The 288,358-nt window shown below is 41.8% G+C and overlaps 1 protein-coding gene and 1 non-coding gene across 4 annotated transcripts; both read left to right on the top strand.

Annotated features, from left to right (window-relative positions):
• The first annotated feature begins 59,331 nt into the window (after window positions 1-59,331).
• On the top strand, window positions 59,332-285,808 carry PDZRN3 (PDZ domain containing ring finger 3). 3 transcript variants are annotated; one of them, XM_069473820.1, is made up of 10 exons: window positions 59,332-60,170; window positions 74,362-74,448; window positions 80,413-80,520; window positions 265,247-265,494; window positions 268,333-268,420; window positions 277,897-277,995; window positions 279,123-279,185; window positions 280,829-280,930; window positions 282,450-282,566; window positions 283,299-285,808. In XM_069473820.1, the coding sequence occupies exons 1-10, from the start codon at window positions 59,448-59,450 to the stop codon at window positions 284,865-284,867; spliced, it is 3,204 nt and encodes a 1,067-aa protein (XP_069329921.1). In that variant the 5' UTR covers window positions 59,332-59,447; the 3' UTR covers window positions 284,868-285,808. The 3 variants fall into 3 exon arrangements, with proteins under 3 accessions (XP_069329921.1, XP_069329922.1, XP_069329923.1); XM_069473821.1 differs by lacking the exons at window positions 59,332-60,170; window positions 74,362-74,448; window positions 80,413-80,520 and adding an exon at window positions 203,113-203,299; XM_069473822.1 differs by lacking the exons at window positions 59,332-60,170; window positions 74,362-74,448; window positions 80,413-80,520 and adding an exon at window positions 236,618-236,960.
• On the top strand, window positions 88,901-88,962 carry LOC138388933 (U7 small nuclear RNA). Its single transcript, XR_011234388.1, has one exon. It is a non-coding gene; the product is annotated as a U7 small nuclear RNA (small nuclear RNA).
• Window positions 285,809-288,358: the final 2,550 nt, after the last annotated feature.

Here is a 288,358-nt window from a genome sequence, read left to right as displayed (position 1 = left end):
GAGAAAGCTTTTATTCAAATTAAACATCTTTGATGCTAAGAAAAAAGAACATGTAGGGCAGATGTCAATTGTTATTTTACAGCAATCATCTAATTGCTAAATTCCTCCTTAAGCATAGTGTATTTTTTTTCTTTTTTCGTTTTTGGAAGAGGCAAGGGCAAAGATGAGTTCTTTTCAGCACGGATTCCAAGCCAGTCATCTCATGTGTTTTGAAATGAGCTGACATTTTAGTAGAAAATTGGGCTTTCAATATACTGCTCAAGATGAAAGCTGCGTCCTGCGCTGTGTAGTCTGTGGATGCTGTTTGAACTTTTTTTTAATGCTTTTACAGTTTTTAGAGCAATTGTAAGTGCCACACACTTTTTTCCCTAAGTAATAAAACTGGGGGAGATGTTTGCAAGTCATAACGTTCCATAAATGGTTCCAAATTTATGGTTGCACTATAAACTATATTAAGTGATCCAAAAACTAGTTTATTTCTTTCACCGGTGCTTTCAGAGTCTATAAATTAGACAGTTAAGCCGTGTAAACGGCAAATGAACAGTCACGGGATCACTCTGACAAGATGCGCACATTGACTTTTCAGGAACGTTTTGTGTCCCTCCGCTTCCGGGTATTTTAAAATAAATCATTGGTAGAATGGAGTCAAGGCCCCCCTCCTCCAAAGGGACCCAACAGGCAAATGGACCCTGATGTCACATTCCAACCAACAAGGATGACAGAGGTGACCCATATGTGACTACTGCATTGTCCTCAAGAGACAACCCTTGCCTTTCCATCAGAACCCAAGACCCAAGCCTACCTTGCAGAAATTTCTAGAGAATAATATTAATAAATATCATTACCATTATTTTTTTATTGAAATCTTATGAGGTCCAGGCACTATGCTAAGTGCAATAGATGAATTACGCATACTATTCTCATAACCCTATGAAGGTTATTAGATGGGGAAACTGAGGCTTAAGTTAACTAATGGAATTACTTGGTGCCAGGTAAAACACCCAAAGCCAAGCCATTAGCCACTCTATAACTGTTATTTGTAGACAAAACATGATTCTTTTGAGACTAAGCAGATAATAAAATGTCTTGAGTCAGCCTCGTGTACATTGTGTCACTCACTGTGAATTTAGTTTAGCCAAAATAAGAGCAGTAATAATAAGCATGAGAAGGAGATGGTAGAGTAACCACCTCTATTAAGTGATTACAATGTGCCAGGCACTGTGCTAGACACAGTATATGAAGGATTTCATACAGTCCTTAACATAGCTCTCAGAAGTAGACTCCATTGGCACCTTCATTTTGCAGACAAGAAATCTGAGGCTTAGAGAAATAAAGAAAATTTCCTAGATCCCATGACTAAGTGGCAGAACTATGGTTTGAAACCATGTCAGACTGACTGTTAGACCCATTTCCTTTTTATTGCACCAAGCTGTCAATACCATCCTTGCAAAAATGGCAAGATTAGACGCTTAAGCATTTATCAGGTCTAGTCTGAAACCTAAGTCCTCCTTTAACTTCTGCATATGCCGTGCATGGTAGAATCGGCCTATAGAGCTCTGGTGTTCTGGCCAGACCCTTTGCCAACCTAATTGCAATTCCAAACCACAAAGAAAACCTTGTAAGTCCAAGACTTGGTCACATTTACCGTTTTTACTGAGAGCTCATTGCCCCGTTTTGTTTGTTCATTCGTTTGTTTTTAAAGTACTGGCTGAAAAACACAAATCTCATATTGCAAATGACCTGTGCAACTAGTACCTATTTTCCTTTCTCTCTTATCCTGCTGTAGCGGACGTTTGTTGTTGCCTCTCCATCGTCCCTTCCCCTCATTTCTGGTAACAGACACTTGATTCTCATTTGCAGAATAACCCTGGTCCACTTCTCAATCCGTGTCTCAAAAAAATAAAGACATATTCCTGACAACTTCATCTTAGCACTCAGATCCAGCCTGGTTTGAAATTAATTGCTCAACTTTTCTGTGACATGAGCCAGTAAATTCTCCTTTTTGCTTAAGCCAGTTTGGTATGGATTTTGTTGCTTTGCAAGCAACATAGTTCTGAGCCTTCCCGAGCCACAGTTGCAAGCCCAAGTCACAGTTTCCACTGCAAGATTGAAATCACTCTTCATCTCTACTTCCACCCTGTCCTACAGTGTCCTCGCAGCATTGCCAAGCAGTTAGCACTAGAGTGCATATTTTTCATGAAAGGGGATTGCATTCATTGGGTTTGGCAGATGTTCTGAAATACCTCAGGCACAGACAGCACACTCTCCAATTAGCCCCATCAAGACCAAACCACCATCATTGCTTTCTTCCTAGCGTTGGTAACCAGATGCCTTGCACCTGTCTGCACTCCTGAATCCTCCTATTGTCTTGAGGATTAAGGGCTGGGGTATGGAGTGTGCTCAATATTGATAGCCATGATTATTATGTGTGCTATTCTCAAATGTTGGAAGGGCTGCCAAGGAACGGAATGGAATAGCAGGCCTATGTGTACATTTATTATACAAAGCAAAGACTAATAGATAAAAGTCATGAAAAGCACATACAGTTTTCTAATAAATGCAGCTTTGAGAAATTTTTAATAAACTCCACCAGTATTGAAAACCCTAGCAAAGTTTAAGATCCAATCATTGAATATATGAGGAAGAGACTCATGAAACGTAATCCTTGAGTTAATCAATGTTAAGGTATAGTATGAAATCTGGAATACCACCTATATGCTAATGACTTCCAAGTTAATATCACCAGGTCAAAATTCTCTTCTGAACTTCAAACTCATATATCCAGCTGCCTACTTGACATTCTTTAAATAGGCATCTCAAACAGAATTCTTGATTTTTTTTCATCTGTGTTCATTTGTCCCCTATCTTTCCCACCTTAGTAAAGAATATCATTATTTACCTATTTGTTCAGGCCAAAAATCATGGAAGTCGTAAATCTTTGGCTCTTCCCTTTCCTTCACATCCACATCCAATCCAGCAGCAAGTTCTTCCATGGTACCTTCAAAGTTTATCCTAGTAAGACCATTCCTATACCCTTCGTTTCAGCTACTCTAGTCCAAAGCACCATAATTTCTTACAGACAGCTGCCACAGCCCCCAAACTATCCTCCCTGCCTCCTCTCTTGTCTCCTAGAATCAATCCTCTGCCCACAAAGCAAAGTGGCCTTTGAAAAAGGCAGAGCAGATGATTTCTCTCTTGCTTCTAACCTTTATTTATTTCTACCACACACCCAGAATAAAACCTAAAGTCCTTACCTTGGTCTACATAGACACATGTGCCCTGCATGCTTCTTTTTTTGACCTACCGGGGCCTACACCCCACATATATCCTCTGCACTAGACTTGCAGAGTTCTTACTCTGGAAGTTCATTCCTGCCTCAGGGCCTTTGCACTTACTCTTCTCTCTTCCTGGAAATCAGTTCCCCATTTATTCATATGGGTAACTACCTCTCTTTCTTCAGAGCTCTGTTCAAATGTCACCCCATCAGAGCAGAGGTCCCTGTCCATTCTTTGACAACAGCTCCCAAACCCCTATCTGCTACCCACAGATCTAACCATTCTCTACCCCAGCACTTGCCTTGATTTACCATTCTTCATGGCACATGTTATATATTTATTTTTAAGGTCTGTTTATGTTTCCCACACTAGAATGCAAGTTCCATGAGGGCAGGACAGTTGTTTATTCACCTCTGTATCACTCATGCCTTGTATGGGTTTCTGCATAGCAGGACTCAATAAACATTTGTTGAATTAATGAATTAACAACCACATGCCAGCTTCAGCCACAGCAGCCTCAGAGCTCCCATTTTAACTCCTTTCTCCCCAGGCCTTTGGGAAAACACATCACTCACCTAGAATTTCCCCACGGATAGGGGTGTTCATCTTAAAGAGAGGAATAATTAGAGCTCACATATGCTGAGCATCACTACGGAGCAGGTTATTATGCCAAGCCCTCTGCCTGCAAGATCTCATGAATTCTCAGAACAATGCTATGAGGAAGTTAATTATAATTGTCCCCATTTTGGTGATGAGGAAACTGAGACGTAAAAAGAAGGGACTTGCCCAAGGCCTGGGATGTGGAAGAGTCGGAATTAACCCAAGCATTCTGACCTCACAGTTATGCTCTTCTCCTTCTCATCTCCCCTGTGTCCTCAACATGCTGAACAAGTTCACCAGAATTGTAAAAAACAAACAAAGAGTAGCAATAACAAAAACAGGGTGTTCCCTATTTTTTAAAGCCCTTACTATGTTTCATTTAATTTTCAATGGAGACATGCCAAAGGAGGGTGAAAAAATTGTGGAATATTTTAAACGTGTAGTATAAACTTTAAGTTATACATATAACACATAGAGAAACCATAATGAACTATAACAGTATTATTTATAAGGTGATAAGATTATGAGAAAGTTCTCCCTATAGAGGTCCTTTACCTCCTTAGTTAAATATATTCCTAGGTATTTTATTTTCTTTGTTGCTGTTTTGAAGGGTATTGAGTCCTTAATTTGGTTCTCCGTTTAACTGTTATTGGCATATATGAATGCCTCTGATTTATTCGATCCAGCAATCCCATTATTGGGCATCTACCCAGAAAAACAAAAGTCATTCTATAAAAAAGACACCTGCACCTGAAAGTTTACAGCAGCACAATTCACAATTGCAAAGATGTGCAAACAACCCAAATGCCCATCAATTCAGGAATGGATTAGCAAAATGTGTTATATGTATACCATGGACTATTACTCAGCTATAAGAAATAACGGTGATATGGCATCTCTTTGGTTCTCCTAGAAAGAGTTGGAACCCATTCTATTAAGTGAAGTATCCCAAGAATGGAAAAATAAGCACCACGTGTACTCACCAGCAAACTGGTTTCCCTGATCATCACCTAAGTGCACATTTGGGAATAACACCAATTGGGTATCGGACAGAGGTGGGGGCTGGGGGGAGGGGATGGGTGTATACCTACTAGATGAGTGTGATGCTCACTATCTGGGGAATGGACACGTTTGAAGCTCAGACTCGGGGGGATGGGGGGGCATGGGCAATATATATAACCTGAACTTTTGTACCCCCATAATGAGCTGAAATAAAAAAAAAAGATTATGAGAAAGAAAGTGGTAATTCACAGTGTACACTATAGGTAGGGAGATGCAGTTATAAGACACAAGAAACATGTCACCTTCTTCTAATCCCATCACTGCACCTCTAGGACCATATGGATGGCCTCATTTGGTGATAATAATTTGAGGCATCTGGCTGCGGGAAGGCCCAGGCTAAACAGCCCTCCTTCTTCCTCCTTCTCAATTTGTAGCAGGCCCTGACAATTCACAAAAGAGCTTAACCAAGAAATCCTTTGCACCTGGTGGAGGGACCAGACAGTCAACAGCCAAAACCTAGTCATTGAGTTCAGAATCCACATCCCCAGGCCTCCTGCATTTGTGTAACTGCACAATCCAAATGGGGAGACACGTGCACCAGGACAAAGGGATTTTGGATTTTGTTCTTCTGACTTCTCACTTGCTCGGCCGTGTCGCCAAGCCCTGATGACCAAAGCTGATTCAGACTTTGGACACATCCAATTCTTTTCCATTTGGGGAAATGCTAAGAGAACAACTGTTTTAAGGTTTGCCTTCATTATGACTCATGCATTTCAGAACTTTCTTTTGCTTTTCCTTTCTTATTTTCTTTTAAGTTGAATTAGGAGTCAAAATAAGGGGACTGTCGCTGACTGTGCAGGTTGCGCACTGCACAAGTCTGAGGAGCACCATTCATGGAGACCACGGTGGGACTGGATAGCTCTCATTAAGGAACTTCGATGCCCTTTGAGCTTTGGAGGCTTTTTTCTTTTTTTTCATTTTTAAATAGGGGATAAAACCCACCTTATTTATTCCCTGAAGTTGTTTGAAGGTGTGATGAAATAATAGAGGTAAATGTGCCTCATGAATTGCAAAGTTCATTAGAGAGCATATGAAAATGTGTGTGCTGGAGTTGGGAAAGGGGCTTGACTAGCTACCTTCATATAAGCAGAACTCCATTGTTATAAACAGCTCAGTTACTTTATCCCTGGAATGGAGGTTCTAAGACTACATGGCAATGATTATTCAGACTCTAAACAAACCTAAAGAATTACAATTCTGGCCGGGCGCGGTGGCTCACGCCTGTAATCCTAGCACTCTGGGAGGCCGAGGTGGGCGGATCGTTTGAGCTCAGGAGTTCGAGACCAGCCTGAGCAAGAGCGAGACCCCACCTCTACTAAAAATAGAAAGAAATTATATGGACAGCTAAAAATATATATAGAAAAAATTAGCCGGGCATGGTGGCGCATGCCTGTAGTCCCAGCTACTCGGGAGGCTGAGACAGGAGGATCGCTTGAGCTCAGGAGTTTGAGGTTGCTGTGAGCTAGGCTGACGCCACGGCACTCACTCTAGCCTGGGCAACAGAGTGAGACCCTGTCTCAAAAAAAAAAAAAAGAATTACAATTCTTCCATCACCCCCCCTCAAAAAATACATATGCTAGATAAAATAAAATAAAATAGTGCAGGCTTGTTTTTTAGTGGTTGCTGTTGAACCAGATGTTTAACAGGCAAACTCTAAACTCCAGGGTATCTTTGAACAGGTAGGTCCCTGTCCATATAAACTGAATCCAAAATGTTAATCAAGAAGACATCTCTTGCAATCAGATTTTTACAGTAAAATAAATGTTGTTTTCAGAATACATTGGATGAAATGGATATACCTACCAATCAGGAGAAAAGTGAAATAGCCAAGCAAATCAGACATTCCATCTTAGCCCAAGCAGGACCAGCCCAGAAGCAAAAATAAAGTCCTGCCAGCAAACCTGATGTTATCACTAGGGAAGCAGGAATTTCTTGAGCCATGTTTTGACTCTCCTTATGGAAAAGAGAGCAGCGTGCTATACCCAGGAAATGATTGTAACACAAAGCTTTGGCCATCTGCGTGATTTTTAAAAAAGCAAACTGCTCTCAAATTACATGGAGACAATCACATTCTGGGTTACCTTCACGTAGTATTTTCCATTAGTGAAAGAGTAGATGATTTCAGCTGCTTAGAGTTCTCTGTTCAATAAAAGCAATTCACAGTTACATTATTTTTTTAATTGATCTTCATTCATTAGTGCCAAATGAGAGAAATAATTGGGCTCTAATTACCCTGGCATCTGAGTAAGTAGTAGTATAATTTTCCATTTGGCTCCAAAGTATTCTCAATAATTAAGTCATGTCTCTCCTGCTATCTAATTTAAGAACCTGAAAGAAATAAGTGAAAAAAAATTTGACAAAAACTTAATCACAAGCCTTATTGATATGCAACTTCTTTCCTATCTGCAGCTTCATTTTGGTTTTAATCAGGACTGGGGCATAATGCCAAGTTCGGGAGAGATGGAAGCAAATAGCAAAACTACATATAAGAAGAAGGATCCTCCATTGCTTATTTGAGATGGAAATCCAACGCTTGAAAATGTTTAAAGCTAAGATGGACAGAAAAAATAGATACCATCCCACGGCATGCCTGAGTGTTTTTATTTTGATTAACATCAATTTGATTGCAATCCAATCCCTTCAGAAACCTGGATGAAGATGTAACATGAATAATTATGATAGTTATTAACTTATATTTACATAACTCTTTATAGTTTTCAAAACACGTTAATGTACATTATCTCATAGGAACCAGAGAGGCCAGACCTTAAGATGACAGACCTGGGGTGAGACAGCCTGGGTTCTAATCTAGACTGTACCATTTCCTAATTGAGTACAATCTTGGCAAGTAGTTCATCCCTCTGTGCTCATTTTCTTCATCTGTAAAATGGAAATGGTACTATTACCTCCCTCATATGTATGTAACAATGTGTGACATATACATAACAATGCTTAGAACATGGACATATAGCATGCACACTATTTTTTTTTTAATTTCAGCTTATCATCATGGGGGTACAAAAGTTCAGGCCACGTACACTGCCCATGTCCCACCCATCCCCCCCAGTCAGAACTTCAAGCGTGTCCATTCCCCAGACAGTGCGCAATGCACTCCTCATGTAGTTATACCCCCGCCCCCTCCCCCCACCCCCATCCCCCCGAGTCAGAATATTCAAGTGTGACCATTCCCCAGACGGTGCGCAGAGCACTCATCATGTAGTTATACACCCATCCCCTCTCCCCACCCTCCACCTCAGTCCGATACCCAATTGGTGTTATTCCCAAGTGTGCACTTAGGTGATGATCAGGGAAATCAATTTGCTGGTGAGTACATGTGGTGCATGTTTTTCCATTCTTGGGATACTTCACTTAATAGAATGGGTTCCAACTCTATCCAGGAGAACAAAAGGGACTCCATATCACCGTTATTTCTTATAGCTGAGTAATACTCCATGGTATACATATACCACAATTTACTAATCCACTCATGAATTGATGGGCATTTGGGTTGTTTGCAAATCTTTGCAATTGTGAATTGTGCTGCTATAAACAGTCGGGTACAGGTGTCTTTTTTATAGAATGACTTTTGTTCTTCTGGGTAGATGCCCAATAATGGGATTGCTGGATCGAATGGTAGGTCTACTTGAATCTGTTTAAGGTATCTCCATAATGCTTTCCATAGGGGTTGCACTAGTTTGCAGTCCCACCAGCAGTGTATGAGTGTTCCTGTCTCTCCGCATCCACGCCAACATGTATTGTTTTGGGACTTTTTGATTAAGGCCATTATCACTGGTGTTAAGTGATATCTCATTGTGGTTTTGATTTGCATTTCCCTGATGATTAGGGATGTTGAGCATTTTTTCATATGTTTGTTAGCCATTCTTATATCTTCTTTTGAAAAATTTCTATTCATGTCGTTTGCATGCACACTATTAATGGTAGCCAATGGCTCAGTCTTTCAGAATTATAAACCCAAAATCAAATAATGTGGTATAGAACAGGAGTTGGCAAACTTTGGCCCCCTGCCTATTTTTGCATAGTTTGTGAGCTGAGAATGGTTTTACATTTTTTAATGGTTGGGGAAAAAAACAAAAGAGTAAGAGTAATTAATGACATGTGAAAATTATATGCAACTCAAATTTCACCATCCATAAATAAAATGTTATTGGAACATAGCTGTACCCATCACTTATGTATTGTTTATGGTCAGTTTCACACTATAATGGCAGAGCTAAACAGTTCTGAAAGACCAGAAATATTTACTACCTGGCCCTTTACAGAAAAAGTTTGCTGACTCCTGATATAGGTATTAAAGTAAGTTACAAGAGCAGGATCCCCAAAGTAGTACAATTAGGAAAGAAGGGAACAGAAATCATTTTCCAGTTATAGGAAAAAGAAATTGGAGGTAGTACTTTGGAGCCAAGCAAACCTGCTTGGAACCCTAGCTCCAACCACAGACATGTGTGTTACTTAAACCTGTTGGTGTCCAGTCTCCTCACCTGGAAAATAGATTATAATAATAATAATAATAATAATAGTTTTCTCACAAGATTGCTTTAAGGACTATACTAGATAATTTATATATAAAACAATAGTCAGTAAGTGTTCATTGTGTGGTGGTCTTATCAGGCTAAGGACAGGTACAGAGTTCAAGGTCAAGGATGACATAGAACCAGAAAATATAAAATCAATTTCAGGAACTCTGTTCTGAGAATCAGAGAACCAAGTCAAAGTTGAGGAGAGACAGAGATTAGAGTTAGGAGGGATGGGAGAGGCATGTCTTCAAGATTATAAACTGAGTGAGACTAAGGACAGGGAGACAGAATTCACCTGGGTATTCCAAACAGTGTGGTCTCCACCTACCCCTGCAGCTGTTTCCCCACTTGGGTGTGACATGTACTTGTAGTTTCAGCTGTCTCTATTATCCATGTTTATCTCCAAGGGTGTAGTCAAGATGAGGAGTACGTGGAGAGGAGTGGAAGTAGTTGATGTGTTCTATTAGGGACCTGTTAGGTGCCAATGGAACATTCAAGTATACTTGAGCAGCAGGCGACTGGAAATGAGGAACTGAGATACAACTATATCCAGAATCCACTGGGGGTGTAGTGGTAGTTAAACTCCTCAGAGATGAGGTCAAAAAGAAGGACATCGAGGAAAGGAAGATGAGGAAGCCAAGGACAGAACTGGGACAGACATGGTTGGCCACATGTCATTCTCAACACCTTGTTCCATTGCTTCCTCCCACAGTAAAGTCTGGAAAGCCAAATGCTCCCTTAGCTGATTCAGTCTCAAAACTCTAAGTTTTGGGGAGTTCTGGATAACAGAAACCCACTCAAACTGGTTTTAATTAAAAAGGAGGGGTATAGTGTTAGAACACAAGACCATTTCAGAGAATACAAGGGTAAAAGAGAAGACCTTACAATGGACTCTGTTGGGAGTTCAATGAGGCCCAATAATTAGAACTCTTCATTTCTTGGGTTCTCAACCAATTGAGAAAAAAAGGCCAAAGAGTCAACAAATAGGAGACCAACCACTAACTTTTGTTCACTTTTGTATCCTCAGAGTACAACATAATTCCAATGCATGGTAGGTACTCAGTATGTATTTGTTGAATTTGGGTAAATAAATGAATGAAATTTTTCTCATCCCAAGCAAGAAGTACTTTTTAATGTAAAAGTATACTGCTCAATTGATTGAATTTCAAGAACCAATGGCAAGTGATGAACACAGTAAAATCCATTGCCCACTCTACTATACTTTACTTTTACTTTTTATCAGTTTTTAATAATATGGTGATTATTTGATTAATGTCTGTCTCACAAGATTATAAACTTCATAAGGGTAGAAGTTATATCTGTTTTGGTCATTATCTAGCACAGGGTCAACAAACATCTTCTGTAAAGGGCCAGATAGTAAATATTTTCATCTTTGCAGGCTATACAGTGTCTGTCAAAACTGCTCAGTGTTGCTGTTGTAGGGCAAAAGCAACCATAAACCATATGTAATGAATGGGCATAGCTGTGTTCCAATAAAACTTTATTTACAAAGACACGAGGTGGAACATATTTGGTCCATGGGCCATAGTCTGCTGACCCCTGAACTAGCATTTAGTTGGAGTTCAATAAATAATGAATGAGTATTCTGCATCGACTTAATATCAGCTCAGCAATATCTCACAAAGTGCCCTTTCTCTACTTCCTCTACTTCCCTTCCTTTCTCTCCTGCAAATTCCATCAGATCCCCAGGTTTTATTCACTTAACTTGGTGGTCAGTTGAAAGCCATCCAACATAAAAGAGGACGGACAAGACAAAAAATATTTTTTTTTAATTTAAAAATAAAGAAGAGTTGGGGGCTCTATTTCAAGACCTAGAACAAAAATAAAACTGATTTGTTTGAATTGATGTGGCCCAAATATGAGAAAGTTATTTAGGTGATTTTATGAGAAGACCACTCGGGTTTTGAATTTCAAAAAGCCTGAGTTCAAGGCCTTTCCTGTCACCTCTTAACTGTGTAATGTTGCGCAAGTGACTTCTTATGACTGAGCCTCAGTCTCCTGATCTATAAAATGGAGATAATGAGACCTTCCTCGCAATATGCTTGTGAGGATTAATGTGTATAAATGCTTAAATTTGTTAATGATTTTAAAAAAAAACATGCTCAACAAATCTTATCTTTGTTAGCACTGGCATTATTGTTGCTTTTATTTGGTTCTAAAACCCTTGCGAAAAAATAGGTTTGTTCTTCTCCCAAAGATCTGCAAAATGCCATTTGGCCCTAACCATCTTTCATGAAAAATTCAAGACCTTTTCTCAATGTACACATTTCCTTTGACATCACTACATAATGCAGAACATGTGCCCAGTTACAAAAGAGAAAACAAGGCTTTGTGGCATAAATTATTGATATGCTTTGGAGCATATGCAAAATGAGACGTGGGGGAAGGAAATAAAGTGAATAAAGAGATGGATTTGAAAGAAATGGGATTTACAAGCACAATTAAACCCCTATGAAATGATCCTGGCCAAGTAACAATAATTTAAACAGGCTGCCTATAAATTAGGGAAAATTGAGTTCACTAAACTTGTTTATTGGTAGGGGTGGGTGGGGGTGGTTATTCTAAAGCCATATACCTCTTGTTACCCTCAACAAACAACTGGTCTCATCTTTCACGTAAAAATAACGTTGATGTAATCAGTATGTCTCATTAGAGAAGGGAAAGAATATTCACTTTTTGAGTGTTTTATAGAAGCAAGCCAAACTACAAATTGTAAGAAAATAAACCATCATTTGGCTGATGCCCCTCCCTCACACATGAGCACACCCAGGCATTTTATCGCTGTGATTAAGGAGTTGTGTGTTTCCCTGGAGTGTCTCTAGCTATAGTTTCTCAATTAACAGTGGCTCCTGTGAGCAGCGTGATATGTAATCCTGGTAAGAATTAAGCAACCCTCACATGTGCTCTTGCTTCCCTTCCAATTGTCTATTTCCTCTATTCTTAAAAGTAAATTTCAAACGGGAGCCATAGAAATTGCTTTTCATTTAGCAAACTTTTATTCCAAGTTGAGAACAGGTGAATTTTACTAAGTAAATGGATCTCCAAATAAAAATAGAATTACTAGTCTGGCAGAATTTGGAATACCATTCATCTTAGTTTTGTTTCCACTTTTTTTTCAATTTCCCATCATGCTTGGAATCTGACTGACAATACAGTGAGATACTCCTATAATTCCTTAACCTGAAATTGTGAGAAACAGGATTGCTTCCAAAGAGACGAGGTATATGAGAAACTGATAGAAAGGGAGCAAAATTAGGTCTCTTTCTCTTCTCTTAATCCTAACTGCTCAGAACTCACATACAGGGAGCCTGTCTCACGGCTATTTTGATAAGTATCAAGCCAGCGGAGTGTAAAAAAAAATTGTCAGATACATTTTAAATCTACAGACTTTCTATGTATAGCAAGTCTTTGACAACAGAACTTATTGCCTGTTATCTTTTCATTTGTCGATGGGACTGTCTTGCCTACAGACTTAGGACCTCAAACTCAAATGCCTGCAGGGGCCAACAGAATATAAATTAATGGAACTGTCCAGGTATTTCCACATTAAACACATAGAAGTGTTCTTTACGTCTACAAAGAAAATACTCTTTCCCATCTTGCTTGAAAGATACGGTCGTCTGCACTTTGTTTTCACACTTCTGAGTCATGGATACAGAGAAATAGTTCTTCACTCTGCATAAAGTGCTTTTGCAAGCTCAGTTACAAATGGCAGTTTGCTCTGTGGTGTGGGAAAGACAGTGGTGAGTGGTAGGCTCTGTGGCGAGCCAGGGAGGAGTGGCCTCGCCCAGAGACGGCAGCGGCTGCTCAGCAACACGGCAAACAAGGAACCAGGAAGGTCGGTGCAAGGGATGACAAAGGCTCCTCGGTTAGAACAGTACCTGGCACCAAGCAATCATCCAACAAATATTAGCTGTCCTTGTTATTACTGTTGTCATCATTGTCATTGATTGGTTCCAAATGGGTGGGTCTGGAGATGTGAGCTAGTGCTGTGTCAGGTCAGTAGCCGGTGACTGATTTACATTTAAAGAAACAATTTACGGATTATTTCCATTCAGGCCCCAAGCTTTCTGTCCTCAGAGACCCTTCCCAATTTTGTCTCAAAATATGCTTCTTCATTCCACACCAATATCTAGAGGCTAAATCCTACATGTGCTTCATGGCTCAACTCCAGAGCTCAAGGGCCTCCCCTTGAGACCTATTCCTCCCCCCATTTAGAATCCAGATTTTCATTGCCCTTCATTCAGCAGTGTGCTGGAGTCGACTTGTACCTGCTGGAGAGTAGCAATTGCTAAATTTTCAGGAATTTTCTAAGCCTACTTGTTCCACACAGTATCATTAAAAATCAAATTATATAAAATCAGAATTCAATGACTTATATTAAAAACAAAAGTGATAATATACATCCTAATTATTTTACTATATTTTACTACTATCTACGTTTTTGAGATTATTTAGGTGTAGCCTATCTGTATGGTAGAAATACTTTACAATGGTGGGCTACCACTTGTCTCTTCCCAACTCTGTGTTCAGTGATTTCATATTGGTAACTTGAAATTAGCCATGAGGGGAATATTTACATTATGGAGATCAGTAATCACTACAAGTCACTTCCACGCCACATCCCAAAGCCAAGTGTTAAATATTTAGTAGAACAACACTGCTTTTATCCTTCTTTTAAATGCTTTAAAAAATCTATACCTCTCTTAGGACACTATGCTCTCCTTTATATAACAGATTGTTGGTTATAAGTCATAAACGCCTTTTAGACTGTACATTTCTCAAGGGCAGGATAGATATCCTGTTCACGTTTTTATTCTCTAAGCATCTTGCACAGTATGTTCAATATTTACTTGTCACATGGAATTAATTAGAAGTCATAACTCAGTTCCAGGAGGTGGAAATATGGCTCAAGCATTACATTTAAGTAAAATAATATACTCTCCCTGTACATGGACCAAATTAGAAGAGGGAGAGTTGGCTGCAGGGAGGCCAGCTAGAAGATTATTGCCAGAAAGGGAGTCTGTACAGGAAGAGACAAGGTGAAGGTGGTATGTTCAGTGGTGTAATGGATGAAAAATGGCAAAAGAAAGAGATCAAAGTCAAAACTAATTAGTGGGGTGGGGGCACTGATAATATTGTAGTCCTTATTTTCTGCTTTATATCAGGATAAAGAATTCCTCTTCACAAATCACTCTGCTTCCTCAAAAAGTTATCTTTTAAGTCTTTAAAATGATTTAATTGACAGATGTCAGAATAGGATCTAGAGTGATTTTCTATGCCAATCTCTGGTATTTCAGATATCAACTAATTCCTTCCTTCCTGCCCACATCTCTTTCTAAGGGGAGCCATCCTATGTAGAGCTGCAACAGCCCATGTGACCATGTTTCTGCCATGTGATCTTGCTTCCACACCTGATTGGCTCAGGGTTGGATTTCTGACCCAATAGGCTGGCCAGTGACATGCTAAATACGAAAAAAGCTGAGCTGGCCAGTCACATCATTGCTCTTAGGAATTCCACGTTGGAAACATGGAGAGCTTGAGCCAGTGGGAATTGGTAGAAATAGCTGAAAGGGTGCTGCAAAGATGCTACAAGTTAGAACTGGTGCCACAGCAAACAGAAGCCATGTTATAACGCAGCAGAATATTTGAAAAAGCAGAAAAAGGCATTTAGTGGATAAAGGAATTTGCAGCAAACAGAGAAAGACAGAGACTAGGAAAAAGACAGTAATTATAGCTGGGTCATAAGGCTATTTTAGTTCCTTGTTTAATGGTTATAGTCCATAGTTTTAGACACAGAGAATATAAGTAATCTACCCAAGGTCACATATAGTAAGCAGTTAGTCTTCTCTAAGATGGGTGATTATTCTAAAATAGGTATATGATATATTAGCTACCATTCCTACTCCATGCCTAAGACAGTCAAGGTTGATTAAAACAGGAACCTTTATCACGAAGCCTGAATTTAGCTTTTAGACTCTTATGAGCCCTCAGCAGCCACTGTCCATGATTCAGAGTTAAGAATGGTTGGGTCTATTACTTATATGTTCATTATGCCATGAAGTCCATTATAAAATATTGTTCAATAATATTGGTAATAAGTTTCCTCCCAAAGGTCAAAAAAGGATCAATGAAATTAGTCACCTAAAATCCAAATTAAATGTCCAACAAACATTTATAAAATGTTTTTTAAAAGGATATGGCTTGTAATTTTGGCCAGCTATAAACAGCTTGAATTTGTACAGAACAGAACAAAAAAAGCCATTTCTTAGATAGAGGGATGGTAAAGAAATTAAAACCTGTTATGAAAATTGTGCTAGAAAATAAAGGGAAAAGACACACACAAAAATTAAAAAAAAAAAAAAATTTTCAACTAAGCCAGGAAACAATTGACCATAGAATGCAAGACTTTTCTAATGATATCAAAGATCAAATGATTCAAAATACAAAAAAATTGTAACTATTTTAGCTTTAGATGAGTTGTACAATATAAGATAGACTGACCAATTAGTACTCTGGGTATATTTTATCTTAAAGGACTTCAAAATTTACTAAAAAATTTCTAACAAAAAATATCAAACTTGTATAGATACTTTTCAACTTTTTATATCTGTCAGACAAAAATGTCAGTTAGATATGAAAAATTAGTTTCTATCATGATGGATAGTATTCCAGGTACGTTAGGTCAAAAATTCAAAGTTAATGCAATTTTAAAGCAATAGATAGATGATATCTTTCTTACTTTGCTCTACTATAAGATTCATTATTGAAAATATTTGTGCTCTATTTTCTTATAGCAGACTCTATGAAAAGAGTTGTGGGGGCAACTTAAAAATCATTCAATAATGTGCAAATGCTAGGAATCGCTGCCAGTTTGTGGACTTGATAAGAATAAAAAACAATGATCATTTTAGTGATCTTATGTATTTTGCCAATACTCATTGGTTGAGTCATGGAAGAGCTTTACAAAGATTTAACTCTAATCCAAGATTTTCTTGAAACAAAATGAATACTTGCCAAATATTCAATAATGAAAAACAAAAAATGGCAGGATGACTTATGTTTTTCACCAATATCACACTACATATAAACAAGCTACATTTGAAGCTTCAAAAAGGCTTGTGACCCAGCTACACAAGTATGAGAATTTATCTTAAAATATAAACTTCTCATAATACAAATTAATAATGATAATTTTACACATTTTCTAACTTGAATCAATTAATAAAATATATATTGTAATTGCTAGCCTTATATAAATTTCTGTAAAGCCTGTAAGAAAAATTTGAGGAATACTTTGTTGATACTGGAAAAATTTAGAGTTGCTTTTCAATTTATGTTATACCTATTTGGTTTTGATGTTAATAATCCTGAATCAACACAAGAGTGGTGAATTTATTTAATTTGGACACACAGATCTGGAATTAATATGCTTTTATTTCAAAGTCAAATCAATTCTGCTACAAGAAATGAACCAGTTTTGTCAATATGGATGCAAATATTAAAGGAAATATTTTTTCATATTAAAGACAGTTATTGAAAAACTTTTAGGTGTGTTTGGAACTACTTGTGTATGTGAATCTATTTTTCAGCTGTAAATTTTGTGAAATCTAAATATAGATCAAGAATTTCCAATGCAAATAGAGTATACAAATTGAAATGTATACACTCAGCTCATTGCCCCACCAGTAAGCTTCCCCTCTGCCTTATGAGATGTGCTTTTATTAATAACTATAAAATACACACCAAATTTCAAAGAAATTTGAAAAAATCAAAAATATTTAGATTAGTACAAAAAAAATCTAATATATCTAATTAATGATTCTTATATTAAATGTATGTTGATATAATATTGGGATACATTATCAACATGATTAAGTGAAATGTATTATTAAAATTAATTTCACCTATTCCTTTTTTTAATCAGTAACAAGAGTAATTTTATCTGCTTTCAGTGGTATAAAATATTTTTATATCATTAGTCCACAGTTTTCTTATCTTCAATAATCTTTTACCTAATGGGATCTTTCAATTATAAACATTGCTTCCTCCATTAAAAAAAAAAACCTCTTAAACTGTTTGGGGAAGAAATTATATAACACAGGTGGGAAATGGCCTGATTTATAGAGAAATGTCACTCTTTTTGAAAATATCCCCAATCAGAAAATGCCTGCCCTGAATCAATTCAAATACTCTTTTCTTTTAGGCGGGGGGGGGGGGGGGGGGGGGGGGGGGGGGGGGGTGTTAGGATTTTTTTTTTTAATTTCAAAGTATTACGAGGTACAAATACTTTTTAAAATGTGGCTACTAAAAAGTTTAAAATTGCATATGTGACTGACATTGTATTTCTATAGGACAGTGCTACTCTAGAGATATGACACCTTTATGTCAAGATGTGTTTACTTAGATTTTCTCAGTTTTTAAGAAAGCATTAAGATACTCAAAATCTAAATATAATTCCTGTTTTTTGCTAAGGAAACCCACCAAACTTCAACTTGAGCGTTTGGAATATTGATTATTTTACAACCTGACCGACCAATTAAATCAGCATCCCAGAGTTACACTGTAGAGATATCCTATATATGACTGAAAAATAAAGAGGAGTCAGCATTCCAGAATATTTTGAAAGGTTTTCTTTTTTGTTTTTGTTTAGTTATGGCAAATTATACATAATATAAAATTTATCATCTTAACCATTTTTAAGAGTACAGTTCTGTGGCATTAAGTACATGCATATTTTTGTGTACCCATCCCCACCATCCATCTCCAGAAATTTTTCATCTTCCCAAACTAAAACTCTGTACAAATTAAATGCAAACTCCCCATGTCCTCCTTCCCTAACCCCTGGCAGCTACCATCCTAATATCTGTCTTTTTGACTTTGGCTACTCTAGGTACCTCATGTAAGTGAAATCATACAATATTTGTCCTTTTGTGTCTGTAAAAGTGTTAATTATATCTTCCAGTAATATATTTCAAAGTCTGATGGCAAATCACATTTCCAATGGAACACTGGCTATTCAGAAGAAAGAAAAACTGTACTTTGGTAAATGCTTTGCAGTCATCAATTTCTGTGAAGCTGCTTTGCCTTTTTCCTAAGGGAAAATGAGACTTAAAGTCAGGAAAATGTTAGCAGCTCCACAAGGATACATTAGGATGATGTTAGAATAATCTACAAGGAACTTGAGGAAATCGTTCTGGAGACCTGTGATAACTCTGTAAAATATGCAGTTCATTTGGCCTTTCATAATTGTATCTTAATGTTTGGAGTATGTGTGCCGGCTTGGCAGAGGAGAGTAGCATTACTTAGTCAAAAAGCGAAATTATATGGCAACTCTAAGAGTTACAGTACTGAATTTCAAATCATTTTCAAGATCAACAGATATTGCCATTATACTACATACATCAATGTTTTCTGCTTGGGAGAAAGATGGGTGGATGGTTGAATGAATTAGATTAGTTTCAAGTTTATGTAATATACATAGAGGCTGTAGGCTATGTTCACATTTCTTCACCCCTTTTCTTTTTCCAAGAGAAAGTCAAATATTTTTAAATATATCTACAAGCAACTCATTTTGTGATTATATGTTTTCTTGACTCTACAATAATTGTTTACATAATCTGTGCCTGTAAACACTTAAGTACAAGTTTGTATGCATATAAACAACCCAAATACAAAAGGACAGTGGACCAATGTGAAGAAAATCAATAAACCTCTAAGTAAATTCCTCTATATAGACATTTTGCTTTGCCTTGGAGATTCACCAAAGAGTGAAAGAAATATTTTTTTAATGGAGGGGAACATGAAATGATATGGGAAAAATACTCAACCAAGTTTCAAATTAGTACAAAAACAACTTATTAAATTATTAAAAAATGTAAGAAATGAAAGAAAAAAAGGAAGTGGCTCTTGGTAGTGACAAATGATAGAACTAGAAGAAACTTAGGCATTCACGACACTCTTTGGTTGGTATTTACAGATGACACTGAGGCTAGGATGAGGGCGTGTGTGTTACTCACACAAGGTCATGGCTAGTGATACAGTGGAGCCCCCAGCCAGTCCAATTCTTTTGTTGCTCCATCCCACATTGTATCCAGTCCACATCTGGTCATGCAAAACAAGCAGAGTTTTCATTTATTTTTCCCTTCATAAATGCAGGAAGTACGTGCATTGCCAAAGAAAATATTTATGTATTTTTAAAGTGGATTCTAAGACGAATTGAATACACAAATTAGAACAAACAAATATACGTGCCTGCTGGTCAATGCCTTTCCGAGGCCCAGTTTTGCTTTACACATGAAAACAGATTAGGAGGTTTAATTCTGATGAGAGAGAGTTTCATTGGATTTTCGTATCTTGTTTTTGAAGGAATCTGTGGTCCTCCCTTAGCCATGTACTCCTGTCATCGGTGATACTGCCTTAGCAAAGACACAGCACAACAAAGGAAGGCAGGAGTGATTTGAACACCTTAAAGTTGTATTTCGGTTGTTTTTAAAGGAAAATGGATGAGTGGGCAGAGAGCACTTTTAGGGTTTCATTTTTGTTTCAATACAGAATTGTAGACTTGTTAACCCAAAGTGTCAGCACAGATTTGGAGAACCATTTTTCATTTAAGAATGGCCAACCTAGCTTTCTTTTTCCATTTTAAAGGAACAATTACAAAAGCCTGTCATGGGGCCACTGCAAGAAAAAAAAAGCTCATTACCTCAAGGCCATGTGGCAACCTCAGCTGTGTAACCAAATAATCTCAAGAAATTAAAGAAAAATAATGACACCTCAATGTACTTTATAAGCATGATTAAAGTCAAAGTAGGTGGGGACAAAATAAGCTGCGATCTCTGAGGTTTCTAAATTTGAATGAACCGCGTTGACTTTGTGGCTAGAAGAACATGCCGCCCTGGTATCTTCCCCACAGTCATGTTGATTAATTGGCTAATGTAAATTCCAAGGAGTCTCATTAGATAGATTAAAGAAATAGCAGTAGGTCATGTTAAGTTTAAAATTAATTATGGAACTTAATCATCAGGAACAACCATGAAAATTCATCTTGTAATATTTTCCAAAGGCCAAATAAAATAAAATGTAATAAATAAGAAATCATTCTGAATATTAAAATGCTGCTGCCCTTTCTAATCTAGACAACATTGGAGCTCTGAAAAGAACAATTTAACTGGTGTTGGGATGATTTTCTTCTGCTGTTTTCTCTTTGACAAGCATGTGCTCAAAGACCCAGTCCGAAGTTAGCCTCTCCATTCTGCTTGTATTCATCATCATCTGACTACCACCAAGGCAGGACAAAGGACAGCCATCAATAATTGCTGTCATTGGTGGCTTTGGGCCACAGCTGCAAGTTAGGCTCTTCCTCTGACCCCATCCACAAGGTTCATTGCTGGGTGACCTTGGTCAGCCTGAAACCTACTCAGCAGATCTCTCTTTGGGCTTGGTCATTAGACTCCAGGCCCAAAAGCTGCCAGGGTCAGTGCTGAAAATCTCGAACACAACTTACTGCTCCCACCAGCATCGTTCCTTGATCCTTCCTCTGGTGTGACAGGAAGCCATCTTGCAGATGAGAGAAGTTCATGACATCAATACTTTTTTTTTATTATTAAACTTTAGTGTTGTTGGTTTGGCCTCCAAAAATACATCTCAACTCTGTTCCTTTTGAGGGGGGCAGGGCTGGAGTATTCCATTTTGGTAATCTACCCCAATCTACTATCATCCCTCAGCTAAATATTAAAATGACTTCCTTTATTACTGGGTCTTTTTGCTTTCACCTTTCTTTCCATGGATTCATGACCTGTTTTCACATTGCAGGAAAAAAATAAAAAAGTAAAAATACGTCTTCATAGTATCAATCCGAGCACATCTCTGATTAAAACCTTCTGGTGGTTTCTCTAGACCTACCATGACTATCCTAATGCCCACCCTCATCTACACCCAGGACCAGCTTGAAAATTTGCGGGGCTTAGTGCAAAATGAAAATGTGGGTCCTCTTTTTCAAAAATTATTAAAAATTTCAAGATGGTGACATGAGCATATTAAAATAAACAAGGGACCTTTCTAAGGACAGGGCCCTGTGCAACTGCACAGCTCACACAACCATGACGCCAGCCCTGCCTCCAGCGCCACCGTCACCAACACTCTGATGTGTTCTATTCTTTTTGCAACCAGCACATTAGAGCACCAAATCCTGCTTTGGAAAACGGAGCCATGTGTGTGTCATGTGTTCCCCTCACTGTAGAGTAGTAGGGTTTCAGAATATATCTTCCTGGCATTTTCCCTTTACCATGCTCACTGTCTTCAAATACGCCTTTGGAATAGTAAGGAGAGCAGCCCCAGTGATATTGCCTTACATGGGCATGGGAAAATAAAGAAAAGTAGGAATATGCCACCCCATACTCTTACTGGCATATCCACAAGGAAATATAATTTATGGCAATAAAACAAGTTCTCATGAAATATACCTTTAAATAAGAAAAGAGCAAAATTCCGCAGAATAAAAACAAGGAAGCTACAAGTACAGAAGCTTGGAGTGGCCAACACAAGTAGTTGATGGCAGTCTACCCATCAGTTACTTAAATCCCTTTTCTTGACTTGGCCCTGGAACCCCATTGCCTAGTATTTAAGTCACTTTGGCAGTTCTTCAATCATGATTTTTAAAAATAGTAGTAGAACTAGTCATACTAATTGTGATGTATTGAGCTCCTATCACGTATCCAGCAGTGTGCTAGGTGCTTGTCTTACACCAATATGCACTTCAGGGGGTACCATTATAGTGACTTTATAGATGAGCAAAATAATGCCTGACGAAGTAAAGAAATCCGACCAATGATCAATGCTACAGCCAAACCCATGCCAGCTGGGCTTCCACGTCTGCATTCTTTCCTATACCACCGTAGCACTTGCAAGTCAGTATTTTTGAATGGATGATCAGTGGAGCACCTGCCTCCAAATCACCTGGAAGCTTGTTAACAGTACAGAGGGCCTTGCCTCAACCTAGAGAATCAGATTCTCCATGGTTGGGTTCTGGGATGCTACGTGTGCGTGTGTGTGTGTGTGTGTGTGTGTGTGTACCTGCACGTGAGTGTGTGTTTTAGCAAGTCCTTGGTGAATCTTATGTGAAGTCATTTGAAAGTTGCTGCTCCAAGTATTCTCCTTCTTCCCTCATTTGTTTTCTTGACGAATCTTCCCCGTCATCTGGTCCTTTCTGGAGGCATTTGAGTTCCCTGGTCCTTTTTCCACCTTAACTAAATGCCGGATAGACCTTAGCAGGGCAAAGCACAATAGCGTGTTTTCAGTGCCAGTGAGCTGTGCAATTCAACCGCACACACAGTGAACAAAGCTAACCAATCTCATACAATGAAACCTATAGGAGATCATTTTCTCACACATGACATGAAACAAAATATGCAAACCAGAGTCCTTAATGCCAGGATGTGCACCCTGCCTCTGCCTCCATGCATGGAAGGTCATTTGTTATAACACATGTGACATCCCAGAATGCAGCCTGGGGCTCTGAAGATCACCAGCTGCATGGAAGAGTGAACTAAAGAGGATGATACAAAACAGGCATTGAGATAAGAGCCATCTCTGACCCAAGGGCCATTCAAAAGTCTACATCATCAGCATCAAATTTCGTAAGTTATGCTGGGCTTAAATACATTTTGAGATCCTGCCTCCTACCACTAACGATGACAAAGTTTTACTATGTAAGCCCTCAGCCTATATTTTCCTCCACCTGATTTATACTTTGTCATTAAATTGCAGCCTATATTTATTTTCCAAATAACAAGTCATGATGTCATGTTATTGAAATTGCATTCTATTTTAAGTCATTATACCATTTCACGTATATATCACTCTTTAGGTTTACTTGGATCTTATCTTCTAGAGAAATATATACAGGTTTTGATCACCTCTTACCAGAAAAAAATGAAAAGAAGAGAGGAAGTCAGTTTATTGTATTAATCATCTGCCTTGTGAAGTCGGAAGAAGAAGATGAAATAATGGAATCTGGCCCCAGGATGTTTAAAAAGTAGTATGGAAGAAAAATAAAGCCATTATCCAAATAAAGAATTTTATACCAATACCATGAGCATGCCTTGTGATGTCAGAATTCATCTAAGTACAAATAATAAATAGATGGGAGAGAAACAACATTATTGGGTTTACATTTTCCAATTAGCATGCAGAACATAAAAGCTCTGACAAGACATGGAACCCTTTCCATGCCTGAGGAGGGGGTATGAAGGTGAAATCATCCTGTCTCTCTGTGGGAGAAAAATCTCTTTTCAAAGGCCTTTGTTTTGAATACTCTTTGCCACAGCTCAGCAAAACTTACAACCCTCTCAGGTCCGGCACTCTAATGTACATGCTCCACCCTGAAAATGCCTCCTGTCGCAACTGAACATGTCTTATCTGGAGGAGGATGGAAACCAGAGTGCCCTCAAAGGGCGCAGAGACTGTTTAAGAATAGCAGAAATGTAGCCTGATCAGATCTCAGGAATGAGGAATTCTCAAAGAGGGGAGAAAAGTGTCTGCTGATGGTCAGCATTTGCCCTAAGCATCCAGTGTTCACTCTGCCTCATTCCATTAAAGCTAAACTATGGATGGAATCATTTTCCTTTGAGGAGCAAAGGCTGGTTTGGGGGACAATGGCCTTTCATTGTTTCTCAAAGGCCTCGTTGCATGCTTCAAAGATGCCTGGATTTGGAAAGCCAAGAAAGCACAATCCAGCAAGTTTGGTAATTCCTGAGAACGTTCTTTTTTGAACAGAACGAGAAAGGCATTTACTATCCTCAAATAGAAAAACACACGAAATGTCAATATGAAAGATTAATGATAAAGACATGAACATTTATAGTGTTGTAGGAAATAAAAATATAAAATTATACTGCCAGTATCAGACAGCACCTTAGGCATCTAGGTGTACTATCCATGGCTTAAAGCATGTGAATGTATAACATTTTGGCATGCTAAGACATTTTTATGTTGCTTTAGTATAGTAAAGTGAATCTAATTCTGGCCCAAAGAACAGTAGTGCTAAGGAGTTTTGTTTGGCATGTAGGTAGATTTGTAAAATGGTGAAGGTCATGCACCCAGCAGGCATATATCATCAATATATTCTTCACAGAATGTCGGTGTTCTGCATGCTGCAGAAAAAGCCAAAGTTATGTAAATAACATTACCCTAAATCCCTAACCAGAGCTGTCCATATAAAGTCTTTATTGCAGCTATCTCCACGACCATGACTATGTAGAGTACAGACATTGCATTGTTGACAATCAGATAATGTAAATTACATTTGCTCTGAAATAGCCCTGGTTGTTGCTTTTGAAGCTAGCCAAGGTCAGACTTACAAGATGGAGAACATGTGCCTAGATGGCTTAAGAACTAGATTGCTGTCTGTTTCAAACCTCAATTCCTTGAAACTATCAAGAAGACTGATGCTAATGAGAAAACCCCACATACTTGTACTTAAATTTGCCCATATTGGGAAGCTACACGGGATTATCTCACCTAATAAACTGAAACTATTAAAAAAAAAAAGGGGGGGAGGGATTTGGTATATGCCAGGAAAACAGATACTGCACTAAATAGTTTATATCTATAATCTCTTGGATAAGGACTAAAATGATGCCTTCCATTTGAGCTGTGCTTCATATTTGCAAAGGACTTCACATGCACTTTTTTTTATTCCATTTATTCCAAATGTCTGGAATAGGCAAATCCATAGAGACAGAAAGTAGATTAGTGGTTGCCAGGGGCTGGGAGAGTGGGGGAGTAACTCCTAATGGTTTCCTAGTCTGTTTTTGTTGCTATGACAAAATATCACCAACTGGGTAATTTATAAATAATAAAATGTATTTCTCACAGTTCTGGAGGCCAGGAAGTTCAAGACCAAGGTGCCAACAGGTTTGGTATCTGGTGAGGTAACTGAAACCAGGGAAGATGAATCCACAGGTAAGGGAGGACTACTGTATATGAGGATATATTTATGACCTAGGAGTGGTTAAGTTCTCCTTAAATAAAATTTAAATCAGCTTGGCATGGTCATGTGCACCTGCAGACCTAGCTACCCAGCTACTCAGGAGGCTGAGGTGGGAGGGTCCCTCGAGGCCAGGAGCTCAGGGCTGCAGTGCACTATGATGGTGTCTGTGCATAGCCACATGACTCCAGCCTGGGCTACATAGGAAGATCTCGTCTCTAAAAAAATTTTTTTTAATCAAAAGCACAAATTATTTAGATTATTTAAATTAACGACTCCAGGGCCAGGCACAGTGACTTATGACTGTAATCCTAGCATTCTGGGAGGCTGAGGCAGGAGGATCACTTGAGGCCAGGAGTTCAAGAACAGCCTGAATAAGAGAAGACCCTGTCTCTACAAAAAATAGAAAAATTATCTCAATGTGGTGGCATAGGCCTATAATGCCAGCTACTTGGGAGGCTGAGGCAGGAGGATCGCTCGAGCTCAAGAGTTTGAGGCTGCAGTGAGCTATGATGACACCACTGCACTCTAGCTGGGGCGACAGAGCAAGACTCTGTCTCATAAAAGGGGGGGAGGGGCAGAAGACAGTGGAAGAAGATATTTGCAATAATTAAAACTGACAATGAACTAAAAAGTAAGGAATTCTTGCACATCAGCATTGGTAAAGAGTATGAGCAGGCAGTTTATAGAAAAGGAAAAACAAAATGCTAGAAAGCATCTGAAGAGATGCTCAGGCTTATTAGTCATGGGAAAAATGTGCATTAAAACCACAGTAAGATATCATTTCACACTACTGGACTAGCAGAAAGGAGAAAGTCAGGTGATCTGAATGTTGTCAGGGAGAGGTCCTGCACCCGTTTTAGGGATCACTGTACCTGACTTGATCAGATTAAGGATATACATATTCTATGATCCAGCAATTTGCCTCCTATCATATATCCCAAAGAACTGCTTACAAGGGGCCCAACAGCAGCTTGTACATGGCATTCCCATCTTGATCTTGTTTGTGGCTACAGAGACCATGAGACAAGAGGTGTCCACCAGGGGGGAGGGGAAGGATAAAATGGGGTGGATATATTCAGTGGAGTGTCATGCATTGTTTAGAAGCAATTGACTAGATATACACATAGCACCACAGATGGATCTTTAAAACATACTGTGATGGAAAAGACACTTCTATTTTATTTTGTTTTGTTTTGGTTTGGTTTGGTTTGGTTTATTTCAGAGTATTATGGGGATACATTTTGGTTACATAAATTGTTTTTGTACAGTTTGAGTCAAAGTGTGCCCATCCCCCAGATAGTGTGCACTGCATCCACTGGGCGTGAATTTACTCATCCCCTCCTGCCCCTCCCTCCTGCTTGATGTGTTTTATTTCCATATGTGCACATAAGTGTTGTTTAACTAGTTCCAACTTAATGATGAGTACATGTGGTGTTTGTTTTTCCATTCATGTGATACTTCACTTAGAAGAATGGTCTCCAGTTCTATCCAGGTTAATACAAGTGTATTAGTTCACCATGTTTTTTTTATGGCTGAGTAGTACTCTATGGTATACATATACTACATTTTATTAATCCACTCATATATTGATGGGCACTTGGGTTGTTTCCACATCTTTGCAATTGTGAATTGTGCTGCTAAACATTTGGGTGCAGGTGTCTTTTTTATAAAAGTTCATTTTTTCCTTTGGGCAAATATCCAGTAGTAGGATTGCTGGATCAAATGGTAGTTCTTTCATTTCTCTGAGGTATCTGCATACTGCTTTCTACAGAGGTTGTAATAGTTTGCAGTCTCATCAACAGTGTGTAAGAAACACAAGCACTTTCTTTTGTAATCCTGGTTAATTTGGTAATCATAAATGTGCAGGTGACACAAAACTAAAAGTTTTTGTTAGAACACAGGATTCAGATTTCAGGCTATGGAGGACAAGAATGGGTCGTATCTAACAAGATTAAGTCATCGGGTGAGTGTAAGGACCAATCAGCTGTGTTAGCGTGAGGACGGAAATTCAAAAGCTGCCAGAAGCACCCATGGAGACAACTCAGGAGTCTTGGTTTACAAGAAGCTCAATTAGAGTCGATAGTTACTGTGGCTGGTGAAATGTACATGTCATCTTAGGCTCTGTTACTAGGGTCAGAAATGAGGAAGACTCTAACACCCACTCTAACACCTAGAGTACTGAATTCCGTTCAGTATCCCCTACTTTGTGAAGGCCTACTATGCCCACTACATGCAGGCCTTATGCTAAACCTTTTGTGCACAGTATCCTGTTTAAGCCGGAAGACAACCAGTGAGGCAGTCACTACTATCATCCCCCACTCTCAAGTGAGGAAACAGAAGGTTAGGGAGCGCAGGGGCATCTGCCCGGTGGCCTGCCCAGTATCCATCCCATCTTTGGGGAGCGGGTAACTACCTCTCCACTATTATGTACAGTCTCAGTTGAACATCAGTCAAACTCCAGGCCAGAGGGTGAAAATGTGAATCAAACCACACCCGTAATATTACCTGTTTCAGGAATTTGCATTTTGTTTGTTTGTTTTGTTTTGTTTTTTTGAGTCAGAGTCTCACTCTGTCACCCTGGGTAGAGTGCAGTGGCTTTGTCATAGCTCACTGAAGCCTTGAACTCCTGGGCTCAAGCAATCCTCCTCCCTGAGCCTCCCGAGTAGATGGGACTATAGGCCCGGCTAATTTGTTTATTTTTTTAGTAAAGACAGGGTCTCACTCTTGCTCGGACTGATCTTGAACTCCCGAGCTCAAGTGATCTGCCTGCCTTGGCCTCCCAGAGTGCTAGGACTACAGGCATGAGCCACTGCGCCCAGTCCTGTTTTAGGAATTTGAATCATGAGTGGAATATTACAAGGACAGAAAATAATGGAGCTGTTAATGCCCCCCTAGGAGTGCTCTGAAGGGATGGCCCTACTGCTTTGGTCCCCAAGTTCTTCTGGTTTCTGTCTTCCAGGACCTGACGTTTTTTAAACCATATGTCTTAGCCAGCCCATATATTGCTAATAAATTCATGTTTTTCTTGTTTAAGTTAACCAGTTACTATTGCTTATTACTCAAGAATATCAAATGACTCGTATCAAGGTAAACAAGTCATTAGTGGTGGAAACTGGATTTGAACCTTGCAGGCTGACTCCAGAACCCTGTTATTTTCTCAAGGTATGTTCAGGAGTGGTTGGAGAGCAGTGAGTGAAAGGGAAAGAGACAGGAGAAGAGATTACACAGAGTCCCAGGGTCAGACCACATTATATACCCTTGTACAGCTATGGTGTGGGTGGATTGAAAAGCCACTGGCAAGTTTTGACCAAGGGAGTAACGTGATAGAACACACAGTTGTATGCTGCATAATGATGGGCAATATATATGACAGTAGTCCTACAGATTATAATGGAGCCAAAAAAATCCCTATTTCCCTGTGATGCCATAACCATCCTAACATTGTAGCACAATGCATTACTCACAGGTTTGTTTCGATGCTGGTGTAAACAAACCTACTGTGCTGCCAATCATATAAAAGTCCAGCACATACAATTATGTACCTGATAATGGTAATAAATGACAATGTTACTGGCTTATGCCTTTATTATACTATACTTTTATCATTAGTTTAGAGTGTATCCCTTCTACTTATATATATATTTTAAAAGTTAACTGATCACACTGGAGAGAAACCTTAAAAGAAAAAAAAAAAAGTTACCTGGAAAACAGCCTCAGGCAGGTCCTTCAGGAGGTGTTCCAGAAGAAGACATTGTCATCAGAGGAGGTGACAGCTTCTGCGTGTTATTGCCCCTTAAGACCTTCCAATGGGGAAAGATGTGAAGGTAGAAGACAGTGATATCGATGATCTTGACCCTGCGTAGGCCTAGGCTAATGTGGGTGTTTGTGTCTTAGTTTTTAACAAAAAAGTGTAAAAATTGAAAAAAAAAATTTTAAATGGAACAAAAGCTTGTAGAATAAGGATACAAAGGTAGAAAATATTCTTTACAGCTGTATGTTTGTGTTTTAAGCCAAATGTTATTACAAAAGACTTAAAAAAAATTATAAAGTAAAAAAGCTACAATAAGCTAAGGTTAATTTATTATTGAAGAAAGAACAAAATGTTTTATAAATTTAGTGTCGCCTAAGTGTCCAGTGTTTATAAAGTCTACAGCAGTGCACAGCAACGTCCTGGCCTTCACATTCACTCACCACTCACTCACTGACTCACCCAGAGCAACTTCCACCTGCAGGCTCCATTCATGGTACCTTATACAGGTGTACTTTTTTATCTTTTATACCACATTTTTACTGTATCTTTTCTATGTTTAGATATACAAATGCTTACTGTGGTGTTGTAATTGCCTACAGTATTCAGCACAGTAATATGCTGTACAGGTTTGTAGCCTTGGTGCGATAGGCTACACATAGCCTAGGTGTGTAGCAGACAGTACCATCTAGGTTGGTGTCGACATGCTCTATGATATTTGCACAAGGATGGAATCACCTGAAGACACGTTTCTCAGAACGTATTCCCATTGTTAAGTAACACGTGACTGTATTTTGAAAGAACATCCCCTTTGGGTGCCGTACAATATCTAGAGATAGAGGCAAATACGACAGCACGGACCCTGGTTAGAAAATTCTTGCAGGAGTCCAGGCTAGAGAGTAACAGTGGTTCATACTAGGGTAGGAGGCTTGGAGATGAAAAGTGATGAAGCTTGGTGTAAAATTTGAGGGTAGATATGAAAGTGTTTACAAATTGATCGGAAAGGGACTGTAAGAAGCAGAGGAAAGTAGAGAGTGACTCTCAGATTTCTGGCCTGAGCAACTAGGTGAGTGAAGATTCCATTTGCTACAGGACTTTATAGGGTTGAATTAGGACCAATAGTAGATGGACTCAGATGCTATGTAAATAAGGACTTTCCAACAGTCAAATCTGGCAAAGGAGGAAATGAGTATCTCCAAAGTTATCCACACAGGGTCTTGACACAGGGTAGCCAGATAACGGCTGGTGGGGGCTTCGTAAGGGGATTCGAATGCCAGTAAGGGGTGGAACTTAGTGATCTAAAAGGGTCCTTCCGATCATGAAATTCTGCCAAATGCGAGTTTTACAGAACTGATAAATCACCCATTATCTCTTACAGTTCATACCTGTAAAAGGAAATAAAAATACCCAAATTGTATTTTACTTGTTTCAAACTTGGGCAAATTAGGGAGAGCAAATGTTGCTGTATCTATCCCATGACACACTGTTTATTACTGAAGCATAAAACAATCCCTTTTCAAAGTCAGAACATCCGGGGAAAACAACAGAGTGGAATTTGTTACTTCTTTCTCTTCTCTTTTGTCAGTGTACAGCTGGAAAATTCTGTACATCTGTCTAGTCTGGTGAGGTCGCGGACTATAAAAAGCAGTGGCTGGGGTCCGACTGTGCTTCACTCCTCGTGCCAGCCACCCTCGGAACCGGCAGAGATGACAGAGACAGCCCCAGACAAACCGAAGGGAAGAGATAAGAGCGAGCCAGGCCTGCTGATGTTCTGCTTTTTTGGAAAGAGAAATAGCTCCTGTAAATTTGACAAAAGAGGCACCTAGAGTTCTGTAAGGCACATTTAAAGCTGATTCCACATGTCCAGGGAATTTAAAGGTCCAAACTCTTTATTTCTTACTGGTTTGATCAGTTTTCCCGAGTTTCCAGTTCCCCTCTCTAGACATGTCACGTGTCCCACTCCCCTGGGGACAAATCCCAAAGTAGCAGATGCTCCCCAAGCTTATCCCATTCAAATCTCGGCCCAGAAGAAATCAAGGGGAAAACAAGCAGCATGATTCAATTTAATTTTTTATCTTCACTGTCCCTGTCTTCGTTTGCTTGTTTCTGAGAAACAATGGCCCCTTTTCTTTGCCAAGACCCACCTGTGAGCCTGTGTTGATCTCGGCTTGACTCCCTCGGGAACCTCCCTCAGGAATCATCCACTCTTTAGGTCTCCATCGCAATCCATTCAGGCTGTGTTTAAACACCGCTGAGTCCCTGTTCACGTCTGACACTATGTTAAGATGTGTAACAGGAAAGACACTTCTCCACCCCCACCCCAGCCCTCTTTGTTCTGGCCACGGAGAAGAGATTCCAGCTTAAATGTGTGATCTCCAAGTGTGAAGCACCCTCCAGTTCTGTGTTGTCTAAGACCGGACACCCAGTGTTGATGGTCCTTGGTGTAGCAGAACATCACCAGGAATTTTTCGATATACAAAGGGAAGTCTAGTTAGAAGTAAGAGGAGAAAAGCTTATCTGCTAGGCATGAAAAAATAAACTAGGATTTGTGAGCAGTTTGGTATGGGGGGACACAGTGGTTACGCTCAGGGAGAAGATTTTCTGGGGTGAGGAATGATCAATAAGATTGTAGGAACAGAGGATGTCAAACCCTAAATCTGGAATCATATCTGGCTATGGTCTGTGATTACCCAAAAATTCAGTAAATACTATTCCCCACAGTATTTCTGCTTGAAGTGCTTCGGGGAAAGGAAGGAAAAGTGGTCCAGTGCAGGACAGAGGTGGTGAGAGAGGATGGCAAGACCAAAAGGCAAGACCAGAGGCTGCACAGAGAGAACACAGAAAGAGAGACTACAGTGGAAACTGACCCAGTGCAGTGAGCAACCGCCCCCCCCCCCCTCTTTTCCATAAAAGTACTTAAACAGGGGGATTTGAAAGTGGCAGGGAGATACTGTTACGTGGGGGACATAAAAAAATTATAAGGTATTAGCCCTGGCCTCCCTAAATAGACTGGTATCCTCTCTACCTTGGGTACCCACCCTACTTGGTATTTTGTCTGTGTTAATAACACCTATTCGCTCATGCAGCATTTGTTCGTATGCATATTTGCCTACGCCACTATGCCTTGAGTTCCCTGAGAGTGGAATTATTCATTTATTCAACAAATGTTTATTTAATACCTGCTGTGTACCAGGCACAAGGATAGGCTCTAGTCATGCAAAGATGTCTAAGACACAGACTATGGATTTGTTCTTGGTTAGCTCCCAATCTGGAAAAACAAAGGTGCAAGATATTTTCTCCTCATGTCTTTATGTGCCTGAAAGAAGACGGGTTCACAATAAATGTTTAAGAAAGAGATTATCTCTGTTGAAAAGGGACATAAATTAGATGCTAAAGCCAACAAGAAAAACCACTGGAAAGAAAGAAATCTACCTAAGTTCCTAGATGACACTGGAATGCACTTGCTCCTGTCTTTTAAAATTATGTGGATAGCAAAGACGACCTTGTATAAGAAAGCTGATTTACGTGTTTTACGTTTCTTCGTGTCATTTTGGTATTTCATGAGACAAGAGTGCATCCTCATTTCTTCTCCAAATATCCTCCCCAGCAGCCCAAAAGAGATGTGCCTTCTACAGGCAATTTAAAAAATCCAAGGCAGCAATGAAGTTAAAAACCACTCATGGAATAGATGATGCAATATGACCAAATCACTGAAAATTCAATAAAGAAAATAGGACAGGCTTCTTTCCCAGTTATTGTCACTTGGCTTCATCTCAAGGAAATTTACTTACATTTTGATGAAACTTTTTCCTCCTTTTGCTGGTTTAATTCCAAGCTTCCAACATTTTAAAATATTGTAAACCAGACGAATGTTGTATGGTTAGAAAGGAATGAGGAATGCAAGAAAAGCGTGGCAAACAGCACAAAGCTTTTAACGTGGCAATTTAATGATACTCAAAAAATAAGACCACTAGAGTAGAAATGTAAGTCATTGTAGTTCTCGGTATAGATTCCGATTCAGTGATGGGAACCTCACTAGGCCAGAAGTGGATATACATTGAGTATATCCCCAATTATGGTACGGGGGCCCAACCCTGGTGCGCTAGTCAAAGTTCTTGGTTAGAAACAATGGAAATATCTCTGGTTAGCTTATTCAGGGGAGAAATTTATTGGAAGGATATCTGATAGCTCATAGAATCAAGAAAAAGCAGAGACACAGCTCAGAAAGAGACCAGGAGAAATCATTCACAGTCAAGGTTAGCCACAGGAATGATCTATGTAAGGTGTTCTCACCAGGGCCACTGTCACTGCCGCTGAAGCCACTGCCACTGCTGGCTCCCTCCATGGCCCTGGGCTCTCAGTGCTGCAGCAGATGGTCTCTATCTGATACTGTGCCGCTGTGTCACCCACCGAGACTCAGCACCTGAAGGGAGCGGGGGAGGGCAGAGGCATCCACCCTCTTAGCCTTCGGGCCTTGCCGTGCTCTTGTCTTGGGATCCCTCAAAGTAGAATTTTTGGATGTCAGGCAGCCAAAATGTCAGAAGACCACTCCCTCTGGCCAGCAGGCTGGGTCTGGGGCCAGCAACGTGTCTGAGGGCAGCAGCTGAGCCAGAGAGGCTTCCCCAAAATAGAGGTCAAAGCAACATTGACAGTAGCTGAGAAATAGGGGCAGAAGTGGTTTGCAGTCAGCATCAAATAACCAGGAAGGACAGGACCAGGGACCAGTGGGTCCTGACTGGGACCAGTTGGGATATACTATCTGGCCAAAGTCTGGAGGCAGGTAATGGATGCTCACAGACAGGGTTTCTGCCACCCTGATATTTTGGGATAGATCCTGACCATTGAAACGGCAGAGACAAGCCAGATGCCTGTGAACACGCTTATCATGCCCCTCACCCTCCAAACACTTCTGCCATCCAGCTGTCCGCACAGCACCTTCCCCTGGGTCAGTGCTTCCTAAATCGTGGTACACTCACCATTAGTGGTATGAGAAGTGATTTTTAGATGGTTATTGGGTACTCTTTTTTTCCATATTTGGGTATTTGTTTTATTGGCACTCAGAACTACATAACAGAAGGTAACATTTACTTACTCTGTGCTAGGTGCTGTGCCAAGTCCTTTACATACACTCGGATTCATGTAATCCTCAACAAACCAAGGAGGTGATTTTTATTATTACATACATATCACCCACATTTTACAGACGAGGAAACTGAGGCCCAGAGAGATTAAGTAACAGGCTCAAGGTCACAGGGATAGTGAGGGAGAGAGCCAGGATTTACACTCGAGCAGCTTAGCTCCAGAGTCCTTGTTCTTTCTACGCCATGGCAAGGGACTTTACGATGAGATGAGCAGCTACAGGGCATTATGAACAAAGACCGTCATATCACCTTTTTTCTATTTAATAAACATGAATGTGTCTCCTCACCATAAGCCAACGAAACCAGCAATAGCCAGCACTTACATAGCACTTAATACATGCCAGGTACTATTTCAAATGAGTCACATATAATAAACTCAAAATTATGAGGTAGAGGCTCTCATTATGCCCATTTTGCAGAAGCAGAAACTGAGGCACTGAGAAATTGTCATGTGTCCAAAGTTACCCAGTTAGTAAGTGGCAGAGCCAGGATTTGTCTGGCCTTGGAGTCTGTGCTCTTGTCCATATATTATGATATGTTGCCTCACTAAGCTGTCTGCCTATGAGGAAGGTACCATAATTATCCCATTTTACAGATGAGGAAAGTGAGGCTCAGAGAAATGAGTTGTCCTGGGTCTGATGTCAACAAGCTTTTCCTGTAAAAGGCTAAATAATAAATACTTTTGACTTTGTGAGCCTTTGGTTTCTGTCACACCTATGCAATTCTACTGTTATAGTACAAAAGTCGCCATAGACAAAACATCAACAAATGGGTGTGGCCGTGCTCCAATAAAACCTTACAGGTTGACACGGAAATTTAAATTTCATGTAGTTTTCACATGACACAGATTACAATTCTTCTTTTGGCTTCTTTCCAACTATTGAAACATGTAAAATCTACTTTTACTCATAGGCTGTGCAAAAACTAGAGGCAGGTGGGATTTGTCCACAGGTCATAGTTTGCCAACCCTTGGTCTAGGGCACACGGCTGAATTGTGTCTGCGTCCAAAACCAGGGCTCTTGTCACTGAGCCACGAAGCTTCCACAGAGAGAGCAGGAAGAGAAAAGAGCTTGTCTAGCCAGGACAAGTCAAAGCCTAATACAATGACAGGTCCCTCCTGGCCTGTGGTGTCCCAGAGGGTCAGCTGTTGACAATCACTAAAGCTGGAGCACTCTGGTGGATGGAAAGAAAAAGAGACAAACCGTATCACTGCTGCAAAGAAGTCTGTATGTTTTCAGCCAGATAAAGTTGATTGCAAGAAGCAACATTTAAAATCCAAAAGTAAGTAATACTTTTAGAGCACGTTTTATAAAAATGTCCTCTCCATCACAAAAATACTGCACATTTTTCTCAGGGTCATGATGAAATGGATAGTTTTGAACCATGGCTTGGATTTTCCCTTTACCTCAAAGAAAATCAAACTGTAAAAGCATGAATTTCCCCGAGAGGGCTTTTTGCCCATTCAGCCATGTCTTCTAAGGGGTTTGACTTATTGAAAAATAGAAACCACTCGTGGTTGTAAAACCAGTGAACCTCTTTCCTTTATTTAACCTACTGCCCTTGAAAATTTACTTTTTTATGGTTCGCACGTGATCCAACCAAGCCTGTTCTCAGCTATCCTTATGCATGAGTTATATATAGAAGCACTTCAAAGAGAAAAGAGAAATGTTGCATAAACACAAGGTAGTAGTGTACTCAAATCCAATCTTAATTCATAATAGTGAACTCTACTGCCAAGTACAAGAGTCTATTATTGAGACAGGAATTTCTTGGTGTGTGCTTTATGTTTCCGCTCCCCTTAATCCCTTTACCATTCTTGTGCACACTAGTTCTTAGGACACCATCAGACCTAACAGCCAGCACCTGTAGCTCTTTGTCACCAAGTGACCTTGGGCTACTTGAGCAGGCTTTGCCTACCTGCAGAAGAGCTGAAGTACAAGTACCTGGGTGCATAATAATGGAATCCTAGTCTGACCTTTTCTGTCTGGTTTTGCACCCCTACTCCTCCGCTGGTTTTTCCTGGAAACACTTCCTAATAAATCACTTTCACACAAATCCTCATCTAAGGTTCTGTTTCTGGGGACCAACCTAAGCCACAGAGTTACAACAAACATCTTAAAGTTTTGCCTTCTGATATACAGTATATTGAAATTAGAACTCATTACTTTGCATAGCTCTAAAGTGTTTACCAAGTGCTTCTAGAGCATTATCTATATAATCTTTGCCACTGACATTACTTCCATTATACAGGTGAGAAAACTGAGGCTCAGAGAAGGTAAACAACTTGCCCAAGTTCACACTTATAGGAAGTAACAGAGCTGGGTGTTCCTGTACCTATGGTAGTAGCACTGGAGTGAACAGTCACCAAATTATTGCTGATGCATATATGACCATTATTTATAATTAAATCGTAATAGGATATGTTTTCACACAAAATAGTCACTGCTTTTAAGGCAAAGGGAAGGAAATAGGTTAGAATCATTTACTCACGCCACAATATTTGCTGAGCACCTACTATATTTCGGGCACTGGACTAAAGGATACAGATATGACAGTGACTGCTCGTGGAGCTTACATTTCAGCAGGAAAATTAACAAAAGAAAAGAAACTAATTATAATGGCAGTACTTGCTATGAATGAAATATACAAGGAACTGAGAAAGGGAAACTCAGACGGGTCCATCTTCAGACAAAGAGATTGGAAAAAGCCTCTCTGAGGAGTTAACATTTAACTTTAGGACTAAAGGAGGAGCAAGCTTATTGAGGCAAAAAGTTGGAGGAAAAAATGTGCTCAAGGAAAGAGAACCATCTGCTCACCCTTCACTTAGAAAGGTAGAATTCAGACATTTGGTTTTATTGTTGGTTATAGAATCAAATTTCTCTGTAAGCAGAGCAAATGATGACTTTCGGGGTAGAATTTCAGGGCCGCCTATAGGTGCTGAGAGAAAATATCTACCACTCCACTGGCCTGGCCCTTTGACTGAAATGTTCAGTATTTGTCGTATTCTTTAAGGATCCTCTAGAGCTGATTTACTTTGGCTCCACATCTGCTGTTAACTAAGAGAGAAAACGTGTTTATTAGCTTACGTTCAGCATCGCTGGCCTGTCAGACCGACTCTTGACAAACCACTTTCAACAATGGGAGGCTTGTGGGTGGCCCAACGCCAAATGTCAGAGAGGTGGCACAGAGTGGGGCCAGCAGAGAATGGAGGCCTGGGTTTGATTTCCCTGTTTCCCCATTTAGTCCCAGTGTGACCTGCAGCAAGCAACTTGTCTCTCTGAACCTCTGTGTCTTCCTCTTAAGGATGAGAAAAACAAATATGTATTACCTTAGTCCCTGCTATAACAAAATACCATTGACTGGTTGGCTTATGAACAACAGAATTTATTTCTCACAGTTCTGGAGACTGGGAAGTCCAAGATCAAGGTACCGGCAGATTTGGTATCTGGTGAGAGCTCCCTTTCCAGTTCTTAGATGGCTCCTTCTCCTGTATCGTCACATGTTGGAAGGAGCTAGCTAGTTTTCTGAGGTCTCTTTTATAAGGGCACTAATTCCATTCATGAGGGCTCCGCCTTTATCACCTAACAACCTCCCAAAGCCCTCATCTCCTAGTACTATCACTTTGGGGGTTAGAATTGCAACATAGGAATTTGGACAGGGACACAAACATTTAGACCATAGCACACGTGTAGGCTGCTCCTGAAGATTGGAAATAATGTTTGTAAAGAAGGGCATGGCTCAGTCTCTGGAAATGAGACTTCTGGTTTTAGTAGTAGCAGTAATAGTAGCAAGAAATGTAGCATAAGAGTTGTTGTAGTAATAGTCAGTAGTAGTACTAGTTACACTAGTGAGCATTAATATTATTATTGTTAGCATGTCCCTGTCTATACCCCAATCATTCTGGTAGTAAATTAGGCTCTGAAGGGTGAACAGTAGCTTTCACACCATCTGAAATACCAGCTTTTGCCTATTGCTATTGGAATGTGACGTGAGCTTTGGAATGTTTCCAAAACAGCCCTGTCCAATAGAAACATAATGTAACCCACATATACAACATAAAATTTCCTAGTAGCCATATTTTTAAAAGTAAAAATAGGTAAAATTAATCTTAATAATGTATCTTCTCTAACCTAATATATTTAAAATATTATGATTTTGACATATAATCAATATAAAAGAAATTGGTGAAATATTTTACTCTTTTTTTATACTAAGTGTTCAAACTGAAGTTTGCATTTTACATTTAACAATACATCTAATTTCACACTAAACATATTTCAAGTATTTAATAGCCCTATGTGGCTACTGGCCACCATTTTGGGCAATATATCTCCAGATAATAACAATATATTCCGGGTTACCAAAAATACAGTGTCACAGTAGTTCATAGGTCAGAGTTTGCATGTTCCCAACTCCATGGAGGAAAAAAATTGCAATTATTTGAAACATAATAAAATGATCAAAAGAACATAAAATTGGCTATGTAAACTGTGAATATAAGGTGCAATTGTGTTCATTATGTAACAGAACAGATTGCATTTCTTTCTCCCATGGAGATTTACACATTAACAGATCCACAGATAAGAGCTCTGAGCCCTCTGGTAACTTGGCTGAAATGTACCTTAAATCTCCTTTCTTCTCCTCATTCAAGTCTCCCCTCCAATGTCACCTCCTCAGAAGTGACATAGTTTAGTACACAAGTGTCTTTTTCTCTGCCATTTGCAATCTCAATCATGAGGTCTCTGTTTTGGTAACTGTTACCAGCTGAAGAGGCCATCCATACAAAGTCCCTCTTTTTGTTTCTGGTGCTCTCTCAGGAGCTATGCCCCTCCAACACACCAATCATTTGGCCAAATCCTGCTCTAGTTCCCCTCCTTTTTCTCACTGAACTCAAAATTCTTAGAAGAATTTGGTGCAGAAATCACTTCGTCAAGATACAGGAGACATAGCCACATCCTGGGCATTATTGATCCAAGTTGCACAAGGACTCTGTGCTAATTTCCCTCCTCTCAATGTTGTGCTTAATGCTACACTCTAGGGCCTAAGTTTCTTCACCTGTAAGATGAGAGGGTTAGACTAAGCCAATGGTTCTCAACAGTTTTAATGATGGGGTTACAACATACATTTTTTAAAAGTAATAATTTTGAAGTATATAAAATTAATAGTTATATAAAATTTTTAAATTATACATACCCAAAATTATTCAAAAGTTCAGAAATAACCATTTTAATACCTGATGACAAATTTCATTCAATATTTCTCTATATGTATAAAAAGAAAAGGAAGGCAGGGAAGCAGAAACGCAGAAAAAAGAAACAAAAATGAAAGGAAGGGGAAGAAGAGAGAGAAAGTAGGAGGAAAGAAGGAAGATAAATTATGAATTAAAAGCCAATCCTGAATATAGCAAAGTAGACAGATAGAAAGAACCTGGATCTATCATGATACTATTGAACTGTGGAATCAACCAACCCTGAAATCGCACCTACTTCTGGACTTCTAATACAGAGGTTCTCAACTATGGCTTCACATTAGCATTGCCTGGAATGTTAAAAAATAAAATGTTGTAGCCTGAATCTCAGTTCCTAATTTAATCAATACGGATGATTCTCTGTGGCAAAATTCCTTGAAGGTACTAAGGAGATTCTAATGTGTAGCCAAGGTGTAGCCAAGGTTGAGAACAATTGTTAAAAATAAATCCTCCATCATTTAATGCAGCATTTCTCAAACTTTAATGGGTATCTGAATAACTGGGGAATCTTGTAAAAATGCAAGTTCTGATTCAAGAGATCTGGAGTAAGCCCAGAAATTCTGCATTTCTAACAAGCTCCCAGGTGTTAGAAATGCTGCTGCTAACGAATCACACTTGGAGCATCAAGATCACAGCCAATTTGATTCAGAGTTTCTGTTCCTTACAGCAAAAGCATCCCAGTAGAAACATCTTCCCAACTTGTATGTTATTTGATTTTCTGCCCTGAATGCTCCATTCTTCTTAAAACATAGTAAGTAACATTAATCTCTCTCAGGATATAGCTTTTGCTCATTATAATCTATTTTTTTAAGAAAGTGGTATGGTCTTTTGTCTCCAAATTGAAGTGTGTGTTTCAAGAAAGTTTGTACTTTATCTCCGAATGCATTCTACTCCATTTTTTGCTAATCTTCTTCAGGAACCCGAGTTATACATATGTTGTATCTCCTTTGTCTATCTTCTACATATATCATTTTTTCTACAATTGCTTTTATGTCTTTATTATTTTCATTTTGCAGGATTTCTTCAAGCCTGTCACCAGTTTGGAGTTGTGATTTTTGTTGTTGTTGTGGCTCCATCTAACATGGATTTCACTGTGCTTTTGTCCTTCATTTCTTTCCCAAAATTTGCCAAATCACTTTTCATCTCTGTCTTACAGCTTCTTCTCTGAATCTTTGTATCTCTTATTTGAAAATTTTTTCATGAGATTATATTGTATGTAATTCCTTTGAGGTTGCTTTTGTCATATTTTATGAATTTCTTTCTTGTTACCCATATATAGAGAGAAAGATATACAGATATATAACATACATAATTTTCTTGCTTATATTATTGTTCTTATTTTCCACTTTTTATGTATATGTTCCTTGTTGAGTCTTTTCTTGTTACTCATCTTTGAATAAGACACACAACCTGCTGAAGGAAACGAAGAGTAGCACAATTACTGGAGTTAGTGCTAAGACAGTCTGTAGCTTCCCCTCAGGTTTATTGTCTATTAAACTTTCTCACCAAATCTCTAATATTTTATTCCTGGAGATACATCTCCCTTATTTTTGACAATTTCAAAATGAGAGTATCTCAACCTGAGGGCCCTACTGAGGACCCATTTTGACCATTGAAAGGAAGGGTGGTGGTACTAAGGGACTAGGCTTATACAAATTACCAGGGTCTAGTGGTCAGGAAGTGGAACTGGGGAAAATCTCATATAAAAAAACCACTGGATTCAGAAAATACCTAATGACAAAAAGCCAATATGAATTTACTAACATTGTCAATGAACTTGTGCTTTGGTACACACGATAACATCTGCAAATATTTGACAAAGAGCCCATATGTATGCAACATATGTTATTTATTCTGTCTGTAGAAAACGCCTTATCTGCACATGAATTCACAGATCTCTTTTTCATTCAATTCTGTTTATCAGGTGCTCACCATGTGCCCTCATGGACTTTGGTTGAGTGGTAAGACAAATAGTAAATAAGTAAACCAATAAATAAGTAGCTGTAAAATGTGGACGTATGTGAAGGAAATGAATGAGGTGTTGAGATAAAGAATGACCTGTGCTCAGAGATGGTCTCTTTAAGCTGGGAACTGAAGGACAAAAAGGTGAGAGTCATGTGAAGACCTGGAGGAGAGGGACGAGCATCTAAGGAGAGGGAACAGCACCAGGAGTTTACCTTAGATTGGGTTGCACATGTCCTGGAAACCAAGAAAAAGCTCATGAGACTGGATATGTGTAAAGGAGTTGGTACAAAAATGACATTAGATTATGCAGATAAGGGCCAGAGCATACAGATCCCTTAGACCACAGTGAGGAGTAAAGTCTACATCGAATGAAAATCACAGTGTTTGTTTAATGGCTCTAGTGTAGAGAATGGATTGGAAAGTGACTGTGAAAGAACCAGGAAATAGACGTAGACTGTTCTAGTAATCCTGGAGAGCGTTGGTCCTCCTTGAGCTAGGGTGAAGGCGGTAGAGATGGAGAGAAGTCTGCAGAGTTGAGATATATTCCAGAAGTAGAACAGACAGGACATCACGATGGCCTGAACATGGCAGGTAGAGGACCGGGAGGAATCAAAGCCATCTCTCCAATCTGGCTTTAACAATTGAATAGACAGAAATGGCCCTTACGGACGTGGAAGCAACCAAGGAAAGAATATGTCTGTGGGGAGAAATCAAGAGTTCTGTTTTGAAAATGTAACATTTGTGAGGTTTCTGAGTAACCTAGTGTGATGGTTAATTTTACATGTCAACTGGGTTAAGGGATACCCCAGATAGCAGGTAAAACATTATTTCTGGGTATGTCTGTGAATATGAGTGTGATGGGAGATAAGTTTAAAACAAAGCTCACAGACCCATTTCTAAGTCAGGCGGGAGAGGACATTGAATTAGGTAAAATATTTGTAGTTTTTAAAAACGAAGTCTGACCCACCATTTTTGTGTGGGCATGACAGCTTGGTAACTATAATTTTGGTAAACAGTCTTAGCTATACTTTATATATTCCATTCGAAAACACTAAATCAAACCCAGGTTCAGACTGCAGTCTGTGAGCAGCACACAGAGTAATTAGGCTTATGCAGTAGCTATTGTCTGTGTTTACCATACAAAAGCATAAAGCTGGAACCATGTGGGGCTGTAATTGGGTGCCCCATCTGTACCTTAATTCCATGAGCTTTCAGTTTCCCCGCCCGAGCGCAAAGTGAAGGGCAGATGGCAGAGAGGATTTGTTTCCAAATATCCAGGAATATACAACTGGCATCAACTTCAGCAAAGGTAGTTCTTTTTTTTTTTTTTTTTTGTAAAGGTAGTTCTTTATCTTTATGCTTTTGGTTTTGGCATATCAAATGTGAACTTACAAAGTTTTAAAATGCAACGGTTTAGGGATGGTCAGTAAGTAAGTTAATTGTAAGGTTAAAACACATTTTTATGCTCATTTCCCAAGAAAATGACCTCAGTTCTGTGGGGGTTTTTTGTTTGTTTGTTTGTTTTTGCTCATGGGCTAGAGGAAGAGGGGGCTCAGAGAATGGAAATGGAAGCCCAGAGAGGAAGAAGAACCTACAGACTCAACAGCTCTTTGTAATCTTGCAGATGTCACTTAGTTACTCTGGATTTCAAATCACCTGGAAAATTCATAAAAGTCAAGCTGGCTCAGAAAGCCACATGCTCAACTGAATAAAGTGTGACTGAAGAATAAGGAGAAATAATTCCAGGCCAAAGGGAAAAAAAGTTAATGATTTAAAAAAATAATAATAATAAACACATCATTCTCTTCTGTTATTAGTCTGATATAATTGAATAGTCAGAACACTTTTCAGCCTCTGAAATATTAGTGGCATTGTCTGCTGTCTTTTACATCTCCCCTGTTAAATAGCTGTTTGCTTTATTTGAAGGGAAGGATGACCATAAACACTTTGAAATAATAGCCATGTCTAATATGTCATTTTTGAATTAATTTTGTCTCAAAATTATAGAGAAGTTTATTTCATGGAGTCATGGTATTCATTTTCCATTTACTCGTGCTGACTGGGGACTTCTGTTTAGCTGGTCACACCAACAAGGGGCAATTTTTGTTCCTTAAGGCAAAGAAAGAGGTTGCATTAGTTAGGGGTTACTCTAAAAAACAAGGGCTAAAAATTTCAATGGCATAATCACAGTAAAAGTTCCTTTCTTACTCTGGGAAGTGTCCTGAGGGGGCGTCACTAACTAGCCTCACTCTCCTCCATGCAGTGATTCAGGGACCCGGCTTCCCTTTGTAACCAAGTCCAGCCATCCTTTAAGTGTTTCTTGTCTTGTGAATCCAGCTAGTGGAAGGGGAAAGAGAATATGGCGAAGGCGTGCCTGCCTCGTAAGAATGTGGGGCCTGAAGTGGCCCTGAGCATGTCCAGTCACACTCCTGGAGGGAGTGTGAGTTTCAGGGCACACCTCCAGGCAGAGAGTTGCAAGTGCTGCCTAGCGGCATTGCCATGCCAGAGATGGGGAGGATGGATTGGGGGTGGCAGCTAGCACCCTCTACCACAGAAACCTTCAGCCTTCCCACTGTGTGGGACACTTGGGACCCCACTGCATGCCACAGTGAGTTCAGGGTCTGGCATCAAACACATGGGAGTTTGAAACTGTGCTTGGTCACTTACAGTTTCAAACACTTACAATGCTTGGTCCCCAAAGTCTTGGGCAAGTATGGGCCTCATTTTTCTCATCTGTCATATAGGAGTAACAGTATCTTCTGCATTAGAGTTTTTGTGAGGATTAAATAAAGTAATTTGAATCTTCTTTGCTAAGTTAGTACATAGCAAATGACAACTATTATTGTTATTGCCACCCAACTATGGACAAAATTCCTGGGTGTTTATTTCTGCTCAGCTTGATAACTCATAGCTTGAGATTCGTTGACACTTTCCTCTTACCGCTGTCTTCCCAGCCCCACCCTCACTCTAATGTGGCTTCACAACCTGTCCGTGCCTCTCCTTATGCCCAGGCTTCCTTCAGCCACTCCGCACACCTCCATTCTCGACTCCAGACAACTCTAGCCAGGCGGCGGAGGGGAGGCACGGCTGCCAAGCAGGGAAAAACTGTCTGCAGATTCTTTGGAAAATTGATAGAGCTTAGCGCAGAGCCTTTCACAGAAAAGTCACGAGGAAAAGGTTTCTGGGAGGCAAGCACGAGCTCGCACGCACGCGCTCATGGTTTCACACCACATGCAGGGAAGCCCTGCAGAGGTGCTAGTGTCAGGACACGAGTACTGCTCACCTCACGTGTTCCTGGAATGAGAGTGAGAAAGATATTCCAGACCTTGAAATGCCAATTGTGAGGTCTCATATGGTCTGGTTAGCAGAGGACAGTCACTGTCTGTCCAACCCCCAGCTGCTGATCTCAGGAATGTCTGTAACTTGTCTCAGCAGGGATCCTAGGAAAGACAGGGTGAATGGATCCTGGAAATAACTAACATTCATAAAATGCCTACTGTGTGCAAGGCACTGCGTTATTCAATCCACACAACATCTACTTGAAGTAATCATAATCAGTCCCATTTAAAATATAAATGAACTAAAGCTCAGAGACATTATGTTACTTCTTACAGTCATCCTAGCATCCTAAAAACTGGTAGAAATAAGTCTTAAAACCAGATCTGACTCCAAAATACATGTTCTTGGTGTGTGGGTAAAATCTCTTGCAATCATTAACACACAAATGTGCACACACACACACACACACGGTGTGTCCTACAAAGAGAGGATGAGGAGGGTCCCTTTATTCCAAACAGTGTATGGATTCACTTACAGAATTCTCAGGATCTTCAGAAAGATGTTTTAGCTTTGCAGCATCAGAAGGCTGTGAGAGGGACTGTGAGAGAAGACAAAATCTGATTGACTACAGAGAAAAAGAGAGTAAGAATATAAAGGAATTAAGTAGACCACACACGTCTCTGCTTATGGCCTTGTGCACAGGAAGCACATAGACCCATCTGAATGCTTCCCCGCTTCCCTCAGATGATGGGAGGGGCTGGAGAATGGAGGGTGCACACATTTATCTGCACGTGAATGTAAAACGTGATCTTGGGGATTATTTTTAACTTTACTTAGAAGAGGATAGTACAGGGTTAATAAATCATATCACATATAACTTAGCCTGAAAAGTGCAGGGTTGAAAAGCAAACAATTTCAAAACCAAAGGCAAAGCACAAATCCATATGTTGCTCTGAAACACAGAAATGCATTAACTTTAGCAGATGTTCTTGCTGCTACACACGGAAGGCAGGTCCCTTGGTATATGGGACTGGGATGGAAGGAAACCCCATTTCTCCCTGGTCGCTTCTTCTTCATTCTCTAATCAGCAATGGGAACCCTTCCCCCCTACCCCTACCTCTGGCAAGACCCATGTTTGTCTCCCCTGCCATTACTAGTCTCTTGGTTTCCCCTAAAAATTACAATGTTACATGAGTAAGCCAGTCAGCAAACATTCACTGAGTGCTCTCATGTGTGTCTATGAATGGTGAACAATATATCAATAATCACAATTTTGCTACCTAGGAAAATTATGGGCGACTATCAGAGTGATTACTTAGTGGGAAGATCCATGGAGGTTCCCTGAGGAGGTGATACTGAAGGTGATACATGCAAGTCAAGCAGGAGGTAGCTAAGTGGGGAGGGTTGTGAGTACCCCTGCAAGGGAGACAGCAAGTGTGAGTCTTGAGTGGTGGGGAAGAAATTCTGGCATGTTTATGGAGAGAGAGATGCCTACCATAGCTGTTTAAGTTGCTCTAATGCAGTGGTCTCAACCAGGAATGATTTTGCCCCCCAAGGGGCATTTGGCAATATCGGGAGACATTTTTTAGTTGTCACAAGTAGAGATGGATGCTATTGGCATCTACCAAGGATGTTGCTTATCATCCTACCATGCACAGCACAGATTCCTAAACAAAGATTTATTGGGCCCAAAATGTCAATAATGCCAAGGTTGAGGAACTCTCAACAGAAGCCCATATACAGAGGCTTAAACAAGAAAGGTTTATTTTTTATGTTTAACAGCCCAAATGGGCTGAGTTGGCTCATGTGGCCAGCTTTATCTTCTATCTTGTTGTTCTGCATCCACTAGGACAAGGGGCGGCAAACTTTTCCATAAAGGACCAGATTGGAAATATCTGGCTTTGTAGTTCATGTGGTCTCTGTGGCAACCTCTCAACTCTAAGATTGCACCATGAAAGTAGCCACAGACAACGCACGAGTGAATGGACATTGCTGTCTTCCCATAACACTTAATTTACATAAATAGGTGGTGGGATGAATTTGGCCTGTGGGCTATAGTGTGGACTCCTGCCTCATCAAATGTGCTTGGTCTACGTGCTAGCCAGTAGGTAGGAGAGGAGTGGGGGTGGGGGGTAGGCCTATTTCCTTTTAAGGAGCAAGGTGGAAATTTTATACATCATTTCTGCTTAAGTCTTATTAGCCAGAATTCAGAAAGACTGGAAGTGTAGTTCCTGGCTGAGCATCACAGGCCCAGGGAAAACTCAGCTTGCTTTTTTTTTTTTTTTTTTTTAAACACAAGGAAGAATGGCTATTGGGGAACAATTGGCAGTGTCTGTAATTGCTGGGGTGCAGAGCTGGGAGGAGAGGAGCACAGACTGAGGCTGGCAAGACAGGCAGAGTGAGATCATTCCCAGCCTCAGAAGTGAAATGTGGGATTGCAAGTTTTTGCTTAAGAGAAATAGGAAGCTATTAAACAGCTTTAAGCAAGGGCTGATTCTGGACCATTTTTCCACTTTAAAAAGATCCCTCTGGCAGCTGTGTGCAGAATAAATTGAAGGATCATGCAGGGAGGTGAAGAGACTATTCTGGAAAATATAGCTGTCCTCCAGGAGAGAGATGGTGGCTTGAGTGAGGATGGTGGCAAAGGAATGAAGTGAGTGGATGGCAAAGAGATTTAGAAAGGAGAATCTACAACGTCCTATAGGTTAAACTCCCTTTTTAGAAGTTGAGGGGGAAAAAACAGCTTTATTAAAAATAATTTTTAAAAAACTCAAGGAAAACTGGGAAACGATCACCATTGTCCACTGGGGATCTGATTCAGCCCCAGCTGGCCCTTGTCGGCTGCTTCCCCCGTCTCCTTCTGGACTTGAACTTCCACTGTTCATCATGGTGTCTGAAGAAAAGCCATCCCAGTTCTCCCAAGAGTGGAACTCTGGGCGTAAGTGATGCAGGATGTAGATACAGAGTTGACAGGTCCCGAATGTAATGAGTGGGCAACCCCAGCGCTTGCCATAAGCGAAGCGAGGATGTGGCATGTGTTTTGAGACTGACAGGCACCAAAGGAGAGAAAAGTCTATGGTATAATTATGCCAAGCATATAATATGATGCAATCAGTTACTGTCTCCAATATGCCCTGCAGTGCTGTGAAAGGGCTTTGAATAGCAGAATGCTCCAGACCTGTGTGTCTGTGCCATCGGAAAGTCTGAGAAGGTCATGGCACCTTCTCTTCTTTCAGTCAATGCCACAGGCATTAACTGAGCATCTGCTGTATGCCAGGGACCACGTTCAATCTTGGGGACATGGTGAATAAGACATGAACTTACAACTTTCTCAGATAAGTAGCTCTCCACTTTTTGCCTTGGGTCCCTGTAAACAAAAGATGGACTAATGTTTCCCTCATTTGTTAAAAATGAGTTTCTGGTAATGAAGGCCTCTTAACTGGCAATATCTGCTATAGGGTTCCTGCAAAGTTCCTTTTGTTTTATATTTAGCATGGTGGATACATTTAACCTTGAAAGACAATGCCATCCAGTAATTCACCTTCAAGGAATTGCCTGAAACACTCTTGGCATCACTTTTTTCTAAAGAGGGAGGACATCACATTCTTTGTATCTGCATTTGTTTTTTTGTGTTGTCAAAATTGTTATAGTGCTCACATGGTGAATAAACAGAATAATAAATAACTCCAAGAGAAAGATGATTCACATGTAGCTCTGATATGGCCTCTTTTTATGTTTTGTTCTCTAATTCTTTTCTAGTGAAGTTTTCCAACAAACTGTTTTTTGATATTACTCCATTTATTCCTCCATATCTCTAGCCTGTATATAGTCACTTACTGGTATATAGTCACGTGCTGAATAACAATGTTTCAGTCAACAACATATATGATGGTGGTCCCATAAGATTATAATGGAGCTAAAAAGTTCCTATCGCCTAGTATTTACTATACTATAGTTCCTCTTGTTATTTTAGAGTGTGCTCCTTTTACTTATATTAAAAAAAGTTCACTGTAAAACAGACTCAGGCAGGTCCTTCGGGATGTATTCCAAGAGAAGGTATTGTTAGCCTAGGAGATGACAGCTCCATGCATGTCATTGCCCCAGAAGACGTTACAGTGGGACAAGATGTGAAGGTGAAAGACCATGATATCGATAATCCTGACCCTGAGTAGGCGTTGACTGATATTCATGTTTGTGTCTTAGTTTTCAACAAAAAGTTTTAAAAAATAAAAAGATAAATATTTTAAAAATGGAAAAAAATCTCATATAGTAAGGGATGTAAAAAAGAAAATATTTTTGTATAGCTATATAATGTATTATTACAAGATTCAAAAAGTTAAAAAAATAGTTTATAAAGTAAAAAGTTATAGTAAGCTAAGATTAATTTATTGAAGAAAGAAAAATATTTTTTTCAGTGTAGTGTAGCCTAAGTGTCCAGTGTTTATAAAGTCTACAGTAGTGCACAGTAGTGTCCTGGCCTTCACATTCACTCTCCACTTACTTCCTGACTCACCCAGAGCAACTTCCAGTCCTGAAAGTTCCATGGATGGTCAGTGCCCTATATAGGTGTACCATTTTTTATCTCTTGTACCCTATTTTTACTGTACCTTTTCTATGGTTACATATGTGTAGACACACAAGTACTTACCATAGTGTTACAATTGCCTGCAGTATTCAGTACAGTAACATGCTGTACAGGTTTGTAGCCTACGTGCAACAGGCTATACCACACAGCCTACGTAACCAGTAGTCTGTACCACCTACCACCTCGGTTTGTGTAAGTACAGTCTATGATCTTTGCTAAGCGACATATGCTTAGTATCTTTGAATTCCAGGGCTCCAGGGAAGAGAATCTGGGCCCGGTTTGTGGATGATAACTTCAGGAAACATTAGCAATGCCAGTCCACCATAGTGCTTACCCTCCTTACAGCCATGCATTCAGTCTTAATGTTATTCAACTCAGTACGTGCCCAGCACCATGCCAAGCACTTTATATGTGTTTGCTAATTTAAATTTTACAACATGTAATCTACTTCAACTCTATGAAACAGATACTAATAACATCTCCCTTTTACAGATGAGGAAACTGAAGCAAAATGAGTGACTTGCAAAGGTTGTACAGCCAGTAGGTGGTAGAACCATGATTTGAATGTCGGTTTTTCTGACTCCCAAGTCAGAAAACTTTCGCCTTTGAATAGTCACTTACTGAGTACATATTTATTATAAAGTCCATAGTACTCTATTTCATTTTTATGGCCTCAATAGTCTCAGATTCAGCTGATTTTCTCTTGCCAAAAAAGCACTGTATTCATATACAGAAGGAGATGGCAAACTAAGGCACTTGGGCCAAATCCAGCTCTTTTGAAAATAAAGTTTTATTGGAACACAGCCACACCCAGTCATTTACATATTGTCTATGGCTGCTTTTGTGCTACAACATCAGAGCTGAGTAGTTTTGACAGAGACCACATGGCCCACAAAGTCAAAAATATTTACTATTTGGCTCTTTTTGGAAAGAGTTTGCCAACCCCTGATGCAGAGCACAATCATACTTATTGTTTCTTTGATGGAGTTCTTTCTAATGAATAGACTGGTCTTATTCGATGACTCAGAGTCAGTAGAACTGTATATATTATTTGTTGAATCCAGTAAATATTTAATCAAATGCCAAAAAACAAAGTAAGCAGTCCATCCACTGGGTGATTCCTACACGAAGAAGAAAATGCACCATTCTCAATTAAAGTGTGAAATGTGGAACTTGTTTTGGCTCTTCCTGAAAGTCACTTCCAGGTTGTTGCTAGTCTCTGGAGCAGTGTGCAATTCTTAGGCCGTCGGCCCCTTCCCCCTGCCTCCCCCATTCCATTTATAAGCTGGGTAAGCCCCATCAGAACTAGCCAGTTACCACCTTTCTGGAGGAAAGTGAAAAATAAAAAACCTACTCTTACAAAAGTTAGAAACACATTTTTCCTTATCTCCCACAGTTGAAGAAACCATCAGAAACTTTGTAGTTCTAGAACAGAGAAAAAACTAGTATGAGCTCTCTGATTCCGGCTTTATCTTCATCTGTAAGCTTACACAACCCACAGATAAATTATAAGTTACTGCAAAGATTCCCACCAATGACAAACTGACTCATTGTCCTTCAAGTTCTTTCATCTTTCTGGATTCCACTTCTAAGGCTCTTTATGTTCCGTCAGGATGGAGTGTGCTGTTTGCCAAAATTACAGAGACTATGCCAATATTTGGACACATTTTCCATTTTACCTGTACAGAAAAATATTACCATTGCAGAGGTTTTTTCCATGATTACTTTTTGCCCCCGTAGACAGAAGTTCATAGCCAGCTTTAGGAAACGTTTCGTGTCTGTTCCTGTGCAGCAGTGAAAATAGAATGAAAGGTTGCAGTGACCTTTGTTTGTTAAAATATAACAAATGATTATCCTAGAAACACCATACCATTGTAAGACTATTTTCGTTAATGTTTTGTTTTAGCTTTTTCATTGCCAAGTGCCTGCTTGATCTGGGTACCAAAACCACAGTTCTCAAGACAAGATTTCAAAGAACAGGAATGTCACATTTCTCTTGGTTGGCTGACATCTCAAAAATATTCTGCCTGAAGCCCTCCCAGAAGAATAGATGTTATTCTTTTGTTGCAAGGATGATAAAAAGAAATGGAAACAAAGCAAAATAAAACAAATGGCAAGCCTCTTTTCAGTACAATCAAATGATATTTAAATGAAAGCAGTTGTGTGTTAATATGTAATGGGCGGAAAGCACTCTGGAAGTCACTAGTTTTGAGAGCAGCGATGCTGTGTCATCTGTCCTCAGATCTCTGTTTGTTGATGCCCGTGTCAAAGCGGTTTATATTTTGCTCTAAAGAGGCTTCTATTGATGAAACACTGAGCACAGCTCTGGTTATTTGAGGGGCTAGATGTCAAGAGAAAGTGCTATCATACTGCAGGATTTTGCTTGGCAAATCAATCAACAATGGTAAAAACCATGGAAGCAGTTTTTATTATTTCATTTCCAAAGAGAAGGTAACATTAGAGGGTGACCTGTCTCACTGGCAAACAGAAAGTTGGATCTTCACCACCAGCCTAAAATAATAATACTTCACACCTGTGCAAAGTCTTCAGGGGTTTCTACATATAAAAATTAGTTAATTAGCAATTATTACCGTATGCTAGGTAAACATGGATTATTATTATGATAATTTTACAGATTGAGTAAATGAGAGTGCAGGAGAAGGTGCCAGGAGAAAAATTAAAATTAATGAGTTCCTAGATCACAGGCTTGAGCTGCAAGGACTTTAAAGAGCTTGTTTATGTTATAGAACGTGCCATAAAGTGATACTTAAATATTGGAAAAGCAGATTTTCCAAATTAGTTATTAATGAAATCAGTTCTGATATTCTGTTTTTTTAATGTATATTTCTTTTTATGATTTTATAACTTCCCTTGCATCTGTGATGACTGAGTCACCTCCCTTCTGATAGGAGAATCCGCGTAATCATAGGTCTTACTCCTTAGATCCCTTTCCTTGATTTTTCCACCTTAGGAATAATCAAGTGTCTTTAGGTGTTAGAAACTTGAAAAATGTGTTAGGACCAGTAAATATTTGGGTAAATGATATAGCCAATCACCATGTTTGTTGAGAGTCCACTAGGAGCCAGTCCTGGGTCATGGGATGCAACACTGACTGACATAACAGATACTATTTACACTTCAAAACTTTCAATTTGACTTTAGAGACTGTACCTTCATGTGATTTAGCTGAAGGAAGGGGTCTCTTGTTCTGTAAAAAGAGCGTTGCATTGCCTTGTTTTGTGTATTTTTCCCCTACACAGATGATTGCTTCAAGTCAGAATATAACTGATAACGGTTAGGGAGGCTGATAGGAGGTTTTGAAATCCATTCCAAGATGATGGTTGTCATATATTTTACAGGTAATTCTTTTCTCCCACGTTAGCATTTGTGATGACTTTTGTAATAAGACTATACTGGGCATACATTTTTTTGCCTTTCTGGAATCTCTTTGGAGAACCACATTCTCCCCTACTTTCATTTCCTGTGGTCTGGGTGAGAGGGTTCCCACTCCCTGGTTCAGGAATGAGAAGATGACCTAAGGTCAGGAATCATGTCTTATATGCTTATTGGAACTATTAGGAAAATGGTGCTCTCTGTGCTGGGGTTAACAAGCAAGCAAGATGCAAACACAGACTGCAGAAGCTGTGTGTGTAGCCATGTGGGGAGAGCTCGCCTGAGAAGGAAGCTAACCCAGAGGAAAGCAAAGCCAATTCTTAATGTGTTCAGGTGAGCACCTGGATTCAGCCATACCTGAAGCCACTTACTTCCTGGACTTTTCAATGATGTGACCTATTTGTTTGTTTGTTTGTTTGTTTGTTTTAAGTGTCTGATTCACATTGAATTGGATTTCAGAAACTTGCAGACTAAAAGAGTCCTAATGCAATATAATTCAACAATCGTTAAAAATATAGCCTTTAGCATGAACCAAAAAAAACCCTAGTTTAATATGTACAATTTTGAAAAAAAGGCTTATGCATGCATGTAGACACATATGCACAGTGCTACCTGTGTATCTAATAGTCATTATTCCCTTCGTCCTTGTTAACAGAATCCTATTAATATTTTTGTTTTTATAATAGCTTTATTGAGATAGAATTCACATGCCATAAAATTTATCCTTTTCATTGAGATATAATTCACATGCCACAAAATCCACCCTTTTATAGAATACAATTTGGTGGTTTTTAGTAATTTTGCAGAGTTAGGTAACCATTGGCACAGTTAATTTTAGAACATTTTCATCACCTCAGAAAATGAAAACCCTGTCATTAGCTGTCATTACTCATTTCACCCTCCCCCCCAGCTTCTGGCAAGCACTAATCTCATTTTTATCTCCATGTATTTCATATAAATGGAATCATACAATACGTGGCCTTTTGTCTGGCTCCTTTCACGTAGAATAATGCATTCAATGTAAATCCATATTGTATGAATTGGAACTTCATTCCTTTTTGTGGTGAATGATATTCTATTGCATGGATACACAACATTTTGTTTATAGACATTCATCAGTGGATGGATATTTGCATGGGTTCAACTTTTTGGCTATTATGAATAATGCTGCTATGAACATTTGTGTACAAGTTTTTTTGCTAAACAAATGTTTTCAATTCTCGTGGTTATATACTCATGAAAGGAATTGCTAGATCATGTGGTCACTCAGTATTTAACATTCTGAGGAACTGCCAAACTATTTTACAAAGTGGCTGTCCCATTTGACAATCCCAACAGCAATAGATGAGGGTTCCAGTTTTTCCACATCCTTGTCAACACTTGTTATTGTCTATCTTTTTTACTTTAGTCAGCCTACTGGGCGTGAAGCAATCTCTCATGGTAGAGCCCTATTAATATTCCAGGAAGCTACGTGCCCTCCTAAAAGAGCACATTTCATGAATTCCGTTGCTGTTGAGATGTAAGAGAAGGCAGTTGGGTTTCTCTTTAAGATTCCTTAAGGAAATCTCCTTAAAGAGGGGTAAGGCGGAGGCATTTTTCTGCCTGGAATGGTTGGCTCTGTGGCAACCATGCCACTCCATGGAATGAGCACAGAGGCCAGGCCCTACAGATGGTGGGGCAGGAAGATCAAAGAATCTTGAGTCCTTGTGACTTGGAAGCCACTATACCAGCCTTCTAACTATGCATCATATTTTTTTTTTACTTGAGAGAGAAATTAATTTCTAGCTAGTTTATTTTATGGTTATTTTGATATTCTGTTATATTTAGCTAAATGATCTTTTTCTCTCTCCTGCATGTATGTATGTGTGTGTGTATATATACATATGTGTATGTTTATAAATATATAGGTCCATATGTGAACATTTACATGTGTGTATACACACACACACTCTTTCTGTACAAAGCCTGCCAACTGACAATCAGGTAGTGATCCAGTTATTAGTATGGGAGTTGGTTGTTCATAAATCAGAATTGATTTTGTTATAGGAACAATGTCCTAAATGATGACACTTAACTCCAACTAGGCCACAGAGGCCTATTTAACCCATACTGTGATACACATACCTCATTCTGGTAGCACCAACAGGTGATTAGGAAGCTAGCAGCAGGAACTTACACAGAGTACGAGGAAGGAACAGTTATTTTTTTCAACATTTATTGAGTTTCTACTAAGCGTTAAACATGTGGGACAGAACGTGGCTATGATTGCTCTACTCTATGACACAGTATAAGACGCAGCATGGGAACTGGACGTTGATCAGGCTGTGCCCCTTCCATGCCCAGAATCCTCCAGTGCCATCTAGCACTTACAACCAATTCAAACTCTCTCCTGCGTATGGCTTGCAGGCCCCTGTCTGTTTGGCTCCTGCCAACTTCTCTACCCTTATTTGATTCTACTCCCCCCTGCTCACCCTGTTTCAAGTTCTAGGCATGCTCCAACTGAAGAAGACCAAGTGCTTGGCTCCCTTTGGACCCCGGCACTTTCTGTTGTTCTGCCTGGAATGTTCTCCCAGTTATTGCTGCCTCATTCTCATCCTTTAAGAAACAACTCGCATTTTTTCTCCTCAGACTGCCCTATTTGAAATAGTCCTCTTTAATTTCTCTCTAGTACATCAGCTTGCCTTATGGTCTTTAGAGCAGTACTTCTCAAACTTTAAGTGCACACAAACCACTTGGGGATTTTGTTAAAAGGCTGATTATCTAGAATTGTAAATTATCTTCTTTTCTCCCTACCCTCCAACCCAAGGCCAAATGAATGTCCCGGGCCTCCAGCATGGCTGGCATTGGCCATGCCAAGAGGCAAGCAATCTGACCACAATGTTTCCCACTTGCTTGTGGATGACTGCTATATCTCAGTACTCTCTGGTGGTACGTCCAGTTGGTAAAGCAGATTCTTGTCCACTTGGGTGGTGCTATTTCAGCTACTGGAGTACAGATTTAAGCCTGGGGAAGCCACCCAAAAAAATCTCAAAAATATCTTTACTTTTTTGTTTTCTTTAGTACTTAAGCCACAAATTAAGGAGCCCCTGGGGGCAGCCAAGGATTGATACAGGGAAGGAAGAGATGAGCAAACCTGGAGGTGTGGAGGGGTTGTCTGCATCGTTTGTAGTTTGTAAGGCAGTGCCTCCTGAGTTAGGGGTTGTGTGGGCAGAAGCATCATGCTCATGGTGGTTAATTCTCATGCCTGCATCCCTGACTGCCAGTTCAATAACTTAGGTAAGCTCTGAAAACCTCAGTTTCTTCATCTGTAAAATGGGGCAAACAGCACATCTATCTCTTGATGTGCTGTGAGATAATGAAGGTCAGGTGCTGAGCACAGGGTTTGGCACCTAGTGCGAGCTCAGAAAATCATAGATATTATTATCACCTTCTGATTAAGCATGCTGCTGGAAAGGACAGTAAGGACAGTTTAAAATCAGAACTGGGATGGTGGTGAATATAGAAATAGTATTTCTCTCTGGCTTGGGAACACATTTTGGTTAGAAAGTGCAGAATCAGACTACAAGAGGAAAGGGTGATGGCAAAGGCGGTGGAAGCCATAAAAAGTCATTTGCAAAGTGCCCAATCCAGCTGTCCACAAGGAATTCGTCCATATATAAACACTCAGATGCTTCTGAGATGGTTGAGTAGGTATCTAATCCACGTCAGAAAAATCAGCTCCTGCTCTCGGGAGGCCTGCCATGCCAGTCATTCGTCTTTCTACAGTGTTATTCATGTTTGTTAATGTGGTGCCTCAACTTTTCAATTTGACAGCCCTCCCTCACAGTGCTGCGTTCACCAGGTGGTTCCACAGCCCGCAGAACACGTGGGCTGCTAGCAGTGCCTGACGTTAGTCACGAACCAGAGTTGCCCTAAATCTGTGGTTCTCAATCTGGCATTTGCAATGTCTGGTTGTCACAGCTGGGGGTAGGTTGGGGGTGCTACCTCTAGTGGGTAGTGACCAGAGATGCTGCAAAATATCCTACAATGCAGAGGACAACCCCCAACAACAGATAATTACTTGACTGAAGTGTCAGTGGTGCCCAGGTTGAGAAACTCTGCCCTGAACGCTTCTTTTTCTCAATAGTTTTGGCTCTCAGTTCCCATCTGTTGAGTTCAGTGACTGGATAATATGCGAGGTCCTGCCAGCTCTGACATTCTAGGAGGTGGTTTTTTTTTTTTTTTTTTTTTGCTGACCTCCAAGAATTTTGATACTAAAATTAACCAATGAGGAGTGGCTCAGACAGACTTTCCTTTTGCCTGAAGAGGCCAATCCACAGTAAGCCATAGCTTCTCTGTGGCCTCAGCTGCAGCATTTCACCAACAACCTCTCAGTCTGCCATCTGGGGGACCACCCCAGGGGGTGGAACAGCTCTCAGGAGAAGTATACACCCCCAGTAAGCACTTATTTCCTGTTTATGGTGTATGACAGAGCTTCCCTGTTTCTCAAAACCAGTTTGGTTTGAAGATTATCACCCTGTTGACACTAGCCCATCCTGTGAAACTGACAAGCCCACACACCTTTGGTGAAAGAATTTGTTTCTTACCCATTATCTGAGAACCCTTGAGAAGCTTAATAAATACACTGATGGAGGATTCCCTGGCACAGGATTATCTGAACAAAAGCCAATAATATTTCACCCCATGTAGAATCGTATCAAAGAAATGCATTAATTGAGTAAAGCAATTAAAGGAAAGTCTCTACCACAAATAGGCAACAAATGCCACCAACACTGATTAAAGAACACTGTCCAGTGACCTCAGCCATGGACTGAAAAATCTAGTGAGTGACAACTTTTTAAAGGTCAGTTCAAAACAAGTAATCCTTATGAACATCAAGGCGATTCTTTCACTCTGACGAAGCAGTTAAATAGTGAAGGTCACGGGGCTTTAGCAGCCACATAAAAGAAAGAAGTAAAGCAATTAGACAAAATGGATGCTGTAATCCCACTTTCCAGGCCCCGGAGTCTCACTGAACACAGAGCTCCAACTTTTCCCCTTCACTGTTCAGAAACTGGCAGCAGATTTCACATGAGAATTCCATAGCTTGCTGACTGCGTGTTTCTTAGGAATGTCTCTAGCCTTGGGAGGCTGGGAAAAAAAAAAAAAAAAAAAGAAAAAGAAAAGAAAAGAAAAAGAAAAAAAAAATGCATGGATGATGCTATGAACTTTCCACCCAGGTTGGAATTCCAAAAATATTCCTCTAGCACTCAAGAGTGCTGCTGAACACTGCCCAGTCAGGCTTGCTGTACAGCTTGGAGAGCTACCCCAGAGTAGAAGAAAAAGGTCCTGATCCATGGATGGCTAGGGTTTTCCAATCAAGTGGAAATCCAAGGACGACCACAGACCAGCATTATCACTAGGAATTGCTTTCGATGTGGAGATTCTAAGGCCCCGCCATAGACCCACCGGGTCAGAATTCACGACCACGTTAAAATTTGAGAAACACTGACCTACAAGACCCTAGGACAACTTTTTGCCTTCTCTCAGCCTGAGTTTCCCCAATGGGAAAATGGAAATGTAACAAAGTGTACACAGAAACAAAACAAAACTGAAGGAATGCAGTTCTCAAGGGGCTATGAGGGACTTCTCCAAGTTCTAACTTCTGCAGTTCTCATTGTAAGGCAAGCGTTACTTCTTTTGTTACTGGGGCGGGGGCAGGGGGCAGATAATTTTCTAATGGAACTAATACTCTCTCACGACATTGTACGGATGATTTTTAAAGGGACTGATTTAGAAGCGCTCAGAACAACGCATGCCACTCTATAATGCAGACACTTCAGAGGTGTTAGGTGAAGTGGACGGATCCAGCTCGCTGGCATCTCCCACCCAGACAGCTGGTTAGCAGCTCTTGTCCCCGAAGATTCGCCCCCATAGATTCGTCCTCCAGTCTTGGAAACCTCCGCCTGCCAAACCCTGGGGTTCGCAGAACCTCTGGTCGGAACTGAAGTTGCAGCACACTGTCCCGCAGGCTCTGTAACTTTCCCTGGAATCAAATAAATAAATAAAGACCGTAAGTGCTGAGATAGAGGGCTCCAAAATATTTTTCGCCCTCTGCAATCACCCAGAAGAGGAAGAGGGAGAGAGAGCGTAGTCAAAAATGTTAATCCATTGCGGAAGGGGTTCCAGGAGAACTCGTCTGGGCGAAAGCAGCAGCCTCAGCTCCAAACTTAAAGAGCTTTTCTCGGCAGGCGTTTTTTCTCTCATAGCGAAAACTGTAAGAGAGCAGAGAAGGGTCCCCCGAGAAGGTTCAGGCTGGCGTCTTAGGCTGGCCAGTCCTGTTTGGCGAGCCCCAGAGTCTTCCCACGCTCTTCTAACTGTCAGCCTCTTCCCTTTTGCAGAGGGGCTGGCGGGAGGCAAGATGTGTGTGCGCTTGCGCTCCCGCAAATACGGCCGGAGGAGTCCTGTTCCTCGGGCATTTTCCGAGGAAGTCTGGAGCAATTAGGCTCAGTCCGGGGAGAGCGAGCGAGCGAGCGGGCGGCGCAGCCGGCGTGTCTGGGCCGCCTCGCAGGGAGGGAGGGGGCGGCCGGCCGCCCGGCGGCGACCCCGGGGCCCGGCCGCCACCATGGGCTTCGAGCTGGACCGCTTCGACGGCGACGTGGACCCGGACCTGAAGTGCGCACTCTGCCACAAGGTCCTGGAGGACCCGCTGACCACGCCGTGCGGCCACGTCTTCTGCGCCGGCTGCGTGCTGCCCTGGGTGGTGCAAGAGGGCAGCTGCCCAGCGCGCTGCCGCGGTCGCCTGTCGGCCAAGGAGCTCAACCACGTCCTGCCGCTCAAGCGCCTCATTCTCAAGCTGGACATCAAGTGCGCGCACGCGGCGCGCGGCTGCGGCAGGGTGGTCAAGCTGCAGCAGCTGCCCGAGCACCTCGAGCGCTGCGACTTCGCGCCCGCGCGCTGCCGCCACGCGGGCTGCGGCCAGGTGCTGCTGCGGCGCGACGTGGAGGCGCACATGCGCGACGCGTGCGACGCGCGGCCAGTGGGCCGCTGCCAGGAGGGCTGCGGGCTGCCCCTGACGCACGGCGAGCAGCGCGCGGGTGGCCACTGCTGCGCACGGGCGCTGCGGGCGCACAACGGCGCGCTGCAGGCTCGCCTGGGCGCGCTGCACAAGGCGCTCAAGAAGGAGGCGCTGCGCGCGGGCAAGCGAGAGAAGTCGCTGGTGGCTCAGCTGGCCGCCGCGCAGCTCGAGCTGCAGATGACCGCGCTGCGCTACCAGAAGAAGTTCACCGAGTACAGCGCGCGCCTTGACTCGCTCAGCCGCTGCATGGCCGCGCCGCCCGGCGGCAAGGTAGGCGCCCGCTGACCTCCCCGACTCCCTGCCGGGCCCCCTGGGGACCCACGCCCGGCCCCGTCCTTTTGGGTACAGGGATATTAAGAGCTTCCCTTGAGCATCCCTGCTTCCCTCTTCTTCCACTGCTTGCCAGCTGTCTCGCTATGTGCAGGTCGCTGAACCTAAGCTCGGAAACTATGGTCCATATCGGCTAGATTTACGGCGTGAATTATAGCTACAGCAGCTTCAGGGGTTCTAGAAAGAGGAGAAGGAATCCACAACCAAATGTAGGGTAAGAATGAAGAATGCAGCTCCACAGTCAGAACTGTGTTCAAAGGTTTTGCTGCTAAGACCAGCTGGGTGATTTTGGGGAAGTCGCTTACCCTCACTTAAGGTTGGAAACCGTAGACGTGACACACAGGAGGAAATATGGACACGTTGGGCGAATTGTATCCATGCACCCTCAAGGATTCCAGAAAAAATAAAGGGAACCCACAGCCAGTGTAGAGTAAATTAAGAAGGATGCCAGAAGCGAGGCCTCTGGAGTAAAAGCTGGATTCAAACTTGCACTTTGCTGCCAACTAGCTGGCTGACCTTGAGCAAACTGCTTAACCTCTCTAAAGTTGGAAACTGTGGTCCCTAGAGACGTGACACACAGAGTGAAACACAACCAGGCACCCTCTGAGCTATTCATTGGGGGATTTCAGAAAGAATTAAGGACCACCCTGCCCCCAGAAAGTATAAAGTAATATTAAAGTGAGAGTCCTCTGGAGTTACGGCTGTTTTCAAATCTGGGCTTTTTGCTAACCAGCTAGGTGAACTTGTGGCTTAACCTCCAGGTGCTTTCAGTTTCCCTCGATGTGAAAGGTGTTGTCAGCCTTCAGGGAGATAATGCATGAAAGGGTCCTGGCACTGTGCCAGGCAGACAGTAACTGCTTGACGAGTATTACCCACAATTATTTTTAACATCTCCCTCTGAGCCATCCCCTGGTCCTGGTAGCTGGTGTAATTGTGGCAGCCACCACTAGTGAAGGCTTTCTTTGCTCCAGGCCCTGTGCTAAGCTCTTGCCAGTCATTTCCTTTTTAATCAAGTAAAGTAAGTCTGAGGCTTCCCATTTTGTAGATGAAGAAACTGAGGCTCATAGAGGAGCAGACTTGTGCATAGGCTATAGCTTTTAGGTGCAGAGCTGGCTTTTGAACCCTTGTATGCCCATCTCTTCAGCCCCAGCTCCTTGCCACTATCACGTTGCCTCTCAGTGTAACCATGAGTACCATTTATTGAGTGTTTATTATGTGCCAGCAACTGTGGGAAGCACTTTACATGCATTATCTATTTTATCCTTCAAGATGAGGAATCAGATTCAGAGAGGATATATAACTTGCCCAAAATCAAAGTGACTCACGGGACAGAGCTGAATTCAAGTTCTACCTCGAAGTTCTCAGTCTCGGGGCATATTGGCATTTGGAGCCTGATAACTCTTTGCCATGGGGGCTGCCTGGTGCATCGTAGGATGCTTAGCAGTATTCTTGGCCTCCACCCACTGGATGCCAATAGACCTGCCTCCCAAATCGTGACAATCAAAAATGTCTCCAGATATTGTCAAGTGTCTTCTGGCAGGGGCAGGAGGAAGTCACCCAGGTTGAGAACCACTAGATTCCCTGATTGGAAAAAGCGCATTTTCAACAGCTGGGTGCTTCTGCCTTCCTGGGGAGGGGCATGGCCCTGCTGCTGCCACTCGGGTTGCCTGCTCCAGATGGTGTGGCAGAGAGGGGAAAATATTTGCCCGAGAGGCCACCAGGGGCCTGTGTCTGCTTTGTCTCCCCCTGCCCTCTCCCAGCCCCCTTCCATACGTGCACACCAGGCCTGCAAGTTTTCCTACCCGCCCCCCCTTCCTGGCCCCTGGCCTGTCTGTCGGCTGCAGCCTCAGCAGCTGGCTAGCTCTGGGCGAAGGGCAAATATTTACAGCTCCCCGGCTCACCCAGGACCGCACAGGCGCACAGAAGACTGGTGTGAGCCTGCGAGTCACCAAAACAGAGGGCAAAGCTTGGTCTTCAGTCAGGCGCCAGGTTTGGGGTGAAGGAGTTCCCAAGTTTCTGCTGTTTATGCTGTCATCTGGACTTCCTGCATCGTTTTAAGTGACGCTTGTTTATAAATAAGCCATTCACTGCCCCAGAGTTTATACATCATTCATTGTTGGGCTAGTTTATTATTTCTTCTTGCCTTTCTGTTTTCTTTCTGGAGTGTTTGGGTAAACTCTTTCTCAGAATCAAAAATATGATACTCGAATCAAAACTGTGGATGTTTTTGAGACTCTGTCGGGTTGTCGGGTAGGATAAGCAAAGATATTAAGCTTGGGGACAAGATGTTGATTTTGAACTTTTGGAGCAAGTTTTGTTCTGGAGTTGGAACCCTGCTTGGGACTTCTCGGGATGGGGAACCTGCGGCCTCAAGGCCACATGTGGCCCTCGGGATCCCCGAGTGCAGTCTCTCAATCGAATCCAAACCTCACAATTTGGATTCAGTCAATAGGCCACACATGGGCCCAGTGCTGCAGGTTTCCCACCCCTCTGGCCTCACACCCTGGAGGGCCTCAGCTGAGGCCTTAGGAAAGCTTGTTCTTCTGGCCCCGAAGTTAACCCTCAGTGGACCTTGCGGAAAGCTTTTTGCTGTTCCTTCATCAGCCATAAAAACCCCTCCCACTGGAAGCCGTTTAAGAACTTGTTTATTTCATTGGGCCCACTCTCTGCTCCTGCTGGGTACTGTTTATTCTCTCCCCAAAGGCAGAAGGATTTATATTGCCTGGAAAACCTCATGTACAACTCTTTTATTTTATTTTTTTTAATAAGTCCTAATGTTGGCTTCTCTGTTACGAGTTGAAGGAGATAAGAAACACTCAGAAGATTTTTAATACTAGCTCTTCCACAGCCTAGAAGAGGCATTCTTTAAATTATCTTAGGTTTCAGGTTTTTGACACCTGCTGAGCACTTAGGGTTGGTAAGTGCTGTGCTTGCATAGGCATTGTTTCTTCTGTTCTATAATGTGAGCTCTATCAGGGATCCTCAGAGCTTAGGGTGAGTGCAGTCGTGGGAGAGCTTGTTAAAACACAAGATTCCGGAGTCTCTCCTCTGGAGATTCTGACCCCTTAGAGCTGGCCCAGGGCCTGAGAATCTGCATTTCTAATGAGCTCCCAGGTGATGCTGGTCATTTAAGTAGCTACAGAGCTAGATGAAGAGTTTAGGCTCAAGTACAGACACAGACCAAAGATGTATTGATCTTCTCCACACAGTTGTGATTTTACTGATCAGTGTCTAAACACCTCTTCCTAAACGTTTTAAGACCAAGATGTGGTTTTAAAACCAGACTGCCTAGCAAGTTAAACGACAGGTAACCATAGCCTAGAAAGGCATCTCTGACCTCACTGAGGCCGGCCACATCTGGGCTGCAGCAGACTTGGTGATGCTACACGTGAGTGGGTGAAAGAGTTTTGCTCCTAGCCTCGTTTTCCCACTCTGACTTATCCACCTGATTCTAAGAACAAAAGCATTCCAGAGCAAATATCTTTTTTGCTTTCTGGGAAAGGAAAAATTCTAGACATAACTTTCCTTGGAATTATGGAGAAAGTTGAGATTCATACTGGCCACTTTCAGCTCTTTGACCCTCACGTCCACTCTGTCATTGAAGCCTGTGGATTTTACCTCCTTAGTACATCTTGGATCTATTCAGTGCTCTCCAGCTCATGATCACCTTGGTCTAAACCAGGGTTTCTCAACCTCAGCACTGTTAACATTTTGGACTGGATAGTTCTTGGTTGTCTGTGTGTTAGTGGTGTGTGGGTGTGGCGGGGGGCGGTGCTGCCTGTGCACTGGAGGATGTTTAGCAACATCCCTGGCTTCTCCCTGCTAGATGCTGGTGGCACTCCCCAATCACAGATATCTCCAGACATTGCCAAATGTCCCCTGGGGGGCAAAATTGACCTCTGTCTCAGACACCAGAATTTCCTGCCTGGATTACAACTTCCTCTACACATCTTGCTCCTGTTCAGTTTGCTCTTTACCTAGCACTGGGAATGATCTCTTAGAAATGTAAATCTGTTATGTCTCTCCCTTCTTAACCCTTCTATTTCTTCTCTTTTCTCTTGGGTGGCTGCAAGGTCTGGCGTCCTCTGGATTCTGCTGGCCTCCACCTTCTTATCCCCTTTGTTCTCTTCTCCCAGCTTCACTGGTCTCTGAGTGTTTCCTGTACATGCCACGAGCTCCTTCCTGCCTCTGGGCCTTTGCACTCGCTCCTTTCTCCACCTGGAACAATCTTTCCAAGTACTCACTGAGTAACCTGCAAGTTTTCCACCTCTCCCCTCCTGTTCCTGACCTTTCTGTCAGCACTTAGGGTTTGCTCATCACCGGGTGACCTTTCTTTCTCTTCTTCCCGTCTCAGTCCAAGCATCCCTACCTCCAGGAAGCCAGGCCTCTCTGACCTCGCAGACCACATCTGGTGCCTGAAACTCTCACTTCGGTGCCCCTCCTTCATGGCATTTATCACAGCTGTAACTGCATAATTGGAAGAGTCTGTCTTGTTCAGGGCTGTGTCGCCGGCACTAAATCCCCTGCCACGTGCGCTGTAAGTTTTCAATATGTGTTTGTTCGGTGAGTGAATTCAAGATCGGAAGGGCTGTCTTGTCAGCCATCAAAACTTTCCAGGTTGTTAACCAAGAGTGGGCTTGTGTTAAAAAAAGAATCAGTTTTTCTGTGATGCCCCAGTTAACAAAATTGTTTCCAGATTTTGGGGAGGTGTTATTTTTGTTCTGCTAGATCCACCCAGATCAAGTTGTATAAAGCCCCAGATCCCAGAAACGATTTTGTCCATTTCAGAACTGGAGATAAGTGAATCTAATAGACGCTTGTATCAAAAGGTGTTCCAGATGTCTAAACACTTTGGAATGTATCTATTAGCGTGTTCACTGTTTGGTATATTTTGTTTCTGAAACGCTTCAGCAAAGAGCCATTCCACAGCATCTCTAACAAAACAGCCTACTTCAGCTAAAAGAACTGTGGGCTGTCACTTCTATTTCATTTCGGTGATTTATAAAGAAAATTAGGATTCGGTTTACAAATACGTTACCCAGCTATACTAGATTAAATGAGCATAACTGGGCAATTTGAACTGGCTATTCTGTTGAGATTTAGCTGTAAGTGGTTCTTCCTGTGTTCAGAAATGGTGCTTGCCTCCCTGTAAAAATATTTGATGAGTAAGAATCTATTTATAAGGCAATTATGCATTGGACTGTAGACCAGAGAGCTTAAAAGGAAAGGAGATGATACTCACTGAGTCCCACTGGGCGCCATCCACTTAGGGTGCTGTATGTCTGTATGCACGTTAGCTGCTCCATCTTCTTTATTAGGTAGACCTCTTTTCCTTTGGTGGAAGGAACAGATTGTAAAACATTATAAAACAGATAGATTAAGGCCAGAAGTTAGATTCTAAGTGTAGAGCTGAGATTTTAACACAGAGCTACCTGACTTCAAGCTGCTACCAAAATAAGAAAGGCATTTTTTTTTCTTGAGGCAGTGCACCCCTCTGAAGTCTCATACAGGCTCCCCAGGGACTATTTTCATATATGCCAAGCATTGCGTGGACTGGAGGTGTAGATGCATTGTTTTATTTCATCCTCAGACCCTGTGAGGTAGGTACTCCTACCCGCAACCCTTTTCCTCCATATTACAGATGAAAAAACAGAAGCTCAGGAGGTTAAATAACTTGCCCAGTGTCCTCCGTCCTCCTTGGGCTCGTTTCAGTTTGCCTGTTGGCTTCTGGCCCAGGAAATGTGTTCCTCCTGTGCCATATTCCCATTTGCATAGGTCCAGTGTAGCACACATGGCATATAAAACAAAACAGATCCTGTCTACGAAAGAGATTTAGGCAAAATAAATAAAAAGGAAATAAAGAAGGGGTGTCCTAGATCGAATAGTGGCTCTCTCTTTAATTTTTACCCTAGTAATTTTAAGAGTGGTTAACAGTAGGATCTAAGTGAAATCCTTCCAAATATATTCTTGTGGTTCCTCACATTCTTCTAGCCTGAGTGCCTGGCCCCGTGGTAGGCACCATTGGATACAGAGGTAAAAGGGACCAATCAGACACCTGCTTGTGCCTTTGACGACACAACACATATCTTACTACTCTTTGCTCACCCAAGCTTTTTAGCCATGGTTTAGCCTCTGTTCCCCCCTGACTAATGGTATCCTAATAAGCTGGTTCCAATAAAAAGGGGAAATGGTGTAATATAATGATTACTCTTATAAAGAAAATAACTAACAGGTGGACCTGAGTGGCCTTCTTTCTCACCCATCCCATCCATATATTGACAGGGCACTTAGAGGGCAGAGACCTGGGTAACCTTTGTGTGAGCAGGCCCTGCAGCAGCCCCAGCCCCAGGAAGGGGGAGAGTTTGGGCCCTGTCCCTGGCAGTCAGCATTGTGTGTGCAGAGATGAGTCTTGGACAGAGAGGTCACCCCTAGAATTTTGCTAAAAGCTGTTTGCAGGTGCCCCATGTCTTTGCTGCATTTGGATCAGGTTGTGGTCCGTGTTGGATGCAGGCCTTGGGTCAATGGGCAGGCTCCTGGGTGTCCTGAATGGAACCAGTGTGTTGAATGAGTTAGTATCCACACCCTGGAATGGGCGATATTGGGGTTCATGTGTTCCCTTTGCCCTGTTGTTGAGGGACTCGGGGAGGCTCCTTAAACCTCCTCTAAGCCTTAACTGCCTCATCTGTAAAATGGGATGATGGTACGTAAAGGGCATGTACATCTTATCAGGTATTTATTGAGCATCTGTTAAGTGCCTGACACCTGTAGGGTTTTAACAGTTTTTCCAATAAATTGCTGAAGAACCATGAGAAATTTGAAGTGGTTGTTATAGAGAAGAAAGGAAGAGATATTTACGCAAAGATTCAGTTTCATTGTGACCCAGTGTTGCCCTTGAGTGACCTGTTCTCTGGATCTCTACCCTGTGTTTTCAGTGGTGGAATAGGGACAGTCACATCAGTGTCACTGCCTCTGGGTAGCAACTCTGGGCTGAGATATCATAGGAGAAGGTTAAGGCTTGTCAATGGTGTGGTGCTTACAGGGTTAGCTAGTATGTGCATTTGTATTTGTCCCACCCGGATTAACAAAGTTGAGGAGAGGTTGGCCAGGCACTTGCTACCTTCCTCTGAGCAAGAAGTTTTGGTTTCATAGCTGAGTAGCCTTTGCTTTCTTTCTAATTTGGGGAAGAAAATGATTCAGGCTCAAACCAGCCTGTCTGAGTCCATTTGGGCTGCTATAACAAAAAGACAAGAAAGTGAGTACCTTATGAGCAACAGAAATTTGTTTCTCATGGTTTTGGAGGCTGGAAAGCCCAAGATCAAGGTGCTGGCAGATTCAGTGAGGACCCACTTTCTAGTACATAGATGGCTGGCTGCCTTCTGTGTCCTCACGTGGGGAAAGGGCCAGGGGGCTCTCTCGGCCTCTTTTATAAGGCCCTTAATCGCATCCCAAAGGTCTCACCTGCTAATACGATCACCTTGGGGGTTAAGATTTCAACATATGAATTTTTGGGGGGAAGGGAACACAAACTTTCAGACCATAGCATACCATTTAGTGTATCAGGTAGAAATGTTAAGATGCTGTAACACCTTAAATAAGGTTTGTTGCTGTCCTTTTTGGTTTTTGGTGAAGCATTGCTTGTGGTTGTTCACCAGAAAAGCAGATGAGTCAAGGACAAAAATTAGAGATACAAATTTAAGATTAAGCTCATAGAAATAGAAAATTGGCCATTTAGGGATTTCTTGGGTTATTTAAATATAGTAGCAAACTATTTTATTTTTGAACTAGGGAAGTGCTGAAAAATCTTTACTTCTCCTTACATAATTTTCAAAAATATCTTGCTTGGCTTATGGATATAGATATACTTTTCTAAGATATTAGGACTCTGGAAATGCTCTTTTTGTTCCTTTCTATCTTCTAAGACAGGGTGATTTGAGTTTTGTAAATTTACACATTCATTACCAACCTGAAGCCTTTTCTTTCCCCAAGCGCTTTGTCTCTTTTCATCCTCTCTACAACTGTTTGTGGGGCAGATACATCCTACTAATACTTCTGTTGACTGTCTCATCCAATTTCACCTTAATTTCAAGCATCATCCCCATGCCTATCTTCACTCTTAGGCTTTTTAACAGTTTCCTCTCTTCTGTTCTTCCTCCAGGAATCCCTTCTTAAGAACTGGGGTTTGAATTACAGGGAGGGGTTGGTCCAGACTGCTTCACCATTAAAATAATCACAAAGTTTGAACTACAAAGAGGACAAAAGCAGCCGAGTGTGGGGAGTGACGACATCCCCACTTCTTCAGTAGAGTTTCTGGCAGCCAACTCTGCCTCCTGGTCTCCCCAACCCCTACCCTTGTGCGTTTTTTCCTGGAGACAGCCAAATATGCAGCACTTTCCTGTCGCTAGTCACTAGTCAGAGCTGTTTCCCAGCTGTGTGAGTCTCTGTGAGCTTCATGGAGGCTAAGAAGTTGTGCCACCCCAGACACACACACTAGCGGTCTGTCAGTTACATTTCTCAAAACCTGCTGGGCAGCTTTCCAGTCTAGTCAGTTCTGGGCTGTGCATCCCACAGCAGCAATAATTGGGGAACACTGGTCCTTGGGCAGAAATTTAAAAAGAGTCCACGTTGACAGTGGCGTGGATGGACCCTGGAAACCAACCACCACACTGACTAGGAGATGGATCGCTTCTAAGCTTCTGAGGCCAGAATGTTTGGAGGAGAATGATGACAGAGTAATACTCGAAAAGAAAAGGGACTTTGCCCATAGAAGATGGTTCACATTCTTGGATGCTTTTTAAAAAAAAAAAAGACGGGGGGGCAAAATATGTCTTTTTGACATTCAAAGTACATTCGATTTCTGATTTTTCACTGTGACTCCCCTCCCCACCCCAATTTGTACCCAGTTAGACTTAAAATTCTTACCTCGAGTTGAAACCTGAGCAGATGATGATTGTGGTAATTTTAACATTGATCCGGTAATTATATGTTCAAATATGATATCAAAAGCTTATTTTAAGCAAAATCAACTGTGTTTTTGAAAAGTGAGCTTCCATTTCTGCGTGTGACTTACTGGCTTTGGTGCTTTGGATGGTTCATGTTGTTTAGATCTTGACACTCAGGGATATATTAACTGTTTTCCAAGATTAATATACCTGTGCACATTCTCAATCCTAATGACCTAAGCTTCTCCCGAGAAGATCCTCCATTACATTCGGGGCTCAGCTACCCGCTTGGATTGGGTTCTGGGTAGGAGCTGGGTGGCTGAAGATCTGTTGCAGTTCCCTGCCCAGCCCAAAGCAGCAGTGATGTCACTGGACTCCAGAATATGATGGGAGTTGTTCTGCTCGACTTCCCTCCCCAGGCCGTTGGTGAGAGCTTCCCAGTCTCCCGAGTGCTGGTCTCCCGAGTCTGGCCACTGAAGGGAAGAGACACTTGCCATCTGGGAAGAGTTTTAGAAACAGGGGGCAGCTCTATGAAAAGCTGACAAGGAGGTGCCACCTCACTTCCATTTGTTGTCGTTTTTCCTCTACTCTTCACCTTTTCTTCCCTCACCATGAAGCCCCACTGATGGGGTAGAACTTGGAGCAGTCTGTAGTGTCTAGCAGTCCCCAAGTGCTCCATGCCCCCTAGTTCCCCAGCTCTCTTCTGCCTCCACGGTTCCTATCAAGTCCACAGTTCCTTGGATTTGCTGTTTCTCCTGTCCTGTTGAGAGCCAGCGTGTCTCCTATAGGCCTGGCCATGTCATGCATCTGATTTCCCTTCCCATGGTCCACAGCCCGCTTGGTCTGTGCCATCTGCCTGTCTTACCCGAGCTCCACTGAAAGTCTAGGCTGAGCTGCTCCCTTGACTTGCTCCTTGTGTCTCCTTCCCTTGGCCTCCAGAATAAAAGCTGTCCACTTGGTCCTTACTCCAGTGGTCTCTAGAATGTGCCACTCTTTTTCCAGTAGTGGAAAAAGAGAGATGTAGTAAGGAATATATCATGATCTTTATTTACTTAACTTCAGACCCCTGCTCTCCTAAACTAGCTTTAGATTGACTAAGTTAAACTAGGAGTGGGCATTCTCCATTGCCTGGATTTTGTAAAAGAATAATTTATGTGGTGAAAGAGTATCATGGCCTCAACATTGAGCTGTACAGGTGACCCTTTCAGTACTGTGACTTGTATTCTGAGCATTTATTATTGGCCAGGCACTGTACTGAGACACTTTGTGGGTATTATCTATCTCAGTCATGCATCCTAGTAACCCATAGAAGAAACTATTATTATCCCCATGATATGGATGAGGAAACTGATCTTAGATTCTGACTCTGAAGCCCAAGACCTTATACATTACACTGTACCTGTCAGGGGCATAACATTCTTATGATACTTTTGGGGTATGAGAGACACTCTTAATTTTTGCAATTATTTTTGCATAGTCCAAAGAAGACTTACTTAAAACTTTAATTATAAAATGAATTAGCTGTCTGATCCTGCATGCCACGCTCAGTCTTTAGAGGCAGAGGGATTTAGGATAGGGTGCATACATTTACCCCCACAGCACAAAGAGCATGGGCATTGGGGTCATGTGGACCTGGATTCCAGTCCTGACCCTCCCACTTCACCACTGTGTGATCTTAAGCAAGTGTATGATTTTTTCTGAGCCTCAGTTTCTCCAGATTTAGAGCATGGATACAGTGCCTGCTTTGGAAGGCAGATGTTTTGGCTAATGAGTTTATATGAAGTAAAGCCATGTCTCTTCTTTGTTTTACTACATCAGGCCATTGAGAAAACTGCAAAGCGTTAGTTGCAGACCAATATTGGTTAAATTTTCCTGTAAATGAAAGATGCTACTGTTTAACCCAGTGTGAACATTCAAGAAAGCTGCACTGATGAGAGCCTTTGTCCTTATCCCATTCATACCTCTCTCCAATTGGTGGGATATAATTGAATGAGAATCATTTAAACACCCTCTGTCCTAAAGCATTTTGAGCCCAGGATCAGGTTAAATGGTTAAGCATAGATTGATGTTAACGTGAAAAATGTGTTACATGAAGACTGATGGTGAAATGTCTATTGATATTTATCTTAAAAAATTAGGAATTACAATAATAAAGTAGTTAAAGTTTTTGGGGGAAGGGGAGGGGAGTGGAAAAGAAAAACCAGAATCAAGCTTGGGGTATCAGAGAGTAGAAAATGACCTTTGGTAATTAGTTGGAGAAATGAAAGTAATTCAGCCCAGAGTGAAATTTTATTTTATCCCTCTCAACAGCCTGTGTTGAATCTTCCACATGTTGGTTTATGACTGGAAATCAGTCCTAAAATAGGCACTGCAACCCAAAGCCGATGTCTAACCCTCCTGGACAGCAGACTGGGCCAGGAGACTTGCAGAAAATAAGAACCACCCTCCTTTCTCCCCAGCCATTGCATCTGGCGAGGAAGCATAGGTCAACTTGGTTGTTCGAAAACATTCTTTGAAAGCTATTTGGCTGAGGAATGTTGTGTTTCAGGCATTGTCTTACTTGTCCCTTGAGAGAGATCTCTGAGGCCAGGGCTGGACTTAGATGTCTTTGGGCATCTTGGATCAGTTCTTTTGGAGATGAATAGTTCGGTAAACAGTTGGGAATTTGGTTCTGACACTGGTTTCCTGGGTAAGCCCTCCTTTAATGAGTTCCTTTCTGGAACTTCACCAATTGAACCATCTTGGACAAGACCTAAGATTTGCTAGTCTACATGGAATTATTTTCTATATTCTACACTAAAAGGGAGGAGGAGTATAGAAGGGTAAGTAAGGACGAGCATTGGAGAAGATAAGCTTGAATCCCAGCTCAACTTTTTACTGGCTCTTTGCCATGGGACAACCTTCTTAATCATTCTCCTTTGGTCTTCCCACCTGTATTGTGAGGATGGTATTTGTGCCGATTTATAAGACTGGTTGGATTAGTAAATGAAATAAAGCACTTAAATGCTCAATGTAGTTTCTGGCACCTAGTAAGCAGCCAAAAAAATGGTAGCTATTGTTATTGTTAATGCAGTGTAATAAGATTATTTTCTTTCTTTCTTTGAATAAATGGTTATCACACAGTAGATTTAAAACTAATCTTTTTATTCATGTGATTGTGCAGTTTTCTTTGTGCATCATTTGCGATTGTCAAACTAAAGCCATCTGCCTTGGATTACCGTGTAACTGTGCAGTTTCTGTCATTTGATTAGTTATGAAAGCCAGGCATGTAAGATATGTACGATAACTTGCCCTAATTCCCATGTATTTCTAACTCTTTCACCCCTCTAAGATACCAAAGCAAGAAACGGATTTACTAAGATTTTCAGTGTCCAAAGCAGAAAGATATAAACTGGTTCAGTTTGAGAATCATCGTGTTTACATCTTAAAACTATTAGGTTGATTCTGAATTTTCAGTGTTAGCACGGTGAAGATAAATTGCGTGCTAACTTTTTGCAACTCAAATTAATCATATAAAAATTGATAGCATTGATAGATGCTTTGGATGCTGGTGCTGTTTCTTGGAAAAATTTTTAAAAACCGATAAAATAGTCTGTCATTAGAGAGGCTCTGCTGTTTTTTAGTCTCCTGGGTACAGTATCTTGAGAGAGACTACTTTCTCTTTTACAGTAAATTTATATATTTTATTTATTGAGTTAGTGACCCTTAGGAAATAAATGTTGTATTCTTCTTTTAGGAAACCCAATTCTTTCATTGGAAACTGAATTACTTGTTCTAATGATAAATTGTCATCTTTGTTTTCACAGGGTTTTTGTAATTGATGTTTAGGCTTACGTTACATTTTTGGAAATGTGGTTACTAAAAACTGTGAACATGGAGATAATCCTACACAGTAAAGCCCAATTATTTCTTCTTGGCTCCGGTGGGCACAGTTCTCCTGATGAAATATGGAACCAGAGCCACACATTAACTATCGCAGTAAATGAAGCAATGCTCTAGAAAACCCGGGGGCACTGAAGGTAGAAACAGTGGTTTGCTTTGCCAGTGTGGGGGAGTCAGATATTTGCATTCATGCCCTTCAAATGTTTGCCATTTATCTCCCCACAAAAGGTGGAAGACGAAAGTTTGATCAGGAAGCAGTAAATATCAGAATAAAATCTCTTTCATGATAAGCTGCCAGTGTTCTTAACACAACTTATTATGAAATACTTCGTATTTTAAAAAACACATTTAAATAATACCACATTTAAACAGAAAACACAAGTGAAGCAATGCCAGTTTATAGTGAGTATACCTGGTGTGATGTTTTGCATATCATTCATGTACTTGGAAACATTTCAAACATGGGAGTTCAATAGTTATGTCAAAGAATAGTAAGTGACAGTTTGCACATAAGGTTAAATCTATTTTTATCCATCTGTCTGTTACTTGAGAGTGTTAGTTGAGGTGCCCTGGCTTTGCCATCCCTTTTGACTGTTGAACATTGTGCTCTGTGACCTGCCTGGGTGACTTCTGCTTGTTTGATTTAAAGGGGTTCACATTGACCATCCTTAAACAGAGTGTTTTCTGTTAAACAGCTCTGCATCTTGTATGGCTTGGACAGTAATTACTTTGTGAAAATGCCCCCTCCCCTTTTCAGTAAGATTTGGGATTTTTTTGTTTTCCCTCTGCGTTTGCATCTCACTTTTAATGCACTATTTTCCCCCAAGTCTCCCAAACAGAGATGACCATTGATGGGCCATGCATACGCTCACACTTCCAAAAGAATTGCTATTTGAACCTTTCGTGACATGACATGAATGCTGCTGTTGAAAACGGTTGAGAAACAAACAGAAAGTAGCTGTCTAGACAGCTTGCATACGATGAACTGGTCAAAAGAAATGCATTTGCGGACCAAGGAGTCATTCATAGAAAATGTCCATTAGGCATGTCTGGGCATCTCCAGACCAGACGTTCTTATGTGGTCATTCCAGGGTTAGATGGTATCTAGAAATATTTGCAACCTCCTAAACACAGGATAAAATTTCAGATTGGGTTCCAAAAGTTGCCTTGGTTAAACTTCCCAAGAGATACAGGATTTGGAATGATTAGCTCAGTACTCCTTGAGTCCACTTAGATGGAAAAGGAAATCCCAACCATCTATTCATTTGCTATTTATAAATAAAAATGTGATCTCATTTGTTTCTCTGCAGGGTGAAGAAACCAAAAGCCTGACTCTTGTCCTGCATCGGGACTCTGGCTCCCTGGGATTCAATATTATTGGTGGCCGGCCCAGTGTGGTATGTTAATTGCTAAAATGTGCTTTTCCTTTTGCTGGTGTAGCTGGAAAGGAGGTCAAGGTTTAGCGGGTGAGAAGTAGGAAACCTTGCTCACTTCATTCTGCTTGCTGTAATTAGTTCATTGGTTATCTAGCATCTTCACACTCAGAGATTTTTATTTCATTGTGGTTTCCTAAAATAACATTGTCCTAGTAATACAACAGCTAGTTCAAACTGTTGAGCATTTGGGGTGCATTTCTGGTTGTGAAGCACTTGGGCCGATGAAGTTGCGTGAGATGTGTGCAGTTGGAAGTGGGTGACCAGCCACCCTCCTAGGCTGAGCTGGAACGTGGGCTCCAGACCAGAAGCCTAATCCTGAGTTCTGTCTCATCAGCTGTCGGTCAGGGGTGGGGCCCTCACGTGTGGATCATGGTCTCCCTGTGCTTTCTCCTCCCCCTGCAGCTCCTTGGCCACCCCATGCTCATCAGCCCCTCTTCTAGAAGTAAGAGGCCGAATTCAAATCTGCCCATGTAACTGCGAGGAAAAGGTCTGAAAAAAGGGCTCTGGGGAGTAGCAAAGGATGTGTTTGAGGATCCCCCTTTCGAGGGGGATTATCTAAATGCGTGTCATCTCTTGCTCTTTTCTTTTGCTAACCATTTCCTCGTTTATTAGCTGGAAATGAAAATAGTCAAAGGAAAGGAAGAGAAAATCAAATTTGCTTGTGCAACAAATAAGTATTGAATATGGGCTGTTTACTAGGGCCTGGGACATACAGTAGAGAGCAGGGAGACTGGGTCCCTGTCAGCATTGAGTTTATGTTCTGGTGGGGACATCAGGCAAGAAACAAGTAAATGCAATAATCGTAGATTGGGAGAAGTACAATGAAGGAAAGAAATGGGAGATGTATATGGTAGATGGCAAGAAGCCTCAGGTATCATTAGCTAGGCTTGTCAGGAAAGACAGGAGGAAACAGGAAGCTGGATCCTAAAGAAAGAGAAGGTGCCAGCCACCCAGATACGGATGGTGCTTGCCCTGCCTTCGTGGAGCTCACGTCCAGATGGGGAGACTGGTGCATGGGGAGAGCACGGCCCTGCTCTCACCGGTGTACTCTGAGCCTGGCCCCAGCTAGAGATGCCTTGGACTTGCTCACCTTGAGGAGGAGGCTTCCGGGGAAGGGGCTATTAGAACTGAGTTCTGAAGGATGAGTAGTAGTTTGCTAGATTGGAGGACCATATTTTATTTATATGTGTGCACACTATTGAGCTAATACATTATTATATACCTTATAAAAGTTACATGCAGAGGGGATCACTTTAAACAATGAGACTAAAATAGACTATGAACAAAATTTCTTATGTGTTCTTCCATCATTCCAGTGCATTGTGTTACGTACATCCATCTTTGAAGACCACTGAGCTAGAAGGTGGTAGGACCTTGGGGCTGGGAAGGAGGGGGCTTGGCAACTCCTACAAGCCCTGGAGCAGGGACAGGGTTGTGAATTAGGGGACTGCAAGTGAGTGGAGTGTGGCTAGAGTTGGGGGATGGTCAAGGAAGTGGTCAGGAAGAGGCCTGGGGAAGCAAACGGGGGGCCCATCCCAAGGGACCTAATAAGTCCTGGGGGCTGGGATTTGAATTACCAAGGGCAGTGAATGGCCAACACATGGCTTCAATCGAAGCGAGTGACAGAGAGATTTATGATTAAATTCTCTTTGCTTTTGGCCAAAGCTACGGTTTCAAAAACAAACAAACAAACAAAGAAAATGGTGTATTATAAGAAATGACAACTTAGTTATAAGTGATACGTAGTTGTTAAAATGATGAACATTACCTGTCTTACAAAACACACATATAAGAAAGAACTTTTAAATGATGAGATTAAATCATGTATATGAAGGTGGGTGAGAGCAGGGATCTTTCCCACTTGGTGGACCCCCAGGGATGGGCTCACGCAGTTGTGTTTCTCCCATTATCTCGATGGAATTCTTAAGAAACTATAGACCCCCCATGAGATTGGTATATTTTTATTTTTACCTTTTACCAGCTGACTGAGCACCCAGGCTGCATGTCACGATTCTGTGCTGTTAGATTTAGTCCTTGCTGCTGGAGATCACCTCTCTCCAGCTTTGGGAGAGGTGAGGAGACAATTGACCCCAGAAAACAAGGGGACCAGAACTTGAACCCATGTTCTCCAACTTACCCTCAGGAACGTATTTTGCCATTTAACACAGATAACAGAGTTGGCTGAACTTGGTTTATTCTCAGTAATTATTCTTCCTCCTGCCCCAACCCATTGTTACCAGTTTTAAGAAACAACTTTAATAAACAGACTCACTTCACAGATGTTTCGGAAGATTTCGTAGCCAAAAGAGCCCAAACAAGGAAGACCTATTATTTGCCTCGGGTCTAACCGTACCAAAGTCCAGTGTTTGAAAAATGCTCAAAATGGAGAGGCCTGTCTGTGGTTCCCAGGTGATTGCTGGGGATCCCACTCTGTCAAAGCCAGTGAAGATCGTGTTTAGCTTCAGCACCTCACCAGGGGTGAAGTGACACTCCAGTCCCCCTGGAATACAGTTCTTCCTTGTGCTTCTCAAAGGGCATGCTTTAGCTTATTTCTTTTCCCTTTAAAAAGGTGATTTAAGTACAAGTCATACCTGATTTTGTTGCTCGCATTAGTACTCCCAGTTATGTGATCTTTTTGCAAGAACTACATGCATGTCCCCCAGAGGAAAATTTAATTCCATATGCATGTGTTTGCCGTAGTGTTTTTAAAAACTTGTCCTGATTAGCAGAAATAGCATAGTGAAACCTAAATATATTCTGCACTGTTGCCCGGAAAATTTGGCAAGTCACTGAGTACACACTAAAAAGCCAAGCTGAGCAACAATGCACACACGTTGTCAGTTACTGGAAGAACACAGTGCAAATGATGTCTGTGTTTCCCAAGGAATTCCTGTGTTAGATGCTTGGGTGGGTTGTGAAATAGCCCAGCTGGAGCCTCTGCATAAGAGTCTTCATTACGTGATGCAGTATGTAATGCTCTTAGAAAAATCACATCATTCATTCATTCGTTCTCATATTCTCATAGAAACAGCAGCCTGTCCGGTGTATCAAACCTTTCACCTAAGCGTTTGACAAGTGTACTTCATTGTCAGGGACTCCTGGGATGGAAGGAATCCTGTTCATTTCTGTTTTGCTCAAGCTAGCAAAGCAAAAATAAATTCCAAGTCATATTAGTTCCTCGATAAATAGCTCTAACTTAAACCGTGTTAGGGGAGGAGCCAAAGAATAAAGAGGTGTCTTTAAGAGAAAAACGTAGCTATCTGGTTTTCTTTGATTTTGTGCTTTATGGGTTTTTCACATCCTGGTCCCACTCCACCCCCCCCATCTTAATGTAACCTAAATTCTGGTGTTTGGCCTTGCCTATTCCTTTCTGATTTTTGCTTGAACTTTCTTCCACTCCTTAAGAATAATTATTTATGTACAGTGTGGTATTTTGCAAAACAAACCAAAGCCAAAATCCCCTCTCCTATCTCCCTCTTCCTCTCCAGCCAAGAAATGCGAAGTGGTTAAATCAGAGTAAACACAGATCTCTTTTCATTTGATATATTGACATCACCTCTTAGGGAACTCAAGCTTGTTCATAAATCTTCCGTGGTCCATGGAGACTCTTCAAGTTCATCTAGTGGAATATTTCATAGCCTGAAATGCTGGACTTCTGAATTCATGTGTATTTTGAGAGTTTTCTCAGTGGGAGACAGGGTTGCACACACAGCATGTGCAAGAGAGTCGGCCTTTTGAAACTGAGCTATACCACTCTGGCTATACCACTTTGTAGCTGTGTGACCTTGGGTAAGTTACTTAACTTCTCTCAGTCTCAGGTTTTTCATCTGTGGAATGGATGACAGTAGTACTCTCCACTTGCGGTTATTGTGAGGATTAAACAATGCACATGGAACACTCACTGTGCACCTGGTACCTAGTATGTGCTCAGTAGACAGAAGCTGGTGTGCAGCTTTGTACTTGGTGTGTGTCTAGGGAGCTATAGAGGTGCTTTCAGACTAGTGCATCAGTGAGGCTGCTGTGGGAGAGGAAGGAGGCACGTGGTATTTGGATGGTAAAGGGTTAGCGTGCGGGAGGCCTGCGGAGAGCACTGTGATGCTAGGCAGGGATGCCTTCTGAGGATAGCTGATCTAACACAGCACCCACAGTCTCGCTGACCCGTCTCTTGGAAGAGTGTTGATGGAATCCAGATGGCAGTTAGAGACCCATCTTTGTCATGTGGGGATAAATGTTGGGAAAAACACTTAATGCTCATTTTAGACTGTGATTTTGGTTTCTTTTGATGAATTATATAACATTTCACTCTGTGTGTGTGTGTGTGTGTGTGTGTGTGTTTGGAGCGAGTGTGAAGAGGGAAGGAGAGAAGGGCTGAGGAATGTGCATTTTTTCAGCCTTACTTATTGCTATTGCATTTGAAGGGGTAGATTGAACCACATTTAAAGTCATCCCTTTTCCTTTTTTAAAATATAGGGTTTTTCTTCTCTGTTTAAGAGGAACATGTTTTATTGTCATAGTTATTTCTTAACAAATGGAATTTTTATGTATTTATATGCAGAGTGATTATTATTAAAATAGATGTTCTAATGGCATTATGGCAAGGAATTTACCATGACTGCAGATTTTGGAGTTTTTGTGGAACATCCTGAGTTTACTTTTCAAATGATTTTGTTTGGAAACAACACATGCTTGTGCCATTTAATCTATAAATCCATCTGTTAATCACTTGAAATTTAATCCACACACTTGGAGAGAATTCATCACAGCGCTGTTTGAAAAGGAGTTCATGAACAAGCTGTGAAGGTTTTTTATGAGCTTATCGGTGCCTTTTGATTTTAAGGAAAGGAAGGAGTTTGAGCAGTGAGCTGTTGTCTTACCCGGAAAGTTTTAGTTCTGACATGTAATTCAAAGATCTAAATGGATTTAAGGTTGGAGATCAGAATTTATTAGTATTGGGGCAGTGGTGGTGGACTTTTCTGATGCTAGTCAGAACAAAAACAAAATACCTGTTTTTACGATCAGATTATTATATACTTACAAGCTTAAGAATAACTCTGTGCAGGTGAGGATATGGGAATACACTCTGTCTAATGAACCATCAGTATAAACTCTCTGTAGGACCATTTGGCATTATCTATCAAATGTACATATACTTTGACCCAACAGTTCCATTGCTAGGGATTTGCCCTAAATATATAAAACCCCCAAAGATATTTCAAAATACAAGAAGGAGGGTATTATCACAACATTGTCTCTAATAGCAGTGACTAGAAACAGTATTAATTATTCACGTGTTAGAATATTACTAAGTCATGTAAAGAAGTAAGGTAGCTGGGTGTGGTGGCTCATACCTGTAATCCCAGCTACTCAGGAGGCCAAGGCAGGAGGATCCCTTGAGGGCTGGAGTTTGAGACCAGCCTGGGCAACATGGCAAGACCTCATCTCTAAAAAACTAATAATAATAAATAAATAAAATAAAAGGAGTAAGGTAGACATGTTGGATTGGTAGAAAAGGATCTCTGTGATATTTAGAGTCAAATGAGAGAGGCAAGGACATAAGTAAGAGTCAGGATAGCATAATCCCATTTATGTGCATAAAAAAGGAACAGATACATGTTTAGGAAGGCAATGCATTAAAACGTTTTGAAAAGGATGCATAAACTCAAATAGATGCTAGCTAGGGAAGAAGGACAGTGGGTTGGAGATGGCAGAAACTTATCATTTTATATCTCTTGGTATGGTTTCAAATATTTTACCATGTGTCTGTGTTTATTTTAGTTGCAAGCAGAAATTAGGAGAAACAAATAGCTTTCACCCCGTTGCCACTTCTGACATAGCAAGAGTCAATTACTGTTTTAAGAGTGTGAGCTTTATTTTCATGCCCAACTTAATGCCTAGCATTCATGCATGTGTTTTTTTAACCCAAAGGACAACCAAGATGGATCGTCCAGTGAAGGAATCTTTGTATCCAAAATAGTTGACAGTGGGCCCGCAGCCAAGGAAGGAGGCCTGCAAATTCATGACAGGATTATTGAGGTATGTGAACACTGGCTAGTGTCTTTTAATAGGCTGAATGCCATCCCATCTTCCTCGGGCTCAAGGCAAGATGTTTGGTCTGGGAGGGAGGCCTAACGTGTTTAGATGGTTGGGCAGGGGTCACACTTCTCCAGTTGTGTGGGACCAGATTGAGTGCTCATTGCTGTGGTGTGAAGTTTTTGTTAAATATAGAGAAGCCAGATTGTGAGTGGCGTGTTCACGATTTGGCTCTTTTCGTGCAGACCTGCATCTGTTTCATGTGCATCAGTTACAGCTCTGTGTGAAAATCATTGGAGAGCTGTATGTTAGTTAGAACCAGATGAGTGAGTCCTGTTGTAAAAATGGTGACTATTCGTATTGGTTACCAGGGTACAACTGTGTCAGCTTCGGAGTCACTCTGATGTCCTCAGAGCTCACAGCACGCAGTTATTTCTACAGATGCCTTGTTCTCTTATGTGTGTCCTCTTTGCCTGTTGTCAGTTGTGTAATTTGATTGTCCAGGGATACGCAGGCAAAGTTTGATGTTAGGATTTACTCATGTCATTACCCACTCCTTCATTTTCACTTCTTTACTCATCATTTCAAACTTTCACATAGCAGGTTGATAGAGTTATGCTGGGGGAAGTAGATCTCAGCCCCACCATGCAACACTTTGGAATAGGGTTGCACGGTGTTTCTCGGGTGCTCCGAGTTGCTGAAAGGGAGAGAATTATTTGTTGCTTCTTTGTATGGGCTCTTCTTGTAAAGTTTGATATAAGTGACTTTTTTTTTCTGCTGCTGTTTTTGACCGTTTTGATTGCTCTTTTAATGGGTACATACTTGGGCTAAATTGATTGGATCTCCTATTAGGGAAAAAGTAAATATGAGAATCCAAGAAGGCATGCCAGATCCCACAAGAAACTCACCCCCGGGCCATAGCTGTACTATAGTGCATTAAATAAGAAACCAGAAAAACAGCACCAATACCAGTGGGTGTTAGTTGTTCCAAACACATTTGCGTAGTGTCTATACTTCCTGACTATTTTCATGGCCCATTTCAAAATTTCGGACTGAATAGGAGCTGTGACCATGAACTAAGCTGTAAGTGAAGTTCACATCACCCACTGGAATGTGGCCACAGGCTTCTCCTGGGGAAAGGAGCATCGGCAAGACTGAGAACAAAGTCTCTCTTTTCCAGTCTCCTCTGGATGCATTCTGCAAGGAGCTATGCAGTATGCTTCAGGATAATTTGTAATCCTCAGGAAGACACACAGTTAAATCTCACAGGGAAAACAAACTGAACAACTTAGGGTGTAAATCTCACTCCTGTGAAGGAGTGGGAGCAGTGTGCTAACTTTCATATTAAAGGGATGCCTGATTTTGTTTTAACGACATTGTTAATATTGTTATACCCCCTTTGACTTTTTGAAAGGTTCTTAAACTTGGAGGTCTTTTTGTGCATGCTTTAGGGTCAATCTTGTACTTCCCAGGCCAAGGTAGCAGATTTTCCCTACCAGGAATTTGCTTGAGCAAGAGTGCTTTCTTAAGAGCTCAAATGTGTTACTTACTGTCTTTTTTGATAGTGAATATATTTTCTGAGACTATTGTTCAAAAAGATAAGTAGAGCTCCTGTTGCCAAGGGTTTGGAGGAACAGCCAGTTTCTCCAAGTGATGGAATTTCATTGCTTTTATGTTTTGCAAATGAGAAATCTACAGCTGGGCAGGATTTTTCTCTTGGCAAAGGATGATCTGTATTTGAAATGTTCAGTACGGTTTCTGGTAAGTCACATTCCTCTTTTGGACAGTGTGTAAAATATTAATCATGTCCCAGTGTTGAGATGGAAATAAGGGTGATCACAATAGAGAAACGATGTATGTATAATTGCAGTTGACACACTGTGCCCTTCTCAGTCAAATCCTAATCTCTTTTGACATGATACAGTGATTCCCATGACTGCAAGTATGTTCTCTGCTTCACCTCATCTATGGCGGAGTTTATTACCAGACCAGGAGGCATGAATGTGATTATTTTAAGAGTATGTGTGTGTGTGTGTGTGTGTGTGTGTGTTTCATCATTAAGAAGAGTTAGCTAGCGGCTTTCTAGTTTCTTACCAGATGTCTTCCTTTTCAGGGGAGTGGGCAAACTGCCACTAGATCTTCACCATAAAGACCTTAATTCTTGCAAAACGGCGCTTTTACTAAATCCAGAGCGTCTTGTCTTTGCTGCGAAGTTACTCTGCTCCGACTGGTGTCTGTTCTCTGAGACCAGAGCAATGGTTCGCAGCCACGTCAGAGCCAGCCCTGCTCCTCCTACCCCTGTTTTTTATAAAATACTTTGAAATGCCACCAATACTGTCATAAAATGAAATTCACAAATTACATATAAATATATACACACATACAGATATAATTGTAGAAATACATAGACTGTAATGTAATAGAAAACAAAAGGAAGATACTTTATAATAAAATGTGTGTATCAGTACGTGCGTGCTCCAGCACAGTGACGTTAGAAGACACTGTGGTGCCATCCGATGCTTGTCCCTCGTGTAGACTCACCGTGGTGCACCAGCTACAAATACTGCTGGATACGGGAGGCTGGTGCTGGTGACCCCGGCACGGTGAGTTGGTATTTCTGTCTGTGATGCAAATTTCCATGGTGATGAACAGGTCATGGATAAGTTCTTGCACAGTAAACTACAGTCTTCCTTTGATTGATACAGCAGTTGCCTGTGTGTGTACGTATGTACATGGTAAAATGTACATGTAAAATATACGTGACAATAAATTTACCATTTTAACCACAGCTCAGTGGCATTAGTGTGTTCATAATGTATAACCAACACCACCATCCATCTTCAGAACGTTTCATCTTCCCCAAAAGAAACTCTGTACTCATTAAACACTGACTCCCTCTCCCCACCTCTAGCTTCAGGAAATCACCATTCTTTTTCTGTCTCTATGAAGTATCATATGTGGAATGATATAGTGTTTGCCCTTTTGTGACTGGCTTATTTCACTTAGCCTAACGTCCTCAGGGTTCATCATGTTGTAGCATGTGTTATGATTTCTCTCCTTTTCAAGGCTGAATAATATTCCATTGTCTGTATATACCACATTTTATTTATCTGTTCATCTACTGATGGACACTTGAGTTGCTTCCACCTTTTGGCTGTTGTGAATAATGCTGCTGTGGACATGGGTGTATAATCCATGGATATTTAAACTACAAAACCCCCTTTGTGTTTATATGTAAAACCAAGCGAGGTTCTCTGCTCAGATAATCATAAGAAGTTTGTTGTTTTACTTCCGTGAATGTCTGGTGGGATACACGAAAGCGGTGGCAGAAGCAGAATCATTCTTCATTGCAGGGGACTCTGTGCGTTTTAGGACTTCTGCCGTCACCGGAACACACACCATCTATCATGACAGAGAAAAACACTCCCACAGATTGTGAAAACTCCTGCTGGAGGGTGACAGGAGCACCCGGGAGAATGACTGAGGCAGAGACTTGTCTTACTCCAGAACCTTTAGACAGGAGTTGAGTTACTTGGGGACGGAGTTGTCAACATTTCTTTTCTCCAGCTAGACTGCCTAAGTGATGGCCACCAACCGGGGTGCCTGCCCGGGTGCTCCCAAGGCCTGATGAGAAAGGCTGCGCTGGCCCATCCTGGAGCTGGGGCTGGAAGTCCCGGACCCCCTTAGATTAAATGCCCTCCCAGCCCACATGGTTGCAAGGCCCACACTGCCCCCTGGAATCTTGTGTCCCCGTCTGCTTTGGGTCTGGTTGGACAAACTGTCATCATACCCTTCTGACCTCGCGTCTGGTACTGAGACACAAGTTCTGATTTATGAAGTGTTTGCTTCTGATTTTTTGGGTCTTCTGCGCATCCCTGTTACCTGTGAGCTTTCCCAGGCCCTTTTTATACTTTTGACCCTACTTTTGTTGGCATATACTCAGTTCCTATATAGAAAACTAAATTCAGTTTCTCCCTAGTATCTTTCCATACTCATTTGAAACCGTAAATAACCCAGTGGTTTTAGTTTTTCTGCCTCTGAGCATGCTTTTTGAGCTATCATTTAAAGAGAATGCAAGATTCCCATACCTTAATACCACCCGATTTCTCGAAAGAACTATGCATTTGTTCTTTCAGATGGTTTGAGACTTTTGTAAGAATCTTCCCAGTACCCAAAGCATGGGTTATCTAACTTAAGCAGATTTCGTCATTCACAAACATAGCCTCTTTGTCTGTGGACTCTAGAGTCCACTCTAGACCAATCATATTCTACCCAATTCTATTGAACGTTATTTAGGAAAGAGCAAAAGGAAAAAAAATCACATAAGGCCAATATTCTCCTCAAAAATCCCTTAGGGAGGTGCCACGTGGAGAACATAGCATCTCGCTGTTAAGTCCAACCAGCTGGCTCCCCACAGCATTGGATCACCTCACTGTCCTCCTCAGTGAGACAGGAGTGGAGTCACTCTGTCCCCAAGTAACTCAGACACACCATATGGAATGTTTGGCTTGTTCTGTGAATACTTCATTTGGCAAAATGCTCATGCTGAGAAAAGCACAGGGAAACTGAGACCTACTAAGAAAGCAGCAAATTCACTTTGAGGCATGTGTTATCCAATATATTATTTCTCTCTCAATCTACTTTTTTTGGTATGGCTTGCATGTGAGGTCAACGCCCCTGTGATGCAGCTCCACTGAAATTCTTTTTAAAAGACTCGTAGGGGCTATCGACATCTGTATTTCATGCCAGTCTTCAAGCTAAATAGGTTGGAGAACTGAGCTCACTTTTATGTTGTTGTAGGCTCGCCTTTGGTGGTTAGTGAATCTCCATAGCAATTGTGTGGGTTAAGCGCTACTCTGCTTGGAGATGGCAATCTTGATTCTCTGGGTGCAGTGAAAGTGGGAGACTTGAGCCCTCTGTTCTGAATAACCATTATTTTGTACAGTCTTCTTAAATACACGTTTATCTTGCAAGTGTTATGATTTGAATCCCAGAGGATATGGTCACAGAAGCTGTGGAAGCTAAGAGGCTTTTGTGTAAACCCATCATTCCCTTTTTTTGTTTGTTTTTGGTTTAGTTGGTCTGTCACTGCTAACAAGGGTGGTTACAGGGTCAACTAGAAAGGATTAGCAATGCTTTCCCTCCCAGAGCTGGGCTACTTGGTAAAGCAAAGCGAGATTTCACCACTTGTTAGGTGGGAAGGTGATGTTCTGAAAGCAGCTAAAATTGTAGAATGGCATGTGAATTAACCTGATGGAGCGTTTTTTTTAAAAAAGGAATAGAATACTCCCTTTTTTTTCTCTTAAATTTTTACTTTGATGTAATTTCAGGCTTACGGACATGAATTTCTGTACACTGTTCACCCAGATTCCCCAAATGTTAATGTTTATGACACTTACTTTATCTTTTTCCTCTCTACTCTTTATCTCTAAATACATCAGTGTGTACTTTTTAGGAATAAGACACACTCTTACGTAACTATGGTACAGTCATCTAAATCAGGAAATTAACATTGGTGTAGCACTATAATCTATAGAATTTTTTCAGATTTTGCTAACTCTCCCCATAATGTCCTTTATAGCAAAAGAAACTCCCCTATCATGTGTTTTATTCAGTTTTCATATTTCTTTAGTCTCCTTAACTTTGCAACAATCCCTCTGCTTCTGTCTTCCATGCCACTGATATTTTTAAAGAGTACAAAGCAGATATTTTGCATAATGTCCCTCAATTTGCATTTGTCTAATGTTTCCCCGTAGATAGATCCAGGTCATACATTTTGGGCAAGAATACCACAGAAGTGACAGTGTGTCCTTCTCAGTGTGCGATGTCAGGACTCATAAGGTCGATTTGCCCCTTTATTGGTGATGTTAACTTGAACCACTTGGTTAAAGTCATATCTGTTTCTCCACCATAAAGTTACTATTTTCTTCTTTATAATTAATAATTATCTTGTGTGGAGATACTTTGAGACTGTGTGAATATCCTGCTGTTCCTCAAACTGTCATACACTGGTTTTAGCATCAATTGATGGTTTTCAATTGAATCTATTATTATTGCGATGATTAACAAATGGTGATTTTTATAATACCATTCCTTCTGCATTTATTAGTTGACTTCCCACTGTAAGAAGAAATGTTCCTTTCCCCACTATTTAATCTGCCTATTTATCTGTCTTTTTATCTATTATATCAATATGGACTCATGGATTTTTATAATTTAGTGGTCACATTGGTCCAGTTTTGGCCATATGAAACTCTTTCAGGCTTTCAACCTCTGTCCTTTTGATATGTTCCCATTATTTTGAGCACTTTCCTATTTCCTGGTGTAATAAGATGTTCCAGGCTAATCTTCTATTTTCCTCTCCCCAGTTCTAAAATCAGCACTTTTCCAAGGATCTCTAGCTCCATTTAGTGGAGAATGGTGTATAGAAACCAAAATATGGGTGCCAGGGTGCTCATTCTGATCGAGGTTTCATTGCTTCTAGGCACCCTCAGTGGACAGAGCTAGAAAATGTAAATATCTACATATTAATATAAACACACATATACACACACCACAACAACACATACCCTCTCTATTTTTACATCCATTCATCTATATATTTTGAAAACTCTGCCTACCTACAATAATACCTCCAATTTCATTCCACATGGTTGCTTTTATTCTTCCTCTTTACAGATTTGTAATTCCTAGAAGAGTGCCTTTTGAAATAACCATCCATGTACTTTCTTCCTTTGAATTAAATTTCTGATCTTGGCTTCGATGTTATCAGTGAATTAAAACTTATTGGTGAACATTAGTTAAAACGTTTCCATTTAATTTTTAGCTTGGTTTTGGATTAAAAAAATATGTTATAAAACAATTGATTTTGTAATTGTATTTTTCCTTTTCATTATAGAAGTAAGAATGGCTTACTTTTGCAGCTAACAAGGAATCTTCTTAACACAGCTTGAATTATACCAAATCTCTCTCATCAAAACAAAATATTTAGGTAACTAAGGCAATAAGATTTCAAATTAATGCTAATAGGTTTTACTTCTTAAGTGAGTAATTGCCCCTGACCAAAGTCTTCATATTCCTTTGACGAATGTGGTCGATGGGGATCAGTCACTGTGGATGAGACTAGTACAGCCTCATGTGTTTATTTTTAACATTAATCAAAAATGGATGATGTATATCTGGGATAACTGTATACAGGAACCTTATTGCTAAACAGGTCCAGAGATGCATCATTCATTTCTAGAGGGAAAGACGAGAGTTTCGTCCCATATACCAATTTCTGTTGGTTTGCATTGACATTGCCCTGGATTTTGGTGTCCTCAAAGGATTCTGAGGCTATGACTGGGTTGAGTGGAGGTGAGCTCAGTGATCCTCTAGTGATGCTTTCTGTGGGCACAAACAAGGAGAGGGGTGACAGTTTGGCTGTGCATTTGCTATCTCTAGATGAAGTTACTTAAATGATGTTTTTGGAATGTCATTTGGAAGTAATGACTCTCTTTTATCCCTGGCATAAGGCAATATATCTTTTTGGTTTTCCCATGTAAAATGAAGTGAACACCTTTATATTACGTAACATCTTTTTTTCCCTCCACCTATCCACCCTAACCACTTTTACCACTCTCACTTTACCCTAATAGCCTACTGCAGCAGTAGAAGACCCTACCAGAATTATGTTATGTTTCTCTGAAATGCAGTGGTCTCCTTAGCATTAGAAGGGACATGTTGGGTTAGAAAGAGCCCTGAGACTTACATCAGGACACCCAGGTTTAAGTCTCTACCCAGCTACTCACTCTGTGGTCTTGGTATGCTAAATGTCAAGCCTCCATTTCTTCACTTCTAAAATGGGAACAGTATTTACTACCTGTCATGTTGTCTGGGTGGATCAAGGAGATAATGTAAGGGAAAGATTTTTGCTATTGAGCAGAATGTGAAGCATTGTTATTTCAAATTAAAATTTTTGTGTGAAATATAAGAACTTCATACCAAAGCTAAATATAGAAGTTAGCAAAATATTTCTGAAGTCTGTTTTCTTCTTGTTATGTATTTTAGCAAGAATGTGGTGCTGCTGTAGGGTTATTGAGAAAACCTTGAACTATTTCAGGGAGATATACTTTCCAGAATTAACAATGTGACCAATTAAAACAAAATATTCCCTCTTTACTCCATAGTTGCCTTAAAAATATTATGTATTAATTTCTTTCTAGTGACTACACAGAGCTCATTGTACTGATCTATAGACTTGTATATTTATTATTAATACTATTATTATTTTATTATTATCATTTTGCTATCAAAACTAGCCTTTCAATGAGCAGCTTTGTAACATATATTACTTCCTACCAGTCAGATAGACATAAAAGTTAGGTGAAGAATAGAGCATAAGCAGTGTTACCACTCTTTTAGAATTTATCTAGCAGGTTTTTCAGTTTTACCAGAAAATCCCCCATGGGGAAAATGAAGAATGGAACATATGGTATGATGCGATTTGTTTATTTTTAAGGCATTTATGTATATTAGTCTTTGCACAGGAAACACTCTGAGCTAATAAACATTTTATAGTTATTATAATTATTTTGTGTGATGGGATTATGGAGGACTTCAAATATGTAAAGTCGTGTTTCTGTAATGTTATAATTCTCCAAGGTGAATATTTTATATATTGTTTTTCATAATCCGGTAAACAGTGAAGTTGAAAAACTTGGTGAGTTAGAAGTTTCTTTTGACTTTTAAATACCACAAAGCTGACTCCTGCTTGTGTATTTCCTTTTAAAAATTACTCATCCTTCTGGTTGCTAAAAGCTCATAGCATATGGCACCAGGTGTGGAAATGCGTAGGCATTTATCTCATGCTGAAAGTCTGCAGTCTGGGTGTTGGGTCCTCTCTTTGGCAGAGCATCTCTCCCATTCTCTGCCCATTTTAATCAGAGTTTACTTTATGTCGACACTGTGTACTTTTGTGGGAGTTCTGACTCCACAGAAGTTTTAAATCTATCCCCCAAAGTCATCCCTTAATAAAAAGATTTAATTAAATAATCCACAAAGCATTTTAAAATCAAGAATAAATCAGAAGTGACTGCTGTCCCCGTTAAATTTTTTGAGTGAAGATTAGGTCGAAAGATTAAATCTTTGGTGATTTCCTAAGGACAACAAAACAAAAACAAGCCTTTGACAACAATACAGATAAAATATATTTCATATGAAGTCATGGTTACACATGATATCTAGACACTTATCTCTAAGTATGGGGGTTTTGAGAGCAATGACCCTTATCTATTTTGTAAAAATTTTTTTTTGTCTTTTCGTCTGTTGCTAAGAGACAAAAAGTGCTAGATACATTTTCGTTTAATTTGGAAGATGTGTTTGGGATGCCTGACTTAGATTATAAACTATGGTGTGCATGTAACATGAGAGAGCTCTGGGGAAACCAAAGTTGTAGGCAGACATCATTTTGGAAGCAAAAACTAAGCACAGTGCCTGTAGATTAGGGTGCTGTGAACAGGAGGAGAGAATGTTGACAATCAGGAATTGTCAATGGGAATTGCAAATAGGAAGTCTTAAGGGCAGAACAGCAGCTGCAAGCACTGATTTGCAATTATGCCACTTTGGCTGGGAACTTCGAGTACTCCAGGGTGGGTAGCTGCCACAGCATGATTTCTTCTAATGAGGATTAATGATTCCTTTGAGGCTCGCAGTGGAGGGCAGCTGGTATGGAGTTAGTCTTCCACACTGAGTGCCACACTGCTCAACGGAGACCTCTGACTTTTTACCCCGTCTTTGTCTATTTTGATGGTCATTGGAACTGCATAGAGGCTGAGCCCCACCCCTTTTCTTCTGAGGGTGGCACTCTCTGCTGCCTTAGTGGCTATTTTGATTCTCTTCATTTCCATCTTTCCTCACTTCCTGCTTTCCTAACGGGTCATTTGAAAGCTCTCAGGAGAACTTAAAGCCTAACAATGTTTGGTTTAATAGCCACTCCCCACCCCCCAAAAGATAAATGAAAGTCTGTTTTTAAAATGAGCTAAATATGTTTATTTTCTGTTTTTGAATATTTGGAGAAACTGTAGGGTGGAACAAAATTGATGCTGACAATCTAATCAAAAAAGACAGTCTTTTGTTCTTTTGATAGAACACTTTTGCTAGCAAATGCATGTTTCCAGGCATGGTGATTTGAGGATACGCTAGCCAGATAAATGTAGCCCATATCCAGAAAATGGTTAGGTATTGATTTAAAAAAAAAATTAGGTGGGGGATAAATTATATAGTGTGATCTCTGGTTGTGGCTTGTTGAAAAATCTTCATGTTGTATGAGCTCTTAGAGTAACGGTGGAAGAGAAACCATTAGCAGGTGATGTTCACTTGTTGGATGTGCACTTAGTTCTACTTAATATGAGATAGATCAGAATATGTAAAGAGCTAATATGTAGTCCCTGGCTCTAGGTAGTTTACCTGTGAGACCTAAGTTTAGGAGAAGATAATTGACACTATGTTAATTAGAAGGGCAGTCAGTTTATTATATGGTGGTTAAGAGCCACGGACAATGGTGGAATCAGCTTTTGAATTCTAGTTCTGCCATTTGCTAGTTTCGTAACCATGGGCAAGCTTCTTATCATCTCTGAGCATTTCTTTCTTCGGTAAAATATGGAAAATGTTATATATATCATAGAGTTGCCATAGCAAAGAAAATATTGCATGTGTCTGAATACTGTAAATTTGGCCCCAGAATAAACACTCACCAGGTGATTAGCTATGCTGTGTTGTTTCCTGTAGGTCCTTAGAGGCTGGGGTGGAGGGGCTTCCGGCAAAGCAGTGCTTTGATGATGGCTGTATGGCACAGTTTCATGAACCTGAAATTACAGTTGTGAATAGACCATTTTAATTTGTCGTAGATTTCTTTGTGAAATTAGTGACACTTTGAATCTAGATTAAGAGCTGCCACTTCCTAAGGCCATATAAATCACAATAATTGGTCAATCAGGGGTAATCCTTAATATACGTCTTAGTGTGAACAACATGGTAATTCATTGCACATGTGCTGACTTAAGTGTTCTAAAAATAAAGTCCAAAAATTATGTGTTCAATATCAGCTATTTTTAAATAAGTGCCAGAACAGATTAAGGATTCTGTTTTTATATTGACTCATGAGGAATACTGGGATTTTTCTTAAAATTGTGAAAAGTTCATATTTCTTTAGCAAAAATTTCCCTTAAGATTACAAGTTATATTTAATTTCTTTTCAGTGTGTCATTTTTAAGTCTTGATATTAATGAAATACACCAAAGTAGAAAAATTGAAAAATACAATAAAGCATAAAGATGGTTACAGAAACCCTTACTGATACTAAGCATTAGCTTGACAGAAAAACTGTTATCAGTTTTATCATTCAGGAACGGATATAGGGCTTATGTGCTGGGATCTAATGGGGCATGGAAATTGCATAAGGAACACGTAATATTTTCATTACTTGTTCTAAACTCTAGCTTCAATGAAATGGAGGAAGTTCAAGCAGAATAGGATTAAGTATGATTTTGTGGCAGCATTGTTATTGGATTTCTGATGCTTTGTGTCATTCTTTGAAATATCTGGGTCAGTGTGCTTATAAGAACCCTGGGTGAGATAATACGAACATCTGATAAGGACTTGGAATAGAACTGCTGGCGATAAAGGAATTGGAGAACAGAGAAAAATCAAGCAAGAAAAGAATATGCCATCATTTTTATTGAGAGCTTGAGACTTCTTAATACTCTCAATGGAGCACATCTTAATTTTCTTCAATTATTAAAAGGTAAGTTTGAAAGCTAGAAAAAGGAACGACTTTCCCCTTTCCTTTTAAAGGATGATGGTAACAAAGTTGGTTAAGTTTATGATTTCTCCATTCAGATGCCCAAATTAGCATCTTATTACCTGGAGGACTAATTCCCTTTGGTATCTGAAACAGTAGAGAGACATAATTAAACTGAGGAAGGACACTAAACACCCGGTTTGGCAGAATCATTTTCAGAGACTTGTTACCTTGATATTTGTGTTTTAATGAAGTCCTAAACCATGCTTTAACTGTTGATAGCCACAGCCTTTGAATTTACTGTGTTTTGACAAATAAGATTTTTTTTAGATTGCTTAGAGTTAAAGAGCTTGTAAAATGTATATGTGTGGCTCTATATGAATATGTATATGAATCTGTGAGTATTTCTGCCTGAATGCAAGTACTTTGTTGGCTACACATTAGTTAACTCCTGAGATTTTGTCTTCACTCACTGAAGACAGAAGATAAATTGGATGAAGGTATAAGCTGTTTTGAATATAGTCCATGTTTAATAACCTTTATTTATATTTTGTATGAAACGAAAGGAGAATCCTTTGGGCAGGTGGTATAATGTAAAGTGGTAGCAAGGAAATCTTTGTTTTGACAAAGGGACTTAATTACCTGCGAAGCCTATTCATAGCTAAGTGTAGGTTAATTTGCTTGATACACTTAGTAAATCTATTAGGTGAAATTTGGAAAATCTCACCTACTAAATTTACTAGATTTAACAGTGTACTCAGGGATTTGCACTGATTAAGAGAGAAAAGGACAAGGAAGGAAGTTGCTATTTCTATTGAAATGATATTTTCCTTTTCTCCTTTAGTTTGTTTGAAAGTTAAGCCCATATCAAGTGTTTGTTGTTTTTTTGCCACGGTTAGAATATTAAAGGCATTCAATAATGGGAGCTGCTTGTGGCCTTTTGTTACAATCCATCCCAGTTCTAAGTGATCTTTTAAAACTTAAAATAGTAGAGATATAAGGAGAAATTTGATGTGCTTCCTTTCATTCTGAATTGGCATCTTCCAGTCTTGATGAAGCATGATACATGGGAGAAACACAAGACAAAAGGCTATAAAAATAACATCATGTCATCTCCTGGGAGGACCAACCATTAAACTGTTTTAAGATTAAGCCAAAGAGGAAATCAGTCCTTCTGATATATCATAGGGCAGGGAGAGAATCCACCCTCATCTGAGGAAAATCAGAGTGAAGAATGGTCAGGGAGGCCTGTTTAGCATTTTGCACTGATCAGCAAACCTAAATAAGTGTTTCTCAGACTTTAGTTGGTCTTATACCAGATGCTCAGTTTTTGCCACGTATGTGCCACCTGTTTTGCTAAATACTTAACATTTTCCTTAAGCAACATTCTTTTAACTTAAATTTATTTTAAAAGGAAACTGTGTGTCATCACTGTAAAATGGAAAGTCATTTTCTCTTGCTGTAAATAGAAGATAGTAAAAATAAATACAATAAAAATGTAGTGTTAGTAAATTTAAGCTGGATAGTTTGCTTGCAGAAAACTCTGATCCTTGTGTCTTGCTTTCTTTTCTCTTGGTTTAAGGACAACATTATTTAGTGGGGTTAGAAGTTAGGATGGTGACTGGGAACAGGCCTGAGGAGAGTTTTTGGGGTGCAGGTTCTGTGTTATTCCTCCTGTGGGTAGTGTTCAGGAGTGTGCTCATGCTGTGAAAATGTGTCAACATACACACTTTGGCTGTATTCACTTTCTGTTACATTTAGCCCCAAATGCCATCTGTCCCCTAGATGTGATCAGAGAGAGATGTGATGTAGAGAGCTAATATGTAACTCCTGGCTCTAGAGAGTTTACCTGTGAGACCTAAGTTTAGAAGAAGATAATGGACACTATGTTAATTAGAAGGGCAGTCAGTTTATATGGTGGTTAAGAGCCATGGACAATGGAGATTGACAATGGAATAATTTGATCATGTTGTCAAGGCCCCACAACAGCACAGCTGAGGGCCACCTACAGTAATGTGACGTGCTCCCCTGCTGCCGTGTACCAGTCTGAGCTAGAAACTCTGTGGAGCCACTTTAGTTTGGTTGGTTGAGGAAAGAAGGACCCGTTAGAGATTAGAAACCACTACAGAGAGGAAGAATTCCAACATTGTTCAAAACTTTGAGAGATATATAGATAAATATTAATGTCATGGGCCAGAAATCAGGGAATCCCTTTTTTTTTTTTTTTTACAAGAGTGGGCATATTTTTATTTTAAATAACTGAACCGAGAATATATACTTTCCAAAAACAAAATACGTCTCAAGACAGGATGGGTAAAATATGAATTAATCAGTGAGAAAGAGATGTATTGTGTGAGTTGTCTGCAACGAAAATAAATAAAGGAATAATGCAAACTTGGGCTACGTTATTAAGAGAAGAGCACTGAGAACACAGGATTTTATTATAAGGTGAAATAGGATGTGAGGTAAGAATTTCCCTAGCTTTGTGGGAGAGTCAGACAAAATTTGAAATCCTGAATGGGTGACCCGTGGCAAGTTTAAACTTTTACACCTCTATTTTCTCATATCTGAATTGTACAAAATAATATTAATTTATTTGTGAGGTGTTGGAGGTTAAATACAGACATACATATAAAGTTTATAGCACACTAGTTGCCATTTGATAAGAACTCAATAAATTACTATTGGTATTATTGTTACAAGTGTAGTTTTAATCCTACTTCATGTCTGGAGCCTTTTCTTTTTTATTTATTTATTTATTTATTTTTCCTTGAGACAGAGTCTCTGTTGCCCAGGCTAGAGTGAGTGCCGTGGCGTCAGCCTAGCTCACAGCAACCTCAAACTCCTGAGCTCAAGCAATCCTCCTGTCTCAGCCTCCCGAGTAGCTGGGACTACAGGCATGCACCACCATGCCCGGCTAATTTTTCTATATATATTTTTAACTGTCCATATAATTTCTTTCTATTTTTGGTAGAGATGGGGTCTCGCTCTTGCTCAGGCTGGTCTCGAACTCCTGAGCTCAAACGATCCGCCCACCTCGGCCTCCCAGAGTGCTAGGATTACAGGCGTGAGCCACCACGCCCGGCCAATATTTATTTATTTTTTTTTTAGGGAATCCATTTTTGATAAACAAACTTTTATGGGTTTGTGTACTTAATACATTTTTTGAAAAACAATACTATCTTTATGCATTCCAGTTGTGGCTATTTACCGTATGTACATAGCCCAAGCATACATATAAGTACAGCTTAAACAGCAGTTCATCCTATGCTGCTCTTTGAAAGAGCATTTTGCCAACCTTTTTTGTTGTTGACCCACACCGAAACATATGTTTTCCATCTGTGTGACCCAGTGCAGCACTTACAAACGTGAATGGGTCTGGTATATGTGTATGAAAAAGGGAAAAATTTCATGAGAGATACTCATCTTTAACGCATGCAATGCAGTCTGGTATTTCAAGTTTATTCTTTTTCTTTTGATGCTGTTTGCCACCCACTAAGTTGATTTCATGGCTCACTGAAGGGCAGCAGCCCACAGTTGGAAGACACTCTACTTTGGAGGACAGAGCTGTACCTTCCAAGCTGACAGCAGATGTCTCTTGCCGGTATTATTCCCTGGAATCTGTTGGATTGGCCGATGGCAAGTCTAAGTCCAACCTATTGTGATGCGAATGGAGTCAGATTTGGTGTTAGAACATATGACTGTATTTGTAAAAATAATCTCCTCTACCTGTCAACTTTCTACTTGTGAACTTCTTGGCTGAGGCAAAGATCACGAGCTCTGCGTGCCACCAACAGATGGGTGGCATTAGCTAGTGGTCACTTGCGTAATAATGGACTTACTACAAAGGGACGTGGGTCCAGTGTTTGGAAGCCTAACTTGTTTCTAAGTGTGGTGCTTTGGTGTGCAGGGTAATTTCTCCTCCTTCCGAGGAATTCGTATCAGCCTGATGTTTGCTTTGGATGCTTTGTGTGGCATGTGTTGTGACTGCACACATTCTAGATCCTCTTGGGAAGGTAGTCGGTTATACCTGAGAAGGCTTCTGAATCCAGCATCTGTTGGGTCTTATAGTGAGGTGTCCCTGTGAGGTTTGCAGATTGTTAGGGAAGCACCAAAGAGAGCCCTGCTTGAGTGTAAGCTTTCAAGAGCCAGGGACACATTGAGCTCTGTACACCCCATATTCCCAGTAGCTAGAGCCATGCCTGGTACAGAGTATTTGCTCGGGAAATATCTGTCACCTGACTTGGGAATAGATTTTCAAGTCACATGACCAACTTCTGAGGGTAAAACTGCAGGCAGTCTAACATTAGAAGCATTCAAGGCAGGTGACAGTATGTCATGAGGCCTTGGGGACATTTGATACTTTGACAACACCTCCTGCAGACAGGTGGAATCTGCCAGCTGTCCGTACAGGAATAGCAGTAGGTTAAAATAGATATCTCTACCAGTGCCAGGAGGAATTCAGGAGTAGAGAGTTCCTTAATTTGGAAACAAGGGAGTAAATGGGCTTGCCAGAGAGTAATCATACATAAGCCCTAATTTTGCTTTTTTTTAAAAAAAAGAAAAACGATAAATATAATGACATCCTAAGAAAATCAGGAGTTTAATTTTTGGTATGCCACATTGGGTTTTATAAACTAAACTTTAAAAGTCTGCTGCATTTATGAATTCCAGTCTTCATATTTTAATTAAACATTTTTCTTAGTCCTGTTCAACGATAAGATTTAGGAAATTGTGTTATCTCTGATTAACTCACTTTAGGCGGAATCAGAGTCTAAGTTTCCTTTAGCGGTTGTGCTTGTGCTTAATGAAGCTGTCAGCTTCACCACCATATTGGAAAATACGTAACATTAGTCATCTTTGGCCTCTCCTTCCCCATTGACTTGGATTTTATCTTCCTGTCAAAGCCAGGTTTACCAACATAAAATCAATAGTAACTGAGTTCTGGAAGATGCCTTTGCTCACTTCTGAGTGAGCCATTTTCTTCAGTGGAAGTTTAGTCACTATTGTGGCCACAGAATTTTCATACATGTTCCAGGAAATAATTTCTTTGCCACAGTTGCTTAATTAAACCAGATTCTCAGTGCAGCAATAAACCACAGTGGAACTTTCTGAGGGCTTCTCTGGGGGGAATGCGAAGGAGACGATATTAAATAAGGGCCTTGGGAATGGTATTCATAGCTTCTTGACACCAGACCACACCCCAGGAAGGATTTGATGAGTAAGATGATGTTTAAAGCCTGTTGTAGTAAACAGATTTATTTTACCTTTTTGCTACTATCTTTCTGCCAAAATGTTGGAGATTTGTGTTCTCTGCTGGACTAATGAGAAAAGGTGACAAGCTGAAAATAGATGAATGTTCTCATGAAATGAATGTTAAACTGAATGCAATGTAAATCTTAATATAAATGAAGAGGTCAAGTAGAAATTTCCTAATAGACTAGTTTGTTTTCTAATAACATTTGCTGACAAAAAATTTAAAACTTAAATTCCTAAACTTTAGAATGGTGAAACTAGAATATAGAACAACTGTCTTAGTTTTTTCTTTAAACATGTAGGCCAAGAAAGGAAACTAAAGTTGTTTAGAATTAGGGGAGCATCTGCTGAAGTGTTTATATGCCAGCCAACCTAAAGCTGAAATGTTATCTCTGGAAGTTGGCGGCAGCCTGGACTCACATTAAAACAGTTTATTTTGGGGGAAAAAAAAAATGCTGTTCGTTAACAATTTGAAAAGGAGAAGATAAAAACGGTGCAATTTCTCAGTCCTTTTGGAGTGTGGGATGGTAGAATTCATTCAAATGGACTTTTTTAGTGAGTGATATCTCAGTTACGCAAGTTAAAAGCATAGTGGTAAGCTTTCTACATTGCTCACTGCTTTTGTTAACATATATTGGTAATTTTTATTGTGTTTAATGCAGCATTTTGCTTAGCTGATATCCGAACAAGAATGAACATATTAATGATAAAATGCAGTGTAGTGTTTGTATTTACTTTAGAGAGAATGCCATGGAATGCTGTTGTTTAATGACATACCATTAGTAACACTAGAATCTAAACCAGAATAACACTAGACGAATCCAAATATTTGTTACAAGTGACTTTAAATCAAACACACACATATAAAAATCTAGGTGGTTTTATTAGTAATAAATGTTTCTTTTTTCTTCCTAAATCAGCTTTCATTTGTTTTCTTATCCATGACTCATATATATATTTGTGCACACATACACCATTAAATGGAGCACCACCCAATTAAGAAATAAAAGTTGTCCCCTTTAACAGCACAAGATAAGGAAAAAAAATGAAAAAATAAAAGTTGGTAACTTGTGCTGGAAATGTAGCCACTTTTAATTGGGCAAAACGTATTTTTGGTTCTCAAGTTCAACTCCAAAGTGACAAGGGTCTGCCTGTCATTATCCTGTTTTCCTGGGTGGAAATGGTTCTTTTTCTCTATTCCTCATCTTTCCCCTACCTTTCTATTAATAACTCAATCCCCATGGCACCTGAAGTTCAGTAGCAGTCAGAGAAGATGCTCCTATAACAAGGATGCCAGATTCCGCTCATTAAGAGCATTGAAGCAAAACTCTCAGGTTGTAAATGGCCTGCTTTTTTTTCTTTCTTTTTTTTCCTCTCCTCATGTACCACACCAGACAGAGGGAATGTCCTGGCCTTGTCAGAGAGAGAAAAGAACTGCCCTGACATTGGAAGTGAAAGCATAAAGCTAATTGTTGGTGGTTCAATGTTACAGACCACCTACGAGACAAAGCTTAGACCTTAAGGTCTTTTAGACCCTATTTAAGGTAACCAAAGTGTCGTTTTGATTTTATTTAGGAGAGCACTGAAAGTGATGGTAGACACATTGCTAAATGTCTCTGGTTTCTGGAGATTGGGAATAAGTCATTTTTTCATGACATTAGGGTCACCTGTGTGTTTAATTGTTTGGTCACGGGATTCGCATGACCAGAGTCTAATGGGGACCATTCATTCCATCATACGTTAATGAGATATGCACTGCCATGAGCTGGCCACCTGGGGCACAGACTCCTGTAGAGACAGAGTGAAGGACTGTGGTCTCAGGTGAGCACAGACTGGAGGCTGTCTGGTCCTGTCCTATTTTATTCGTGGAGCTTTCTCCCTTTCTGATGGCAAATTTTGTTTTGTGTGCTGGAAATGTTCATGGGGCAAAGACAAGCTCCTGGCTGCTGTCTCCTTTGCAGAGTGTGACTGGATGGCCACACAGGGAGAGATGGGGAGAGAGTGCTGAACATCACAGGTGGGTTAGTGTGGGGTACCCAGGGGAGTTCACCCATATGTCTCCAACTGAAAAGGTCTCTGTCCCCAAACAGCGTGAGGCTGTTTCAGTTAGTATGGTGGTTAATCTGTTATTACATGGTCCATAGAAATGCTTATGAACTTAACTTCCATAAAATTTCGCCACAGTCATACTATCGAAGCAGCAGTGTGTGTAGCGGGTTAGGGTCAGCTAGCTGCATGGGTTTGAATTCCAGCTCTGACACTATTAGCTGTGTAGTGTTGGCAAGTTACTTTTTTGGACTTTTGTTTTCTCATCTGAAAAATGAGGATGATAGCCCCTATCTCGTTAGTTAGGTATGCTGATTAAATGAGTTAATATATCTTAAGACTTTAGAAGCTCTTAGAAAAGTTCTTAGCACATAGCAAATATTCAATGACATTATTATCACATTATGATTATTGATTGTTTCCATTTGTTGGGACCCTCCTGTATGCAGTGAGCTGAGGCCGTGAGCTGGGTTATCCTAATGTGCTGCTCCCTACAACCTTGCAATGGCAATAGCCTCATTCTCATTGTACAGGTGACACCTCTGAGACTCAGGTTAAGGGCCTTACTAGAGGTCACCCAGCTGGCAGTTGAGAAGAACAGAGTCCAAGTCCACATATGGCTCTGTGTGCTGCCCTTTCTGTTCCATTCTGCCCAGCCAGTGGGATGTTGTTGAAGCCTCATTAAGTGAACAAGCATATTACAAGACTGTGTGTGTATATATATAAACAATAACATTATAAAAACACATAACCAATTATATATACATGTAAAATATAAATCTTGTTTTAAAGTTATTTTTGTTTCCATGAAGGAGAGTGTCTGGAGCTTTGGGTCCCATACCCCCATTTAACTAAAACAATTGATCCTCTTTGTGAGATTCTAATATTATAAATAACAATAATAATAACAACCACCCCAAAAAAGTTATTTTTGTTAGTATAGGTATAAGAAATGATGAGAATTTGCACACAGCAAGTTGCCAGCAGTAGCTTAGCTTGCAGGGTGGAAGGGGTGGAATCTGAGATCTTTTTATTATAGCATACAGTTCTCTTTCTTTAAAAAAAAAAAAGAGTCTTTCATTGAATGTACCACCCCAGATTAAAATGTTCTGTGGAGTTGCCATAGTCATTAAAACAATAGAAATTTTAAAACGAAAAAGACAAATCTCCACCTGGCTTCCTCTCCTTTCCTTCTTCACAAGCCCCGAGGTAAGCTGTTTGCAGCCCAGCACCTAGCCTTCATAGCCTTCTCCACAATTGTACAAAATAGAAACACATCTGTTTTTCTTTTCTTTTTTTGATCCTTGTCTCTACACAGACACAATCCTACTGTACTCATTTTCTGACATGTTTTCTTTTAACAGTGAATCATGCTCATTCCTCCAGTGGATACATATGTAACTCATGGGTTTTAATAAATACATGCTATTTCATCATCTAGTTATGAATCCAGTTTATTCAGTGACACTTCTATTGATAAATCGTTAGATTATTTTGTACTTTGAGATCCACAAACAGCACTGTAATGGTGTCCCTCTGCATCTTGCCTCTGGTCCTGGAACTTGGAGTCCAAAAAGTTGAATATAATATACATTCATATAATTTTTTAAAGTTTATTTTCTACAATAAGCAAATATTTCTCTATAAACAGAAAATAATTTTTATATAAAATATACATAAGTAGATGATGACACATTTCACACCCACACACAGACATACCCACACAAATTCCAAGGCTGGTTATTGGTGGATGCCTCTTAAAAGTAGAGTCACGTTTATTCAAAGACTAACGTAAGATAGTTGGATGTATATGGTCATAGCATGGGGAGCATTTAGTGTGTTTGTTTAAAAATGTGGGGAAAATTAGAAAACATACTGAGCAGACTATTAGTTCTTTTTACCTACCCAGCTGACTGAGAGAAAGCCTCTGCCCCACCCCCCAAATGCACACACAATTCTATGAAGAATCCAGAAAGAGTGTTGCTTATGTGTTTATATTTGTGATGTGTTGTTCTGTATATAAAAGTATGTTTGAACCTTGGAATTTATGCTTGAGTAAACCCCAAACCCCCAAATTTATCCCCTGTCCCCAAAAAGGGCATTTTACTGAAATAAAACCTGTTACTTGTTGCTTCTGGTCTGTTATATCAAAATTGTTGACTGAATGCTGTAAAGGCAGCTGTATGCTATTTCAGAATTAGAAAGTTTTATTATTATAAAGCAAAATACAAAACAATAAAGCAAGATACAAAACAATAAAGCAATAACAAAACATAGTCATTTAGGGAGAATTACCCAGCCACAGATGTCCAAAGAGGTACAGGAGGTCCATATGCACTTCTAGTAGGCAGACTGAAGTCAAGATTAAATAAAGTCCTATTCTGAGTCTTAGGCTGGACGACAAGAGATTGCCTCCCAGGTGAAGCAGCCACAGCCACGGAAGAGGCCCTGTTGTGACTTGAGTAACTAAACCATTTGGATGGAGTCCAGTCCAGCCTTCTCCTCTTGTGTCAAATTGCGCTCAGGAGGGAACAGCGCCTGCTGACATCACAGGGTCACGCTGAGTCAGCGGTGAGTAAGGCATGATACGGAGAGTGACGGGAACGTTCTAGCCTGGGAGGAGGAAGAGCGAGGAAAATGCTGACGTGTTTGCCTCCCAGCCTGAGCCGGCGTGGTTGCGTGAGCTGGCTGCACCGCAGGGAAGAGGACGGCGTTATCTCTCATCTGAGATTCCTTGTGGTTTGGGGGAGACAGAACCCCGGAAGGATCTGATGAGAGCTCTGGATCTTCTTGCCAAAAAATGCTCATTCTCACAGTCTCTCGTTCCCTCTGCCTCACCCATGTGTGCGCACAGTTTCAAGGGCCTCACGGACTCCTTGGAACCACTCACAGACCTCTGTTGAGCATCCTTAAGCTCTTTGCAAGGTCCTAGACAAAGCCCTGAAAACTGACATTCTCCCTCAGTCAAGAGCAGCGCAATCCTAACATGGCCTTTCAGTTTTCAACTGGATAAACACACACAGGAACACTTCACAGAGTATGAAGTCTCGAGGGTACGAGGTACCAAATAACAGAAATGATGGGTGGAGGCTTGGGAATGTGAAGGGTCTGCCTGTCATGGGTTAAGGTCATCTGGAATCACTGCTTCTTCGGTGGTGTTTGAAATTTATAACGTTTTCTATAGAGGCCTGAAAGAGCTTAATCTAAATATTATGATGTAAATGTGTCCACACATGTGTACACACACACACACATATACATTTCATACCTACTAGAATAGATCCCATGGAGCAAACAGTCCGCCTGTCCATTCAGGGTTGGGACCACATCAATAGCTTTAAACCACCAGGAGTTTCAAGAACAATGGTGCAGGGATGATGAAATAACCCCTGCGTTGCACCCTTATACTCAGGTCCCCAGTGGCAGGCTGCTTTCTTCTGTAGCAGTGAGGCCCACGCTTGTGCGAGAGCAGCTTGCAGTGTACCACGTTCAGAAAAGCTCCGTCATTTACACATTTGGGCTAATTCTCAACACCTATTCACCTCCATGTTCTCAACTGAAATGTGGAAATCATAGTACCTTAAAAATAAGCTTGTTGGAATCTGTAAATGAAAAAAAATGAACATAAAGCATGTACAGGCCTCGGTACATCTAATGTGCTAAATAACTGGTAGCGTAGATTGATTATTACTATTATCTAACAGTAGCTTGTTTATTGCTCTTAGGCCCCATGGAGTAGGATTGTCTTACCCTTTTTTTGCTGCTATAACAAAATAGCTTAGACTAGGTAATGTATAAACAACAGAACTGTACTGTTCACAGTTCTGGAGGCTGGAAAGTCCAAGATCAAGGCGCCGGCATATTCAGTGTCTGCTGAAGGCTGTCTGCATCAGAGGTGGTGGCTCACTGCTGTGTCCTCAGTTGGGACAAACAAGATCCCTTGAGTCTCTTTTATAAGAGCACTAATCCCATTCATGAGGGCGGCTGCCTCATGTCTTAATCATTTCCCAAAGGACTCATGTTTTCATACTCTGTCGCATTGGGCATTAGATCACAGCATATGCATCTGGTGGGGACAACAACACTCAGACCATACCAGGGGCCTTCCAAAATTAGCATATGTTGGAAAATTTTTATCTTCAGATATTACTGAGGTTTTTTAAAATGTAGGGAGTAGGAGCTGACTAAGAGGAACTGCGTTTAACCATGTAATTTTCTTTTGGCAAACCAAGTTCCTGTGTAATTTTTTCACACAGCTCATGGATGGAGCAAGAATCCTGTCCTAACATCTTTCCAGTTCATTAACTGAAATATTAATGTTTCTCATATCCAAGCTGAAAGAGCAGGAAATAGCAAGGGAGATAGGTTCCTCATTGGTCTCTAAAAGCAAACTTGGATTCTTGGCTACTATTAATTTATCTTTTAAATAAGAAGAAAAATATGCACTGGATCCTTACTGTATTGACAGATTTTTAGCATTTCACCTATAAAATCAATCAGTTCTCCCCTCTCTAGCCCCATATCTCTCTCTCTCTCTCTCCAAACCCCTTTTGGGCAGACTTTTTTTTTTTTTTTTTTTCATATAACTCATTCCCATTCTCATTCCTTTTCACCTAAACATTTTCTCCTAAAGGAATCCTAGGCCGGGCGCAGTGGCTCATGCCTGTAATCCTAGTAGCACTCTGGGAGGCCAAAGCAAGAGGATCACTTGAGCTCAGGAGTTCAAGACCAGCCTGAGCAAGAGCAAGACCCTGTCTCTACTAAAAATAGAAAAATTAGCTGGGAGTCTAGGTGCACACCTGTAGTCCCAGCTACTCAGGAGGCTGAGGCAAGAGGACTGCTTGAGCCCAGGAGTTTGAGGTTGCAGTTAGCTGTGATGATGCCACTGCACTCTACTCAGGGCAACAGAGTGAGACGCTGTCTCAAAAAAAAAAAAAATCTGAAATTTCCTTGTCTGTTATGTAATGGGAATAATTATAGTAACTCAAGCAAGGTACCTTATAGAAGTAGTTGAGGACTGTATCATACAGGATCCCAGGAGTAGACAGATGGCACACTTAAGATAAGTTAGGAGAGGTTAATAAGTATTAATAAGAGGACTATTTTCACGGGTCTGGGAAGAGTATAGGGCAGGGGTTGGCAAACTTCTGTAAAGGGCCAGATAGCAAATATTTTCAGCCTCGCAGGCCTTGTGGACTCTGTTTCAGTTACTCAACTCTGCTGCTCTAGGGTAAAAGCAGACACAGATAGTACCTAAATGAGTGGGTGTGCCTTCCGGTAAAACAGAAACAGGCTTTGGGTGGGATCCGGACCCCGGGCCATAGTTTGCTGACTGCTGGTGTAGGGGGAGAAAGAGGATAGGGCAGAAGCCATGCTGTGACCAGCCTTCGGCTTGAAGGGCAGAAGAGGAAGGCGTTACTAGAACCCAGAAGAAGGGCACCCTGTGAAGAGGGCTGTCCAGAGGGGAGCTGTGATCTCTGGGGGGACACTGCTGTCAAGAGGCGTCCCATGGAGGGAGCTGGGGGACACATATCTGGGCCTCATTTCTCCTCCCTCCCTTGCCTCTCCTCTGGTGCACCCCATTGACTTTGGTCCCAGCTAGAAGTCAGCGGAGCGAGGGAGCCCGTGCACCTGTTCTGTTCAGGGTGTCTTCCCTGGGGACAGAGAGCAGGAGGAGTAAGTGAGATTTGGCACATGATGCACTTAGCATAGATTCCTCCAGTACCAAGGGTTCCTGTTGTTCTTTACGAATCCTGGTCGTAATAAACATCTGCATCTCTGATTACATGTGGGATTTATGTGCATTCTTTGAGTTTACAAACTAAAACATAAATGAGTAAAAGCATGTGCAGAACTTTCCAGAGACCCACTCACAGCAGAAGTCAGTCATGTAATAGTTTCTAATCTCTTGGATTGATCAAGCTGTCCTCCACATTCTTCTTTCTGCAGAGATCCTCTTGGAAAGACATTATACTAAACTCTCAATTGGGGTTTGAAAGCAGAGAAACTCTCTTTGCTTGAATGAATGCATAAAAATTGACCTTTTATAGAATGATTCATCAGCCGTGCATGAGCAAGCGACTCCATTCAGAAAAGTATTAATTTAGTCATGTCCCAAAACATCACATCACACCGCAGATTAAGGTCAGCAAAAATGAACGTTTTGACAGCCTTGCAATCCATGCTACTAGAGGCATTGAAAATGGGTGTTCTTGGTTTAGTCTGATTTTTTTTTTTTTTTTACTTTTTCTGATTTGTTCTCATGATTCTTTCTCCAGAAATTTCCCTTATATATAACACTTTGACTGCTTTATCTATCACTCTAAATGTGCAGTAACCACACCAACAAGATGACAACTCTGTAAAGTCCTGCCTTTACAGGACATGGGTTAAATAGGTACTGGTTTCTATCAATAAGTGCATTCAGTCAGTAAGTTCAATTGTACAAAATTTAAAAATGTGAAAGGTTGGTGATTCCAACAGGTGCTTTAAGAAATTTGTGGTTGGTGTTGATGCTTATCTTGAAAAAGGTGAATTTTTTCTTAGTATTTTGGGGAACTTAGAATTCTACTTCTATCACTCTGAAAACTTGTTTCTCTACCTTTTTGTAGCTTGGATCACTGATCACTCACAGAGAGGTACATTAAAAGTGCCTGCTGAAGTCAGGGCTGTGGCATTCTTGTTTGGCACACTGGAGCCTGGAAAGACACGTAGTTGCCTTGACTTGTTAGGTTTGTGATGGGGTAAAATGCGACTTAGGTCTTGAGCATGCAGTTTCATTCAGTCTCTGTTACTATGTAGTAGGTGACTATCCATTTATATCAGCTTTATTTTTGAGTGGCTTTGGGTAACACCTGTAGTCAGGTGTGTAAACTGCATTATTTTAATCAGTCTCAATTTAGACTTTGTTCTCCTACTCTGAGCATTGGATAGAGTTCAATTCCTCATTTTGGGGTGGGGGGTGGTAAAGGAAAGATTTGGCAGAAAATAGGCAGCTCCCTACCCCATTGTATATATATGTGTGTGTGTACGCACCTGTAGTTTCTTCTAAAGGATGTATAGTTATTCCTTGCAGAATGATAGCAACATAACTAAAGATGATTTAGTCCATTTTTTCCCTTTTCTCCTTATTTCCTCATCCCCCTATCCCTTTCTCTCTTTCTTTTCATGATAGTTTGCCTGAACTTTCAATTACGTGATGGTATTTTGGGCAGTCAAACATACATTTGGTAAGAAGAGGCTTACTGCTACTTAATATACAAAAATTGGTTTGATCCACATAAATAGGGAATCACAGGAAAAATGTAACGATCCTTGGAGAGCAATTCATTCGGTGTTCACTTGTATGATGAGAAAACAGGCGTGTGGACCTACAGGACCTGTTGCCATTCCCTTCATCTGAGGGCCGGCAGAGCTGGGATTCAAACCTGGCTTTTTCTAGGTTGCAGACGCCTTTGTGGTCTGCAGACAACACACATATTGTATTTGCTCTATATTTGTTTGCAAGCGCTCTCGAGGATTAGCTGTGTAATTATAAACCTTTGTTCTTCCTTTTATGTACAGCGTAATGCTGTTTATGTTCATTACTTTCGTAGGCAATCACATTGAATTATAGAAGTACTAATTTTTATGAGAAAGACGAAATCCTTCAGAGTTTGGAGATTTTCTGCTGTAGTAACTTACTGAGTCTTTTATTTTCAAAAAACAAAACATCACTTTGCTCTTTTTGTACTGCACTTCAAAGCAATGACATCGTATTGCAGCCCTTCGGTGAGCTGAGAGGTATGAGAATCAGTCCTATTTGACAGCATGCCACAGGAGGACCCCGCTGCATGTCCTCGAAGGGATTGTTTAGCACAGGGCTGAACTGCCAGAGACAGAAAGGGGCTAGATGCAGGGGGGCGGGGGAGATTGAATTCGTTTAAGAAATCATCTTTATGTTTTTTAGGTTGAGTCAATACTGGTTCCTGCCTTTAGGCTATTTTGCTTTAAATAAATAACAGTGCTTGTTCAAAAGTACTTGTTCAGCGTTGGACTGAACCCATTGACTTCATTTCTGTTTTTAAAGAAGGGTTGGGGGTGTGGCCAAGAAGGATTTCTCAGCTATACAAGCTCATTCTGCCTAATTAACATGGTCAAGTACTCAGTTTGGTTTTAGAAGCTTTATGTAGCTTTAGCCCAGAAAACAAGTCTATCCTGGGGCAGGTTTTCTTGATGGCAAGGAGATTAGCAGTCAAGAGGCTCGAAGAGAGGGGTTAGAGTGTACTTAGAGGACAGCCTTTAGCTTTAGAAGATAATTAATGTTTGACATTTTTTTCCCTTTTCAGGCTGAGTGTCAAATATCGGACAGGGCTAGAGCCAGCTCATTAACCCTGACAACTGTTACTTCTCTGTGATGTTAGAATAAAGGGTATTTGCCCTTTTAATTTTAGGTCGCCTTGGCTCCTCCCGTAAACCACTCGTGTCCAGAGGATGTACTAAGAGTCTAGCTACATGTTGCTCTTCCTAGCAGCCGAAAGTTTGCATTTGTGGCAAGGCGGAGTTGGAGAGCTTATCTTGAGTGAGATGGAAACACCCTTCTGTATTTGCTGTGATTTTTTTTTAAGTGTTACAACATGGGTTAATGTTTAGAGCTGATTGTGATAAGGACCTTTGTGAGGGGTCAAATATATATATATATATGGGCTATTTTTAAAGATTTATAAAGTATTTTTGAAGGGCTTTTGTAGATTTGGAAGAATGAAAATCATCTGTGCCACTTCCCTTTCACCATTGATTTATTTCCATAGTACAGGGGTTGGAAAGCTTTTCCCATAAAGGGCCAGGTGGTAAACGTTTTCAGCTTTGGGGGCCAGACAGCCTCTGTAGCAGCTACTCAACTCTGCCATTGTAGTGTGAAAGCAGCCATAGACAGTAATGTAAATGGACAAGCATAGCCATGTTCCAATAAAACTTTATTTGAAACAAACAGGCGGTGGTCCAAATGTGGACTGCAGTCCGTGCTTTTCTAACCTCAGCTACAAAATTCTGCTTCTGAAATATAGCTCTGACTTTGTAGCTAGATTTCAGCTTCAAGGATGGTTTGCCTCTCATTTTCCATCCTCCTCCTTCCAGATACCTGTATTCTAGATTGTCACATGCTGTACCCTGTAATAAAAGCATATGATCTTGGAGTGCTTTGTATATACTCTGTCTTTCCCTGGCAAGTGAAGGCCCTGGAGATCTTGCCTACCTGTTGATCTGCTCTGGGGTCCTGTCCTGCCAGAGAGGGTCAGCTTAGGACCTCAGAGAGGCCTTTGGGGCAGGTAAAACTAATCAGCATTTCTACAAGCCAACTATCAACAACCAACCTCTGTATCCGGCTATAGGCTCTAAGATAAACCATAATCCCAACACACTGTGGGACACAAAAGAGCTGAAAACCTCCCTTTTTGCTAATGAGTTGAGTGGCACTTTCACTTTATCTCAGGTCTCCAGTCTAAAATCTCCAGAAACTATCTTTTCAAAACTCCAGAAGTTTTTCCAAGTTTCTCATTAAACCATTCAAATCCAAGTGATATATATATATATATATATATATATATATGCGTAGTTTTCCCAAACACAGAATGGAATCTGCATTTTTAATTTTAAAAAAGGGAGGAGGTGTTCTTGCAAAATGAAGCTTCTCCCTCTTTTCTGGATCCTTCTTGGGTCGGTGTGATTATTTCTATTAGTACCTAATTAGTTGCTGGTTTGGGACAGGTCGGCTTCTTTTCCATACTGCTGTCCCAGCTGCTTGCAGTGACTCAGGTGTGCTTAGAAGCAGGATGCAACCAACTGTGTTGAGTTCTATGTACCTTGACAGCCGGAATGTACAGTGTGATTTATGGGAGCTGTTCTCACAGAGATCACTAGATAGCTTGGTTTTCTGACATCCATGCAAGATTTTGAGGCCCGTGGAAGAGGAATACATTCCAAGGAACCTGTAGAAGCTAATGACATTTCTAAGTGCTGTGATGAATGGATCCAGGACTTTTTCTTCTTTGTAAGTGTACTGGAGTCTGCTAGAATACAGATCAGCATTGGCTTTGTACACTAACTGAGTTAGCAACTAGCAGTTTAACCACATGAACTTTGTTACTTTGGAAGAGCTTATTAAAATCTTTGAAAGAAGGATTAAAGAGATAGAGAAAGCAAATCAATCCACGTGACCACACATTAAATGGGTCAAAACTTAGAAAGCATGTAGCCATGAGCAAACAGATGTGATGTTTTATTTTTATTAATTTTTTAAATAACGTTTGAAAAGAGAATGACTTTGGATACCTAAAATCTAGCTCTTCACTCCAGCTTGCTTATCTGTAAAAGAAAGATGCTAAATGAAATGATTTTTAAGATTTTTTTTGTACAAATCAGAACTCTGTTGATGTAAACCTAATTAAATTTCTAAAAACTATCATCTTGTCTTTTGCTCAAGTTAAGTACCAGGGTGCCTAGGAAGTCTTCCCCAAACCTAATCCACATCTTCTTTTCTTTCCTCTGCCCTGTCCCAGCCTGAGGATTGGAGTGAGGGGAAGGTATGCTCCTGTCTTCTCAAAATAGTGCACATTGGTGACCACGCCAACTTCCATAGCTCTGCTTCTGCTGTTTGGGGCCTGAGCAGCCGACTCAGAGATTCACGCTTGGAGCAGGTCTGCGGATGAGGCAAGGGCGGCCTGCTCAGGGGAGATAAAGGCAGAGGTCTCAGGGCTCTTCTCCCGGGGCAGGACTCTCTCACCCCCGCAGCTGTGGCTTTGATTGAAAAGGTATGTGGCTCTCCGGAGCTGACTTCAACCAAATGGCATTGGTCTTTGAAAAATGTCCTTCAGCCACAGCCCCTGTGAAATGTGTTTACTTAGGGATTTTGCCCCTGCTTAGAAGTGAGAATGCAGCTACAGCTGCGTTGCCCCTCCCTGAAGGCATTTGCCGTGGATGTGTCTTCTACTGATATGTGCAAAGATTTATAATGAAAACAGAGTCATTCTTAAATAAAAGGATATTGACATAAAAAGCAGTAATGGTTGATGCTATCTGTTTTTTAAGATAAAGGTTTTGTCACAAAGGCACGATTTATGGTGGGAATGCTGAGTAGCGGTAGTGTGGCAGGTGATAAATCACTTTTCTCACCACTGGATATTGAGAAAAAAGGGATACAAAGACCTTTTAAAAATAGGAAAAATAAAAGCACTCCAGGGCATTTAGTGTATGGAAGATATAGTACAGGAAGCTTGCCATAGGACTGAGATTGTGTGCGGTGTTGACCGAAATGTTTTAGTCTCATTATGAGGAAAACTATGGTGAAGATTTACTTTCATAAAACTAAATCCTGAAAAACTTCATCCATACGTTGGACAGCATATAACGATGCTTTTTAATGTAGAGAGTTCATGCAAGTGGAACAGGTAATTATGATTATAAAAATTAGAATTTTTATCTTCTCTTTCTCTTGTGCAAAAGTTTTTTTACTTCTGCCCACAGCCAGGTAGATGGAAGCTAACAAAAGAAAATTCATTTACAGAATGTTAAAGATGAGATCAAAGCTATTAATAGTACCTTAAAGGACTTTTTAGGAACCTCTAGGAAGGTGTGAGTCCAGGAAGAGGTCATGGAGCCTTAGGTCTTGTTTCCTGTGGGCACCTTCGTCCTCCTCCTTCTCCATCCTCTATGCTGGTGGAAACTTGGTACCATTGCCACACAGATGGAGGCTCCTGCAGGCCACCACAGATGTGTCCTTGCAGATAGGAAAACTCTGCCCCCAGATTAGTCAAAGGCTAGCCTTGGAGGAAACCTGCATCTAGACAGCTGATGAATTAGAGCAATAGATTTGCTGAGAAAATTCCTCCTTTTCTAGAGGACTCTGGGAATGCATAATTCTATCAGTAAGTGAGCATGTGGGCTAATGCTATGTTAATTACATAACGGAGAGTCTGGGGACATGTCAAGTGCAGGGGTGAGGATTCCTATGCTACCTAGTGTGACATCAAAAATCAGTTCAAGAATTTTATTCACATGCAGCCTTTATCATTGTGACCACTACAAAAGATGAAATATGCCTAAAATTATTGCCATAGAAGAGGAATTCATAGTCTTTTGTCAGCATTCCTCAAGTCTTTTCTAGATGTGTGTTCCATGAATCAGTCAAGCAGTGTTTATTTAGTCATTCATTCGTTTGTTCATTCATCCGTTGGAGAAATGCTTGAGTCCTCCTGTGTGCCCATCATTGTCCTTGGTGCCGGTATACAGCAGAGAAGAAAACGAGTCCTGTCTTTATGCTGCTTACATCCGCAGTAGGGCGAAGCCAGGCAATAAGCAAACCACATATATAACGTGTCAGTGAGGTAGTAAGTGCTTGGCAGAAAAATGAAGCAGGGTTGGGAACAGAAAGTGAGAGAAGGCAGATGTGGAGTCATGTTCTCAGCCCCTCCCAAGTGGCAGTGGCCCCTGAGCCTTCTCTGCCTCCTGCCTTTTATCCTGAAAACAGCTCTGTGAGGGGACGGGCAGGACTGTCACTCCCGTTTACAGATGAGGAAACTGAGTCATGGTGTTTAAGATATGGCCAAAGTGGCACAGAGGGTAAATGTCAGGTGACTCAGAGCCCCTACCCTCAACCCCTTGAGAGTCCTTGTCTTCACCACTGTCACCCCTCATCTGGCCCCAGCGCCCCTTTGGCTGGGGACAGTCTCAGTGCGTGTGTGTTAGAACTCACGACTCTAAGGCACCGTGCTAAGCACCAGAGAGGAAGAGAAACTTAACCTCAGGTCCTGCCTGGAAAAGACCCCAGAGGAATGAGGAGGGCGCCTGGGACACTGCTTTAAGCCTGAGGTGTGCACAGGGGTGTCTGTCCCAGTGTCTGTGTGTGTGCCTATGCGGCTTGGGGTGGGGGGCTTCTGAGAAGGCTTCAGTGAAGAGCAGCTGATCTCAGTGGAGAGCAGAGGAGAAGAGAAAGGCATTTGGTGCGGTGGAAACTGTCAGCGCAGAGGCCTAGGGGCTCCCAGGAACGTGACATGTGAGAGACTGGAAATATGTACTGTTGCACAGGTATGCGGTCCGCGGTCAGCCCCCGCCCTCCCAGCCTCCTTATTAAAGATCACTAAGCTGCTTATTCTCTCTGTTCACCTGAGGCTGTTTTGAGAGAACTTGGTCTTCATTTCAGACAACATTCTTCGGGCTCCTCGTATTCATCTTTAGGGACTGAAATTTTTAGGAAGGACCTTCGAAAATGTGATTCCTCCCAGTGAATCAAAGAACAGAGAAGACTCAAACATGATTAGCCAGGGGAAGCACCGTAATGAAGAAAAGAGGCACGTGATCTAGAATCAGATGAACTTGGCTCGCAGTTTGGCTGTAGCACATTCCTCGGACAAGTTATTTTACTCCATAGCACCTCAGTTTTTTCATCTGATTGAGGGCTGTACAGGAATTTCAACAAGGCTCTATAATGTGTTACCCTTTCCCTGTTAACAGTGCAAATCTCTTAAAAAAAAAAACAAAAACCCATAGATCTGGCTTACCCTAATCAAATAGGTGTTGCCCCAAAATATGCTTGTCACTTATTTTAATCACAGGATTTTATTTTTCTCTTAGGGTTGTGGCTGATTATTTATGTAATTGTGTAGCAAATATCATGTATTAGGAGCTAAGGCTATAAAAAGAGTATGCCACAAACAGGGTTTGGTTGTTGGCCAGCAGATTCCGAGCTGCCACGTGCTGCCATATCAAATGAATTGCCCCAGAATCCTGCACCTGCCATGGTGTAGGTCTCACTTGCTGAGTATTTGGAAGGCAGTTTGGGAGCGTACTCGTGTTGATCGTTATAGTATTGACATCCATCTACCACAATTGTGTAGGAAGGTGATTCTCAGTTCTGGAGGGGAGACATAGCCCTTTGGATCTCCAGGTATCTTACAGGCTGTAAAACTTCTCAAGTCAAAACTAGTTTTACTTTTACCACTTATGACAGCAATGGGTGTCCATTTTTGGAGCAACTAAAGCCTCCTGCTTTTTTCAGGAAGACATAATAAAGGCATTTAATCATGTGTAGAGCTTTTTAACTTGAATTTAAAAAGAAGAGGACTTTCCTGTCCATTGTCATAACTAGCTCTGGGCACAGGGGCAGGTTAGTGATACTAACCGAGGTCACTGAGGTGATTTGGGGCTTCCTTTCAAATAGAAAGCAGACATTTCTTCTGGACTCTTGGCTTCATATGGCTCTTCACTTGGCTGGCTCCTCCTTGTCCCTAATTCTTATCCCTAATCCCTTATCCTTATAGTCTTTCTCTTACCTCTCAAAAGAGTCCTTATATCCTTATTAACATTAGACACTAATTTCATTTGTTATTCTTTATTAGGTCTTTCAACTGGTGGTTATTATTTCATTGTATTGATTGTTCGGTCCGCACCATTAGAACATAAACACATGAACTCCATGAAGGCAAGGACCCCATCTTTGTCTCTCTGCTGCCCTAGTGCTGTGCCTGACACACCAAAGGCCCGTCTGAATGCTTTTGGAAGGAGGGTAGTAGCTGAAGGTCTGAAGACTAAGCTGTTTATATTTTTGCCTTATGTTCAAAAGGCAAGGCCACTGGAGCAAGGCCACTTGAAGGGTGAGAATTGTTACAAAAACACATGTTCACAAATGAACCAGGTTTATAATTTAATGTGTGTAGAGTCCCCTGAATCATGTCTGGCAGATACATAAGACTTGCTTTGGGGGATTTTTTTTTTTTTTTTTTAATTCAATGGACTTGGACTTAGAAGCAGTTTCAGTGCTTGTTCTGCTTGAATAGAATTGATAAAATCTGTTAATTATCAGTTTTGCTTTAAACCTCTGAGGAATTCTTAAACTTTGGGAACTCAGGTCATGATTTTGAACTTTTATTTGTAGTAACAATTGTACCTGGCATTTGTTTACAGATTTTGTTGTTACTAATTTTTTTATCCTTATCACATTCACATATAGATTGGAAGTCTTTTCCCTAAGTCCCAGTTTTACAGATTGCAGATAATTACACGTGGAGATAATTAAGGCATTGTCTATGCTGATGTTGGAAGTATCAGGGAGAACTGTGACAAGCTCCTTCCTCAGTGACAGATGTCCACATCGATCAAACTACCAGATTCTTAAAACTTGTTCTTTTAACATCTTGCCATAGGGGTGAACCAGAACAGTTTCATTCTCAGTGATCTTCCTAGCTCATGTCTAATAAAAACGAGATTTTTTTCTTATATTTTTCCATTGGTCCAACTCTATAACTATAGGTAGTTTGGACTGCAAGTAACAGAAATTTCAAATCCAAACAGCTTAAGCATGTTGTCTTAGGTACAAGAACTGGGTGATTCCCAGTTCAGTGAGTTGAGTAGCTCGGTGGCCTCAAGGATCTAAGTACGTTCTTTGTGGTCATCCTTAGCATGTCAGAGTTATCTCTTCGTGGTCAAATATGGCTGCCACAGGTCCAGGCATTGCCTATAGATATGACAGTCTCCAGAGACACCAGCAAGACACTGGTCCCTTGTCTCTAAAAGTGTGAAGGAACATTTCCCAGAAGCCCTAGACTGCGCCTCAGTCGAGGTTTGCTGGACAGAATGGGTTACACCCCCTAACCCAATTATGGACTATAAATTACCATGAATGGCTTGGACCAATTGGGATTTACTCACTTTCTCTGAGGGTGAATAAAATACGAGTTGTGCTATCAAATAAGAGGGAGGAAAGAGATGAGTGGGCAGTAAGTGGTCATTGCCATACCAGGTTTATCCCCCTTCATGGATGCGTTAAGTGTTTTACAAAATTGGAACAAAGTGATGATTCTTGTGATGCAGACTTCCTGCCATAAATTCAGATTTCCCCCCTAAGAATTGCATGGATAAAGCTTCTCCTTCAGTATTTTCTCTTTGTGAGTTGAATGTTGTACTCACAGGTCATGTGAACATTTGATAAGATTTTAAAATAACACTTTAATCCAAAGATTTGTATGCATGCCTGTTTATAAGTTGAGATTTTCTGCATTCTTTGTACTAGAGGAGGTATTGTTTTGTGTAAACCAGGAAAAGAAATTGGTTTAAGTAAGTCTAATTGCAAAATTGCAATAATCAAAACTATCCTTCTTCCTTCCCCTTACAACAGAAATTTGAAATATAACTTAAAATTGTCAAACAGTGATCATGTCATACCTGGAAATTTCCACCTTGTACTACCTTGCCTTTTTCCTAATTACATTAATACTCTGGCTATTCAGGCTTTCAAATGTTTGACTTTGCTGAAGTTGAGAAAAGGTATCCAGTTTATTTTACTTTTCTCAGATGTCACTCATGTTTTTGACATGAAAATCCTTAACTTACAGGATAAGCGTCAGGAAATGGTTTGAAGAATGAAGACAAATGTGGCTTTTATGAGAACAAGGATTTTTTTTTTTTTTTTTTTATTGGAAACATAGTTTTTAACAAAGAGTCAGTTTGGAAACCTGTAGGATTTTTCCTGTCTTCCCAGGGCACAGTGGAAGTTGCAATCAGCCTACAGGTTTATCAGCCTGATTCTTAGTGACAACATTCAGGAACATTAACTATCAGTTCACCCAACCTTCTCTCTTTTTCAGAGAAGGGGATTTAGGCCTAGAGGGGTTAAGTGATTTATTCACTTCTGTTAATTTTCAGTGGTGATACCATTTCCCTATATCCCTGGAGAACAGGCAGTATATACAATATTGTATAGAGCTGTACTGGCTGATACTGTGTATACAGTTACTTTAACAATTCTATGCTTGGGTAACTTTGATATCGTAAAAGTAGAAATTGGTAGTGGTGGCAATAATGAAAATCAGAAGAGAACAACTACCTGACATTTATTGAGCACTTACCATATGCTGGGCAGCATGCTTAGGGCTTTACTGGCAACACGATAATTATATTATTGCCCCATTCTATAGATGGAGAAAGTGAAGTTTAGAGATTAGACTTGCCCAGTGTGCACAGCTGGTTAATTAGCAGAGCTAGGATTCTGGATTTCAGAAGAGCCCATGTTTTCTGGATTTCAGAGCCTGGGTTCTAAATTATGAGGCTTACCACTAATTATGGGGGAGGAAGAGGGTGGTGGTGATGAAGCTGAGAAGGAAAGTCCCTGAGTGGCATCAGGAATGACCTGGAAGAGTGAAAAGCCCTAAGAGGGCCTGGATTGTCCAATGGGCATCGGGTGTCATGTAGATCAGGTGAAAACTAGAACTGCCTCTTCAACCCACAAAGTGCAGGGCAGAGAAGAAACCTCAGTGAGACCGTTCAGGCTTTGGAAGGTGAAGTTGGCTACAGGTGCTAGAGGAGCTGATGGAATGCAGATGGGCAGGGCGAGAGATCCCAGCCCCCGTGTCACAGAACCCAAATTGAGGCCACATGGCTGCCAGTGAGAACAGACTCAGGTGCTGGTTTCAATAAAAGGTGGGACTAGCACACGTGGTAGGGTAGAGAGGGGAGGCAACAGCTGAAGTCTGAACGGCCCTGCAAGGTCGGCGGATGGCTCCCAAGATTGCCAGAAACTTTTTCACATGGGAAAAACAGAATTTTCGAGATGTTAAATGGCTGCTCTAAATCATCGATACTGCTGGTATTGTCAGTCCCCAGATTGGGGATATTTGGATGTATACTTACACATGTTTGGCTCTAGAAGACATGGCTCAGGCAGAGAGAGCTAGAGGAGCTGGAAAGAGGGCAGGATACCAAAGACTGGAGAGGGAGAGAGACAGCCTCTAAACCAGCAGCCATGCTGACTGCAGCCCAGAAGCCCAGGGAAGAAGGTATGTGTTTGAGATAGTGCATGTTCGTGATCATAATTACAATACCAATAACAGGGAGATAGCATTATTGTTATGAGCCTGGGTTCTGGAGTTAGACTGCCTCAAGTCCTAGCTCTGCATCTTCTTGCTGTGTTACTTCTGTCAGATTGCTTTCCCTCTCTGGGCCTCAATTGCCTCTTGTGTAAAATTGGAATAATAATTATATCTCATAGGATGTTGTAAGAGTTCAGTAAGCATTTAGAGAAGGGGTTGGAAACCTTTTCTATTCAAGGCCCTATAGAAAATATTTTTGGCATTTATGCCCATATGGTCTCTGTCACGACTACTTAACTCTGCTGTAAGCTGGTGGAAAATCCAGGCATTTGAAAAATCTATTATTTATCATAGGAAATTTGCAGAAGCCCATAGTAGGCAAATGTCTTGATTTATAAATGAATTTGTATAAAAACAGTAGGTGCAGAAGTTAGACTTCAGACTCCTAATTGTCAACATATTCAGATGTCAAAGCAGGTAACTTTTTTTAAAATACAAGGCTTTTAGTCTGTGTAAATGTGATCCTGAGAGGCATGTCCTTTCTGCAAGTCTGCTTAGCTTTCTCCTGAACACTGCTTTTGATTTATTTAGCTCATCCACCCTCCACCCTTTTTTTTTTTTTAACAGAAAATATAATTTGGCAAGTTGCAGCCCATGGTTAGTAAAGTAAGTACCATGAGAAAGTCTGAAAATGTGTTTTCCATTTATAGAAAAAAAGGGTTAAGCTGAGTTAGAAATGTTGTATGTTGACGGTACCACTTAAAGGAGATACACTTCTCAGTTACTTCTCACCTTAAGAATGAAGTATATCTTGGATGGAACCTTTTGTGATAAAGAATTTTCTTCCCTTCTCCCCAAAGTAAAAGGACAAAAAGTAAGTAAAGTGCAAAAGCCATGTTGCTGTGCTATTTAGGCCTTGATTTTGTGGGGTGGGGAGTACGCATCCCTTTTGCCCCCCGTTATGTAAGCTTCAGAAGCAGTTGCACTAAATGAAGGCCAGAAAAAGTGGATGGCGTGTGTTAAATGGGGTGATCTTTGTATAGGTTTGTGGGGTGGGAGCATGGTTTTGTAGCACAGGTTCTCCAAAAGCAAAGTGAGGTCTGAGTTATGACCTACTTTGTCTGTCATTTACATGGAATGAGGACTTTTCTATTTTTCCAAAAGGACTCTGAAAACCATGTTTAATTTCAATCTAATGAAACACCTCCTAATGCCAGGGGTCTCTCAGCTCAGTTTTCTAGGAGAGGTATCTCATGCCCGTGTAGTACAGGGCGCCCTGTGCGCACACTCACTCTTCATTACGTTCACCTGCTGGATTTCTTTTATTAGTTCTGACCTTGGGCATTATAATGAAGTTCTCATGGACTCTTTTCATCTGTTTGACATTAGTGCATTAAAGGTCGGTTATCTCCTCTGTGTGCCATGTAGAGAGGTAGGAAGGGAATTCTGAGATGGCATTTCATGCATCTCCACGAACGTTGAGAACTTAAGCTTTTCTGCGTTGCTTTAGAGATTAGAAATCGACTCGGATCAGAAGATGGTTTTTGACCAAAATTTATAAATTTCCCAGTGAGCGTAGGCAGTGGAGTTTGGAAAGCAGATAGATCTTCTTGAAATTCAGCGAGCTCACATGGATTCCTAGTGGAAAACAAACAAACAGCTTTGCCAGCCATAAAAGATGATTTGGATTTCTCTGTGATGTTCATTGTACCAAGTTGTGATTATTTGTTTAAAATGACAGTAGGAAATGAGGAAAGATAATTTTTTTTTTTTAAGTTTCATTGTCCAGAAATTGAGACACAGTATTCCGTTTAGCTCTGGCTAAAATTTACCAAACACATGCCTCAGAAAATAGAGAAGTGCTTAACCATCTGCAGGTGAACCCGTGTTGGTCACGTGGGTGCATTATTTTTCAACAATAGTTCAGTGTTTCTCAGATAATACTGGTATCCTCGGGAGTGAATGGACTAGCTTTGTCAAATGCTGACTATAAACAAAGCTTCGACACACTGACGCCCAAATGTGTAGGACACACTTGAGACGTCTCTATTAGCGAATAGAAACCTTGTCCCTTGCCCTGGAAGCTCTAGACCTCTGCACCCTGGTGTTCCCTGGTGAGTGCCGCAACCTTGTCCCTTCTTGAATTGCTGAGGAATCAGCTGGAATGCTTAGTCCATCAGCCACTGGACAAAAATGCAACTTGATGTGGTCACAGCAATAAAGACAAAGGGAAAAGGTATGGGAGTTTGTCTAAGAGGGGCGAGCCCTAATGGTTGACAGGTTGGAAGCTTTCAGAATGGTTACCACTTCTCTTTAAAAGCAGCTCCACCAACGCACAGCTTGGCAAACCTAAAAACAAACCATCATCCTGCTTGCAGATCTAGGATCTTAAAACACCAATCTCGGACAAATTACATATTTTATTCAACCACCCAGTAGATCAGTGAGAAGAGTTCCTAAATGAAAGTGAGAAAGTCTTTGTGTAAAGTTAATTGTCCGGATCCCTCTCCGTGGTTAGGTTACATGCTAATAGGCAAATCCACTTAATTGTTAAATGGTTTCCCCACATGAGCTATTTACATAGTTGCTTGTTCTTCTCTTTGGTTCCCATCCCCCCATCTTTCCTTGTTTCTCTGACCAACACATTTAGACCTAGAAAATAGAGTTGAGTATACAAATGTGCCAAACTCACTTCATGCACATGAGCCATGACTCTTGTTGACGGTCACCAGGACCTAGGGGGCTTTCTGTGTTAGGACTCTGATTCTTAATAATGCATTTTTTCCAGACCATGAATGAGGCTCAGCCCTGGCTGTGCTAACACATCTCCGTCTCTGTAAAATTAATCTGATGCTGATGGAAAGGGCTCCATCTGCCAAAGAACATTTCCATCCAGAGATTATGAGAGAAGGGGTAGATACAAATGAGCTTACAAAGGTGCATTTAAACTGCTTTGAATGGAGAGTAGGTTGAGTATTTCCAGTTGTGGAGCAAAACGTGTCTGACATGCCACTGAGCAGATATGTTTAAACGATTTCCCAGCTCTTCTACCACGGATGCAAGATGCAATGATTGTTCTCATGGAAGGTCTTGCTTCTCCATCTGTGTCTAAAAACAGGACTCCAGAGGATTTAGTTCCCAAACACACCTTTGTATAGTCAGGGGGTGTGGAGTACCCAAGGGTTGAATTCTGCCCCTTATCCAATTCCATCTTTCCTAGCCTCTGTTTCTTCATCAGTAAAATGGGGACAATAATAATTCTAAGTGGTAGGATTCTTGTGACAATCAAATTTGGAGGATATGTGCAAATTGTCTAGCACAGCACTTGGCACATAAAAGCGCTCTCCAAAACGGTTTTCTTCTCTTGAGATTTGAGGAAAAAAAGGTTTCAAGCCTTATTGGATTAAAGTCATGTTCATACCTGCAGATTGTCAGTTAACTTGAGAGCAGGCCCTGTTGGGCACAGACAGTGGGGAGGTGACCCCTGCAAAGACATAAGTTTTATCATGATGCATGCTAATTCCATCCTGTTAGGGACAGTGCGTGTGACAGGGCTGCTTCGCCCTTGACAGAAAATATTATTATCTGTGATTTGTAAATGAACTGTCTGCTCACATGTCCTCCATGAATGTAAATATTGATTCTAAGGAAGAACTAAGATAATATTGTGGTGAGATAGTTTCTAGTTGTTTATAGGCTTTTGTTTTCTTTTTTTTTAATTACATACACATGGAAACTATAATATGTTCCACCCTTGGCCAAACTTCAGTCCTTTAGATACATACCACCATCACTTCTACTCTCCATACTATTTAATCTTTTATTGAAATCCACTCTTCTAAAATGCAAACTTATTTTAAAAGCAAACAGTCTCTTCCTTACCTAGATGGGAAATGAGTATCACGTGCCGCAACTATCGGACAAGGTAGCTTTCATGCTCAGTGAAAACTGCATCTTCATATCAGTTGAAGGCTCCACAGCCCTGTGCAAAAGGGAGATTAGCAAGTGTGTGAGAGGTGTTTAAGATGCTTTCATACCAAACAGAGAGCTTCTCTTTAATGTAAACTCCTTTCTGAAGGTTTTTTATTTGGATTCCTATGTCAACATATTTTGTAGATTAGACCTCATTTACTATCATAACCTAATCTTTTATTAACACCATTATCATTGGGGGTTCTTGTTACCCGCCCCCCTTCCGTAAAAAAGCACTGGAAACAAAAGAAAGTAAAGTTCAACATGTTGCTGGGCTGAAACTGTGAAATTGTATTTTTTTTAAAAACACAGTTTTGAGTAACTCTGTCCCAGTTAAGCCTTTGAGTTAGGAAGGACATTGCCAAGTAGGCATAATGTTAATTCCACACCCACCGAAAGACATTAGCCAGAGAATGCCCTCCCCTGGCTAATTGGTTAATGGTGGCTGCCTGGGTGTTCTGATTGCTCAGAGTGCCCGCAGTCGTTTTTCAGATAGGAGCTGGGTCTCAACACTACTGTAGCATTTTTGTCGAATTCTTTGCCTAGTAATATGCGTATTGTCAACTTTATTAACAGTTCGTGAGTAGACTTAGAGCATCCTACAGCTTGCCAAGCAGAGCAGACCCATGTCCTTGGAAGCATTTGTGATCCTCTTGCATGGCTGTCAAACAGTGCAGATCTCAGGTGTTCCAGACTTGTGAGAGCCAATGACAAGACTCACAGGCATGATCTAGGAGGTTATTGTAAAGCTTACTCTGCATATTTAGGCAATTAAAGTTCGGGGTGTACCACCATCCTGCCATATGCATTTGCGAGGGGCCTCGGGAACCTGTTCTGTTTGCCTTGAAGTGGATTCTACAGAGGCTTGGAGCCACCTACTTCTCACCCCACCTTACCAGGTCCTCTGCTCCCAGCTCCTGACCAAGGGAGGGAGACAGGACAGGAAAAAGAGGACGAAGGAGAGTTTGCACGTTCACACTTCTGTGTCTGGGTGGCTGGATGTGCCTCTGACTGCAAAAGGCCAGGGAGGGATGAATCATCTAGTTTATCTATTTGTGCCTGTATCTCTGTTTTGATGACTGGATATTCTAGAGTTCACCGCAATTTGTTTTATGGGGGAGTATTGTTATATGCTAGATTAAGAATATTTAGTTTTCCAAACAGTATCTTTGAACTATTGAATGATACTTATGCCTTAGAAGAAACTATCACACTATACAAACAGTGGACATTTCAAGTAATATTAAGTACTTTCTCATTCTCTTTCTCTTTAAATTATCTGCCTGCTGGCTTTCCAGATATGCTCTTGGAGATTTTTTTCCCCCATACCCAAGCAGCTTTCCTTCCATAGTATAGAGCTAGCCAAAGATTTTATTTTCATTATATACACATAACTGGTTATACTACAGAGGACTATTTTTGGAAATAGGATTTCTATATTTGATTTCTTCTATCCTAAAGAAAAAACGTGTATTAAAGATACAATCTTTTTCAGATTATAAAAGTTACACCTTTTCATTTTCTCAAACATACAGAAAAATATGTGACACAGTGAAATCCCACCATCTAGAGATAATCGCTTAATATTGTGGTGTTTTTTCCTCTTTTATTTTTATTAGTAGGAAAAAATCGAGATCATACCATTCAACTTGGAGTTTTCTTATTTTTGCTTCTCTCTCCTCTGTAAGACACAAATAAAACTAAATAGTGTTTAATGTTCTGAAACTCACTGATTACAGAGTTAATTAAGTGATTTAAAACGATGTTTTAAAACCTTATTAAATTGCATGTCTTTTTGAATCATTGTAACAACATAGTCTTCCATATCTTTAAGTATATTTTCAGAAATTTAATGTTAATCATTAGACATAAGATATGACATTTAAATACTGAATGGAAGAAAATCACCAATGAGATTAATTGGTTAAAAATGCTGAGATAAATTCCAGATTTGTAATTACTTTTATGTTATTTACAACCATTAGTTTGATATCGTTTGTGACATGAAGCCTTGGATTTAAAATGTATCATTCCCTAAATTGGGACTAAAAAATAACCATACACTCAATTTTATTACCACCACAAGAATGAAGAATTCATAACATAAGAAGAGAAATAGAGAAATCCAGCTTCCTAAGCTTAAAACTAGTGATCAGGTTCCAAGCAAAGATAATTCAGATTTTATTAACTTGAAGCAGCTGTTGTCTCTAAAACGGTACATTCCCCCACCCCCCGCCCCCCACAGAAATGGGAAAGGTCTTACAAAATAAAGAATACTTGTGGTGTTTCTTTGTTAAAGCTGCGGACTTCCCTTGTTGAGCTGTTTTTTGAATTCAGTAACTCCAACCCCTGATGCTTTCCTCGTGAAAGGAAAGGCTAAGGTTTTGAAGTTTTCCTCCAGCAGGAGCTGGAAGGAACGGACTAGGCTTTGACCAGCTTCTGTGGAGGGTCTGCTGGCCACGGTGGTGGGGGGTGGGGGCGGGAAAGAAGGGTGGGTAAATCCTGGCTTTGTCTGCAAACACCAGCCCAGCTACTGGGTGTCTCGCCATCCCAAACCCTCAGTGATGGGAAAGGCCGGACCTGGGATAGTCCCAGAGCTCCTTTGAGGAGATGGGAAGAGGAGGCTAGGCAGGTTCTGAGGGGCATCTGCAGGGAGGGAAGGCTGTTTCTCAGTCAGGTGCTCATGACTCAGGGTTCCACCACGGAACTCCAGATAAAGCACTTGCATCACTGCCTCTGGCATTCTTGGACAAGTGGGGAAGACCCTTGGCCTGGAAGGTACTTGCATTCCTGGCTTGCTACCCCTAACTCATGGTGTGACCTCTGGTGTCCTTTGGAGAACTGCTCAGATGTCATTTCTTCAGGGTGGCCTTTGATTCCTGGCATGAAATTATCCCCAAGCACAGGACAGTTTTCCTTACCACGGTTTCTGGTTGTGTATTAGTAGGATTGTTTGACTTACATCTTCCTCCCCATTTTGTACACCATTTTATCGTCGGCACCAGGCACTGCACCTGGCACCCTGAAGCCTTCAGTAAATATTCATCAAAGGACAAGAAGTTACCTTTTGACGAGTCATTTTACCTCTTTTTGCTTTATTTAGCTTTTTGAAATCTTTTGATAAAAATAAGTATGGGCTGGGGCACAGTAGCTGATGCCTATAATCCTAGCACTCTGGGAGGCCGAGGTGGGAGGACTGCTTGAGCTCAGGGGTTCAAGACCAGCCTGAGCAAGAGGGAGATCCGGTCTTTACAAAAAATAGAAAAATTAGCCAGGCCTAGTGGCGTGGGCCTGTAGTCCCAGCTGCGCTGGAGGGAAAGGTGGGAGGATTGCTTGAGCCCAGGAATTTGAGGTTGCAGTGAGCCATGATCATACCACTGCACTCTAGCTTCGGCAAAAGAGCGAGACTCTGTTTCAAAAAAAAGAAAGAAAAATTACGTAAATTTTGATAGTTCTTTTTTGAGGGAGATAGCATTACATTTGCCAATAGGAAAAGGGTAAAATTGCATTATTCTTTGTATTATATATTTATTATGTTTTAGCATAATCTTAATAAAACAAGGTGCTGTTTTGTATAATTTTTATATCATTAGTGTCTGAAATTATTTTTGGCAAAGTCAACTTCTTATTCAAATTTTTTTCTTAAATGAAAAACTTTCATAGATTATAATTATTACTTATTATATTTAAGATTTTTTTTGGTGTTTAAGCCACTAGAAAAATTTCAAGGAGGAAAGAGGGAGTTTTTGATTATCATATTCATTTTAAAATGAGGATATTGAAAGTTAAGAGGATTTCTCAGTGATGCATTTAGGAGAGAAAATTGGGGACTAGGGAGCATTTCCAGGACTTTTCTCTTATGAATCCTTAAATATATTTTGCAATTATTGCCTTTTCTGAATCACCCTCTACAGTGATTAGCGTGGTACTTTGCATTTATTAAGTGCTGGACATGTGTTTGAATTTATGTGTATATTAGTTGTGGATAAGGACAAGGAAGGAAGACATCCAGCTATAGACAGTCTTGTGTTTAAGCCTATTCTTTTTTATTTTTATACATTTTTTAAAAATTTTATCATTTAATTATAGACACGGGGGTCTCACTAGGCTGGTCTCAAACTCCTGGCCTCAAGTGATCCTCCCACCTCAGCCTCCCAAAGTGCTAGGATTACAGGCATAAGCCACCGTGCCTGGCCTATTTTTATACATTTTAAACAAAAGTTGCTTTAAATTCAGAAATAGAAAACCAAGGTTACCATTGACTCCTCCCTTTCGTCTCTCCAAAGTTCAGATCCTGAACTTTGATCTTTTCATAGAGTTTTCTCTTCTCCTCCTGTATAAATTCACCATGTATATTTTCTGTCAGTTTTATCTTCCCAAAGTGTAGGACTTTGTACATGTGCCATTGATTCAGACTCAAGCAGTGTGGAACTGGAGGCCATCCTGCAGCAAGGCTGAAGACAGCCCTTATTTTTCTTAAGGAAAGGATATGCCAAGGAGAGCAATACTTTTAACAAAATGTCAGTGGGAAAGTTTTAATTACCTTAGAGAGTTGAACTCTTTCTAAACATCCTGGACTGTAGGAATCTCTGCAAATTAGGGTTCTCCCTATGGGTTTGTAGATTCAGAGTTTGGCTCTGCATTTCGATAACCATTGCAGCCGTTTTTGTTTTGTTATTCTCCTTCGAGAACAAAGGTGTTCCCTCTGGGGGCTTCCCCAGGGCCTCACACTCACATTTTCTTCAGTGTCCCAGTAGACACGGCAAGTAACCAATGCTTGTTCTAGGGAAGTAAAAACGTGGCTCCAAAATGTTCCTTAGAAATGTCAGTGATTATGGTATAATCATCTTCTCTGAAAGAAAAAAAAAAAAGATAATTACTGGCTCTGATTCAAAAAATAACACCACTTTGGCTATAAATCCCTAATTGCCTCTAAAAAGCAAAAACAGACGTGTTTAATTTTTCTATCCCCTCTGCAACTTATCTGCTTTGTCTAGTGATTAACATAGGCGACAGCCAGTCAGGCCTGTTGGAATCTGGTCCCTTCCCTGCCACCGAGGGCTTTGGCTCAGGACTCACAGGTGCTTAGCACTGCCAAAGGCATCAATCTAGTGAACTGCTCTTCCTACCCCATAGAGGTCTGCAAAGACTCATTTTGAGAAATTACTAAGGCACTGAGGATGTTTGCATGAAAGACAGCACGATCACTGTCTTGTCACAGTTAGTGTGGATGGAAATTCTGGAATTTGGCATATTTATTTATTTTAACTTTATGTCTGAGAGGCCTTTCTAGGATAAGATATATAAAACTCTACTGCAGTTTTTTTAAACTGCTGCATGATACTCTAGTATAGATCTTTATTTCCTTAGGCATTTCCCTATGAATGTACATTATGCTTTGTGTCTAATTTTACACTATTACAAACTGCTACAGACCATGCTTGTATGAATGGTGATGACAATTGTGACAACAGCAAGCAGACACTTACAAAACACTTATATGTGCCTGACATTGTTGTCATTGGAGAGTGTGTGTGTGTGTGTGTGTCTTAATCCTCACGACAATCCTATGAAATAGATATTTTTATATACCTTCTTATTCCCATTCGATATTTGAGTAAAATGAGGTTCAGAGAAGTTTTGTGACTGGACAAACGCAACAGAGCCAGGAAGCTTCATAGCTGGGATTTGAATCGAGATAGAACCTTATAGGTGTGTATAAAACTGTTAAAATATGTGTTCCTCTTCAGTGGTCCTTTCTCCTGCCCTAAGTGGTGGTCATTCTCCAGACTCAGTCCTTGGCCCTCGGTCTTCATCCAAAGCCATCTGTAATCTTCAGTCAGCAGCTCTGTGCTGGTGACACCCCCATCCAGGCTTCCTTGGCCTCTACTTTGCATCTGCAGCTGCCAGCGAGACATTTGCCCATTGCTGAATTTTTGCTCTACACCCCCCTTCTTTCTCATTCTCGCTTCCCTGAGTCCTAGTATCCTCTGTGGCTCTGGCCAGGATGAGCTCCCTGGTCAGATATGTGCCATGCATATTCCACATCTCCGGCACCCAGTGCATGGCCTCCTCACCTATCCACATCCTACCTGTCCTTTGCTGGAGCTCAAGGTAATCTTCTCCCCAGCACCTTGGCCAACCACTCCAGTTTGCATTGACAGTCGTCCCTATGTGTTCTGAAATCACACACTGGAATGCTTAAGAATAGAAACTAAGGCATCGGAGGGAGGACCTGAGTTCAAATACTGGGTCTTAGTGACTTCACTTTGCTGATCTATGAAATGGGGATCATATTTCTTACCTCATAGAGTCGGGGGAATAAATGAGATAGCTGTGTAAACGATGTTAATTGTCTTTTTTACATTTTCAGAACACTTTCTCCTCCTTGAAGTCTCCACCTTAGCCCTTAATTATTCTATTGTACATGTTAGTCTTGCCTCTTTAAATTATTTGGGCTAGGATCACCTGATACTTCTCTCCCTGCCAGAGAATTAAGCCACAGTGAAGCACGTAGTAGGTTTTGTTTATCACTGTGTGACTCACAGTAAGTCTCAGGAAGCTGGGGCTGCATGAATCATCACCCTGAGCAACTGTGCTCTGTGGGATTGTGCTGTTTATTCTCAAATAGAAATATTTACCTTCATGCTGAAGATCTGTTTTCCAAATACCTTATTTGAGTATCTTCAAATTCTAAACAGTTTATTAATCATACTTCTTCCAAGCAATAGCACCTATTTTCCTTGGGCAAATAGTCCATAAGCAGACAGGTCTAGATAGGCCCATTTAGAATTCCCTAACACAAATAGTGATGTCTAATTGGTAATGTTTTATATCATCTTTTTCTTATTTTCTTCAGAATCTAGTTAATCCAAATGAACTGTTCTTTTAGAAGCTACTATGGATGCACACACATGCAAAAAACATCATACACACCATAAATATATGCTCTTTGTATTCTGTTTATTCCAGGGAAGAAAATATCATAATTTTACAGAGTCATAAGGAATAAATGAGGTAATTGTGTAAACTCCTCAGTGAATCTGCTGCCTAGATCCAGTTATTATCCAATATAAGTTAGCCATTAAGACATTTCAGAAGGGGGAAAGTTTTGAGTGGTGAGAAGTTACTAGGGAAGAAAAAGTATAATAAATGATTATTTATATAACATCATGTTCCAGGGACTGTTCTAAGGTATGTAGGTACGGAGATACACACACACACACACACACACACGCACACGCACTCACCCCTTTAATTCTCATGGGAAATCTAAGAGGCAATGTTTAGGTGGGGAAACTGAGGTCCTGAGATGCGTAACTGGGTCTGGAAGAAGAGAACTTGAGAGGGAAGTGAGAAAATGAATGGGCTGCAGGTGTCTGGCGTGTTTCCCTTTGTAGGACTGACCCTAAACTCAGAGTGGAGAGGACCTTCCACAAGGGCAGAGGTGGTGAGAGTGAATGCAAAGTCATAGGCATCAGAGTCTCTTAGACATGCATGGGTATTTCAGCTCAGCTACTTCCTAGCAGTGTGGCACTAAGAATTACCAACCTTCTCTGGGCCTGAGGTTCTTCATGGGTACAACAAGGGAAAGGTAAATGGCCCTTGCGTTGCTATGAAATATAAACAAAATCACATACAGGTGTAACTAAAGGCTTTGTCTACTGCTTCAAGATGGTAGCATCTCAAAGATATGTCCCTTTACCACTTGCAAGATTTTCTTTGTGGGCTTCTAATATTAGAGGTGGGAAAATAATCGTGTAAGTTTCAAATGTAGCAGAAGGAACACTGAACAATTGTAGTTGTTGCTGACATTCAACAAAGATTGAAAATAATTATATAAGTTTTGAAAATAATCATGTAAGTTTCAAATGTAGCAGAAGGGACATTGAACAATTGTAGCCGTTGCTGACATTCAACAAAGATCATGGTTTTTGCTTTCCTTGGCTCTCTCCCTCCCTCCTTTCTATACCTAAGTATTTCAAAACACATCTGAGACAGTGTGTCATTTTACCCCTACCTGCTTCAGGATCCATCTCTAAAAAGATACAAACATTTCTGTAATTAGCTACAACAGAAGTGACAAAATTAAACCTAAACTGAAAATTGGCAATATTGTAGCTTTGGAAAATAATTAAAAACGTGACTTCTGTGTAGTTTATAATTTTGTATTCATTTTTTGGCAAGGATAACATCTAAAGGTTTTGTGTATGCTTTTTTTTCTTTTCTTGGATTTACTTTATTTTTCATTAGATATTTTTAATATATTCAAGTTCAGTGAAAAGTGACTAAAACAAAGTTGTGGGCATATTCTAATAAATGTTGACATTTCACTATAATGGCTTAGCAATGTTGTAGTAGCTATGTAGAGGACAAATTAATTTCTAGCTCTGGGTGATCCCATTCCCTCTCTCCCCAGATGTATAAATACTGTTCTGAAGTTGGCGCATGACCTTCCCATCTTTGTTCATTTTTATAGACTATTTCTGGAATTAAGACAGATATTTTCTTACATTGTGTCAAATATGAAAAACAACATATACTGTAGTAACTGCCCCCCTACCCTCACCCCAAGTAGGTAATATCACTGTCCTACTTCACAGCACTGTCCCTACTTCACAGATGCAGAAACTGAGGCTTGAAAAAGTCAAAGTGATTTTACTAAGGTTACAAAGCTTGTAAGTAGAGCAGCCAGATGTGCTGCTCTGTTGGTCTGACTTCAGAGTCTGTGCTTCATGTCCAATGCTATACTGTTTCTCTTCCTTGTGAACTGTAAAGTTATGATGAAAACAAACTATTCATTGCACTAAAAGGAGTTGTGCTCGGAGTAAGATGCACAGTGGAGAACTTTGGTAGCAACAGCATGGAATTGGAGATCATGCTAAAGAGATGAAGAAATTATCAATTGGTGAGTGCCTTGAGGCCTCATAGAGCAGATATTATTTGGACTTTCTTTTTTTCTTTAGAAACAGGGTCTTGCTCTGTTGCCCAGGCTGGAGTGTTGTGGTGAGATCATAGCTCACTGCAGCCTTAAACTCTTGGGCTCAAGCGATCTTCCTGACTCAGCCTCCAGAATAGCAGGAACTACAAGTGTGTACCATCATGCCTGGCTATTTTTTTTAAATTTTATATTTTGTAGAGATGGGCGTGGGTTTCACTATGTTGATCAGGCTAGGCTGATCTTGAACTCCTGGCCTCAAGTGATCCTCCTGCCGCAGCTTTCCAAAGTGCTGGGATTACAGGTGTGAGCCACCACCCCTGGCCTGGACTTTTTATTTCCAAACGAGCACAGCCCTTGCCCTGAAGGCCTTTAAAATGCAATACAGTTAGGCCAGTGGTGAGCAAAGTAGAACCTTGACTGAAGAGCATATAAAATGAGTTTATAATCTGTAGTCTAGAGACAAAGAATATTTTAATGGAGTAGAAATTTCGATATAGAATTGAGGGCGTTGGTAAAGAGTGATATTAAGAAGGAAAGGAGCTGTTATGCCAAAATGCACACTTGAACCTACTTTTAAAGAACTGAAGATAAAAACTTGACTGTTTAAAATAGCGCTTCCCAAGCATGATTGAATTTGAAGTGAGGTAGACATCCCGGTTTACAGATGAGAAAGAAAAGCCTAAACAGAGCACTACATTCCTCATTTTTTTTTTTTTTTTTTTTGAGACAGAGTCTCACTCTCGCTCTGTTTTTGCCGGGGTGAGTACAGTGGCGTCAGCCTAGCTCGCAGCAACCACAAACTCCTGACCTCAAGAGATCCTCCTGCCTCAGCCTCCGAGTAGCTGGGACTACAGGCATGCGCCACCATGTGTGGCTAATTTTTTTAGGTATATATTTTTTTAGTTGTCCAGCTAATTTCTATCTATTTTTAGTAGAGATGGGGTCTCGCTCTTGCTCAAGCTGATCTTGAACTCCTGAGCTCAAGCGATCCTCCCACCTCGGCCTCCCAGAGTGCTAGATTACTGGCGTGAGCCACTGCGCCCAGCCATACATTCCTTGTTTATGACTGGTGTTCCTTGTGGGTTGTGTTTCAGACTTCTGGAAAAGGGTGCATTGCACCATGGATGGCCTGTGGGAAGGTGGCCTTTGTAGCCTGTCTGCTCCAGTTGCCCAAGATTCTGCTGGCCAGAACCAAGCTCTCACGAAGCAGTAGCCAGGTGGAACTTGCACGTAGGGGGATGTTTACTTCTTTCAAGTGATCTTATTTCACTCCAATTTAAGCAAATGACGTTATAGTTCTTATCACTTTAAAAATGAGTTGTTCCTTGAAAGCCTCCAGAGCTCTTTCCTGTGCTGTTCAGTTTGAACTACTTTTCTTTCTGATACTCTCATTATAAACATTAAAAAGAACATTCTACAACACTCTGTTTCTGCAGGGCGGAAACACTTCAGAGTGTTGCTGTCCATGACCATCATCCCAGTAAACCTGCTGATTCCTGAGGCAGGCCTGGAAGTTGACTTTTTTTTTTTTTTTTTTTTAAATTCATCCTCTCCTTGCCCTGAGCGTTGCCAGTTTTTTTTTTTTTTTTTTTTTTTTTTTTAAGTCAACCTGTCTTGGCATTCATGGCACTTCTACTATTTCCTTATAATTCACAAACCTGATAGCAGACCAGGTCATCTTTGGGCAGAAGCTGCAGTCACAGGGAAGCCTTCGTTTTTAGGAAGCAGCACTTAAATCTACAATAATAAAGTTGCTTTGGGGTCGTTGTTTGCAGTCACCGGGAATGTCTGCTGCCCTGAAATTTGACTTGAAGCTCTGTAGGGCAGGCCTGCTTACTGACAGCAGTGGTTTTCAATTTTGACTTTGCAATAAAATCAAAGACTCACACCTGGCCCCCACCTACAACTATTTCTGGTTTAATTGGCCTAGGGTGGGACCAGGTATTAATTGTTTTAAAAACACTACAGTTGTTTATAACGTGCAGCCAAGATTGAGAACCAGTGCTCTAGAACAGTGATTCTCAGATTTGAGCATGGCCTAAAGCAGCAGAATGGCCTAAAGCAGCAGTCTCCAACCTTTTTGGCACCAGGGACCAGTTTCATGGAGGACAATTTCTCCACGGACCGGGGTGGGGCTGAGCTCAGGCAGTGATGTGAATGATAGGGAGCGGCTATAGGGATAAAGCTTTGCTTGGTTGCCTGCTGCTCACCTCCTGCTGTGCGTCCCCTCCACTTCTGAGTTTCATGGAAGACAATTTTTCCACGGGGGTGGGAGAGGAGCAGAGCTCTGTGACCTGGTCCCTAATGGGCCACTAACTGGTACCAGTCCACAGCCTGGGGGGTGGGGACCACAGGCCTAAAGGACCACCAGAATTTCTGGTTCGTTAGGTCTGGGGTGGTGGGGCCCAAGATTCTACATCTGTAACAAGTTCCTGGGTGCTGCTGCTGCTGCTAGTCTTGCTGCTAGGAACCACTTTGAGAACCATTGGCTTAAAGGACTTTTTCTAGTAGTTTTATATGATTTTATACCAGAAAAAATAATGATGCTAACACAGTTCAGTACCCAGTGTTGCTTTTAGTAAAATAACTACGTTAGGCATAAATATTAAAATATTATGCTCCCCTGTTCATGGGCAAGTTGGACCATTCCCTCCCCCGCGCCCCAATAAACCAGCATCCTCACTAACTAGCAGGCAGCCAGGGCCCAGGATCTGGAAGGAACTGGATTAGAGGCAAGTTAGACTCTGTTGCTGTGTTTTTAAATAGAACATAATGCAAAGGTCCATAGAACTGTTACAGAGGCTAGCAAATTACCCATTAATTGTGCAGTTTTACTGAGACATGTAGCTTGGGACGAGGTAAGTGCAAACACAGTGCTTTGGGCAACATGAAATACGGCACTGAAGTGCAAAGATGACTCCAACATGGTACTTGGCCCCCAAAGAGGACAGGTTAGCTGCCGAATGTACAGTCAATGGTGAGACATCTATGTCTTATTTAAATGCACACCCTAAATTTCTCTTTATCCCATGCTTGGGACTTCTAGTATCATTTCCTTTTCCAAACACTTTCTTTAGTTTTTAAGTGAAAAACACATTATGAAATGTTTGGCCATTCTAGGATGCTATCCTGGCTAGGTACCAGGAGTGCACTTGCTGTATCCCTGTCCACTTGTCCTCACCTGATTTTTAGGGAAACTTGATCTTGTGTAAGTGGCTGTTCTGTGTCCAAAAACTTGAGCTTTGGGCTTGTGGGATTGGACTTTGAACCCCAGCCTCCAGCAGACGGTGCGGCTTGACTCACCCTTCCTTCCTGCCAGGCAACTTCTCTCGGGTAAAGTGCCCTTTGCTGGCTGATAGAGAAGAAAAGAGCCCATTCTATCCATTTGACAGAACTCTAATTAATAGTAATCATGAAAATTGAAGTCGTGCACTGCCGTTGCATTCACCATTGTGATATTAGCAATTCCTGGACTTCAGGAACAGAGCACCCCTTATTCTACAATTAAATGAAAAATAATGGCATCACTTTAGCTATAAGGAAGGAAATGTTCAAGTGCAACCTCTGTATAATTAAGCTTAACATTATTATCAACAGAAAGTGATTGTAGTTGCGTTCAGAGGCGAGAAGAGATATGCCACTAGCCATTTGACCTATCAAAAGAAAATGGCTCTTGTGATGTTTGACGTTCCCCTTGACAGCCAGCTTTGTGCTTTGCATGGGGCAGGTACCATTTTCTGGACCGTTTTCTTTCTTTTCCGGCTGTTTTAAAGTTCGCTGTCATCAGTTCTCGTGACTGTCTGCCTCTGTAACACTTGCCTGTTTTCCATTTTTCCTTATGTCTTCGTTCCCAGCATCTGCTGTGCTGCTTTTTGGGGTCCCTCCCATCCCTCACTTCTTCTTGGGGGAAAATCTCTTTTCTTAACTGGGACACGCTGGCTTTCTGACATGTAACATTAAAACAGTCCATTTAATTTTTAGCCAAAACAGGTGTTGAATGATTGCCCCTCTCAGCGGCTCACTCCAGAAACCTCACTCACTCCTAGCTACTTTATTGCCCCCTCATAATTCATTAGCTTAATAAAACATTCCTGTGAAAAGGCAGAGAGCGAGATTACGGGCACACAATGCGGATGCCTGCCCACAGCCCAGGGATGCCGGCGAGGTTGAGCCCCTGATGGGAGAGTCAGGGCTCCAGGATACGGTGCTACCAGGAGCTTCAAATAAGTGATCTCTCCAAAGTAGGATTCCTTCTTTGTTTCGGCATACTGAGTATTCATTCACCTCTTGGGGAAACACTGCCTGCATTTCCTTTTGTGGAATCTTGGGGACATAAGATTTTTATATATTCTGCTTCAGAATTCCCAGCAGCCAGCAAAGTATCCAATATTTGGGGGCTGGTTACAGAACACGTCCTGGTCCTCAGTTATCATCAGAGAAAGCCGCAGACCCCAGCACTTGTCAGGTTTAGGCATGTAGTCCTCGCTATCTCTAGGATCTAAGGTTGGCTGGCGGATACCAGACGCCCAGAGAGGAAGGGGAGCGGGGGTGGGGGAGTTGTCTTAGTCTTAATTTAGGTTGAGCAAATGTCTGAAGCCTCCCCCCACTTTAACATTTTCTCCAGAGCCCAGACTCATCTCTGCAAGCACTCCCCCACCTCTTGGTTCTGAAACCCCTGTGTATTAAGAAGGAAATGAAATCCATATGTTTCTGATTCATTTACATGTAGCTCATCAAAATGTAGTTTTGTAAGAGCACTTTGGTGTCCAAGAAGCCTTTGGAGCCTTTTTATGAGACTTTTAACCCTCCCCGCCCGCCCCCTTTCCTCTTAGAACCAGGAAGTTTGGACTTGCCAAGAATAAATAAAATCAAGCTTGGAGGTTGACTCTGGCTCTAGTCTGACCCACCTCTGGTCTGAGCCTGCAGCAGACTCTTAGCTCCAGCAGCAACAGAAAAGACCGTCTTCACCCGTTCTCTGGTGCCATGGAAAGAGGCCCTAATCTCACTTAAGGCCCCCACGACGGTGAATTGGGTCTCACTCTTAGCTTCTCTCGGAGGCATCCATCCAGTTGACACCGTGCAGTTGTTTTCCAGCTGAGCCTCTTCCCTCCGGCCTGTGGGCAAAGAGCAGATGGACCCAGATAGCTGTGCCTGGACCAGAAGCGCAGAGGAGCTCCTGAGAGCCATCCCCCACTTCCACCTACTCGTAGATCACTGTGTTGTCTCTGCGACTTTCCAGGCCACAGATGCTTACCAAGGGGTTTCCTTTGCACCAGTGACTTGTGTCTTTTCATTGGGACAGTGACAGAGGTACTCACAACTTAAACCCAGGCTTCAGGGTGGTACTGTTGGCACTGCTGTCATTGAATGACATTTTTGAGTGTTCAGTTTTTCTTCATCAAGAAAGGCTTTTAAGCTTTAAGGGATAAAACTGCCTACTGCCATCAAGACTCCAGAGCTTGTACTCTGCAAAACCACAGAAATGAAATGAGTCAACCTATTTTCAGTGTTCGGTTAGGGAGAGGTTGTGGGGTATTTTTCTCCTCTTATTCTAGGATGATAAATTATGGAAAGCCATTCAAGAGTTCAGGATTCCTCGCTTGAGCTATTGTCTTGAGTGGGGTGGAAGGAGTTCTGCCCTCATCTGTGCACATCCTGGCTTGTTTCCTTGATTCAGGATGGTGCTGTCCCTTTCACAGGTCAAAACCTGGGTGTATCAAAATGCATAGGCATGTAGTGGGGAGCAGAGCTGGACCTGGAAGTCCTCACCCATTTTCCAGCTGCTGAACTCAGGCTTTGCCCAGAGTATGTTTGTCTTCGTGTGGATGCATATAATAAAAAATTGTCCACTCATTTGTACATCACGTCACCGCCAGGCATGCATGTGCAAAAACATGCTTCATCTTCAGTATGTAGAATTTGATAAAGTCATTCCTTAGCTTCAACATGAAAATGTTACATTTACATGTTACCCATATACATTTTATGTGCATGCATGTAAATGGAAGAACCCTCAGCAGAATTTTTGAAATAGTTCACAGCAACTATGAAATGTTTTGGACAAGTTGGGAAGCAGTCTGAATTACATACTCAAAATCTAAGCTTCACCTGCAATCCCATGCCAGGGAAAAACCATGGCTACTTGTATTGAAGTTGTTTCCTCACTGGTGAATCAGCGTGGCCCAAGTGTGCTGGGTTTATTTGGTTAGAGTTATGTCTCAAAATGAATAATCAAAATAATGATCTGAGGACAGACAGCTGCCAGTTCATCAAAAATGTGCCTTCAGATGGTTTGAGATTTGCCGCACACTCAGCGCCGATCATTTGATGCCATGGTGGTGGTGAATTTAGCCTAGTGGTGCTCATTCATTGGTTTGCTCATTTATTCAACAGATATCAAGTGCTTTCCCTGTGCTGGTTCTTATTCTGTGTACTGGGGAAATAGTGTCAGAGACACAGGTCTCTGCACTCACACAGCTTCTGTGCTTGTGAATGGAGCTCATATTCTAGTGGTTCTGAGAGTAGCAGAGGCAGGTGGTTAAACTTGAGCCTTTGGCTTTATTTGAAAAAAAAAAAAAAAAAAGTGATTTTTCCTTCCCTCCCACCACCCACCATAGCTGTCTTCCTTCAGAAAAGCCTTTCCACTGTGGTATGGAAAAAACTCAGCCATGGCTCTCAGCAGAATTTATACACTAAAAGCCTTTGAAGGAAAAGCATTTTTATCAGAATGTTGCTGTGGCCAAGAAGTTGAAAGATCCAGGGATTTTTGGCGACATGTTTTGTGATAGTGACTTAAAGACTGGAACTGCTAGGGTGTGCCATGTGACATTTTCTTCTCGTAGCTCAGAAGAACCAAATATTGGCAGTTCCTTGCCATGCAAGCTAGTACATTTTCTTCTTCTTTGTACCTGGTATGTAGTAAATGCTTAATAAATGTACACAGAATTGCTGTGTATGTCCCAGGCACTCAGACATTTCTGAGCTGTCTAAACCGTTTGCCTTTTGTCCATGTTGCTTTTTTTCTCCTTATGTAAAGTTGTAGAACATTTTATTAAAACTTGGTTTTCATAACCTTTTCGGCAGTAGCTAATAGGACTTTTTCCCAATATGATTCTTCCCTCCCCGAAGGGTTTCTTAAACCCCCTGATCCTCAGATTATGACCTTTCCAGGAAAGAAGTTGGCATTATTATCACCTCTGGAGGCTTTAATGAAAGGGGCCTTGAAGGCACAGGAGATAAAGCTGGCTCATAGTCAGCACGATCACTCCTGTTGGGGGCTTTACTCACCCCCCAGGCCCTATCGGGAGACAGCAGGTGCTTGGCACCTAGTACGTGCTCAGTGAAGGTTGGCCATTGTTTTATTATTGCTGTGAAATGCCAGTGTAGGTGAGCAACACTGTAAAATGAACAGGATCAGCTAAGCAGACTTTTTCTTCCCTTGCAAAGTGTTTCTGTTGCTGTGTTGCTGTTATTTGTGTGTACGTGTGCATGTATTGGGGAGCACAGCTGTGGAGAGTTTGATGAAGAAGCCCAGTGTTGGGTTCAGTTTTCATACCAAATCTCACCCACACTCTGAAATCTGTGAAGAAACATGCCATGGGATGATGCCTGGCATCCAATCAGCTGCTTGGAAAGTGCTATTATTAACAATAACTCCAACAGACATTTCTTTTCCTCTAAAAAAAAAAAAAAAAAAAAAAAAAAAGTACCTGATTTTATAGCATTTTTTAACACTCTTCCTAAAAGTCAAGGCATCTCATCAAATCAATCTTTTCAAAAAAGCAAAACACAAAACCCCAAAAACCCAGATAGTGAAGATTCTAGGTAGTCAGTAGAAACGTAGTAAAACTGAATGTCTTGGCTCATGCAATGATGATATCCTTTGAGTGTTTATGATTTACACAGTAGCCACGTGAAGTGATGGACATGTTAATTAGCTGGATTGTGGTGATTTCACAATGGCTACAAATACCATAACATCAGTTTATATACCTTAAATATACACAATTCCTATTTGTCAATTATACCTCCATAAAACTGGGGAAAAAATCCACTCTTTTTAAAGGCTTAATATGGAAAACAAAACCCCAAAGTACGTAACAGTTCAAAATACATTGTAAGCAAAAGAGCAAGTTCAAAAATACTGTGTTTAATATGGTCCCCTCTGTGTAAAATAATAATAATACACATGGAAGTGGATGGTGCATAGGAGACCAATGGGGAAAAAGCACACCAATGGTTAACTGCTGGTGGGGGGTTGGGAAAGCAGAGGAAACTTTAGCTCCTTATACATGCTTTATTCTTTGCATTTTTAAATAATGAACATGTATTCATTTTGATAATAACAGCTAATACTACTGAATCTGAGTTAGGCAGATGAATGCCCTTTCTACTCAGTGTGCTTGTTGGTCTCTGGTCAGTTTTAATAGTCTATGGTAGACATAAAAAGTATCAGATATTCTGTGTGATGGCCCCCAAAAGTGACTTTGCTGAGCCCACTCCCTATAGTGCACTTCATTTCTAAGTTAATCCAGTTTTATAAAACATGCCTGTGGCATCTGTCAGTGCCAGCGACGTTTACAGCTTTCCCTGGAAATGGACTATGGAAAAGGCAAAAGGCCTAAAGGAAATACTGAATTCTTTATCTGTTAGAAATGCCGGTTAAGTCTGGAAAAATATATAATATATACACATAGTGCCAAATATTACAAGCGCACAAGAATAAATTCGTCCTTTGTAAGCACGCAAGAATGAATTTAAAGTCTGAATGAGATGCCCTTTTAGTTGTCAGTATAAGGCTTAATTGTGCCTCATTTGTGCGAGAGGGAAGTCCCTCATCTTTCAGGTGGTGGCTTTTTGCTTCTGGGGAGGTGACAGGCTAGCTAAATGTGCTTAAAGCAGTTCTGCTGTGGGTCGTGGGGAAAGCTGTAGGCTGATGCTCCCGCCCCAGTGCTGGCCTCCGAGGTGCAGGGCTTTGGACTTGCTTTGCCTGCTGAAATCAGGTGTTTACTCCCCTCTCTGCTCTGGATGCTGTGGCCCTGGCACACTGCTCCTAATGATGCTTGGAAAGAGAAAGCATGAGCCCTTGGGGTTTCTCCCTGGATGTCATCTTTACTTTCTTAAAGCTGTCCACAAATAGGAGCTGTGTGTATTTGCATTTATCCAGGTAAAATATGAATCCCAAAATAGAGCTGGGAATATCCAAAGGTGCTAGACACTTGTAGTACACACAGCAAAGTATCATTTACAATGGAAAACTTCAGTGTTGAAAGTGATGTGAATGTTTGAGCTTCATGGAATACCAATTTTGATGACCTTGCACATAATTGTATGAAGTTTGTATGTGTGTGTATCACATAATCTCCACATGAAAGATTTGTTTACATTTAACTTATAAAAGGCCGGGCGCAGTGGCTCACACCTATAACCCTAGCACTCTGGGAGGCCGAGGCGGGTGGATTGTTTGAGCTCAGGAGTTCGAGACCAGCCTGAGCAAGAGTGAGACCCCGTCTCTACTAAAAATAGAATGAAATTATATGGACAGCTAAAAAAATATATAGAAAAATTAGCCGGGCATGGTGGCACATGCCTGTAGTCCCAGCTACTCGGGAGGCTGAGGCAGGAGGATCGCTTGAGCTCAGGAGTTTGAGGTTGCTGTGAGCTAGGCTGATGCCACCGTACTCTAGCCCAGGCAACAGAGTGAGACTCTGTCTCAAAAAAAAAAAAAAAAGAAAAACACACAAAACAAAACACCTTATAAATCTCCTAGAAAACTGAGTTGCTGAAGATGCACTTGGACAATGTGGTTGGCCTGGGATCTGGGATTGAAGCCCAGGCAGTGTGATCTCGAGGCCATTGCTCTTAGCAGCGATGTAAACCAGACACATTGGCATGTTCCTGCGTATGCGCTGGTTACCTGCTGCTTTCTGATCATCCAGAGAGACTCGTAAAACATTTCTGCTGGTCTCTTTTTTGCTTTGCATTTCTCTGCCCATAATTATTTAATAATGCTGTCGAAGTGGGAATTTTACTGTGTAATTTTTTCCTCAGGTCATTTTTGGAACTATGAAGACCTGTCCCAACACTGATCCCATTAAAAGTTCCCTCTGCAGAAAAACCAGATTATTCTTATCTTTGACTTGTTTTTGCCCATAACTTTAGTGTCTGATGACATCTTATCAGTAGCTTGAGGTCTAAAAATATTTCGAAAGGTTTTTTGAAAATCAGTTACTCAGATTTTACCTTTTAGTTTACCGTGGTGCTGAAAGTATGTCAAGCACACAAATGCTTCTAGCATTTACAAAGTTTTAGGTGAGAAAGTTGGGAGATGAAAATAAAATAAGATGTGGTCCCTGCACTCGGTGACCTATGAAACACATGCAGCTAAACACCACGATGTAAAATACTAGATGTTTGAAATTGCTAAATTGGCCAATTAGGAAAAATTACTGTGGGTTGGGAGATACTTAGAAAGACTTTGTGGCAAAGGTGAGACTTTACTAATGGTTTCCAGGTCCCTCAAAAAAATCAGTGCATAAGTCTAACATGTCTATATCTCATATATTATGTAGAAAAAAGACTGGAAGGAAGAAACAGAATGCCCACCAAGTGCCAGCAGCATGTGTAGTGGTTCAGAGTTTGCAATCTTAAACCAGAACGCCTCGCTTTTCCTCTCACTGGCTGCTGGACCACGTAACGAAAAGTTACTTAACCTCTCTGCCCATCAGAAAAGGGGATATTTATGGTACATAACTCATAGGCTTAGGTGGATGAAATGAATTAATATATGTAAAGAATTTAGACCACTGTCTGACTTACTGTGAGTTCTCGATAAATGTTAGTTATAGGGGACATATTTGAATGGTGAGATTGGGGGAGATTATATTTTCTTCACGGTCTTAAATTTTGTGTATTTTCTGCAATGCACACGTGTGACTTAGAAGAAAAATATTTCTAAAGTCAGGTCTTTTAGGAAGGTTTTAAAATATATATACCACAGGTGAGTCATATTACAGAATTGAAAAGCCAGTTAGAGTATTTTCATGGGGTTAGGCAACATATTTTGCTGACATTCAACTCAAATGTTTTTATTATCCTCCATAAATGGAATTAAAAGGTTTCTATAAGTTTCCAGAACCTCTTTGCTTCTCAAGAAGTTTTAGCGTACTTTAGAATAGATGATTTCCTTCCCTTTATCACTTGTAATGATAGAGTATATTTTAAGAATTGGATAAGCAGGCATCTCAGCACGTAATTTAATTAGTTGCAATTATTTCCAGAACATAAATGTAAGTTTTTATACCTCCTGAGAGTGACTTTCTGCAAATTGTAGTCTACAATCATTTATTATACTTTGTGCTTTACCGTTTTATAAAGTGCCACACATGTCCAAATATAGAGGGCGATTCCCTTGTTTTCTAAAGGAGAAGATTCAAAAATAAGTCTTCAGAATTTTTTCCTTTTATTTTTTTGGAGATCAACCTGCATGTGTAAACTTTTTACAGATAAAACAACTCATAAAAAATTTTCAGCTGTATATTTACGATTATAGATAGATCACATATAAAATAATATGCTAAATGAGAAATATAGCATTTTTACTGTCACATTTCATGAAACAATCTTATTAAAATTTCCCTTACATATTTCACAGCAGTGCCTTTGTCACCTCTTAAGAGCTGTTTTTTTCCATCCAGCAGTTTCAGAGCATTTCTCCTCACTTTTGTCCAAGTTGTTGGAGGCACGGCCCTTTTTGAATCATACACGTGACAGGGAGAGTCACCCTGAGCTATACGTCCTCATCCATGTAGCACTTCAATCTATTTTCCCATTCATTCTGTAAAAGTATATTTTTGGTCATCACAATTAACCACTTATTGATTGCTTTTAAAATTAATCTTTAAAGGACTTATTTCCAGTGACTTCTGATGCTTGGAATTGTATAGCTATACCCACCAGGAGCGCTATGTCTGTGCCGTTTTTCCCTCCATTGGTTTCAGTTATCTATTGCTGTGTAATACACCATCCCCAACTTTGTTGCTTAAAACACCCATGATTTATTGTTTCTCATGATTCAACCCAGTAGGTTCTCTGGGCTGTTTTTCTGCTGGTCTCCCGTGGACTCACTCATGAGGCAGCTTGGACACAACTGTATTGCTCCCCTGGCAGTCGGTGCTGGCTGTTGGTGGGGCCCTCACTCTACGGGTCTCGTGGAGGCTCAGACAGGCTTCTTGCTGCAGCCTCTCAGAGCATCAGGACAGCGAGAACACAAGCTGTCAAGTCTTTGAGGCTTCACTCAGCAGTCACCTATTGCCACTTCTCTTGCCTTCTCTTGGCCAAAGTTAGTTATATGCAGACCCAGATTTGCATCGAGGAAATCGATCCCACCCCTTGATGAGAGGAGCAGCAAAGAATTTGTGGCCATTTTTAACCCACCACAACCTCATTTTTAACTAGATTGTCTCCAGTGACTTCTATAATCATCCCAAACTTCCCTTGATTGGAAATGTTTCAAGCTAACATGTCTTCCTTCAGTAATATTTTGTGATTCAAAATTAAGTTATTAAAAGAGTGACTTGTGATATTAAAACCTATTTAAGGACTCAGATATGAAGTGAGGCAACTGCCTAGTCTCAGGGATAATTACTTGACATCGTATTTTAGTAAACGTGGTAAAGCCAGTGTGGGCCCATGGAGAAACACAAGTCTATCATCAGCCTTCAGGGATGGGGGCAGATTTGATGGTGCCTTGGTTAAGGGGGAAACAGCGCTGTGTGTTGTTGTCAAAGCCCAGGGGGCTGATTTATAAAAGGAACATTTCTTGGGGGATAGGCTTTGTCACAAGAAAGCAGTTTGGTCTATGTACTCTTTTGTAAGCAACTAGATTAAGAAACAAAAGAGACACCTTAAAAAACACAGTGAGCCTTCTGTAATTAGCAAACATCTCTTGTGCATCAGTTGGGCTGCCATGAGGGTGTAATTACCAGGTCTTAGAGTTTGCCTCTACCTACATCGTTGTATGAAATTAAAACCAGATGAAAAATCAAATGTTCTACACAGGAGAAAAATGGATGCAAAATAAGGCTTGGAAAATTCTTAAGTGCTCTATATTGCTGAAGGTTAACTGCATTGCCTGACATAAGGAAAGACCAGGAAATGACTCTGAATGAGGAGTAGCGTCAAGAAACCACAAAAGAAAGAGTTGGACATAATAAATACATTATTCCAATGCATAGTATACAGCATAAAAGGCAGTCTGCAATTTTTGAATTATGTGTCCTATAAAAGTACATCAGGTAAATATGTGTAATTGGAGTGCCTGGTGCTCTGGCAAAGCTCATTTTGCTGACCTTCAGAAAACTACGTTGACTTTTTTTAGGAGCACTATTTTGATTTGAAAAAGCTCTTCTTTTGCCAGTGAGAAAAAGCACGGTATTTACAGAAGTCAAAACAGCCACATTGTACTCGAAGTGTGTGTTGTGCGTGCCTGTTCTGTGCAAGAAAATTAAAAGTCTTGGCTTTTCATTCAGAAGTAATTAGAGAATGTCTTTTGTGGCTGCTAGAAAACAGCTTCAAGACTCCTAGAAGTCTGAAGTGTAGAATGAAAGTAGAATGCCTTACAGGGTGTCCTAGATCTGCAGGTAACAGCCCAGGGCAAGTAAACGCAGTTTGTATTCCCAGTTGTGAATGTGCTGCATGGATTCCACGATGCTCACTGGAGATGTGGTAGAGCATTAAAGAGTCATCGTGGTCCAGAAATCCCTGTTAGAACGTTGAATAGGGTGCCGGTATTGACTGTGATACCTGTCATGTCTTAAAGAAGATAATAGTTGGTTCTTGCTGGCCACTCATTAACTAGTCCTGTCCATGATCCCAGAGCATTCCAAAGAAGATGGAAAGTTGAGGCCATCGCCTGGGGTTTGTTGATGCCAAGTATCAACACATTTCCAAATATTAGACAGTCCAGCCTCACATGTTGAAGCCACCTGGTCGAGTAAAGCAAATTTATCACGGTATTAGAGCAGGTTAACTGTTGTAACAAACAACCCAAAAACTTCAGAGGCTTAGCACAATAAATATTTATTACTTGTTCAAGTCAAGAGCCAAATATAGTTCAGCTGGGGCGTGGACTCTGTCCTTTGCAATGATTCAGGAACATAAGCTTCTCCATCTTGCGGCCCAACCTTTTCTAGGACCTCTGAATCTCTCCACTTGGAAAGACAGTCTCGACAGGGGAGATGTTTGTGGGCCAGGGTCAGAAGTGGGGCACAGCACTCCTGCTCACATTCTGTTGTCCAGAACTTGATTACATGACCCCAGGAAACTGCAAGAGAAGCTGAAAGGCAGGGCTGTGCTCAGAGCCCAGAGCAGCACCAGTGAGCACTGGCTGACTGCCCTAGCTTTCTAGTTGAGGATGGGGAGAGAAGGAGTACTAGCACCTGGAAGTCTCAGACATAGCTACTAGTCCGAGCGCCAAAAATAGGCCTCTCCAGTGGGCCTGGAATATATGCAGTGAAAACTACTCTTGCAATACGAAGAGGTTTTCTGCAAACAGAGCAGTGAAACCCCACCTCTGCTTTTCCCACTGTCGAGCAGAAGTAGAGCCACTTGGTCCAGTTTCCCTCAGGGTTCATTTCCTTTCTTGTCCCTGACACAGTGGTTCTTGAGTGTGGAAAGCCTGTTCCCCTTGTGTAGAGACCTGCCACCGTGGGGGATTTAAGGACAGGGACAGCTGAAGAACACGTGTGGCATTCTAGACACGGGGCCTTCCTTCCAGTCTCTAAATTATAGATACTAGTTTAAAGAAGCCTTTGTCTCTTAAAATAAGTTCTCAATGCTCAGGATTAGAAGCAGCTGGAAATCTTTGCAAAGGGGCAGAGGTTTCAGATGTGTCTCTGTATTTTTTCAGTGGGCACAACAGATGCTCCAAAATGACATGCATACCTGTCATGCCAGCAAAGCCACATCCTCAGGGTGTCTGCCTTGGCAGCAGCGATGCCTGGGTTGTCAGGGTGGGCTCTGGACGACCACAAGGTACTGCCAGGGAGTCCATGGTGGGAACCTTTCCTCCACTTCCATCCTGTCAACTCCTCAAGCAGTCAAGCTGCAAGGCCTTCAGGAGAATTTGGAATGGAGCACTGGAATCTGAATGCTTGTTCTTGATGTTTTATTAATAGGTTCAATTTAATGAAACTTTCAACATCTCTGGGATGCACAGTTGGTGCCTGGGAACTATTAAATGTAGCAGATGCCAAGACTTATTAGAAATGTCTTACTGTGGAGTACAGTGGCATAGACCTTTGCATTCATTACCATGAGCAAAAGTTACAGCCCAAAGAAAGAAATCACAGTTACATTCCTTGGGATTTTTGTTGCTATTGTTGTTTTATCTTAATCACATTTATTAAGTGTGCGTGTGAGTGTGTGTTAAGGAGACTTATCTAGATCATATCATATTTTCCTTTTACATTGATCTTACATAATGTTTAATTACAGAGAAACCCCAAATTCATATCCTTGTAAATTTTCCCTTTGCTTGCAGTTAAATCCTCAGCTGGGCTACTTCGGGGCATAGCTGGAGTACGCTTCGCTTGTTTGTGCAATATCCCACGCATGTGGGTGCATAATAAATACTATTCTGCATTCACCTACAAGGTGTACATTACAGGCAGGGTCTACACCTTATGTAACAACAGAGGATGGGAGAATGACAGTTTAGGAGATGCAGGTTATAAGCGTGCAATTACTCTAATTACGGACCGAAAGGGAACTGACTTGTTTGCACCCTATAGTCTGCCCATGTGAATTGTCAGATGAAACTTTCACAGGACACTGTCTCCCCAAAAAGGCAGCTCTGTGGATGTGTGTCTGTTTTTATATTCCATAGGGCCTTTGCTTTCACTTTGATTTTAAAGCTTTGGGAGAGGGGAGAGGAGAGAGGGGCTCAGGTAGTTCATGACTTGGCTGAAATACCTTTGCCATTGCTGTTAGTGGGCATTTGTATTACTGACACTCCAGTTAGTCTCCATCCAGGTGTAGAGAGAGGAGAGCTTAGATGCTGTCAAGGCATTTCCAAATCCTTATTTACATATCTTGATAATGTATTAGTGTGAGAAAATGAATGATTGCCACAAAACAAACATCAGTGTATCCTTCTGCCTAGTCTAAGTTCTCCTGCAGTAACAAAACTTTTGAAAATTTCAGAGGCCTGCAACAATAGTTTATTTCTTGCTCTTGTTCGATTTCCATTTTGGGTGAGCAGCAGCTCTGTTTCATATCATCAGCCTTCCAGAGCCCAGGCTGAAGGAGCAGCCCGCCACCTGGGTCATAGTTGGTCTTAAGGCAGACAGAAAAGGCAACATGGTAGAACCAGGTGATGGTCCTTAACCTTCCACTCAAAAGGGGCACATCTCTCCCCCCACACACGTTTCATTAGCAAGTGACAGGATTGAGTCTGACGTCACCAGGGCGGGAAAGTATCAGCTTCACACAGGGAAGGGCAGCAAGTATTCTGAGCAATGATTCAATATACTGCACTCAGCAAGGCAACAGTGATTTCCTCAATCCTTTGTAAACCAGGAGTGTTTGTCCTAGCCAGTGAAGACGGGATAGCATACTGTTTGAAAGACAGAAATGGCATCTTCACTCTTTTCTGATCCTCGCTGCCGTAAAGGTGGCTAAGAATCATTGGTGTCAAAAGGTGTGACCTACAAGATGTTAAAAGAAAAACAGGAAATCTGTGAAAAGTGTAGCAGAACATGAGCTTGAGAGAGAGGAAATGCCGCCCAGGCAAGACCTAGGGGCTGCTGCTTCTCAGTTCATGGACGCCTTGTAAAACTTAACCCATGGTTTTCTGAACGTCCTGAGACCTGGTCATTGTTTTTCCTCGGTTCCCATAGACATATTCCTCTCTACAGACATTCCATTTCAAGAGACTACTGGAGTGAGTCTGTTCTTTTTCACCAGAACTCTTTCTGAGAGTTAAAATAATAAAATACACACAGAAAAGGAGATGAAGTAGCTGTAGAATCCACTTCCAGAAATGTGGGGATGTCGCAAATCCAGAAGAGAAACAGAATTTAACCTCCACTGGAATCTTGACTGAGCATGGGAGATTGCTGTAGCCTCGCCAATGGAGTTAGCATAGCTTCAGAATAAGCTAGAGAGTGTCATTCATTCATTCACTGGCTCAGTCATTCATTGCTATATGCCAGGCATTGCTGTAGGGACTGGAGCCAGACCGAGACAGGCAGGAGCCCTGCTTTGCGTTCCAGTGAGTGTGACGAATAGTTAATGATCTATCATTTGTTCACTTGTAAATTAATTAGTTTATTCAAATATCTGTTGATTAATTATTAAATGCTATGGTTTCAGCAGTGAGCAAAAGAGACAACAGTCCAGCTGTCATGGACCTGCCATTTGAATGGGATGATAAATAGAAAATAAACTGAGAAATTGATATATAAGATGTCAGGTGGTGCTGGGTGCTATGATAAAAAAATAAAGATGAGTAGAGGCAAGGAGTTTGGTGGGTAGAGATTGGGGGGTTAGGATGGAGGCTGCTGTTTGGTATAGGGTGGTCCAGGTCAGCCTCACTGGAGAGGTAACTGCATGCAGAGAAGAAATAGGATAATTCTGGTGAAGGGTGTTCAAGGGTTAAGGAACAGAAAGTCCAGAGTGGAACACACAGTGGCACTAGCCATGGCTGATTTCTGTGGCTTTCTCCATGCTGGGTTTCTTACTTTGTATATTACACCTTATAAGACCTTCCCTCTTCTAATGCAGAGGCAACTGATGGCTTCACAAAAATAGTGGTGGTGACTGTGGACATTTGGTGAATATTCTGTATGTTCTGAGGAATATCAACCAGGACAATTCCCTAGGTCACTCCTGTGACATAAGGTACACGGGATGCAGCCCCACATAATTTCAGGCTTTTAAAAATTTTTTGTTTAAATTGCCCTTTGAGTTCACAATATGCCACAGATAGTTGTGTTCTCAGTTATAACATTTGGAGTTGAAAATAGGAAATGAGTTGATATGTAATTAAAAACTCCTGTGGTTCTACAGCTCTATAAATAATTGAAGTTTCTTTTTGAAAAGGTTTCAGTAAGAGGCTAGAGGTGGAAGTTTTGGGAGGAACCTAGATCCTTCTCAGTGGCTCTGTTGTTAAGTGAAATGAAGGCAAGTAAAAATCGCAGCTGGGCTGCATACTAATTTTGTTTTTTGTTTTTTGTGTTTTTATTTCAGAATATTACAGGGGTACAAATGTTTTGGTTACATGGATTGCTTTTGTACTGCTTGAGTCAAAGCTATAAGTGTGCCTATCACCCAGGTAGTGTACATGGTACCCTTTAGGTATAATTTCACCCATCTTCTCCTGCCCCCTCCCACCTGCATGATTTCCGTTGAGTTTTACTTCCATCTGTATGCTCATTTTGGATTCGGTTGCTTTTGCTTTAATTTTGGCCAAAAATAAGCTTTAAGGAATATGGAAACTTGATTAAGTTAACTTAATTAAGAGAGATTGCTTGACGAGGTTATTAGACTTTTGTAAAATGCTTCATTTCTGATCCATTTGATGTTGAGTCTTTTTTCTCTCTTTGATGTTGAAATAATCAGATTAAAATCAACTTGTTAAATGTGAAACCTATGGACATAAAGAAGATCCATTGAGTTAAAGCCTTCTAAAAGAGTTACTGATTTTGCTTTTTTTGAAATTATGATGTTTTTTTCTTAAAGAGCAGTTTTGCTTGCAAATGCAGTTAGTGGCCAGATTTCTAGATTCTTCTGGCCAAGTGGCACACCAGCCAGCGATCACCAGGCTGAAGGGCTGACTCAGAAATTTGAAATGTAGTCATTATTTCTCACTTCTTAAATTATCACTGCAGACCACTGACCCCCAAGACAACAGGCCATGGCAGTGTGTACCCCTAACAAACAACATAGAAATCCATAATGCCACCTCAGTTATTTCCCCAGGACTAAACAGGCCTTTTCTGTGAGGTCGTCTTGGTTCTTTGTTTCCTAGACGCAAGTCCAGTCGTTTACTGGAAAGCAGGTAAAATTTAAAGTCATGCAGACCCAAGTTCAAGCCCCGCTCCTGCCTGGCTGTGAAAACTTAGACAAGGTCTTTTCTAAGCACCTTTCTTCCGCTGTTCAACAGAAGTAACAATCACAGGCCATGTGTAATGGGGATCAAAGTGAGATGATACGTGGAAAGCCATCAGCACGGTGCCTGGTACATGGTAGGCACTCGTTGTTTTTTTGTTTTGTCTTATTTTTAAAATCTGGAAAGATGGGAATGTTTATTCAGGTTTCCTGACCTCCTTTGAGAGTTAGCTCCACAACCGGTAGCCTTGGGCTGAATGGGACCGAAGAGGTGTTTTGTTGGACTAACACTGTGTTTAAAAATGTTTATAATTTGTCGCCAATGTTTCAAAATCAGGAAATTTTTACAGAAAAGTCTGGTTTTCTGGCTTTATTTGAAATTCGAGAGTATCTGGCAACACCGCACCTCTCCCTCCTTTCCCACAGGGCCAGCAGCTGAGAAGCGGCAGCTTCCCTTAGGTGGAGGTGTGTGCACTGGGCTCACTTCCCCACTTCACGTTCCCACCTGAACTCTAAGTGCACCTAAGGTGCTGACAACACCCAGTCTAGATATTTGGCTCAATGAGCAAATGTGTGTATTTTCTGTGTTTGGCATTGGGAATGTGGGGGGCTACATATAGGTAGGCCTTGAGATGTGTGTGGCTCTGGCCCAGAAAGGCAGTCCCTTGCACACCCCTGTCTGAAGGAGACATGCCTCCTTCCATCGAGGCGCCCTCTTTGAGGCTGCAGCTTTGGCAGCAATGACTCAGAAACAGCAGTTGGGGCCGGGCACGGTGGCTCACACCTGTAATCCCAGCACTTTGGGAGGCTGAGGCAGAAGGATCACTTGAGCCCAGGAGTTAGAGACCAACCTGGGCAATAGTGAGAACCCATCTCTACAAAAAATAGGAAAAAAAATTAGCTAGGTGTGGTGGTGCACACCTCTAGTCCCAGCTACTCGGGAAGCTGAGGCAGGAGGAAGGTTTGAGCCCAGGAGTTTGAGGCTACAGTGAGCTATGATGACATCATTGCACCCTACCCCGGGCAACAGAGCGAGACCCTGTCTCAAAGACAGACAAACAAAAATTAAGTAGCATTTGGGAAGGGGGTTGGGACGCTGGGTCAGGCAGGAAGATCTGCCCCGACAACCAGCCATTGAATATGGTGGGGGATACACACCCAAGTCACCCTCAAATGTGACACAGGCAAACAGGGTAATGGTAGAGATTGTGAGTGGGGGAAAATTAAAATAATAGCATCGACAGAATAGGGCAGATGACTGACCATGGAGCAGCCAGGGGGAAAGGCAGGATTCAGTTGAACCAAAACAAACAGGATAGTTCATTTGCAAACGTCTTTTGGGACAGTATTAGTATTCTTGATAAGACAATTAAAAATTACAGTCCAGTAATCATCTTTTCCATTTTTCTCACTTTCTCCTCCTCAAAGCTTTATCCCTTATCTGGTCTTCATCATAACCTGCTGAACTTGTCACAACAAGGTGACAGAAGAGTTGTCAATTCATACACTGGACCATTCGATGAATTAGTGACATCTCTTCCTTAAAATTCAAAGTTTTGATTGATTACCTTTTGAGGTACATAAGAAATGAATACAAACCAAAGATTTTCCTGACTTTTCTCCCTAAGAAATAAAGTCAAGACTTCTGGCTTAAATTCACTTAAAAAAAAAAAAAAAAAAAAAAAGGAACATTTGATCCATATTGTTCTCACCATAATTTAAGAGACTATATTCAATAATGAATGACATTTACAATTTTGTAGACCGCTTGGTTCTTATATTTGACCCAGATTTAGCATAAACAGGTACATCAGGACTTTTTACAAGATCGCTTTAATGGTCACTTTGATTTTTAAAAAGAAAATGCTCAAAGCACCAAGAATTGCCTTGGTTTTCATAAAAACTTGAGTATGTTGTCATTGATACTGACGTATTCACGTTAAATACTTGTTCTCAACTAACATCCATTTCTGTGGAGGATTTTGTAGCGAACCTATACATAATCGTGGTTTTGTCATTTGGTAGTGGTCTTATGTAACCACTTAATTTTTATTGCATGAGTGTTAAGTCATAAAAAGTGTCTACACTGTGCTCAGTAAAAGAACCAGGCCTCACTAGACATCTTTGTGATCATTGTTCCAGCATTCCAGAGTTAACTTCAGGCTGATAGGGAATTCAGTTCAACAGAACCACTGCGGTGAGGCCAAATTTTGACCCCCGAAGTGAATAAGGAATCTATATTCTGTGGCTTTGCATTAGGCTGTTGTAGTAGTTATCAGAAGTTTAGGGAACTATGATTAAGTTAATGGATAAGAAGTAAAATCATGCTAATAATGATGATGATGACCGTGACAGGTAACATTTATGGAATGTGCCAGGCATTGTTCTAAGGGCTTGCTGTGCATTAATGCATGCAATTTTCACAACAATCCTATGAGGAAGGTACTGTTACTCTCCCTTATTTATACATGAGGAACCTGAGCCACAGAGAGATTGAATGATTTGCCCAAGTTAGTGTATTGAGCGAAGTGGCAGAACTTAGACGCAACCCAGCCTGGCCAATGTTCATTTCTTGTTTGAGAGAATTAATAAGTCAGTCAAGATGACGTAGTTGGACACAGGCATTTTGAAAAATATTTCTTCTTTTCCTGTCCAGGTGCAGCTTCCTGCCATCGCCTTAAGCACAAGCTCTATCTTATTGTTTCTGTATCTTCCTTTCCCTACACAACCCCCACAGCCCTTTTTGCTTAAAGTGCTTTGCAAATGACAGAAAGTCAGGATTTGCTGGCTTGAATTGAACGTGAATGATCTGGGCAGGCCATATTGGGGTGCAGTGAGTCAGAAGGGGTCCCAGAGGTGGCAGTGCAGATGTTCTTACTATGATGAGGGTGGGAGTGGGGGGGGGTAAAGCAATAGGGAAGGGTGGGGACTGTGGACAGGGAAGAGCATGCAGCAGGGAAACCTCAGGCCACCTTTTTGCAGCCCTGAGTTAGGGGTAGGTCTTTGCTCTTGCCTGGGTTCAGTTTTGTCCTAATGCCTTCGATGAGCACCTAGACATGCCAGTGGCAGGGGTGATGGCACGGAACATTTGCACAGTCTCTGCCTGGCAGGCGCTAAACAAGAAGGTAGACTGCCGAGCTCTTGGGGTTTCTTGGTCCATGTTTGGAAGATAATGAACAAAACCTAACTTATGTAGAAAGGCAGTGTGTTGAATTCTTTCAGGCAGAGGTGCTTAATTTTTATATGCACACGTGGACTCCAGTTCCAAATCCTTGCTCCACAGTCCTAGCCATGGAGACATAAAACAAAACAGAAACCTCTTAAATATTTGTAAGTATATATTAATCTCGTCAGACTTCTTTGGTAAACATAGGCTGATCAGCAAGTTTTATCTCTGCTGGCCTTTGATTAGATATTTCTTACTTACAAGGTTTGCTGTGAGGTTGTTTTTTTTTCTCCAGAAAGATTGTTAGGACTAAAAGTGTCCGCTTTGGCCGGGCGCGGTGGCTCACGCCTGTAATCCTAGCACTCTGGGAGGCCGAGGCGGGTGGATCGCTCGAGGTCAGGAGTTCGAGACCAGCCTGAGCAAGAGCGAGACCCCGTCTCTACTAAAAATAGAAAGAAATTATGTGGACAACTAAAATATATATATACAAAAAATTAGCCTGGCATGGTGGCGCATGCCTGTAGTCCCAGCTACTCGGGAGGCTGAGGCAGTAGGATCGCTTAAGCCCAGGAGTTTGAGGTTGCTGTGAGCTAGACTGACGCCACGGCACTCACTCTAGCCCGGGCAACAAAGCGAGACTCTGTCTCAAAAAAAAAAAAAATAAAATAAAAGTGTTCGCTTTTTTCTGTGACCGTCCTCTTTCCCCCTCCACTCCAAAAAGCACCAGTACACAGACCTCAATGTCAGATCACGTATGCCAAGTTAAGAAATCCTTTTCCAGTCGGTATCTAGTCCTTTGTTCTAGTTTGTGCTATTTCACCAGCCTGTAAAAATGGTTCATTTTGTTGTTTTTCTTTCTATAATCCTCACAACATGGGCCTATTATGCCGTGACTGTAATTAAAATGTAGCCAGAAATAGAGCGATGAATGGCATTTAATATTTAGCAGAATTTGAAATCATCCACATTGCTTCATAATCACATGTAAAGAATGATCCTCTTTCTGAGTCAGTTGTTTATTCTTGACAGTTCCCCCCCATGAATCTCTGTTCTCCATTGGGCTAACACTGGGCCATCTTCTCTTTTTGTAGCAGAAACCCAACTCTAACAGAGCTTTACTGCATGTTGCCTGATTGATCGAGTTTTTATTGATCTTGCCATTTGCCCCATTGGCCGTCATTCCTATTGGAATGTTATTGTCTACTGCGGTCATCTTCAGACTCCTTAGCAAGCTGTCCCTGGCTGTCAGAAGGGACACCAGGTGGTTTAGCCTTCCTGGCACGCTGGATAAAATCAGGACTGGGCGTTTGAAGGATTAGCCAGCAGGTTTTTTAAGCCAACTCCTGAGAATACCTGTTTCTCAGGCAAGTCTTAAGCCGGGAGGGATCCAAGGCAACCACATCGGTAATCCAGAGTGATCCAGCCTCTTTGGTCTATGGTGGGCAGCCCTTGACCTCTAAGCCCACTGCCCTTTGACCTTGACCTCCATGGGTCTGAATGTCAGCAAGAGGGATTTGTCCAGGTTTATTGTGTGTGGACACAAGCCTGTGGACTTGGGGCTGTGCCAGCTCAGAGACCTCATGAATGGACCCTCACACGTCTGCTCATCATGGGAGAAGAGTTGTCTGTTGTTCATATTTTGCCCAATCTGATTAATAAGGGTTTATTTCCGTCATTGGGTTTTTAGGTCAAGTGGTCCTTCTGGGTGGTCTGGGACGTGACATGAAAAGCAATTATTTAGGATTCCTCTTTGTCCCTCTTTCAACAATGCTGAGCCCCCATTACCCAGAGTTCTGGCAAATGGATCTTTCTACTATTAGGAGGAGGCAAATTCCTCTCATAATTAGTTAGACCACTTTAAATAGCTCAAAGAAAGACAGCCACTTTCCCTGAAACAACGTCATTCATGGACCTGAGAATGCTAAGAACAGCTCAGAATGTATGAGTTGTTTTCATGTCCTAGATTTAGGAATTAGAAATGGCCAGACCAGCAGTCAGATTCTAGTACAGATGGAATTTTTGATTCGTTATATTGTATCGTAAGAGAATCTGGAAACTTTTAGGAAGAATTGCCTAACGTAGTAGCTACTGCAGATTCAAGGACCTCAGCATTGTAGCTGCCCCATTCTCTGAAAGCAAAATAGCTATTTCTAATGGAGTCTCAACATTGAATTGATGAGATCCAGGATAAAGTATGACTTGTGGCCTTAAAAACCATTTACTGGTTCATATCCTCTGGAAAGGATAAAAAGTAAGTAAGGGAAGCTGCCCTTTTTTGAGCACCCACTTAATGCCAAGCCCTGGGTGAGGCCTTCTCCATGTATCATCTCCTTTCCTCACCGAGGTGCATCACGGTAGGTTATGTTATCCTCATTTCACAGAAGGTAAAAACTGAGGCTTAGAAAGTTTGTGGGACAGGACTGAAGAACGTGCACTTCACACCACACCATCTGCACATCCCCAGTTCACAATCAAATAAACCTTGTTTCATGACTACAGATTTGTTGTCTGTAGATGTATTGTATACTTTGTTTCTGACTGCTCCTGTCCCCAACAGGGTTGATGTGAAAACCTGTCAGGAGACATGTAGTAGAAATAATGTCCTGAGTGTATGCTGGTGAGGCTGGAGCTTAGGAAACAGAAGTTTCTGGCCTGCTGTAAGACTTGGAGGAAGGCATTGGTAGTCTCTCTGGTTCCTTAAATGTGAAATGGGTGTAGGGATACTGCATGGGTTATTGTGAGAATTATCTGACGTAATTATACAGTACACTGATTTAAGAAATATTTATTCAGCATCTTTTAAATCAGGGCTGTGCTTGGCATTAGATACACAGGGGTGAACGGAAACAGTGCTCACTTGTGAAGTGCTCGTTTGTGTGCCAGAGGTCATAATAATTGCTTTACTTGCGTCATCACATTTGATTTTAAGCATAGAAAAACATGAAGTAGGTACTGTTAACCCTACATCTGCAGAACATGAAGAAACCACTGTCCGGAGAGGTTCAGTAACTTGTGTCTCACAGCCGGAGCACAGCGCTGCCGAGATTGGACCTGACCGTCCACCTCTAAAGCCTGTGTTTTCACCGTGACGTCATAGTGTCTGTGCTGTCCCGACACAGAGCGTGAGGCTCCCCAGCCTCAGGACACTCACGGTCCGATGGGGGAAGCACAGAAGTGAAGCAAACATAAAGACAGTGCACCGCTCAGCGCTACGAAGGAAAGGGACAGGCTGAGATGAGAGGGACAAGCAGGGACAGCGAAGTGAGACTGGAATCCAGGGAGGCCTCTGTGAGCGGGTGAGACCTAAGAAATGCAGTTGGGTAACAAGTCGGGAGTGAGCTGCTTGGGCAGGGGACACCGTGTGTGAGCCTAGAGGTGGGAAAAATCTGGATACCGGGGGCTGGGATGGAGCGGTTCTCACCACGAGCGAACATGGTTATGGGTAAACAGTACTTTGAGCTTAGGACATATTCACAACCAGTTGAAGAAGGACTCTACAGCTGCCTCTGCAGATTGAGTGTTTTTTCTATTTTATTACATACGTTCAAATTTATGAACATGAAAGAGATTCAGCCTTTTCACGAATGCCTATAACTAGCCGCATTTCCCAAATCCTCTCCCTTCTCCCAAATGTGGGAAATCAGAAGGAAGAAGTTCTGAAGTTCGGCCTCTAAATATTTCCTTAGTGATCTTTTATGGGGCTTGGTTGCTTAGAACCTGACGTGTTCATAAAACATGATGTTCCTCTGCCTTTATGTGTGTGTGTGTGTGTGTGTGTATATTTTTTTAAGATTTAGCACAGTCATAAATGCTGAAATATGCTATGCATAAAATTAACAAATGCTAATTTACTTGCTCTGCTTGTAACAAAGCAGGCTCATGCAGACCACCAGAAAAGTTTCATGAAAAATCTTTCGGCTAGTACCTACCCATACCTTTTGATTCTGCCATTGGAGGCATTATTTTTAAAAAATTATCGAAAGTCACATATCTCCTGCCCCTCTGTGGTATGTTTCACCTCCTGAGACACATTGGCTGTTTTCCCAAAATGTAAACTTAGGATTATGTTCCCTTTTAATATGCATGCCTGGTTAACAATGTCACTGACCTTTGCTATTCCTTTATGAATTGAAATTAATTAAACTGGAGCCTGCCAGTGAAAACATACCCTTCTAAATATAGATTTCTGTTCTGTAGTCCTATCTAGGAAAAGAAATTCCCTTTTATTAGAAATCGCTGATCTCACATCAAAGCAGCAAGAGAAGACCAAGTTTCTTTCATTTTTAATGAAGAGGTTTTCTGGTCTCCAATGGCACATCTGACCACGCAGCTTGCCGCACGGGCAGCCTGTGACAAGTGGCCCAGGGCAGTCATAGCCCATGTGTTCAGAGGTCACTGTTTTTCCAAACTGGATCTGTTTAGAGGGACTAATTCGTTACCCAGAGGGAACAAATTTCCCCGTGATTTCCTTCAGACTGCTCGTGATAATATGCATCACTACAGTTTCTAAGCTTTTTAAAAGACTGATTTTTTTAATATCTTTAGAAGAAACAAGTTTTGTGTTTTCCCACTTAAATTAAACCTCCTTTTTTTTTTGTTTTTAGGTCTGCCAGCTAGACTGTCTTCTAGTCTCCAAAATTCTTTGATACATTTACAGCCTTGACTATTAAAAAGGATGAGACCATGTCTTCCTTTTTGCAAGATTATATATTAAATAGTAAAAGGCAGCCCATCTAGTCCAAATGTGTCCCAAATACCCAGAATCTAGTGCCTTGTGAAAGGACCTCTCCCTTCCCCCAGGGAAGGGAAAGCATGCCCCCTGGTATCTGCATGTAAGAAATATTTCATTTCACTGAAACTATCCATTACTGATTTGTAAATCCAGTAAATTGACTCCCAGGCTCTAAACTCCTGTTTCAGAATACTTTGAATCCTTTGCCAGGGTTTCAGTGAATGCGTTCCCTACACGTTCATTTCCTGCTGCTTTTTGAAAAGCCTTCTGCTTCCTTTCTGCCAGTTGCATCTGTTCATTCCTAAATGAAAGCAGCTTCCAGAAAGCACTGGCCAACAACATCGGAGCAATGGGAGGGCTGTGTAACACTGAGGCTGAGGTTTGTTTGCAGCCCTTCCATCCAGCAGTTATGGCGCCATAGTTTTCTTTGGACCGTTAACCAACTGTTCTGTTTTTGTGGTCACGTTTTTCACTTATCTGAAGTGTTATAGTCCATGTTCTTTCATAACATTCCTTGTGTCCCTCAGTAAAACATTGGCTTTTATCTGCAGAGAATCACTGTACATTTCTTTTTGTGTTTGATATTCTATACACGTGTGTATATGTATGTATATGTGTTTATATATTGTACATACATATATAGCTATTGTATTTGGTAACTATTTAAATAGTATTGTAGTTTATTCCAGTGGTCCCCAATCTTTTTGGCACCAGGGACTGGTTTCATGGAAGACAGTTTTTCCATGGGAGGGGATGGTTTCAGGATGATTCAAGCGCATTACATTTATTGTGCACTTTATTTCTATTATTATGTTGTAACATATAATGAAATAATTAGCAACTCACTATAATGCAGAATCTAATGCCACTGATGATCTGACAGGAGGTAGAGCTCAGTGGTGTTGCAAGCCGTGGGGAGTGGCTGTAAATACAGATATAGTTTTGCTTGCCCACCTGCTGCTCCCCTCTGCTGTGTGGCCTGGTTCCTAAGGGCCAAGGACTGGTACTGGTCTGAGGCCCAGAGGTTGGCGATTGTAGGTTTATTCTAAGGTTTTTTTGAGGCAGTTTATGATGTCATCTCTAAATAATGAGAGTTGTTTCTCTCTCAAATATCTCTTCCTTTTTTGTGTTTTTTTCATGTCATATTTCATTGGCTGAAACATCTTGCTTTATCATGAGAATCTAACTTTTCATTTAGACACACACCATTGAAGTTTGAGTGAATTCATAATTAACAATTGTGTCCTAGAGTAGTAATTCAAACTTTATCATCAACATAAAAACTACAGTCTGATATGAGTGATTCATTTTAGGTACAGATATCAAAGAGCACATCTTTTCATAAAGGGAAATATTCCTCTGAAGACAAACAGGGAAATTATTATAATTCCATTTATCAAATGTTTATTAGATGTCAAATACCAGGTTAAGAGGTAAAAATTCACCATATTATTTGATTCTCACAACAGTCTTCTGAGAATAGGTCTTATCATTGTGCCCATTTTACTGCCAGGCAGACTGAGGCTTAGAAAGTGGGTAACCTGTTAGACATTCTCATAGCATGTGATAAATGCAAGTTCTTCTGAGTCCAGAGCCTACTTCCTTTACAGCACCCTGATATTTTAATATTTATGTCCCAAGATAAGTTAAAATGTCTCTCATATTTATGTCAGTGACTGGAGAGTCTAAAAGTTAAATTAAAAAGAGGTCCACTTGCGAGGAAGAGCATATTCTGATGCATGTCTCCCGTGTTTCTCCTCATTTAGTTATTATTCTGTATCAGGGGCCAGCGAACTTTTTCTGCAAATGGCCAGAGAGTCAATATTTTAAGTTTTGTGGGTTATGCCCTGTCGTGACCACTCAGTGCTTCTGATGGAGCTCACAAGCAACCACTGACAATGTGAAGATGCATAGGTGTGGCTGCGTTCCAGTAAAACTTGATTTATGGACACTGAAATTTGAATTTCATATAATTTTCACATGTCACGAAATAGTATTATTTCAACCATTTAAAAGCTCACAAGCTTTACAAAAATGGCCCGTGGGCCAAATTTAACTCACAGGCTGTAGTTCGTGAACCCTGTTCTATACACTGGAGTGTTAGAACTTCAGTGAAACGGAGAAGGGTACATTTGACCAGTGCTTCTGCAAATCATCCTTCCCATGACGACATTTATTTAACGAACCTTTTTGAGGGCCTACTACTGTGTGGCAGCCCCAGCGTGGGCAGGAAGGATACAGAGAAGAATAAGACAATCTTTGTTTTCAAAGATTTTGCAGTCTGGTTGGAAAGGAATAGCAGGGTGGAAGTGGTAGAAAAATAAACAATTACAACCCAGTACGAAAAGTGCTTCTGACTTAGAGCAGAGTGTGCGTACAGCCATCAACTCCAGCAAGCTTGTGGTAGATGGTAGGTTTTCTAGAATCTCAGACTCTCTGGAACTGCCTCTCTTTTCCCCCTCTGTGTCTTGGGGTTGGGGGGAGCTAAGTCTTTTTGGAGAGACTCACCAGTTTTTAGGTCATATGATGGAGTTCCTGATTCCACACTGCTGTGCTGGAGGCAATTCAGAGACCACAGAGCAGGGAGCAAACCCAGCATCTTTTTAATCCGGCGCCATCTGCCCGCCCACCCCTACCAAATGCACATTTTGATCCTCTGAAGCTTGGCGAAGCTTTCCTCAGCTGATCTCGGCTCCTCAACATGGGAATTAACGGGGGATTGAGGGGCCGTGCACTGGCCCCAGAAGAGCTGTCCTGGAGCATGAAGTCCTTCTTGAGGCTGAGCTGGGGGGAGGGTTGGGGGAGGGGTGCAGTTTAAAGAGTCCACGAGAATGTCCTGAGTGAGAACGTACATTGGCAATGCTTCCCTGTGCTCTCTCCTCTCTTTCCCCTTTTTTTTCCCCCCTTGCTGACACGTCTCACTTGAATTGCGTTCTTGACTCTGCCGTGCCAAGAGTTCTTTGGTTGTATTCCTCCTGGCTTTTTCCAGCCTCCTAGTTTCCAAGCCAGGTGCAACATGCTCCTTCACCAGCCCCTGTTCTTAAATGTAGAGGTTCTCCAGGGCTCGGTCCCCAGCCCACTGATTTTCCAGTGTTTACACACACCTCCTGAGTGATCTAACCTTTGCTTGTAGTTGCAGTGGGTGCTGATGGCTCTCAGATCAGTACCCCCAGTCAAACCCGCTCCCTACCCTCAGGCTGCTGCTTCACGCTGCCTCCCCATGAGCTCCTCACCTCCTCACCAAGACCCACTTGCCCCCACCCGCTCCCTCTGCCTGCATTTCTCCCAGCATGTGTGCACACATGTGTACGCACATGCTAAGTTAGAACCTGAGAGTCTCTCATAGTCTTCCTTTGTCTTTCCCCTGCTCTTCTGCTGATTTAGACCCATATATCTGGAGTTGACTATGAAGACAACTTGGATTCCATTTAAGGTGTCTTTTACTTTAGTTCACTCTTGATGCAATTAGTTAGCAGCCCCAAAGACACACAGGAGACAGAGTGATTGGAAGTAGCTCCCTGTTGCTTCCCTCCTAATTAGGGCACCAGCGGTATCTTTCCGAATACAAATCTGATCGTGTCGTCCCTCTGCTTAAATCTGTCTGTGTGTTTCCCACTGCTTTAAGGACTGCCAGGTATGGTATACAGGTTTTGCACTGCACAACCCTAGGGGGCGCCATTGTCATCATCATCTGTGTGAATAGTGCCTCCTACAGTTGCTTGTTGAGCAAACTGTATTGCTGTATATGGCAGTTCCGCTCCACAGGGTCCAGCAACATCTGGCTTTGAACTCCTGGCCCACCACCTCACACGCAGCTCTCCCCCTGGACTCGAATCCCAGGGTTTCTAATTCAGTGGTTCTGGGGTCAAGTGTAATTTCTAACAGGTTCTCAGGTGATGTGCTGCTGCTGATCCAGGGAACACCCTTTGCTGAACCACGGTATAGATACAGCTTGACATAACTTGACCCTTTTTCTATGACAACTCTTTACTCACTTAGGGCTTCTAGGACATGCCTGGGAAAGTGCTGCCTAACCCAATTTTGCAAAAGCTAGAGGTATCTCCATTTTATAAAAACAAATGATTGCATTTACTATTTTTTAAAATTAATATTGAACTATACATGTAGCACATGAGCACATTCCTCTTAGCAAAATTTGAAACATTACAGATCAGTCTAAAGTCCCTTTTAATTTTCTTCATATCTGCCCCAGAAATCAATAGTCTTACTAGTTTACTATATAGCCCTCTTAGACTCGGTCTGCATTTGCTGGTAGAAATGCCCTTTCTCCTGGTGTTTTCCCCCCCTCCTGCCCCACACCTTGCTGGTTTTCATTCATCTCTGTGCTGTGGCATCCTTTCCGTCATGGTGCACATAGATCACATAGATTTTGCTGAATCTCTTTGCTCCTCGCATCCATTCTTCTTTCTTCCCTGCCCTACTCTCTGCCCAGGGGACCCCATCAACCAGTTCCGCTGCTCCTTGGGTATGGCCAGTGGGAACCCTGCAGGAGTTCAGAGGGAGGGAGGAAAGTGAGGTTGGCCTTCTCATTCCCTGCCCTCTCTGTGAGCGTGTCTCGGGCTGGCTGAGCGTGTCTCAGGCTGGCTGAAGCCTGAGGGAGGTTCGCCGAGTTCACTGCACTGCTCAAGGCACGTCCATCCTTCAGGACGGGCCTGCTGTCCTTGGCCACGGCCCCGCTGCTATTGGTCCAGTTGTTGTCTATGCCCTGTGCTGCCCCACTTCACCCACTTTTCAAGTCAACCCAATTTATCTTAAGTATACGTTTCCTGCTGGGAACCTCAGTGCATAGGTGCTATGGTCTGGATGTTTGTGTTCCCACAAAATTTACAGGTTGAAAAATAATTACCACAGTGATGGTGTGAGGAGGTGGGGCCTTTGGGAGGTGATTAGGTCCTGAGGGCTGAGCGCTGATGATATGGGATTAGTGCCCTTAGAGGCCCCAGAGAGCTGCTTTGTCCTTTCTGCCACGTGAGGACACGGAAGGCACCATCCATGAACTGGGAAGGTGGCCCTCACCAGGCACCGAATCTGCCAGTGCCTTGATCTTGGACTTCCCAGCTTCCAGAACTGTGAGAAATAAATTTCTGTTGTTTGTAAGCTACCCTGTCCATGGTATCTTGTTACAGCAGCCTGAAAAAACTAAGGAAATAGGTGTACCTCACCCTTTTTAAATTAAAAAAAAAAAAGTGAAATATAAATAATATAAACTTCACCATCTTAACCATTTTTAAGTGTACAATTTAGTGGCATCAAGTACATTCATACTGTTGTGCAACCATCACCATTATCCATCTCCTGAACTTTTTCTTTTTCATCATCTCAAACTGAAACCCTATGCCCATTAAACAATAATTACCTATTTCCCCTCCCCTGGCAACCACCCTTCTCCTTCCGGCCTCTACGAGTCTGACTGCTCCAGCTGCGTCATAAGTGGAATCGTGCTGTATTTGTCCTTTTATGACTGGCTTATTTCACTTAGCATAGTGTCCTCAGGGTTCATCCGTGTTGTACCATGCGTCAGAATTCCTTTTTTTTTTTTTTTTTAAGGCTGAATAATGTGTCATTGTATGATACACCACATTTTGTTTATTCACTCATCCACTAAGGGACACTTGGGTTGCTTCCACCTTTTGGCTGTTGTGAACAATGCTGCTATGAACGTGTGTGTACAAATATCTCAAGTCCCTGCTTTCAATTTTGGCGAATATCTACCCAGAAGTGGAATTCCTGGATCATATGTTCATTCTATTTTTAATTTTTTGAGAATGGGTCATACCGTTTTCATCTTTTATTATTGGTATCGTTTGCTTTGACCTGAAAGACTAATGGTTATAGTTGCTTTATCTATATGGTATTCCGCATCAAAGAAACCAATTTTAGTCATGCACGTGAGGTCAGCTGTTTTTGTCTTAACCCATTTATAATTTTGATGCTGGCAAGTATTTTGGTCCATAGAAAGTATTAACAAAGTACATTCCAGAAACTCAGTATCATCTTGCATGTGAAATATGAAGCCATTTTCAAAGCAGGTATGTAAATTACAGATATGGGTTCAATTATATGGCATACTGAATATTTTCATTGCCTTAGCTGCAGATTCTACAAATATTCTCTAAGTTCCTGCCTGTCATTTTGAGGGTATCCTCTGGTATACATGTCAGTCATCCAGCCTTTTAAAGAATCTCTCAGCATCTTTTGGGGCCTATATTTACTAGCTTTGACATTACTTTTGAGGGCCTTTAGTTATTTTACCTAATATCTATTCTTCTATGAGTAAATTTTAAGAGCCAAGAGTATTAATAAGTTAGCATGTTGAGAGTTCTTTTCATGTACGAGGAAAACCTGTTTGGAAAATTCTTGTGTAAACCAGGATTATAAATTTAAAAAAAAAAAAGTTGCAGTTTGTTTTGAATTATATTCTAACTTTCCAGAAGTTAGTCGCATGTATGAATTACTTTACATAGTAATCACAGTTACCGTTTATTAAGTACTTTAGCCTAACCACCAACTCTTGGATCTACATGTCTCATCTTTAAAGATAATAGAATTATCATTTTCATTTACCAGGTAAGGAAATTGAGATTCAGACAGGTTAACTAGATTAGCCAAAGTCTCCAAGCTAGAAAATGGATGAACCAGAATGTAAGCCCTGCATCCTTCTGTCACATTACACTTTCCTTTCTTCCACGTGTGGCCACCTTTGAGAGGGTAAGCACACACACCTCCCTTCCCATGTCTGACTGCTTCAGCCACCTTAGTGCGGTGGCCCGTGAACACTCCCCTCAAATATGAAATGAAATAATATCATCTCTTCCCCACAGTGATGGAATTTGAGTTCCAGGATTGAGGAAGAGCCCCCAGAACTCCAGTACATCTATGGCAATGTCTCAGCACAGCAGCTTAAACTCACTTTCCCATTGTTTGTAGTGTTTGCTTTGACCTGAAAGAATCCTCTCAGAGCCCAAGTCTATAGGCAAATGAGCACAGCCGGCACCAGATCAGGACCATAAATGGATTTGTAGAGTTCAGCTCTGGAAGGTTTGGGCAGGTGTCCAGAACGCTGTGTCCTGTAACAAGTGTAAACCTTTTCTGGAGTGTTTGTTTTAAATGTCAGAACTTGAGGATAATTTTGGCCAGGGTGGTTTTTACATTTTTCATGGGTAGCTATTTATAGATCTGAATCTAAATCTGTTTTTTTTATCCAGCCTACCCAGAAGCCATTAAAAAAATAAAAGATTGATCTTTTGGCTATATAAAAGATAAAACTTACATATGGCAAAAAATATAATAAAAAGTGAAAAGCTTGCAAGGGCTGATGAAGATCTGATTTTCTGCTTTCCTAACGTGCTCCTGCATGTCAAGGAACAAGACAAACTACCCAGTAGAAAAGTAAGCCAAGAATATGATCAATAAACGTATGAAAAGGTGCTCACCTTCATTTGTAATTAAGAAAATGTACAACAAAATGATGTTGGCAAAGATGCAACAGTCTGATAATATGCAACATTGATGACTGTGTTGACATAAGCACTCTCATAAACCGTTGGTGGGAGTTTAAATTGGTGCAGCTTTTGGCAGTATCTATTAAAATGTGCATTCTATCTAGCTCATAAATTCCATAATCTACACTGTGAATATAATCACAAAAGAGTATGCCAAAATACGTATATATGCGCGTATACATACATGCAGGCAAAGATGCTGCTTGTAACATTGTGCAATGGCAACGCAACACCACAACAAATTATCCCTTCTTCTCCCATGATAAAAACAAGCTAAATGTTAAATAAATGACAATATGTCTATACTGTACCCTATTAAAAAGAATGAAGTAGATCTGCAAATGCTCAATTGGAGAGATCTTCAAACTTTGTTGCAAGTATTTGAATAAGTTATTTCTTAAAATGATATCTATATGCTAGTATATGCTTTTTTTTAATTGGAAGAATATATTAAAAATTAACAGTGGTCCAAGTTTGGGGACTGTTGTTTTAGAGGTGTGCATAGGCATGTTTTCCTCATTTTATGCTTTTCAAAAAGACTTCTTCCCGTATGCATTATTTAGAAAAATTAAAACTCGAGTGAAATTCATATGAAAATGGTTCTAATAGTTATAAATAACCAAATTTAGCTTTAAGTCTTGATTTAATCTACGCAGTACAATTGTCCAGAGCTATGCAAGGGCTTACCTATTTGGGTGGCTGAGAGCTAATGTCTAAAGTAGAGTTTGATCTTGATCTATCCTGGCCTCTGTTTTTCTGCAGAAATCCATCTTTTAAAAGTTTGGGTGGAGTTACGTTTGAAATAGAGATTAAGTAATGTGTAGGTGAGGTCATTTCCTTATAGGAACTTTTTGGGGATGGGAGGGAAGTATATTTATTTCTAGGCATTGAAGGAGGGCTGATTTTTGGTGGAAAAGGAGGCTCACTCAGTTACCTGGTCAGAAAAGGACTTCTGAGCTTTTGTATCCTTGGAGCCCTTCAGTGCTAGACCATCAGTGAACTTGTTAGGCGTAAACTCTTGTTTGAGAGTTTGGTTATGCATGTTGGGAAGCAGATATATTCCATCTAGATATGGCTTCCATCACTTTCTCACTTTGTAATCTAGCTGAGTTTGTTTCCTCATCTGTAGAATAGGTTTACGTACGCATAGTATCTCCCTTATAGGTTTTGTTAAGGGCTAAATGAGATCATGCAGGTGAAATGCTTATCTTTGTACCTGGAACATGGTAAGCCTTTGTTGGTTCCCGTCATTACTGTTGGACCACAATTGCACAATTTAACTCCAGAGAATGTTCATTTCTGCCAGGATGAAACCCAGCAAACTTAGGCCATTGCTGGGGTTTCTGACAGTTAAATTGGGTTACAGAACCAGCACCAGTCAACCAGGAAAGCAAGTCAAAGGATTAGAACTCAGCTATTGGGTTGGTACCTGATGTGAAGTGCAAAATATAGAAGATTAGTTGAAATTTCTTAGGCTGGATATTTACTAGACATGTAGGAATTTAAGCATATTGTATATTTACGGCCCTCATAGCCCAAATCAAGACGAGAAAATTTGCCCAGAAAAATCTAAGTAAACTCTGATTACCACCCCTTTCCCCCTACTCAGTCTTCCAAACCAGCCCTTTTTATCATTATTCTTTTTCAGCTAAAATCCTGATAGAACAATATTTTATTGTTACACACATGCATAGGTTTACACATTGTATTCATTTGCCCAAATCAACCATGCCCCAGGGCCTGCCCCAACCACAAAGAGTAGTGTAGGATCATCTCTAACTTTTAAATGCATTAATTCCAACTTGAACTAAGTAGAATAAACAGACCCTAGACCTCCTAGCATAGAGACCCAGCTTTCCAGTCTTTTTTTAATCTCCCTTTCAACAACATCAAAGCAGCACTCCCCAATCCTGAAGACAACACAAGTACTTCTAAGTATCCTTTGTTTGTCTTGCTTATCCCAACTAAAGATAATTTTACATTTGCATTACTAATCACCCTTTTCAAATGCATTGTTCCTAAAATTAGATTAAATGTCTCCTAATGGTTCTCTGTTGTTTGACCAGGGGCAGCCTGACCCTTAAATATGGGTTGCTGTATCTGTGAATGCCCCAACTAGAAGGTCATGGTGGAAAGTTTGCATATAGAAACAAAAATAGGATTCTTCTATTCAATCATAAATATAAATTCATCAGCACACCTAAATTGTATGTGTGTCTATCTAAGAGTAATAGAAATCCATTCAAGAACAATAAACTAAGCCAATGACCAATAACCATTCAACTGTGGGTCAGAATATTTTTAGTGCAGGAGCAATATTTCTTTGGTTGATTGTTCCAAGAAAGGTTCAGGAGTCCTGGAAAATTGCAGTAGCTTTACTCTTAGGTCTTAGTTCAGGATCTGCAGGTTAAACATCCTGGTTTGAGGCAGGGAAGGATGAAAACTGACTTGCAGTTCAGTTCATGTGGATGGAGAGAAAACAGTGGCTGCAGTTATGGACATGTGAATGCTAACAGGTTTGCTTCTCAGGGGCGCTGGTTAAACAACTTCTTAACTGGCCAGAGTCCAGCACGTTAATCGTTAACCTAAGGCTGAGCATCTGCTGCCTGATGTATTCAGAATTAGTTTATCATTACCTCTAACGACTGCCTTTTATGGTTCCGAAGAGCTTCTATGAAATCTCTTATCACCACCAAGCCTAATCTTCATTAACCGGGAGCAGTGTGCTGATATTTCTTAGTTGGACTAGAGCAAGTAGTTTATAGTCAATTGAAGAATTTTAAATTACAGCTGTTCCAAAAAAAGAAGAAAAACAGCAGCTCGCTCATGGCAGTCTTTGGACTATGCGTGAAAGTTGACATTCCCGTGATCCACTTTCCCTGTTAACTCGGGGACGCTGGGTTACTCCGTTCTCTCTTTGACTTTGGAGGTCGGTGGGCTGGAGTCAGGCAGCTTGGAAGCGAGGCTCTGGCTGGAGCCGCCTCAGTGTCCTCGCTCAGCATCGGTGTAATTTCCAGATATGCTCTCTAACACCCTACTTCTCCGGCACCTCTGTAAGAGCTCTGGGAAGAAAAAGTTCCATCCTTTCCCTGTTCTCCTCCCTTCTTTCCTCTGTGTGTGTGTGTATAAAACATTTTCATTTCTCTGATTATCAAAGTATACATTAAAATAAAGTAATACCCATCCATGTTCATGGTAGAAAATCTGGACAATACTAAAAACACGAAGAAAATGTCTTTTAAAAATCTAATTTTCAACATATAAGCTGAGCTAATTTTCATTTTAGTGTCTAAAAACAGCTTTTCAAAACATTTTAAAGGGCTCGGCATGTTCAAGTGTTAGGGAATGTTTGGCTACAAGGCCTGCAGTGTGACTCTGTCCTATAGCTGGAGGTTTAATAATCAATGATATTAAAGCTTTTCTAAGCCTCCAGAAAGAAGGGTTTGTCTGGGTCTTATTTGCTGTAATAGGCAAGTTAAAGAAACTTGAGTTTAATTTATATTTCAATTCTTTCTTTTTATTATTTTTTTAGAAAACAAGTATAATTTGGGCTTTATTTATGGAAGGAGAGAGTTGTCCTTCCCTGCAAAAAACTGAAATTCCCTCATGACGCTATTAAACGCCTGCCTTTGGGTTTTATGTTTCCAGGATATTGTCCACATAAATATATGCAATGTTAAAAGAATGTGGACGACTAGTAGCGTGTACGTTTTAGCCTTCTGAACCGAGGGTTTGTGAAACTGGTTGAAGAGTGTTTTATTGAAACAAGACAAATATTTATGAACAATTTAGCATCATCTGTTTTGCAATGTAAAGTGCGTTCGGAGTGGCGCACAGAGTTCCAGGTGTTTCCTGTCTGGATTGGGAACGGTCCGGGGCTGCCCGCGGCTTACTGGGTTGTGCCTGCCCAGCTTTCACTAAGAAGCTAAGAATCACGCAGCTTCCCTGCTAATGCCTGCGTGGCCGAAAGCGCTCACAGGAACATGCTTGATTTAATATGTACAGAGCCTTCCCGAGACATGTATGTGTGTGTATGCTGATCTCTTACGTTTGTCACTAAATCAAAAACAACAAAAAACAACTTGTTTACAGAAAGAGTGTGTTAACTCCTGTGAGTATGTAAGCTCTGGTTCTTAAACACATTCGTAGTAATCAGAAGTTTACTTTCTGGTCCCTCTGGCTTCTGCGCTGTTGCCATCCCTGGTTTCTGTGAAATAGAAATATTATGTATTCTCCCAGACGGTTGGAAGCCGTTCATGTAAATACGGGCCTTTGTGACTTAACTGTCAGCCTGAAAGGCCCTGCTTCCGAAGGGCTCCTTTTAAGCCAAGCACAATGAGGTGTCTGTTTTATATGCAGCCGCCAGTCCTTGGTCCAAATACTTGGATTTGTTAGCCGTTTGCCAGCAGAACTGCTTTTTACAACACGCCCTGCTTTGTCTGCTGGTGTCGCGGATGGTAGTGGTTGGGGCGGTGAGGAATGCTGCCATTATCTGCCTCCATCCCCTGATCTGCCCCTGTCATCCGCCCCGGGACCGGCTTGCAGGGGGAGACGTGCAGCAGAGTCATTTCCTCCAGGAGCAATTTGAAAATAAGAAAGGAAAAGTTTGTCCCACAAAGAATGTCCAAATGTACAAGTAAGACCAAGTATGGAATCCAACCAGATTCGCCCCCTGAAACCCAGCCCTGGAGGCTGTGGAAGGGGGGTCCAGGTGATACCCAGTGCTGGGGTGGTTTATAAGATGACATTTTTCTAGCTTGGACAAGACACAGCTGAGAGAGGAGTGCCCGTTCCCTGCTTGGGCCCTTCTGCTTTTTCAGTGGCTAGGGGCTTCTTCAGTAAACCTTATCCCTGATAATGGTAGGAGTCCAGGAGACCACATAAGCATATAAAGGCTTGCTTTTTTGTTTTTTTACTGGGGGTAAGGGATGGGTGAAAAATAGAGAAAAGCCCAAAGGAGAAGTTAAATCACTCAGTTGCTGCCACATAAAAGTAGCCACTGGTGATGTTTTGCCAGGCCTGCCTTCAGTGTTTTGTTTTTTTCCTCTGTGTATGTGTTGAAAAGCGTTATCGGAATATATATTCTTTCATATTTTTATGTTAGAATTGTAGAGTGTTACAGTAGAAGCCCCTTATCCATGGTTTCGCCTTCCGAGGTTTCAGGTACCCGTGGTCAACCACGATCCAAAAATAGGTGAGTATGGTGCAATAAGGTATTTCGAGAGAGAGACCACATTCGTATAAACTTCATTACAGTATATTGTTACAGTTCTATTTTGTTAGTTTTTGTTCTTAATCTCTTATGGTGCCTAATTTATAAATCAAACTTTATCATAGGTATGTATGTCTAGGGAAAAACATGGTATATACGAAGTTCTGTACATCCGAGGTTTCAGGCATCCACTGGGGGTCTTGGAACGTGTCCCCCTGTGGCTAAGGGAGGACTACTGCACATACGTAACTAAAAAGCTCTCCTTGGTTCTAACCCTTCCCCCCACCACCCTCTTCCAAACTAGCCCACTGCAGACGTAAATCTCTACTATGAATTTTATGTGTTCTTACCTTCTATATCTTATACTTACATGATCTTTTAAATTTCCTCCTGGTTCAGGCCTCTTCACTGGCATAGAGCACACGCTCTATCATTCCCCTATTATTGGATATTTAGATTGCAGTTTTTCCACTTTTCCAAGCAGCGGTGCTGTGAGCTTTCTTGTACATTTTTCCTTAAGCATATGTGCTAGTGTTTCTTCTCGGGTAGAGACCTAGGACTGGGGCTGCTGGTTCCTGGGCAAGACCAGACTTAAAATGTCACATACAAGGAGCACTAACTTTTCCACACCCACGAGCTGTATTTATTGCAGTTGTGCTTGGTTTCCGGCTGAGGAATTGATTGACGGGAAAATGGACGGAGGAGTTAGCTGCGGGAGACAGAAAGAGGGCAGTCGGGATCCTGTTGAATCCTCAAGCTAAGTAGTCTGTCATGCTAGTTGCAAATCTATTTTGAATTTTCCTGATTATCGAAATACTTGCCTCTGATAGGAAACATTTGTTTGAGGGCCTCTCCTCCCCCACCCCTAGCCCCCAGTGTACAACAAATGAATCAGTCATGGTAGAAGAAACAAATGGCTTTTTGTTGTTGCTTCTTCTTTAAAGATAATCTGTTGTTTTCAAAACATTTGCAACCATTGCTTTCAAGGAAAGGGTGGTGGGAGGCCCTGGCCCCTGGTTTCCCCAGGTGGAAACATTTGCATCAGTTTTCAGAGAAATCACAGAGAAGAGCTGCCTTGTGCCAGGATTCAAGGCAGGAAGTTGTCTGTTTGGAGTTTACTCAGGCATCTTTTGGCAAGAATTGATGACTGAATCAGAGCCGAAAGTTACTGTTTGGAATCGCTTAGGCTGTAAGAGAAAAGGCTGTCTTCCCTTCTAAAAGCCTGAGAGCCTGAATCTCCAATTTAAGATTGAATTTTGGTGTGACGTCCTGGAAGATGTCAAATGAGAGATGCTTCTTGCCCCCAGGACTCAAAGCTTAGTTTATCAGTAAGTTAATACGTTTGAGGACCTGCTCCCTTGAGCCATGGGTAGCACTGTGAGATCTGAAGGGACATTACCAGCATCTAGGTCAGTGCCTTGGTTTTTATAGTAGAGGAGACCTAGGCAAGGGAGAGGAAATGATCAGATGATGGAGAAATTGGGAGACAAACAGAATGCAGAGGGCCAGTTCCTCCAGCGTGGCAGGACAGAGACTGAATGGCTCTGTGTCCTGTTGGATCCACCACCCCAGCACATAACCAGCGCCTGGCACAGGGTAGGTGCTCAGGGGGTGTATTATCCTGAGATCATCCCGTCCCCAGGGTGGCCGGTTTCCGACGTGACTATGAAGGCAAAGTCACTTCCTCACAATGGGCTTGAAAAATAAGAAAGGAAAAGTCAAACACACGAGAAATGTGAATAGCAGAGTAAGCCTGTGCGTTTCTAAAATTATTATTTATATCTTGCCTCCTTCCACAAAGGATTTGAGACAGCTTATGAGAGTTAAACAGCAATACCAGAGCCCTCTCTAGGCAGTAAGCAACTAATTGCCACGTGAGGCTTATAGATAAATGCCGAGAGGACCGGGTGGGGGGAATTTTCTTTGCTGTGGCAGAAAGTTTTTAGGTCTGTGTGTATAAACCGTAGTCATAATATATAAAGAGAACCTCAGAGGGACAGTAGAGGCTCTATTGTCGGAGGTTTATTTATTTATATTTTTTTTCTGCTGTTGGAGGAGGTGGCCTTCATGTGATGGCTTGGGAAGTGGACAGGGGAGAGAAAAATATATTTATTTTCCAACTTACTAGTTTTGTGCCATAGCCTGCCTTCTCACAAATCTCTAGTGCTTACATTTCTGGAGAAGTTAAAAAGAAAGACCCTATTTATATTTATAATTAAAATTAAAAACAGGCCTTACCTGGAAGCTAATACCCTCCAGTGACTAGAGTTGGAAAATTATGGGCTTGTCTTCCTTAAGGATAGAAAACTGTTCACTCCTAGATCGCCCCCTAGTGGTCCCTGGAGTCACTGAATGTCTCGTGCAGAAGGTGCTGCCCAGCTGGTCCCAGTTGGAGGCACCACCAGCAGCAGCCTATTGCATTGCTCCCAGGTGAAACAGGCCTTCGTAATGACAGAATTCCGCAAGGGGAAACTTTGGTTGGCTTTTCTTTCATTCCCACGGTTTTCCCTTTACTTCTCCACTGCTGTTTCCAGATTTCTGGAGAGCGATGCAAGGACTGAGTTTATGCACGAAGTTCTGATGATCAAAGGAAGGGAAGCCTTCCTTGGAAATTACTCTGTCTGGGGCCTTGTGACTTGTTCAAGGCAGCATGATGGGAGGGGTTGTTCGGAGGCAGCTGCAGCTCGGCGGGCGTGTCCAGCATGTGCCGGAAAAGAGGTGTTTTGAAGCAAGTTGCTAGTGGATAGCCAAGCCTCCTGTGGAGAATGGGGAACGGAGCTGGCAGCAGCTGCATCTGAGTTACAGAATTTTTGTTAGAATGTCTCACGATTTCTGGTACCTGAGAGCTCCTTTCTCTATGCAGTTTTAGAGATTAAACCTTCATTTAAATCCATCTTTCCTTTGCCAGGTGTTCAGCTGCCGATTCTAATTAGACTTGGCATTATCAAACTCCATAACTTCTCCAGGTTACTGAAGTAATACAATCTTCATTTCTCAAAACATTGAAGAGCCCAGAGTGACAAGAAGTAAGCTGGCATCTCACAATACAGAAAAAAAAAAAAACTGTTATTCTTTTGGCGTATGCTTTATGTGTACATCATGGTGTGTGTGTGTTAGAAAATGAGAATGAAATGTATGCATATACACACATACACATATTTTTTAAAAGAGATCATCTTTTCCCTGGTGTATTGTAGCCTGTTTTTACTTAGCAGCATACCATAAATAATTTTAGGTAGTTTTCAGCATCAGGGATTTTAATATTTATGTAGTATTCCACCTCTTCCCTATTACTATTATCATTTTGACCATTATAAACAATGCTGGGTTGAAGATTCTTATATGTAAGCCCTTCCATCCATTTATGCATTTTTCTTAAGAAAACTTTCTAGAATTGCAGTGCTTTGCCATTACTATGAATATCTCCCCAGAAAAGTGGTGACTTGTTATTTTCCCACAGGTAATAATCTGAGCAAGTCTTTTCTCTTGCCCCCTTTGCTAGTTCTGGGTTATTGTTAACCTTTGTTGCATGCATTTATTCCCAGTATATGGCTTGTCCTTTCCTGAGATTTGAGAGACACAAACTATATATTATATGATCAGTAAACTGTAATGCTGCCCATGTGTCTTTCCGGCCCCCTTGGCCTGCACTTCAGAAATGGACATTGCAGTCTCGGCCTAACCAGCCCTGGAGCCTGCACTTCCTGGGCCTTTAGGGACCACCTGCACCCTGTTATTCTGCCCATGTTGATATTTGGCTTTATAATTGTTCTGAAGTCATCTTGTGTGTTTCATCTCAGTGGAGAGATGGTGAATTTCACATGGTTGGGAAACCATGTGCAAATCTTTCCACAGTGGACACCATTTCTTTGACTTTCCCTGCCTTTTCTCTACCTGCCCACACCTGAGTTCCATGGTTGATGGCTATGTCGGTTTGTGGGGTCTTAGGGGGAATTCTTGTCACATATAAATGAGTTCGTTGACTAGAGAGAAGATGGTTGAATGCCTCCTATGTGTCAGAGCTAGAGCAGATAGACGAGCGTTCATTACAGAGGGAATGGGTTGGAAAGTCTGTTGGGGATTGATAGGTTTCAATGCAGTGCAACTTTATTTTTTGCCTCAAACCTTTAAATGGAATTAATTTTTCCTTACACTGACTTTACCTCCTGTTTTAAAAGAAAGAACATATAAAAGCCACCTATAAACTTACACAGTTTGAAAACTTAAGATACCCAGTCAAGTTCTGATGATGAAAATAAATAGTTTAGGAATATTTATATTAAATAAAAATTAGTATAAGATTTCAAGCTTCCAAGATTTGATAAATTCTACAGAATATCTTTCACAATAGGGACAGTTTGAAAATCCTGATTTTGGGGCTGATAAGTCCACTGGTTTGTCAAATACGATATTTTTTTTTCTTATTTGATTTACTGATTGAAGTTCCTCAATTTTTGCTTGCAAGGGGTATTTTTGTGTTACTACTTCTACCCAGTGTATTGTAGTCTGGTTCTATTAAAACAACAGCAACAAATTTGACACAGTAAAAAAAGCTGCATGAATTAAATTCTTTGACTCTTAATTCTGAGCCAAATTCTGTGCCTTTAATCCGGAATCAAAGTCTGTCTTTAAGGGAATGGAGTTTGGTTGAAGGGCTCTGTCAGAGGGACACATCATATCAAAAGGGCCCCAAATAACTGTTCGTGGGAAACCAGTTACATAAAATGACACCTATATACAGAAGTATAACTTAATTCTTAATTAAAAGAGCAAAATTTTTGCCCTCAGCTCTGTAATCTCATACTCTTAAATTCCAAAACATCTCCCTGGGGTGTCAAGCTATCTTAGAATAGGAATGGGATTTGGCTATAAATCAAAAACTTGATAGAATAGCATTTCCAAAGAGCCAGGAGCATTTTCTGGAGTTGCTGCGAAAACTATCCTTCTCATATCACAAGCACATTCATGTAAGAACATCATTGTTTTGTTTTTTCCATATTTATTTTGAGAGAATTTCCCAGGAAGCCCTTTTGTGTATTTTTTCACATATCAGTCAATCATGTTATTAATTAATATGAAGAATTAAATTATATGCGTGCACTTAAGTGACATGAAAACAGTTATCTTTATATATCAAATCTTAGCAACTTATGTGGGCATAAGGCCTCCTTGATATAAAGTGGTGTACTTTGGAGATGGGAAAGTGGTTTGTAGTTCCAGGGAGTTGAGTCAGAGCATTACTTCATTTCTTGAAAATGAAGCACTCAGAAGATGGCGTCATTACAAAATATGGCAGATCTGTAATCACCAACCATTAATGAGTTGGCAGAGGCAGCCCCAGTTAATAATGGCTGTCCAAGAGAGATGTTCAGATGCATGGCAGACCCAAATTGAGTCTGCTGGTGTGGCTAGGATGTGGACTCCAGAAAAATAACATTCTCTGTTTGGAACCAGGAAGGTTGTCATGGAGATGAAAATCTTCCTGGTACCATAAAAACCCTGCTTGTCATCTGACTTGAGCCCCTTATTTGCACAGGTGGTTCTCCTAGCTGGGAAGGACGGAGAAAAAACAAATCTATTCTTCCTGAATGGTGCCTTTATGTATCCAAAAGAATATGTTTCCTTTCTTTAGCCCCTCAATTAATGACCCGTTATCAGCTAATTAAATCACATGTAAATTTTATGTGCGTTCATTTGTTACACCACACTTGCTAACTAACCCAGTATTCCTATGTATTTAACCATGTAACTGTTTTAATTAACAGTGAGGACAAGGTACATCAGGTGGTCATCTGGAGAGAATAATAACACACCCATGAGAGAGTCACACATACACAGCGTGTAGTGTAATATTAATTTCCATTTAATAAAAAAGGCAGAACTATGAATGAGTAGATGTTTAGCACATGCCCTGTGACTTTGGGATACTGTGTTCACATCAGTATTCTCTACAGAAAAGAAATTGCACGGCTGGGATTTCTGTTTCACTGAGTTATGTTTCAGATCCAGAGGTCGTCGACATAATACAAAAACACATCTGTCCAGGTTCTCTCCCTACCCCCTCTGGCTTTCTTGCCTGTGTATCAGAGAGCATAATTTGATCTATGTATAAATTTGATATAAAATCTTTAATTGTAGGTTTTTAATTTCAGTTGGTGATGCCTTTCTGCCCCAAAGAAGTTCAAAGTATTTACCAAGTTTCTCAAGACACATTCATGGTTGCACTGAGAGAGTTGAGTTCAGACTCAATAAATACTGTGTTATGTTTTTGGAAATATACTTGTATTCTTTCATTTAAGAGTTTGCAAAGTAAATGGGGAAAAGCATTAGGTGATGTGCTCTATAATCAAAAACTACCGAACTAAGCAAAAGAAGGATTTTTCATTGTTCATTGGATAAGGTTGAGTAGACGGCAGTGGGAATAATATTTTGTATAAAGCTTTATTAATAAAGGATCGATTTGAATGTAAAGATTGCTGTTTTTGAAGGCTGGTATTTAAAGACTGAAATTATACTTCTTTGAGGTTTAATAATAATTATTTGTTTGTAATGTTATACTTTAGTTATGCATTCCCAGTTGTTTAACCCACCCATGATTTGTAAATGGAACTCAAATAAGATTTATGATCTCAGTAGATTCTTCAGGTAAATAAAGGACCACTTATACATTTGCTTGTAAAGGTAGCACCTAATAGAAAAAACTTGAAGGAACCATTAAAACAAGTCTAGATTTAGCTATTATAAAGGAAACATTAGTATTTAAAACTATTTTAATTTCTTTTAAAAAGAGTGGGTTACCAAAGTTTCTTTTAAAAAGACTGGGTTACCAGAGTTCTTTGTGATGATATTTTATATTTATAATATTAAAGTTTTAAAGTTGGGATCAAATAAGCGTTGAGATAAAAATTGCTTTATTTAAAACAACAAAACTACTGGCCATATTATTGATAGTATAAAATTCTCTGACCAATAGTATTCATATACCCAGCCTCAGTAATGCAAAACCACAACTATGTTTTCATACCTCTTTTGCACCTATAAAGAATCTCATTTTTCTTATTTATTTAAACAAGATCAAAGTTAACATACTGTACCAAGTATTGTGTGTAAAACATTGACACATCTGTGCCAGCAGATGGCGCTCTGATACCACATGTCCTGATGGTTTCTTTGCTTGAAGAGACTTGGGCCGTAGTCTCACTCTGCCAAGCTCTAGGATTTTCTGTAGGATGCCACACAGCAGATCTTTAGAAAAATCTGGCCCTCTGGGGGATTTCCTTTCCATCTAACCGTCTAACATCCTTGACCGAGCTGCCTGCTCTAGACCCGTACAGTTGAAACCTGTCATTTCCTGCAGTTGCCTAATTTCATGATGCCAGTTTCATAACATAACATAGCGCAAGATAGGAACTCTGATTACACAGCCTGACATATGGGGACAGTGAGGGGAATGCGGAGGGAACTACCATAATCAAAGAAAATTCAGAAAGGTGAATATCAAATAGAATTATTGCATATTGAAGAAAATAATTTTAGTTATCAGTGGCTTTAACTCAGGGAGAACTAAGTGTCGTCTCATATTCATCTGACAAGTCTCCTCTTATAGGAAGCCATTTATTTAGACACTAAAGAACACCATCGTGGAAATGGAATCTTTCTAAAATAAAAACCTATCATCGTGGCTGCAACCAAGTTGTAATTTTGACTGAAAACATAATTATTAGCTGAGACAAAAGGTTTTATGTTTCATTCTGTGCCGTGATCCTTCATCACAATCCTTCCCTTGACTCTTCATCCTGAGCTGACTCAGTCGAGATGCAGGTGTCGTAGCATCTTATATTCTCTCTTCTTGCCTGTCATTTTGTTTTTCTCTTTGCTTAGTAGCACAGCTCTAAGGAAAAGGTTTCATTTGGTCCACAAGCTGGAGATAATTCAAGGAGCTTCATTTTCTGATGGCTTGGAGTGGAATTTAGATGTCAACGTCACCTCCCTTGTTCTCACCAAATCTGGAGTTCTTAGGCTTTCCTTTGACACCCAGAGAGTCTAGTGTTGTAGCCATGTCTTTCCAACATTATTGTTTATGCTTTTTGCATAGTAGGCACACAGTTGGTATTTGTCAAATGAGTCATTGCCAGATTAGATGTGAGAGAGACTGAAGATAGAATAGCTAGGAGTCATCTTCTGTCATCAAGGTGAGTGATGACAGTGGCCCACATAGGGATGTGGGAGATGGGATGGATGTGCCCTGTTTGGGAGGCAGATTCCACAGAACCTAGAAACTATAGGGAAATGTTTATTAAAGTGAAATAAGACCCAAGTGGATGGCATCGCCTCTAATGCCATGTCCCAGTTGACAGTGGAAAGAAGCCCATAGCTCAGATGGAGAGTTGGCATGATTTTAATCCAAGGTTGAAAACAAGTGGGGAATTGGTTTGGTTGTTGAGAGCCACATGGCAAACCAAGGCAGCTGTGGTTGTGTGTTTGGATATTGCAACTTTTAATCAGGTTCATTAAGTCATGGCCAGATTTTAACAAGAATTTATAATGATAAACTATCCAAATAGCTCCAAAGATGACAAATATTTTTGAATTGCCTACCTGGACTTTGGTAGTGGAAGGGAAGAGAAGGTAGAATACAAAAGGAACGTATGATGCTGTGCTTGCTATTGAGAAATTTAGAGTCTGTTTTGGGAGATCAGACTTGCCTATAGGAGGCAAAACCCAACCAAACTAAATAAGGAAGAAAAGAAAAGATACAGCTTAAAAGGAGCAGAAGAGTTGGTGGATAGATTCACTCACATAGGTAACAGTGGATACGTTAGGCTCATGAATGAATCAAAACTTTAAGATAGAAGGATTTAGAGAGGAAGAGAGGGATTTTCTTCAGAAGGCACTGCTATGGTGGACAGAGGGAAAAATGGCCTGGAATATATTTGTAGGTGGTCTAAAGGGGGCGACACAGCTTGAGTGCAGGTGGGGGCTGGCAGGTGGGCCAGGCTGGGTTAGTAGATGCCAGCATAAAAGGATGCGAAGCTTGCCCTTAATCCAGTGTAGAATAAGGCAGCATTGTTGGGTGGGAGAGGAACGTGTTAGGGCTGTATCTTAGGAGGATTACTCTGGCAAGGATGCTGATACAGACTGGAGCCGTGGTGATTAACGTTCGGCAGTCCTAGTAACTCAGCTCAGAAATATTCAGGGCCCAGAGTGAAATGTGGCACACCTCACGTGAAAATGGGGTGGCAGAGGGGAGTATCAGACGTTTAAAAGGAATGTTCCTGTCTCTCCGCATTCACGCCAACATTTATTGTTTTGAGCCTGTTTGATAAAGGCCGTTCTCACTGGAGGTAAGTGATATCTCATTGTGGTTTTCATTTGCATTTCCCTGATGATTAGAGATGTTGAGCATTTTTTCATATGTTTTTTGGCTATTAGTCTATCTTCTTTTGAAAAGTTTCTGTTCAGGTCCCTTGCCCACTTTTTGATAGAGTTGTTTGATTGTTTGATTTTTTTCTTGCTGAGTTTCCTGAGTTCTATATAGATTCTAGCTATCTAGCCCCTTATCGGATGTGTAACATGCAAATATTTTCTCTCATTCTGTAGGTTGTCTGTTTGCTCTTGTGATAGTTTCCTTGGCTGTGCAGAAGCTTTTTAATTTGATCAGGTCCCATTTAGTTATTTTTGTTGTTGCTGTGATTGCCTTTGGGGTCTTCATATGCTGCTGGTGGGACTGCAAACTAGTACAACCTCTGTGGAAAGCAATATGGAGATACTTCAAAGAACTACAGGTAGAACTACCATTTGATCCAGAAATCCCATTACTGAGCATCTACCCAAAAGAACAAAAGACATTCTATAAAAAAGACATCTGCACATGAATGTTTATAGCAGCACAATTCACAGTTGCAAAGATGTAGGAAAAACCTAAGTGCCCGTCAATACATGATGGATTAATAAAATGTGGTATATGTATATCATGGAGTTCTTCTCAGCCACAAAAAATAGTGGTGATCTAGCACCTCTTGTATTATCCTGGATGGTGCTGGAGCCCATTCTACTAAGTGAAGTATCACAAGAATATAAAAACAAGCACCGCATGTACTTACCATCAAATTGGTTTTAACTGATCAACACTTAAGTGCACATATAGTAATAACATTCATCAGGTGTTGGGCAGGTGGGAGGGAGGAGGAAGGGATGGATATATACACACCTACTACATGCGCTGAGCACCATCTGGGAGATGGACACACTTGAAGCTCTGACTCAGGTGGGGTAAAGGCAATATATATAACCTAAATGTTTGTACCCCCATAATATGCGTAAATTTAAAAAAATTTTTTTTTAAAGTTTAAAAGGCCAAGTTCAATCTGTTTTTATTATTTCAAAATATTAAGGGGCTACAAATGTTTTTGTTACATGGATAGCTTTTGTAATGCTTGAGTCAGGGCTACTAGTGTGCCCATAACCCCAAGTTCAATCTTAGTAACAATTTTAAAAAAAAAAAAAAAAAAAGCAAGAGTTTGCCCTTGATAATCTTTGTAACCCCCATTCCTGTAGGGATGGGGTTTTCCAAACAATAAAATAAATCCCTGATACTAAATAGTGGTACCAATCCCAACAATAATATTAGCTAATATTCACTGGATCTTCTACGTGGCTGACTCTGGTCTAGGCACCGAGCATGTATTAACTCATTTAATCACCCCAACAATGTAGACGTAGATACTGTTATTATCATCACTTTGCAGACAAGGAAACTACATCACAGAGAGATTATATAATTCACCCAAGAAGACACAGCTAGGACGTAGCAAACTCAGATATGAGCCAAGGAGCTGTCCCCAGATCCCCTACTGCCTTTTATAATCTAACAGAAGACCCCCTTCCTCCACCACGGGCATTGGACATTTTGGAGAGTATCATTTGGGTGGCACAATATTGAAATTTCAGAAATTTCTTACCACCTAGGAAGTGACTAGAATAGTTTCAGATTTCAGATAGTTGCAGGAAATTCAGAACTTGTGGCCATTCACATCTAGACCACCCACTCAGAGCCTTACAGTCATAGTAATACATGCCTCTGAGACGTGTTAGACAATGAGTTACTGTAAGGACTCACGAGGGAACTGAGTGACTGTAGGTCGGGTTTGAGAGCCTGGGAGGGTAGTGGCTGGTGGCTCATCCTCCAAGTGTGAAAACAGTAGCTCATGGCCATGTGTGGTACCAGCATCATCTGGGGCCAGCCTGGGCTTTGTAGGTTCATGACTTGGTCGTGGGTGATCCCTAATTGTGCTATGTAGATTTCAAATAAAAACTCCATGAGCTCAGGACTCATTGGTCATATTCACAGATGTATCTGTGCCACAGCCCAGAACAGTGCCTGGCACCTGGTGTGTGTTAAAGGGAGCAAGGGAGAGATGGCGTGTCGGTGGCAGGTTACCAAAGGGATCAGAACACTCAGTAAAGTTATTCTTGAGCATCAGAACAAGCCATGTGGTCATTCATCCCCTTCATGTGGTGTCACTGGCCACTGGGAATACCCTGCTTGCAGCTCTCCTCCTCATCAGGAGCAGGGCATGATTGCTCACGCTGGGATGGTGGTTTCTGCTCACGCTGGGACAGTGGTTTCTGCTCACGCTGGGTTGGTGCCACCTCAGCTCACGCCTCAGGAAACAGCAGCAAGTCTGACCAGTGATTCACACGGCCACCGTCTGGCCCTGCCCTGTGTGTGGTGTCAAAAGTTAACTTATGGATCGCTGTGGATTTGCAGCACTTCACCCACTCCCTTTCTACCACTGGCACAAAAAGGTAGAATTAGGTTGTAGGTAATAGCAATTAATTCATTGTTTTGGATGTAGCAGTTAGGAAAAAGTGTTCAAACTCACTCTGCCATTTTTCAAATACCTAGTTGTCGGGGTTTTTTTTTTTTTTTTCTTGGTTTTTTTTTTGTTTGTTTGTTTTGTTTTGTTTTGTTTTTTAATTTTTGAATGGAAGCAATGTTTAAAGTCTTGTGTTCTCTTTTGATGCTAGCTGCCAGTGGCAGTGTGGGCACACTGTACCACCAGCTGCCCTCCCAAGACTAACCGTTGAACGGTCTGCTTACCGCGGCTGGGAAGGCGGGGAGCTTTCCAGATGTTCGGATACAGATGAGGTCACCAGGGCTGGACCCTAGAAAGAGAGGGAGTAGCATCAGGAGGACGGAGAAAAGGGGATGGGTCTAGGAGGTGTTTTCAAGCGGAGTGAACAAGGCTTGGCGATTTATTGCATCTGGAAAATGCGGGGGGCAGGAGATGATTTTGGGGTCTGTGTATGACAGAGGCAAATAACCTGGCTCTGTGGCCTGACCTCCTCTGAGGTAACTGCAGAACCAACAGATCTCTGCCCAGCGGAGGGGGAGCATTTGGAACCCCGCAGGCTCTGATGTTGTGACCTCAGCATTTTCTCAGGCCCCACTGCCCTTTCAGGCCCCCCTCAAAGATTGGGGTATCGCACCTGAAGCCCTTCTCCCGTGGACAGGGGTTGGGGTGCTTGTGGGTGCGGTGCTGTGCTGAGCTAAGGAGGTCTGTGCCAGGTCTGGGTGAGTTTTCTTATATTCTTGAGATATTCGTGAAGGCAAATTAATTCCCAGGTAATGTCATATTGTAAAACTTAAGTTGATAACTGTTTAAGCTGGGTGATGGGCACATAGGATTCCATTACACTGTCCTCTCTACTTTTATATGTGTTTGAAATTTTCCAGAAGTAAAATATATATATATATAAATATATGTATATATATACACACACACACACACACACACACACACACACATTTTTTGTGTGTGTGAGACAGGATCTCGCTATGTTGCCCAGGCTAGAATGCAGTGGCATCATCATAGCTCACTGCAACCTCCAACACATGGTAGTAGCTGGGATTATAGGCACGTGCCACCACACCAGGTAATTTTTTATTTTTTGTAGAGATGGGGTCTTGCTATTGCTCAGGCTGGTCTCAAATTCCTGGGTTCAAGAGATCCTCCCGCCTCAGCCTCCCAAAGCGCTAGGTTTACAGGTATGGGCCACTGAGCCTGGCCAAATATATATATATATATATATATATATTGTTTATAATGTCAGTCTTTAACTTTTGAATCTTTTATATCTTGAGTTCCCATAAATAGGGATGCATTTGTAATATCAACAATGATAATAAGGCATTTTCTTTATAAAAGTAGCTTAATTCACAAAATCCGACCATTCAGCTTAAAGACGAATTTTCATGTGTTCCCTCACTATTGATAAACACATCAAGAAAAGCAAGACCAAAACCCACAGAAGCAGTTTGCACATTTACCTAACAATCTCCCTGTCAAGTGTGTGTGTGTTACTGCTTTCCAAACATACATTTTCTTTTCTTGTGAGTATAAAAAGCAAACAGAACAAGGAAGCAAATGTTCTTGAATGGCCGAATTTGAATTAATCATGTGCTTCCTTAAAGAAAGCAAAATAAACAAGCTCTAAACCCAGATACTCTGTAGTGTATACCCAATTATTTTTAAGCCTGGGAAATAAGGCCCAGAGTGTATATTAGTCACGTTTTAACACCGTAGTCACTATATAATTTAGTTCATTTGTTATCCACATCAGTACACTTGTGAATCTTAAAACCATACCAGTTGCTGCGCCGTACATTAATGATTCTGTCGTACCCTACGGCAGATATGGGGGGAGGCAGGAAGAGGAAACTGTGTCCTCCCTCAGCTTTCTTGAATATAGTTGGTAATGTTCAGTGAGCTATTGATGATATAGTGAAACCTCACTATTATATGCTAATTTGAAGGAAAGATTGGCCACTTGGTAAAGGTTTAAGTAAAATAGTTTTAAAATAATATGAGTTTTTTTGTTTGTATCCTAATTGGGCTTTTTTACATAATTTTTTTTTTTACTAACTATAAAAGGACATTTATGTGTGTTGAGGAAATTTGAATATGGATGGATGTTAGGTGAAATTAAGGAATTATGAATTGTGTTATGTGTGGTAATGACATTGTAGTTATGATTTGGGTTTTTTTTTTTTTTTTTAAGAGTCCTCTTTACTTAGAGATACCTTGTGAAGTACTTCTGTATGAAACGGCATGGTCTCTGGGATTTGCTTTAAAACACCCCAGGAAATAAGAATGGGGGGGTGGGGAGTAGATGAAACAAGAATGGCAAAATGTTGATTAATCGTTCAAACTGTGTGTTGGGTACACGGGAATTCATTAAGTTTTTCTCTCTACTTCTGTGTATGTTTGAAAATTTCCATAAAAAAGTGTTAATAACAAATCAAAGGAAAAATAAATATAAAAATTAGAATGATGTTTATCTCTGCGAAGAAGGAGACTGAGATAATTTGGTTGGAAACTTCAATAGGCATCAACTATTTGGCGAATGTTCTTAAGCTGAATGGGGGCGTACGAGGTATTTTTTATTGTTTGTACTGGGTACACTGTGTGTGCATTATTTAGTATGTATCATATATTTCCTTTTAAAAATGAATGGATTTCATCTATAGGGAGCAGTTTTGTTTTCTTAAATACATATCTTGACATGTGGCTTAGTAAGTCTTTAAGGCTGTACTTTGTTGAATGAATAATCCTTATAATTAACACATCAATTAAGGGCAGATATATGGGCCTGAAATTCTTGTCAGAGAGGTATGGGGAAGGGGAGGGAATTAGATCAGGAAAAAATGGATGTTGAGTACCAGCTATGGCTTCTGTCTTAACTAGGCAACGTTCCTTAAAGATATAGCAATTCTTGGAAAGTAAGCAAAGTGATCTGATCTTTAAAAAATGAAGGAAAAAACAACTTCAGTTCATATAATCTTCCTTTGGAGCTATATTTTTGCTGGTTGCCAGTATCATAAAAGTCTACCCTGTTTTACAAAACAGCTGTCTGCCTGGAAAAGTAAGCATACGTCAGCCCAGGAGAAGTCCTTGCCTTACATATGTAACAAGGCTTATAGCTTGATGTTCATTGCATCGTTGTTTGTAATAGGAAAAGTTAGAAATATCCCAAATGTCCATCGACAGTGGAATGGTTGAATAAAGTGTAGGATTAAAAACAATGAGACAAATATATGTGTATGAACAAGGAAAGATCTCTAAGACATACTGTTGAGAGTTTTTCCTTTTTTAGGAAGTTACAAAACAATACATGTTTGATGACTTTTATGGGAAAACACAAATATACCAAACAATATAGATGTAAAAAGATCTGGGATGGCACACTCCAAGTAGGTGACAGTGATTTCTTATTGGAAGGGGAGCTGATCAAAAGGAATTTGAGCTAATTAGGCATGTTTTAATTTTTTTTATAAGCAAAAGATGTTTGTGTGTTACTTCTGTAATTAAAAATTGTTTTGAAAGGCAAGCCACTTGCTATATGACTCTTAATATTTGAAAGTAGTTTTTAACAAATCATTTTGTAAAGTGGTTGTTTAACTTGTTTTGTAATGCTGCATTTTTGTCCATTTGGTTTTTGAAAAGTAAGCTATATCTTCTATATTGTGGTAAGTTAAGGACCAGAAATTCTTCATTTTTAAAAAATTGTGTGTGCTCGTGAGATGTTGTCTTTCACCATTGAATGGTGAGTGGAACTGAATAAGTAAATGAAGCTACATAAGTGTCCCTCAAATAACGCAGAAGAAAAAAGATCATAGGCAAAAATATTGACTGTCCTGCTTTGTCCGGTTAACAAAGAAAAGTAACTCATTTTAGGGAATGAGTAGATTTAGACACCTTCCCAAAATTAGTTTTTCTAATGAGTGGTGTTCAAGATTTGTAACTGTTATAGAGATAATGAAAATTGCCTTTTATTTTTTAATTCTCTGATTTTGACAGTAAGAAAGCCTTGGTATGAATTTGAGGTATTTAACCAAGTTGAAATACAGTGTGGTTAGTGAAGAAAGATTATATCAGTCAGGATTCTCTGGAATGCATGTGTCAAAACCCCAGCCCAACATTGGCCTAAGCAGAAAATAAAACAAAACAAAAAGTAAATAACAATTCACTGGTTCAAGCAATGGAAAAATACAAGGATGTCTAGCTTTAGGCTCAGCTAGATCGAGGTATTCAAATCTTGTCATTCAACATTGGTCCCTTCCCATTACTTAGCTGTGCTTAACTCTGTAGGTTTGGTTGGGGGCATGTTCTTCACACAAGGTGGTAAAAATGGCCCCAAGATTGATCCTATCAGCCCAGCAACCCTTGGTAAAAGCAAGTTTTTTTTTGATAATTCCAGCAAGAATTTTAGGGAGATCACCCATTGGCTCAGTTTAGGTCATGTGCCATCCCTTAGCCAATCACTGGCACTGAAAGTTTGCATCGGTCTGATTGGCCAGAACAGAGAGGCACATGCTCATCAGTAAAACTAGATGTGATGGGGTCAAGTTCAGCTGAACTGTGTTTAGAAAAGCAGAAGGGATGGTTTCCCACCAAGAGTGGGTATGGGGCAGAGAGCAACAAGAGGTGTACAATACAGAGATACCAGGTATTTGAGTCTTCAGTCTGTCTGGTTTTCCCTGAGTGTTCATCTTGGTGTGCAGATGTATGAGAGGGAGAGAGAACGAACATCCATGCACATCCTCTTGCTCCTCCTCATCTACTAGGTGCTACGTCACCTGGGTTTGGAATGCTTCTGAGATGATACTTAACCTTCTCTATTACGGTTTCAGGGTCACATACTCCTTGTGTATGAGGTTATGAATATTGCCACTGTCTCTCTTCCCAGTTATTTCCTTCAGTCAGGTACTGGGGAATACTATGTCACATCTACTCCCCATTCACCACCCAGGGCTTTCAGAAAGACAGGTAGAACATAAGTTAAGAGTCTGGAGAGACCTCAGCCATCACCCAGAGCACCGAAGCTCGATGTGGGCTATAGAGAGCCTTGGCCTGCAGTCGAGGTCCTTCTGGAGCCAAGGACAAGGTACACAGTGAGAAGGGGAAGCCAAGGAGATAGGGGCCAGGATATACCCTCCCACACCCCCTTCCAATTTCATTCTGTATAAAAGTTCATGAAAGAAGAGTCTCCAAGATTTGAAGAAAAAAAGAGTTGAAAGCCTTCCATCTAGTCTAACCCTACAAGTGTTCATTTTTTCCTTTTTAAAAAGTTTTTAAATTTTTGTTAATTGACACATAATTGTGCATATTTATAAGGTACATGTGATGTTTCAATACACACGTACAATGTGTAATGATCAAATCAGTGTAACTGGCATATCCATCAGTCAACCATTTATCATTTCTTTGTGTTGAGAACATTCAAAATCCTCTCTCCTAGCTATTTGGAAATACACAGTGCATGATTGTGGACTGTAGTCACCCTTCTGTGCTAACAGAACACTGGAACTCCTTCTGCCTATCTAGTTGTGCAAGTGCTCATTTTTAAAGGGGCCCAGAAAGACCCGTTGACTCACCAGTACTTAGCATCAAAGCCCCAGTACCACACTGCCTCCTCGAGTGCCTGTCTGCTTAGGTGTGCCTCATCTTACCACCTTGCTCTAAACTCCCGTGAAGAGGGTCATTCTTGTGCAGTCCCAGATTGCTGAGAACACCACACACATAGGTGTTCGGTGAATATCCTTCACTTGTGCTTTGGACATTTGGTAAGTCCAGCATTTTCCAGAGCATATAGAGAGCAAGGGTCATAAACGTAAATGTCTCCTAGGGCCAGGGAAGCAAAAGGACAAGGGTGAGTGAGGCAGGGGACCATGTGGATGGAGCTCCCAGGCTCGCAGCCCAGCCCGTGACGTAAGCTACTACTCAGAGCCAGCTGCCTATCACCAGGAGGAGGGACAAGCCACAGCTGCCTGTGCTTCCACATTTTTGCAAGAGAAGACAGAAATCTGGGTTTCCCTGTGAACTATTTTGGTTATTGAGTGTTGGAAACCAATTTAGAAATTTGAAAGGCCCCTTGAAATTGGTATGGGGACCTAACATGGCCTGGGAAGGGGACTCTAGGATTAGAGAATATGAGAAACACTGGTTGAAACTTTGTTCACTGCCAGTGCTCAGAATCTTTTTAAGATTGCTCTTTTCAGTGGGGTGTGTGTGTGTGTGTGTGTGTGTGTGTGTGTTTTGGAGGGAGGGGGATCTGAAGAAGCACATATCAAATGCAGAGGTTCCTAAATTCACTTCCTGCTAGAGCCACAGAGCCTCCTGAGACGGTGCTTGGAACCCCGGAGCTCTGTCTAATCAAGAACATTCTATACAAGCTTCTCCATTTTTCCACCCCACCCCCACCCACAGGGACTAGAAGTCTCCTTACCTGAATCAACAAGCTCCCTTCTCCCCTGTAGTTTAAAATCTGCATTTGAGCAATCAGTGCAAAACCCAGCTGGCAGTCATATTGCATCCTCTCTAGTCAGCACCAGGAGGCAAGGTTGTGGCTGGTAGAGCCAGCCCAGAACCCATAAGTTGGACAAAAAGCATTCAGATGTCATGATTTTCCATCCCCTCCCCCACCCATTCCGCCTGGCTGCCTGTTCCATAGGGGAGGCTGTAAAAGGGGCCCTGGTGAACCATTGAGTCATTTATAGGCTAATCTTAGTGCAGTCCCTGAAGTAGGGAATGACATGGGCTGCAGGAATTCCTTCTAAGCACCCCAGAGAGAATTTCACCGATTTAAAATATGAGTTTCTGTAACCCGAGCAGAAGCCTGCGTGTTTCAGGGGCTGATACAGCCTGCCTGCCAGGAGGCCAGAGGGTCGCACTTATGAGCTTGAGCAAACGGGACCTTTGGGAATAGCCACCTCCCCGAGCCTTCCTGGAGCGAGCTGAACTGACCCTGAACTTGGAGGGTTTGCCCGGCAGGTTTTTGCTGGCTCCTGATATTGTAGTTTCAGCCTGAGAGAAGCAGGAAAGAGAGGCCCTGTGCATTTGAGGACTGCTGTGCCCACACTTACCTCTGGCCAGGGAGTCCCTGGACACTGTTTTCTTTGGCAGCCAACTGGTCCAGGTCGCTTGAATTCTTTTGACACTCAGGGGTCCAGGGAGCAGTAGCCACTGCTTGCATTCCTTACTCCAGAGGGCAGGCATGGGGTCTGCGGTTGCTTACCTGCCAAAGAACCAGGCCTTCCTTAGAAAGGTCGTTTTCATGTGACTGTACCTTAGCAGTCCAGCCCTCTCTCCTTAAGTGGGATCTCATGCTGATTCAGCAGTGAAGAGGAGTAAGCTCGTATCCCCTGTCTTTGTTGACTTTGCTCACATTTGAATTTATAACTGGAGAAGGGTGAAGAGAAGAAACCTTTGTGTGGCCATCGGTACATACATAGCTGTGAGGGTCTTGCCCACGTTTGCCATTGATGCAGGTGCCCATCCTGAAAGAAGCAAGAACTGCTCTTGCTGTGATTGTCGAGAGGGGCCGAGAGCCTTCTCAGACAAGTAGAGTGTGGAGCTGAAAACTATCAGGATGTGCTGGCTGTACATAAACACGAATCCTAGCAGGAGCACAGTGGTTTCTCTCCCCACGGTGGGTTTTCAGGCGCTTGGGTTTCCACGTGCAGCCATGAGCGTTGGTTCCTAGGACAGAATGGTCAGCATTGTTTTAGCCACGTAGAGCGTTCTGTCTGGGGCTGTCCCTTTAAACTCAAGGAGAGCGGGCGCTGCTGTGTATACATCCTCTGGGGGGGGGAGGGGGAGAGGCATGCCCCACCAGGGCTGCAGGTGCGCTGGGGCACGAAGAGGAAATTAGTTGTTTGGAAAAAAATAATGTCTTTAAGGTTCTGCAGGGCAGATAGTGCCAATTAAAATCAGTTCATCAAAGGATCTTTGAGTCAATCCATATGTTCACATATAAAGAGATATGATTATAAGTAACATGGTTGATTCCACAAGCTACTCACAAAATCAGATCATTATTTTATAATCACATTTGTGGGTTCAGATGCGTGAGAAGCATTCTGAACCATCACAGTTTTGAATGCCTGCAGGAATACCGGAAACAGCCCGTAAGCCCAGCTAGGACAACCTCAATATTGTGCTTAGTCTTAAGCAATGTGGCTCCATGTAAGTCCTCCTCTCACTGCCCTAAACTATTCCTGACAGGCAGTGGGAAAAGAGGGTTTCATTCAACACAGTCAGAAAATTTACTCTGTGCTGGATGCCAGGGAGATAATGGTAAACAGGATCAGTCACATAATTTTCAGGAACCAGTGCAAAATGAAAATATGGGGCCCCATTGGTCAGAAAAGCAGTAAAAAGTGCCATTGAAGGTATTGAAATACAAAGCTTTTTCTTTTCTTATGTGGTCTATCTACCTGTCATGGTGTTTTTCTTTGCTATTTCATGTCATGCTTCCTTGGGCAGGGAAATACGGGACAAGTGTGAGGGGCCCCACCCTGCAACTTGGTGTGCACACAGCCCACCAGCTCCTGTGTGGAGCTGGAGCAGTCAGTGGTCTGCCTTGGCCGTTGGGGTTGGGGCGATGGGGAGTCAAGGCGGGTATCTCCCCCTCCCATGGGCCCACAGCCCTAATCCACAGCCAGTGCATGGTCCCAAAGGTAGTGCAGCCAGTGTGCCAGGATATGCTAGGGCCATCAAACACACTGCAGCACTGTCAAGCCCACCCCTAGATGCCACAGGCACACACGCCTTCCTCATGCCCAGCCTCGCCAAGGGTGGGGATCAACAGCACAGGCAGGGCCCCAGGGGACTGCGCGGGGCCAAGGCTCCAAGTCCCTGGTGCACGCTCAATGGTCCCATCAGATTTCACTTAAAAAACACAGATTCAAAGATAAAATGATTAAGAATTTCAAGACAGTAATCACAGATCATGAAGCCCTAAGCAACAGGGCCCTTCCGAGTACCTGAAGCCAGCCCTGCTGGTAATATAAGAGAAAGATAGTTTGGAAGATGCCTACCCCACCCTGTGAATATAATTGCTACTAAGAGCTAGGTAAGAAATAAACAAGGACACCGGGACAAAGAAAGACCAAGAAGGCAAGAGACCTGTAGGCTTCTTGGATGACAGAAAAGTCATATTTAAACAAAGACCCAAGCTATGAGAAGGTGGCAGTGCAGGGAAGAGTTGGGAAGAAAGTTGTTCCAGGCAGTGGGAATGGCATGTGCAAAGGCCCTGAGGTAGGAAAGAGTTTGGCTCGTTGGAGGTATTGTAGCTGGGGTCCCCTTGAAATATAAAAGCCTAGTGTCCGCCTAGATACCTTACTGAAAAGAGCTTATCTAAAACTGGGGAAAATCAGCCGGCAGTAGGTATATAATGTGTTTTTTTCCTACACGCTGCTATGAGATAAGAAAATAATTTCTAGCGTTCTCATTAGGTGATGTTTCTGGGAGGTCTCGCCCTATTGTGAAATGGCCTTAAAGGTGAACGTGCTAAGTAATGAGCAGGCAAAGGCCCCACTTCTGGCAGGGAGCAAGAAATCACTGGAAAGGTTAGATGGGTTCCAAAAATGTTCTGCACCTGCCTTGAATAGTGACACGATACTATTCAGAACTGTTTTAGACACTTGGAGAAAATCAAGATTGTGATTGTTTTGACTATTTAATGGGATGTATTTGTCCTGAATTCACACACAAACACACACGCACACATGCAACTAGTTTTCAGCCAGAGAAGAAAGCTAAGGGTCACAAGAGAACAGACCTCTGAAATGGCCTGGACAGTCTCAGCAGTAATTAGCTGAGATCAAGCAATTGTGACATCTTCATCATGTTTATTGTAATGAACTGATTAGTCCACCTCTCAGAAAACGTAGAAAGGGAAGACAGCCTTCTCCCGGGAAGGGTGAAGGATTGAACATATAAAATGACTATTTAGGTTCCTGGGCTCTGTTTTATTAAAGTACTTATTGTACTGGTGATTCCCCCCCCACCCCCGTGGTAAAAAAAAAATCATTTGTTTCCTTTTTAAAGAAGAACATGGCTCTCTAATGATAAGGCACAGATTAAAAGACTCACATTTAAATTCAGTTAAAAAAATTTTTTTTGAGAAAGTGCCCTGAATTTGAGAACCTGAAACTGTCCTTTAGGAAATAACAGAAATAACTTTATAAATTTAGAGATATTGAAGTTACTGAAAAAAAAAAAATACAGCAAACCGACATTTAGATGCCCCTATTAAAAATCAATTAATATTGCAGAATTTTATAAGCTTTTCTAGGAAAATCCATTTGATTCTTATGCAGATGGGAAATTTTGAATATTTTCTATATTTTAACTAATTGATTGGAGGGAAGGGGAGACGTATAAAATAAAATACAATGGGTACCAACCTTGGAGCAAAAGATGTTTGAACTAGACAAAGAAGATTTAGCTTATAACAGACCGTAAGTTTAAGGCTCTTTCTTAGGTTGATTTATTCCTATCTTCTGAACCCCTTCAAAATAATTAGTGTTCCTGATATGAAATGAAACATGGACGTTTGACGTGTCTGATGCTTGTGTTTAGATGTTACCTGTGCCACTCAAATGCTGCCACCTTCACAGATAATCACAAAACAAAACATCTCCCAGCTCTGCCTGCCAGGGTGACCAGCACTACACTGAGGAGACTTCCACCTGACAAATTAAATGTATGGCTTTTGCTTTCTTTTTTTAAAATGGTGGCAAAATATACCTACTATTTACCGCCTTACCATTTTTAAATGTACAATTTCATGGCATTCATTACAGTCACACTGTTAGTACAACTATCACTTCCATTCCTAAAACTTTTTCATTACTCCAAACAGAAACTCTGAAACCATTAAGCAAATGTACAGCTTTTTGTTTATTTGTTGGCTGGTTTTAAAGGGGCTGTTGTCAGTTTTTCAGAACTCATGTTGCTCAGTGGGCTGATTTTTTTTTTTTTTTTTTCCTTCTACCTCGTGTTCTTCTCCTGTCTATGAGTACCCTGCCAGCTCTGACACCGTGGAAATGTGCCTGGATTGGAATCCCACCCCTCCTACCCACAGGCTCGTACACAGGCTGTAGAACTTGGATTTATTTCTTGCCCATTGGAGTCAGGTTCAAGCTGTTAACCTAAAAGCGAGCCATTCCCAGCCACCGGCATCTCCCAGACCCCCCTGTCTGGTAATGTGCTTGTTACTCGTCAGTTTCCTTCGCCTCACAGTCTGTCCATGCAGTGTGCTCTGCCCCGGCTTCCTGTCGATTTTATCCACTTACCTTCCTCTGATGAAGATAAAGGTCTCTTGCACAAAAGCTGCTCAGCCACATCCCACTCTGTGGGCTGGCAAGGGCATTGGTAATAGCTTTAAAATTCACTTAAAGAAATTGGAAACAGCGAGTCACACGCAATCATTGCCAGACATGTTGTTAATTACTTGATAGAGATGCTACATGAGCTGCCTTTTGGTTGTAATTAGAGGGTTTTATCATCTTTGCCTTGCTGGTAAGTTTTTCCAAATTTCTTTCTGAATGTTACAAGTGGAGACAGATAGGCTAACACGCACCAGATTACCTGCCAATTTCCTTGAAATTGACTTAATTTACTTACTTGTCATCCTTCGCACGACACCTATATTTCTTTGGGTGTCTGAATTTAAAAAAAAAAAAAAAAAAAAGTCCTGGTCTTATAGTTTAAAAATTAGCATTTCCTGCTACCAGTAAGTTCGGATTCGACAAAGATCTTATTCAGGAAGTTGTTGGAAGATTAAAATACTACCACCTATCCTAAAATTAGAGCTTAATTCTTTGCGATGCTTGCTAATGTGTTTGACTTTGAAGCTGCCAGATGTTTTAGTAGCCAAATCGCGGTGGGAAAACTACTTCAACCATGAAGAATCTGAATTGGGAACAATGTATGAACCAGTGAAAAATTCTTTAAAATTGATTTGAATTCTGTAAGGGTCTCATTCTGCAAAGAAGTAAAAAGAGTTTGAGGAAAAGTATTTCTTATTCCACAGTGATGATGATGCTATTAAAAAATCAAATGGTAATTTTATTGAGTGCTGACTCTCTGTGTGTCAGATCTTTCCTGGAGCTAAGTGTGTCTCTCATGGAATAGTTCGTGCTGACAACAACCTTGAGACAGGTGTCTTCATTCTCCTTGTTTTACAAGTCAGAGAACTGAGATGGGTAAAAAGTTTGTTTTCATCACTCATTTTGGGAAAAGGAAGAAAGATAAGAATATATGTACGCCCCTTCTGGCTTCTTTTTAAAGTTAAATTCGCTCTTTCTATTTTAATCTCATCTCACTTCCTCTAGGAGAACATTGGCTCTCCCTGGTTTCAGGTGCCTCCTGTTCTGCTCACAAAGAAATCCCAATCTTCCTTTACACCAGCTTCTGGGATTTTAACATCCAAACACATAAGCTGGGGCTCCTGCTAAGAGGCAGGTTCTGATTCATTTTCTCCAGAGAGGAGCCTGAGATTCTGAATTTCTGAATTTCTCACAAGCTCATGGGCGCTGCTGGTCTGCAGAGCACACTTTGAGTAGCGAGTGTATTTTTGTATTTCACTCCCTCCCAAGGCCACACCTTCCTCCCCTTCACGGTATTGCCACGTCTCTCTCTTACCCTTTAATACTAGTCAGCTTGAAGGATCCCTGCTTTCTCTTCTTACTGTCTGCACCGCAGCCTGGCTTCTTCCCCCAGCTCTCATGAAGGTCTCTGGCAGAGGACGCTCGGGGCCTCTCTGCCATCAGGTCCAGCAAGGACTGTCAGTTCTTACCCTACCCTCTGTCCTCTGGGACATGGGCCCAGACACCCGCTCCCATCGGAAAATGACCACTCTCGTTCATGCACTAGGTAATCTCGTGGCTTTGGCAGTGCCCAAATTATAATACCATGCCTCTCCTACAGAACCCATATCTGTGTTTCCACCTGTCTCTGGGACATCTCTGCTCAACATCTCTGCTCAGATGTTAATGACCTCAAACCTAAGGGTATATAAATCCAGACTCTGCTGTCTTTCTCTCCTCCTCCTCCTCTTTACCTTTCCTGCCTTCCTTTATGTGGGACACCTTGGAGATGCTCTAGACTCTCCTTCTTACCAACCTGTCAGTTTCTGCCAGTTCTAACTTCAAATTGTTAATATCTCTCCTATCATCCCCTCCTCCGAGTATCTAGCCCACACCTCCCCCATCTCCATTGCCAGGGCTGTCACACCCCCTTTCTATTGCCTGCCTCCCTCCATTTCCTCCTTCCGCCAATCCTTTCTGCAAGCATTGGAATTTTCCTAAAACCCTGATTTGATACATCTTTTCCTTATGAGAAAAGTTTTGATGGCTCCTAGTGGAGAATGTGGTTCCAGTTACTTTGCCTCGGCTCCAGGGCCCCTCCGGGTCTCTCCTAGCCCCCGTTTACTGCTCTAGCCTGCTCTCCTCGGCCCAAACCTCACACACCAGCCAGACCGTCTCCCAAATACATCCGGGAAGGTCCTGCTGCCACGCCTTTAGTTCCCCGTCCCCTCCGTCGGGGCTACCCTTTCTAGTCTTGTCAGTTAAACCCAACTCATCTGTTCACTGATTGGGTTGCATTTGTCATTTGTAGATTTCACATCATCTACCTCACTTTATAGCATATGTAATAGCATATTAATTTGCGTCACCTCCTTACTTATCTTTTAGAGAATAGGTATATATTTGCTTAATGACGTGGCAGCTTCTTTCCCCAGACAAGAGAGACAGTGGCAGGAAATTTGAAATAGCATTGTGATGGCATCTGGGGAACGCAAAAATAAATTTCCCCTCCTCTGTAAACATGTCAACATTTGTGAACCCAGGCACATTCAAGAAGGAACATCTCTGTGCTTTCTTAGATTGCTTCAAATGAAGCTCTTCCCTTAATCCTCGTAGATTTTTCTTGGTGACATTCTCTTCTTCTGAGGGCTTTGATCAGCCCCTCACATGCCTGGTATCTCTGTGACAAGCACAGTAATCTTTTCTTCTTTAGTAGACATCCTCTGAAATAGAAAGTTTCATCTTCTACTCTGGATTGTAAAGCGAAGGCAAGATGTGCATGTTTGTTCTCCTCTGTTCTCTAGTGCAGTAGAGCTTAATTTACTATAAAGTAAGTGCTGTCAAAAGCAATTCCCTAAGCGCTGTGGTGTCCGAAGAAAAATCAGGCACGTGTATTGATGAAAGCTGGAGAGCAGTGCTTGCTTTGGATTGACCCAGAGCATAGAGGATAGCTTTTGAATCTGCCCTGCAGGTTGTGGTCTGTCCTCAGAGACAATGCAAGTTCAAGACCCCATAAATGCTATGTCACTCTAGAATGGTGTCTTGTGGCAACACAGGATTCTTTCCTTTTGTTGTTGAGGGAGTGTCCAGATCAGCCCTATGGGTATCCTAGGGCACTGCCCCACTCCTTGGAGTGTGTTTGGGTATTTAATGGAATTCACTCAGGGAAATCTCGAGATAGAGAAGAGCTTTCTCTTAGTACATCACATGGGCACTGAATTGCCACCTTTGGGGTTACATGATGTTTTAAAAAATGGAGTTGAAGACTGTCAGAGATTTTAAAAACCCAAAAGATTTAAGGAGCCAGGTAGTAAATGTGTGATTTGGCCATTCTATGACAGCCTAGATGACTGTGATGGTCACTGTGGACAAATCAGAGCAGGTATGTCCATCTAAAGTTGTTCATTAATTTTTTTTAAAGAAGATAAAGAGTTGAGACTCTCCAGTGGATTTGTCTCCATTGAGTTCCAGCTATATCTCCTTTTCTTGTGGCTTTCCTCTAATGGTGGATCCAGGGTTCTGGGGCCCTGTGTTACATATCAAAATGTGTTTTCTCTCAGAAGCAGAGTTGTAACAATCTAATGAACTAGATTTGCGATGGTATTATAATTGCTCTAGAAATAAATTATGAATTCAACACAATTAAGTAGACACAGTTCTGCGAAAAATGAACTTGAGAAGTGAGTGGCTAGCCCTTCCATGCTTCCATCCCATAACTGCATCAGACATGACTAATCAAACACCACATTCTTATCCTCAGAATGCACCCATGGCTTCAAAGTCTTCTCAGTGTTTCACTCCAGGCAGCACTGTCAGCCAATGAGAGATGTCCTTAATATTGAAAAACTGCTTGCCATCCTTGCATAATAGAAAGGATACTAGGCTGGGATTTAAGACATCCATGTTTACTCCTGGTGCTACCACTAGCTAGCTTTGTGTATGTATGGTGGGTAGTGATTTTTGTTTCTGTTGAGTTTGTTGTTGTTGTTGTTGTTGTTTGGTCTTTTTCACTCTTCTGGGCCTTGCTCTTCTCCTTTATAAAATGATTGGATAATCTATGATGTCACTTTACACTTTTAAAATTACACTCTAAGTTTACTGAATAACTGTTCCTAAATTTGAATATTTTATCCCATTTTATCAAGGGCAGGATATAGGAGTAAGAGTTTTGCTCCTCGTGAACTCAGTGAGTGTCCACGCCTCCAGCTCTTTGTCTTGTGGGAGATAGAATCCTATCCTTAAACTTTTTATTAAGTTTAATAAATTATGTTCTCTCCATTCATTGTTATTGTAAAGTAAGGAGAGAAGATTATTTTCTGAAGTGATAAACTCCTGGATGGGCACTCTGATTTGTTTGCCTTCTGGGACCTCCAGTCACCATACATAGTCTTCATGTCAGAGGGCCCAGAGCCCCTCAGGAATCCTTAAAGAACAAGAAATCTGTGTGCGTAGTGGGGAGAGATCAAGTATTGGCATCTGGACAGGCTGGTGCCAAATCCCAGTTCTGCCATTTACTAGACTGTCATGGCCTTGGGCGAGTCACTTACTCAAGCCCTAATTCCCTGGCTATAAATTAAGAATGAGACTGGACATGGTGGCTCATGCCTGTAATCCTAGCACTTTGGGGAGGCTGAGGTGGGAGGATTGCTTGAGCTCAGGAATTCGAGACAAGCCTGAGCAAGAGCGAGACTGCATCTCTACTAAAAATAGAAAAAGTTAGCTGCAACTAAAAACAGAAAAAAATTATCCAGGCATGGCAGTGCGCATCTATAGTTCCAGCTACTCAGGAGGCTGAGGCAGGAGGATCACTTGAGCTGAGAAGTTTGAGGTTGCTGTGAGCTAGGCTGATGCCATGGCACTCTAGCCCAGCAACAGGGTAAAACTCTCTCAAAAAAATAAAAATAAAAAACTTAAAAAAAATAGTATGAGTATATAATTCTTAGGATGATTGGCATTAAATGAGATAGTGTATGTAAATAAGCCCTCAGTGACCCTAAGAAAGTAAAATATAGAAGCTGCTTGTCCTCTTATTTTGACGGGAGAGAAAATGTTGTGGAACATGGTAAGAAAGCAACATGATTACAAGGGACACTGACCACCAGGTGCATGGTAGCAGGGCTTGGGGAAGGACACTGTTTCTGTAGACTGATGTGTCATCTGGTTAGGCTGTTGTTAGGCTGCTGTGCTGGATGCTGGGGATATAGAATCGATTAAGGAAAAGTCCCCACTTCTAAGGAGCACACAGTGTAGTAGGGAGAGAAGTGGGAATATCAACTCTCCTTCTCAGAGAGTCGGCACTGCTACAGAAGCCAGCATACATATGGGTGAGGAGTAGGAAGGAGGGCCGGGGAAGAACTCTCTAAATCAGGCTTGAAAAGCTGGCTAGACAGTATGTCCAGGAAAGAGCAGGCTAGAGTATGTAGTTGGCATGGTTTAGAGGAGAGCTAGATGAAGAAGTCAGAACTGGGAAGCCTTTCCAAGCAGAAAGACTCTTTGTGCAGAGGACCAGAGGTTTGAGCCAGCTTGCTGGGATCTTGCACAAAATCCAAGAAATTCTGTTTGAATTTCAGCATAATCAGAATACGGAGGGTCAAGGGAGGTATTAAAACTGGACCATGAAGAGCCTGCCCCAGGTGCTAAGTTCTGAGAGGCTTGAATTCTTCCAGATGTTCTAGTCTGTTGGCCACAGTTTTGACAACGGTGGCTTCAGCTAGGCTGGCCTTCATGCCCCAGTGGTTTTAGAATCCGGGCACTCTCTGACAGGCAGTCACAATGGCCAAGGGCAGATGAGCTTCGGTGAGGAGGAGTATTAGTAGAGTTATTAATAGTTAGACCCTGGCCTCAGGTCTTGCCCCAAGGATGGTGGCTTGAACATCTCTGTAATTGGATTGCCCCCAATAAAATCACATTACAAACAAAAGGGTTTATTGGAACACCTGGTGCCTGCATCTGTATTGGGAATTATATTCCAGTGCACTACACTGTCCCCTGCACCTAACCTAATTTTCTTTCCTTCCCCTCCTTATCCATCCCTCCCAACTCAGCTACACCTCTAGTTCTGCCAGATAATACCACCTATAGCCATGTATGAATCGTGTTAATCTTTCTCATTGAATACATGAGCCCCCACCACATTTGCAAAGACTGAATTGAGCTTCTCCCATAAAGAATGGAGAACATAGGCCTGGGTGGGGTAGGGCGGGGGGACAAGATTTCTATGGGTTGCTCCATCCAATTATGCTGTTTGAAGAGCCTAAACCAAGGGAAAGGGGAAAGGCTTGGGCCTGCTGGTTGGAGCTTTTGTTTCAAAGACCATTTCGAAGCACTCCCTGGTGGCCGCACACATTGTGATCAGCTTCTCAGGTTGAGCCTACACATCAGTTGTGGGTTTGATCAGTTTCAACAGGTACCTGGCCTGGACTTCAGTGGGCTGGTGGATGACTCTCCTTTGGTGTTCTTGAAGAGTTATTGAACAGGGCCATGCAGTGGACTAACAGTGTGCTTTGGGAAAGCACACGCTAGCAAGAAGGAGCCCATCCACACAGGAGAAACCCCCGTGGTCAGGTTCTGTTAATTGCTCGCTTTACAACTTGAAAACACTGATGAACAGGAGAAATTAAAGTTTTCTTCCTTCGAGACGGAAAGAGCATGAATGCTTGGAGTAGTGGTTTTATTTGAAATTGCCGCATTGTTCTGATGTATGATGGTGGTATCATTAAAAAATGAGATCTTAAAAAGTCAGGACCTTTTTCAAGCTGCCAGAGCTCAAAGGAGCAGAGAATTCTTGAAGGTAGAATAGGATTCAGACCACATGTCTTTTCCTAACCCACAAATATGCATAAGTCTTGATAGTGAACAGATGTTCATTCAGTGGCGAGTTATTTAATATATAGAATCTAAGGTTCTGCTCCAAGAATAAAGGCTATATGTTGATTTAATCAATTCTGTAACACTTAAACATTATCAGCATGCAGTTTCTGTTAATCCTTATTCACCTTATAAGGGTTATAACCCCACCCAAATATACTGAAGAAAAAAAGCAACACGGGTCAGGGGGCTGGACCTTTTCTTTGACTATTTAAAATTCTGCAACTACTACTGAGCCCAGTAACAGAAATTCTTAAGTCGCAGTTTCTGTGTAGGTTCAGGATTTGGCCAGAGTAATGCACATTCACCCTTTTATGCTTTGATTTCATCTCAAAGATAGCTGTGTTTTAGGGACTCACAAGTTCCATATTCTAAATATCATTAATATTCAATTAATAATAAATTCTTACACCAAATAAAAACTTGATGTGTTATGGGCTTTTTTTTTTTTCTAATGAGTCTTTGCTTTCATTATTTTTGAATGTTGGAAAACATTTTTGTACATTAGGAAATACTATCAGCTCAGTCAGCAGCCCACACCAAGCTAATTTTAATATGAATAATCCAAGACTATGATGATTCCAAGTCTGTGAACAATCCAGAATTATTCACTTTACTTTTAGCATGCATTTTTGTTTATTGACGATTGCTTTGTCAGAGAAGGCATGTTGGGTTAAGAATATGCACCTTGGAACCAGAAAGACCTGGAACCTACCTGTTTGTTACTTCCTGGCTGCAGAACAAGGTACTTTCTCTTGCTGAGCCTTGATTTCCTCCTCTGTCAATGGGAACAATAATATTCTTGATAGCTAATGTTTGGTAAATGCTTACTACATGCTAGGCACTGTTCTAAATGCTTTGCATGTTTTTAATCCTCGTCACAACCCCATGAAGTGTGCCTAGGAATAATAATGATGGTGCCTACCAGATAGGGTGTGACATTATTAAGTGAGATAGTTCATGAAAAATATTTCATATGTTGTCTGGTACATTATAAGTACTCAATAGATATGTGGTGTCAATGGTAGTTGTGATAGTTATTGATAGCTTTGTAACAAATTGCCCCAAAATCTAGTGCTTTAAAAACAAAAACTAATGATCTCACACAGTTTCTAAAGGTCAGAAATCTGGGGGAATCTTAGCTGGGTGGTTCTGGTTCAAGGTCTCTCATGAGGTTGCCGCCAAGCTGTTGACCAGGACTGCAGTCAGCTGAGGGTCAGCTTCCATGATGATTCCCTCACCGGGCTGTTGTCAGACCTCAGGTCCTTGCTGGCCGTTGGCAGGAGGCCTCAGTTCCTCACCACAGGGGTGTCTTCCGGGGGCTATTCAAGGCATGCCAACTGGCTTCCCCCAGAGCAAATCAGAGAGAGAGAGAGAGACAAAACAGGAACAAGCAAAAGATGGAAGATGCAGTATCTCCTATAACCTAACCTTGGAAGTGACATACTATCACTCCTGCCATCTTCTGTTGGTCACACAGAACAACCTTGGGACAGCGTGGGAGCACACTATCCAAGGGTGTGTATACTAGGAGGCAGGGGTCATTGAAGACAATCTTGGGGGCTGATTGCCACAGTGGTATTTGTGTACTCTAGTTCTAAGGTTGTTAAATCACATTCCAAACCACGAAAGTGAGAATCTGACCAAGAAACTTTCCTTGGAATTAAGGATTTTGCACCAGAAGCCTGTCAGCCTGAGCAATCAGTATATGGTGTGTTTTGTAAGTTAAGTAAAACTGGCATAAGTGTTTGAAGGGTATTTTCTGTGACTTTTTATTTGCATACCCAGAGATGGTGCCACGCTCTTGTATTTGCCTCTCTGCTGTGTGTTCAGCCCAGCTTTTATTTTAATATTCTGGTGCATATTTTTTGATCTTCCTTCACTGTGAGCACGGCTCATCTTACAGTCATTCTAAAAGTATCTAGCAACCCCTAGCTAAAAGTTCATTTCATTACAAACTGGCTGAAGGCAGTGAATTTATATTCAATCACCAGTCTGAGTGTTTTCCCCCAATTTTCTGGGGATGGATTCACTGCAATATTCCCTTAAATGGATTTTTTGGCCTTTCTCTCAGGCCTACGTTTGACATTTTCTCAAGAATGTTTATTTTTTAATTTATAACTTTGAGAGGTTTATTTTATGAGATGGGCTTTATGCAACAAAACATAATGGGTTCAGAGGAAGGGGGAACCCTGTGAATTTGAAATTGACTGCCATGAGGAGGAATTATTCATTTCATTTGTGGGAGAAAAATGACAGCCAACATGAAAGTAGAAAGGTTTCAGGTCTCAATTCACAGATGAACAAATCGCCTTTCATAAGTCAGCACGCTTGGTGTTTTGTATTTGCCGTAAATATCTATCTGTGAGGCTTTTGGAGGGACGTGATTAGGGTGTGATCCCTCAGTGGAGGGTTTTGTCACAGGGTCCGCTCGGTGAAAGGGGCCTTTTGAATTAAAACAGACGAAAATGAAGGCTCTTGCCTCGTCTGAACATCAGAGCTTGGAATGAGACGGGTCTGTCTTTATTCCTTTCTTCTTTCTAGGGCCGGTGGTCCCTTCTGTTTTTCAAAAAGAAGATGCTTGGATACTTGATGCCTGGGCTTGCTCATTCTAATAATATCATGGTGAAATACTAATTTATCTAAGTGCTGGAAGCTTTAATAACCGTTCTGCCTGACTCTTTGAGCAGAAAGGACTGTAGAAAAACTACTGTGCCACCATTTTCACCCTAACGCCCCACACCACTCCATTAATTTCCAGGCATCGCCCTTCATTAGCGACCCCGGGGCTGACGCGGGGTCACGAACCGCACCATCTACCCCTTGGTTCATTTCACAGCTTGCTCCCTTCTTAATACCTTACGGCTCATTTTCCCCCTTCACTTGGCAAAGGGGACCTTTCCCAGGGCCTGAAATGGATGGGGTCCCTGCTGGTCCTCTTTTGTTGAATGCCTCCCTATTCTCCGAGCTTAAGTGTACACTGTCGCCATAACAGGAGCATTTGCTCTGCACATTTACCATCAATGAAGTTTAGATTGCAAGGAAATTACGGACTTGCAGTGTTAACACAGGCCTCCTCGTTACCAAGTCAGTTTTTAAGTGGAAATGAAACACAAGAGGATGATCTTATTATTCAGTAAATTTTCTCCACTATGTAAACCCCATGGTGGAAGATGGTATTTGGTGAGTTTAATCTGCTCTGCCTTTTTAAATAAATAACGTAATTATGAGATGTGATTATATTTGTTCATTGAACACCATTGGTAGCAGTTTGCTTTAGAAATACTGCGTGTGTAAAATAAACTTCCTAAGCTGAGTGAGGCAAGGAGAAGGGCACACCTGCTAAGCGCTGGGATTTTCCCCATCTGTCTGGGCCATTAGCCATGTTACCTTTGACCTTTGTCTTTGGTGATTGACAGGTGAAGACCATTGCTACCTCTGAAAGTGCCCACCAAGGTGGCAGTGGGAGCAGAATTAAAGTATGTTTTCCCTTAAAGGGAATAATAGTTGCATACAGGAGTAATTTAGAAACATTGATGGCATCATGGTTATTAACATGGACTCTAGTGCCAGGGAGGTTTGGGTTTGAATCCTGGCTCTGCCGCTTAAATGTGTGGCAAGTATATTAGTTATTTGTTGCTGTATAATCAATTACCCCAAGGCCTACTGGGTTAAAACAACAACCATTTATTATGTCACACGGTTGCTGAATGTCACGAATCCAGGAGTGGCTCAGTCCCCTGTGGTTTTGTTTCAGGGTCTCCTGTGAAACTGCATTCAGGATGTTGACTGGGGTAGCGGTCCTCTGAGGCTTGGCTGGGGCCAGAGGAGCCACCTTCAGGTTCCCTCCCATGGCTCTGGGCAGGAAGCCTCTGAGCCTCTGTTTTCTCGTCTGCATATTAAGGGAAATAATACTTCAAAGGGTTAGAGTGAAGACTGAATTATTTTAATCAAAGTGCTTAGCACATCACCTGACTCATGATAAGCTCTCCCTTACTATTACTTACCATTTTTATCATCATCCTTGTTGTCATAATCTACCCAGTAATTCCTGTAGTGTTTAAATGGGCCTATATACCTTTGATTCCTGTTTTTTCCTCTCCGCCACCAACAGTCCTCCCATTCCCTTGAATTCCACACTCTGTCTTGGCTGCCCACAGTTAGAAGCCATCAGAATGTCAGTGCCCTAAGATAGATGGAGCCCTACTGAGTCTCCCTTGGCTGCCAGAATGTGGAAGGATATGGCTAACGGTGGAATTTGCAGAGAACCTGCACCAAACATTGGCAGTGTCATTAAAGCAAGGAGGAAAAAAAAAAAAATTTCTGCCAGAGAGGTTTGGATCGGAGAACTAATACTAGAGTTTGAGAAAAGGAAGCAAAGGGCAAAGGGAAAAAAGTGACAGTGGAAGGTTGTAGAACATGGTCTCTCTTACTAAGTGGAGAGCATCTCCATCCATTACACCCCTTTCAGGGGCTGATGAGATCTTTGGACCGTCTTCCTGGAACAAGGCTCATGTGTACACATCCAAGTTTGCCTAGAATTTTGAGAGATCACCAGATCACCATCTGCTCCAGGTAAATCAACCCAATCTGTATAAAAATAGCAAGAATGCAGTAAAGGCCAACATATTATGTCATGTGTTAATGCATATTTTTATTGGAAAGTTGAATAGCAATTTGGTGTTCCTCTGTATATACCAAACAATCATTTATACGCCCACAAATATTAGACTTTTGGTGTTTTTGACAATTCACTGGCTATTCCAGCTTTCTGAATGATACCAGCTACCCATAATTTGTTTTTCTCAGCCATGATGTAATCATTAAGTTGCCGTAATGAAGATTGAAGGTTTAATAATGGAAAGTGTTACAAATTTCAATTTAATCATTCCTAAATTGATTAGCTACTTTCTCCAAATGCCTGGCCACGGAAAAACAGAGGGCTAAGAGAGACAAAGTGCTGCGGTCCGAGTTTGATAAATGGTGCTTTGGTGCAGCTGTAATTGAGTTATTGAATTTACTCATCTTCCAAATGATGTTTGCATTGTCTCAGCCATATGTGTTGAGGGCCAGAGAAAGGTCATTAGAAGCTTCAGACCGAGGGCATGTATAGGTTACAGCGGTTTTGAGCAGCGACACTGCGGTTAGTCAATTAACAGAAACACCCAGCAAGGTGTCCAGTAGCCTCCTGCCACCGAATGGTCAGTGGCGAAATCCCAAAGGCCTGTTTAAAAGAGTCTGAAGTTTATGTAAGTAAATGTCTACTCTTGGCCTAGGGCTATTTAGCCCCTGACAAATGATGTGGTGGAGCCCCTGCAGGCAGATTGGAAGGAAAGGACACCTATAAACAAATCCAGCCTGGCAGCTCTAACAAAGCTGGGGCTGAAATAATTAAATAACAGCACCGGTCTAGCTCACCAAGGCGCGGAGCGGTGCGTTGTTTTCTGCATTGCTTCACTAATGCCGGATATGAACTTTTTAACTTTCACATAGATTTTTCTCCACAACTGCATCTGAAAGATGTGTTACACTGCAGTGTGAGAAATTTTTTTGAAAAGTCTTTGTTGGTGGTTTTTTTTCCCCCCATAGCCCACAAACTTATCCCTATCTTTACCCACGTGCCAGGTGAGTGTGACATTAATGCCACTTGTGTTTTAGTGTTTACTAAATAGTCTTCCTTTTTTTCCTATTTATATAGTTGTCCCATGGTACAATTTTAATCTAAGATGGAATTTTTACAAATCCGTGAGAATTCGTGTGAGTAAACATTGTAAACCTAAGTGGCTAAAGCCAAGAGGCCGTTTTGCCTGTGACCTAGGGAAGACAAGCCTTGAGGATGTGGACTGAGAGGTCAGGAGCGGGGAGAGGCCAGTGACAGAGAGCGAGGGCGTCCGAGCCCTCCTTGCTGACTGGGCCCAGCTGGCACGGATGAGGTATCGGCAAGGACGGGCACTGTGCCAAAACATTCATGTGGCAGACACCACTCAATTGACGAGCCACCTCAGAAAACTCACTTTATACTCAGAAAACACAAATACTCTAGAAACCCCCGGATTAATTTGTTACGTAGACACTATGTGGATTTTTTTTTTTTTTTTTTTTTTTAGGGCTGCAGTAACAAAGCACCACAAACTGGGTAGCCGAAAAGAGAGGAATGTATTGTGTCAAGGTTCTGAAGGTTAGAAGTCCAACATCAGGGCGTTGTCAGGGCCGTGGTCCCTCTCACAACTCTAGGGGAATCTTCTCTTGCCTCTTCCCAGCTGGCAACCTTTGGCGTTCCTTGGCCTGAAGATGCATCTCTCTAATCCCCTGACTTCGCATGGCATTCTCTGCGTCTCTTCACATAGTCTTTCCTCTGTGTGCCTGTCTCTGGTCTAAACATCCCATTTTTGTAAGGACACAGGCCATGTTGGAGTAGGATTCACCCTAACGACCTCGTTTGTATTTGATTGCCTCTGTAAACATCCTGTTTCCAAATGAGATCATATTCTGAGGTACCTGCAATACAGACTTTAACATATCTTTTGGTTGGTGGGGGATGAGAGAGACACATTTCAACACATTACAGACACTAAGTTTAAAGATTGCAAAACAGAGTCCAAATTCTTTCTTTTTATTGCCTAAGTCAATTTGCAGTGCATTTCTCCCAGATATTTCACTGTAGTTTAATTTTCCGGATGTTTAAAGGGAAAAGAAAGAATAGCAGGTACTAAAAGTGGATCCCAAAAATGTCAGTTTGGGACTAGTTTGTTTGGAGGATTGACTCAGTGGGTCATTGGGTCCTGAGTTTAGGCTTGAGCCAACCATTTCAGATGGCTTCAGCTCTAGGCTATGGATTTCACTCTAACCCGGCTGGCTTCTCTGCATGTGTGTGCATTGTTTCTAGAAAGACTCGTCAAAGAGCATATGCGTGTCTCCCTCTCATTCAGGAACGGCATCCGAGCATGTGGTGGGCAGTGGGTGGGATGGGAGACCATAGGCTTTGGGAGAGGTACAGCCCTAGATTCAAATCCTGCTACCACCTCTTACTAGCTAAGTGACCTTGATCATGTTACGTAGCTTCCCTGAGCCTTTGTTTCTCTTCCATAAAAACTAGAGGATAAAGCTCGAATAAGATGGTAAGAACAAAGTACTTAGCACATAGCACAGGCTTCATAAAAAGTTAGTTCCTCAAGTAACCCATCCTTTATATCGTCCCGGAGCATGCTGGTATAATTTTAATATGATTAACATCATACTTCATACTTTAAAAAGCAATTCCACTTACTACATTTAATTTATATTTATTGATTGAGGGACACTTTTAAAAATATAAAAAGCCTTTTTTTAAATTATTCACAACTGGTGGCCATAACAATGAATCTTTCTATGCTCAATATTTTAATTAATTTTTTTTAGCCAACAGCCACCGTTAGTAATCTCAAAGCTGATATCATACCCCAATGTAGTGGTTCTCACCTGAAGGCAACTTTGTCCCCAAGGGACATGTGACAATGTCTGGAGACATTTTTGGTTGACACAACTGGGGAGGGGGGACAGTTGGTACCTGTCTAGTCAGGTATAGACCAGGGCTACTGCTGAACATCCTATAATGCACAGCACATTGAACTACCCTCCTTTCAATATAGACTTGTTTGGCCCAAGATGTCAGTAGTTCTGAAATTGAGAAACACTGCTTTAAGCTACCAAGATATTTTCATGAGTAAATTCACCTTCAGTCAGTGCATCTGGTGGGAAAATGGGTGCCACGGAAACAGCACTGTTTTTTTTTTTGTTTGTTTGTTTTTTTACTTCCATCCTGCAAAGAAAACTATTTAAATCAGAAATAATATTTTCTAGTGTTATGAAAGAAAAAAAAAACCCTGCAGCGTAAGTCAATAAGCATTTGATGAATACATAGCCTTGGGGTATTGTGCTGTTGATAAATGACAGCTGGGGACAAACCTGGCACTCGGGTCAGGCTTTAAACGTGAAATGGCCGAAGCTCTCGGGCTGGCCGCCACATGCACAGGGACTGTACTCACAGTGAGCGAGCACAGGCACTGTTGAATTGCACTCAGAGCTGGCCAAGGAGTAGAGCCGTCCCCAGGAGCACATCTACTCTGGTGTGATGAAAGACTCCAAGGTCACCATGACTTCAAATGATGCAACCCTCAAACTAACAAAAGGGTGGTGGCTGGAGTCGGTCAGATCTCAATCATGTTAAAGTGGTGAATCCATTTTTTTTTTTTAAATAAAATAGATATTTGGTAGAAAGAGAATGTCTAGTAATAATCACCATAATCATTATAATAGGGGCCAGTAGGAGCCTATTAGGTGTCAGGCCCCAGCCAAAAGTTGATCTGCTGCTGCTTTGATTCTCACAGCAGCTCTTTTGAGGGAGATGCTAATGATCCCACTTCACAAGTGCAGAAACTGAGGCTCTGAGGTTAGGCGACAAGCCCAAGTTTATTCATCTGGTGAGAGGCAGAGGCCGGGTTAAACCCAGGATTGGTGGCTTCACATCTCCAGCGTAACTTCTGGGGCACGTTTGTATCCATAAGCACAAGGACCAGGTTTGGAGGGTGCTCTTAAAAATTAAAGAACACTCCCTGTAGTTGAGTTTATATAAAGCATATTGAGCACCTCTTCTCAATCTGTCCCCACGGTTATTATGCCTCTTACGTATAATCAATCCTGGAAAATTTGATTTCCCTCTTACAGCCCAGAGGATAAGAATAGGTGTTTGCCAAACATCAGGCACTCACATGCCATCTTCACAGTTTTTCCATGGGCATGTACCTCATCACCATCATTTCCAAATGTGTTTTAATTGACTTTAAAAAATCAAGTGACTGTGGAGGAACAGAGGGTGGAGGCACTTAACACAAATTTATTGTGTAGCTCTGGAAGCCAGAGTGAAAATGCATCACTGGACTATGATCAAAGTGTCAGCAGGACTGCATTCTTTCCTGGAGGCTCTAGGAAAAATCCGTTTCTTTGCCTTCTCTACCTTCTAGAGGCTGCCCACGTTCCTTGGCTCATGGCCCCTTCCTCCATCTCCAAAGCCAGCAGAGTTACATCTCTCTGACCCTGCTTTCCTCATCACAGCTTCCTCTGACCCTCCACTCTGCCTTCCTCTTCAACTTGCTTTTTATTGTGGTAAAATGCACATAACATAAAATTGCCATCTCAACCATTTTTAAGTGTACAGGTCAGTAGTGTTAAATATATTCACATTGTTGTACCACCGATCTCCAGAACTTTTTCATCATGCAGAAAATGAAATTCTATACCCAGTAAACAACTCCTGATTCCTTCCTCCTCCCCCTAGCCCCTAGCAACCTGCTACTCTCTGTCTCTATGAATGTGACTACTCTAGGTACCTCATGTAAATACAATCATACAGTACTTGCCTGTTTTTGTGACTGGCTTATTTCACTCGGTATGAGTAACTGTATCTTCAATGAAAATGTCCTCTAACTTCCGAGAATGGAAAATCAGTAATGGTTTTAAATAGAGGGAATAACCATAAAAATGAATAGAGTGAAAAGAGCCCGTTATTAGATGCTAACTGGTTCTCCATGTGACACTTTGAAGTTCTTATCTCCCTTTGAGGTTAGCACCACACTGAGACTCTCATAATCTGGAGGACCGCTAGACATTTGAGAAAGCCACACTCTCTTGCCACGTGATTCAGTGTTGATTCAAGGCCTCTCTGTCCCTGCACTGCTTAAAAACAGCTCAGGTGCTACTGAGAGTGAGCACGTAGAACATCCAGGAAGGAAAGGAGAAATGGGCAGGAACAATGAGCAAGCAAATAATCTAAGTGGAGAAACAAATATTGGTCCTTCAGCATTTGAGCATATGTGTCACTGAGTACACTGAAACAAAAAATTGGCTCTGCCATCCAGCTACTTCCTTCACCTGGGTAGGTTCCAGTTGATTGTCAATTATATATCACCAGGTGGTATTAAAAGGCAGTTTAATTCCCCATGAAAATTAGGACTTAACCTGACTCCTGTGCCTTTACTGCAAGTACATGGGGCTTGGAAGCTGCTCATTAATCCCTTCCTGTAATGCCCTTGAGATCACCAACCTGAAAGTGAATCTCCATTTCCTGTACCGTCTCTGCAGCTGGGGTCAGACGGAACATCAAATGGGGTCTGACGACAGTTCCTAGATTACGGTTGGAGACAATAAACTGTGGGTATCTTAGCAGCAGATCCAGGATAAATTCCTGGGGACCCATTTTTGCCCCTCTTTAGAATCGAACCAAATGTCCTACTGAGGAAGAATGAAATGATGCATCACAAGTGGAAAGGGGACAAAAATACCTGCCCTTCTTTTCCTGGAAAATTTACATACCATCCTGCTTAGTGTTGTATGCACCAGAATCGTCTTTCTTTCATTCCTTTGTTAAAAGAGAATTCAGAGACCTCATTGGGTGTATATGAGGAAGAAGCCCCTCTTGGATGCATATCAAAGCAATTTTACCCTCCTACAAATTCATTCCAGACTTTCTGTGTGTTTAGGGAGGGAGTGAAAATAAACCCAGAATCATCCAGTGTGTCTTTTAGGATTTCTTCTCACACTCATTGTAGACCAGCCCCACCCTAAACTTAACGGACTAAGAATTCTCTCTTGGGCCTGAATCCGTGTGCTCTGAATGCCCTTGGCGTGATCAGCTGTCATCAGTGAAGCACGATGTTCAGGTGAGGTTTTTGTTGCCATCTCATCACCAACTCTCGGACACACATCCACCCTGAGTGTCTAATCTTTTTTTGTTATTAATTGGCTTTTTGTTAAGACCACAGATTTACGGGCCCCCTAAAATAACTCCAGGGGCTTTTCCCTCCTCCTTTTTTTCTCTTTCATAGTCATAGCCAGCAATAACGGCATTTGCTTGGGGAGAGAAAGAACTTTTGCTGGTCATTTCAGATAGGATACCATATGTCAAATTTGTAAAATCTTGTTAACATTGTGTTTTCTTCACTAGAGAATTACCCTCTAGTAGGGAAAATGGAACTGCCAATTACAGCAGGCTCCTGCTGTGAATAAACTGGTGTGATATTCCCAGACATCAGGCTGTGCAAGGAGAGAGCCCCCAATTGCCTTTTCCTTTCTTGCCTGATAGACAAAGCTTTAGCGTAAAGCATAATTAGCCTGACTGACAATCAGGAAAATATAATCTTCAGTATCTGTTTTTATTTTAAGGTCGTCTTGTTTTGGAGGCGTATTCCAAAGCCATTCTGCAGTTCATTCCTCGATGCAAAATTCAATCAATGGCAGGGCCAGAATTTGCTTAAAACATTCAGCGAGTGTTTCAAAAGAAAGATAAATGAATCTACCTTGTGACCAAAGAAACTTATGGTATATCAGACTGTAACTATTAAAAGAGAAGCCATAAATCCCTGTGGCAGTAGAGCTAATAAATTTTTTTTAAGCTAACTCCTTTGGGGGGAATTTGGATCCTACTATAAGTTCTTAATTTTATTGGGGCAGAGATATTGCGAAAAGAAAATCGTTTCTCCAGCACTAAACACAAATAATGTACAACAATAATCGTGACTTCCCCATAGCTGTTTTCCGATCTGCAGACCAGGTTAGCTTCGTCATTACATGATGGTGGGGTCTCGTTCCTCAACGCCTGTCCCTTTAGAGGTTTTCCTTATGAAATTAGAAAGGGATGTTTTGTGCTTTGTTTTGCTTTTTTGTTTTAGGTTTTGGTTTCCAAATCCTCTTCTCAAACTCTGCTGGCTAGAAACAGATAACTCGGTGAATGTTCAGCCCACATCCTCTGCCACCGTTTATGGAAGGCAATTTGTTGTAGAAAGAAGGTGATTGATCTAAGATAAAGGAAGGGGGGATATACAGAAAAAGAGAGGAGACTCAGATTCAAAATGCAAAAGCTAAAATACAGTAGAAGGTTCCCTTCATCATTCATTGAATATTCAGTACCTACTATGTACCAGGCACCAGGTTGGGCTTTAGGGGTGAAGTGGTAGATTTTATACTAACTCTGCCTGTGAATGTTTGCATTCTAGCATGGGGAAGATGCTATGCCAATATAATTAAGACTCATTATATTACAGGTAATTAACCTAGAGAGAACTTACCAACTGAAACTTATGATCAAAGGGAGAGTATTCAGAAATTTAGCAGAACACATGATTGGGGAGATGTTGGTCAAAAGTTATAAAATTTCAGTTAGATGAGAGGAATAAGTTCAAGAGATGTATTGTACAGTAGTCACTGTGATGACTATATAATAATTTGTTTCTGAAAAGTGCTGAGTAAATTTTAAGTGTTGTCACCACAAAACCTAATACTCTCACTACAAAAATGACAACTATGTGAGATAATGCATATGTTAATTAGCTTGATTTAGCCATTTCACCATGTATATATATTTCAAAACTTTATGTTGTATATGATAAATATATATAATTTTGTCTTTAGATTAAGAAACTGTTAGAGCAGAATCTAGGTTCCAGATTTAAAAAAAAGGATACCCTTTTCTAAGTTATAAATCCCCTTATAGTAAATACATTTATATGAAGTTTCCAAATAACGAGGAATATCTGTAATAAGTAGTAACCCGTGGCTGATAAAATGGTTCCTGGTGCTACTATTGTCTCGGGTCATCTAAGGGACAAAAGCCTCTTAATACTGAACAACCAGGCAGCTCCCAAATAGTATGTCATAGAAATAGCATCTTCCATCTGGGAGACAGAGCTCTCTGCTTCATGCATTTGGTGGCCCTTTCCTGCCTGAGTCTGGCAGAGTGAGGATGGGCCCTGCAGAGATCGCAGTGCGGTGAACCCTGGGGGAGCAGGAATTCCACCATCGCTCCCCCAGTTAAGACGACCACCTCTTTTTAAAGCTTGTCTTCTCATGTGTGTGGTGACTTTACTTGCAATGCTAAAACTTTGTTCCTGCATCTCTTTCCTCTTCCTTTCTGTTCATGGTGATTCCAGCAGTAAGTAGTCGGAAAACAAACAGAATGACTGAAAGTGATGGTATATTTAAGGGATCAAGAGCATGAGCTTAGAAAAGCAAGACAGAGGTGGGCGTGAAACCTGACTTGGGCATAATACTTAGTCCCGTTAAGCCTTCCTCTCTCATTTGTCCAAGTGTGGCCAGTAACACTTATGGCATTTGGTGGTTGGGAAAGTTAAATGTGATAATGTGTGCAGAGAGCTTAGAGTGGTCCCTGGTATCTGGTGGTGGCCGCTGACACGATGGCTGTTGTTAACTGAGGGAATGGGGACAAGCCCCTTCGAGCACATGCAGAGAGAGATGCAGAGTCCAAGTAGAAGGCTCAGGTTTATCTCGACGTGACATTCTCACCCAAACTGTTTCAGACTAACTTCTTGCTACCTTATACAATATGAAAAAACTTCTAGACCTTAAATGGGATCAAGTTCCTTTTTAAAGGTTCACAAACCATATAACCTTTTAGTGACAAAATGACGATTTTATACTGCTAGAGCAAAATTACCATTCAGATTGTTCTGGGCAGATTACCCTTCCCTTCCTACTGCAAACCTTCCCAATCAAAAACTCCAGCATAGAGAACACCATCATTGCAAACACGTAATCTATTTGACATCTTGCTTTTCATATAATTGAAAGAACATGTATGCCAATTTATGTGCAAGCAAAAATGATAGACGGTATCGATGCGAACCATGAAAGATGATCTAATTTTTTCTCTCGCTAATGAATATTGAGCAAATGAATAGAGCATTTTCAGGATCAAAGAATATATGAGATTCTGTGTATTTATTTTCTTCATTACTGTAGCCACAATGTCACCCAAGAGTATCTGGGGTATGACAAGCAGACAATTAAAGACAACTCTGTCCGGGCGCTGGCCTTGCCAGAGTGAGTCATGGCCCTTTCTCCGGGCGCCCCATGGCTGAACTCCTGCCCTTGGGGAACCTCAGGCTGTGGACGACTTGGCAGTTGCTGTGACGTGTACTTTTTTATGTACAGGTGACATCTGTGATATGATACATCTGCTCACCACAGAACCACCCAAATGGCGTGGCATATATTGTCTGCAGGTCTCATTTTAAAGGGAAAAATCAATAATCTACATGAAGTTTGTGTTTCATGTCGAGATTATCATAAGAACTTTATTGTTGGAGGGTGGAGACAAGCGGAGATGGTGTCTCTAAGCAAATGAATGAAGCAGACTACCCATTTTTAGCATAAACACATCTGTGATGACCAGTGCCACATACATTCATGACAGGGGTTCCACTAACACAGATCTCTCTGGTGTTTGTTTAATTAAATGGGAGAGGTGTCCAGATGATTCTTTTTAAGGTTTCTGTGGTCTCCAAACTCATGCTACCTCTCCCAAGTTCCTGAATTATCTGCAAAATTGACTGAGTGCTATGAAATGCTAAAAAAAAAAAATAATAAAAACATATACATGTAGCATAGGCCTGACTAATGGTTGGCTCTTTTCACTGAAATAAATGATAGGGTTTAGATTTTCAACCATTTCCCAACATGACAGGATGAGACGCAGTGTTGGTCTCCGCCGATTCATTCATTGTGAGACCAACTGACACACACTATAACGAGTAATAGAGAATATAAAATAAATCCCTGTGCTCCTGCCTAATCCAGAGACAAGACTGAGTTCAGTTCATTTACTGGATGAAAATAAGTACTATTAATCTTAGTTTGTTTCTTTATTCTTGGTCAATTTCTTATTTAAGAAATCTTACTAAGGGTATATTCGTATCCTATTCAGTGCTATCCCTTTGCATTTAGAAATAACAAAATGAAGAAAATGGTTGGGCTGCATTGGCCACGTATCTACTATGTTCCCTGTAGAGAATTTTAAAATTTCTTAATTCATAAGAAACCTGTAGTTTCCAATGGATTGTCAAGATGAATCAGGATTCGAGATTGTTGGCTGTGTCTATTTTGATCTTAATGACCCTGACAGATGAGGGGCCAGTTGGCTGACTGATTGTGTCTGTAGTGACCTTCAGCCATTGGGACGACAAGGAGGCTCCTGCCCGTGGAGGACACGCTCACAAGACAGGCACTAAGGAGCACGGGGGGGATGTTTGCATAGGTCATTACTTGTGGAGTCATCGTCGTCTCACCTATTGATTTTTTTTTTTTTAGTGACAGGATTCTTTTGCTCAGAGTTTTCCCTTCACTGTTAATTCTCAAAATCAACAAACTTTTAGTTGCATAAAACAACAACAACAAAAAAGCCCCTGCAATGTGTGTATGAGAATTCTAACAATAATGGAATCTACTGTCTTCCATAAACATTGTCGTCTACTTATTGCACTCGAAAGGGGATGTGCACCCAGCTTTGGTGGGAAGGCGTCATGCACTTGCCCGGACAGAGGTCTGGGTGTGACCCCTGCCTGACACGGACTGGCTGGGTGAGCTGGGGTGCGTTGCTTGACTGCTCTGAGTCCCAGGCTCCCCAGCTGTAAAGTGGGAATTGGAAAGAGTGCTTAACTCACAAGGTTGCTTTGAGATCTATGTGATCATCTAAGTCAGGTTTCTAGCACTGTGCCCGGTCTCTAATAGATGTTCCGTAAGTGCTAGTTCATCATTAAAACTTCCAATAAGCACAAAAGTTAGAGAAAAAATTACTTTAAATGGAAAACATGATTTAAAACATCTGCCCCGAGGCATAGGCCCCATTCAGGGAGAGTTAACCTGACCCTTGAGAGATCAGCTCACCTGGATTTCTTCAAAGCAGTAGAAGAAACCAATACTCAGAGGTGGCCAGTGGATGAAGAAAGCAAAGCCATCATCCCAGGGTAAACTGTAACTAATTGATGAGGGCCACATTTGGAGGGTCCGCTGTGTTCAAGGGAGAAAAAGCATTAAAAGCAAGGTCAGACCACGTTTTCCCCCGTTGATAACCTAACCTCTGGTTTCCCTGGTAGAACTGCTGCTGCCTCTGCCGTTTTATGTCTGTTCTCATCTGTTCGGGCTGCTGTAACAAAACACCGTAAACTGGGTGGCTTGTAAACAACAGAAATCTATTTCTTACAGGTCTGGAGGCTGGGAAGTCCACAATCAGGGTGTTGGTGGATTTGGTGTCTGTTGAGGGCTCACTTCCTGGCTTATAGATGATGCTTTCTCACTGCGTCCTCACATGGTGGAAGGGGCAAGGGTGCTCTTTGGGGCCTCTTATAAAAGCACTCATCACATTCTTGAGGACAGAACTCTCGTGGCCTAATCACCTCCCAAAGGCCCTGTCTCCTAACACCATCACGTTGATGAACAGGTTTTAAAATACGGATTTTAGGGGGACACAGACATTCAGACTATAGCGATGTCCCTGCAGCAGCAGACGGTGGGCTGGCAGGATGACGAGAATCACTGCCCACAGGGCAGGGGCCAGACTGGAAGAAGAGGAGGGGAAGCCCGGGGGCCCCGTGGAACAGCAGGTTCTCTAGCAGTGTGGCTGTGCCCAGCATCCCAAGTCGGTGCTCTCTGGAACCAAATGGACCTGACTGGGGCTATTCTTTACTCAACACATACCACTCTCCCTACTCCTGGGCCCTGATAATTCTCTTAGTAAGAGCTAAAGTGGAAATTTCATTTTTGCCCCCTATGAGCCCATTCCCATTATTTTTTCAAAGTGAACATTTTGTTTAGTGTACCATCAGGATGCGTATATTTTCAGTGGTAATACATATCAAGTACCACAGTTCCCTTTTGTTTTCCTCACTTCAGCTATGGGAAGACCATCCTCTCAAAAATCAACAGAAGAAAGGCATAGTACAGAAATCAAGTCCTTTATAATATTATTTATCTCTTTGGCTAAATGTTATATCATGTTGGACATTATTGACACCTTTAGTATGATTATAGCTGCCTTTTAAGCATTGATCTAGAATGTTGGTCTGTGAAATGAAACTTTACAGCCCTAGTATTCTGCTTAACCTATCCATGGATGGATAAATGGATGCCCTTTATCTTAACTCTCGTTTATACATGACAGTGTTATTTTGATGGGAGACATATTTCTAGGTACTGTCTTATGAGTCATTTATTCTTCAGTGGAAAAAAGGTGAACATCATCTGGCTTCAAGTTCAAAAATGGTGACCATTTATTTAATAATGCTAGCAGTACTTAAGGTAGATAGATTTTTTTAAAAGATGATTTTATTTTTTCTTTCTTTGTACCAGTAGACATTACTTTGTTTTACTTCTGTCAAATCTTTATTCAACCATAAATGTAAATCTTGATTGCACCTTAGAAGAATAAGATTGGCTGCCCTGGGACTTTGTTTAGGATGAGCAAAGCTAAAATGAAAGCTACTCTGATGTCAGGGTGAACAAGTAAATGTTTGCCAACTCTAGGCAAGTCTCACCATCTGACCTTAATTACTCCGCAGTGGGGTGGCTGTCACCATGATAACAAGGGGAAACACACATGCTCTCTCTCCACATCTTTCTTCCCCTTAGGTACCCAAGAAGCCAACATTTATATTTAGACAGCATGGATAATTTATTAGATTTCTACCCCAACTCTGTTTTGAGAAACCAAAGACCATCTTCTGATGCTGATAATTCAGTTTTTAAATGCATTTCTTCCTACCCGCCGTTACCACTGTTTTTTACGACGCTCCGAAGAAATGGTTATTATTTATGCAGGGTTTGTGCTCCCTCTGCTGGTTCTGTAATTAACTAATAAGTCTAATTCCCATAACTATGCTGATGTCATCAATTATTTTTGTGCATGGACATGGAATTACCCAAATCAGTATGTTCTGTTCCAACATCATCAGGGAAATTAGCAGGGTATCAGAGGAGTACAGTTGGCTGAGTGAAGAAAGTTAAGGAAATGTACATTTTGACCTGGCTGGGTCTGTATTTGAAAAAACTAAATGCAGCTTTTGCTTTTATTTGCTCAATGCTAGAGAAAAACGATCCCTCATTGTTTAAACTGGCATATTACATCCCACTCTCTCAGAGGACTTTGGAGGCAAGTAAAGGTTTTTATCCTTAGAACAAGATTTATTATAATATCTGTTTTGCAGGTGAGAAAAATAGAGGTTCAGAAATCATATATACCTTGCTCCCTGAGACCTTCTACAGACTAAGGAAGTAGATTTCTAAAGGTGGCACATAGGGGCCAGTACCTTGGCTTCTTGGATCTGATATGTCTTCTTCACAAGTGGGAGGTTGCTATATAGCCATTTCTTAGTGTCAACACAGCCTCATGTAAACATGAAGAGCGCAAGTTCTATAGTTGGGTCAACTGAGGTTTAACTCTGGTTTCTAGCACTTACTGTGTGAGACTGGGAGATTACCTAACCTTCCAGACCCCACCTTTCTTGCCTACAAACTGGAAATAATAATATAGGCAAGAGTTCTTTCCTCACATTGTAAGGATTAAATGAAATACGATGCATGGTGCAGAGTAATGCTTAAAACAAATGCATGATGATGATGATCCAAAAATAGTCTTTGGTCACTACCCATGATGATTCTTTTTCCAACATGAAAACAGCTTCTTTTCCTAATAATAAAAAATTATTGTGAAAACTGAAAAGTCAACTTTCAAATGATAATAGTTCAATTCAACAGGAAAATATGTATATTCTTAAGCAAATAGTTTGAAATAGGATGTGCAAATTGGAGGGAACTCCAGGAAAAATTGGCCAAGAGAGTGTAGACATTCAAGATACATTTCCTAGAATTGATAAGTCAATCAGACCAAAATAGCAATGCAAAAAAATAACATTTTAATAATGAAGAGATTTAAAATTGGCTATTATTCTAGTACGTAGAGTTGAGATTTGAGTAAACATCCTCTGGATGTTGTGCAATCATTTATTCATTTTTTAAAAAATCCACCTGTTCAGTTATTTCTAAGATAATGCCACAATTTTTATGCTTTTTCTAGAACCTCCTTTTTCTTAGTCAGCACCATATTCTGGCCACCTTTCCATAGCAGTAAATGTAGATGTTCGTCATGATTATGGTCAATATTATTCTTGGCCTGCTTGGTCCTGACACCCTTAGCATTTATAGATACTGCTCCACCTAGCTCAATGACTGTGTTCTTAGATGATGTAGATTAATTTCAATAACAACCTAAGCAAAGCAGACAGAAGAGGTAAGTCTGGAGTCGGGATAGACTACGTGCTGTCTTTTCCAAGAGCAGATATCAGTAACTTTTGGACTGTTCACGTCAGCCCCTTCCCATCACCTCTTCCAAAGGAGCATGGTCTGGAGGCACATTGAAGTTGCAGTGTCTCACCGTGCTCAGGTGAGGGCTGGGAGGTCATTGCTGATGGGCTTTGAGGAGGGAAAAGAAAGAGGTGGCTACAGGGGCTGTCACTTCCTCTCCCTGCTCCTGTTTCTCTAGACTCTGGTTTTCTGGCTCTTATAGGCTTGGCAGAGACTCCTAGGGTTTGTGTATGTGTTGCTAATTTCTGCCATGTGTATGAAACTCTAGTGAAACATACGTGCCTAGGGTATGAAGCCCAGGCTTACCATCCTACCCAAAGGGCACTGTCTTCTGTGTTTATTTTTAAGCTGGTGTTAAAATGGGGAAACTTGTGTTGGAATAGCTTGCTGTGATCCGATTATTTGAGTATAATTTTTACCTGTACTTTTCACAGGGCTTGCCTACCCTCTTGCCATGAAAATATTTGGAATTTATACTTTAAACAGTGTAGGCCACTTTGGTTGTTGATTTAAAACATGCTAGAAGTTTTATAATGGTTATTTATATTGGCCAACACTGACCTCTCTGCAATGACCTGTTGATGTTGGACAAGGATAAGAGGCACTGAATACAATGCAGGAAATGGAAAGAGATCAAAAGGAACGAATATGTTAGCTTAGTAACAATGCTTTGCGGCTTAACGTGGAGATCAAGTGTGTGTGTGTGTGTGTGTGTGTGTGTGTGTGTGGTTTTCAGAATTGCGGTATTTGGCCCATTTATAGGAATTAGGCATTCTCTTCAGGGGAATTTAAAAGAGTTTTGCAAACTGTTTCGCATTACAATATCAACATTGCTGACTTTATAAAATCACTGTAGATGATACAAAATTGCATGTACATTTATAGGTACTTAAAGCATGAAGAAAAGACTTTATATATGTTGAAATTACCGTGCTTTTTTTTTTTTTTTTTTTTTTAAAGAAAATGTAAGAGCCATTGAGTGAAGCAAGGATCTCTGTGAAGTTAAGGCCATTTCTATGGACTGTTCAAGAATTAACAGCCAGTCATTCGTAGGCCTGCCTGCTAGAGAAGGAAAGTCGCGTACTTTCTCCCAACTGTTGCCATAATCACTGGACTCCTTTTCTTCCATTTATTCAATGGCAGAGCATCAGTTTGTTCACAGCCTGTTTCCTATGTCATTTATCACTGTACAAATGTCAGCTATGAGACAGGAGAACACGCGTGTTTGACAGCTGCCCAATAAATTATGCAGAAGAACAAGTTAAGGACAACTGCATGGACTTTCAAAAGAGCAGATATGTGGCCCATTAAAGAATTTCCTTTGGAAAGCTTGCTTTGTCGGCACCAGTCATTGCCTCATGAATATCTTATAAAATAAAACTATCCAGCCGTAACCATTGAGGGGAAATGTTAGAGTAGTTTGGGGGTTAGCGTAAGAGTAACTCACAACATGAAACCAAGTAAAATCTAGTGCTCCACAAAGAGAGCTGGAAGGAAACAGGAAACGCGTGTGCTGTGGAATTCTGAGTATTAAATCAATGCAGGAATAACAACACCAGTTGGGGTGGGGTGAGATGATCCCAGAAGCCTGGCCCAGCCAGAACGGACTTGGCCATACATTGTGTTCCCTATGAGCAGAGTGTTCCCAGCACGTGTCTCTGCCTTCAGTGAAATTACAGAGAGCAGCCATTTTAAACAGAACTACCTTTGCAAAGTTCAAGCCTGTATTCCCATATCAGTTTTGGAGAACTCTGGGTGGCAGCTGTTTTGTGGTTTCTTGGAGAAAATAACAAATGATTGTCATCATCTTGGTGGCGGAGAAAAGCAATGTGTTTTATTGTTCCAGTCTAAATCCACACCTGCACCCACACCTCTACTTGAGATCCCACTGCTAACCTATTACATTAACTGTGTCCTTGTTTTGAGTATGTGGCCACCCCCCATCCCATCCCACCCCAAGAGTATATGGTTTTGGAATGGTGGCTGGAGATCAAGGATTCAGTCTGTAGCCAGGAAGCTGTTTGTCCTCTTCACAAGGAAGCCAGGCTCATCGCTGTGGCCTGAGCTGCATCTGCGGTCTGACCAGGCGGGCTAACTAGCGTATGAAGACATGGCAGATTATTTCTTGCATACCCTAGTGAACATCAGATTCTGTTTGGCTCTCACAATTTTCTGTGTTCGCTGTTCATACCAGCAATGGATTCCTGTCACTTAAGAGAACTAACTCCCCAGTAAACAACATGAGCACATTCATCTTTAAATCTGTGTTTATACGGCTGTGCGTGTGTGTGATGAGAAGCTGCAGGATCTGTGGGATCTGATAGAAAGAAAGCTGGTGACCCAATATATAATATTATATAATCACGACATGAGTGAGAGCTACCTAGCGTCAGCAAGCTGGTAGTTATTTTAAGAAAGGGGAAGCGATTTTTAACACAAGTGAGCAGACGTTCTGGGGAAGGAAAGACATTTTACCTAATCAAGTAGCATTTAGACAAGGAGTTGGCAGCTCAGCTCTTCTTTGAAATCAACTTTGCTTTGGTATTTTTCTCCCATTTATTTACTCTCTCATGGTGCATCTTTGCACCATGACCAAAGTGACAGACTTTAGTCTCTGTTGGATTAATCAGTGTGTCCTCTGATCCATGGCATATGTTCCCCATAGACATTTAAAGTCAACATATTCAGCATTTGTGGTCTGGCGGTTTGGAGTTATTAACCAGGCTGATAGACTGGTTTGAGTATTTGCATCCAAAAGACTTTCCTCCCCATCCTTCTCACATGTATGGCCACACATCCACTCCCAACAACACAAATATTGACTGTACCAGTCACTCATTAGCAGTAAAAATTTGAGAGCAATTATTTTTTTACTGCGCTTGCCCTGAAAGACACTATTAATTACTTTATTGCCTGTGGATTTGAGCCAGTTTCGGTGTCCCCGGAGCCTGCTCCCCACCCGAAGAAGTATTTGCAGCTCCGAGGAACACGGCTCAGGATGTCATCTGGCACGCAGCGCACTGACACTGTCTTCTGAAGTGAGATGTCAAGACTCCCTGCCTTGGTGTTTACAGGTCAGGATTGGCAGTGATGGGCGGTTTCCCCGGCGACCTGAGCTCCAAGTAGAGGTGGGCATGTTTGAAATTTGGAATGTGTCAGCTTTTTTCTTTTTTTAAGAGCATAAGGAATGTTCCAAATCATCCTAGAAATAATTATGGGGCAAAGAATATTTTTGATCATTGATTTTGAAGTTCTCATTCAGAGGACCAGAAAGAATTAAGGTTCCTGATGGGGCAGTACTGCCAGTCTCTCCTCCCGAGCTTTTCAATTCTGATCTTTCACAGGTAGGCATGACCAGGAAGAATAATGGTGCTGTCGAATGGTTTCTCTCCTCCTCCTACTCTAGTTAGCAGAAATATAAAAATTCCTTCTGGAATTTAAACCCTGAACCCATTTGACCATGAGTTTCTGCTCAATCTGGAAAATGCTGCAAGCCATTTGCAATGTATGTATGAATGTATTTAGTAGAAGTGGGCTATTCTTTTATTAAAAATGTATTGATTATGTGTGGCATGCTCTCCTTACCAAAAAGAAAATGAACGGTGACTTATTCATGAGCCTGATTACGTGCTGGGCCTCAAGATCTGCTGGTTGCACTGACCAGTCGGAGTGTAGCTGTTTCATGCCGTTTGTGTTTAGCGTGCACATGCATCGTGATCCCAGTCTGCACATCCGTTAGCAGGGTCACCCAGTTTTAAATAGGACTTGAAATAGCGTAATAGTACATTTAACAAGGGCTTGAGAATGTCTGATAAGCTCTGTAGGATCAAGAAGAATTGCTCCTGAGAAGGCTTATGGGATCCATGGCATGTCAATCTAGGACAGAGTGATGTACAGTGGACTTATAGCATGAGCACTAAGACTTTCTCATATCAAATATAGAAATAGTTCAGGAAATATTTTCTAAAATCCAATGCTGTTAGAACTTGCAGTGGAACTGGGTTGATTTATTTTCTTCCTTTGAACATCTTTAATTAATAAAAAGTGAAGTTAGAGTGAAGGAAAAGGCATGGTCCACCCAGGGCCTCCGAAGGACCCTTCCTCTTGTCACTGTCCTCTAGGGGAGCTACCCGGGGTGTGTCCTGCCCAGCGGTGGGTGGCTGGGCAGTGCATCAGACTCAGACACTGTCTGGGGTGCTGGTTTGCGATTTTTAAGCCAACTGCCTTATCCGCAAAAAGCACGTAGTTAGAACAGGGTCTTCACACACCCTGGACTGAAGCATTTTTTTTTTTTTTTTTTTTTGTTAAGGGAAGTCAGTGTACAGGAAGAATATATTCTTTAGCAGCCTGTGCCATACGAATAAAAGTCCAGGTTGTCGCTTATTACAGTTCAACTAAATTATGGATTCTAGCTTGTTTTGATTAAATTACATATTCAATTATTTTTGTTTGAAATTAAAAGCTTGATTATATTACCGAATGCTGTGTAATTTTACACGCGTTGTTCGCTTATTTAACAATGAGGCTCAGGGTGTGATTAACAATGTGGCTGCCGGTAGGAAGAAGCAAAATAATTATTTTTTCAATATACAAGTCCTCATCATGATTCAGAAATCAATATGCATCCACAGAGGATTGGCTCTCGCCGTGGATTGTGGACCTCAGGGTGGCCTCCCCTCATTTCCCTATGAATGTAAAACCTGGAGACTTTGGTTCACCAGGCAGGTTTTTATTTCCCTCCTTTTTAAAGACTGATGTTTAACTACAGCCACTGGGACCTAAATCAGAGCATCCAGTGCCCAAATATGATTATTAATCAGATGCCAGGCCATGGAGTTCCTCGCCGAGTTTGACAGTTTAAAGGATCAGTTAGTTAATTAGAAGATGACATGGCACACTGGGTCCCAAGGCTCTGTCCTGCCTTCTGTCTCCTCTTTTCATTTTCCTTTTTGACAAGTTGGATTACATCATTACTTGTAGTTTCACTTGTTGGCCCCACCATGAAATGAGAATATTTTATGCTTTAATTATCTATGATTTCTTCCCCCTGTCTGTGCAAAGACCAGACTTAAAATGAAACTTAAAGAAACATACAAGAATTGGAGGTTCAAAGGCCCATGGAAATCAGCCTGTGACTCCATCCACCCCACTTTGCGGTGAGAAATAGGAGGATTGTGATAGCACTGGAAACTGGGTTGTGGTAGTCATGGTGATTAGTTCTAAATATGCAGGTGCCTGTTCTGACATTTGTGCTACAGGTATGGATGTATCATGCCTGGTGTTTCATGGCTTCTCTGGCTTGAGGCATTAGATCTTATGAGTGTCCTCCGGGGGTGGCAACGAGTTATTTTGGTCTGTGTTTCTTGCCCACCATCGGTAGCTAGAGACACCCAAAAGTCTGAGCAATTCTGTTCTAAGTGTTTTTTTCCTTGCCACGATATTGCTCACTTTATTCTTTTAAATAAAGTTTACGTAGGGTCCATATAGGAGCTTTGTCCCCAGGAGTAAAAACGTGAGGGCTGGAGCAAGCTGGGAAGAAAGGAAGTGGGAGAAGGCAGGAACTAGGAGTCAGCTCTCCAGCATTGCTGAGATGGGAAACAGAATGCACAAGTCACCAGGGCAAGACAGAGGAAAGGCACTTGCTTGACGCAGTACCAACCAGTATTTTAAAGAGAGACCTGAGGCCGGGCGTGGTGGCTCACGCCTGTAATCCTAGCACTCTGGGAGGCCGAGGTGGGCGGATCGTTTGAGCTCAGGAGTTCGAGACCAGCCTGAGCAAGAGCGAGACCCCCATCTCTACTAAAAATAGAAAGAAATTATATGGACAGCTGAAAATATATATAGAAAAAATTAGCCGGGCATGGTGGTGCATGCCTGTAGTCCCAGCTACTCGGGAGGCTGAGACAGGAGGATCCCTTGAGCTCAGGAGTTTGAGGTTGCTGTGAGCTAGGCTGACGCCACGGCACTCACTCTAGCCTGGGCAACAAAGTGAGACTCTGTCTCAAAAAAAAAAAAAAGAGAGAGACCTGAGCAGAAAGGGTGCTCTATTCTCCATTCCTCTGTGCACCCCGGTTAAGCCTTCTTCCTGAGGTGGGGGAGGGCTCCTGCCACCAGGGGCAGCCTGTTTTCCATGTTCTTCTCCAGCTTCACTGGGAAATGTTGTTGTCTGTACCTGGCGTGACCAAATACTTGTACAGGCAAATAAGATAGTGTAGTGAGTACTTTGTAAATATACATTTTTTCTGTTTTGAAAATCCTCACATTATGTCCAATAATTCTTTTAAGTTTTTTTTTAATTAAGGCAGTGACAAATTAATTTTTTAAGGTTATTAAAAGACAAAAATGTGTATTTGTCCACTCTGTTAGTCCTCAGCATTTTCCCCTCTCATTCTACCAGTCCATGAAATCCTAATGGTGGAGCACTGTTGGTCTGTAATTAGTAATCAGCTGGTGTGATGGGATTGTGGTATGACGTGGTCAAGCAAACAAAGCTTTGAAGGGGCACCCACTGTCCATGCAACTGTGTATTTGTTCCTTTTTCCTGAAATAAAATGCTTTGCCCCAAGGCAGGTCATAGCGGATGGACTCAAAGAGAAGGTCAGCAGAGCTCAGAGTGCTGACAGGGCCCCCTCTGCAGTGAAAGGTGTAAAATGAAATAAGCCGTTAATGTTCCCCATTTCATTCCAAAAAATAAATTGTGGTTTCACAGCACCCACTTATCAGCTCTCTAGTTGATACCACCCGGCTCTCCTGTGCCTACCGCCATGGGCGAATCACCTGAAAGATGTTGAGGTCAAGGCATCAAAACATTTGGACGCACATTAATGGGTTTTACACCTTTGTATCTCTGTGATATTACTGTTTCGCTTCAGCAGGCCCACTAATATCAGATATATCCTATCAGGGACTATTTTAAATCACTTCAATTTTCCCTGCCCCTGGGCTCTGGCCGTAAGACCAGAATCCTGAGCGAGTGTGTTGCCCGTGATCTAGTGTTTTCCTTCCCCCTCATTTATAGCAGAGGGAACTTTATTAGCTTTTGGACACACGTATATCAGTTTTAAAGATTAAGTACGACATCAATAGTTCTTACTTGGCTCTCAAGTATATTGAGTTGTTATGTTTTCCCAGAGAATGTTAAAAAATTAGTATTGCCATTTTGTGGAAGCATTTTTCCCTTAAAACAAACCATTGGTCATAATGGTGTTTACTTACTTATTCTCTGAAGTGCTGTTTTATATAGAAAGTAAATCCAGGATAGAAGCTTGATAAGTAATTTCAGACTTGATAGCACTTCAACCTTATAGGTACGAGTGAATTATGAAGCCTCACTTTGCAATGTGTTTTTTTTTTTTTTCTCAAGTAAGTCTCTTCATTGCAACTACTTATTTATCTTCTGAGTGATTTTAAAATATTGAACAAACTTCCCTTTAGTGCCCAAGTCATCCATCCAACTCATGCTTCTCCTATCCTCCAAATGCCTTCAGACGTGAACAGCCAAGTAGGCTATGACTCAATTACGGGTGGTTGGAAAGGACCATCTACTATGGAGGCAGGCCCTGAATCCTAGAGTCTGGCCAAGAAAGAAAAAGAGAAGCTGCGTTTCCCAGATCCTCTTTTGGCTGTGGCTGAATCCACCAAAGAAAACACACAGTAATTCGCCAATTGGGACACCCCGTTCTGAATTCGGATTTGGGCTCTTCCTGTCTCTACCCCGGAGATGCCCTCTCGCCATCTTATCCCTCTCCCCCTCCCTCCAGTGTGCGTGCCAGTCCCGGGCCTCTTCCTCTGGCTTCACTGCCATCCCTCCATTCACACACACTCAGCTTTCCTAGGCCCCACGGCCCACGCACCCAGCCTCGTCACTAGTCAAAAAGTTCTCCTTTCAGCTTTTCCTCCCACGGGGCTGCAGCCTGGATTATCTTTCGCTGGGTCCAAATTCCCTCTGTTTTGCGATAACCAGCTCAAATTGTGCCTGATCCACAGGGTCTGTAGTAACCATGGCAAATCAAAAAGTATGGCCCCAAGCGAGCTTTGTTGTAGTTTCTTCATCCGGGTTATTGGGAGAAGTCTTCCACGTGCTCCACCACCTCTGCTCTCTGCGGCTGACATCTCCTCTTCCCCATCACACTGTAGTCCTGTTCCCCAGAAGGAGCAAGCTCCTCGAGTGTTGATCCAAGGCCTTGCAGTTTCCCTGTATTCCCTCGGCTGGGAGGATGTGTGGCATAGATGCTCAGTAAGCACTAGCTTGTTGATTAATCACTGTAATGAGGCTATTTATTGGTCATAAACCATCGTGAGGTTTCTGTCTTTGGAATCTTGTAGATTTCCCATTAGAAGGTAGAGGCTGGCCACAGTCACCATTCTATTCCAGATACTTAGCATAATAGTCACCCGCTTGAATTAAATGGGTGGGAGGACAGACGGACATGCCCCCAAGAAGCTGGCACAGTGCAGTTTGCTGCAAATCCTCTGGCAGAGCACCTGGGACCTCGGGACTGATTTTGATGGACAAAATTGGGGTTGGCTTTAATATGCTGCAATTTGAAGAATGGAGTTCAAACTTCGACAAGCTAAGGTTTTGTGGAGGGTGTTCCAGTGAGGGCTAACACGGTCAATGAAAGCATAATGGAGTGAAAGGACAGGCACGTCCCTCAGAGAACAGACTCAAGCCCGGGTGGCCAGGGAAAGACAGCAGGCTGGTGAGACAGGCGTGGGAACGGTCCCAGTGAGGCTGCAATTCACTGCCAAGTGGACGTTCGTTCCAAACGTGTTACACGGGGTAGAATATCCGAATTACGTGATATGGAGATGAGCCCGTTTTTATTTTGAAGTGCATGTGATTATTTTTATGGTGACTTTTAATACATGACAAGTGATGCTGATTTTCCATTTACAGTAGGGATTAGATTTTATTTCAAAAATACATTTAAATAAAACCACATGAATAGCTTTAAAGAAGAATACCAAGTTAATAGTACTAGAGGCTGTCTGTCAAAGAATCGTGGCAGTGGGGGCTCCCTGAGGCTGGGAGTTTGAAATGCACAAATGTAGACATGGGAAGACCCCACATGGAACGTGGCTGCAGAAGTGTCACCCGGGCAGAGGACCCAGAGGACTAAGGGATGGTTGGAGTTTGGCAACTGGGAAGCCATCAGCGAACTTGGAGCAGCTGTCATCCCAGGGTGACAGATGTGGATGGCCGCCCCAGGAGGGCAGGGATTTTTGTTTTGTTTATCACTAAACAGCAGTGTCTGGCTCGTAGTAGGCGATCCATAGGGAGGTGTGAATGGATAGGTGGAAGGTATGAGGCAAGGCTTTTATTTCCACCCATGGCACAGACGCCCACTGGGCTGGTGCTGGGGTGTGGCTGGGAGCTGCTGGGTTCCCACGCCCCCTCTTGAAGTGAGCTCACAGGAGACGCAGCCTCTCTTCAGGTGGAGGAGGAGATGAAGGGGGTTGGAGGGAGGGAGGAAGGAGAGCTGGCCCCCCGCAGCTTGGATTGCAGTTCCCACCTGCAGTCGTACACTGAAGCTCTTCCATTTTATATTGGCATGTCTAACCAACACCACAGAGACCTGGGCACCTGGGTGTACTCCAGCTTAAAGGGGCCAGTGAGGAGGCCTGGGAGGGGAAGGGGATGGTGCAAGGACCACACACCCCATCTCAAGGGACAGCTTTCCCCTGTTCCTGTTCATTTTCGTCACTGGGGAATGCAAGGTCACGTGTGCCAGATCTCAGGAATTTTTTCAGAAGATGTCCAGAAAGCCCACCACATAGTTTAGGTGACAGCTGCTGATTTTTCAGTGTTCCTGATTTTTTTTAATTAGCACCTATTTCAAAAGGTTAAAGATGTTGCACTGGCCCACCATACAGTTAGCAAGCTCTAACCTAATTATTTTGTTTTAACTTAACGAGATGAGATCACATCTCCCCTCCTCTCCCTCAAGCTTTTATAATATTCCATTGTCCCCTTACCGTGTTTTTCTGGCCTATTATTCTAGTCATTTCTCTGAATCCAGGATAACATGGTGCCATTTTCACGTGCCTTCTCTCTCCCCAAGGCTCTCTCCCCTCACAGCTAAGCCTGGCTTAAGTCATCCGGAACTTTGAATGATATGCATGGCCCCTCTGAATTCCCGCAAATCCTGTCCTGATGCCCTCCCCACGTCTTCCTGTTGTGTGTGCAGTATTTACACATCTATTTTTGTTTCTCCCATCTCTCCTGCTCGGACTCCAGGCCTCGAATCTCCTTTCCTGCTGTCAGGTGAAACCCCATGTCCAGTGCTTGGAGCAGGTCCACGAGGCTCCCAGGAGGGAACCCCCAGGTAGCTGGGATGCCAGCTGGAGTCACACACCTGTCACTCCCACATGAGCAAAGAGACCTCAGGGGGATGTGACACACTTTGTATGCCCCAGACTCAGCAGGGACTCCTGTGGGGCATGTGTTTGGTGGCTGTGTATATTAAAAGGGAAAATCATATCCAGAATGAGATATGGACACATCACCGTTTCAGCAAGTTGTGCCCTGTCTTGTTCACCAGGCCGGTCACTTACAGAGTTTGTATGTTGATCAGCGTCATGAATACATTGTGTTCCTTAAATTGTTTTCTAGCCCCTTCCATTTCCCAACAAGAAGCCAATTTGTAAAGCCTGTTGGCATGCCTCAGCGTCCCTAATGAAGACGTAAGTTCTTACCTGCTTTGGGGGCGAGGAATTCTGATCTCATCTCTGCCAGGTGTGAGCTGTGTGCTTTTGGGTGAATTACTTTGCTTCGCTGAGCCTCAGTGTCCTCCCGGGTAGGATGAGTTCACATCCTCGCCCCATCATCAGCGAGCATCAGAGAACTCTCTGCTCAGTCTCTGATCATGTTGTTGGCAAATTAGGGTCCACAGGCCAAATTGAAACACAGCCTGTTTTGGTGCAGCCTCCAAACTAAGAATGTGTATTTTACATTTTTAAATGATTGTCATATGAGTACCTATATTTTTGATTTTTGCCTCTTGGCCTGCACAATGTAAAAAATTTACTCCCTGGTCCATTACAGTAAAAGTTTGCTGACCCCTGCACCAGAACATGCTGGAAGGGCTTTTGCTGCTGCCCGCCCCCCCACCTCCAGTCCCCAGTTTGTCACTTTGACTTTGGTTTATTGCACACCTACAGACTGTGCTCCAAGAACTTTCCCAGGCTGTGTCTCTTTTAAGGAGCTCTCTCCCCTGCCACCCCACTCTAAGGGTAGGGGGTCGCCCCACTCTAAGGTGGGCAAACCAGGTTCCCAAGAGGCTGTGAATTTCCCACCCTCTCTGCAGGCTGTGCTGGCGGACTGGGCTGAGCTGACCCGCCACACTTCCCTGCCCCAGGCCCGTGTGCCGTAGTCTCCATTCGGAACTGCACTTGCTAATCCCAAACAAGGGAGTGGGGGCCTTTGGGGGGCTGGGTGGTGGTCTAGGCATTTCAGGGGCTACAGAAATGACTTACTCGGGAAACTGCCCTCTGGAATTTCAAATCTACTTGGAGCAGTGGAGGCACCCATTTGTCACCAGTGATGGGGAAGAGGCACTGGCACCATCTTTGTGGGACCCCCGAGGAGTAAAGGTGGCCCACAGGGGCATCCCTGAGGCCCCAAGCCCGTCAGAAAGCTCGATGGTCTGCTGACCTCAAGGCTTGCTGCCTGCCTTGGACACAGACGCCTGCGTTCTGGCCTCATTACTGGCCCCTGTGGCTCTCGCTGTGTTCTTGTCCGACATCCCATTTTGTGGTCCACGGAGCCACTCTTGGAGGCCTGCGTGGGGTTTGAAGCCCTGCTCCCCTGCACCCCCCAGTCTCCATGTGGCTGCAGGTGAAAACAGCGAGCTATCCGTCTCAGCCAGCCAGGGCGTTCCTCAGGTACCTGGAGCCCAGAGAAAATGCCCTCGAGACAGCAGCAACTCGATCAATTTGGCAAAGAAAAAAATATCCTTTCATTTTTAAAAATAAAATGTGAGGGCCTGAGCAGGTGTTCTGCACTTATATAGCTTTTCAGAAATAAAAACTGCACTCATAGCTGCTATTACATATATTTTCAACTCATCTGACATTTTGTTTTTGCAATCCGGCATCTTTGAGATTTGCTTTTTTTTTCTTCGCTACGATGATGATTTTTTATCCACACTTGGGTTTCTAGCAACCTCTCATTCCTTGTTCAAGCACCGGCAGCCACTCACTGAATGTGGTTCGGACAAGCTGCTGAACAGTCACTTTGACGAAGGTGAGGGTTAACTAGGAGGTACTAAACCATTCCCTCAACTGATTGTGATTTTGAATCTCTGGCCACGGCTGGTATGTAGGGTGTGTAGGAGCAGTTGTCCTGCTGAAGGCAGAAAAAGCAATTCTTCCAGGTTTCCGGCCCTGCCCCTCTTGCGAGAGCAGACTTCACTGTCCATGTTAGACACCAGTGTCCATTTGGTCACTATTGTAGTCTCAAAGCCCAGAAAAGTGCCTGGTGCAGAGCAGACCCTCAGATAATATCTGATGCTGAATTTACGCATCAGATACTCCGTGAGCACTCTCAGAGGAGGGAGGTGGTGGGCTTACGTAGCTGAATGGGGCCTGGTTCTTGCCCTGGAAGAGCATTCTGCAGGGAGGAAGGGAGTGATACAAACACAGAATAACCACCTGCCGTGAATCGTAAGGAGGCACACACAAGTGCAGCGGTGCACTGAGGAGGGTCCCCGTCACTGGGATGGAGGAGGTGAGATTCAAGGGGCTGATTGGGGGCAACGGAGTTGGGCGCTCCAGGAAGAGGGCACAGCCTGCGTACAGACATGGGGGCGTGAAGGAACCCAATGCAGTTCATTAAGTGCTGCTGGACAACAGTGTGTGTGTGTGTGTGTGTGTGTGTCCAGAGAGGACACGGATAAGGTGAGGCTGACGCGGAGGGGTTGGAGCCACACACAGGAGCTGTACTGTGTCGTGAGGGCAGTGGACTTATTGGGCGTGTGTACGTGTGTGTTAAGGATTATTCTGGCCACGGTGCACAGTAGGCACTGAAGGGAGAGTGAGGTTCAAACCAGGATGAAGACGAGTTAGTGAATCAGCGTGATGGAGGGGGAAGCTGAAAGGAGCCCTGGGAAGGGCAGAGCCAGTGGTGGGTCCAGGAGATTTGGGGGAGGAGGAATCCACCCAAGGGACTGTGTTTCCAAATGGACCAGTTTCCTCCTTGGCCCTGCCATTCCTACTTCTTTTTGAGACGACTCTTCCCACAAGTCCATATGGCTCGACTGGAAGTTTGTGGTTTGCTGAGAATCGTGCTCGTCATACACTGGAGAAAACAGGTCATATTTCAGGTATCAAACAGGCAACCCAGTCAGTGTGCTGAAAATAACATGCTTGAATTAGAGAGCTCATTCTGCAATTAGGCGAACGTAAGTTCATGTCTCCATCTGCCAACTCTCGGCAGCATCCCTGATGACTTCTGGGAGCTCAAAGGATAACAGTTATAGCTACTCCCTGGGCACCTGAAGCCCCTTCCATATATGCCTCTTCTCTTTGTCCCATTGTGTGTCCTTTGGTGACCCTTCTTTGCACTTTATTTTTAATTTCCATGAAGGCAGGAAGAGGCAGGCATCTGATGGTGCAGAACACCCGAGAAGAGTGCCCTGTGCTCTGGTGAGCTTATTAGCACTTTCAGAAGATGTGATTACTAACTTGAAAAAGACGTTAAGCATCTCGGTCAAACAATGTGTGCCTTTGTACGGCCAGTAGTTTTTCATTTTTACTGGGACAGCTGTTGTCTCAAAAACAGTTCTATTGTAACTTCCAGTGACTAACAGACTTTCTTGGTCCTTACGCTGCCTCTTGGATCAGCGTTAATAAATGCCACAGTGTGTCTCATCATACAGGTGAGCCTCCTTTTACGCAATCATGCATTTCTTATCCGCTGTGCAAAAACAACATTTTGAAAATGAAACTGCATTCTACGTGTGCGAGATGATTTTCCCAAGTAACGGGTACTTTTAGCGCAAAAAATTACTTTGGTGAGTCTTGTTTTAGGCATAAATAGGTGCCGGAGTGTTTTGCATTTTTTATTCCGAATAACACATATTAATCACAAGAGTGGAAAACCAGCCACGAGTTTAATTTCTACTAATAGTCTCTCCACTCCTCTTCCTGTTCGCAAGTGTGAGGCTCGTAGCCACCTGGCTCATTGAAGTGTCTTTCTAAGGTAGCAGTTCTCAAAGTGTGGCCCAGGCACCCGTGGGGGTCCTGGAGCCTTGTTTCCAGGCATCTGCAAGGTCAAAGCCATTTTCATAAAAATACCAAGATGTCATTTTCCTCTTTCATTCTCATTCTTTTATGAGTATCTAGTAGTACAGTAGAATTTTCTAGAGGCTACATGACAGGATATCACAAATGTTTGAGGCATATGTGAAAATCCAGCCGTCTTCAACTACACGAGACCTTAAGGAGCTTTGGGATAATGCAAAACAGTGTTTCTCTTATCTAAAAATTCTGTTTTGTAAACTATGGTAATTTCATAAAAATGTTAAATGTATATTAATATGCAATGGGTTTGTTATTGTTATGTTTAAATGAATTAATAAATATTTTTAAATTTCTGATTATTTCTAACATGATAAATATCGATAGATACAGCCCCCATAAACAACAGCCCTTTGGGGTAGTCTCGATAATTTTTGAGAATGTAAAGTGTTCGTAAGACCAAAAAGCTAGAACCACTGGTCTGACGTGCAGTGCAGTGAGCGTATTAGCCCTCCCCGCTTGTGATCGGGCTGTGAAAGTTTTCCAACAAAGAGTAAGAGGGGTTACTTGAGTTCCATAATCACTTAGCTTTTGGCCCATTTCTGCACTGATTTGTGGACGTGCAGGAAAAAGATGGAGAACTGTGAAACCACAAAACCTTGTGAAAACGTAATTTAAAGGCCTGGGACTTTGCGGGGAGGAGTGCCAGCCACGACTGCAGGTCTTTTCTTCGTGGGCACACCCAGACACACTCCATCTGCCAATCTGTGATGGCACTCGCCAGTTTTCATGCCAGGTACCCTCACGTACTGTCATTTACGGGTTTGTGAGACTGCCTGGGTCACCCTGCACAGGGCCTGGGCCGGTGGACATTGAGACACAGTCGCTGCCCTGGGGAAGCTGAACTGCTTGTACAGGAGACAGTCAGTAAACAGAGAAGCACAAGTGAACAGGATCGTCACTGATTTTGAAAAGTGACGCAAAGGAAATGAACAGGATGAGAGGACATGTTAACCCGGAGGATCAGCAAGTAAACTCACACAAGACACCCAGCAAAGCTTCTCCAAGGAGGCTTCGACTGAGCAGAGATGGGGTTGGAAGGAGGGAGAAGGGGAAGAGGGGTTCTGGCAGAGGAACTTGCCTGCGGAGGCCCTGAGGAAGGACGTGGCTTGGTGGCAGCGTGGGAGCAGCAGGGCAGGTGAGAGATGATGGGTACAGGGAAATTGATGGGCAGGGACCAGTTATTACAGGGCATTGTAGGCCCCAGTGAGGAATCTGGGTTTTAATCCAAGTGTGATGGGAGGTCATTGGAGGGCTTTTCAGCAAGCAGTGAAGAGATCCTATCTCTGCTTTGTAAAGAGCAGCCTGGCCGCAATGTGGAAAAAGTCCAAGGAAGGAGGTGACCAGCGGATAGGCAGGAGAGGAGTCAGAGAGCCCAGCAGGAGGCTCCTGGCATCAGGCGAGAGCTGATGGCGTGGCAGGGGTGAGATCTAATTTGGGGTAGAACAGACCAACCCTGAGGGACCAGGGGTGGGATGAGGCAGGGGGAGTGGTTTGGGTTTGAGCAGCTTTTGTTTTCTCAAATCATTGCTACAAAACTCTGCAAGGTGGTTGGTTTGCACACCTCTTATTTAGAGATCAGGGGACCGAGGGGCCAGTCACTCGCTCGTGGATCAACAGGGCCCTTCACAGCATCAGAGCAAGTCAGCACTCACTGCCGCTGCCCAGCTCCGTCTGCGGCTTCCTTTCCCTGGTGGCCCTGCTCTGGCCTAAGCGGTGACACCAGGTGTGAGGGTCTGGAACCGCCCCCTCCAGCAAGTCAGGGCTGTTAGCGAGTCTGAGTCAAGTCGTCACGCCTCATCTTCTTGCCTGAGAAATGGGACCAGCTGCCTCTGCTGGCCGCCAGCCCAGGTGGGATTTTATGAGGACTGGTTTGCTCACGTCTCAGGTGTGTCTCAGCTCCCAGAGAAAGGGAGCATTATTCTTCAGGCCCCTTGACACTTCTTAACAGGGGACGTGGGAGTCCTCAGAGACAGTTAAACCTTTGTAAAATGAAGCGGGTGGTGGAGGCTCTTGCAAGCAACTGTGAGAATTTTAAATATCAGCCATTTTAGTTGAGAAAAAGGTCCTGTGCATTTTGTTCAGACAGTGGAGGAAAAAAACATTTTTTAAAAACTATCAGGTTTACTCAGCGGGACAGAGGCTAAAGGGGAAGGCAAGAAGCAAAAGCAGCAAGGACCAAAATTCTTAAATGCTGTCTGTGCCCACCTTCCAAGTGTCATTTTGCAGCTTCCTGCTTTCTCGACACGCCATGCAGGGCATAGCCACGGAGGTCTAGGCAGATATGGAACGTCAGAGACAGCTCTGGAGTAACCAGTGATAGTCAGCCCAGCAATATGATCTCTGAAATATCTGCAGCGTCTGTATAGCTGAGGCGATGGCATGAGGCTGGCTGCTTCTCTTCCTTCCAGTGAGCTGGGCAGCTCTTTGCCAAATAACTTTCTGCTTTTGGAATTGAAAATGCATTTTGGGAATGATTATCTGCTTACTCACCTGTAGGGCAGCCTCTCTCCTTACAACCTCTGGCTACTTTGCATACTCACGAATATATCTTGGAATTTAAATTCTTATATTTTATTCATATGTGGAGTATTTTTCCTGTAACTTTGTAAAGCGCTAAATATTATATGGTCATTATTCAAACCATGTCCTTTCCATAAAATCTGTTTATATGCCGTCATTAGCTGCAGCATTAAATACATTTTATCTCATCAGAAATTTTATGATATATTTAAAAATGAATTTCTACTTAGCCGAAACACATTAGGGATTATCCTAAGAGACCTCGCTAAAAATGCAGTCCTGTTTATTTGTAACTGCCGGAAAATGGCTTGCAAAATTGTTAGTGTCTTTTATTATTCCCTACCACTGGAGCACTTGCTTGTTAATTAGAGAAATTTCAACTGTCATAGTTGGCAATTATAGCTTCTGTATCATTGTCTGTTATGAATAGTCAATGAGAGCTGATTAATATGCATGAGCAGCAGTATATATAGCGTGTGCATTGGACCACAATCCAGCTGCCAGAGTCACTCGGAGGAGGGAGTGGTGTGCGTGCGTGTGTGTGTGTGTGTGTGTGTGTGTGCATGCATGCTGCGAGGGGAGGAAGGGAAGCGTGGAAGCGGGGAGAGAGTTGTTTTCCAGCCTTAGAGAGCAGCGCCAATGTGAAGTGTTGCAGCCGCCTGACTCACCTGAGGCTCTCCGAGGATACGTTCAATGCCTGCGCTCTGAGGGAGCTGCTTTCCTCGGGCGCTGGCGAGTACTGAAGCCTTCCTTTGAGGTTTCTCTAAACATGGGATGCAGTCTGTGCAGCCTGCAGAAGCAAGAGGAGCAGTACAAATTACTCTATGAAGTTTGTCAGGTAACACGTTGCATTTTCATTTGTAGAAGTGCACAGGCACTCACCTGGCAGGGTGTAACTTCTAAGAAAGGAATTGGGGGGTTTTGTGCATGTTTTGTGTTCTGAATGAGGCAGCCTTTCTGACTTTTCTGTACATTTTCTGTTAAATCTCTTAACAAAACTTCCTTTCAGTGGCACTTCGGTGCCTATATTTGAAAATATAAATAGATGTTGACGGTCCTAAAATGTGTTTCCAGCAGTCACGTCACAAGGCTCCTTTACAACTGACCTCTCTCCGGAGTGTCGAACTGGAAGGGTCAAAGTGTGGTCACGCACTCTTTGAACAAGTTGAGAAGACGTGGATGATGATTAATGTTTGCAAGGTTTTGTCTGTTTACAAACAGTTATAAGGCGCTCTATTCAGTGGAGCACAAGCTCTCTGCTGACTTGGTTCTTTCAGCAACTTCTTGTAATGGGACAGATGGTTCCAATTTTTGCTTCGCACTTGCCATTTCTATACCTCTGTCTGTTTAAATTTTAAGAACTTGAAAAGCAAGTGACTGGATCTTGGGTGCTGTCATCCACGGCACATAACTTCTTGTTGTTAGAAGTGTCATAGAAGACATTTCTAACAACATGAAATTTCACTTGAGATGAAATGGGATATTTACGATACAACGCAGGTAACTTATCTTACATCTTTGCGGAGTGTTTTCTTTTTCAATATTCAAGTCCTATCCTCAAGTAGGAGGTCTTGATACTGCTATTGGCAACCTACCTTGGCAGTTAAGAATTTTCCCCTTAAATCTTAATTCTCCTTCAAACTTGTCTTCGGTAATCAAAAAATCATAATTCTGCTAATGTTATTTTTAGATAAGCACATTAGAAAAAGGTTTTTATAGCATGTGAGCAACAAAAGGTGCATGTTTCTTGATTATAACAATAAATGGCATATTAATATATTTTTTAAAGAGCCAGACTTGACTTTAAAAAGAATTTGATTAGCCGTCAGTTGGATGCCATTTTTGCATGGGCCACCAGAGGGCGCTTACCATTAAAGAGACACAGTGAGACACAGCTAGGAGTGAGTTGGCTGCCTCCTCTGTGGACAAAACCTAATGATACAATGACCCTGGGTGAATAAAAGGTGTGTCTGTCTGCCTGCTTGCCTTCCTCAGTGAGACATACAGAGGGTCCAAACAAGCCTTTTGAGGCTTGGGGTCCCCAGTATGTGCAAAGGGCACATATCTTAACAAAAAACAAGCATCTTAAATAAGTCTTGGAAATAAATACACTTCTGACCTTGCAACTTCACACTCAGGACTCTGATTCGTGTCCCTTTCTAAGCAGTCTAGGGGGGTGTTGGAGCTCTTAGGCAAAAGTGCTGCCACCACTGGTGATCTGTTGTAATCTGCATTTTGCCAAGTTATCCCGTGCAGTGAGCTGGGGGTGTTCTCAGTAAGCCAAGTGAGCAGAAGTGAAACAAACAGACAACAGACACCATTACCCGGACAAGGTGGTTGTGTTACAGAATTTCACCGCTGCATATGAAATAGCCACGCATAGTAAGTTAAAAGGTAGTTTTAAAAACTCGCTTTTTAAAAATATTGCTTTTTACCATCAATGCACAAAAACTATTAGCACTTATCGTTGTAGATATATCACTTACCACTGGCACCCTCCAAAAGGCAATTCTGCCACATCTCTGGCAAATCTTATTCATCTGTATTGTTTGTGACCCCCACTATACACACACACACACACACACACACACACACATACACAACGCCCCCCAAAGAGGGAACCTGGGTTCTGTTTGTTTGTTTTTTACTAGGTGGATTTATGTGGAAATACTTCTGGGCAAAGCATCGTGCAGTAAATTGCTGATAAATGACTTCCATCTGGAATACACTTTGTCAGCAATTTAGAAAGCCATGCAGATTTATTTTCAAGAAACTCAAACTACTTTTCAGACCCATTACCCTTGTGCCAACTAAGTAAAATCCCCCTTTCTCCTATTCTTTGGGAGTCCTGAACCGTGGCATAAAGGAATTCACAAAACACTTGCAGGAATTAATAATTGCATTCTCACTCTTATTATGCAAAGCCTTATTAGAGCAGAGAAATTAAGGTTTCCATAAATTACAGTTCCAGAAGGTCCGGTGCGTCTGGCTTCAGTAAGCCCTCGTAACAGCAGCACAAAGAGGATCAAATATTCCAGGGCTCAGACTTTATCCTTTCCTCATCCAGAGATAATTCAAAGAGATGCTCTTCATTAGGGCTGTTGGCAAGCTGCCTACGGTTTCTTTTGGGGGCTGCTGTGAGCTTAATGATGCAGCACAATGGCTTTGCCTCTTGTTGCACACATACCTATTGTACCTTTAATCACATTAGAAAAACAACAACAACAATACATGAAGTTGTCTGGTCATTAAAGGCCATTGCAAAGAGTGCATACATATCTGTGATTGGTGCCATGCATTAAAGGATGCACCAAGTATTTGGGGACACTCAAGCATGTCTAAGGAGAAGAAGCCTCCTGCCTACCCTGGAGATTGTAAGATCAGTTGAGTACAGCAGTTCTTTGTGCTTTTATGATAACTGAGGTGTTGGCAGGGACAGGCATCAAGACAGGGCCTATGCCTATCAAAAATTTGAAATTTAAGTTAGCAGTTGCTTCATGCTCCAGAAAACTTTAGCCTATCCTGAGTAACTTTGAATGCTCAGAAGTACTATTAAGGTAAAAGGGCAGGGAAGTAAAAAAGGAAGATGCTTTAAGATTATCAAGAGTGCAGTCCTCTACTTGGCTAAATTAATCAGCACAGGAGAGCTCATGTTCTGGGGGGAGATGGGATAGGGAGTCTCACAGCTCTTGGGCTGTGGCAGAATCTACCTAAATGCGGTGACTGGGTTGTGGGGGTGGGAGGATTGTAGGGATGGGAAGGTTTGTGGCTCTGTTCGTTTGGTACTGGTGACGCCATCACAGGCCAAGCACCAGCTGTCTACCCAGCTGTCCTGTCAGGACAAGAGGAAGGCCAGTGCGTGGATGCTTTGAGAGGGATCTTTAGATGGAGGCCTGGGGGAGGTGAAAGGGGTGGGGGGTACACTAGGAAGCATCATTAATTCTCTCCACCTCTTCTAACATCAACCAGAGACTCTTTGTGGAATAATGACCTTTGCTAATTTGATTAGGCAACTAGGAAATAAGTCTGGTTGGGACTTCAAACTAGAAATTATAACTAACACATTTCCCTAAAATCTACATGCAAATTTTCAAGACGACAAGGCAAACTCATGTATAAAATTGCAGTAATATTCATGGCAACAACCACATTATTTGCTGTGTACTTACTATGTGCCGGCACTATGCTAAGTGCCTACCGTGCACTTTCCCGTCAAATCTGCACAGTGGCATGAAAAGATAGGTGGTATTGTTATGTCCATTTTAAAGATGGGAAACTGACACATAAAGGAATGAAAAGTGTGACTGGGAGTCACGTCTGCACGGTGATGCCAAAGTCTGTGAATTCTCTTCTTGTGTAAATAATTTTCAGCAATGTCAATGAATAGATAACCAACTTTATAGGGAACACTTGAGTGTTTTAAAATCACTCTTGCGTTTCTGAGGCTAACTTAGTCAAGACTCTGCATCCTCAAACAGGCCCACGTGATGCTTGACACCATGGGGGAAGGGTTTTTATGAAGCCTCTGGTGTCTCATGTCAGGGGACAGGTGGGCACAGAGAAATGAGCTCAGGAGAAGCACCAACTTCCCATTAGCTTCCACAGCCTGAAGAAAAGATGATGTGGGAAAGCTCATGTCCTTTTGCCTCTCAATTGTAGCAAGAAATATAAGAATAATTAGTGCATTTTATGCCACTTGGAATTGTTAGTTTTGAAAAGTATTATAAAAACTTGACCCAATAATTTCACCCAATAATTACCAGAAAACTATATATACGGATTTGTGACCCTTTATACATCAGTCTATTAGCCAGTATGCTAGAAAACCACAGATTTCCAGCATAAATACTAATCAGAATCAACAAGTTTATGGACAAGTCTGGAAATTTGACTCTACACAATCCTATTTTCATATCTAATTAGCTACATGCAATACTCAATTAGATGAATTTACTCCTGTAGTGCAAAGCAACTGTGAGTCTGTTGAGAATCAGCTGGGTCATGGTTTGATTAAGTGTGGACAGAGTTAATGACGTTAATTGGATGAACATAAACTTGACCTCTACACAGCAGTGTTGAACCTGGCAAAGTTTTCCTGCAAATAAAAGTGTGTGTGTTTAAACAACCTATCAATTCTAAAAGCTTTTTTTTAGAAGCGGCTTCTCATTCTGAATTCATTTAGGCAAAGCAGATATGGAAAAAGAAAGCCATCTCCTCCTGCCTTGACAAACTGCGGCCCTTTGTTGAGTATGGGGCCTGCCTATGGTTGAGAAAGTCACTTCTTTTAATATGTGGGCATTTATCTGTCACTAGCTGTTGTTTTCTCATCAGCTAACAATGGATCATAAACCACTTTTATGTTGATTAAGAAATGAAATGGAATTGCCTAGGGTAGGACCAGGACTCACCTCTCCTCTTTTTATTGTCTCCAGCTTTGGGAAACCATAAAGGAATTTTCTTGCTTTTCCCTTAGAACTGAAGCCTGTTACCCACCATCCTAGCTTGGGTGCCCTTCTGAGTGGTCTCAGGATGCCCTTCCCACCACCTGCACTGAGCGCTCCCATGATGCCCTGCAGCACTGCTGTATCCCTGCACTGAGCACTCCCATGATGCCCTGCAGCACTACTATATCCCTGCACTGAGTGCTCCCATGATGCCCTGCACTTCCCTTCACCTTATTTCCAGGTTATATGTTATTTAATAATTCAGCCTGCCCTGTCATGCTGTGAACTCCATGGAGATCTAGTCACCACTTTTACCCTCAGCACATGGTTGGTTTGAACGTGTTGGATTTTGTAGCATCTGTGGTGGGTGGGAAGCAAGGATACTAGTTAGGAATCTGGAAAGAGAACTAGGTGTTGAAGAAAACGACCATGGTTTGGACCAAGGAGGTGAGGATGGAGAACAAAGGAGGTACAAGACGTTCATTTTATAGTCATTCAGCCAGCCAACCTCAGTGTGCCTAGAACTGAGGTGCTCACCCCCTTGCTCACTGGCTCCCCCATCCCCTTAGAATAAAACCAGTTGCTTAACTGCGGCCTACAGAGCCCCTGTGTCATCTGGCCTCTTCTTACCTCTCCCATAAACCTCATGCCCCTCATCTGCCCTGGTCCTACGGGGCTCCTTTCAATACCCAGAACCCACCTTGTTCCCTCCCTCTCAAGACTTTGGAACTGGCTGTTCCCTTCCACCTGCAATGTAGCATCCTTGAGGCCTCATTTAAATGTCCCTCTCCCTGGAGACTGTACCTGACCTAAGAAAATCTCCCCACCCTCACCTGTGTTAAGCTCTCTGGGCACTATTTATTTCCTTCCTGGCACTTACCACAACTTGTGCACTTGTTAACTTGGCTCATCATCTATTCCCAACCCTTACCCCACAGGAAAATGTCAGCCCCATGAAGGTAGGGACTTTGCATTGTTCTCTGTGACACCCCAGGTCTGGCACATAAGCAGTAACCATTCAGGACATGTTTACCAAATTAACTTCCGAAGGAGACATGTATCAAGTGGGTCTCACTTTGGTCGAGAAAGGTTTTTAGCAATGACAAATGAGTCCGTGTCCCAGGCTTCTATAGATGCAGCTGCATATCGCCATGAGGCAGGTGGTATGGGGTCACAGGGGAGAGGACAGCCCCTCTCTCTGTGTTCCTGTCACCCACCTGCCATGGCACGCAGAAGGAAGCATATGGAATGGTGAAAAAAATGCAGCTTTAATAAATGAGTTTTCTTGTGTTCATTAATAATGCAGGGAGAGGTCATGGTTAAATCGGGCGGTGGGGAGGAGAGTGCACAAAAGAATACCGTCAGCAGCTCTGGGTAAAGGCACACCAGAGGCGAGCTAACCCTCTGCATTCTCTCTCCAGTGTGGGATTAAGCAGAGAACATAGCCTTCACTCTCCAAAGCCCACAGCGCCAGTTTCTAGCGGCATCGCCTTCATTTATGTGGCAGGTGTCATGGTGTTGATGAAATGTAGTTGAGCTATGCTGCTGACCAGCAAGTGCTGCCCTGAGAAATGCCAGGAATGAATTTGTCCCACTTTGAATGACCTGCTTGCCTACTTGTTCACCAAGGACAAGTGCGTTGTGTGTTCACTGGTGAACTTTGGAAGGGTCCCTTTTTCGTCTACTGATCGATCGCCTGCTTAGCAGAATAATTTTTTTCAAGCACGTTAGGTTACATTCATCAGCTTGTGGTAGAGAATTAGCTGAAATAGTGCATGAGTGAAAGAAAATTATTGGCACCAGTGTTCCATTGTGTTGCACACTGGTTTTGATTTGAGTTGCAGAAAAGCAGGACAGCTTTTCTGACTGTTGAAAAGTCTCTAGAAGTTACTTCTAAGTCATTAGTTCTCAGAGTATGGTCCTAGTCCAGCAGCATCACCATCACCCAGAATGTGTTAGAAATGCAGATTCCCAGGCCCTGCCCAAGAGCTACTGACCCAGAACTTCGGGGATAGGACTCAGTGATCTGTGTCACAAGCCCTCCCGGTGAGCTTGGCTGACGTTCACATTTGAGAGCCTCTGTTCTAAGTTAAACCAAAAATACTAGAAGAGGGAGAAGTCTTAGGTGACCCAAACTTTTCTGACAGATTTTCTTAAGTCTTTGTTGAATGAGTGGGCGGCAAAGAAGTCAAATCCCAGACACTTATACACAGATTGAAAAATCTAACCATCTGTTGATTAATACCAAGAAAAAAGTTATTTTATTTTGCTTGAGAACTTTTTTCCAATACATTGTTCTATGATATTTAGTTTATAAGTGGAAAATTGAAGGCTATTAAAGTTTTATCTGTACAATAGATACACACACACATATTTCTCATCATATTCCTTCCGCAAACCACCCCAGGCTCCAGGAGTATCCTGTATCCTCCTAAACCACGCACCCTCCTACTCCTACAAATACTCCCTCCCCAATAGTAAATAGGGAATCTAATTAATTTCCAATAATGCGAACGATGATAAGCAGAATTCTTCTGCCAGAAGGGAATGTGTTTTTAGGAAGGACTTTATTACCCAAAGGAATCCTAATTTGCAGGGGAAATAAGTTTGAGCAGGGACCTCTTTCTCCTGAGAGCTGTATAGCTGTCACCATGATGACAGGTCATGATTTACAGACTCCACTTCTGGGGGCTTTCAAGTTACAGCCTAATTATATCTGACAGTTAAGCAACATTACTGGCCAATCTTTAATGACTCTCTCAATATACATTTATAGGAGTAGATTTGTGCTCAACGATGAACATTTTTAGAAGTCTTAGTAGAGATTCCAGACTTCTCCCTAAGTGAGTCTCTCTGTGTAACACCTACCAGTGGATGAGTATCTACCTTACCTCATTGTCCACCCTAACACTCACTGGGAATGAAGGGCATTCTTCTTCTTTCTTTTTGCTTTTTTTTTTTTTTTTTTTTTTGCCTATTTAATATTCAGCTTTTCAAAGTGGCAAATTAGTAAAGAATGGAGTCTCATTTTTAACTTGCATTCTAATATCAGTCTCAAGGTACAAAGATTCCCGTAGGGTAGTGCTTCTCAGACTTGAACTTGCGTCAGAATCACCTGGAGGGCTGGTGCAAACACTGAATGCTGTGCTTTGCCCCTTAGACTTTAGATGCTGCTGGCCTGGGGACCACCCTTTGAGAACCACTGCTCTAGGAGATACATAGGTAATTAGACACAGACCGATGGATGGAGGAGTGAAAGGATGGGATGGAGGGAGGGCATTTAGGGCATACACCTCTTTAGCTTTGCCAATGTCAAATTGTTTTCCATCCTTGCAGTAGAGAAGTTCTTGTTGCTTCATATTCCTGCCAACACTTGGCACTGTCTGACTTCTTAATTTTTCAATATAGTGAATATGAAGATTTATTCATGTGAACTCCGTGGTTTAAATTTGCTTTACCCTGATTAATGAAGTTGAGTATTTTGTTTTCATATGTACAAAAGTTTTTTTGTATGTGAAGTTCCTGCTCAAGCTTTTGCCCATTTCTCCGTTTTGTAGGATTTTTTAAAGCATAGCCTAGATACCAATCCATCAAATATAAGTGTTACAAACATCTTCTTCCAGTTTGTGGCTTATCTTTGTGTTCTTTTTATGATGTTATCCAATGAACCAAATCCTTTAACTTAATATAGTCAAATACATTTCTCTTTTTTTATGGTTTGTGCTTTTGAATCTTTATGTTAGGAAAGATATTTTTTCCTCCTTCATAGAAGTATTTACCTATATTTTCTTCTAAAACTTTTATATAAATTTGTCTTTCACAGTTACTTTTTTATATATGGGTAACATTGGAGTCCAACCTCACTTTTTATCAATATTGATTGTTCCAGTACCACTTATAGAAAAGCCCATCTCCTCCCGTCAAGAGGAAACGCCAGTTTCCCTATGTGATTGAGGTTGTTTCTGGCATTTCTATCCTGTTGCACTGGTTAGTGTATTCTCCCTGCACCAATTATCACACTTTGAATGGCTATTATATCACACTCTAGTTATGCAGTAATATATTTATGCAAGTCCCTCTCCAGTGCCACCTTGTTTTCTAGACGGTTCTTGGTGTTCTCTGCATGGACATGTGATGATGATCAGCTTGCCAAGGTGACATATTGGTAGTGGTTTTTTTCCAAAGTGGGTGGTGGGTTTACAGGTATTCATGGTAGCATTCTTTGTAATTACATATGTATATCACAGAAATTTTTAAACATATTCAATATTTAATAAAATAAAAATATTAAAAGGAGACCCAAGAAGAAATGTATTAAATGCCTCCCCTGCCCCAAATTCTGAAGGAAAGTAAATCAGAAATAGTAATGGTGGAAGAAAGGGCTTGGCTGGCTACGAAGATCTTCACAAAGTACAAAATTTTCTTAATACAAAGCATTCTTCATCTGTCAAAAGATTTTCTTGAACTAGAATATCTGTTATAAAAGAAGACACATCTATAAGACTGTAGTTAGAACTAGTGTTTTTAGAAACACATTTCCTAAGGTTGCATGTTTCTCTCTAAAGTAATCTTAAACCTGAAGCAAAAAGTTTGTCCCTTTTTGTGAACAAACAACACGTGAACCAAATAATGCAGACACTTACTATTCACAGCACTAAACCAATGAAAACAGAGTTAATTTGTCAGACATCTGGGAGAATAACAGTTTTCTCCCAGCGCGTTAAGCAGTTTACCATAACACAGACACATTCCTGTTTTGCCATACGTGACAATTAATTATTCCCCTCCCCCACCCCAAAGTGTCAGTGGTTGTGGCACATAACATTAGAAGTGACATGCATTTTAATAAAAGAAAACTCTAAAGAATATGAACCAATTTTCCTTTATCAAGCAGCTGTTTTCTATTTTGGGAGTCTCTAAACATAGAAATTACTATCCTTCATAACAATATTTCAGTTGGCACCAGGAAATAAAAAGCAGCAGATATTTCCGCTCAGAATCACAATGGTATTTTACATCTGAGATTACCTTCCTTTTTATCTAGTTACAAAATGACTGGCATGAATAACTTGTAACACTTACACTGTACGTTTTATATACTAGCTACTATATGTGGCACTGAACTGCAAACATAGACGTGTGCCTACTTGCAATAATTCCTTAATAAAAGATACATCTATTTCCCTTGACTTGGTGTTTTCTCCTTTTTATTTCTCTCTCTGGCAACATTCTAAATCTAAGATTTGTAGTACTGAGTGGCAACTTTCCAGTATTTAAAGTTGGAGTTGTTTAGCATGTCTGTCTAATCTCTCCATCCCCAGTTAAATTAACTTGAACGTTTTGTTGAAGTTCCTCCATGGATTGGAGCTGAAAAGTGGGTGTTCCCCAGAGAGTAAAGAGAGGGAAGCAACCACCAAGGAGAGATTAATGAAAAGAGTCAGTGGATTCGTTTTCTCAATTGGCCATGAAGTTTCAGAACCAACTCTGCTCCGTGGTTAAGACATAGCCAGGGGAAGGAGGAAACAGTTCCAGCATGGTATTGTTTATCCCTGAATTTATAGTGACAGCCCAAGATTAATATTTCCAAAGATTTGGTTATCCTCATGCTAACAATGATAAACAGCTTCTGGGTGGTGTTTGCCCTGCACGTGTTATATACAGAATCTCGTGTAATTCCTAAACAACCCCTTAAAGTATAGGCACTGTTTTTCCATTTTACAGATGAGACAACTGAGGGTTATAGAAGTTGACTAACTTGCCTGGGGTCACACAGCTGGTAAGTGGCAGAGACAAGATCATAACACAGGACTGTCTGACTCAGTGACAGACTGGACCTTGGGCAGGTTCCCTCCCTCATTCCTTCAACACACTTCAGTGGGTGCCACCCTCCAGCATTCCTGGCATCATGAAATAGGACGGACGGAAAAGACCTTGCCCTTAGGGTGCTTACATTCTAGAGAGATGGGGTCAGAAATTCAATGTGCCATTTATATAATTATATCATCGAGCACATAGTTATAACGAATGCTCCAAAGGAACATGGTGCTACCACAAAAGCACTGTAGAAAGACCTGAACAGGAAACTGCTCAGTTTTCTCCTCTGCAACACGGAGGTTATTTTGTAGCTTCAGAGGTTAAATGAGGTATCAGCGTGATGCCTTGCTCAAGAGGAAGTTCATCTTATTGTCTTAAGTTATCCCATTTGCAAGTTATCCCAATCTATAATCACCTGGTTTTCCTAAGAGCAGCGTCTACTGAGCGCCTACTGTGTTCCCTGGGCCATGTGCAGAGGGAGAGGCTGAATATAACCCATTTGCTCACAGTGCTCATGGCCTGGTTCTTTTCACGGCTCTGCCCATTGAGTGGCTGTGAAAAAGGTTTCTCGGAACCTTAGATTCTTCCTCTAAAGCACAGGAATACAGGCTCTTTCTCCTAGCGTGTTGGGAACTTTAATGTGTGTGTCAGTGTATCCAGGACCTGTATGGCATGGTGTTAGTTCTGATTGCTCGTATCTGTGGGTTCTGCACCCATAGATTGAATCCACCAAAGATAAAAACATTTGGGAAAAAAATTCCACAAAGTTTCAAAAAGCAGAACTTGAATTTGCCACATGCCAAGTACTACGTTGAATTCATGTGAATGAAATGCTGTGTAGACATTGTATTAGGTATTATAAGTAATCCGGAGGTGGTTTAAAGAGTATGGGAGAATGTGCATAGGTTGTATGCAAATACTACACCATATTATATCAGGGACATGAGCATTTGCAGACTTTGGTATCTGAGGGGGGAATTGGAACCAATGCCCCATGGATACCAGGGGACGACTCTGTTGTTAAATGAGCCAAAGCTCTGGGAGTCTAGAAGGGGTGGAGCAGCTAGGCTTCCAAAATTGGGTCATCATTGAGGGTCGAAGGTCTCTAAGAGGATGGTAGAATGATGGGGATAGATCCAAGAAGACCACCTTATGTGGACATCCCTGGGTATCATTGGTGCTAAGTCATTTTCTTTACAGGAACAGTGGGGAACAGGCCTTTCAGGAGAAGTATGTAAGGTCAAAGCTTCTTAAAAATAATAAGCAGAGGTAGAAATAGGCAGTGTGTTTGGAGAAAAGGCTCACATTCAGTCATTTGTCCAAAAAGTTATTTACCGAACACCTCCAGTTGGGCCAGGTAGGGATCGCCACTGGTCATAGGGCAGTGGTCACGAAGTAACAGTCCCCACAGTGCTTGTCACCCAGAGGTGGAGAGAGACATCCACCCAGTTTTATCACACAAAATGCACTGGTGGCCAGCACTGTGGGTGGCCGGGGCCAAGCGCTAGGGTTACAAAACAGAGGCTGAGACCCAGTGTGTTGGCCCGGCTGGGCTTCCCGAGCAGTTGGTGTCAGCCAGGCAGAAGCTCCAGGGCAGGAGGAGTCACGGATTTCTAGGGAAAGTGCTTCATTTATGATACTTTAATGTGCATGTGTCTCACATGCTGTCTCCCATCCAGACAGGGCTGGGTTGCCAGGGGGCTATCCCAAGCTTGACACACACTCCTCAAGCTAAAGCCTATGAAAACACTTACGACAGTATAAAAGCGCTGCGTGGATGGGGGTGTATGACTCTACAACGTCTATTTAGAGGGAGAAATATTTTGGAAAGGCATTAAACATGTTAATCGCATCCCCCTCCAAACTAAAAAGCTAATGAAGGGAATATATGTTTTCCCATTATAAATTTTTAAAAAAATAGAGTCACATAAACAAAAGGTAGCCTATGTTAGAACCGGAGAGAGTTGGTATGCAGAGCCTAGGATAGCAATTAGGACGAGTCTGTGGCCAGAAATTTCCTCTGGACACACTTAGCGGATGGTACCGCTGCAACAAAACACGTTTTTCAATGAGCTCATCCGTGAGGCACGATGAAATGAGGTCAAAGGAAAGCTTAGAGAGCTTCGTGCTCTTGGTTTTAAACTCAACTAAGAAAAGATTTAAAGGAAAAATCCCTGACCCAAACAAAAGCAGGGGGAAAACTTACTGTTGCCTAAAGCAATTGAAGAAAAACAGCATCCTCCCGTGGCTGCTCTCCGCCGTTCTGTGCGAGGGAGATCCATATTTTTGCCGCCAGCAAGCTCGTTTCTGTTTCTAAGACCCGCACACCATTTTGCTGAGACAAAGCTGTGAGTGTGCTTCCACCCAGCCAGGCACACTTGCTAACCATGCCGAAGCATCCGAACTATAAATGTCACCCGTCATCTCCTCCCCTCTGATAACTTTACTCTTTAAAAAATTTATTACATTCTTTTTCCAGCCTTACATCTGACATAATCAAAATCACGTATCCGTACTCCCCCCGCCTCTCTGAAAAACCCCTGCATTTCCTCACGTTCTAATTGCATTATCAAGTGTTTTGTTTGGTTCGTTAATTCCTTCCCAGATGATTTGCTCCTGGTAGGTTTCTAGCAAATTCTACCCATGTCTAATAAATCATCTTAGAAAGTGTTGCAGGTTTTTCTCTGTTGTAGGGATTGAGTCCACATGCTAAAATACTGTGCCCCTGCAAACAGTTTTATTCTTCTTCCTAAAAGCAACCCTTTTTGCTTCATTATGCAAACTCTCTAACAACTCAACAACAGAGGAGGGATTTCAGAACCATGCTTTGGCCAGGCCGACCCTCCAGAGTAATGCCAGCGCTTGCTGTGCTGTAATATACCCAGGGTTATTTTGTCATCTAAATAAACTGTGTCTAGGTGACCACAGGCAAGGTGTCCATCTTTTCTGTGTCCCCTGCTAGACCTGGGAGATGGTCTGAATGACCCACTGCCCTGATGCCACCACGTAAGCAAAACTGCGAACAAGAAAATGAAGTATCCATAGGGTGGGAAAAGATTTGAGGGCCTAGTTCCTGCTTCCAGGATGTGACAGGATGGTTGGGGCAGGAGATTGTCTAAAAAGGCTGTAACGCATCATACGGGTCAGGGGTGGGGTGATCTGCAGTAACCAAGGAGGGTCTTAGGTTCCAGTCTAGTAAGGTTCCTCCTACATTAAAAATCGTCATCACATAGAGTAATCTCCCAATTTGCAGATAAGGAAACTGAGGTCCAGAAAGGCCCAGTGGTTTCTTTCAATGGGAGTATAATATTTGCTTAACTTTATCATTTGCTTCCCAGCATCTCCCAGTTGACTCACAGACATACTAATATTGTGGTGTTTTTAACCCAGTTCATACTTTTCACACACATCTTTCATTTTTTTTATTACTGTTCAGTTCTACGAACATATCACAGGCCTCCTAGATGCCAGGTGTACTGTGCTACTAAAATATGGAATTATTTCACTGTTCTTACTTTGTAAAATTTAATCACAATAAATCAAGGATCAATTATGATAATGTGGTCATATTTTAAGGCCCTTCGGTGCCTGTGAAGTGCAGAGGGTGAGTCATTTTATTTCCCATTTCACGGGTGATAAATATCCTGGGATGTCATCGTTGTTCTTTTTGTGCCATTTGTAGATCACACTGATCAATCTTTGAGAAAGAAGTACAAACAAATTTATTTTTTGATTCATAAAGGTTTTTAACCTTCTCAGTTTCTATGTCTTCCACTGTAGATGTCTCCAATGTGAGTTATTCCCACTCATTTTCATGGGTGGTTCTTGCAAAGCCAGTATTTCCAGAATTCTGCACCGATTTCTCCCAGTGACCATTAGGTAATTGCACCCTGCAGTGCAGAGAACTTAGAATATGTTCATTCTAGTAATAAAAGTTGTCTCTGGTTGCATGGGAGGGTCTCCATAAACTACATTTTGGCAATTCAGTAAAGATGCATCTGGATTCATTGTTGCGTCTGAGTACTGCTAAATAGAATATTTATACATATTAAAAATTAGATTTGAATTGGTAAGATGGAGGGTTTTTCCCTTTGATAGAAATTTTATTCCGATTTAGAACCGTATCTTAGCACAGCAGAAAAGAGGCAAATACTTTCTCTTCTAACCTAGATTTTCCCAATAAGTCAAGCAATAATTTGCAATTAAAAATATAGAATTTTATCAAGATTTAGGACGAACACAAAGTTTTTGTGCTTTAATGTTGTACGTCAACTAGCCAAGCAAAGAAATGATATTCAGCAACCCCACACGCACACGGCATCATCTCCAAAACGGTTCCATTGCCATAACCCAGTAGAATAAGATCCAGACACCTGCTCCCCACTCTGAGAAGCCTGAGCAACGAGGACTGTCCTGCTAAGTGCAGACTTCACTTTTGCAGTTTTCCTCATGCGGAGAAGAGGGAAAAGATGACTATGAAAATTTTCGTAATGGAAATGAAGAAAATTACCCATTATAATATGCCATTTTGAACTGTCGATGTCCAATAAATGTCAAAACTAAAAACCTAGGGAGTTTGAAAATGGACATGGTTTGGATTTTATAATCAATTTTAAAACAGTAACATGGGATAGTTAATGTGAAGAACAGAAAGTTTTAGGAGTGGTGGGTGGAGCTTTCCCAGCTGAGGCTGGGAATATGTGTCCCCTTTGGCACAGAGTTGCTGAGATAAAAGATTTAGTGGCTTTTCTAACCAAAGAGCAGAATAAACCATTCTTCCTTCTGGATCTAACCTCATTCTGGGTGGAAATGCGTGATTCCTGGGTCTTAGGAAGGAAAGTTTCCGGCAATAGACAGTACTTTAGGTTGGGACAAGAACAGCAGGTGGTGACCTTAATGTCCCTGAGTATTTATGAGGGAAGCCCCAGGGAGGAACAGTGACCCAGGATCAGAGACCATCAAAGAGAGCCTGTAACCACGGAGTAATCTAACAGGAGAACAGTGAAAATTCTTAACAAGCCTAGGACCTAACTAGCTCCTGATTTATTTCAAGATTTTGAAATTTGGCGTTTGCAATTGTTTTGTCTTGGTAGTCACATCTCAACAAGTATTTTAGCTTAACAAAGAAGAATACTGTATTTAGAAGTAAGAGGCCAAGTTCAAGCTCCCCAAGCTACTGTTTAATAGCTAGTAACCCCTAGGCAAGTCACTTACCTTCTGGAGTCTCAGCTTCCTGTGAAGTTGGGAGGGCCCCGCTTCCTAAATATCTCTTTGCTCTTCCTGGGCCATGCCCTGTCATCCCAGCCTCTTCCAATCCATTCTTCACACAGCAGCAACTACCACGATCCTGTATTCTAACATACAGACCTGAACACATATCTTCTTAGTCCTCTTGACTCTCTTCCCTCCTCTTAAATTGTTTTTTGGTGGTAAGAATATCTAAAATCTACTCTCTTGGCAAATTTCCAGTATATAATACAATATTATTAACTATAGTTAATAATTTGTAAGAATAGGAAAACAAAGGTAACTATGAGATGATGGGTATGTTATTAATAATTTGCTTAACTGTATTAATCACTTTCTTATACATGTGTACAGATGCTCCTCACATTACCATGGGGCTACCTCCCAATAAACCTAGGGTGTTGGGAGTGTCCAAGTGAGTTCCCAAGATGCATTTCAAAAATGCATTTAATACACCTGACCTATCGAACACTATAGTTTAGCCTAGCCTACTTTAAACATGCTCAGAACACTTACATTCGCCTACAGTTACACAAAATCATCCAACACAAAGCCTATTTTATAATAAAGTGTTGAATACTTCATGTAATTTGTTGAATACTGTACTGAACGTGAGAAACAGAATAGCTGCCTGTGTATTCAAAGTGCAGTTTCTACTGAATGTATATACCTTTTGTGCCATCATAAAGTTGAGAAATCACAAGTCAAACCATCGGCAGGACTGTCTATATATCAAAACATGTTACACATCTTAAATATATACAGTAAAAAATAAATTTGAAAAAAAAAAATCAAAGCCCTGCCAGGGTGCAGTGGTTCACGCCTATGATCCTAGCACTTTGGGAGGCCGAGGCAGGAGGATCACTTGATGCTAGGATTTAGAGACCAGCCTGAGCAACATAGCAAGACCTGTCTCTACAAAAAATAGAAAAATTAGCCAGGCATGGTGGCATGTGCCTATAGTCCCAGCTACCTGGGAGGCTGAGACAGGAGGATAACTTGAGCCCAGGAGTTGGAGGTTGCAGTGAGCTATGATGATGCCACTGTACTCTAGACTGCTAGCTGGATGACAGAGCAAGATCCTGTCTCCAAAAAAAAAAATCAAAGTCCTGTATGTAGCCTCGGAGAGTCAGTAGGGTCTGCCCTACCCATCTTTCCCGTCCCAACCCATAACAGCGTGCACTCACTCATGGGCACCAGCAGTCCCTCAATTGCACCAGGTTTTCTCCTGCCACAGGACCTTTGCATATGCCGTTCTGTCTGTTAGGAATACTCTTTTCCCTCTTCCTCCCCACTTAAATCCTGCCTGTTCTTTGGATTTGTGCTCAACATCTCTTTCTCAGGGGAGCTCCCTGTGACCAACACCTGCCCCTCTACCCCTGCCAGGTTCTCTTTCCTTCCCTTAACAGGGGGTTATTAGTATCTTCTCCTTCACCGGACTGCCAACTCCCCAGGGGCAGCTCCCATTTCTGGTTTTGCTCACCACTATAGTGTATTGGCAACCCCAGGCAGGGTGCCGAACACGTAGTCATTCTCAACAGTTATTAAACCAATAAGCCCATGAATGAGCAACTGAAAGCAAAGTGTTTTAGTATAGTACATGGTACATAGAAAATACCCAGGAAAGTTAGACATTCATTATTCATTCAAGGAAGAAAAAGATGTGATTCCTGCCATCAAGTAGCTTTAGTCTCTGCGGAGTATTTCAAATTGCAGCCACACTTTTAAGTGTATCCCTGGTGTGGAATTTTTTTTTAATGCTGTTTAAAAAATAGGAGGTATTTGAGAAGATCTGTCATAATTTATTTCAGATGTTGATTATGGATAAGCCAACTAATGATTACCATTATAGAAAAACAAAAGAAAAAGTAACCTATTTTTCAACATTCTGTGGTAGTTTTATTTTCATGCTGGCACCAGGCTCTTTTCAACTGAGTTTTTTTTTTTTTTTTTTTTAACTGCAAAGACCATGGTTTAATATTTACAGCATTTTCTTCAAGAATCCTATCACAGTCAATGTAATGGGAGTTTTACCACACGGTCTATAAATCATCAGATGAACTAGTTGGCTATTCAGGAGCTAAAATTAGTTTTGATCTAAGCGATACATATCATAATTTTGTTTCTTTGGATAGAAAACAAAACAAAACAAAAAAAGATGTCAAACCACTTTTGTTTAGGTTCCACTAAAATTTTCAAGCACAAATCTACAAGAGCCAGGAAATTCTATTTACAGTGAATCAACTTTAGCTTTGATGGTTTTTTTTCTTGGCATTCATTGGTTTGTTACCTGATCTTTGTGTTGTTTAAAGATAGCTAAGAAATTTCATAATCTTATGTTAAGAGGAAAAAATAAAGTATAAGACATTAAGTCCAATAAGCATTTTTCAAAATTTGCTTTCTTGGCCCTTCTCTTTAAGATTCAAGGGCTTCAAAAAAAAATGTGTGATGTTCCTTATTTTATTGCTGCTCAGAGCTTTCTCCAACTCTGAGAAATGACTGACATTACTTTTGTCCTAACTGTACTGTTTTCAATGGTGTTCCACCCCCAAGGACTGTACAAAGTGCCTGTAGGACAAACACATTGAAATTTGATGAGACGACTTAGTAAGAAATGAATTGACCAGAGAAAATAGATTTCCGGTAGGTTAGTGAATATCCGAAGAAGCTAGCGTTCTCTCTACCCTGCTTAGTAAACACAATACCATTCCAAAGGTGAGTTCCTGGGAAAGGTCAGCAGACTTGGCCACCTTGGTTCACGTGCCAGAGCCCAGGCGTCCCCACTGTGGCATGTACAGTGAACATCCTTCCTTAGCAGGGATCTGGAGCCTCATGTTCCACCTGTGGGGCCCACCCGTCCCTCTGGGTGATGACTGCCCCTTTCCACTGTACTCTCACATCTTGGGATCAGTATAATCACCTGAACTTCCCTTTGCTTCACGGCTCAGGCCAGGTAACAGCACTGCCAGCTGTGCTGCTTGGTGGTTAGAACACACACTTGGAAGTCAGGCCAACCGGTTCAAATCCCCATCTCTACTTTCATAAGCTGCACAACTTTAGGAAGCTGCCTAGCTTCTCAGGTGCCAGAGTTACCACCTACCTCATCAGTGACCTCCCTGCTGTGCAAATGGATGAAATCGTGCATGCAAAGCGCATATACAGTGCCTGACACAGAACAAACACCTAGCACTAGAGTCCAGAATGTCACATCCTGGAGATGGCTCCCAGGATCCAGGAAAGGCTCCCTGCCATAGACATGAGTGTAAGAGAAAATGCTTTTCACGGGTTTTCTTACACGATTTATTTGAAGTATAATTTTTACTGAAATTTGGCAGCTGGAATTTTTAGGAGCCCAAATCTGGACTCATATTTCCTATTAAAGGTGATGTTTACTGCATGTGCTGACCATGAGCCAAACTCTAGTGTAAGCCTTTTACAATGAACTTCACAACCTCATTTACGGAAGAGGCACAGGAAGAGGTTAAGAGACGTGTGCAAGTTTGTACAGTTACGACAACAGCTGGCATTGGGCACTGTGCCCAGAGCTGTAATTACATCATTTAGTTGTTACCTATGAGTTAAGGTACTTAAATGTTCCCCATTTTCAATTGAGGCCACTGAGGCACACACAGGTGGAGTAATTCACCCACAGTCATACATCTGGTACATGGCAGAGTGTGGACCCAAGCCCCTTTGTGTCTCACCCAGTGTCGCTGAGCCCTGGTCACCACTTTATCGATCCTTGGCACATTGATTCTGCAAATCAACGTGGACAATAGCTAACATCCATTGAGCACTCAGAGTGCACTGAACATGAACCTTAACTACTTTCTCTGCAGAGCCTAATTAACAACCTAGTGGGTTAGGTCGTACTATTAACCCGTTTTACAGGTAGGAAAACTAAGGCACTAAGCTGCTCCAGATAGCACATAAGTGATGCAACCTACCCTTAAGCCCAGGTGATCAACCCCCAGGGCTGAAGCTTTCAACCTTAAGGGTGGCCCCTCCTCAGATGTAGAACTCTTACCTGTGTTTGTGCACCTACCTGCAGTATCCGTTGGGATCCTCTCCTAATCTTGAAGCTTAAATGAGGATGGTGACACAAAATATTAAACAACAGTTTTAACATGCTTTTAAAATTCTATGTGAGAACAATTCTGTTGACAGAGGAATCTTTCTACCTGTCATTTTCTCTGATGATTAGAGGTTTGAGGGTAGAAATATTATTTTAGCCAGCCTTCTAGTCTTCGAGGAAAACAGCTGACAAATTCAAGTTTATTCAAGATATTTACAGGACCAATTTGAAGTTTACACCAGGGAGATGGAAATGACATAATAAAATGGTTTTCATAAGGATTTGGGTGTGATGCTTGCAAACACCTAACCACACCTTCCTCCTTCGGTTTGTGGCTGTATTTGCATTTGCAGTAGGAGATAATGCCAGTGGATTGTTAAGTGCAATAAAGTTGACATGTAAAAAGAAGCATGTCATCTTCTATATTCTAAACCTGGCATGCATCTCCCAATTCAAGGTGAAAGCCACAGCACCTTGAACGGAATGTCTGCTGATGCACAAACGCTCTCTTTGCCTCTCGTATTCATCTGTAAAATGGTGATAGTAGTTATACCTTCCTTGTGTGAGGATTACATAAGTGAATATAGGTAAAGTGCATAGAATAGCATCTGTTCTATGCAGCATCTATTCTATGCAGTAGAGGAAGTGCTGTACTACTGTTGGCTTTATTGTGGTGGAAGTGTCAGAAGCTCTAGCATTGTACTTGAAGGATTCTGGACACCCATGGATGACAAGGTGAGCAGTGAAGCACAGGGCAGCTGATACCGACTGTCGTAGCCTGTTCAACCTGGATATACTCAGGGAAACACCTTTTTCAAACCCTTCTGATACAGGGATCAGGTAGCTGAGCCACCCAACGGCCCCTTCCATGTGTCCAGGGCTCCCGTGCAGGTGTCTGGAGGCCAGATCATTACATGTGCTGCTGCTACACTGGACTCCATACCTGGTGACGGTCAGAAGCAGGATCACCGCCGGCCCTTCCAGCGCTCAGCGTGAGTTAGAGGAAGGCACCCCTTCCTCTAGGTGGACACAGCCTCGAGCCTACCGCCCTCCTCTCTTCCTTGTGAGCACTTTGCCCGCAGCTCAGCCTACACAGCCATAAGCAGGGGTCCTGCAGAGAAATTCTCAAAAGGGAGTGACAGACAGAGACAGTTGTCCAAGAAAAAGAAAGAAGCCACTTTGCATTATCTGATTTTCTATGAGGTCTATAAATTTGGTATTTCTTGTGTCTTTTCTCTGTATCGGGGGAGGGGGGTGTTCAGCAGTCAGTTGTCTTTTTTCACTTTAAGTGGCCCCACCTTGTCACCTGCAGTACAGAAACCAGAGACAGAGGGAGAGCTTGGCCAGAGCCACCTTGTTCTTTTGCGTGTACTTCGAGACCTTTCCGGACCTCATTTTTTCCATTTTCCACAAAGCAGAGGATATTTTCCTTGATACTGTTTGGATCATATTGAGAAATGGTTTAATATAAGCTTAAGGTAGAAAATGCTTCTCACTGTGTACCTATTCTTTACCCTTGAAGTTCCAAAGAAGGACATAGGAGATGTAGATGTTGGGGGCAGTTGGCTATAGAAATACCTTGTTTCCAAGTACTTGCCACTGGGCTTTCCTATGATATCTTGAGCTCCTACTTTAAATTATCACCTTTAAGATGATGCAAAAATGTGCATGTTAATTCTAAGATTCATACTGGTTTAAGTATACTGTACTTTAATGGAGATCTGGATGTCATTGCTTGAAATGATATTTCATGGTGATGACATCAAGGTTTCCAAAAGGAGATAAGATGTTGATTAAAGTGGGATTGATATCTGAAAAGAAAGTATTTTTTAAAATTTTAGGATTAGCAGTTTTTTAAAAAGCAAGTACATATCCACTTTTAGCTTAGTCTCTATTTCTTTAAGACACATCTATTTCACTATTCAGATCCTGGTAGCCGGATATATTCTAGATTTGGGAAAACAGTAAAGGATTTTAAAATGTGAGACACTTAGACACAAGGAAGACTTCTCTAACAGAATTACCCAGGCTATCAATTCATCTGTGCAGGACACTCGGAATGGAGTAAGGAAGGGATCTCATGGTTGTAGAAATACTAAACCTAGGGAAATTAGCATCCAGATGCATTTAGAAAATACGGTGACAAACCTCACTGAGGTCCCAAGTAGAACCCCAGAGTTCCCATGCAGATTTAAGTCTACATAGGAACTGAGATCTCCGTAAGTGTAGTCTATATGTACATATATAAATGCATCTCTGAAGTACTTGCCACAGAAACACGTTAATTTGAACACCATTTATTCACTAAGGCTCATATTCCTTCTTAACTGCCATAATGCCTACATTTTAGATAAGTCGCCTTCCCTGCATCGAGCCCTAGAGCAGACTATAAATTTGAAATAAATTAAGACAGACAGGAGTTTCCTAAATGAAGATTTTTTTTTATCCAACCTGTATCAGGGCTCGAAACCTTTTACTTTTCAGTGCATAGTTTATTGTCATCTATTGCTTCCAGTGGAATCTAAGTTTTAATTAGTTTGAAAACATAGGTGTGATATTTTACAGAATGAAATCACTGCCCCTGTATTTAATTAAATGAACCCTATAAAAGTTGGATTTTAGCCAGGGGCATAATTTATAGTAGGCTGAATTTAAAATTGCATTAGTACTTTGTATAGGGGTCATTTGCCCACATAATAGAAATAGAGGTGATTGTGATAGCTGATCCTCAGAAACCAGTGTCTCCCCATAATAGATACTTAGTCTCTAATACAGAGAGAGTATGGTGTGTTCTTTCTAAACATTACATTTTAAAATATCCTGAACTGATTACAGTTAAGCTGTAGAAAACTTTGAAAGGTGTGTGTGTTTTGAAAAGTGATACTGTGTGACCATAGTTTAACCAATGGTATTTCTAGGTAGACTGAAAACCAAGCCTGTTTCTGGGTTATGGGCTCAGTTAGTGTTCCAGCGTGTTGTAGTCTCTGGGAGCAGTCTGGCCACCTGAGCCAAATGATTAGAGGTCTTGGTAAAACACCACCCATAATGCATACATCTGACCATTTCTTAAGTGACTCTCGTGTGCTGCGGCCTCATTTTGCCTCCAAGAAGTGCTTTCAGTGACATCGCATCAGCCAAGAGAGAAACTGTCTCACTAAATAACTTCAGTAAGTACTTGCTGAATGAGCGAATGACTGAAAGACAGATGGGTTGCCAGTGATATTTACCTCCCAAATGGAAAACCCACCATGTTTGTATTAGTTTTGAGGACCAACAGTGGGAAAGACAGCCACAAGTAGCTCCTGCAAAGAGCAGCAACAATGTTATCTGAGCTTAAATGGAACCAGGAAGGATTGGTTCCACACCCTCAGCATAATTGTATGTCTTGTCCCAGGAGACCTTACACTAACGGACCTCTTTAAGGTCCCTTAGTGTCATGTCATATTTGCAGCAGTGATGTTTGCTTTGAGACTGATTGGATTTTCACCGTAATTGCACCTAAGTCCCAGGGGTCCAACCAGAGCTTTAGGTGAATAATTTAAGCATTTAATTTATAATAAAGATAAAGTTTGCAATCAGCATTTCTTATTCCAAAACATTCCATTTACTTGGTCTTAAAGCTGCATAAACTGTTTTAAAAGCAATCTGCTCAATTGGGCGAGTTAATGATATTGAATTTGACCGGGCCAAACGTCACTGCATGAGCATCCCGCCTATAATCACAGCCATCATCGCAGCCGTTTTGTGTAATGTAAATGCAATGCTAATCCCGAGAATAAAAGTTGTCATTCTCGGTTGGCTGACAGCGTGCACCGGAGTCATCACCTCGCTAAGTCTCTCAGTGATGTGATTCCAAGATGACAGTGGTGTAATAAGTGTTATGTGCACAAGGTAATTCAAAACAAATTTGGCTGCACAAATGGATCGTCTAGGATAGTAAACTCCCGCCTCATCTCATCGTCTTGTAAGAGAATGTAATGATCCCTAAAGTACCTTGTCAAGGAGCTTGTGTGGCAGGGGTCAAGTCCTGTAATATTTATCTGCTCCTCCCACCCCACCCCAGAGAATCCCAAGAAAAGAACTGCAAATATTCATGTGTATATTGGTAGCCCAGGAACATACAAGATGGGCAGGGAGGTTCCTGGGAAGTAAAGAAGCCTTTCAGTATACAAATATCTCTGAAGACCAGCTAACTAGTTTGGGTTTTGCTTCTTTGATGTATAGATTGTTTCCTCCCAGGAAAATGTGACTCATCTGATCCCTCTTAGGATCCCTATTAGCACTGGTATCTTGGTGAATTTTTATTATTGGCATGTTAGGCATTACAAATAGATTGTCTCATCTAAACTTTACAATAACCCTAAGAAGCATGACATTATTTTGCAGATGAGGTAACTGAGTCTCAGAACAGTTAAATTGCCTAATGCCGACAGCCAGGATTCCAACCCTGGCCTTGATCCCAAAGTAGCCATCCCAATGCACTCCACCCCTGAGCTGTGAGGAGGAGGAGGTCACTTGGCTTGTGAAGGGGTTTATTGGAATTGCGTGTGATTGAAAACTGCATGGTACTGGGCGACTAATATTTTCTTTGGCACAATTGTCAGAAATGCCTTTCTGTGGAACCCAGCCAGAAGCAGCAGTGACATTCTTATGTGGGATGAAAGGGCATTTCTCAGTCACCCCAAAGTTCCAGCCAGGCCTCCCTTTGGGGTTGCCGCTCTCTTTTCTCTGTGGCCTGGGCAGTAGAGATGCTACAGGTGTTGTTGCACCAATGCCTTTTAATAATACTCAAAGTTGAAGAGATTCAGAAAAGCTTTCTGTAATTGAGTGCCTCGTGACACAGGGGAGCTCTTTGCCCTCAGGAATCCTCTTAGCTTAGACCAGTCCCAAGCAGGTCCTTCATGCATCAATTTCTGGATGCCATTTAAATTAATATCCACTCAGTGGTTCTAGCATTGATTTACAAAGTCTATCCAAGTAAAGCAAGAGTTGCCACCACTTTTCTATAAAAATGAGCTGATTGAGATGTACTCCTAGTCAGAGAAGCACTTTTACTAATTCTGTTAGATAGATAGGAAAATGTCTATAGGAATAAGTGGGAATACATTCATGCCTAATTTTACAGTATATCTGTGTGATGTTTACATCAGTTAGGATGTTTTGGGCTGTAGGTATTTAAGATCCAAATCAAATGGCCTAAAATATAAGAAATGTATTATTAAATATTAAATGTGACCAGAACTTTGGGGATAAGAGGTTCTAAGCTTAGTTAGTTCACTTCTTCAATAATATTATCAGAGACCCCAATTCTCCCATTTTTCGACTCCGCCATCCTCAGTGTGTTAACTTGGCCTACAAAGCCAGTTCCCATCATGGTCCCAAGATGCTGGCACAAGTCCAAGAAATGCATGCAGATGACTTGCCCAGAGGCGGAAAAGAGCCACCCCTACCTCATGGTCCTATTTTAAGGATGAACAAAGCCTCAAATCACCCTAACAGATTCCCCTTTTATCCTATAACCAGAATTGCACAGCATGCCACGCCCATGCCTAAATCCATCACTGGGCAAAAGAACAAGACCACTATGATTGGCTAAAGTCAATCAAAATGAGCACCTCAGGTCTCCCCCAGGGGGTAGGATCTCTGATCTGGTGGAAAGGAAACGGAGTTTGTGGTGAGGAAGGGTGCATGCCGCCCAGGCAGCCGATGTGGCCTGCCATGGTGTTCGCAAGACCTAATTGTGTGCGTAAAAAGTGAAGGCCCGGGCCGGGCGCGGTGGCTCACGCCTGTAATCCTAGCACTCTGGGAGGCCGAGGTGGGCGGATCGTTTGAGCTCAGGAGTTCGAGACCAGCCTGAGCAAGAGCGAGACCCCATCTCTACTAAAAATAGAAAGAAATCATATAGACAGCTAAAAATATATGTAGAAAAAATTAGCCGGGCATGGTGGCGCATGCCTGTAGTCCCAGCTACTCGGGAGGCTGAGACAGGAGGATCGCTTGAGCTCAGGAGTTTGAGGTTGCTGTGAGCTAGGCTAACGCCACGGCACTCACTCTAGCCTGGGCAACAGAGTGAGACTCTGTCTCAAAAAAAAAAAAAAAAAAAAGTGAAGGCCCATAGATTCCCTTTTGGACACAACTAGAAGACTCCCAGGGTCTAACTGATTCCCTGCCCTCTATTCATGTAGCTTAGTGTTGCTCTTGAAGAGAACAGCAAGTTGAAGAGCAAGAAGATACCATAGTAAGAAAATCCCATTTTCATTCCCTTTGGCCAAAAGGCCTGGTATTTATAGAGAGAGAAAGCACAAATTTGCCGTATCTTGCAGGACACATTCAGAATTTCCAATGTCTGAGTTCATTGTGGGTAAAACCAACTCTGGTGCGAGCCATTCCCAGTGCAGAAAACCAGTGTGGCTAGTTGGCCCTGGCCCGCCCACACCTCCTAAGGGTGCCATACACTGCATCCATTTATTCCCAGGAACAGAGTCACTATTGCATTGTAAATCATGTTATATTTTTGACTCTCGGTGCCACACGTTAATGGAAAATATGGCTCCGGTAGTTCTGCCCCAGCATGAATGTCACAGCACTCCAAGTTGTCATTCACCCCCACACTCCCACCTCAAGCCCTCAGCCTTCTGGACTCTAAGCAGGAAAGAACTCACCAAGGTCAACTAGTTTGGAAAGATAGAATTCCTTTGTGTCCTTTTATTCTTTTCTCAAAAGCAGCAGCATGAAGACCATCATAGCGTTAGACCCTGCCATTCCCAGTCCTCCAGGACGGGCGATTTAAAAGTTTGGTGGTTCAGACAGTCCCTTATTTACTGGTACACTTGAGTCATTTTGTGACCCAGAGTTCTTGTTCTGTCCAACTCCCTCGTGATATAAGTAAATTACTTAAGTGGATTGAATCCAAATCATTAATAACCTCCACTGGCGTGATTTCATTTGGGCTTTATTACAAGGAAAGAATCTGACATCTATTCCTCACCCCAACAGTTGTTTACAATGGACTTCAGCCTAAGAGTTGTCCCTATAGGGCCAGAGTGAAAGGGTTTAGGAAAAAAAGAGAAAAATAGCTGCACAGTCAATACTTGTGTTCTGCTTGGATAGAGAGAAACTGAAGTGCTCTACCTCAGAGGAGGGACCTAATTGTCAGTGTGCTTTGAAGTCCAAGATACTAAGGGGGGGTGGGAGAATGTATATGCCAGAGTTCATTTTGACATAAATAAATGCCAAAAACATGCATATTGCAAGAATGGAATATTAATCTAAGAGATTTAAACTCAGAAATTCCTATATGATATGACTTGAATGGGTCAGTGTTCTCCAGAAAAAATTTGAGAAGCTGAAGAACATCTGCAGCCATGTGTTCAATGGAATATGATTCTTATACCATAATTTTATATTTGATTTTAAAAAGCCAACCAACCAGTTGGGGAAACACTGTCAATATTAAAATATTTCAGAGCCTGATACGTTTCTATACAGTCCAATCATAAAATGCTACCAAACTATCTGCACATAACATAACTACCTCAACAAAATGCTTTTGCTTTATGGGGAAGGGAGAAGATAAATAGTTAGATATCCATGTTGTTTGGAATGACTTCGGTTTTTAGAAATAAGATTGTTTTCTATTTCATTTTACATAAGCTATTCGAAAGATAGTAGTGTTTAGTTTTGATTATACCATTGGAGAGAATGCTGGATACAGCAGCCAGTGTTCTGACCCACCACAGACTAGCAGGGTCATCTCATGAGGTTTATTTGAGTCCCTAGAGGAGGGAGATAATCGTACTTTTGGTCCTGGCAACTTCACAGGCGTATGACGGGAGAACTAGTGAGAGGTATCTTAAGTCATGCAGTAAACAGTAGACACTCAATAAGTACAAGATTTGGGAATGCAGCAGTAGAAAGCACTGTACACAGTGGGAACCAAAACAGCCATGAAGCTGTTGTTACCCCAAACATTGGCCATTTGCATTCCTTCCTCATAGTATCTGCTGTATCTCTATGGCCTATACTACCATTTACTTAATATTTTCAATTGACTTTTTAAAAAAAAAAAAAAGAAAAGAAAATGGATTAATTTTAAAAGGAAACTTCCTGTCACTTCCATAAAAGAAAAGCTAGTATCATCTGCCACAAACTGGAAAAAATACACACCATTAAAACATAACAATGTAATTAATTTCTTGTTGGCTGTTATTGCCTGATAAAGGCTCTGAGCCCAAGGCTGGTCTTTTCTTTCACAGGCAAGATTAGCAAGTGATGAAATTGTGTTAAAGACATTTCAGTAGGAAGCCGAGACTTCCCCGCTGTGAAGTTTATTATTTAACGCCAGATCTGTAATACCTCCACGCTCACTCTCTTCCCACCAGCCGTTCTTTAGGAAGCCTAGAGAACTGAAGTTCTCTGACATCGCCACACACTTCTTTCTTTTTGCCTGCTGATACACGAAAGCATTCAGTCCAGGTATCAGCCTTTCCGGTTTCCGCTTAATTATTCATCTAATCCTGTCCCACCCTTGATGTTTTTCAACAGGTCAACGGCAAAGACTTATCCAGAGCAACTCATGACCAGGCTGTGGAAGCTTTCAAGACAGCCAAGGAGCCCATCGTGGTGCAGGTATTGAGGAGAACACCCAGGACAAAAATGTTCACGCCTCCCTCAGAGTCACAGCTGGTGGACACGGGCACCCAAACCGACATCACCTTTGAACACATCATGGCTCTCACCAAGATGTCCTCTCCCAGCCCGCCCGTGCTGAACCCCTACCTCCTGCCGGAAGAGTAAGTCGCGTGATCTGGGATCACTAACGTGTTTAAGCAGCGCAAAGCAGCATGGTGAAGTTGGGTTTTTTCCCCGCTTCCGTGGGGTGAAAAAAATTAATGTGCCTCATAATTTTCCTCCAAGTTGCCCATGTTTAACTTTATTGTTTATAGAGACCATAAATCGAATCCTGCTCAAAACCGCTCCGACATATTAATGACTTTATTATAACCCTGGAGCGGAGTTATTCAAATTATATTCTAAGAACAAAATTACTTACAAATGTTGTAAAAGTTGTTCCAGAATAAAATTTAATCACCCCAAATGGTAATTTCAAGATTCTGCAGTCATTACTCGAGGGAATGCTGATTGTTCTTTTAAACAGACAACAGAGTAAGTCGTGTGGGTAAAGAGAGCCCTGCAGCTTGTGCATTCGGCTTTCTGGGGTCTCATTTCAAGCCCGGATCCGTGTAATAAGCCCACACATGCCCCATATAAGTGCCGCATGTACCAATTAAATAGCAGCTGTGCTTCAGCAGACCACATTGATTTCTTTACACGCGGCTCTTCTCTTACCTTTCTGCCAGAGACAGTCATTCGGAGCCTTCAAATCAGAAAAACCTGATGCTTAAAACTACTTTCTAGCTGTGGAACTTAGGTAATTTACTTCAGTTTCTTGGGCTGTATTTTCCCTATGTTAAAATGGGGATAGTAATAGTATCAATCTCATAGGATTGTTGAAGAATTAAAGGAAATAATATGTGGACAGTCCTCAGCTTGGCACATGGTGAGCACTCAGTAAATGGTAGTGGCGATCGTCGTTAATTGCATGACTGATGTAAAATATTCAGGAAAAAATGAAGAGCAAGGTCTTTCTGAAATATATCACTGGCTTAAAAGATGTCCAGTTTAATGTAGCTTTTCTTATGTGACTTTGCACATCTGAGGGCAAAGTCTCTGTAGCTGACGTTAGGGTCACCCCTGTCTCCTCCCATCTTAGGCTCATCTTGGGTCAGATAATTGACTTGATACATTGTTTCTAAGGGCATGTTACCTCTTACAGGCAAAACTTCTGTTATTTAAGTGATACCTGTTGGATTTCTATTGGAAACTCAATAGCGGGAGTGAGCAAACGTTTCCTGTGGTTCTGTCATATTTCGGATAAAGGCTTGCCTTTCATCCCATGGTTTTTGTGGTTAGCTGTCATCAAAACCCAGGGCTAATTCCCCAGGCTTGACAAAGTAAATTCAGCCACAGCTGACAGTGTATAAAGATAGAGGACAGGGCATCCATCTGACATTGACTCACAGAGTGCAAGCGTGCAAAGAATCATGTCCTTTATTTCTCACCGCTGTCCCTTCATACAGATGAGGAACTGCAGGCTCACCAGTTCTGCCCAGTTTAAGTTGGCAGCACCTGGACAGAAACGCAGGTCTGCTGGACCTCAACTCCCAGCTTTCAACCCTGAGACTCCGTAGTGTCTCACCCCAGTTGATCCTCAGAAACAACTGCCTGATTCACTGAGTATGATTATTCCAACCATTTATCTGACATTACAGAACAAAACTGCCTCGTGTTATCGATGAGCCCTTTAAGACTACTCCTGACTCAAATGTTGAACTGTCAGTGACAGGCCTTTTAGAAGCCAAACCCCTAATTTCCTCTTAAGTCTAGTTAACATGACATGACTTATCCCTCGGGGGCGATTTGAGAAATGTCAGAAGAGTGCAGAGGTCAGGCTTCTCCCAGTCCTGGCTACGAGGTCAGACAGCAGCAAGAGCGTGCTTCGGGACTGAATGGGGCGCGTTAAGATGATGCTGGAAAGCCCAGACCTTCCAACGGTATCCTCGGCACTAAAAGCCCCTTAAGTGCAGGCAGTATATTTGCCTGATGGGTCCTGAAAATTGAAAGCCAGCCCTTGTTTGAATGACCACTCGTGGCTGATCTGTTGTTTCAAAACTAAGTGCCTGGGAGGGAAGACCAGAGCCCATCGATTGCTGCGCTGACCTTTGAGAACATGAAGGTTTGAGTCCCTGGCCAACAACCCGAGACTGAAACTTTCCATCTGCATCTGGCACCGTGGACTCTAAGCTCCTCTCAAAGCCGCTGACCCAGCATGTTAGAATTCCCGCCGCCTTTGCCCCTAGAGGTTCCATTAGTAACATGTCCAAGGAGGTAGCGAGTTCTGTGAATTGCGTTTACATACGTTGTCCCAGGGAAACACAAGCCTCTGCTCTCCTAGCAGAACGAGTGTGTACATGGAAACATGCCTACACATGTGCCTCCATGTGTGTACATACAACCATGTATGTGCATACTGATTGTCACATCAAACATACTATTGTGTGTACAGTCAAAAAAAGTTCAAAAAGACGCTGTCCTAAAGGACAGCATAACAGTTTCAGTCTTTGACTTCTGAACTGATCTCAGAGGCCAGCGCATATCTTTAAGTGTCGCCTAAAGTCAAGCCTATTTCTCTCCAGAGATAAAAATCTAACAGTGAAGCGATAAGCGGTAAATATGGGCCTGTCTCCTGCCTGGAGGGCTAGTTAGGAATTAGTCACATTGAATCACAGACTGGCAGGCTCGGAGATGGGCTCTGGAAATAGCAAAGCCCGTCTGGCTCTCACCTTGCATCTTAACTCCTTCCGGAGGAAACGGGCTTTACAGCAGATGGTGGAAGTAAGAGGGTGGAGGCCCTGCCCTTGCCGAGAACCCCATGCAGAGGCAGGTGAGCTGTGAGACGGCCCACACGCTGGGCGATGCTGAGGTGCTACTGCTGGGCATGACCGTGGGGATAAGAAAAATGGACAATGCTTTTACCAGTAGGGCCTTAAAGATCTTGCATCTCTTTTCAGGCATCCCTCAGCCCATGAATACTACGATCCAAATGACTACATCGGGGACATCCATCAGGAGATGGACAGGGAGGAGCTGGAGCTGGAGGTAGGAGTCATTATTTTAGGAGTCATTATTAAGAATATGGAATGCCTAATAAGTTCTCTATAAGTTTAGTTTATAGATGCTGATGGAAAATGGCAAAAGCAGAACCACTTTTAATCATGCCGGTGGAAAGGCACAACTGAGCTTTATCTTTCCCTGCTCAAAACAGAGCTTAACAATCAGGTCCCAAAAGCAGAAAATTCGTATTTTTTTTTTATTTGAATCACTTAAGAGATGGGACAGTAAATCCTGTTGTCAACCTCTGAATCCACCTAACCCATACATTCTTATAACTAACCTGAGCCTCCTCACCTTCCTACCTTTTATATCACACTTTTTACTCAAAGGCAGGTGCTCAAGAAGAGGTGGATAAATTACCAGAGTGAATGCTAGCCCGGCCTCAACAAAAAGGGTTTGCCCACTCTTTCACTTGCTTCAAGTTTTCTGACACTGATCTTGAAAAATTAATCAAATCCATAACTCTCCTTAAGTGTTATTTGAGGCCAAATATGTCTCAAGATTCTAAGATGCCATATAATTTCAAATTGGCCTCTCTTAAGTTTTAAAATATTTAGAGGACACCAGGTCGCCAACAGAGTTTTATTCCTCATTTTCCTTTTAATAAGAAGGATAGAATATAGAGAAAACACCAACCTCCATAAGGTATTTATATTTTTGGGAAAACAGTTGCATATTTCAATGTGTTTTAAAAAAACACAAGAGTATTTTTGAAAATTGATTTTGTGGAATAAGGCAATAGGGCACCTTTTAAAAAGACACCTGATGTGGACAGGTAAGCCCTTTGGCACCATCAGAAGGTCGGCCAACATTTTATGCAATTTCACAGCCAACTGTTGTGTAGTCTGGGCTGCCCTAAGGATGCCTTTGAAGCTGACGAGTTGTTTAGTGGCAGTAGGTTCTGTGCAGTGACAGAAGCAGCTGAATAGTAGAAAACAGCTATGATCCTCAACTTAAAGTTTAAATTTAAACTTTAAAGTTACCAAAAGTTCTCATTTCAAAACAGAAGATGAAGACCAATAAAAGTGTGCAAACGACAACTTCACTGACTGCCCACTTACAGCCCGCTGAGGTCAAACCAAAGTATTTGTCCCTAGAGGCATGATTGACACCATGACAATTCTTTGAAAATTTAGATTTTTCCATAAATGCATCTGAAGAGGAATAGCAGTTATTCTAACTATAAAAACCGTTGGCTGTCTCTGCTTGCTGTCAACCACCGACCGAAGCACTTGCCATCCAATAATTGCTCCAGGATTAAACGTAGCTTTGTCCTTTCCAAAAAAATAAGGATTCTGCCTCTCATGTACATCGTCCTGTCTCTCCATGTTCAGGGCAGGTTTATGAAGCAGCTGTGACTCCTTCAGGACACTTGTTCAAGTTAATACACGTTCCTTTCCATGGGGGTTCGTGATCAAATGCATTTGGGAAATGCCAGGTTGAACAAAACTAAGCGGATTTCTTAGAGGACTTCTCAGACACTGTTGACTATGTAATTGGCATGGAAAATCCCCGGGGGGCAGAGGGGTTCAGTAGGCAGAATTTCCCACACCTCTTTGGCCAAGTACTTGTTTCTATTTCCTAGTTCTCTGCAACACTGTTAGCAAAACACCACTCTGCAAAAATAAGGGCTATTTAATAATCTTTACAGCAGTGGTCCCCAACCTTTTGGCACCAAGGACTGGTTTCATGGAAGACAATTTTTCCATGGATGGGGTGTGGGGAGGGACGTGGAGCTCACAGTGGTACCAGCGGTGGAGAGAGGCTGTAAATGCTGATGACGCTTCCCTCACTTGCCTACCCACGGCTCCCCTCCTGCTGTGCACACTCTCCCTCCCAAGTGTCATGGAGGACAATTTTTCCACAGATGGGTGGGTGGCCGAGTTCTGTGGCCCCGGGGGTTAGGGACTGCAGCTCTATGGGACAATATTGCTTTTTGATGATACAATTGTGAAAAAATAGAGTTCTTTTAAAAAGCTGTCAAATATCTCAAGCTAGATTTAAGTAGTAGAATAGACTTTCCAGTCTTTGATATTTAGTTAAACTTGACTTTATAGCAGTGGGTTTTTCAGTTCTTTTTTTAGTTTCTGATACCTTTGAGAATCTGATGGAAGCTACAGTCTCCCTGGAAAACATGCCCCTGTCTATACGAGCTTCAGTATGGTTTCAGGAGACTCACTGGGTCCCCACAGTGGTCCCCAATTTGGGCCATTCTATTTAGAATTTTCTATCTGAATATCACCAGAACTGTTATTTGCTTTCTATTTCCCTTGGACTCAACTTATTTAAACTAAGGTAATTTTATTTTAAAGGAAACACTATACCATTGCCTGAAGCACAAAGTCAGCATCAGTTGCCATAAATAGAAAGTCCCATACAATTAAATACAGTGGACACAAGACAGTGTTATTAAATCCTGGTGCCTACTGAGGGCTGGGAGCCCGAGGCCTCTACCTCCTGCTCTCTTTCTCTTTTTCTAAGGAGATTAGCTTGTATTAAACAACTGTTGAGAGTAGCCAGACTGAGTCTTTCTCCCTAAAGGAAGTTAACTTTCTCAGCATAAACTACCTGAGTGCATCCAGCTTTTGGTAGGAGCAAAGTGTGGGGGCGGGTGGCAAGGACAGCAGCCTGGCTTCAGCTGGGAGAGGTGGGAACCGCGGAACCCCGACCCATGACCTATGGAATGAGAGTCTGCACTTTTGCAAAGTGTCCAGGTGCCTCAGTACATATTAAAGTCGGAGGATCCCTGCCCTACATAGAGGCCACAGACCCAAGTAAAGAAGCCCAAGCTGCCATTTCCTCGTGTTCTCATGAGTCACATCAGTGAGGCTTTGCTTGTGCGTTTCATCCACTAGAGTGTAGAGCTGTGCTTCCAAGTCATTAATATCGTCCACACTGCCCACACAGAATAAAGTTTGCCCATGGGCTAGGAATGACTGGGCCCCTTGTAGACATGTGACACTGTGCTCATAAGACTGCTTCTTTCTATGGTAGAAACAAAGAATACAGATGTTTAGAAAACTAAAATATTTTAAGTGAGACCTTTGATGCCACAAGACGGCATCCACACTTATTTTCAATGCTACTCATCTTACTGAGTCTCTGTTCTGTGACATATACTGTCTGGTGCTAGAAATGCAAAATCGGGAATCCACCACCCCGCCTGCCTCTGCGGGGCTCATGGCCATTAGGATCATGAGCCATTAGCGTTTCATTTCTAAGACATTCTCCATCCCTAGCTCCTTTGAATGGTTATCACAGAGTACTCTGAGTCCATACCAGACAGGGAGTCTGCTTTAACATTTGGTCTTTTGTCCACAGCAGCTTAGATGTCACCAGGTTATTCTGTTAACAAGCACCATCTCATAAAGTGACCTGGTGGTTGGGGTGAACGGCCATCCTAAATTCAGAGGTGGTGATGGCTGAGGTGGTGATGGCTGAGGAGGCCTAGGCTAGGGGGATGCCTCAGCTGGGTCTTTCTGAGTCACCAGCAGGGACTCTCCATTAGAGAACAGTAGCTGGACCTCCATCGTTGCTCTGTTTCAGAGGTGTGTCTTTGGAAGATCACCTGGTCAGTTCAAGGTTAATAAACAAACCCCACTGCTGAGAAGTTTCCTAAAGCAGACCCAGTTTTCAGGGACAATGGCACATAGCTGTCATCCCTGCTTCTTCATCCAATTTCTTAGAACAGTCCACAGTCTGTTTTCTAGGCTCCAAGGATCAGGCTATTTTTGAGTAAGGAGCCAATCTCAGCACACCACTCATCATCTCAATTGAATTAGACCAAATCAGCACCTTCGAAGAACAACTAGCGCCATGGATATTATATATGATGAAAATATACATGAGTGTGTTGGGACATTATTGAAGCACATGCACAGAAAAAAACAGATGTTCTCTCCTTTAAAGTACACAAAATGATCATATTTAGGTAAGTGTCAAATCCCTGTTATTGTAAAACTGCTTAGAGTTAAAGGAATTATACTCAAATATACCCCAGGGTTGAACAGCCAAATAATTACCCATAAATTTTCAGATACTGAACACCTGCTCTAGATCTTCCTGGAGGCAATTAAGAAAGAAAATGGATGTCCAGAGAAAGCTCTTTCCTTTATCTATTGTCTTAATTTCCCAGGTGACTCACCAGTAGCATCCTAGCCAGGCTGTGAAGCTGCTGTCACCTGTATTGTGTCCCGATGACGTAACTAGAAAGGAACGCTACAGTTTCAACAGAGACTAAGTGATCTCCAAACCCAGTTTCATGGAGTAACCTACGTCTATCAGAAGGGAATTGGGATTGACTTGGAGATGATGCAGGATGCTCCAGCCAGTGTAGGAACTGTCCTCTAGCCTTTGAGATACGGGCTAAAGGGAACTTGAGGTCGCCTCCTCATGACTTTTCTGGTGCCATTGAGATCTTTTCCACTCTTTGTACCACGACTTGCAAACCAGGATCTTCGCCCCTGCGGGTATCTCAGCCTGCACGGCACTACCCTAGACCTTTACATACCTCAGTTGTCTGCCCAAATGTCACCTCTTTCCCTGATCACTCTCTAAAGCACCCCTACGCCAAGGGTGTCATTATCTATTTACTGTCTGTCTTCCCTGCTATAATACAAGCTCTGTGAGACCTGGGTCCTTACCTAACTCATGCACCGTTTTATTCCTCATGCCCAGATAGTGTGTGTCATATAGTAGGCATCCAGTAAATATTTATCAAATGTCACCCCATCTCAGACTTCAGGTCCTTGAGGGAAAACAGTCTTTAGAGATCTCTCTACACCCCATATAGTGCCATGACTACATTAGGATAATTTAAAGGAATGTTCACAGCAACCTGGACCATCAAGTGAAGAGTTCTGCCTCCGTGAACAGTTTTCCTGGAGTTGGATAAACCACTGAAACCAGTTGGGCTCCCCTTTGATTAAAGTGGCTGATGCTGAAACCGAGAGCTTGAGTCACCGAGGTAGAATGGCCCCCTTCATACTTTTAATTGGAATATCGTTTCAGTTTCATCTGAAACGTCAGGCTTCGCTGTTCGTTTTTATCAAACAGTCCATCTAGAGCAGAGAGCAACAGGACACCCGTGGTGGGGTAGCTGTAATCCAGATAATGCTGATATATTATTCATACCAGTTTGATTAATGGTCGTCTTTGAAAGCTTATCTCCATCATCACAGACAGATATGCATTGATAACCTCCGTGCTTTCAGCAATATGCTCAATTGTGTAAGGCCAGCTCAAGTCAGAAAGAAATGAGAATTTACAAACCAGCCAATAAATGTAAAGAATTTTAATTTCCACTGAGCCCCAAAGGATTGTGCCTTATGTTAAAACTGTAGAATGGCTGAGAAGTTGGTTGCAGAGACTTGCCCAAGGCAACCTCGCTCGTTAGTGACAGAGCCATGCTGATTTTGCATTTGGATCTTTATTCTGCCTGGGACTCTCAGGTTCGTTCATTCAGTCTCATTGAGCACCTACTGTGCACAGCATACAAGGCTAGACATTGCTTTCATTATATTAATGCAATACATTATCCAACTACGATTGCCTTACTGTAATCTTCTTTATGAGCAAACAAGGTAAACTCCAAATCTGTAGAGATCCAAAGACGACAGGAGCTCCTACCTTGTTGTTTTTCAAGAGGTCTGAAAACCTATCACAGGTTCACTCCATTAGCAATCAGATTCTTCTCTGTGATCTTGGACCATCCCTTGGGAATTGAATGACTGAGGCCAAGTCGTATCCTGTGCCTTCTAAAAAGGTCCAGATAAGGCAAGGAAATATTACAGCCACACCATCCTATCCAACATAAATGTCAAGTAAATACCTTAAGTAAGTTCCAAAATACCCTTTGCTTTATTATTGAAAATGTGCTTCACTAGTATTCATCCAGTGCCACTCGTCCTTTGATAACACAGACTACTTCCAAGATGGAAAACTGCTCCCAGAGTCCTGCCCTTAAAGTAGAATTACGCTGCTATTCTAGTCTCTGTTTTATGGAGCAGGTCCTAAAGTTTGACTGCACAACCAACTGGAATTGGGCGGCGACAGAAGAGAGCGGCTTTGACATACTCAGGGCAAATGTTTCTGATTACAGTGGGCTCTTCCTCTGTCTTCCCCACCCTCACACGTGCCGTGGGCCCCTCATCTACATCAAGGATAGAATGTGGCCTTTGCAACATTTAAGTCAAATCTAGTCAAAATGAGACTGTGAGCGTCCCTACCACAGTCTGTCCTGGGAAGATCTGTGGTGGAGTCACAGGCTGCTTGCGGTGTTGGTCTCTGTACTGTTGCGAGGGAGCGTGCACTCAAAAACTATCACCAACTGGGAACAGACCTAGGAACGGGACCCTCTTTTTGCGCATGCAGAAATGTCAAACAGTGAGCATTTATGGAGACTCTATTACTAATGTGCTAACCACATGTGGGGGTAATGGCAGCGTATAAAAAGTGTTCCAGTAAGGAAGCATAAGCCGTTCTTGATTCAATTGTCAGTGATTCAGGTGAAAATATTTTAAAGCAACAAACATTTTGGATATCTTTTGTTCAAGCCTGAAAGAAACTTTTCTCCCTGGTTATAAAAGAAGTGCAGACTTATTAAAAGAATTGACAGATTATAGAAAAAAGAATCATCCCACGTCATCCCACCAGTAGGAACGTGAACTAATATCAACTTTTATAGCTTCATAGTTCTCCAGATCTCTGTCAATCAAAATATTGACAAAGAAGAGAGTAGAAATGCTTTTCAAGTTAGATTTTGATATTAGACCACCTACATGTGTGGTACAAAGCCAAATCTAGTCCTTTTCTATATAGCAGAGCATCAGCTATCACAATCCCTATGAGTAAAGACCCCTGGTACATTATGCCAGTCTTTTCCAGGCATGATTTCCAGATGTTTCAGTTTCCTAGGCTCTCAAATGGAGCCCTGCACTCGCATCTGCACGCGTAGTACAGAGTATTGCTTGTCAGACTATCTATGGTACCAGGTTGCCTGGTTTTTTTACTTTTCAGTCTGTCTCTGATGAGTACGTGGTTCTACCGTGTACGACTATGTAACTCCCCCCATTTATGACACATTCAACCATACCTGAACCGGTCTACACCTGGATCAGTGAGACAAGCGTGCTAGTCCTGCCCTTGGCTATCGTGGCAATGTCCGGCTACTGTAGAAGTTTCTCAGCACTTCCCTCGTCATGACCACGAAGGCACACTTTGAGTAGTACTGGAATAAAGCCCAGTGGAACTACGATATCTTTTGTACTTTCTTAGGAGATAATCACCTTGGCAGCCAGTCATTTGGAGAAAGCTACCAACTTGTAGTGTCGTTTTTAATTCTGTTAAAAGTAATCATGTTTATTGTCTTTCCCCTGTTTCCCCCTACAATCTTCCCACCGACCTCTCCCTCTGCTTTGGCTGCACAGGGACCTGTTCCAGGGCCACACGGCTCCTGCAGTGATAGCACAGGTCTCAGTGGCAGCATTTGAGCCACGTTTGTGTAGCTGGACCTAAACAAATAGTCATGAATTTCTTTGATTCGGATTAAGAACAAGAAAGTGCCAACACCGAGACAGTCTTCCCTAAGCTCAAATGAAGGGTACCCTTAAGAGACATACTTGAGGATGTGTTTGAAAGAAGATGATGTATGGCTAGTGTATCTGTGGTATGTAAACTGGTTATTCCAAAGTATTTGGAAACCCAAGTATTTGGGTTTGCCCCAGTGGTTCAACATGACCCTTAAACTCATGCTTAGTCTATTTCTCAAACATGAGGAAAGAAATTTCCATCTGATTTAACTGAGTTATCAAAAATTAATGTGGTTTCCTTTAATGAGAATGTACCATATTTCCAGAGCTATAATTAGGAAACTTGAATTAATTAACATATCAATGTTCAGCAAATAAAGTTATCTTATGGAGGGGGGCATTGAAATACACCCACTCTTATGACTTCAGGCAAGTAACCATGCCTGCGCCTACTTACCACAGGCTGTCGCTGGGGACTTCCTGTGGGCCAGGCACGTGCTAAGAGCTCTGTGCGCCTCACCTCAGGACCCCTTACCCTGCTCGAGGAGGCAGGATGACATGTACTAGTGAGGAAGCAAAGACTTAGCTATAACAAGTCCGTGATCAAGATGCTAGGAGGTAGAGTTGGGATCTGAACACAGGTCTACCTGTCTTCATAATCCCAACTCTACACCACCATGTTATACTCCTCATATCAGCCAGAGAGACCGCTGAAAGTCAATCAGATCATGGCAGCTCTCAAAACCTTTTGACAGGTTCCTGCGATGTCCCTGTCTGGCCTGGCCCCACCACCTGGCCACACTCAGCCCACGTCTTTCTCCCTTGACTACAGGGTTTGGCCACACCAGCTCAGGGCCTTTGTACCCACTGGTCTTCTGCCTGGAAGTATCCATGGTGTTGGGCACCCTGCCTTTCACAGGGGAGAGCTCAAGAAGTCTTTGCCACAATTGAGCTTCTCCACAGACAGAGCTACAAGAAAAGCTTCTAGAGGCACCACTTGGAAGTGGTCCCCAGAGACAGTGGCACAAAGACCCTGTCTCAGAGCCCCTCCACCCTCCTGGTTGGTGACCAGATAACACTGTAAAAATCAGACCAAAGGATCTGCCAGAGAACTTCGTATCAGGTGGCCCTTCAAATAGGCCTGCAGCTTACCACTACAGAAACTTGCATGAGTCACAGGCAGAGTGGGTGGAGAGACGCCTTGGGCCTGTTAACTTTCTGAGGTCCCCAGGATGTCCCCCCATAAGGCTCCAAAAACTCAAAATTCTGACTTCATTCTGAAGTGCAGGCTAATTGGCAAATACAATAGCATTCCCTGTGCTCATGTTTCCCGCGTTTGGGTTTGCTTTGCTTTTATCTTATTTAATTTGCAGTAATAGCAGCTGAAACTAATTTCTTGACTGTAAATATCACAGCTGTTGTGGAAGGCATTAATTGCACACTATCGCTTTACCCTCCTCTCTTGGATCAATTTATGTGTAATCTGTTTGCAAGTTCTACAACTGCGAATATTAAGGGAGCGCATCGTGAAATGATCTAACCAAACCCACTGGAAACATTTGTACTGAAATGGCTGGGTGGTTTGGGGTATGGAAATATTCTTGTTTGTGGCAGACAGTGAAAGAGTGCTTTTTCAAAGCCCTACCCCAGAAGTCTTGACGCTGAGTGAAATATGGGTAATTTTTCTTTGGGGGATCAATGAAATAACTATTTTCAAAATGACTTTATATTGACTGAAAGGTCAAAAATGACCCAGGCATTGATCCTGCGTCCATAATCACTTTTTGTTTAGTAAGTTCACTGCCCCTACACAGTTGAATGCAAAGAAATCCAGTTTATCATTTAAACAAAATATTTTTTTAAAGCATTTGATGTCCTCTCTCACTCTCATTGCCTGCTGGCGTCTTCCTGGGACTGCCTTTCTTTGTCTAGGAAGTGGACCTCTACAGGATGAACAGCCAGGACAAGCTGGGCCTCACGGTGTGCTACCGGACAGATGACGAAGATGACATTGGCATTTATATCAGTGAGGTACAAAGGCTGATTTCTTGTAACTATCATAGCAAGACCAAAAGCGGTTTTTTCTTTTCTTTTGCACATTCACCAACCTTAACTCTAGATCATCAGGAGTCTTTGGAAAGACACAAATTACCCTGTCCCCTTCATCACACTCCATGGAGTTACAATCTTCACATGGGGGTTAAGTTCTAATGTCAGTACTTAAGGCAAAATTACCCTTGAGAAGCCTGCAAACCAGCCATAAAATGGAGCCGTTTACATGGTTTTGTGTGTTCAGCCCTGAGGAAACAGCAGATTACATTTTCCAATTCATGTTCATTGAGTGGAATGGTGGATGGAGTCACTTACACTTTTTAAAGTCTCTCTTGATTGCTCTCTTTTTTTTCCTTTTGGTGGAGCATATATAGTTGAGTTCGTATAAGTTAAATGTAACTTACACGTACTTAGGAAAGTAACGTTGGAAGCTGTTTGGTCTTCCTAGAGAAAATAATGCAAAGCAATTGGTTTTCAATATGGAAACTGCCATGCACACCCATCCTTGCACGTACAGACACCCAGTTTTGTCAGGAAATAAAATCTGTCTCTACAGGATGAACTACCAGGCTTAATAATTATCCTTTTGGATGTATGTCGTCCACCAAACTTGAGCTGACCCAAAATTACTGCATTTGGGGGCATCCCCCTCTTCTCAGTCCCACTTCTCTCAATTATATTTCATTTTAAAGTTATTTTCCAAAATTTAATACAAGCATTTGGTATAAAATAATCAAGGTATGGTTGCCAGTCAACATAATGAAGGGTACTTGTTAATTAACCTGTTCTACATCATTGATTTAATTACTGTGTGTGCAAGAAAAGTCAGCCGCGCCTCTTCAGCCCCCTCAGGTCGGCGGCAGAGCCTGTGCACGGCTGTGTGACAGGTTTGCCATGCAGGATGCACGAACAGGCCCTGCAAAGGCTTGGAAGCAGACCAACACGTTAGTGTCTGTCCTTGCACGACACTAAGTCTTGTTTATTTCTGTGCAAAACAAACACAGGGAACGAACATGACTATGTGTTAGAGTATGGCTTTGGAAAGTGCTGTTGTTTATTTTCATGCCTGTCTGGGTTTGTGCTGAGATGTTCGACATGTGTTTCAGATCGACCCTAACAGCATTGCAGCCAAGGATGGGCGCATCCGAGAAGGAGACCGCATTATCCAGGTAGGTCCGCTTCCAACCACGAGCCTATCACTGAAGACCAAACAGGTTCTAACAATAGCTCTAGGGTCGAAAATGCAGGAGCCGTTAAAGAAGAGGGATCACAAACTCAGATGTATAGTGAGGCCGGACAGGTTAAATTAGAATGAGATGCAACAGGGAATGGTAGGGACTGAGAAAAATTGGAGACAAGATGCCCCCACTGAAAAGGACCTTGCAGAATATAAGCAAGTTCACACCTCGTTTTCTTTAATTCTGTTTGGGCCAAAGACATTCTATCAGTGGGACAAATCAGGCCAACAATTGGCAAGTTATGAACCAGAATAACTGTCATTTTAAATTTCTCTGAAAGATGGTGTATCTTGTCCTTAAAATGGGAACATATTTGGCAAATTTAGCAAAATTGATTGAGGAGTTTTTTAAATTTCATGACTCAACATTTACCATTCTGGAACCACTTTGAAGGGTACCTGTACCTTAAGCCATGTTGTTCCTTGTAGTCCAAATGAGGCTCTTTCTTTCTCTTTTAGCTACAACCTTTTTTAATCTCACAGAAACAGATTCTTGGCTTCATTGTATCCACAAGGTTTAGCTCTCTACCTCTTCTCATTCCTAGTCCCCACCATGTTTGTTTTTCTCATTACGTACCTCACCATGACTCATTTTGATTTCCTTCTTCTGCTGCTTATCCTGTGCTTCTCCAGCCTTGAGCCAGAACCCTCAGCTGCTTGGGGTTCAGGCAGCTGAGGTTCTGAGGCAGTGGCCCAAACCTTCACCCCTGAAGGGTCAGGATCCTCAGGGTTGCTGGAGTTTTCCATTACCCTTCACTATTGAGAAGGGAGGTACTCAGGTGCCCCAGGGAATCCCTGGGTTCCAGACATAGTCCTCTTTGCCTCCACTGTGTCACAGCAACCCCATGTCCCCTGGATCAATCACTCCAGCCAGTAGAGTCACCTCTTTTGCTACTTGTTGGTTCAGTGACATGGGGAAGCCGAGCCTTCCACGTGACTCCTCCTCAGTGGGACCATCTCTCTGTCCCCCTCGGGGAGGCATCTCCCCAGGACTAAGACCTCCAGACTAGCAGCACTCAAAGTCACCAGGACATACCCAGCAAGAGGGTTATGAGGTGTTAGAGTGAGCATCTGTCTGGCCTAAAGAAGTTAAAAGTATCAAACTGGGCACACAAAACACCAGGTATAATTCTATCCCTTTTTCCCCCCTCAACTTCCATCATGTTCATCTCAGACATGTTCCTGCCTTTTATATTATCCAAAAACGTCATAATAATTGCTTTAGCATATCCCATTTATACTATTGTGTCTGATTAAATTGCTTAGATGTTCTCTCTGCACAACACTGTGATTTTTCTCAGTGCCGTCTTCTGGGGTTCCGGCCCTTTCTGTTCACACAGCCTCCACCTCACAGTTGCCTCATGCACTGCACCCATAGAGGCTTTGCCGTAGACCAGGGAAGCTGCATTGGTTTGAGCGAGGCCTTTCCTTCCTCGAATCAGCATTCTTTTGAAGCTCCATGGAAGTTCTGTGTTCCAGCTATGAGTAGATGACAGACACAGGCCTAAACAATATGGAATGATTTCGCACAACCCCATCATGCTATTTTCTACCCACTCCCACTTTTTTTTAAAGATAAATGGGATAGAGGTACAGAACCGTGAAGAGGCTGTGGCTCTTCTAACCAGTGAAGAAAATAAGAACTTTTCACTGCTGATTGCAAGGCCTGAACTCCAGGTGAGTGGACTTCCTGCAGATGAACCTGGGTCTGTAGTTCTCAAATCAGAACCCCAAGTCCCCAGCCCTGTAAAACAGCACCTGAATATTGACTCTGAGCTTGAAGGTGCTTTGTACCCTGGGAAGGTGATCAAACTTGCTGTCACTTAAAATCTACTTCATGATTTAACCATTTAAGTTTGGTGCTGACACTGTGGCGTCTATACTGCAGGCCCGCCAGGTTCACCAATGCAGGGATCCTAAGGACGGAAAAGGAAAGAAAACAATGAAATAGGAAACACAGCCAGGGCCGTGACCATCAAGATGTTTGACTTGCCAGGGCCTGACAGATATTCCAGCCTTGATCAGTGCAGGTTCTGTTTATAGTAAGACAAGGTGGGAAATTAGAAATTGTTCTTTCAAAAATTAAAGAAAAATTGATGATAAATAACAACACTTTGTGACCACCTAATAAGGGCCAGGCCCTGTACAGAGTACTTTATCCATAGGGTAAGCCTTCCTAGGAGACTGAAGTTCCCAGAGGTGTGAAAGTTACCCAGAAAGACCTAGAAGGAATATGATGAAGAGAGACTCAGGCCCAGGTAATCTGATTCAGAAACCACCATGTTACAATAACTCCTTCAATGGAGGGGATCAGGAACTCATACTAGGTAGCACTCTTTATCTACTTAGAGTGGCTCTAGGGAAATGTCTGGGGCAGTAGATCTCTTTAGGTGTGAAACCCAAGTGAAAAATAATCTAGAGACAGTGACTTAAAGGGTGTCTGACTCACCACAGGTGGTGGCTTCATGAGCTTGAAGGGAACTTCAGCAATGATCTCATCCAGGGTCACCGACTTTTTCTTAAGGGGCCAGATCATAAATGTTTGACTTGGGTGGCCATGCAGCCTCTGTCACCACTGCTAGATGCTGCTACTGTAGTGCAAAAGCAGCCATAGACAATATGTAAAAGAATGGGCATGGTTGTGTTCCAATTAAGCTGTTGTTGTTGTTCTTTTAACAAAAACAGACAACAGGCTGGATTTGGCCAATCCCTGAATAGTCTGCTGTTTTTTGGGCAAGATGGATAAAGCCCTGATGAAACTGATTTCCTTGCCCAAGCCAAACAGCTAGTTAGTAAAGCTACTTGCTTTGTCAAAAAGAACTCTTTCCACTAAAAATTGTTTCTCTTTGGGGCCTGCTAAACACGTGGGAGCCAGCAAGCAGAGGCACAGCTAGACCTACCTGACCCTCCTACACAGGCAGCCTGCTGTACTGAAAGCAGCTGATGTGGATGAAGGAGTTTTACCCCACAAAAAAAATCACAGATACTAGAAACTTCCCCAAACATGGCATAAGGTCGGAGGTCTCTAATGTGAGGATGTGACCTGCAGCAAAACATTGGGCACGTTGCATTTTGATGACTCCTGGAGTGAGCCCTAGAAATAGTTTTCCCCAAGGTAATGTCCTTTCTTTAAAAAAATAAAAAGGGAAACAAAGTCTGTTCTGAGGCATGTGTCTCCCTCCCCCCACACGCCCAGCTGGACGAGGGCTGGATGGACGATGACAGGAACGACTTCCTGGACGACCTGCACATGGACATGCTTGAGGAGCAGCACCACCAGGCCATGCAGTTCACGGCGAACGTGCTCCAGCAGGTAGCACCCGTGGCCACCCCGACCCTTCGCCCTGCTGAGCTGGAGCAACATCTGCTCCCCCCATCTCCCTTCGGGATGCTAAAGACTGCGAGAAGCCCACCCACCTAGAAGACAGCAAAAAATCAGCCTAAGTGCTTTTCTATTTGAGCACGAGTGAAATGCAAGCCGACACTCTCCCTAACCAAGCTTTTAAAGCTGAGCAAAAATGCCAAGGCATAGCTGACCTTTTGATATTTGTTGGGAAAACACATGTGCCAGCATTACATAGAGCTGGAGAAAATAAAGTCTTGCTTTGGAAAGCAAAAGCAATCCGCTTTGTTTAACCGGAGCTGCTTAGAGTTCTATAGCACCCTCCTACCATTGTCAGAGTCATTAACAACCCACTTATTGAGTCCTACAGGAGTTAAGGCCCTTTATGCATCCTCCTACCCATGAACTGGTTCATTTAATAGTTAGTCACTTTACCTCAGTGAATGATTCTATTATCATCCCCATTTTACAGATGAGAAAACTGAGGATAAGTGACTCTCCCAGGTTAGGTTGCCCAGATAGACGGAGGGAGGTGTAGCTAATTCCCAGCCCCTTGACCTAGTCCTAATGAGATGCTGCATCTCAGCCTTAGAAAGGTAAAGCCTACCCTATCAGGAAACACTGCAAAGAAAGGTCGAACACGGGTACCTGTGAGGCCTTCCTCCCTGTGACCTTTTGTTCTTATGGTTTTCTGTTGTGTAGAAGAAGCATGAGGAAGACGGTGGGACCACAGACACAGCCACCATCTTGTCCAACCAGCACGAGAAGGACAGCGGTGTGGGGCGGACCGACGAGAGCACACGCAACGACGAGAGCTCGGAGCAGGAGAACAACGGCGATGACGCCACCGCGTCCTCCAACCCGCTGGCGGGGCAGAGGAAGCTCACGTGCAGCCAGGACACCCTGGGCAGTGGAGACCTGCCCTTCAGCAATGAGTCCTTCATCTCGGCCGACTGCACCGACGCCGACTGCCTGGGGATCCCGGTGGACGAGTGCGAGCGCTTCCGCGAGCTCCTGGAGCTCAAGTGCCAGGTGAAGAGCGCCGCCCCCTACAGCCTGTACTACCCCAGCGGCCCCCTGGACGCCGGCAAGAGCGACCCCGAGAGCGTGGACAAGGAGCTGGAGCTGCTGAACGAGGAGCTGCGCAGCATCGAGCTGGAGTGCCTGAGCATCGTGCGCGCCCACAAGATGCAGCAGCTGCGCGAGCAGTACCGCGAGTCCTGGATGCTGCACAACAGCGGCTTCCGCAACTACAACACCAGCATCGACGTGCGCAGGCACGAGCTCTCGGACATCACCGAGCTCCCGGAGAAGTCCGACAAGGACAGCTCCAGCGCCTACAACACGGGCGAGAGCTGCCGGAGCACCCCGCTCACCTTGGAGATCTCCCCCGACAACTCCTTGAGGCGAGTGGCCGAGGGCATCAGCTGCCCGGGAGGCGAAGGGGCCGTGGGGACCACGGAAGCTTACGGGCCATCCCCAAAGAACCTGCTGTCCATCACGGAAGACCCCGAAGTGGGCACCCCTACCTACAGCCCATCGCCCCAGGAGCTGGACCCCGGCCAGTCCCTGGAGAACAAAGAGAGGAGAGGCAGCGACGGGAGCAGGAGCCCCACGCCCAGCCCGAAGCTGGGCGGTGCCTACCTGCCCACCTTGCACCACTCCCCGTACAAGCACGCGCACATCCCGGCGCATGCCCAGCACTACCAGAGCTACATGCAGCTGATCCAGCAGAAGTCGGCCGTGGAGTACGCGCAGAGCCAGATGAGCCTGGTGAGCATGTGCAAGGACCTGACCTCCTCCAGCCCGTCGGAGCCGCCGCGCATGGAGTGGAAGGTGAAGATCCGCAGCGACGGCACGCGCTACATCACCAAGCGGCCGGTGCGCGACCGCCTGCTGCGGGAGCGCGCCCTCAAGATCCGCGAGGAGCGCAGCGGCATGACCACCGACGACGACGCGGTGAGCGAGATGAAGATGGGGCGCTACTGGAGCAAGGAGGAGCGGAAGCAGCACCTGGTGAAGGCCAAAGAGCAGAGGCGGCGGCGCGAGTTCATGCTGCAGAGCAGGTTGGATTGTCTGAAGGAGCAGCAGGCGGCCGACGACAGGAAGGAGATGAACATCCTCGAACTGAGCCACAAAAAGATGATGAAGAAGAGGAATAAAAAGATCCTCGATAACTGGATGACGATCCAAGAACTCTTAACCCACGGCACAAAGTCACCAGACGGCACTAGAGTATACAATTCGTTCTTATCGGTGACTACTGTATAATTTCCACTTCTGCGTTATGTACATAAAAGAGACCACTACCGTTGGGGTAGAAATTCCTGCCTCGTTCAATGCGGCAAGTTTTTGTATATAAGATAAATACGGTCATCATGTTTATAGTCCAAATTTACACACCCTACAACTCCGGGTGTCATAGGTCTATTTTAAGGGGAGGGGGGAAAAACACCCTTACTTATCTCGGAAGGCAATATTAACAAACAGAGCTTTTTTTCAAATAGCAATTGTACTTTTTTACCTGTACCCTTTTACATAAAGTGTTTAAATTTCAAAAAGATCTTTTATTAAGCATACTTTCACAGAATAATTTGTTTAAACTATATTCATATTAAAAAAAAAAGTTAAACACGCTTTTTTTTCCTGCCTAAAACACAAATGCAACTGCCAGTATGTATTTTTAATGGAACCCTATTTTATAATATTACTTCACTGAATGTGTTTCATATGAGCGACCATTAATATTAATATATTGTTTAGGTCAAGGTTTCCATTCAAAGCTACCAAACTCTGTGATTAATGACTTAATACACATAACCAAACCAGCAGTGTTTAGAGTTGGCATATATATGTAAACATTTTTCTGGTTAAGGTTCCCAAGAAAGTGTAAAGGTTTGAACAGAAAGCAAAATATCATGGAGTGTTATGGAAGTTTAAAGCATGTTTGCAAATATTGCAGCCAGTTGAAAGAATTTGCATGTACAGAAAGTTGTGGATGGAGACGGTTTGTGGAATTTTAAGTGCTCATTGTGATAAACCTTTGCTTTTGTAGATTTGAAGGTACAGACTTATACAAGCGGCTTCATGAAATCATGATTAGTTAAAAACATTAAATGGAAGTTAAAATAAATTATTTTCTATTTGATACGTTTTGACGTGATTCCTCATTTTGCAGTGGTGCCTATAAAATAAAAGCTTTTTGCAGTGTTCATTTTTTTCCCTTGTTTCTATTATCTGCTACTTTGGAAGGATTTAAGTCTTTCAGACCATCTGATGCCTTCATTCAGCCTTGAGCCCAATGACAGATATAAAACCAAGGCCTAACAGCAAAGAATAAGGAATCAAATGTACCATACGATCCTGTATTCTGACTGCCTGTCTTACAGAAAGCTTCAACCTGGCCCAATACCCTATAAACAAGAATAGCTATGAGCAAGTTTATCAATCAGGGTCATATTTACAATGAAATCTCTTTGGTTTATTGCAACCATTCCTTCCTGTCAGTAATAACTATAACAACTCTGGGTGGCTAGGTCCAGCTTTCCATTTCTGAGGTATATCTGCAAATCAGGCAATATTTTTGTAGAGTAACAGTAGCCACTAAAGTGGGTGGGCTTCAAAACTGCTATCTTTCAGACTACAACCACCACCAGGATCCTAAATAATGAATTTGCTACAAATTGCTTCCTGACTGTAATGTTTACACCAATTTCAGCTGTAATACCTACTGAAAAAAATAAAGATAGGATTAGGAAGGGTGTCATTTTCATTTGCCATGATGCTATATATCTGGTTTACTCACTGATATGACTGAAATTTTGATTGAAATGACCAGGCGTTTTAGGCATATCAGACATAGATTCCTCCCACAGACCCTGCTGAAACCAAAATCCCTCCTTCGGGGCCAGAATCTTGAGACTAATTAGTAGGTACACTTGTAATAAAACAACTTAATGAAAATAAAACACTGAAATACTTATTCCTCATTATTATCTGTTCATTACCTCTTCTAGAACCAGGCATTGTTAAGATAATTACATCTGCACATTATTCTAATCAGCCCTCCAAGGTGAAATCTTTGCAAAGAGTATACTATTAGGGCCTCAGCTTTCCAATACTCTGCAAGTTCAACTTTCAACAGAATTGGATCCTCACCTCCCAGGAGAAGCTCCCCATCCCTAGCACTCTTACCTCATACCCTGTCTCCCTAGTTAATGTTTCACAGTGAAAAAAAACACCAGGCAGATGAATTATTAATTGCTGCAAATCATATAAAAGCAGTGAGTTTATTTGGAGATATAGCTTTTCTCCCCTTGTGTGTTCTCATTAAAGGCCAGAGGGGTGTGTATATGGTTGCAAGAACAAAGGGCTTTAACCTAAACAGTCATAGGATATTGGGGTCAAGGAGAGGAGTTTATAATCAGGGTTCCCTGTGTGCCTCTGTATTTGGGGGTCAGCCTGTGCACTTAGGAAAAAGTGGAGGTAAATAGGAAAATACATTCAAATCCAATTCTAGATCCTTTGAGTCCAACTTATTTTTAAAATCACTATCATCCAGATATACTCGGTCACAACATGCAATGCATTAATAAATGAAGTTTCCCAAATCTAACTTAGCCAAATAACTCCTACAAGGAATTGGAAGAGATCTTAGGAATTATCACTTTGTCGATGAGCAGGGGAGTCAAGGAGGCAAAGAAATGCAATGCAGCTCATTCATAAGCAAACTGGGACTTGCATTCAGAACCCAATACCTGGTCCCACAGTTCTTACTACCTGGTACTCGGGGGAGAAAAGCCCTCATGTGCCCAGTTAACTTAGATGCGTTAAATCCTGTGTCTTCAACCAAAAAAATATTAATAAATGTGTTTCACCAGTGGATGCCCCAGAGTGAGCATAAGGCAAAAAACATGAATCCATCACTTCTTCCATGAGTCTGAGCTCCCAAGTGCCTCCCGGTGCTCTGAGCTGGTGTTGAGTTGACAATTTCCCTGGGTAGCAGTGGTGAGGTGATTCACAGCTTCTGGTCTCACTGACATGAAGCCCTAGCTTCCGTGTAAACAGAGCATCCACCATCACCAGCAGGTCTTTCTACCTCTCCTGCCATGTATACTTTATTTCCTGGACCCATTTTAGAATCTGATGGAAGCCATGGATTCTATCCATAGAAAAAAGCAGTTATAATAAATAACACCTAAATAAACTGCATATAATTGTGGAGGCTTTACATGCCCCCAAAGTCCATTCATGGACCCCCTTTAATGGTATAAGAACCTCCCAGTTTAGACCAACTGAATTTGATCACTCTGTGGGTTTACTTTTCAAACTTTTTTTCATTTGCCTTTTATAGCACTATTTGATTCGAATGCCCACTTTTAATATCAAGAGATACATTTTTTCATATTAAAATCATACTGTTTAAAGGCAATTAAAATTTAGCAAACCACGAGTACCTATACTCTTCCAGTCACTGTGCTAATGGTTTTTCTCACAGCTAAATAGATTTAGGAACTACGAGTGCACATTCCCGATTCTCCATAGCAGCTGCCCCACCGGCTGCATGGCTCAGGTTTAAACTAATTCTAAAATACAAAAGAAAGGAGATGAGAATTTATTGACCATCTAGAGCTACACTGTCCAATACAGTAGCCACTAGCCACATCTGGCTATGAAGCTCTTAAAATATAGTTAATCCAAATTGAAATGTTCTGAGAAAATGTATTTGAAAGGCTTAGTATTTTTAGAAAAGTTAAATATTT

The sequence above is a fragment of the Eulemur rufifrons genome, chromosome 7, assembly GCF_041146395.1.
Source record: "Eulemur rufifrons isolate Redbay chromosome 7, OSU_ERuf_1, whole genome shotgun sequence".
Taxonomy (NCBI): domain Eukaryota; kingdom Metazoa; phylum Chordata; class Mammalia; order Primates; family Lemuridae; genus Eulemur; species Eulemur rufifrons.
Note: the sequence above shows the minus strand (reverse complement) of the source record. Positions and strands in the feature narration are given on the sequence as shown.

What these genes read in the sequence shown, in the direction of transcription:
- PDZRN3 (XM_069473820.1), top strand. Translation starts at nt 59,448, where the DNA reads ATGGGCTTCGAGCTGGACCGCTTCGACGGCGACGTGGACCCGGACCTG. An exon ending in TTGGCATTTATATCAGTGAG is followed by an intron (nt 277,996 to 279,122) that starts GTACAAAGGCTG and finishes CATGTGTTTCAG; the next exon opens with ATCGACCCTAACAGCATTGC. An exon ending in AAGGAGACCGCATTATCCAG is followed by an intron (nt 279,186 to 280,828) that starts GTAGGTCCGCTT and finishes TTTTTTTTAAAG; the next exon opens with ATAAATGGGATAGAGGTACA.